Source organism: Meleagris gallopavo, chromosome 21, assembly GCF_905368555.1.
Source record: "Meleagris gallopavo chromosome 21, MGAL_WU_HG_1.1, whole genome shotgun sequence".
In the NCBI taxonomy this organism is placed as follows: domain Eukaryota; kingdom Metazoa; phylum Chordata; class Aves; order Galliformes; family Phasianidae; genus Meleagris; species Meleagris gallopavo.
This window is the reverse complement of record NC_139424.1, coordinates 8,527-223,426: the sequence shown is the minus strand read 5'-3', so window position 1 is coordinate 223,426 and position 214,900 is coordinate 8,527. Positions and strand designations below refer to the sequence as shown.

The following is a 214,900-nucleotide window of genomic DNA, read 5'->3' as shown; positions in this document are numbered from 1 at the left end:
GCATCTTCTCTCCCTGGCAAGAGAAATCAGCAAGGGAAAGAACTGACCTTCAAAGCAAGAATGAAAACTTGTCAGGATTGTTTATAGGGTAAAAACAGGACTTTTCCTTTTCCACTGTAGTGGAAAAGGCTGTTGCAGTGCTCTGCTTGGCAGTGCAAGGAGTGGCGGTGGCAGTCATGCTGCTGAGCTATAAGCTCCCTTGGGAAATGAGGCCTCTTCATCCCTTTTCTCTTTAAAATCACAAAAGCAGCTCTAAAAGTCCCCTTATTTAAATTCCATTCTTTAATAAAAGCTCTGTAGTTTTTACTCTTTAAACTCAGAAAATGTTTATCGTTACATGAAGTTAACTGAAGTTATCAGTTATTTCTTTGTCACTTTTCTAGTGGATGGCAAACACTGTTCTTCAAACGTTTGAAAGTCTAAGATCTTCTTTCCAAATGTTTTTTTGGGAATGCATAAGATCAGTGCCTCTATGCAATCACCCACAGATGAACATGAAATGACTCCATGTGCAGACAAACATCCAAAAACCTGCCTGGAGTGGTTACTGTATAGAACCCATTTAGCACGGATTCCCTCCCTATTAGCTGGGCAAGTCGTTATTTTGAGATTCCTCAGGACAAGAAGGCAACGTGCTCCTCCGACCTATCGGTTCTTCCATTGTTACCTTCCTCAGGCTGAGGGCTGTAAGAAGCACTGGCATTAACAGGCAGTTTTAAAGTTGCAGGTAAAGGAAATAGAAATGTTTGCATTCATCTGAAACAGCCTTCCTTTTAAATCCTGACATGACTAAAAGGATTTATGTGAACAAATGAATTGAATACAAGAAGGAGATAGAACTGCCTCTTGGAGGATGTTCTCAGACTACCTCTATAGAGACAGAAGCAGAGCTGCAGGTTGGACAGATGTGTATTTAGAACGTGAACCTGGGGAGCTGGTGGCCCGCAGGAGCAAGCAGCCAGTGAAGTGTGCTGGAGCCATCCTGCTGGCTCCCAAACACAGGCTTTGGCTCGCAGATCTGCTGGCTTCCTGCACTTCCTCGGGGCATTTCCTTTCTCCCTGGATGAACCCTTGAATACACAGGACTGTGGACGCCATGTTACAGAATCACAGAATCATAGAATCACCAAGGTTGGAAAAGAGCTCTAAGATCACCTATCCAACAGTTCACCTATCACCAATATTTTCCACTAATCCGTGCTCCTCAGTACAACATCTAAACATTTCCTGTACACTTCCAGGGATGGGGATTGTTCAGCTGTTCTCAGGATCTGCACCTGAAAACTCTTTCCTCTTGTCTTTCTGCAGCATGACGAGTGACGAGCAGTTGTTCCTCTGTCACCTTCCCATCCTTCCCATGACTCAATCGCCTCTGCTTTTGCAGCTGGAAGCCCCACTGTCATGCAGCATCATCCCTGGGCCCATTGCAGGACCTGCCCTGAGTTGGGGGGCCAGGGTTCCCACCCACCGTGCCCATGTTTGCTGGGAGGGCAGCATGGGTCCCTCAGTGCATTGCGCCCAGAGCTGAAGGCAGCCCGGGGCCCATGTCTTTCTGATAAAAAGGAGAGAGCCAATTAATCCTGGAGCCAGAACAGCCACAGAAGAGGAGACTTCAGGGAGGATTTATCGAGCAGTGGCCCAGATACATCAAACCGTCTGCAGCATAACACAGCATCCCATTAGGGCTCCTCTTTGTGTAACAGCTTATGTTACTTATCCTATTAGATGACTGACGCTGCTTTGATGTATTCCAAAGAGACTGTGCTAAACTTTCTGCCATGGTTTTCCCAGGTGGATTTCTGCTACCTCTGACGTGAGGTTTGTGCCCACCAGGCAGGGTCCTGAAGCGAGGATGAGTTGTGTGGCTTTGCTCCTTCCCTTTGCTTGGAGGTGTTGTCCCCAGGCGTGCCAGCATCATCGCTCTTTCCCTGTAGCTCTGGGCAGGCTCCGTGCTGACCAGGGAGGTTACTTTGCTCTGCTGGGTCAGCTGGGTGCTGGCCTTGTGGTGGGGCTCTCCTGCCTCCAGCCTGGAGTTAATTCTGCTGATCCCCAGTTTCTTCCCAACAACATGAGCTGTTCACCTCAACCAAAAGGTGGAGTATTTAGCTAATCAAAATCCATTCTGAAATTAGAGACTGGCCTATTTCTGTTGGCATTACCTCACCTACTTCCTCCAGGTCTGCTTAATGCAGATTCCCACAAATCCTCTGCGGTTTTGCCATGCTGAGGGTCTGCTAGGCAAAATGAACTTGAACTTTGTTCACGCTGCAGCTGGGGTTTGGCTGAGCCCTGGTGGAGCAGCGGGGCTGGAACTGTTCTCAGATTAATGGAACATTGCTGCCTACCACCTGGGGAACTGTGAGATGCGGCCTTGACCTCAAATAGTTCCTATCTGCAGGCAGAGAGAAGGGAAGAGGCTGCCATGATCAGGTGCTGGAGCACTGCAAAGCAAGCGATGTTTTGTCAAACTGACAAAACCTGGCACCCACACTGCTGCAGGGCTGCACATACTGTGAGTGCAGATGAAAATTCACTGGCTTGGAAGTAAAAGGGTGTTAGAAGTGCCTCTTTGGAAGATGGCCGCAGGGTGACATCTTCTGTGCGTGAGCTTGGAATGTGAAAGATATTTCTGGAGAGCTGAACCTTACCAATAAAGCTGGTGAGCTCTGACAATCTATGAAGATGGTAAACTCAAACAACCTCATGTTGTGTCCTTGTGAACCCATCACCCCACAGTGACCTCACATCTGCCGTGCTGTGGGGTGATGCACACAAACCCAGTGAGGAGTGTCCATCCAGGAGAACATGGCAAAGTTTGGGTGTGGAATGGCACCAAAGCTCGGCATAGCTGCTGCACTTCAGTGCCATTAAATGTGGTTTGGGATGTGCAGATAACCCTGCAAAGCTGGGGGACAGCCCGGTGGTCAGTGTGCAGGGAGAGGGAGGGTTATAACTAGAGATCCCAGCCAACATTTTGAATTTTAAACCCAGTAAGATTCCATCTCCAAACAGCCCTTGTCACACTCTGCCCAGTGCCAATGCCACTTTTCAAAAGCCACATTCCAACCTGTCCCTCTGCTGGGAGAGAGAAGAGGACAGACTCTTTAGTGGGTCTATTGTGACAGGATATGGGAATGGTTTCCAACTCAAAGAGGGGAGATTTAGATTAGATGCAAGGAAGATTTGTACAATAAGGGCAGTGGGGCACTGCACAGGTTGCCCAGAGAGGCAGTGATGCCCCATCCCTGCAGACAGCCAAGGTCAGGCGGCAGGGGCTCTGAGCACTGATGGAGCTGTGGGTGTCCCTGTGTACTGCAGGGAGTGGGACCTGATGGCCTTTAGGGATCCCTTCCAACTCCAGTGATGCCTTTGGCAGAGGAAACTGGCCAAGGGAACAGGAAAAGACGATGGTACAGGAAAGTGCTGCAGCACTCCTGCAAAAAGGCACCAGTGCAGCAGAACATGTGCAAATAAGGCAAGCTTTGCCTTCTGAATTAAGGATCGGGAAATAGCAATATGGTCATAAATGTTGCTTTTCAATAACTGTGCTTGCAGGCATTGAATCCATTGAAACCTAAGAGGAAGGAGAGGTTTCTCCATGAGTGAGATTGGAACCAAAAGCCCCTTCCTTGTCGTGAACATGCTCATAGAGCCTGTTGGTTATCACAAGAACTTAGTTCTTGCCCATATTCAGATGATAGTAGATCTTTGAGTCCTATCTTCCCGATACATTAATGTTTGCTTTAAACAAATCTAATCCCACTTTATAACGCCATAAGAAAGCACAGAATGTGGCATTTATATCGCAGTAAAATTTTATGTGTGTTTGCACAACTACTTGACAGCACAAACATCGGTGTTTCCTTACGGGATGCGCTTTGAGGTTTCTTGTGGGGAAATGGGACCGCTCACCGGTCACAGCTGGGAGACAGGCACTTCCCCTATTGCAGATGCTCCAGAGGCCAATAAGGAAAAGGAAATTGTCAAGGGCAAGAGATACCTGTACAACAGGGGATTGTATCTTGCCATCAGTACACAGCTCCTCGTCCTCTCTGCAGTCGCACTGGGGATCGACTCCTTCTGAATTTGTTGCTCCAGCACTGTGCAGGTGTGCGAAGCAGAGCCTGTGCTGGTGGATGAGCTGCCCTATGGCTATGGGCACAGTGTCTCTGGGGAGCAGACTGAGTCCTGGAGAATTCATTCTGTCATTTTTCTTAGCTTGGATTTTGGCAGAGAGAGGCAATTCCAGGCACACTGTGTCCTTCAGAACTCTAAAAGTTTGTCATCTTCTTCATGATCTTCCATGGATCAGAGACTCCTGGCTTCTCGGATGGGACTTCTGTGAGCCTGGCATGGCTTCATGGCCACCCCAGTGATCACAGATCTGGGTGACTTGTGTAATGCACATGGACCCATCAAGAACCATGGAATGCTGGGCATGGGATAATGTCCCATCCCTATCAGAAATGCTGTTCAACCATCTCATCTATGCAAAAGTGAGTCGTGACAGAAAGTGATTTTGAAACATCATGTAAGAGATCATGCAGGTGGGAAAACATCCCATTTTTTAATTCACACAGTAACTTTCTGGAAATCCTGTCCATCTCCCTGGTTGCTCTGGTCCAATGGCTGAGCTGCAAGCTAGTGCCCAGGAGCAGCTCCAGAGATTTCCTGAGGAGATCTGGACTTTTCCATGCAAGCAACGCAATTCAATTCTGCACACTACTGCCTCAGGAGAAGGAGATTCTCCTGGCACCAGGTGCTCCCCAGGGTGATGCTTGGGATCTGAGAGTGGGACACAAATAGTCTCGTGTTTCAACTGACCCCTGATATGACAAGGTAGATGATTTCCACCATTGTTTTGGTTCTGCTTCATGCCTGCTGGATTCCCATTGAGCCACACAACATGTTCGTTCCAAAGGAAGCAGGGATCTCACTGGTGTCACTGCACCCAGCTCCTCGCCACCTCGGCACGGATCCAGCAGGAGAGACCCTGGTGTGACAGGGGTCTGCACTGATCGGGACTGCATCTTCAGCATGAACACTACAGAAGTGACAGGAGGGAGCTGAGCAAACATCTCAGAAAGCAGTTGGTGGTATGTGCACAGGGAGATGTGTGGCACATGGGGAAGCGCACCATTGAGCTTTTCTAAGGACTTGCTTGCCACTCTGCAGCTGGAGTGATATTTGCTCTGGACCTGATAAAGGCTCTTATCAGAACAGATCAATCTGCCTGCTGTGGGGAAGTGCCCGTTTGGGTTACAGCCCTGTTACCAGTAGTCATCTGTGTGCCCCAAGGTGAGCACAGGACCAGCCCTAGGGGCAGCGTCAGCCACACTCCTCCCCGGTACCGGCAGCTATAAATCCTTTGGTTCAAAGCATATCTCCAGACATATCCTGGGCTTCTGAGTGTCCCTGTGGAGACAGCATGGGTGAGTGTGAGTGTGAAGAGCAGGGTGGGTTGCCCCCTCAAGACCCACCGCACCAGCAGAGCTCTCCCTTTGCTCCTGTGCATGGATGACTGGCTGCCAGGGCAGAAAGATGGCAGCAGGTACTTCACACCAGCGGTGGAACTGTCCTCTCCACTCACCTTGTCCCTTCTTCCCACAGCTTCCCATTGTGCTCCCCTCCTGCTGCTTGCCTGTGTGGTGGCCCTGCCTGCCCTGAGTCTTGTTGGTGCTGCCCAAGACCTGACCCTCCTCAGTCGATCTGTCTCGAATAGCAGTCCATCAGCTCTCAGCATGCTGACAGACGGTAGGTACACGGAAGGCCTCCATCTTTGCAGGCAGAACGCTGCTCGGAGCCCATGCACAGGTGTCCTGCCTTCTCTCTGTGTCTGGTTAGGATGGGGAAGGTTGGTCCTGCAGGGAGGTGGAAGTTGGGCTGGTTCAGCAAGCAAGTCAGAAAACTTCTGCTGGTTGCAATGGTATGGAGTAAGGAAAATTGGGTCCAGAAATAGCACGAAGTGCCACCAGTGGTAGAGGAGGATGACTGATATCCATTTGGCTGGAGGCACAGATTGCAATGCCGTGCCCAATCTCTAATGCAGCAAAAATACTTGGAAATGGGGACTCTAGAAGATAAAGGCACCATCTCCAGACAGGAGGTGTTAAGGCTCTACATCTTACTGCTTGGGCTCCACTTCTGCAGACAGAAAGCATCTCCTGATCTGAGTTCCAGCTTTGCTGGATCTCCCCTGCTTCTTCCAACTCTTCTCCCTGTTGTTGGTTACCATGTTACAGGTAAGCTCCGGCTGGTGAACGGCTCCAAACCCTGCTCCGGACGGGTGGAGGTCTGGTACCGCAATGAGTGGGGAACAGTGTGTGACGACAGCTGGGACCTGAAAGATGCCTCTGTGGTCTGTAGGCAACTTGGCTGCGGGGAAGCAGTGTTAGCTCCATCTCAAGCTTTTTTTGGAAGTGGATCTGGACCTATTTGGCTGGATGATGTTAACTGCGTTGGGAACGAGAGCCTCCTCACTCAGTGCACGCTGAGAGCCTGGGGACAACACAACTGCAGGCACAGTGAGGATGCAGGTGTCGTGTGCTCAGGTAGAGTGTGCTGCTCTGTGCCCCTTACTAATATCCAACTGCAAGTGTGCTATGGGATGCACCTCTGTCTTCTTGGACGGGGTCTTATTAGATTCCCCTCCCTCCTGCTACACTGGCTAACACGGGGTGGGTCCAATGCTGCATGTTCCTGTGCCACTCTGTGTGGAGAAGGTCCTCACAGCACCTCTCACCCTGATCCCACTCCAGGTTTAATGCTGGCAGAGGTGAGGAAGTGCCCAGCCCAGACTGCAGTGCTCGTGTGTGTGTGTATATGTGCACCATGCAGGTGATGAAGGCACCTGTGTGCTGGCAGAGGTTGTTCTTCTCTCCCCTCAGCCACGGGAAGGGGCAAGGTCCTTTTCACGTCGCTGTCCAGTCCAACCCTGTTTTAGCCATACAGCCCTTTTCAGCATCCATATTGCTCTCCTGGTCTGATACCAGCATGGTCCAGTGGGACTGGGGCCCTTCCCTTGGGGCCACCTCCTGCCAGGTCCTGTTGGGGAAGACGAGCAAAGGTCTGAGGCCGACTCAGTCGCACTGTCAGGAGAGCACATTGATCTCCCTGGGCTGGGACAGCTGAGAATCTGCAAGGTGCTCTGGCCAGTTGTCCATCTGTCCTTCCACAAGATGAAGCTTGCTCTTTTTCTGTTGCGCAGCTTTTTGTTAAAGCACTCTCTCTCCTGCCACAGGTTGGCCCAAGGACTGCAGTGAGATCTCTGCGGGCAGCCCCAGCGGCGTCTACGTCATCCAGCCCTCAGGGCTCCACCCCATCGTGGTGTACTGCGAGATGAACGTGACGGACGGGGGCTGGACGGTCATCCAGAGGAACCGCCACAACACAGACATCACCTGGGCCGAGTCCTGGAGCACCTACAAGTACGGCTTTGGGAACGTGCGCGGCGACTACTGGCTGGGCACCGAGTACATCCACCAGATCGCCAAGCAGAAGGTCTACCAGGTCAGGTTCGTCATCCAGGATGCCTCCAACAACATCAGGTTCGCAGAGTACAACCTCTTCAGTCTGGACGATGAGTCCCAGGGCTACCGGCTGCGGCTGGGCTCCTACGCAGGCACAGCAGGGGATGCCATGAGTGCCAGCACCACTCATGACAACATGAAGTTCTCTGCTAAGGACTTGGATCAGGACACTAACAGCGGGAACTGTGCCTCCGCCTATGGGGGTGGGTGGTGGTATTCGTCCTGTTACTCCGTACGGCTGAATGTCAAGGGTGCCATAACGTGGAGCGGTCTGTGCAATGGCAACTGCAGAGCTTCTGCCATCCTCATCAAACCAACTACCTACTGCTAGTGCTTCTTGTCTGCCCATCCATACCAGGCACATTGCCTGGGTTCGCAAGAGATTTTTTCATCTCTTTTGCGGAATTGCTCTGCTTCCCTTGCTGGGTTCTTCCTCTGAGCTGTTATTATCTTGATTGCACTATAATCAGAATAACACATTGCCAAACCTGTCCTTCTGAAAACACATTGCTTTGGAGAATAAAATGTACTTCAGAAACGTAACACCTTGATGATCATTGGGTTTACATGGGAAGATTTTGATAATGAAGGTGCTGCAGGGGGTCACTATGAGCAGATCTGAGGACGAGCAGGCTGTTCCCCTGCAGCCTGTAGGCTACAGTAGAAGCTGATCTTCAGGTGCAGCCACGGAAGATCCCACGTGAAGCAGGGGCAGTGGGGGCGCGGCAGAGATGGGGAGAAGGACTTTTTTTCTTCTGGTCTGTTACTAACAAGAAGAGAAAATTACGTTAATCTCTTTCACACTGAGTCTGTTGTGCTCGTGACATTAACTGGTGAGTGACCACAGAATAACTCAGATTGGAGCAGATCTTTAAGCCCATCCAGTTTGAACCCCTGCTGTGGGCTGGGTGCCTCCCCAGCTCAGACTGCCCATGGCCCATCCATGGCCTGCGGCACCCTCAGTTTTCCCTGTCCTTGTCTCAATCTATAAGCTTTCTTGTTCATCATGTTTTCTCCCCCTGTACTGTTAATGAGGGGAAATGAGAGAGCAGCAAGATGGAGCTGAGCTGCCCAGCAGTGTGAAACCCCCACATCATCCTGAGGAAGAGGTCCCTGCTCTTCACTGTGTGACTGTGGGAGCCCTTTCTCCAGAGTTTATGTCACCCTCTCATTAGCTGGGGGAAGGATAAAGCTTCCTTATTTCCTAGCTTGAACTAAGTCTGCCTTGCAATCTGTTGCCTATCCTGAGTCTCACTTTCCCCTGAGACTCAGAGCACCACCCCCCATGGCTGGCACTGGAACCACCAGGGAAAGATCCCCCATGGCACAAACACCCCCCTTCCTGCCCTGGACAGCCTAGAGGCCCCTCAAGGCTCCCTGACGCCCCCCAGGACCACTTGCACGTGTGTGTGCAGTGTAGACACAGCAAGGAGACAGGAGGCAGCAAAATCTGGCTCTGGGATTTATTGCAGCTGATTTATCACACCGTGGGTAGCACTTATGGGACTGAGGAGCAAACGGGAGCGGGCTGCGGATGGAGGCACTCCCCCACCCTCTGGTAGAGTCAGCACACGTCGGTGGGTTTGACCAGGATGAGGGACAATGTGCAGTCGCCTCTCGGGCAGATTCCTGGCCAGAGGATGTACTTTTTGCCATTGAGGAGGACATTCTGGCACCTGTCGTACCACCACCCCCCATAGCTGTTGGCGCAGTTCCCGCTGTGCTGGTCCTGGTCTTTGTCCACTGTGCTGAACTTCATGTTGTCGTGGATGCCCGAGGAGTGGTAGCTGGCCAGGTAGTCCGTCCCGCTGCTCAGGAGCCGGCCCAGCCTCAGCGGGTACCCGCTGCTCTCGCTCTCCACTCTGAAGATGTCGTACTCAGCATAGTGGGTGGCGTTGGCTTTGTCCCGCACGACGAAGCGGACCTTGTAGGTGCCCTGCTGTGTCAGCAGGTGCAGGTACTCGGTGCCCAGCCAGTGGTCGCCCTGCACGTTCCCGAAGCCGTACTTATAGGTGGTCCAGGACTCTTTCCATGTGATCTCAGTGTTGTAAGTGTTCCTCTGGACAACAGTCCAGCCCTTGCCTTCGGTGTCCATATCACACCACACCACGCGGGGGGGGGACCGTGCCGGCTGGATGACGTACACCCCGCTGGGGCTGCTGCTGGCAAGGTGGCTGCAGTCTGCGGGGAACCCTGAGACAGCAAATCAAGCAAGACATGCATTGCAAAATGTGCTAGTAAGGCACTGTGGTGCAGCTGGACTGGTGCTACAGGTGCTGGATTTCAATGGCGCTGCACCCCGGCCGTGGAACATGTTGGGAATAGCTCTTTTCTGCTGGTGATAAAAGACAAGAACCAGCCTCCTCTGCAGCTCAGGTTTGAATGGAACGGAGATGCTTCCGCCCAGCACCTGGCAGCACGGCTGCTCTCAGCAGCACACAGCGTGGTGCACAGCAAACCTGAGGGCTTCTCAGCTTGGTGGGAGCACCCACACCCCTACTCACCAACCAAGGCAGTGGCACACACTGGGCTGGTGCAGAGGAGAAGCATCACCACCACCACGGGCAGGAGGATGAGGTTCCCATGGAGCTGACGTGTCCCAGCCTGCAGCCCTGGGGAGGGAAGGGTGCAGCACCATCAGGACCCCCAGGCAGCCCACCAGGCAGCCCTGGGGAGCTCTGACCAGGGAATGCAGAGCTGCAGACATGGAGCAGGATAAGTGAGCTGGGAAATGGCTTCCTCATCCCCACAGCCAGCCTCATCCCTGCACCTCACTGCACCCTGTGGTCACGGCTTCTTATGTTCCTCCTGGTGGTTTCGTTTGTTTGTCTGTTTGTTTTCTACAGGGCTAGGGGTAAATAGACATTTTTATGGCAAATAATCTGTGCTAAGCACATTCAGGGCAAATAGTTTGAAGCACTGCAGCTGAGCTTGCTGTATAGAACTCACTGCTCCAGATGCAGAACGTGCACTCCATGGGGACACAGCAGCAGCAGCAGCAGCAGCAGAGAAGTGAAAATAAATGAGCAGATGGAAATGAGAGCACAGGCTCACCTGTTCTGGCTTCCATGGTTCCCCGCTGCTGCCACTTTTGATCTATTGCATCCCCTGCCATGTGGCAGGACTGTGCCTGAAGCTGTAAGCACTCAACAAAATGAGCTGTTGGAAAGAAAGAGAACTCACCCATTGCCATAGTGCTGCACAGGTGCCAGGAGCCTGAGCAGTGATCCTGCAGCTCTGAGCTCCATGCAAGGGTCAGCCCCTTTATAGATGGGTCCCAGTGCACACCCCCTCCATTCCTCGTGTGCCCATCTGGGATCTTCTCTTTGCTCAAGGTTACACAAATAGGTCATAAATTTCTTTCTGTTAGAAAACAAAGTGTTCCTTGCCTCCCAGCTGTGGGGCATATATCAGATGCAATTCACTGGAAGTGTTTGGGTGTTGTATCTCTACAGGAATCTACCAGCTGTTGAGCTAAAGCAGATGAAGTGTGGGGAAAAGTCAAACAGAAGGGCAAGAATGTGAAAATAGAAGGAACCAAGTGCAGAAAGTACCACGATTAGCGGTAGCACATATTGTATGGCATGCGGGAATTAGAGAGTGTAAAACCCACGGGTGGTGGTTTCCCAGCAGCTGCTGGGTAGCAGTGTATCACAGCCCTCCTGTGATGGCACCAGCTCCAGGGCCAGGCACAGAGCTGGGCTGCACACACTCCCTGCCTCTTTGTGCCCACCATGGGTAGACGCTGAGGGCTGAAGGCAGCAGCCCATCTGCCAGAGGCATCCATACCCCCAGAAGTGCTTTGGGCAGCTCTGAGCACAACACTCTGTCCCTGAGCAGCACCCTTCCCCTGCACTTCCCTTCCTTCTGCATACATTTTGGTGGCAGCTCAGAGGGCTCTGCTAACTGCCTGCTCTTCCCACCACAAGCAGTATGGGCACTGCCCAGCAGTGCTGTGCAGGCTGCATGTGCTCTGGGAAAGCATCCTGTATGGTCCGGGAATCCATATGGGATATGAAGTCCTACATACATTCACAGAGCTCTTCAAGCAGCAGTTAGAGCTAGCAGGACCACATCAGGTCTGGTTAACAGTGTTTCACAAAAGCTGTCAGGGCTGTGTTGGAGTCTCCTTTAGCACAGCATATTGTGTGGTGCCAGCAGGTCCTCACCTCAGATACCATATGTCGCTTTGGTGCCAAGGTGTGAGGACATAAAGCAACCAGAGATTGTCCAAAGGAGGGCAACTAGGAGCATGAAGCATCTGGAGAGGCTCCCTGGGTCAGGGAATGCCTTCAAAGGGTTTGGTGTCAAATCCAGTAAGTAATAATGCTCCTTATCTGGAGAATTTGCCAGTTTGGTGGAGTGCAAACATGGGATGCTGGTTGCTGTCTGCTTTAGGATCTCTTATCGCAGAAAGTTGCAGCTGGGGAATGAACAGCGATGCTGACACACGGAGGGCAAACAAACCATCTGTTTCCAGCCGAGTTGATGGTGGAAGGCGGAGCGCTGCCCTCACCCACCGAGCCCCATATAAGCACGCTGCCACCAGGCCAGGCACCCCGGCTTCCCACTCCACAGGGACCCTGCAGCAACATCATGGGTGAGTGCATGCTGGGCGCTGTGTGGATGAGCATCCATCCCCTGCGCCCTGCCTCCTCGGGCTGCTGCCCGCTGCTGGCCCTGGGCTGTGGGTCAGCGCGGTTCCTGCTGTACCCCCCCCCCCCCGTCACCCTCTTGCTCCCCACGCTCCCTCCTCTGTTCCTGAGCGCAGTCAAACCCATCCCGCACCGCGCTGTGTTGTAGAGAGGCTTCTATTTGTGCCCAGAGTATCGAGTGTGTTATAAACAAAGCAGAGTGGAAGCTAGTTGAGGTGTTTAGCAGCCATCGGCCTGAAGCCTTGCAGGGCACGGGAGCGGGGCAGGCTCGCTGCAGATGCACATCTGTGGGGCTGGCCGGGAGCAAGCTGTCAGGGAACCTCCTGATCTGACACAGTCTGAAGGAGTCTGATTGGTCAGATTCCCAAATGATCCTCATTTGATTGTGGAACCCATGGAGTCCTGCTTTGGCCAACAGTGTGACTCCATCCTTGGAAGCTGCACTTTCCATGAACCTGTAGGCTGCAGACAGTTGCATACTTCTGCAGAATGTTTCTTTTCAGAAACCGTTATATTTCTGCCCCTCGGTAAAGCAAAGGCATAATTAATGCTATGGCTTTGTCTATTCTACGAGTTTGTTCTAACATTTGCTGAGTTTATTTATCCAAAGCTCCCTCACCAGGAAGGCTGGGTTTGCACTTCCACTCACTGTGTGTGCTCTCCCTGCAGCTGCTCATCACTCCGGCCTCCTGCTCTGCACCTGCATGCTGGCCCTGCTCGCCCCTCTTCTTGCTCTGCAGATTGAAAACCTGACAAGACTGAAAGCAAATCTATCTGACATTCTTAATCTCCACTCAGATGGGCTCCATCCTGGTATGTGTTTTCTCTCTTACACCCCTGAACATTGTTCATCCGAACACCGGGAGCCTCCTGATCCCTGCACAGAGGGGAGGTGTGGAAGGTAACGCTGATGAAGGGCAGACACACTCAGAAAGAACAGGAGCCCAATCATATCTTCCTCCCATTTCAGATATTCTCTACACATTACATGATCTGGACATTCAGCCTTCTTTATTATTGACAAGATGTACATGGTAGCTTTATCTAGGGACCTGCAGATATTCAAAGGAAGACGTTTTCCCTGACTATCTGTAGTCCATCTAAGCCCCTGAAATGTCACCAGGATGGTCAGATTGACTATTAGGAGAAATTTCTTCTCCAAAAGAGCGGTGCTGCAGTGGCACAGCTGCCCAGGGAGCAGAGGGGTCCATGGAGGTGTTCCATGGGGATGTGGCACTGAGGGACGTGGGCAGTGCGCACAGTGGGGTGGGGTTGGAGATCTTAGAGGTCTTTTCTGATTCTGTGATTCTATGGAACTTCAGGTTTCAGTCACCAACCAAAATACCTTCTGAAGATTGCTCATGGCTAAATGGTGTAATAGATGAGTCACATCAATAACAGAGGTCACAACACTGTGGGTGTTTGAGGAATACAGATTTATGAATATGGATGCTGTGATTTCTTTGTAAAGAAAGCACTGCCATCACTTTGATTTGAGCTCCTGTTCCTGTCAGCATGTTTTTGAAGCATTTTATGAACTGAACACATGAACCCCTTCAGTCTGCACTGAAGAGCTGGTGACTTCAGCTTGAGGGGTTACAGCAACAGCACTCAGCAGTTTTATCTAATTCCATGCAGTCTGTTTGCTTCTCAGTCCCTCTCCTCCAGCAGTCTTTCCCTGTACTCATCACTGCTGCTTGGTGCAGTCCACACCAGGCAGCTCTGTGAAGCCATAACGCTGAGTGGACCAAACAATGCAGCTCAATGACTCATCCTCTGTAGTTTTACCTTTCCCAGTGTCTCATTCCTTTGAAGAGTTTACAGTGCAAAGCTACCATATAAGAAGAAAATGGAGCTGGGTGGCATTGCTGAAATATCCTACAAACAACAGTGCTAGAAATAACAGCCCGTGGAAGCTGGAGATACTTCTGTGCCATGGCACAGGGCTGCCCAGCTCACTCTTTTTGCTTTTCCCAATGCAGGTGAAGATGAAGGAAATGCGCGGCGTGGAAGAGCCAGTGGGACAGGTCAGCACAAACAGCCCATTCCCTGCAGGGTTCTGGCACTGGGAGGCGCAGGCAGTGAGGGTCAAACAGAAGTGGGTGGGCACAAACCCGGGAACAGCATGGCTCATCTCCTGTGGGGCAAAACTCGGTGCAGAATTTTGTGTAGAACAGTTCCTTCTAAGGACTCTCCAGCCCTCATGTACACGTCACGCATCCTCTCCTGTCCTGGAAAGCTCTGCACGGGGCAAGCAGAGGATGCACCTCCCAGGCTATGCCAACAGGAGGAGGGTCTCCCCTCCCTGAACCCAGAGATGAGGTGGAGCTCAGAGCTGCAGGAACAGCACAGTTGCTCATTTAAGTTTCTGTAAAATAATGTAAAAAAAGCCCTCACTAGGCTAAGCTTGAGCCCCTGTATTATTAGAAGGAAAGAGAATTGTGAAAACTGGGAAAGGCTGCAGAGACAAAGATCTCAACAAAGAAAGAGAAGCAAATTCTCTGATTGCACGGCCAAAATACATTCATGGTTTTTTAACCACTGTGTTTCCCTTACAAAGGTTTTCTGTTCATACACTTACAGTGGGAAACACAGTGACAGCCTTTTTACTACCCCGTCAAATTTCCACATCTGCAAATTTTTAAGCAATCAGTCTCACAGAAGCCAACAAGCAGACCGGGTGTCGTCGTGCCTGTTGGTTCTCCGTGTTTTAATCTGCCGCAGGTTGGCCCAAGGACTGCAGTGAGATCTCTGCGGGCAGCCCCAGCGGCGTCTACGTCATCCAGCCCTCAGGGCTCCACCCCATCGTGGTGTACTGCGAGATGAACGTGACGGACGGGGGCTGGACGGTCATCCAGAGGAACCGCCACAACACAGACATCACCTGGGCCGAGTCCTGGAGCACCTACAAGTACGGCTTTGGGAACGTGCGCGGCGACTACTGGCTGGGCACCGAGTACATCCACCAGATCGCCAAGCAGAAGGTCTACCAGGTCAGGTTCGTCATCCAGGATGCCTCCAACAACATCAGGTTCGCAGAGTACAACCTCTTCAGTCTGGAAGATGAGTCCCAGGGCTACCGGCTGCGGCTGGGCTCCTACGCAGGCACAGCAGGGGATGCCATGACTTCAGCCAATTCTGCTACCGTGCACGACAACATGAAGTTCTCTGCTAAGGACTTGGATCAGGACACTAACAGCGGGAACTGTGCCTCTGCCAACGGGGGTGGGTGGTGGTATTCGTCCTGTTACTCCGTACGGCTGAATTTCAAGGGTTACTTGACGTGGAGTGGTCTGTGCAATGGCAACTGCAGAGCTTCTGCCATCCTCATCAAAACAGCGCCCTTCTGCTAGCTGCACTTTCCTTTCTTTTCTGTCCAACCTGTGGCTCAGAATAGCTTGGCAAAGGGATGGAAAAGGCAAAACATGTCATGGCCAAATCTGGTGCCGCTGTGGGTCTTTGCTGAGGTTGTTTGTATCCTAGCTACTGAAGAAAATAAGCCGTCCTCCACTTCTCCTTCCTGTAGGTTTCTTCTGCTCCTCAATTCAGCCTTTATCCTTTTGCTCAGATCCGGGTCATTTTAATTGTGTTAATAATCAGAACAGTTGCTCCCAAAACCTGGAGTTTCCAGATGTGCCTCAGATAAAATGTGAAACAGCCAAACTCCAATGCATCTCCATGGCTGTGTGAGCTGATTGACATCTTTAACTTCAGGCAAACAACACAACTTTCACTTGTAGAAAGATTAAAATTTCTTGATCAGGATCGCACAAATTCCCACTCTTTGCCTTCTGTACTTCAGGCTTAACACTTGTTAAGTATCAAAATAAATCCATATTCAAAGAACTATCCCAAGTGTTAACATCTATTTCAAGTCTCTGTTGTGCTCGCAGAGGTCATTGTGTTCAAAAGCTTCCTCTGCTGAAGCTCTGCTTTCCCATAGGACAGGCATTTGAGAAAGAGCTATGAATTAACAGCTTGTGTGTGCTGTGCTGCAAAAGCCAATGGAATTCGGCCACTGGAGATGGGAGGGGATGGGAAGCCAAGAGTCTGCATGAGAACTTCTCTCTTCTCTCACCTTCAAAAGAAAGGGCTTTGTGAGCTGTGAGGTGTGATTGGACCCATCTACACACACAACATTTAGAGCAGCTTTTAAGGATTTCAGTTGCACACAAAATGATTGTCCTGCTATAAGAACCGACCAAGTGGTCCTCCTGGCTGTGCACTCTGCCCTCCCCTCCAGGCAGTCAGTACCTTGCCATCTTCAATCTTAAGTTGCTGTCTAATGATAAAGCTTTGCTAAATCACTATATTTCTTTCAGGTCCTCTTCAGTGAGATAAAGCAAGCTAGAGCGAGTTGTTTTTAATGAGCTGCTCTGTTTGTCTGCAGTCTGGAAAAGCAAATTGTCATTGCAAACAGCTTTAAGTGACAGCCCCAAATCCCTGTGCACCCAGTGCAGGGTCAGGGAGCTCAGAGGTGCAGAGCTGCTCTGCTGCTGTGGACGTGTGAAGCACAAGGCAGGGGAAAGCTTTGTGCAGCAGGGCATGCAGCACCAGATACATCAGGTCGGTCCTGTACCCCGGAGCATGAGACAGTCTCAGATATGCTTCAGAGTTATGGCATGGACCAATAGAAAGCCAGAAGGCTTTCAGCAGGTTCCATCCCCTTTGTCAGTCACTCCTGGATGCAGCCATTCCATCCATTACACCATCAGCCCACCGGTGCAAAGCAGCGTTTCCCATACAAACCACGGCTTGTATTGGTCTTCAAAGGATCAGTGTGTTCCTTTCTTTGAAGGAAGATGCTGCTGTGCTCCCTAAAGTTTCTGCTGTCCCCAGAGAAGCCCGACCACCTCGTCCTGTGGCAGCACTGATGTCATCGGGTCACTAAGACGTGAAGGCAATGACCAAGAAGTGGTTTGAGAAGCCGGGAGTTTTGTTGCTGACTTTTCTCCAGGCTCCAGAGGGTGCCCTTGTCCCGGGGCTTGCAGGCGGCCGTGGGGCGTGAAGGAAGTGTGGCCGTGCAGGGATGGGCAGGGAGAGCCACGAGGTATTGCCTGGCAGTTCGGCTGCGGGTTACAATTTGCTCCTCTATTTGCCCTGCTCTGTTCTACTGGTGCAGCGTGGGATACATGGGAGAGAGAGACTGAGACCACCGGAGGAAGAAAACACAAGAATTACACTGCGCAGGTGTCAGAATTCTTTCCAAGAAGAGTAAATATAACCAGCTGTCTCTGAATTAGGGTTTCCCAGCCCTTTCCTGGAGAAGGAATGGCCCCTACACCTTCCTCCAAAAGGCCTTGCTGCTCTCTCAGTCGATTCTCTATATTCTGACCCATTTCCTTCTTTCTACCCATCTGATCTCCAAGAGCAACGTGATCCCTTCTCTTCCTCTCTGGGGATGCTGCACTGTCAGCATCTCTGTGGCTTTGCAGTGTTCTCTCCAGCATGCCCAGGTCTCCCTGCACTGCAGGACCCAGAACTGCACACAGGTCCCCAGGTGCAGCCCTACCAGTGAGGGACCTCCTCACTTCCCCGACACTTGGCCACAGTGGAGCAGAGTCTGCCTGGGTGCCAGCACTGTTCAGTGACTCTGGAGTTTGTCCTAAGATTAAGGCCTTAATGTGACCCATATAACACAGCACTGAGCCATCAGACTGCTGTCTAGGCAGCAAAACTGCAGCACTGCCTCCTGCTTTCACTTTCTCTATCCTCTGCTAACTGAGTTCTGGGTGATAATGGCTTCTGGGATACTTGTTGGCATTTTCTTAATTAGAGAAAATCCTGAGAAATGGGTAACAATGGGCAGAGTGAACCGTTTGGGGTGAGCATGGCTGCTGCTGTGGCACTTTGGAGATCCAGCCTTCCCAAATGAATGTTTTCACAGCAGTACTGTGGATGATGATGCACTGGAAGCACCGCTTCAAGTCCTCAGCTCCAGATGTGGGGCTGTATCAGCAACACCTTCATTAGGATTTCACAGACTCGTAAAATCAGAAAGTAATAGAATGGGTTGGGTAGGAAGGGACCTCAAAAATAATCTATTTCCAACTCCCTGCCAGAGGCAAGGTTGCCAGCCATTAAATTGGGCACCAGCCGAGGATGCCCAGAGTTTATCCATGGCCTGGGGTGCCTCCAGAGATGGGGCACCCACAGCTCTGGGCAGCTGTGCGTGAAGAATTCTCACATCTAATCTACATCTCCTCTCTTTTAGTTTAAAGCCATTCCCCCTTGTGTTATCAGCAAGACACAATCAGCATGGCACCATCTCTTTCAAGGAAGAACCTCTGCAGGTACTGCTGGGTGGGCTGCATCCCTGTGCCATGTGCCAGCTTCACGTAGCCCACTCTCTGAATATTTACCACAGTTCCTCTCACCAGCTCCTGTGCATGCAATGGAAAACAGAGTATGAGTTTGGAGAGAATTGCCTGAGGGTAGGAAGGCCCCACACAGGGATGTGGACGGGCTGATCAATGGGCTGAGGCCAACAGGATGAGCTGCAACAGGACCAAGTGCCGGGTCCTGCACTTGGGTCACAACTGCCCTATGCAGTGCTATGGGCCTGGGGCAGAATGGCTGGAAAGATGCATGGAGGAAAAGGATGTGGGGGTGTGAGCTGATACACACTGACCACGAGCCAGCAGCGTGCCCAGGGGGCCAAGAAAGAGCAGTGATGCAGTGGCATAGGGAACCATAGGGAATGGAGATGTGGCACTGAAGGCTGTGGTTATGGACATGGTGGGGGTGGATTGGGGTTGGATTTGGGATCTTAAAGTCTTTTCCAACCTTAATGATGCTGTGATTCTAATAAAAAATTCAATCATCATTCCTTTTCCTGGTCCGCCTGTCTCTTGTATTCTGAAAACTGCTGAATAACCATTATCAAATTATTCCTTATTCCCCTGCAATCCTAGGACTTTCTACGTCATCAGTCTCTGATACGACCAACTTTCTGTCGCCACTCTCACTTCTGATTACCCAACTTCCTCATCTCTGTGACTTTTTCCAACTGTTCATGCCGGGAACCAAACCAGCACACACCTTCTGGTCAAACAGCAGAAGTGATGTCTTCCACTGTAAGGCCTGGGGCACCTGCAGGGATGGGGCACCACCACTCCGGGCAGCAGCACAACGCCTCACCACCCTCTGAGTAAAGAATTCCTTCCTTATAGCTAATCCAAACCTCCTCTCTGTTAGCTCTGAGCCACAATTAGCCCTGTCCTATCCCTGGATACCTGCAGGTGTCTGACCGCCCGGCCCAGCCCAGCCCAGCCGTCCCCCTCTCCCACATCTCGGCACGCGCTTTCCCCTCGGCTGTCCCACAGCTCCGTAGCACGACTCAGTGACTCCGCGAGCGTTGTGCAGAGCTGGATGCCCGTTGCTATAATCTGAGCTGTTTGCGTCCCTTAATCTGTATTTGTTCCCTAGGAAGTGCAGGGAGACACACGAGGGCAGAGGCACTGGGTAAACACCGCACTCCTCTCCCTGCCGGCACACGATTAGCTCCGGGTAAACAGAGCCGACTGCCAGCGAGCGGTGGGACGGGCACCGGGCTGAGGGAAGGCGAGCCGGGCCGCAGAGCCCGGAGCCCACGAACGGCGGCCGTGGGCGGGATCAGCGCGCTGCTATAAGTGCGCCTCGCCTCCAGGACCGCCTGCGCAGCCGGGCTGAGCCGCACCGCGTGGCTGGCGCTCCCGGCGGGCGAAGGGCGGTGAGCCGCAGCTCAGGAGCCGTCGGCCGCGCTGCCAGCCGGATGCTCGTGCAGCGCTGCGGGTTGGGCGCTGCCGGCACGCGGACCGAGGGCTCCCGGCGGCGTGGCGGTGTGACGGCGCCGGGCGATGGCTCAGGCTCAGCTGGGGCTGCCGAGCCCCTTCGCGCAGCCCCCGGTCGGACCGTGCCCCGACTCTGACTTTGACTCTGATTCCGAAGATGCGACCGCGGGCGGTGCGGGGCCCGGCGCCGGGCTGCAGAACCCCTCGCAGGTGATCCATAGCGGCCACTTCATGGTGTCATCCCCGCATCGCGACGCGCTGCCCCACCGGCGTCAGCGCCGCGCCGAGCCCTCTGCGGCCGATCCGCGGAGCATTGACCCGACCCTGACGCGGCTCTTCGAGTGCATGAGCCTGGAGTACAGGTGAGTTCCAGGGCGACTCGCTGATCCCTGGCTCTTTGGAGGCCCACCTGTAAGGCCGCGCTGCCCCGGCCCTGCTGATTGCCCCGTTGCTAACTGCTAAGTGCAAACTGATCGATGGCATCCCCGTCTTGTCTTCTGTTGGGCTGTGATGTGATGTCTGCTCACAAAATGCCGTCCTGGGAGGTTTCAGGGGGAAGGAGCTGGTGCTGGGGCAGCTCTCATGGAGCCAGCTGGGAATTTCTTCCTGTCTTGGCACATTTTACCCGCTCTCCTCCAGGGGAGCTGTCGTCATTGCCTGCAGCTCTCGGCCTTTGGCCGTCCATCCCAAAGCTGTTCCCACTTGTCATAGCGTTGCTCCAGCGCTCTGGACAGGATAGCTGCACAGTGCTTTGCTCAGGGCCTCCTGAAAGCTTCTCCCCTTTTCTCCAGCAAAATCAGATGAGTGACTGCGTTGTTCCTCCGGTCACACAGATCACCCAGGCCCATGGGGACAGAGCTCCTGCTTCTTGTGTATTAATGCCTGGGCCCATGACCTTGGACCACATCCCCTCTTTCACCAAGACCCTAAGGCTCTTAGTCCAGAGCACTCTCTGGACCTCACAGCAAAACTGTTGGCACAGCTTTCCCAAAAGGTCCCAGTGAAAACCTGGGATGGCAATCTCCTATTGATGCCTTGTGAAAACAAAACCTGAGCAAAACAGGCAGGAAGTTCTGCCCATCTCCTGGTCCCACACCGGGTCTCATTCAGTTGCTGGCCTCCCTCTGGCATGGTGCATGGTGAGGTCACCCTCAGGAGCTGGTGAGACCAGAGCTCTGCAGGAACGAGGTGGGCTTCAGCACTGGGTGATGCAGCCCATGGTCACTCTTCGTGTCACCAGGGTGACAGCCAAGATGTTACCAGCTGAGTCACCTTGGGTGCCACACATGGGTGGCACTGATGCACAGGGTAGCCCCACTTCCCTTTGCTGTCCCAGCCCCACACTTGCCCTACTTGCTGCATGGGGCTGGAGATGCCTGCATTGCCTTCATGTGCCCCTGAGCTCCAGAGCTTCTGGGGCAGAAAAGAGAGCAGCAGGTGCAAGTGGCTGGGGCGTGGAGCAGACAGGAGCTGTATGCTGCCCAAAGCTCGTGCTGCAGACATGGCTCCATCCCTTTAGGTGTCTTCTGGCCCCTCCTGGGCTTATTTTCCATCCTGCGCTGTGAGCATGACAGCCCCAGGGCCATCACTGTGCCAAGCTGTAGCTGAAGTTAATGGCAGCCCTCGGCGAGGAGGATTCACAACAGCTACAAAGTGTTAATGGCACACTTGTTGGCCATCCCAGAGCCTGGAACATCAGCAGCATCTCCTGGCTGCCTTGTTCAGCAACCATGGGAGCAGCTTTTGGTTGGCCCTGGATTAAGAGTAGCTGTGGGTAGTGGAATCCAGCCAGGGAAATTTTGCCTATAGACTGTACCCAAATTCACCCTTGGTTCTTCCCTTTTGTGGATGCCTTTCTGTCCTTCCATGCTACCCCTCTCCATCTCACAGACATAATGTTCTGCAGCTTTCCAGTACCCTAAAAAGAGAGTCGTACCAATCAGAGCTCAGGTTCTGCCTCCTTTGGAGGCTAAGGACTGAGAAATGGTCACTTTTCAGCCTACCCGGGGCTGGCACTGTCCCTCCTGCCAGAGAACAAGGAGGGGCTCTGCTGCTGCTGCCCGCTGCTCCCATGTGGTGGGAAGGCCAGGGGGCTCATGTCAGCAAGGAGGGCTGTCCCTTGGTCTTCTCCCCCTGCTGCAGCCCATTTCCTTCATGCACCAACTCATTCCTTCCCCCTCCTCTTGGCGTGGACAGGGAGCAAAATACGCATTTTACCGCACAGTGGGGGTGCAACACTTGAACTTCTGGGCAGGCTGAATGTATCACAGAGCAGACAGGAGCTGCTTGCTGCAGGGCCAGGGCTGGGCACAGGCTGAGCTCTGTGCTCACAGCTGGTGGTGGGGTTCGTGATATCATCCCTGCAGGACAACAGGACACCTGTACTGTGCCAAGGTGCTGCTGCATCCCAATCCTCTTGTGGCTCAGTGCAGCGTTCACATCCATCTCCTCTGGGCAGAATTTCAGTAAAGGGTGGGGCCTCCTTCAAGGCAAACCAGTGTGCAAAGATCAGCCTGATAAGCTCCAAAACAGAATGGAGAGATTCTCATTAACGGGAGAAGAAAGCAGGTTGTGGCGAGGCCCAGAGGCATCTCCTTCCCATCCCCAGGTCCCGCAGCACACTGCAGCCTCACCAGCCCCATGCAGGGCCACACACCCTGCTGCAGTGCAGGGCCGGGGCTGTGGGCTTGGGCTGCTCCTTTAAGGCAGTGGGCGGCATGGGCAGCACCAGAAAGGAGTGTGGCTGGTAGCCTTGACCAGCAGGAGCTGGCCACGTGCCGGGGAAAACCGTCCTTTCCATTGGCTCCTCTGCTTGGCAACGCCATGCTGTTTGTCTTGTGCCACGGGGAAAGTTCAAAATCCCTGCTGATAGCAGAGTGGCCAGCACAGAGATAGGGCCTTAACCCTCTGCAGGCCAGAGTGGTGGGGACGGGGTCCTTCCTGGGCCCCAGGGCTGGGCACAGCATCTCTCCCTGTCCTTCCTGCGGGCAAGAGCTCTGGCCCCCAGATGTGTTCCTACATCAGCAATTGGGGAACCACAGGGGTCTCTGCTCAGTATCTGCCTGTAGCAGGGAGAGCGGCCAAATAAGCCACTTTGCTCTGCAGAGCTGAGGGACAGGATGCCCCAGGGTCTTGGCAGCAGCAGTGGGGGAGCCCTGACAGAAACACTGCAGATATGAGGCCAAGCAATAGCAGTACTGAGCTCTCTGAGGACACCCTGCTGTCACCTGCTGAGTGCTCCAGAGATGTTGCATGGGATATGGCACGCCTACCAAGCCCAGCCGTGACCTCATTTCCTCCCTGCATGCACAGGGGTCAGTGGGATCCAGAGCAGCACAGAGATCATTAAGGGACAACCTTTTGACTGGGGAGGAGTGCATGCATAGCGCTCCATGTGCGGATGCTGCCCATCAGGAGCAGCTTTGGTACAGCCGTGGGAGCAGCCAGCATCACCTGGGGAAGGTCAGGAATCCTGCAGCTGGGGATTCCCACCTCGGAGCCACATCTGCAGACTTGGGCAATCTCTCTGCCTGCCATGCTGTTATCCCAGGGGCTCTGGAGGCCTTGCAGGATCAGCAAAGCTCCCAGATTGGGGTTGTGCTGGGGGTCCCAGCATGGTCCCCTTCAGCTCCTCCTCTACTCGGTGTTGCAGTGGGAAGCTGGTGTCACCAAAGTGGAAGAATTTCAAGGGGCAGCGGCTGCTTTGCCGGGATAAAATCCGCCTCAACAATGCCATCTGGAGAGCGTGGTACATCCAGTGTGAGTACAGGGCCAGAGCCTGCTCCTCCTGCTGAGCACCTGGCTACCCTGCAATGGCACAGTGGGTGCCCAGCCCTGCAGGCAGCCCACCATACCAGCACCCAGACACATGGGTACCCTCCCCTGCGCAGGGAGGGAGCTGCAGACGAAGCCAACTGTGTTTTCCCCTGAGCAGATGTGGAGCAGAGGAAGAACCCTGTCTGTGGTTTCATCACCCCTCTGGAGGGGTCAGAAGCTGATGAGCACCGCAAACCAGAGGTAGAGCATGGGCTCTCATGGCACCCAGGGCTGGGAGTGGGTGCAGGGGGCTCAGTGAGGAGCTGAGGACACCGCTAGCAGCAGAACTCCCATCCTCGCTTGCTGTGTTCAGCAGTGCAGTTTGAGGGAGAAAGTGTTGGTGATGTGTCCTGAGGACAGCAGTCCTGGCTGCAGGGTGCCTGGGGCAGGCATGGGCCAGCTGCAGGTGTGGGGCTGGGGGTCGCCCCTGGGGTGCTGTACAGCCGTGAGCCCCAGTATTGCCCCTCCAGGCCGTGGTGCTGGAGGGCAACTACTGGAAACGGCGCATCGAGGTGGTGATGAGGGAGTACCACAAGTGGAGGACCTACTACAAGAAGCGGGTGAGTGGCTCTGCCCCTGCTGCTCCCGGTGGTGGTGCGGTACATCTGCGTGCCCAAAATGGAGCTGATGGTTATCCCCACGGTGATGGTGGAGGGGTTTTGGTGGCCCCATCCCCGGCCACGCACAGTGCCGCCGCGCGCTCTGGCAGCCCGGATCGGGCTGGCTCTGCCCGGTGTGCTGCTCAGCCAAGGCTGGGCTTGGCAGTGCACCTGCAGTGCACGTGCTGCAGTGGGACGAGCAGGACTCGCTGCGGGGCCCGAGCTGGGCTGGGATTCGCTGGCAGCCACAGCTCAGCCAGGCAGCACGTGTAACAAGGCCTGGTGTCCCGGTGTCACCCCGGTGTCACCCTCGGCCGCGATAATCTAGTGGTGGTTTAGGTGGCACCAGCCTTGGCTGCCCGCCACACGGGGTGGAGCGTGGTGCCAGCCTCCACCCTCACTCATCTTGAAAAGGCCGGGGCGCAGCCCTGCACCACTGCACCCTGAGCGCTGAGAGCAGATGTGAAGCAGTGGCAGCCCGGGCCAGAGCCAGAGCAGGCAGCACGGTCCTGCGGGCTGCCAGGAGGTGACCGACGGGCAGGAGCACATGGCCTGCTGCTCCCTCACCCTGCCCAGCTCTGCCCTGCGCCCATCCCTGCTGTGGACCGATCCAGGCTTTCTTCTCCTTCCAGCTCCGAAAGTCCAGCCGGGAGGGAGAGCTCTCCAGCCCGAAGCAGGTGAGTCTGCTGGGGAAGGGCAGGCAGGGACGATGGGATGCGGTGTGCGTCCCTGCACAGGGCAGCTTGGGAGAAGGGCAGGTGAAAGCCATTGTTGGCGATGACCACGATGGCTGTGGGATGCACCTGGGGTGCTGAATGGCTCTTTAGGAGCACCAGCGAGCCAAGCTGGAGGCCTCAGGCTGCCTGCAAAAAGTGCCTACCGGCTCCTTTGCACCATCACATGCAGGACGAGGATGCCTGGAGACCAACGGAGAAATGGTGCAACCAGCTCTTCTGCAACGTGGTGCCCATGCTGCTGGGGGACGAGGAGGAGGAGCCGGGGGGTAGGCAGCACTTTGACTTGGACACATTCCTCTCGGACATCTCTGACACCCTCTTCACCATGACACAGATGCCCAGCGCCCACCAGGAGCTCCCCGAGGACGGTAGGTGACCCCCATGGAGCCACGCTCTTCCTGGAAGAGGAGGAGGAGCAGGCAAACAGCTCACTCATGGCACGTTGCTACCTCTTGGCTTCTCACCAAAAGCTACAGCCTTGCCCAGAGGTTTCTGGGCCCTGAACAAGGCTCCAGAGATGCTGCTGGGCAGAATGGTGGGAATGGGATATCCTCAGAGGTTGTGTCCCTAAGCTGTGCTGTGGGGCAGGGTGCAGCCACGGAGGATGAGGCTTGGTGCTGGGATGGCTGTTGGTGAGGTCAGCAGTGCCAGCCCTGAGGTGGGGAACTGGGAATGCAGCACCTTAACATTGCAGTTCTGTCTTCTTCCAGTGTATATCGGGAATGCTGACATGATCCAGCCAGACCTGGCACCTCTGCAGCCCAGCTTGGATGATACCATGGAGATATCAGGTAAGAGCTAGCCTGGGTGCAGCACCACATCTGTGCAGCTCTGCACACCTTGCAGCCCAACACAGAGCTGAGCTGGCCTGGCAGCAGCAGGGGCTGCCGCAGAGCCAGAAAGCACATCTGCTGTCATGGGCAAAGCAGCATGCAAGGGCAGCAGAGGGATGGGAAGGGGCTGGGAGCCATGGAAAGGGGCTTTTGCAAACAGAAGGACACGTCAGGACTGTGAAGCTACCTGGGCTTGGCTGTAGACAGAGGACAGTTATCCCCACAGACGGAGGAAACCTCTAGGGAGCAGGTTCTCTGCCACTGTTCATATCCTCACTGCTCTCTTGCTGGTGGCCCCGTGCAGAGCTGCTGAGACCCCACGATGGGCTGTGCTACATCCTCTGAGGATGGATCATGGTCTCTGCCAGGTTGGCCTTGAAAACCAAGTGGCACTGGTGTCCAGGACAGGCAGAGGGCTGCTGAGGGGCAAGCAGAGGGCAAGCAGGCCATCCTGGCAGCACCTCCTCCCACAGTGCTACTACCAGGACCTGCCTGTGACACAGGACACTCTGCTGGAGCAGTGCGGTGTCCATGAGCGCTGTAGAGTCAGTCAGGATGTGTCCTTGTCACATGTGTGCTGTGCAGTGTACCCACGGGCTGCACCAGGGCCAGGCACTGCTGGTGTATGCCACATTGGAGGCCTCAGATATGCTGGAGCTGGTGGCATGGGCACACTTTGCAGGGTGGGACCCCGCAAGCGGCCTCAGGCAACACCAGGCCTCGGGAGCCCTTGGAACATGTCCATGCCCTGCACACAGCCTGCCCAAGACTCCTGCTGTGCTGCAGCCGCCTCCACCTCCCACTTCCCTCTGCTGGAGGAAGCACAGGCCCTTGCACCACACAGCCGCCGGCTGATGCAAGACCAGATGCTGGTGGGGAGCAGGGCAGCCGTGGGGCAGGCTGCTGTGCCAAGGTGGGAAGCCCAGGGGTGCAGCCTTCACAACTTTTTGCCCCTACACGGCCCTGTGGGCTGAGCCATGAGCAAACCGCAAAGGGGTCAGAATGACACCTGAGAAGTGTCCTTCCCCTCGCATATCCTGTGTGGTGCTGGAAGGCTGTGCTGACCCCTGAAGCAGCACCTCCTGACAGTGACACAGACCCAGTATCTCTGTCCGTGGGCAACATTCCCTCTGGTGCTGCTGGCGTGGAAATGGCGTGGCACAGCCTGGCGCCCAGCAGGGAATGGCACGTGGCACCGTGGTGCCCATCCAAAGCAATGTATTTCTATGTGCATTTTCCCCAGGGTGCTGCCTGGGATGGAGCCTCGGCACCCTGATGCACGATCACAGTGGAGGTGTGGGTTGTGCAGGGTTGCAGCTGTGGCCACAGGGCTGTGGGGTGAGAGGATGGAGAGCCCCTTCTCAGGAGGAGGGCTGCTGCCAAACGCTGGGCGCTGTGTGCCAGAGCTGAAATGCCTCAGCCCTGAGTGATGCCCATGCGGCCACTTTTGCTGGCAGTGTACACAGGGCCTGGGTCTGTGCCTCACAAACAAGGCCAGCAGGGCAGAGCGGGGGCTCAGGGCTCCTGTAGGGTCACGGGGCCATTACTGTGTCTGGGGACCGTCACCGTGCTCGGTGCCTGTCAGTCAGCAAGCACAAACCAATCCCTAAATGAGGAACCACGTCGTGTCCTCAGTGGGTGCCAGAGCACAGTGTGGGGCGGATGGAGAAGTCCTGATGGCAGAGGCGAGGGAGCAGCCCAGCCCGGTGCCTGAGTGCTGCTGGCACTGCGCTCCAGGTAGGACCTGCACTTCTCACTGGGGCCCTGGGGCCAGGCTGACGGGGTGGCATGACCCCATGGCACTGCTGTGCTCTCCCAGAGCCAAGGGCCAACAATGGAGTGTCCCACAGCCTTGAGAGCAGGCTCTGTAACAGGGGTCTCTTTGGAGGGCAGCCCGGTATTGGAGCAGAACACTGGAGGCACGGTGTGCTTACCACATGGGCTCTCATCCCCCAGGTGGCATCATGCCCTGGCCGCACTGCACAGCTTGGCAGTGGGTCAGGACAGTGTGAGTGGAGAGGAGCATAGATGAGAGCTGCAGGGTGGGGAAGGGATGGGCAAGGTGCAGGGCAGGGGGCTGCCAGCTGTTGTGCCAGGCAGCATCCACCACCCACTGTGGCAGCACAGCAAGCGACACAAGAGGAATCGAATCTGCAGAGCTGGGCATCAGAAACACCCTAAATGCATGCACAGCTTCAGTGTTGGCAGCAGGAGATGGCATGGTGTGCACAGGGGATGGCACAGCATGGGCACAGATGAAGGCTGGGGGCAGTGTGGGGCCAGGTGCTGCACCCCATTGGGCTGCAACCATGCCTGGTTGTGCCCCTGTGCACACCAAGGATCAGCCCTGGAGGGCAGCTGTGGCTCTGTGGTACTCTGAGCGTTCACTGTATCCCAGCACTAGTCTGGGTGGGACTGGGAGCAGGCAGAGTTCAGCTCTGAGGAGGAGGATGAACTGCTGCGCTGGAAGATGGTGGAGCTGGGAGGCTCTGAGTGCCTTGGAGGCCATTACGAGCACGGGAGTGCTTGTGGAGACAGCAGCCGACTGCCTGTAGCCGTGGGCTGGAAGAAGCAGGGTGGCAGCGCTGCTGCCCATCCCTGTGAGGGGTATGGAGCTGAACACCATTCCCAGCCGGGGCACATGGGCTGCAGCCGCTGTGTGCAGGGCTGGGAGGAAAGGGGCCGTGTCAGGGCTGAGCAGGGCAGGTGCAGCGTGCTGTGTGGCACTGCTGGGATGGTCATGACATTTCCCTCTGGAGGCACATTTGTTCCTCAGGTGTAGATTCAAAAAGTTGTCAGGCCCAGAGGCTTTGGCTCTCCCAGCCAGGGCACCCCAAGCACGGGAGCCTGAGCCAGAGCCTGGAGGAGCCCCCGCAGCATGTTTGGCACCAGGGGCATATTGGATGGGCAGGAGCAGCCCAGATGGGCTCAGGGCAGCGAGGGCCAGGGCCTGCACCGGAGCACACACAACGGAGGTGTGAATGCTCATGAGCTGGAGCAGCTGCTTGGATGCAGACCCCGTGCCAGAGGCTGTCAGCTGGCTGCCTGCAAATCCACCCATCACTCCCACTCTATCTTACAGGGAAATGCATGGCCAGCAGCCCTATCCTCCCCAGTCACCTTCACCAGGGAAAGCCTTCCTGGTGGCAGTGAAACAGTGCTGGCACGGTGCTGACGGGCCCCATCACCGAGCAGAGCTGTGTGGGGTGATGTGCCTGCAAAGCGTGTTTCAGTGGGGAGGTGATGCCCCAGGCAGCAGGCAGCACTCCGTGCCACAGCATCTGGGCCTGCGGAAGCATCGGGGCTGTGGGAAGGAGACAGGAAGGGAGAGGGAGTCGTGGCTGGGTCACGGGGCTCAGCTTCGGGAAGGCCATGGGATGTGGTTAGCCACAGGCAGCACGCACAGCAGCACTGGGGCTGGGAGGCAGACGCTTGCCCCAACTCCAGTGGGACCGTCCCCTGCGGCTCCAGGACAGTGCGACCCACAGGGCTGCCCTACATCTGCCCGAAGCCAGCTCTGTACTGCCCCACAGCACAGGGGCTGAGTTACTGCACTGCTCAGGGCTGGCTGTGGGGGTGCAGGGAGAGTCTGGACCCCTGACAGCAGCCAGAGTGTGCGGTCTCAGCTGGGTGTTGGGGACGGGGTCTCCACCCCTGGGTGGTGTTCCTGGGCGGGTTTTCCTGTCCCAGTGTGCATGGCAAGGCTGGGCTGAGCGCGTGAGCTGCCTCTTCCCTCCCACCATGTGAAGCTCTGATGTTTCACAACCAGGGCACCAAATCTGCCCGCACAGCCAGGAGCTGGTCCGGCCCTGCCAGGTGAACGTGAGGCCAGCAAATCCCTGCCAGTCCCGGACACAGCGTGCAGCTTCCTCCAGCGTGCTCCAGCCTTGCATCCCCCTTTCCAGGGGCAGAAGCACTCCCCAGGCCCCCACCACCCATCACCATCTCTCTGCTTCACCCCACAGATATTTTCATCAGCCATCGGCCGCTGCCTGCGCAGATGTCGCTGGGCTATCAGGAGCCGCCCTGCTTTGAGCCCCTCTATGGCAGTGGAGGGACCGTGCCTGCCAACCCCGATACCCCGCTCCCACCCAGCCCTCTCCTCCAGGTGAGCGGGACCCTGGCCCATGACCCATGGCCGCCAGTGCCCGAGCCACCCCTCCTGACACAGCCGTGTCCCCCGCAGCCCGGTGACGCCACCCAGCTCAGCCTCCACGGTGCCTTCTTTGGCCCTGAGCAGCCGCCGCTGGCCCCCGAGCCCCTCACCGCTGTGCCTGGCTGCCTCAGCCCCCAGCTCAAACCCAAGCCCTTGCTGCAGTATGGTTTCCCCAGCAAGTGCCTCGGCACAGAGCCACTCAGCCTCCCTTACACCGCCCCCAGCCAGGCCCCCGGCGCACCGTTACTGGGCTCACAGCCGCCATTTTCTCCTGCCTCCGCACCCCACTCCAAGTTCCCCTTCACCACCTCGCCCAGCCCCTCGCTCCTCGCCCACCCTGCATCCCCGCTGTCCGTGCCGTGCTTTGCCCAGCACACCCCGGGCCTGGGCTACGCCATGGACGTGGTGCCCCTAGGGTACCCCAGCCCAGCCACACCCCAGCACCTGCCCCCCGCCGCGCCACCTGGGCCCAGGTTTGCTACCCCAAAAGGGCCGACCTCGGGTGAGCGGCCGAAGATGAAGGCCAGCAGCACCAAGGCAAAGAGGCCGCCAGGTCCCCCTGTGACTCCACACCTGACAGTGTCCAATGCCTGCCTGACTCAGCTCCTGGCCACAGGTGAGGGGCAGCTGGGGAATTGAGGGTGGCAGTGTTGGGGTGATCTGGAGGTAAGCAGGGGTGCTCGGGGGTGCTGGGAGCGGCTGGGCTGCTTCCTGCAGCTGTCACAGCCTTCCCCAGGGCAGATGGACAGATGGGCTGGTGCTCAGGGCTGGCACGGCCATGGAGCAAGAAAATGTCACCAAAGCACTGACAGCCCGATGCAGAAATGCCCTTCTGCTCTCTGACTTCTCACAGCCAAGCAGGAGCCAGCCTTCGATGCCCCACAAGTGCAAGGCCCTGCACTCATGCCTGCGTCCCCAGCCTCTCCGGTAAGCACCCACCTATCTCCAGGTTGGGGACTGCTCCTTTTGGCTGGGAATTGCCTTCCTGTTGCTGGGGAACAAGGAGAGTGGAGAGAAAGCAGCACTGTGTGAAGCCCTTTGCAAAAGAGAGTTTGATGTACTTGGGGCTTATGGCCAGGGTGCTGGGGGGCTCAGAGTGAGGCCGGGTGGGAGTCAGCCCCAGTTAGAGAACTGGCAGAGCAGGGAGAGACCTCACCTTAGGACCCTGTGGGGCTCCCTCCCCAGTCCCACTGCGGATTTTGAGTAACCAAAGGGGCTCTGTAAACCTGCCACACATAGGGGTGCTGGCCACAGTCTCCTTCCTGCTTCCCTCTGCCTTCTCTCTGCAGCAGAGCAGTGTCCCCGATGTTCCTGCTGTCTTCCTGCCCAGAATGGCCCAGCCAAGCTCGGTGCTGTCTCCTGGCTCCAGCCCTTCGCAGGAGGTGCCTGTGATGCAGGCAGGTGCTGCACCAGGGCCGCTGCGGGTCCCCAAGGTGGAGCGGCTCTCCCCAACATCAGTCTGTGGTGAGTCTGGGTGCCCGCAATGCCTCATATCCTGCAGGGAGCTTGAACCAAACACAGTTGGTTTTTTTCCTGAGAAAGTTCAATTTATTTTTCATTCCTACTGCTTTTAATTACCCACCTGAATGACAGTGATTTCTTTCTGCTGGGGAAGGCGCCAACCTTTGGTCTGGCTCCTTCTCAGAGGGGCAAAACCATAAACAGGAAAAGACAAAATGTAGCAAAATGTCAGAATGTGGTTTTGAAAACCAGAGCTTGGTTTTAAGGCCGGAAGCATCCTGCTTTCACCCACAGAAACCAGACTGGGGCAGAAGCTCCCTGCTCATTTCCACTTCCAGTTGGGTGCTGTAAACCACAGCCCTCAGGACTGTCTCCAGGTGTTTTCCACGCTGCTGGAAATTTAAAATTTCATGTCCGAAACGCTCCCATTTCTTGTAAAAACGCAAGTGATTTGGGATGATACGGGGCAATGAGATGTGGTCAGACACGGGGCCATCAGCTGGGGGGTTGGCTGTCCCAGAGCCAGGGCAGTGCTGCGGTGCTCGCACTCTCCTCAGCGCACCCCCTCTCATCCCCCAGGCAGTGACTGGCCCAAGCCTGGCCAGGTGTCCCCAGGAGCTGCTCTACCACCCGGTACCACCATTTCCCTGCACCACCCCCCATCCCGTCGGGGCAGGCCTGACTCCAGCAAGGTATAGTGGGAGCGAGTGCTGCCTCTTACAGGGGCAGCTTCTCCATGTGAATCCCCTTCCTGCTGACCCCACATTCACCCCCACCCTTGATGCATACTTGGGGCCAGCCTGTCTCCAATGCAGGGAGAGGCCCAAGGCCATCTCTGCTGCCTGCAGATGGAGAGCCGGCGCATCACACACATCTCTGCTGAGCAGAAGAGACGTTTCAACATCAAGCTGGGCTTTGACACACTGCACAGCCTGGTGAGCACACTGAGTGCCCAGCCCAGCATTAAGGTGAGCACATAGCGCTGCATGGGCTGGTGCTGGGCATGCAGGGACACGGGACGTCACTCGGTGATGACATAGTCCTGGGCACGGCGTTGTACCTAGGGCCTGCAGCTGGGTGCTAAGGCTCAGCAATGGAGCACATGGCCCCTTGTGCCCTACCTGCCCCAGGAGCTCCCTGCGCCATCCCACCTCTGCTACCCTGCAGGTCAGCAAGGCCACCACCCTGCAGAAGACTGCTGAGTACATCTGCAAACTGCAGCAGGAACGGGCGGCCCTCCAGGATGAGGCGCAGCGGCTGCGGGAGCAGATTGAGGAGCTCAACAGCTCGATCAAGTAGGGAGGCATGGCTCGGGGGGGTAGCAGGGAGCTGCTGCCTGCGTCAGCACAGCCAGGCAGGGCAGATGGCAGTGCCAGGGGCAGCAGGCTGCAGCATCTCTTCTGAGCATTGCCTAGAATCTGTTTATCTGCGTTCCTGTTGTGGGACAATGCTCAAAAAGCGGTGCTGTGTGTGACGTGCTGCCCTGAGAACAAGATGCTGCCTTCTTGAGACATGCAGAGCTACTGAGCCCTGCTACACACTGGGGTCCTCTTCCCATGTGGGGCAGCTGCCGTGTGCCCCACAGCCTTGTATCCGTGGCCCCACTGCACTGTTTGTGCCCCACAGCCTGTGCCAGGAGCAGCTGCCAGCCACTGGGGTGCCCATCACGCGCCAGCGCTTCGACCAGATGCGCATCATGTTTGACAGCTATGTGCGCTCCTCCACACTGCACAACTGGAAGTTCTGGATCGTATCCTTTGGGCCAACATGTGCTTCTCACTGCCCCTTCCACCATACACCAGGTCCACTCTCTCCTCCTGCTCTGTGTGGGATCCCTCTGCTCAAGAGACTCTGTGGGCAACATGTGAAGGGGACATGCTCAGATCATGCTTAGAAGAAACTTGTGAAGGGGACATGCTTAGAAGAAACTTCTGTTACAAGAGAGCAGCCAGAGTAGGAATAAATGGCCAGTCCTTGGGGAGCAGGGGAGTCACTAGCGGAGCTGAGCTTAGCATTGCTATGCAGGCAATTGCTCCCAATAACTTGTGTTGAGGCGCAGTAATCCTCAGTTAGAGATTGGGAAAGGATCAGACACAAACCCAGGAAAAAAAGCCCACTACAAAAAAGACAGCTGTTGGAGAGGGTCCAGAGGAGGGCCATGAAGATGATCAGGGGACTGGAGCACCTCCCCTACAAAGACAGGCTGAGGGAGCTGGGCTTGTTCAGCCTGGAGAAAAGAAGGCTGCGAGGTGACCTCATTGCAACCTTCAGTACCTAAAGGGAGCCTACAAACAGGAGGGGAATCAACTCTTTGAAAGGGTAGATAACAGCAGGACAAGGGGAAATGGTTTTAAGTTGAGGGAGGGGAGATTTAGGTTGGATGTCAGGGGGAAATTCTTTACAGAGAGAGTGGTGAGGTGCTGGAACAGCTGCCCAGAGAGGCTGTGGATGCCCCCTCCCTGGAGGTGTTCAAGGCCAGGTTGGATGGGGCTCTGGGTAGCCTGGTCTGGTATTAAATGGGGAGTTTGGTGGCCCTGCGTGTGGCAGGGGGGTTGGAGATTAATGATTCTTGAGGTCCCTTCCAACCCTGGCCATTCTGTGAAAATGATGGTTTCACTTGGGTGGCCAGCGTGGCACACCCTGGAAAATGGGGATTAAACTGGATACAAGTTTTTGCATGTTGGAAGGATGGAGGGGGAAGGAATGTTTCCCAAGGAGGTCAGAAGGCTGGGCCATCTTCTCCATAAACAGGGATTACACACATTGTAGCCAAGTCTGAAGAGACCATGATGTCTGCAAACTGCCTGAGGATAGAGGTGCAGGCGGAACATGCACAAACAGTAGCAAGCCGACCCTGACACAGGTTTTTGGAGAGCAGTGGGGTTCCTTCCACAGTACAGTGCGGGTACTGAAGAGGATTCCAGGATATGGATATGGTGGAGGCACCTGCTGGGGATTAATGCACACGCAGTCACCATCCCCCAGTGCTGGGTGCACCCAGGGAAGCACACGTGTTGGGTGCTGCACCCTGCTCTCAGGCACCTGCAGAGGACATGGCAGGAGTTGACTCTAGGCCTTGTTTAGAAGAGCTGTCCTGCACTGGGGCAGCCCTGGCTGCAACATGGACTGTGCCGTTCTGGCCCTGGTTCCCCACACACTGTGGTTCCTGGCTTGGAAGCAACAGGTGGGGCTCCAAGAGCCCCTTCCTGGCTGCTGCCACCGCTGCCACCCTAGAGCCCGCCGAGCTGCACAGGGCACCCAGCACAGCTGCACTGCAGGCAGGAGAGGGCTATTCACACCAGACAGGGCACCACAGCCATCACGATGCTTATCCTTAACCACTCCAACAGTTCAGCGTAATCATCCGGCCCCTCTTTGAGTCCTTCAACGGCATGGTGTCCACGACCAGCATGGAAAGCCTCACGCAGACGTCCCTGGCCTGGCTAGAGCAGCACTGCTCCCTCCCGGCGCTTCGGCCCTGTACGTGACTCCGTGCGGCCCCGCCGCTCCCGATGGAAGCCGGAGGCCGCTCGGTCCCTCCGCCCGTGTCGAGGCTGCGGCGAGACCGGGAGCTGCCGCCCGGCCCTGACGTCCCCGCGTCTCCCCGCAGCCATCCTGAGTTCCCTGCGGCAGCTGAGCATCTCCACCTCCATCCTCAGCGATCCTGCCCGAGTTCCCGAGCAGGCGGCGCGGGCCGCGGCCGGAGGCGGCCCCTCCTAGCGCCCATGGACCGGGCCGGACAGCACCGACGAGAAACAACGGAACAATTCGGGAGAGGGAGGGAGGAAGGGAGGGAGCTGCCACCGCAACACCCACGCAGCGCTCGCGGAACCCGGCCGCGTCCGCACCATAAAGCCCTCGGAACGCCGCGCCGCGCCGCTCCTCCTTCCGGCCGCGTGGGGCAGCGGGGTGGGGTGTGGGCGGGGCCAGCGGAGAGGTGGGCGGGACTAGAAGATATGTGGGCGGGACCAGATAGAAGGGGCGCGATATGGAGGGGCGGAGCCGTGGCTCTGCGCACGCGCGCTGTGTGTCACCGCCCGGCGCCGGTGAGGTGGCGGCGGGAAGATGGAGGCGGCGGTGCTGGGCGCGGGGTTGGGGCTGCTCCTCGCGCTGCTGCTGCTGGCGGCCGCCCTGCGCCGCGCCGCCCCGCGGGGATCGCCCGCCGTCCCACCGCAGGATGAGAGTGAGTACGAGTGCGAGTGCCGCTCCCTTTCCTCCTCCGTCCCGTCCCCCCGCCGAGCCCCCCGCTGAGCCCCGCTCCCCGCAGGCGCCGGGGCGAACGGCCCCTCCGCCGCCAGGCCCGAGGGCCCCCGGAGGACGAAGCCGCCGGCTCGGGCGCGCAAGGAGAAGCCGCGGCAGCACAGCTTCGCGCACCGCCTGCTGGCCGCCGCCCTCAAGGTACCGCGCCGCCCCGCCGGAGCCCCCCGCCCCGCCCCGCCGCCCCTGACCGCCGCTCCCCCGCAGGGCCACAGCGGTTCCGTGAGCTGCCTGCACTTCAGCGGCGGCGGCAAGTACCTGGCGTCCTGCGCCGACGATCGCACCGTGCGGCTCTGGAGCACCCGCGACTTCACGGCGCGCGAGCACCGCTGCCTGCGGGCCAACGTGGAACTGGACCACGCCGAGCTCGTCCGCTTCAGCCCCGACTGCAGGTGGGGCCGGGATCCCCGCCCGCCCCTCGCGGAAGTCCCGTGGGGGATCGGCGGCGCCGCCGATGCGAGACCTGCCACGTTAACGGGGTGCTCGCCTCGCCGCCCGGTGCGAGGGCTGTGCGCGGGGAGCTGCGAGGGCCGCGGGCTGGGAAGGCTGCGTGGAAAGCTTTCCTTGGCACTGGTGAAGCGGCTCTGCAGAGAGAGGAAGGGATCTCGCTTCCAGGTGTTCTTTTCCATTCGGTGCCGTGGTTGAGCTAAGGCAGGGAAAGCTCGGTGTCCTCACAAAACACAACTGATCTGTCACCTTTCCTCCAGGTGCCCTGAATGACTGATAACTCACCCGCCATAGCTAGGCTGACAGTGGCAACCTGCTGCTTAATGGCTCAGTTACCGTCCTTCCACTTAGGGCGTTCATTGTCTGGCTGGCAAATGGAGAGACAATTCGTGTCTATAAAATGACAAAGAAGGACGACGGCAGCTTCACCTTCACTGCATCTTCTGAGGACTTCCCAAAGAAGCACAAAGCTCCTGTCATTAACATAGGAGTTGCAGAAACAGGTATGGCGATGGTGAGCTGCTCACCTGCTGTGGCCCTCCGGATCCACCTTGGTTTCCTTTTTGAGCTACAGCTGCTGGGTTGAAAATGTTAAGAGTTCTTGATTTACTCAAGGCCTGCTTGATTCTCTGTGTTTTTCTGGTTCTTATGTTTTAGCTTTTGTTTACTACTAAGTGAATTGGAAGATGTAATTTGAGGAGCAAAATTTGTGTAAGCTCAGAATTACCTGCTTTGCACAGCGTCTTATTTTAGGCTTTTGGGAACACTGTTGAAAAGAGATTTGGTCTCAGTATTGAGAGCATTGCTATTCTCTGGCTCGGCAGTCTTGCTTTAGCCAGTGAGAAATGTCTCCAGTGAGTTCATGGATTCAGGAGCACAGGATGTACCTTGGACTTCTGGTATCTCCTAGAACAGAGCCTGAGAAGGGTGAATGTTGATAGCAGCGGGCTTGGTGGATTCATGCTTCAGCTGTGTGACAGTGGACAGTTGGCAGTGGGTGGATGCATGTTCCACTTTGTAAGAGAAAAGCCCATAAAATTTTAAATGAGGTCTTTGGCTGTAGGAGTGAAAATTGAAACCCTGTAACAAGTAGCTTGAGGGTAAATTTGCAACTCAGTGTCCATGCTGAGACAAACGAGGGGAAGCACTGCAAATGGAAACAAGCAAATACGCAAAATGCTGACACCACGAGTAATCAGGGACAAAAGTATTGTGACTTCTAATCAGCTATGAGCCTATAATTCCTGACTTGAAAGCTAGAGATACCTCTTCTTGTTAAAATACAATTTAATCAAGTCTGCTACATTACCTGAGCATACTACTGAGCTCTGCAAGTAGGATCTGAAAGATGCTGGGTGGGAAGCTCAGGGGTTCTCTGGGTTGGCAGCTGTGAGCTGCTGAGTCCTGACTGAACATTAACACATACCCAGGAGGTGAGCCTGCTGGCAGGGCTTTTTACTCTGTGCCAGGAGATAAGCATTGATGTTTTGGTGCTGCTTTTGGTTTTCTTGACAGCTCTGATGCAGATAGGTTACTCTGCTTAGGGACTGTTACAGCTGTTGGTGACTGTGGCAGCTTTAGGCCGAGGAACTCTCCTGATCTCTGCCTTTTCTCTCTCCCTTCCCCCCCAGGAAAATTTATCATGACAGCTTCCAGTGACACCACCATCCTGATCTGGAACCCGAAGGGTGAAGTCCTTGCCAGCATTAACACTAACCAGATGAACAATGCCTATGCTGCTGTGTCACCATGTGGGAGGTGAGGAACATGCAGGTATTCTAGGCTGCTCCTGCTGAGTGGGAAGCCACAGTCTCAGAGGACATCATCAGTTCAGAACATCTGCAGTTTGCTGTCACTGTAATGCAATTTTCTGAGGGTTCCAAGTTTCTCTAATGATTTCTGCTCCCAAAAGGAGTCTTTCTGGGAGTGCTGACTCCCATCTGTGGCCTCAGACATTTGGTGATTTGTTGAGTGCCTCAGTATTGCTGCTCCTGTTTACCACCTCCTGAAGCACTGAGGAGAGCAAACAACATTGGCTGTGATGGCAGAGCTGGGCCAGTGCAAACAGTTTGTGCAAAGCAAGTAATGTTCCTAGCACTTGTTTTTAAACTTCTAAGTATTAATAACAAAACTGGATTTATTTTTTTTTATAACCAAGAGGTTATTTATCAGGAAAACCTTGTTCTTGGCTCTGTCTCTAACCTGCTGCTGTAGCAGGACAGTTGTTATGCGCCAGTTGCAGTGAGTCTGGGTCAGAGCACTTAAGTTTCTTAATTTTTACTAAGGAGTTTCTGTTAAGGCCGTTAAGTTGTGGAGTTGCTTTGTCCCCTGGTGGCCTTCCATAATGTTCCCTTTACCAGCCTGGTTTCAGTGAAAATTAAAAACTTTTCCAGCAGACCAAAGCAAAGATTTGAATGTAGGTGTCTGGTTAAGACTGATTCACAGAGCACTTTCTCTGCAGCCCTTGAGAGGCAGGAGGGAGAGCTCTGCAGTGCTGTGGCTGAGAGCTGACCCTAAGACCCAGCCACAGCGGTGCTTTGTAATAGCCTGTCTCTTTGTTTTTTATTTTATTCAGGTTTGTGGCATCATGTGGCTTTACTCCTGATGTAAAGGTTTGGGAAGTGTGTTTTGGCAAGAGCGGAGATTTTCGGGAAGTGACCAGGGCTTTTGAGCTGAAAGGCCACGCTGCTGGTGTATATTCCTTCTCCTTCTCTAATGACTCGAGGCGGTAAGTGTGTTATATCACTGTCTGAAGGAGTACCCTAAGGATACGTGTGCTCACCCCTTCCAGTGTGCCTGAATTGCCCATCCATACTCAAACCTGTGCCCACCCCTGCGTGCCCAGGGACTGCCTTGGTCCATCCTCATCCTCCTTTTGGGTTTCCTCCTGTTGTTTGACCATCCTCCTTGTTCTGGGAGGGGGATGATGACCCTATGTGTACACACATTTCCAGGCTCATGTTTTCCAAATCTCTGTCCACAAAGCGAGGGATTCCTGCTTTGCAGATGTGAAAAGGAACGAGTGTGACCCACCTTCCTCGCAGTCACACACAGTTTATGTTCCGCCTCTAGGATGGCAACTGTTTCTAAGGACGGGACATGGAAGTTCTGGGACACAGACGTGGAATACAAGAAGCAGCAGGACCCGTACCTGCTGCTGACGGGGAGGTGCGAGGTGTCGGAGCCGTGCCGCATCGCGCTGTCCCCCGACGCTCACGTTGCAGCCATCTCCTGCGGCACGACTATCGCCGTGTACAACACGCGCCGAGGGGAGGAGGAGGAGCGCTTTGTCGGCGTTCACGGACAGCACATAGCAGATTTGGCTTTTGACACCACCGGCCGCTTCCTGGTGTCCTGCGGTGACCGGGCCATCCGCGTGTTCCACAACACACCCGGCTACCGCGCCGTGGTGGAGGAGATGGAGACCATGCTGAGAAAAACCACCACCAAAGCCACCCGGGAGCGGCTGGAGCAGCAGATCGCCGGTGCCAGGAAAGCGCTGGCTGCCATCTGCGGCAGGAAGCAATAGCAGTTCCGTGCGGGAGCGGCGCGCCGGGTTTGACCGATAAAACAATGAACAGATTGCAATAAAAGAGCGCTCACGGCTTTCCCTGTCTGCTTTCTGCCCCTGGCAGCACGGAGGGCGTACGCTCCTCTGGGGGGGGAGGGGGTGGGAGCCGGCACGAGACCACTGAACGGGCCGAGGCTGCCGTGCGCGGGGCGCCGGGAGATCCCTGCGGGCAGCACCCCGCCCCGCACAAGATGGCGGCCGCTGGCCCCACCTTCGCGCCTCCTCCTCGCGCGCTTCGGGCGGGCGTGCCGCGCAGGCGCAGTGCGCCCTCCGTGCGGCGGGCGCCCCTCCTCTCGGGCGTGGCGTGCCGTGCGCCGTGACGCTGCGCGCAGCGCGTGGGCGGGGCGCGCGCATGCGCAGGGAACGGCGGCGGGTGCTGCGGAGCCGGGGCTGCCGGGGCTGCGGGCGCCATGTCGGGCCGCTCGGTGCGCGCCGAGACCCGCAGCCGCGCCAAGGATGACATCAAAAAAGTGATGGCGGCCATCGAGCGCGTCCGCAGATGGTGAGAGGCGGGGCACGGGGGGGTGGGGCCTGTAGGCCCGCAGCCAATCACCTCACCACCCGTCTGCCGGTGGAAGCGCTCCGGGAGCGGGCGCCCAATCAGAGCGCTGCGTGCGGCGGCGGGCGGTGCTAGGGTGGCGGCGGCCAATCGGCTAGCGAGTGTGGGAGGGAAGCGGAAGGGCGGATGACGGGCAGGCCGTTGGACCAATCACAAGGAGGGGCGGTGGGCCGATCGGCGGGGCGGGGCCGCGGCTTCGACGGGAGTTTCCCTGGGCCTATCAGAGCCACCAGTGCTGTGAGCGGGATCTGTCGGGTGTGGGCGGGGCCCGTCAGGTGTGGGCGGGGTCTGTCGCCGCGGTGCCGGACGCGCTCTGATGCCGTGACCTGCAGGGAGAAGAAGTGGGTGACGGTGGGTGACACTTCGCTGCGGATCTTCAAATGGGTGCCGGTGGCTGACAGCAAGGAGGTGGGTGCCGTGCTGACCTCACCCTGCTGCGCTCTGCAGCTGCTGCCAGAGAGCTGTGTCCCACCTGCCCCTAACGTCGCCTTTCTGTTTTCCTTCCTTTCCTCAAGAAAGAGAAATCCAAATCGAGTGGCGGCGTTGCACGGGAGCCCAATGGTTTCCCTGCTGACTCGGCTGCCAACTCCTCGCTGCTCCTTGAGTTCCAAGGTGAGTGCAGCCCGCGGCAGTGTGGTGTGCAGAGACACAAGGTGCGCCCCTCTGATTTGCTCTGATTTGCTCAGACTGCCTCTGTGAGCCCACAAGCGGTGTGTGGCAGAGCTGAGCAGCACGCAGGCCTGTTGCTGGAGCAGAACATGGATATATACCTGTCCCAAGCCTCCCCGCTCAGCCCTCAGTGTGGCTGAGGAGCATCAAGCTATGTGTTAGCACTTCCAGTACATGCAGGGTGTAGGTCAGTGTTGCAAATCTGCAGTTTGGCCCCCGCCTTGTCAGGAAAACCAGGGCTGCCGTCTCTTCTGGAGCAGGAGTTGAGTGTTGCTCTGGTGTTAGATTGTTGCCTTGCACACAGAAGAGGCACAGAGCTCTGGTACCAAAGTAAGAGGCCTCATGCTTTTGAATGTCTGTGCAGAAGGGACAGTCTGCAGTGGTCTTACACAAGCTGCAGATGTGAGATCTGGCAGTGCAGAGTTTTGTGTTGCCCCTGCACACTGCGCTCATTTTTCTGAATAGCTCAGGGTCACTTCTCTACCTCTCCAGATCCCAAGGTAGAATCATGCACTGTCCTGTGCACCAGCTGTATTCTAGTGGGGAGTGCTGCATTAAGAAGCTCTTACTGTTAATCAGTGACTTTGTGAATACTCTGTACCCTAAATACTGTGCTCTTCCTTTTCCGTGAGATTCTGGCTCTCAGTGCTGCTCTTGGCTGCTTGTGCTGCTGGGTCAAGGTACTCTTCTTCACTAGGTGCTGTTTCTGCAGATGAGAACAGCAACCAGAGCTCCCTGTCAGATGTCTACCAGCTCAAGGTGGACAGCAGCCCCAACTCCAGCCCCAGTCCCCAGCAGAGTGAGTCCATGAGTCCTGCCCACACATCTGACTTCCGCACGGATGACTCACAGCCACCCACACTGGGGCAGGAGACTCTGGAAGGTGAGATCAAGGATTCCTGGGCATGACTGCTTAGCTGGGAAGAGGGAGGCGTCCAGCTGGACCAGGGAGCCCAGGGAGGGGCTGCTAGGTCCAGGACAGAGCTGCCTCCTGCGTGCTGCTTGTGGGGCAGGAGGGCTGAGGCACTTCTGCCTGAGGGCTCAGCAGGCTGGGTGCTGCTGTGAACCTGAATCTGCCATATGTTAACCTTCTCTTCCTTCCAGAGCCCTCTCTGCCTTCCTCAGAAGTTGCTGATGAGCCTCCCACTCTTACAAAAGAAGAGCCGGTCCCCCTTGAGACTCAGGTAAAGCAGGGAGGATAGAAATCGCCCATCTTAGTCCTTTCCCCGGGGCACCTTTCTTTGATTTCTCATTATAGCAGAAACATCAAAAAGTCCAAAACTGTCCCCAGGAGCTCCCCAGACCTCTTGGCTTCCCAAATGGTATTGTGGTTCAGTTCAGGTTTTAGGGCATACATTGTGTGCAGAAAATATGTGGAGATGGATTAAAAAATTGGTTATAGTTGAGTCCAGGGCTGGAGTGGATTCTCTCTCCTGATGCCCAGGGGCTCATTTAGCAGCCTGACTCACAGAGGAGAGCCCAGGCTGTCTCCACAGGGTGACACACAGCCTTATCCAGCAGCTACACATGGCCTTGTGGGCGTGCTGAGCTCCTGTCACGGCTGGTGACCTCTGGCTCTTGCAGGTAACTGAAGAGGAGGAGGACTCTGGCGCACCGCCTCTGAAGAGATTTTGTGCCGATCAGAACTCTGTGTGCCACACAGCCTCGGAGAGCTAGCCTGCCCACCCCCGGGGAGAGCCTTCGCCAGACCCTCGCAGAGCTGCCTGCCCTTCCCTGGGGAATGGGGTGCTTCCCCGGCCTGCCCTTCCCAAGGGACAGGGCACTCCTGCTGCCTCGCCATCCAGCCTGCCCTGCCCTCAGGGGTAGGAGCCTCCCACCAGCCCCTGCAGAGGCAGCCTGCAAGTGATTTGCTCAGCTGAATGGGGCTGCCACCAGTACCTGCAAATTTGCCTCTATTTATTGGCTCCCACTCTCCCTGCTGATCTGTGCTGTAGTGGCATGGGGTCTCTGGTGCGTGGTCTGCATGCACAGGGGGAGGGATCCTTGGGATGCCCCGCTCTCCATCACCCCTAAAGTACTGGCAGATGCTGTTTGCCTGCTTCTGGATCCACTGTCCACTCTGTCCCGTGTGCTGGGAACACAAGAGCCATGTCCCACCTGCAGAAAGTGATGTGTCTGCTCCCTTGTGACCATAGTCTGGGGCGTTCCTGCTGTAGGTGCGAAGGGCAGAGGAGGGAGGGGGGGGAGCACCCTGAGAATGGAGACAACGGCCCTCCATGCCGCTGGGACCGTGCAATAAGCTGCTACTAAGCCATTAGTATTGGAAGAGAGAGGAGCACTGCCATTTTGGAGGGCAGGTACTGAACACATCGGCTGTGCCTGCCGCTTCTCTGCCTCCAGGCCCTCACAGAAGCCTCTGCCCTCACAGCACGGGCAGGGGCTGGAGTGATGGGCTGGGAGGGAGCGGGGCTGCCGGCACTGCCGTGTCCCAGCTGGGCCTGCACCCTGCTCCTCTCCTGCCCACCTCTCTCCCTAGGTGCGCCCCGTCCCCTCTGGACAGGACACAGGAGGGTGCAGGAACCCCCACAGAGCCCTCCCGTGCCCCCATCCCCCCGCTCCCCACACCGGCACCCCGCTGGTCCCTCCTCCCCCTGCTGCCACTGCATGTCCCGCCATCTGTGATCAAGCCTGGCGAAGCTGAAGGCGCGGCCGCGCGTGGAAGTGGAAAGATATTTTAGCACTGAATAGAATATTTTTAAAATTAAACTATTTGAAATACAGTGCTCAGTGACTGCAGGGCGCGCGGGCAACAGGTGCTGCTGGGGTAGGAGCTCGGGAGCAGACGGTGGGCAGCGCCAGGCTGAGCCAAGGAGAGGTGCCCTGCTCCCAGCCTGAGCTCAGGGCCAGCCCTGTGGGCTGTCCCCAGCCAGGCCTGATGCTCCCCAGCATGGTGTGGGCTGGGGCACTGGGGGCTTTGCCTTGCACAGGGCTGGTGCTGTTCCCCTGATGGTGTGGTTGGGCTGGGTGTGGAGGCTGCAGGGCCTCGCCGTGGGCAGCTGGGCTCCTCCAGGCTGCATCCCTGCGAGCTGCCCTTAAATCCAGTGGTGTCACACGCAGCCATGGTCCTGTAGGAAAATGTGCGGTGCTTGTGTTAAACGTGATGAGACAGAAATCCGACGTTATTCCATAGCTACAGCTGTGCCTGACCATTCTGAAAAGCCAGGAGAGGCTGCTGCTCTGTCTGGTCACCCAGAGCAGCCTTGCGTGCAACTGAAATGTCAGAGCACAGCTCTGTGGCAGATGCACACGTGGGATCCGTCCAGACCCAAAGAGCTGCGCAGAGGGAGCCGCCCTGAGCACTCCTGCCTTCTGCACACCCCTGGCCCCGGGTTTCCCACCTCAGCCTTACCTTATGCGAGAGGGTCCATTCAATTAGGTTCATTAACACGACACGTCCATGGGTATCTTTGCGGTAGTCTTTGGTTTGTCTTTGTGCATTGCAAAGAATGATTCTTATTTTCCAGTTTATTAAATCGAGTGTATAAATCTAAGCCGAAGGTGTGCGGCTCCCTCTGTGTGACCATTACATGGGTTTATCACTTCTCCTTTCAGGTTCAGTATGGACAGATGGGGCAACAGCTGTGGGTTAGAGAACAGCCATCTCAGAGCTACGGATAATGGGAAAATAGTCTTGGGAGGGGAATGCAGAAGGGGTGCTGCTAGTTGAGGGAGGGGAGATTTAGGTTGGATGTCAGGGGGAAGTTCTTTACAGAGAGAGTAGTGAGGTGCTGGAACAGCTGCCCAGAGAGGCTGTGGATGCCCCATCCATCCCTGGCGGTGTTCAAGGCCAGGTTGGATGGGGCCCTGGGCAGCCTGGGCAGGTATTGAATGGGGAGGTTGGTGGCCCTGCGTGTGGCAGGGGGGTTGGAGATTCATGATCCTTGTGGTCCCTTCCAACCCTGGCCATTCTGTGATTCTGTGATTATGTGATTCTGCTTCAGACGACCTCCCGAGCGCCTGTGACAGAGCAGAGCAGCTGCCAGGCTGCTTAGTGCTGAGAGTTACACCATTTACTGTGTGGTTTTCCACATCTCTGAATCCTGGATTGCTACAGAGGACCGAGCAGCCCATGATTACTGCAGGCCCAGATAATATCTGGGGGAAACCTCCAATAATTTCAGTGCCAACTTAATTTCTGCCTTGCTTTGTAAATCTTCAGGAGTGACCATCTTCAGTTCTGTGTTCTCAGCAGCTCCAGAAAAGGTGCTTTTCCTCCAGCACAGCCACAGGCACCAGTGGTCACTGCATAGTAAAGGGCCTTCAACCTCCAATCATGGTGTGGAGCTCTCTGAGTGGGCTCAGCAGGACGCTCTGAACCACAGCCAACTGAAAGGAGACTTCCTGGAAGCCCGTTTTCTTCTAACTGAAGCCAATAGATTCAAAATTGCCCAGGAGTTTCCATCCCTCTTAATGAGAATTGCAAAATACTTTTGAAGCTGACTTTGTCAAGTTTCTTCTCCTTTTCCACCTTCAGTGCTAATAACATCTGTAATTATGTCAGTAGCACTGCAGTACCTACTGAAACCTCTTCAGAGAGCAGTGAGATCTCATCAGAGATCAGCCTGACGCTGAGAAAAGCCCTTTGAGTTCTGATGCTCAGTGAGCACAGTGCTCAGCAAGTGGCTGGTTGCTACTCCCCTTTCTGAGGCTTTCATGCACTTCAGGTGTCAACTAAAAGTCACTCTGCATATCTACTGTGGCTCACCCTTAGCCCTAACCCTAATCCTAATCCTAACCTCTACACCTAACCCTCCTACTAACCCTAACCTCTAATCCTTACTCTAAATTAAATGCATAAATCTACCCCTAATTCTAAACTTAACCTCATAACCACTATCCCTAACAAACAACCCTAATCCAAACCCTAAACCTAACCCCTAACTCAGAGCTAAACCCTAATCCTAACCTAAGTGTCACTCAAACCCTAATCCTAACCCCTTATCCTAGCATTAAACTCTAAACCTAATCCCCTAACCCTAAACCCTAAATCTAACACAGAACCCTAACTGTAACCCTAACTCCTAACACTAACCTTTACCAAAACACAAAATCCTAACATTAACCCTAACCATAAAATCTAACCCTAAACCCTAGCCCTAATGGTAACGCCAACCCTAACTCTTATCCCAAACCATAACTTAAACCCTAACCATAACCCTAACCACTAACCCTAACTATAAGTCAAACTTCTAAACCTAATCCTAAAGGTAATCATAACCCTAATGCTAGCCCCGATCGTAAACCTAATAACCCTAACTCTAACCCGAACACTGATCACTAAAGCCTGACCTCAACCCTAACCCTAATAACACTAAACCTAGTAATCCTAACCCTAACCCAAACCCTAACCGCTAACCCCTAGCCCTAACCCTAACCCCTAACTCCCAATCCTAATCCTGATAACCCTAACTCTAACCCTAACCCTAATCATTAACCCCTAGCCTTAACCCTAACTCTAATAACCCTAACCCTAATAATCCTAACACTAACCCCAACACAAACCTTAACCCCTAACTCTTAACCCTAACTCTAACCACAACCCCCAAGTTTCACTCCTAACCCTAGCCCAGCCATTTTCCATTCCAACCTTTGGCCACACCACTTGAGCCCTGCCGACCTTACAGCTGTTTGCCATGGAGGTAGCTTGGCACGCAGACACAAAATAGCCATCTCGAGGAAGGAGTGGATGCTGAAAACAGAAGGGATTGGTGTGAAAACCCCAACGAGTTGAGCTCCGTCCCGCACACAGCGTGGCGTGCACCCCATGCTCATTTCCCACAGACTGAACGCACTGTCTGATGAAGCTCAGAAGGTTTGTCCTGAAGACAACCAGCACCGGCTGGGAGATGGCTCAGGGAGAGCTGCACGAAGCGGTCCATAATATGGAAGGACTGTTCAGTGCACCTCTAACAGGGATCGTGCTGCAGAAACACAAAGCAGATATGCCTGATGAAGTGCTGGAAGGGTCGCTGAAGGAGGCTAGACCTGCCCATTCGTTGCCAGGTGACCACATAAGTAAAATATACGGGAACATCTGAAGAGTATGTGACCATGCAGAGCACCAATGGCATTGGGAACGCACTGATATCCCGCTGCAGCATCCCGCAGAGGATTCAAACATTCCAATACAACCAGTTTGCCGGGCAGAATGCAGCATTTTCTCCTCACTGCCATGCAGAGGTGGTGCTTTAGCAGAGGGGTCCATCCACTCACATTGCCTTTCAGGTAAACGCGCTCTGCAGCTCCTGCTAGGGATGCACAGCATTTTCTAACAGCGGGTTTTTCTGTAACCAATCCCAAGGCAGCCGTCCCCCTCAGGGTCACTCCTGGCGGGTTAGATGAGCCCCTATTGGCACAGGCTGCTCCTGGCATATTTTCCTCGTCTTGCTTAACTGGTCAGACTTGAGATAAAAGTCCCCTTTCCCATTCACAACATCGTCATTCAGCTTCTATAAAGGTGGCTGAGTTCGGAAAGATGCTGCTGCCACTGCTTCCCCGCCTTTTTCCAGGGACGTTCCTTTAATTAGAGTGCTATTTTTATATTAGGGCAGTTTGAGCTCTCCTGGGAGCTGCGCTGCGTGCAGCGCGTGGAGCATCAGCGATTGAGAGTGAGAGATATTTGGTTGTATTTCTGAATCTGCTGCAATCCCAGAAGCCCAACCCCACTGCAGCAGAACTTCGGGTATCGCGGCTCTTCTTTTTTTGCACTAAAGTTGTGGAGGGGTCGCGTTCTCACCGTACTTCACAACCCACCGATGCCGCACCCTGGCAGCCACGCCAACGCCGTCAGCGCGGCTCTCCGCGCCGTGACAGCCGGTCCGAAGCTGCGGAGCCGCCCGCACTGCTCGTACTGCCCGTAATCCCGCACTGCTCGTACTGCCCGTAATCCCGCACTGCTAGTACTGCCCGTAATCCCGCACTGCCCGCAATCCCGCACTGCCCGCAATCCCGCGCCGCCCGCACTTCCCGCGCTCGGCTCCCCGCGGCCACCAGAGGGCGCTGCCGCCGCCCCGCGTCCCAGGCGACGGAATGGCGGAGCCGCTGTGGAGCGCGGAGGCGGGCGGCGGGCTGTACCGCTCCCGGGACCCCGTGCGCAACCTGCGGCTGCGGTGAGCGCCCGGCCCGTCCGGCTCCGGCTCCGGCTCCGGCTCCGGGCCGCGCTCCATCTCACGATCCTTCCGTCCTTTCCCGCAGGGTCGGCATCCAACGGGTGACGGCCGCCGGGCCCTTCCCGCCGCAGGCCGCGCCGTCCCCGAGCGGCGGCCCCGAGCTGCCGGAGCTGCGCGTCCGCACCGCGCACGGTGCTGCCGGGCAGCCCCCGGCCGAGGAGGAGCGGGCCGAGGTGGGCTGGCAGCAGAAGCTCTTCAGCCAGGTGGGTGGCCGTGCCGGGCCGGGCCGGCTCCCCGCAGCCGCCCTTCCCCGCCCCCTTCCCGTGCCCTGGTTGCTTTTTCTCTGAACGCGTTTCCAAAACCGCACCCGGCGCTCGAGCCGTCTGGCTGACCCGCGCCCCGTGCATGCAGACGGACCCTTTGCTGGGCTCCGTGAACTTCTGTGGTTCCGACTGTCTTGAAGAAATAACTGAAATTTACTCCCCTGTGATGCTTTCAGTTTGAAGTGGATCTGTACCAAAATGAATCCGCCTGCCAGACTCCCCTGGACCGGCAGTACCACGAAGAGATCCTGAAGCTGGAGAAGGCCGGAGGTCGGAAGAACCACCGCATCTTCACCTACACTGATCACGACCGATTCACCAACCTAGAGGAGGTACCGGCTGGTATCCATGTGGCAGCGCCAGGCCCACCACAGAGGGGTGTTTGTGGTTTTGTGGCAGTGGCAGAGTGTATCCCAAGAGCAGAAGAACGTATTGCTTCTGCAGGGCAGCTTTGCTCGGTGTCCCAGACAGGATGAGGTCTTCACACTTCAGAGCGATGGGCAGGGACAGCTTGGAGGCACTTGGCTCTGCAGAGCTATGTTGTTACAGAAATTGTCAGCTGGCACATTGCTGACCGAAGTGAGAATTCTGGACACTGACTGTAGTCACAGGGCACAAGACTCAATTGGAGCTGCGCACCCCGAGCAGACTTGCTTGCAAGTTTTCTGCATTTTCAGATACGTAGTTCTTGATGGTTATCTCATCTCTAATCTCATAATACTGCTGAGTGAAGCCTAACAAAGCAGCTTTTGATATATCACTGCAGTGACTCTTGGAGTCAGCCTCTTAATAGTTATGATGTCAGACAGTGGAAAGCACAGGCTGTCAAGGACATGTCAGAGGGGCTGGGATTCTAGGATCTTGGTTGTCTGCAAGTCTTCTTTGTTCATTGAAGTGGCAGAGTAGCAAGGACTTTATCCCACAGGTTGGGCTGTCTTTCTGGTCCTTGTGATCAGCAAGTATCTTTTAGTTTGCATGCTGTTTGAACTGGCAAAATCTAGTAAAATTCCACTGATTAACATAATATGTAAACTACTGTATATATATATATATATATATGTGCAGATATCAACAAAGTTAACAGATTTTTGTGCTACAAAGACAGGTTGGTAAAATAGTAAGGGAAAGATCACATTTATAAGTAACCTGTTGGGTGGAGCTCAGCTGTGCTTTGCCACAAGAGCAGAGAAGGAAATCTGCAGTCTTTAAGCATACTTTATACTTGCATAAGTATAAATACTTATTCTGGCTTCCAGGGACAGAGTTGCATTTGAGAAAAAAGTCCTGTTATAATTAAGCTAGTTCTATTCTGTTTCCTTCTTCCAGCACTGCCAGAAGGTAACTGACTCAGACTGTGAGATGCCATCATATCTGGCAGAGAGGATGGCCAATGTGAGGAGGAGAAGACAGGACCGTAAGCTACTGTGAGTTCAGACTGAGGCTCAGAACTTGAAGCAGGTCTCCTGGTGTCCCTGCTGCAGGGCAGCCTGTTCTGTGGAAGCTGTTGGCTTGAGCTGTGCTGGATTCAGAATCTGGCAGTTTGATTCTTCGCTGGGGGGTGCTGTGCCAGGCTGCTGGCGTGCGTTCTGCTGACCATGGGTTGTACTCTTCTGTTATTGACAGAGAAGCGAGTTCTCTCAAGTCAAAAATCATCACCTGGGAGCCCTCAGAAGAATTTATGAAGAACAATCATGTGATTAACACTCCTGTTCAGACTATGTACATCATGGGGGACTTGGGACCTTATGGGAAGTAAGTAAAATCCTGAAGCCATCCTAATTTCCCAGAAGCAAACCCATCTCCTTACTCAAATCTCCCACTTCTCTCTTTAGCTGAGGGAATTCCAAGCGCAACTCCAGCTGCCTTTTCTCTCTGCTTCTTACCTCATTGGGGGGTAATGAATGTGTCCCTCCAAAAGGTTTTTTTAACTAATGTAGGGAAGTATGGGTGTATTTGTGCCTTCATGTGCCTTCACAGCTCTGCTGTTCCAGAGCAAGTGAGTGTGTGCTCTGTTGAGACTTCCTTTGTGTTTCTTGATGTCTTCCATTAGGCTTGGTCAGAGGGAATATGAGCATGTTCTTTGTACAATCAAGGTGGATGGCAATGGGGTGATCACAGTGAAGCCTGACTTTACTGGCACCAGAGGACCCTACTGGTGAGTGGGGCAGGGCTGGTGCTACTCATGGGGCTGAAATTGCTGTCTCTTGATCAGCAGGGTGGCTCAGCCCTTAAATTGAAGGATATTATTAAGATTTATTCCTGAGGTATCTAAGGCTGTTTCATTCTGGTGCTTGATGTCATTGTGCATGTGATGTTTTGGGCTCTGGAGCCAGGCCCTAGGGGGTACAAGCTGTGTGTGCACCGGACAAAAAACTGAGACTCTTTTTGAGTCATTGATGCTGGCAGGCGCTTAGCAGTGAGGAGAGAGCCGTTAGTGCCCTTGTGTTACCACACAGGCCTTGCTGGGGAGATTGCTGGTTCAGGATGGCACAGCTGGTGTTGCTGCTTGGGGCTGTTTCTGTGTAATGCAAGAGTTTTTCTCCGTGTGGTTTGGGTTCTGCAGGATTGAGCTGGGCGGACAGAAGCGAGAGTTGTGGAAATATACCATTGAGAATGCATCTGTGCAAGTGCAGCAGGAGGAGGAGGAGCGTGAGCAGCGTGTGTTCAGAGATGTAAGAACTGGTCTCCACTGGTTATATTAACCAGTCCAGATTTGACGGAGGGATCTCAGCTTCTCATATAAGACGTAATTGTAGACACCAAAAACTGGCAAAATGAATGTCACTGGCAGCGAGTTTCATCGTGCCCAGTGATTTAAGAACTCCAAGAAATATTCCCTCATTGCTTCATTTCTTACTCTGGGCAGATGGCCGTGTCCATTTGCCACTGGTATTAGTCTGACCACTGACTGCAGTTGATAGATGTAGTCAGAGTTGATGCAAAGAAACCACCCAAACTCATGCCTTTCTAGTGTGCCCTGCCTAGGGTTTTCCTTTCCTTTGGGGCAATGGGCAAACCCTTTCCTTCATCTTCCTGTTGCTGCCTGTGTACTCATCAAATGATTTCTTGTTACCTATAATGACTTCAGCTGTTTAGATCTCATTTTGTGCCTTGTGTTTTAGTGTTAAATTTGTAAGCTTCCCAGTTGTTTTTGTGGTCAGCAAGGGAATCCTAACTTACCTGCACTGATCTCCCATTATGTTGTTTGAGATTTGCTGATTACAGCTTCTTTTTGTGTTAGATTTAGCCTGGTGAGGTCTTCTCTGAAGCTGGTTTCATGTGCAGTTAGCATGTTTTCTTTTGTTTGATTCTTATGTCTCTATATCTGCTGTAACAACAAAAAACCTGTTAGATAAGTCCATCAACAATTTAATTAGCTTTTAAGTTACGATTTTTTGCACTAATATAAGTAATAACATTTAATCAAAAATACACTTTTTCTTATCCTGTTCTGTATTTTCAGCTGTACAGTCGGCACAGAGAGTACCTCAGCAGCCTGGTAGGCTCAGAATTTGAGATGGTGAGTCCCAGCAGTGCTCAGCAGGGATATGGTGCCCCACTGCCTTTCAAGGCTGCTCTCTTGCCGTTTGTACCACAGTCTCAAAGATGTCCTTGTTCCTGAGGTGCACTGGCAGCTTTTACTTTCTGGCCTCCTGCTGAAAATTGTGCAGAAAGGTACTGATTTCAAGGGATATTGGGGCCTGCAGAGGTCAAATGCTTCCGTCAGGCTTGCAGCATACTGAGCACTGCATGCATTGCTGAAGAACTTAGACTGTAGTAAGTTAAGGAAAGATGGTTTATGTATTTGGGGTAGAGATTGCTGTTAAATTCTTGAATGTCATATGCATCTGTGTATCAATTTGTTCATATAAACAGCTCTCCCCATCCCTCAAACACATGCACAGTTTCCCTGCTCACTAGGTTATCCGGACTGCAATCTTTTATAGCAAAAAAGTCTTGTTTGCCAAAGTGGGCAGCACTTGGGTAACACAGCAGAAGAAACAGGACCATGATTTCATGATTCCTGCAGTTGACTTCTCACTACATTTTACATCCATCTAGAAGTCTGTCAAAAACTGATTTACAGAGCAGTGAACTCCTGCAGGATGGGAATTTAGTCTTTGGGGGGAGCCTTTGTCTGGGAGGAGCTGTCACTTCTGGAAGGGATGTCAGGATGACATGAGAAGTGATGACTCCTCCCTAACAAGCGAATTGAACCACTCAAGTACAAATATTTGTGAAGTATCCTCGCGAGACCTTGCAAGGAGGGAACTGTGTGAAGTTCCACCAGTGGTCGCTGAGCCCTTTCTCTTGTTTATCTGCTTGTTCTTACAGACACTTCCTGGAACACTGCGGCTTTTTGTGAATGGAGAAGTAGGTGAGTCTCATTGTGAGCTGTAACTGTAGGGGCAAATCTGCCTGCTGGGACAGGTGAGGCTGTGAAGGGTCCAGAGATTCCTGGTTCATGGCCTGGTCCAGAGTAGGTGTTTCTCTAGAAACCTTTGCTATTTCCCTCTTTTCCCCTGCTCTTGCAGATTAATTTGTTGTGTGGCAGTTGCAGGTTAGAGGTTACAAATGCTACAGCTGTTCTATGCAGACATACAGATATGAATAAAGGACAACAGTTTGGGGAATTTAGTAGACGTTATTAAAAAGGGAGCAATTAAATATGTAACCTCTCTAGTCTTGTTAGTTTCATGGGGACGGGCTAGACTTGAGAAAGAATCATCTCTTAGGGCCATATCTGTTACTTTAAGGACCCAGGCCTTTCCCAGCTTCCAGCAGTAACATTTTCCCCAAAGTGGTTTGGGCTGCCTCTCTCAGATGTCTTCAGTGAATGCTGGAGGAGTTTATATGGAAGTGAGTGGCTGAAATTCATTCTCTTTTCTCAGTTTCAGCTCAAGGCTATGAGTATGACAACCTTTATGTTCATTTCTTTCTGGAGCTGCCTAAACGTGAGTATTCGTGGTTCTAGCCATATCACAACAATATAAGGAATAAAGCATGCTTTGGCTTATCCATCAGATTAGCTTTGCTAAAGGATGATAAAACTTAATGTAGGGGCTGGGATCTAATCTGAAGTCTTCAGAGCTGAAGTTTTGCACAACTTGATGGTTTGGAGGAAACAGACTTGCTGGGGAACATCAGCATCTTCCTTTTGTGTCCCTTCCAAATTTGGCTGGATTTGATCCCTGGGCTTCTCAGCCAGTGATGATGGTGTCTGGCAAATTACTGCAGGTTCATTCCTGGTGCTGCAGAGAAGAGCCATCCTGTTTTCTTTGTCTCAGCAATGGCCTTATCTGATTTCAGTGCCCACCACGTGTGTTTTCACGTTTTGTGCTGTTTTCAATTTTGGCTGGTAAAGTTCCCAGCACTAACATGTACATCTTGTTTTCTATTTAACCCCCCTGAAGCAACGGCCCTGGCTTCCCACTGGTTATGCCCTGATGTTTGCCTGAGTAGATACTGCCTGTGCTAATAAGTACATTTAGATAAGGTTGTAGTCTTGTGGTAAGGTAGAGTTGGTGATGTCATAGTTCCAGGGTGATCTGGGGAGCAGTCACTGTGTGGAACAAGATGGAGCAGAATGCATGTAGGGAAATTCAGTGTGGTGAACATCTGGAGCTGACTTTCTCCTTCAAGCAGCTCTGGTATGAGAGTCCTTCCTCTCACCCAGAGCATTCACCACTGTGCTCATGTTCTCTTCTCCCAGACTGGTCAAGCCCCGCATTTCAGCAGCTGTCAGGAGTGACTCAGACCTGTGCCACCAAGACAGTGGGCTGGGTAAGGACACTTTAAAACCTGCAGAGCAGAGTTTGAACAGACATTCTCTGAGGTGAAACGTGTAACAAGCTACAGATTTATCCACATGACAGCTCCTTCCAAGAGCAGAGCATGTTAGGAATCTGCCTCATTCTGGTTGTACTTGACATCTTACACAGTATTGCTGTGTTCAAATTAAAATTCAGAGCAGTTTCTGTAACCTCACTTTTTTCTTCTTGATGTCTGATTGCTTTTGGATGTTTGATTTTTGTGTGCTTTAATACTGAGAGCTAATGAAGCATTGTTCTGATTGCCTGGGAATGGAGTGCACAGAGTCTCTGAACTGATTTCTCAGAATGATTCCCTCCTCCTGTCTGGGTAGTTCAGTAGCTGTCTCCAGCTCTGCTCTTGGATACAGCCACATTTGAATGTTATCAACTTTCTGGTGTTGTTTATGTGCTCTAGTTTGGATGCTATAAAATTCATTGTCATGCAGTACTTCAGTAAGAATGTTGTTTGAGGTGTTCTGTAAAGACCGTGGTGGTGTGTAATAGTTATGCAAATAGCGGAATTGTCTTTTGAAGTGTGTTACTCTTTCTTTTCCATTATTTTTAACAGCCTGTTCTATTAACATGGCAGTGAGAGTGCATGCAGGTCCTTGGGACGTCATTACTTTTGTCTTTTATCTTTTTCTCCTGCAGTCTGTGCCCCCTGCAGTACCAGTGATGAACTCTCTTGACAAGGAATCTGACCTCTGTCCTGTTCCTTTCCTAGGATAACGTGGCATACTTCTGCTACCCCTTCACTTTGGAGATGTTTTTTACTCAAGAGGACGAATCAGAAGGCGTGTCTCCTTGTTTCTCTGAGATATGAAACTGACTTATCTTGATTGCATTGTGCCACTCAATATGTTGATGCTTCTTTGCCAAGGAGAAAGGACAGGTGTAAACAAGGGAATCAGAGAATTGTAGAATATCACTGGTTGGAAGGGACCCATAAGGATCATCAATTCCAACCTCTAACTCCACACAGGACCACACAAAAGTCAAACCATTGTTCTAAAAACATTGTCCAAATGCTTCCTGAACTCTGGCAGGTTTGGTGCTGTGACCCTTCAGGGAAATGTTCATTCAATGACCATGCTCCCCATCACCACACAGTCTCTGCACCTCTGCACACATGCTATTTTATGCCCTGCCCAGCACTGCATTGCTGTTTTTATTTATTGCTTTGCTTCCAGCTTACAGTCAGCTTCATCCATTTGCAGAACGACTTGGATCTTAGTTTGTCTGTCTCAGAATGCCTGGCGTGTTGGTCTGCACTGCCGTGTCTGTCGTAATGCATAGAAGGGTGGCTTTCTGCACTGGAGGAAACAGGCACATTTTTGTACATAGCTAAAACTCTGTGCTGAGTCTAATGTTTGTAGACACACTCAGTGACCTGTATAATCTTTGTATAGTCCATGTCACTTGGAAATTTCCTGCTCTGTTTTCAGCAGGGCTCCTCTGCTTCCTTTTCCTACTGCTTCACTGTGTTGCTGCTGCTGCTCAGTCCTCACCAGCCTTGCTGCTCTTTGGTTTGCAGTCATTCTGGGCAGCTTTGCAGAATGTCTTGCCACTTGAATCTAACATATGCATCGAACCATCACTAACAAACTTTCTGTCTAGAATAAATATGATGAGTGTGTTTCACCATGGAGAAAATAAATGCTTGGAGGCCTGTAGGACATCCAAGTTAATAGTCCCCAGCAGTGATCATAAAGATCAGAAATAAAAAGGCTCCTCTGTTTTTGCATCAGTTGTTTGCAGAATATTGTCATAACTGCCCAAAGACAACTGAGAAATCAGTTTAATGATTCTCAGAGACTCAACAAAACAAAGATTTTTTCCCAGTTTTTTTAGCAATTTAGGAATGTGTTTTCATCCTCAAGTCTGAGGGTTCATCTTTTACATGAAAAAATAATCATGGATACATCTAGGTTTGTCATTTTGGGGGAAGTAGAGAAAGGGCTCCTTGCTAATGGAGTTTAAGTGTTCAGGAATTTTTTTTCTCTCTGATGGTCTCCCTCTTCACCATTCAAAAAATTGTAATCTGCACCCTTTCTTTGCAGACTGTCTTCCTCAGTGGCCTGTTCTCTACTTTGAGGTTCTGTCCCTGGATTTCTGGCAGAGGTATCGTGTTGAAGGATATGGTTCTTTGGTGCTGCCAGCATCTCCAGGTAAAAAAAAACAAACGTCTTTGGGGCAGCATGTTAAGTGTAGGGAAATGGGAGTTCAGTGGTTCTCTTTGGAAAGCTGCACCTAGTTCTGGGAGGCTTCACCTTTGCATTTTGAAATGAATGGTTTGCTGTCTGTGAAGCAGCAAAGAGTGATGTGATGTGTCCTGCACCTTCTGCCATGTTGAGAAACATTGTGTTTTGCTGTACTTGCCCTTCCAGTGGTTCTGTTGGAGAACTGTATGTGATAAAGCTCTGCATGTCCATCTTTACAATAGCAGTAGGCCCCTCCTGTCCCATGTGAAATCCCAGGCTCACAACTAGTCTGACATCATCACATAGTAAAGGGGATAGTTTCAGTGCTGGCTGTGTGGCTTGCTCATTGGAAAACCCTGGGAATCAGTAGGTATTCATCAGTAGGTATCCATACATCATGATGTCCTCTATGACTTTGGATTGTTGGTCAGTACTGCTAAATTGTCCAGTTGTCTTGTCTCAGGTCTCCACATGCTCACCATCCCTACCTGGCGCCCTGTAGAGCTGGGTACAGTTGCTGAGATGAGGAGATTTTTCATTGGTGGGTCTCCTGAGCTGGAAGATATGACCTACGCCAGGATACCAACAACCTTCAAGGTAGGCTTAGATATGGGATGTTGCTCTTGCTGGGAAATGGTGGATTATGCTCTTAGAATCACAGAATCATAGATTATCCCAAGTTGGAAGGGGTCCAAAGGATTATCAAGTCCAGCTCCTGGCTCTACGCAGGACTACCCACAGCTAAAGTGCATGTCCTGTGTCCAGACACTTCTCCAACTCATAGAACCATGGAATCATAGAATGGCCTAGGTTGAAAAGGACCACAATGACCATCCAGTTCCAACCCCCTGCTGTGTGCAGGTCGCCAACCATGAGACCAGGCTGCCCAGAGCCACATCCAGCCTGGCCTTGAATGCCTCCAGGAATGGGGCATCCACAGCCTCCTTGGGCAACCAGTTCCAATGCCTCACCACCTTCTGCGAAAAGCTTCCTCCTAATATCTAACTTAAATCTCCCCTGTCTCAGTGTAAGACCGTTCTCCCTTGTCCTATCACTGTCCACTCTCATAAACAGCTGTCCCGCTTTCTGTTTATATGCTCCCATCTCCAGCAGCTCCAACTTCAGCAGCGTGTTCCGTGCCCAGCAAGCCTCTTAGGGAAGACTTCTCACTATCTTTGTTGTCCTCCTTTGGAATCTCTTTAATAGGTTGATGTCTTTCTCCTATTTTGGCACCTAAGCCAAACACAGTGCTCAAGGTTGAACCTTTCCCCCAGCACTGCACTGTCATCTTCCAGTGGTTAGGTCCTGCCCTCAGCACAGCCTGAAACTGTCTGCTTGTCCCTCTGACGTCAGTTTCTGTTTGAAGCAGGGCAAGGAGTGATTCTGTGCCTGCAGGAGTGCTTGTCCTGGTGGGACACACTTATTTCTGCTGGGGTCAGCCTGCTGTAATAGGTTACAGGCTGTAGGTACTCTAACTTGTGCTGTTTCTGCAGGGAAAGCATCTGAGCCGCTTTGGTTTTCGCACAGAGACAACAGGGAATGTCACGTTCCGGCTTTACTGCCTGCAGCAGTCCAAGTGAGTGCAGCAAAGTGAGCACAAGCTCTGTCTTGTGTGCTGTGTTCTTCCAGCCCTGACCTCGATCTGTACTTTTGCAGAGCCTTTCTGGAAACCAGTGCCTTGAGGCATCGCATGCAGAGTGTTCTGGACCGGCTTGGAGGCTTCAGCCAGCAGAGCTCTGTCTACAATGTTTTGGGTAGGGCCTTCGGTATTCCTCTTTGTGGAGGGCCTTTGGCTCTCTTTTACCTCCTTTTTACAGGGTGGTCAGGATATTTCAGGAGAATCCGTTGCTGGCAGTGGAATTATCCCCCACTGTGAGCTCTGTCTGAGTTAAAGCAGAAGTCTAATGTTCTGATCTGACATTGCTGGAAGTTTGAGGAGGCATCAGCCCTGAGCAGGCAGGAGGGATACTCACTCCATGAGGGCAAAGCCTGGGCTGGGCTGCGTGGTCTTGCACCGAACACAGCTTGTGGCTGCGGTGCACAGGGTCGATCTCTGATCCGTTACGCAGAGAGCAAAGACAGTGCTTGGAAGTTAAGAGGGCAGCAGCAGGCAGGTGGTACTTAGTGAGACTCCTGTTCTGAGAGGTGATGTGCACTGGACAGAGTTGTCCTTCCACTTCCCTGTGGCTGTCTGATGCATTCTGACTTGCTGTCATTTGCTCTGTTGCAGAGGCTTTCCAGCGGGCTCGGCGCCGGATGCAGGAGGCCCGTGAGAGCCTTCCCCAGGACCTCATCAGCACCTCTGCCTCCAGCATGCAGCAGCCACCAGAACCCAGACTGACAGACTGACAGCCTCTGCTGCATGACCTGGGGGCAGCCCACACCTCTCTGACAGACGCTCCCAGTGCCCGTGCCCTGAAGCACTTTGAAGCCCTTTGCAGTTCTGTCTGTAGCACATCCGTTCTGAGAATCGTGTTTCCACAGGTATGCTGTTGTTTCAAGGCATTTTGTTACCAGGCCCTAATGATAGAGCCAGTTGTTCATGTTTCTGCTGTGCAGACTAAAATACTTACATGAGACCTAAGAACTTTTTGAATACTGAATTGTAAGTGATTAGAAAAATTTCAAATCTACTTGACTTGATAGATTTACTTCTTAAAGAAGAGAGAGATGTTGAAGGTCAGGGTATGAATGTTGTTTGAAATTTAATTAAATGAGTAATTAACTTAATGATAGTTGTCATCAGCATTTGTAGCTCTAGGACAGTTTTCAGTAAAATCAATCTGACCACCTGTGATTTAAGACTGATTCATTCCTCGAGAAAGAGGGGGGTCCTCATCGATGGAAACCAAAGCAAGGAAAATACATGTGACAGAGTCCAGACTGGAGGAAAAGGTTACGTTCTGTATTTCTTTGTGTCTGTGGAATTTCTGGCTCTTCCGTCTGCAAAGATGAGCAGAAGGACTTTGGGAATACAACTGAAAACAGATATTCTCTTTAGTTCATAGAAGAGCTGGGTTGGATGTTTTGCAGATGAGAACAGATTGTAACATTTGCACAGCAGCTGAACTTTGAACTGTTAAGCTCTTCGTCTGAGCTGCGGCTCATTGCTGCAGCTCTGCAATACATTGCATTGCTTCCTGGGGAAGCATGTTTACTCAGTTTTTACCCACTTTCTTCTTTTCTCAACCTTTATTGCCCTATTTTTGTTCCTGTCTCATGTTCACAGGAGTGAGGCTACCTGCAGACCAACAGTGATAGGAAGAAAAATCTCAGGCTGAGATCACGCAGGGCTGAGTGCATCTGAAAAGCCAGAATTTACAGGCAGGACACAAATAGGAACTGGTTTCCTCCTCTTGTTCCCCATGTTCCTCCCTAACAGGGGATGGCTGTCGAGGAGGAGGTGCAGCACATAGATGGGCTTGGGATCAAGGGGTGAACTTGACCATGGATGCTGTCACTTACAAAAGAGGATTTTGCTTTTGCTTGCCTACCTCACCTGCTATCCCTCCTTTTCAGCAGAAGAGCTGCCAGCCTGGATGAGGAAGCATGGCCTGTTAGCACAGCAGTGTCCTTGGCCCAGCACTGGGTGATGTCTCGTGAATGAGTCAGCTCTCCAGTCTGGGTGATGTGATGTGGCAGATAAGGCATGATGGGTATGAATGCTGAGCTCTGGAATAGCAGAACTGAGGCTTCTGTGGTCCCTGGGGATATGGTCACAATTCACAGGGACTGACCCACACTGTGCACAGGATGAGAAGTGTTCATGGCATACAGAGCTGCTCAGTCTGCTCAGCCTTCTACCTGTGTTTCATGGTTCGTGTTGTAGCCCTGTATGTTTATTGCCAGTTCACAAACAGTAATTAATTTATGTTGGAGTATTTCTGTGTGCTTATCACTGATAGCTGAATCACATCTCTCTGAAGCACTGAATCAGGTCTGAATTAGCTGGTCTGAGAATGTCCATTTTGTTGGGATGGCACGGAGCGCAGAGGACAGACCCCTCTGACGGGCCTATGCGTGTTGCTGCTGGGCTGAACAGTAAGGTTATGAGCTGCAGTGAAGTGTACACAATAACACAAGTTTTGATAGTTAAAACCCTGATCTTACAAAAACGTAAGAGCAAAATTTAAACATAAAACCCAGCTATAACCAAAGAAGCATTCCTTCAAAGCAGGACATGGGGGGTGATTTGCACTCTGCTGCTCACAGCCTCAGCCAGGCACAGCAAAGTGCTGCTGTTCCTAAAGATGTTTTGGGGAAAGCCTTCAGTGAGTGCTCTTTGAATGTGCCCTTTTGCAAATGAAATTACAGCATTTTCATATGTGGGCACACGTAGGAAAATGTCACCGATCTTCTAATCGGAACTGGCAGCTGGTGCAGGGCTGTGTTCAGAGCTCACACAGACGCCCGGCCGGGGGGAGCGAGGTCGTGTGTCTGCCAGGTACACACAGGTCACATCACAGATGGCAGATGGGGACAGACAGAATGGGGGGACACCAATGTTTCCGGGAGGGTGAGGGTGTTCCCTGAGGAGGAGCGTCCCTGGATTCTGCACCTCTGTGGCCATGCGGACTTGAAAACCAACGGGAGGGGCAGGGAGCTTTGGGCGGGAGGGGTTACCGGGAGTAACTCCCTGGGAGCAGCTGGGGGAGCCGGGGTGCTGCGAGCTGGGGGTGGAGGCGGCGGGGCAGGGGAGCGGCTCCCGGCCCGTGCGGGGCCGAAGGCGCTCGGAGCCCCGCAGGCCGCTCCGTAAATAGAGGTCGCAAACAAAGGGCGAGGGCAGAGGCGTCGGCTCGGCGGAAGAAAAGGCTGCGGGCAGTTGGCAGGGCTCGCAGGATGCAAAGCGGCAGCCTCCGGAGATCCCGGCGTGAACAGAACAGAAAAGGAAAGAACTGGAAATGAGTCATTTGCGCGATGGGGGACGGCTTTGCGCCGCCGTCAGATCCCGGCAATGGGTTTTACTCAACAGAGGAAGACGCGAGGTGCGATAACCACAAATCGCACCGCGCCGGCGGAGCTCCCGCGTCCCCCCGGCCCTCCCCGGCCCCGCGTTTTGTGCTGCGGGTGGCGCTGCGGGCTCGGCGGTGCTGCGGCTCCGGGCGGGGAGGGGCGCGGAGATGGGGGCCCGGGATGGGTCAGTGCGTGCGTGGGACGGAGAGCCCCGTTCGGTGGCTGTCGGCTCGGCGCCGAGGCGAGCAGCGTCGGCTTTGCCTGCCGCCCCTGCTCGTTGTCTCTTCGAGGCACGGCCTGTGTTCTCTGAAGCCGAACCCAACATTTTCAGCGCGCGTCAGAGCGCAGCTGACCGGAGAGACGGTGCGCTGCATCGGATCGGCCAAAAAATAAATGGCTGTGGACTCCTTCTGCATCGGAATTACGCGGGTCTTTGAGTCCTCCCACCTGGCGCGACCCCGTGCTAAAGCAGACGGGGCTGACGCAGTCACAGACTGTGATTAATTCACAACGTCTTAAATGTTGAAAAAAAATATATCTGACTTTCAAAATGGTAGTGAGGATTTCTGCAGTGTAAGAGGAATTCCTGTTTGGGTGCTCCGGGTGGCTTCGTGCTGAGCTGCGGGAATGAGGATCGTGGGAAGGTGCGTTTCCCACCGTGTGTCCCCACCCGGGGGGGGCATCCAGATGTACTCCCGCTTGTCGGCTCAGTTAAGATCACCCCAACACTGGCCCGAGAGACGTTTGTTCAACTGATCTTGAAACGAAGATGGAGACCACAGATCATCCCTTCCAGACGCCCTTCTGGACGCCCAGGAGCCTTCCCTCACCCCCTGCAGCTCTCAGCGTCGCGTTTTCCCCCCGCACACCCTTCTCCACGTTGCTCACGGTGTCCGGCCGCCCCGCGGTGCCACGGGCGGAGGACGGCAGCGCACCGCCCGTCTCTCGGCACGGTGGGTGCCGGGCGCTGACCTCCCCGTGCGCTCCGTTCCTCGACGTGCGGCCGCTGCGCCTCGGAGGGCGGCAGTCCCGTTCTGGGGAGGGTCGGGGGGACAGCGCTGCGCGACGATGGGTTCTGCGGGTCTGGGCCCGTGGAGCCGAGGAGGGAGGAGGTATTGACGTGGGGATCTGAGAGCGGAAGGATGGAGCACAGCCCCGCTGGGAGGGACACGGGGTACCGGCGGGTGCACCCGGCGCAGCGCGGCCAGCAGGGCGGGCAGGGATGCGCCCATCTGCAGCGCTCACGGGGAGCGCTCAGCGCAGGAGAGACGCGGAGACGTCGGAGCGCACAGAAACGCTCCCGGGAACGGGACCCCCCGTGCGGGGCCGGGCCGAGCGCTGCGGCCGGGAGAAGACAAAAGATCACCGCGGGGGAAGGGAGGGGAGGGGGCACGGCGGTGACTCCGCAGCCGCGTTACGGGCAGAGCCGCGGGGGCGGATTCTCCTCCCGCACCGCCCCCCGCCCCCCCGCTTTCCGCCCCCACCACGTCACCCCCCCGCCGCTCCCAGAGGTCTGCGGGGCCGTTCCGCGCCGCTCCGCCGCTCTGCGCGCATGTGCCGCGCCCGCACTCCCCCCGCGCGGCCGTTCGGAGCGGGGAACGATGAAGGACCGCACCGGGGAGCTGCGCGCCGTGAGTGCGGGGCGGGGGATGCGGGGCGCTCCCGGATGAGGAGATGGGGGGCTGCTGCCTGCCGCGTTCGCCCCTCGGTCGGCGCCGGTCCCCGCCGGTCTCCGCGGCCACGGCGGCGGTGCGGGGTCGGGTCGGGTCTCTCCGCGGCCCCCGCGCCCATTTTGCATTTCTGTTCTCCTCGCTCCGCCGATGTCGCGCTGCAGCCCCACGGCGCGGAGCCGTACGGGTCCCCGTGCGGGTGTGCGTCCCCGCTGGGAAATGGCTGGTCGGTAACGGCGGAGCCGACGCGTGCGGCTGTCCTCCCGGCGAGGCCTGTGCCCACGTCTGCCCGGAGCGGCGCTGGCGGTGCGTGGGGCGTTTGAGCATCTCTCGGTTCCTCTACGTGTTGGATATGAGGGGAAAAAAAAAAAAAAAGAATGAAATAAGAATCTCAGGAGAGATTTCGCCTCCCTCCTGCGGGAGATCTCCGCTCCGTGGCAGCACCGCGTGCCCGCAGGGGCGGTGCGGGGCCGCTGCTGTGCCGCCACACGGCGCCGTTCGGGGACGGCGGCTCAGCTGTTCCTGTATAGCGCCGGTCACAGTGCGGGGATGGGGTGGGATGGGGGAGCCTGGATGAGATGAGATGAGGTGAGGTGGGGTGGGGTGGAGGAGCCCCGGCAGCTCCGTACCCTTTGGGCGGGCTGTGCGCTGCGCTGCGTGCGGTCTGAAACGCGCGGCTGCAGGGCTGCAGGCAGCACTTCGTGCGGCCACCGGCGGTATCGGTGTCTGTAGGTCTTCGGTGACTGTTGGTTGTTGGCTTCCAGTGGGGCTGGTAAAGGCCCACCCCGATGGGCTGTCGGGCTGTGCCTCTCACGAAGAGCTGCGCGGTGCGCTGCTCGGGGCAGGGCGGTGTTGGGTGCTGCTGGGCGGGCTCAGCGCCTGTCCTGCTGGGCTGTGCTGTGGGAAACGCTGCAGAGATGCTCTCCTCCGGGCACAGCGGTGAAGTTGACCAAAATTGCTTTTTGCAACAGAGCCCTGTGCCCCTGTTCTCCATGTGAGCATCTTTGTGGCCCACGGTGCCAACTCTTGATGTGCAGAAGGCACCGTTAACCCTGAGAATAGATCGATTTACTTTTTTCAGTGCAGGATTCCTTTTGTTTTACAACCCTCTTGGTGACATGCCGTGTTTTCACACTGTCCTCTCCAACCTGAAGGGCGGTTTTAGTCGTTCAGCCCCACTCCTTCTGCTGCCTGCATGGGCATCAGGACTGTTGTATGGGAGCAAGATTGTGGGGGGGCAGTGTGGGAACAGCTGTGCTCAGCAGGCAGCACGCTGCTCAGGGAGGTGTCACTGCTTGGCCCCACCGCATCCCCACTGAGCTGCTGTGCTGGAGGGCTGCGGCACGCCGTGTCCCTTGGTGTGCCGTGGAGGCTCAGCCCGGCCCTCACTTTAATTGTGAGTGTCTTTGCCTTTGTGCGAGCTGCTCGGAAGCTGTACAAATGTTTGTTTTGTATCTCCCCGCTAATAAGATTGCTCAGGAAATATGCAAAATGATCACTACGGGCAGAATACGTACAGTAAGGCTCATTAAGCTAAGTACTGTGATAAATTGCTACTTCCAGAAAATTATGTGTGTTAACAAAAAGGAGGAGGGAAGCGCCAGCACCGGCCCCGGCAGCTGCAGTGGGCACAGACAGCCGTGGGGTCAGCCTCAGAGCAAAGCCACGGAGAGCAGACAGCGAACGGAGCGGTGCGGCTCAGGAAACAGAAACAAAGCCGTGCGCTGTAAATACCAGCCCAGGCATTGGGCCAAGGAGAGCGTTGGTACAGAAATATGGCGAGAGCCATTTCTGGAGCAGGAGGGATGGAAGGGCTGCAGAGCTGCTGTGGGCAGGGCAGCTGTCTTTAACAGCTGCTCAAGGTAGAGCAGAGCTCGCAGAGCGGCTGAGGCTGGTGGGGATCTCTGTGTCATGGAGTCGCAGTACGGTTGGGTTGGAAGGGGCTTTACAGCCTCTCAACACACCCCCTCCCGCCCCCTCTGCCATGGGCTGGGTACCCCCAGCTCAAGCTGCCCGGGTCCCCTCCATGGCCTGGGGCATCTCCAGGGATTGGGCACCCACAGCACTGGGCAGCAGTGCAGCGCCTCGCCGCCCTTGGTGAAGAATTTCTTCCTCACATCTAACCTCAACTTCTCCTCTTTTAGTATAAAATCTCTTGTCATCTAACTACTCAGCTTTCCTGTATGCCCCGTTAGGTGCTGGAAGGCTGCAGTGAGCTCTCCTCTCTTCTCCAGGCAGAACACCCCCAGCTCCCTCAGCCCGGCTCCACAGCAGAGGTGCTCCAGCCCTCTGAGCACCCTCGTGCCCTCCTCTGGACCCGCTCCAACAGCCCCACGTCTTTCTTGTGCTGGGGGCCCCAGGCCTGGGCGCAGGACTCCAGGTGGGGCCTCACGAGGGCAGAGCAGACGGGGACAGTCCCCTCCCTGCCCGCTGCCACCCCTCTGCTGATGCAGCCCAGGCTGCTGGCGGCTTTCTGGGCTGCACGCTGCTGGCTCAGCTCAGCTTTCCCTCCTCCAGAACCCCAAGTCCTTCTCTGCAGGGCTGCTCTCAAGGAGTTCTTCCCCCAGTCCGAACACATACCTGGCATTGCCCCTACCCAAGGGCAGCACCGTGCACTCAGCCTTGTTAAACCTCAAATGGTTAATGTGGGCCCACTTCTCAATGTTGACTGGTCCACGCAGGGACACCCACAGTGGGTGCCTGTGCACACGTCCAGACAGCTTTTGACCATTTCAACAGAGGAGACTCCAAACCTCTCAGGTTCCTCTGCTCACACAGCACAACAGTGCTCCCTGATGGTGTGGGGAACCTCCTGGGCTGCAGTTTGCTCCCATCCTGGCACTGGCAGTTTCCCATTCTACAGTGCTTCTGCTGCAGTGTCTGTTACAAATTCTTTAGCATTAAGCCTTCCTTTTGTCTTCTGTTGCTTTCAGATCTTCCAGTGGGACCTGTCAGACGTACAGCATGTGATGCACAAAACAAATGTTCATTTTGCCAGGAGACATTTCAGCTCTGCCTTCTGGGAGGGCTGATGTCTCTCATGGATGGTGCTGTTTCCTTTACAATCTAGATGAGAGCACCCAAGAAATTTCATCACTGTTTATAGCCAGCAAAGTCTGATGGGAGGGATGCAGGTGTTGCAAGCTGCATTGGTTTTCATGTCTTTCCCAGAGAAGTGAGCTGTGGGAGAAAGCGGAGGCGGAAGCTTTCAATTTCTCAGAGTAAATCTGTGTTCGTAGAATCAGAGAATGGCCTGGGTTGAAAAGGACCACAATGATCATCTGGTTTCAACCCTCTGCTATGTGCAGGGTCGCCAACCACGAGACCAGGCTGCCCAGAGCCACATCCAGTCTGGCTTTGAATGCCTCCAGGGATGTGTTTGACGGAGGATGAGCAGGGAGGGTCCCTTGGTGGAGGCCTGTGGGGCAGAGCTGCTCTGAGCTGCAGCCCCGCCTGCGCCAGGGGGACAGTGAGCATCTTCATGTCATGCTGAGCCCCTGCTCTGAGCTGTTGGTACCCATAGTGTGTCACTGAGGAATCCTTGAAGGCTTTGTGGTATCATGGATGCACCTGGCTGCCCTCAGCAGCAGGGTGGGATGGAGTGTGCCTCCTTCCAGAAGGGCTCTTAGGAGTTGGCCAGAGGTCTGACAGAGCCATCAGGCTTCACGCCAAAGGTTGGTAACATAATTCTGCAGTGATGAAAATAAACACCTAAGGACAAAACTCTTGGAAATTTTGTTCTCTGTTGTGCTGCTGGTGTTGGAAATTGGAAACACATGATGACTCATGCGGCTGTTGGTGAGTGATAGTCAGTTTTGCCTTCAACTTTTATTCATCGAAAGTTGCTGGTCCGAAATGCAGGCTGGTTTCAGTAATGCTGGAATTGGACATAACAGAAGGGTCCTGGGGGAGCTGCCTGGTGTGGGTGACGAGCTACTCTCCATCACGTTTGAAATGTCGTGGCTGTCAGCTGGAGTTCCTGGGGACTGGAAAAAGGGAAACATTGCTACCATATTCCCATATGGGGAACTGCTGGCCTGTGAGCCTTAGCTCTGTGCCTGGGAAGACCAGGAGACGTGGAGGAGACATTACGGCACAGGGGAGACAAGGTGACCCCAGGCAGCTGGCACAGCTTCAGCAAGGGCAGAGCATGGCTGACCCTCCTGGTGGCCTTCAGTGATGGAGTGATGGCGTTGGTGGGCAAAGGGAGGGGAGCTGATGTCATCTACCTGGACTTCTGCAAAGCCTTTGACATGGTGCCCCACCACATCCTTATCTCTAAGTCGGAGAGATACGGGTTTGAGTGGTGGGATGTTTGGTGGATAAGGAATTGGTTGGAGGGCTGTGGTCAATGAGTGTGCCAGGTGGAGGCAGGGATGAGTGGTGTCGTAGATGATGGGATTCAGTGCATCCTTAGACATTGAGCTGAGTGGTGCAGGGGATAGAACAGAAGGAAGGGATGGCATCCAGATGGACAGCGGGCCCATGGGAACCACCTGAGGTTCAACAATTTTCAACAATCAATCAGATGTGAGGGGAAATTCTTCACTCAGAGGGCACTGAGGTGCTGCACGCTGCCCAGAGCTGTGGGTCCCCATCCCTGGAGGTGCTCCAGGCCATGGATGGGCCCTGGGCAGCCTGAGCTGGGGGGCACCCAGCCCATGCAGGGATGGAGCTAGATGGTCTGTAAGGTCAGCTCCAACCTGAGCCTTTTTGTGATAAATAAATGGTGGCCTACATGCTATAAAATATCTACGGCTGTGAAATAGTCCATTTATTATGCTTCCTAGCTGTATTGTATATATATAGTTGCAAAAATTTCAGAGCCCAGACTGTTGATAGCACGAGCCGTGGTCTCGAGTGACTGCTCTCTCCAGAGACCATCCTCAGCTCTGGCAACACCTCCTGAATAGCTCCTGGCAGCACTTCTCCCTCTGGACTCCTGAACCTCACTCAGGCTGTGGCTGTAAAGTACAAAGGATAAGCAGAGCCCCCCAGGAGGAGGTGGTTGGTCGGTGGCAGGGGTACTCGGAACCACTTTCATATGAAGCAGAGCTTCGGTGACCTGACCTTGTGCTCCTGAGCGTGGCAGAGCTGTGCGTGCAGCTGGGCTGGGATGCAGCCTGGTGTCTATATGCATTGGTGCCGATAGGCTTTTAAGATGGCTGAGAGGAGATTTTTCTTGCTGTTCATCACTGAATTATTCTGACCTCATCCATCTTCACAGTGACGTGCACGGCAAGGAGCTGGAGCTGCACAGCCAGTGAAGGATGGCAGGAGCTCTGGATGGCTGCTGAGGGGATTCTGGGGGCTCCTGGGCTGGGAGATAGGAAGAGCCAAATGGTGTTTGGACACGTGTGTGCAGCTCAGCTCAGCAGACTGTACCGCAGAGGTGTCCATTCAGTGAGAACGGGTTCACCATGGAAGGGATGATGGAGAGCAGCAGCCTGCATTTCTGAGGGAAATGTTAATTTAATGGTCTTTTAAAGGGTGTAGCAGCTGTTGTGGCCTTTTTCTGACCTTCTGTGCTTCCGTGAAGCTCGCGTTTCCTCCTGTGGTGACGCAGGGTGGCACGTGGTGCTGGCCCTGCAGCCATGCTGACATGGGGTGGCTGCGGGCTCCGGCTGCGTGCTGCCCACTGCAGGCCTTGCCTAGGAGGGGGTTGTCCTGCAGGGCTGGGGCAGCTGGCAGAGGTTTGTGCCATCCCCTGGGCTGCTGAGTCCGCCGTGCCCTTGTGAGGTTCTGCTGCCGGCTCCTCAGATGCATCCGGATGCGGTCAAATCGATCCGCAGAGCTCACGGCACAGAGCAGGGGATGAGCTTGCGTGTGGTTGCTGCAGAGATAATAGAGACCTCGTTACCATCATGTCACAGCTCTCCCTGCCTGGGGCCTCTTGGTTTCCAGTGTGGAGCAGCAGGCTTCCAGCCTTTTCACTGGGGTTTGTGCTTCTCTGCTGTCTTTCAGAAATGATGCTTGGTTGAAGCAGAGGGATGTAATCTGCTCGCTAATGAATGTATTAGCAGCGTGCCTATTACCAAATGCTGGGAGCTGGGAAGCACGGTGTGCTGGGCATCCTCCCCAGCCCTGCTGTGCCTCGTGGTGCAAGTCTGTCTCTTGTAGCAGCTGCTTCCTACATGGTGCTGGGACTGTTGGGATGACAAGCTGACCCCACTTGGATCTAGACCAGAGCTTCACAGGTGTCTGGCCACCGCTTTGGGAACTTGGGGTGGCCACACTGGGCCATCTTCTGCAGCAGCTCTTGGTGAGAAACCCACGTGCTGTCCCTTGGGTCGATGCTTAGGTTTCCATGGGGAAGTTTGCTCAGATTTGTGTCTGCTTTGGCAGCAGTGTGAGGGAAGCTGCTTCGGCCCTAGGGTGACGGTGCCTTCAGTGCAGTGCTGTGGGAATGAAACAGGGCGAGGCGTGAGCTGTGCACCGAGCTGCGCTGCCGGGAATCGCTGGGAGCTGAGGTATGCTCTGCCCAGCTGGGGGCAGCTCTGTCCTTACGGAGTCCTGCTGAGCCCCACAGGTATCCGGGGGCCGCTGCTGCTCCTCGCCTGTTCCTGGGGCCGGGCAGTCGGCACGGTGCAGAGGGTGCTTCCAGTGATGCGGCTGGGACAGATGGTGCCCTTATGCAGCCCGCAGTGACTTCGTGGGAGTGACACGTGCCCTCCCCGCCATCAGGCTCCATCCGTGTAATTTCCTCTTCCCAGCCGGGCTCTTGTGCTGCTTTCCCTGCACACAGCAGGGCGGCACGGCGCTCAGTGCCTGCCCTAAATAACAGCACGTTGCGGGAGGGGATGACAGAAAGGAGCACAGGGGAACCTTATGACCTCTGGTGCTGTTCGGGGTCACGGCAGCACAAGGAAGACAGAAGAGGTGCTTGTTGCATGTGCTCAGCTGCAGATCTCCTGACAAAATGTCCCCTGCTCTATGCAGGACTGGGGGCACCAGGCGGCCACTGCTGGGCACAGGGTTTCCCCGGCTGTGCTGCAGCGCCGTCTGTCTTAATTAGCGGCAGATGGTTGATGCTGAAAACGAAGCACAGCGCAAATGAAGTGGGATTTGTGGTCACATGTAAAGCAAAATGCAAACGTGGATCCCAGAGCATTTTGTCGGCTTTGGGAGATGATGCTGTAACTTCTCCCGTGCTGCACTGCTGGGCTGGCTGCTAGAGCCTTCTTCATCATCCCCAGGGTTTGCTGTGTGACCCCATGGGGAATTCACACCAGTGGGGAGGAGGAGGGCAGATAGTGAATTCTGGGCTTCCGGGAACCAAATCGTGGGCAGGCTGAGTTTGGGAGGAGCTTCTGGAACCTTTGGTCCCACTCTGCCACCCAGGGCGGGTTGCCCCATACCATGTGCAGATGGCTTTTAAGCATCTCCAAGGAGGGAAATCTGTGGCCTCTCTGGGCGGCCTGTGCCAGTGCTTGGTCACGCACACAGCACTTCATTGTGTTCTGAGAAACCTCCTGTGTTCCAGTGCCTCTCATGCTGGCCCTGAGTGCCGCTGACAAGAGCCTGGCTGTGTTCTCTTTGCACCTTTCCTTCAGGTACTAATAGACACTGATAAGATCCCTCTGGGTCTCCTCCAGCCTAAGCAGCCCCAGCTCTCCATCTCTCCCCATGACATGGTGTTCCGGACCCTGAATTATCCTTGCGGCCCTTCACAGATCTCTGCCCAGTGGCTCCAGGTCTTTCTTGTGCCAAGGATGGAGATCTGGATCCAGAACCCCCATGCTGAGCAGAGGGAAGAGTGACCTCCCTTGGCTGGCAGGCACTGCTTGGCCTGATGCAGCCCAGGATGCCATCAGCCTTCCTTCTGGGAGGGACATCACTGCCTCATGGTCAGCTGCGGGCCAGCTGAGCACCTCTCCTCAGTGCCAGCTCTGTCCTTTGGAGGGGGACGTTACCATCAAGGCAACCCAGCATGCAGGGTTACTAGAAAGGGTTTGTGATAATTTCTGTGACTGTGCTGTGTAGGCACTTCCTTGCTTACCAACAGGTGCTAGAGGTGACTCTACTTAAATCCCATTTTGTTGATCCTATGATTCCTCCATCACATGGTCTCATCCCTCCCACACAGGGCTGCTGGTTACTCTTCCCTGCAGTTCTTACGAGGTCAGGCATTGCATCCTCCTAGCAAAAAGTGTCTTTTCCTTGGTTTGCCAGGTGGGTCCCATCTCTCCAAGTGGATGCTGATCCTCATGGCCTCATCACAGAACCTCAAACCCTGCTGCCAACAGCAGATCTGCAGCCCAGCATTGAATCATGCCCTGCACGTACCCTGCTCCACATAGACAAGGCTGGGAACAACTCTGGTCCGTGCCCCACAGCTCTGTCATCCTTTCTGATGCTGGACACCCTTCTTTGGCCCACAGATGGGTCTGGGCAGCAATAGTGCTCTTTGTACCCATTGGGGGCAGACTGTCACATCTTAGTAGCTCTCGGATATCTTTGGATATGGCTTTCATGGCTACCAAAGCAAATAGTGCCATGAGCAGTGGCTAGAATAGAAAGCTAGGGTCTACTCTAGAGGGCTCCACCCAACCCAGCCATCCTAGGTTGAAAAAACAGTTTTCAAACGGAAAAAGCCAGCTGTCACCTGGCATATTTCAGGGTGAGAGGAATTCTGTAGATCCCTGCTATCTGTATTGGCCAGCTGTGTGCATGTGTGAATGGAGCGCAGGGCAGTGAGCTGCTGTGTGGCAGCGTGCAAAGTGTGTGGCAATAATTAAATGAACAAAGACAGCCCTCACTGTTAAATATTCCCCATTCCACTTGCTGCTTCAGACAGAGTATGAAGAAACTTTTCTACCCCATTACTTTTCCATTTCCCTCTGTCATCTATCTTCTTCGGATGATGTCTTTTAAATGTCTCCGTATACAGAGGATATGAAGACTGTCATTTTTCTTCCCACTGTGAGTTTGTGGTCCCTGCCTTGCTGGGACACAAGGTGACGATGACATACACATGTTACTCCAGAGAGGGACCCCCCCCCCGCATCCTTTACCTGCTGAGCTTTTACCAGTTTGGATGTATTTTCTGTTCCGTCCCATCTTTCCTGGGCTCCTTAAATCCACCCCGTTGTCCCATTCCTGTTGTTGCAGAGCTGAGGACAGCTCAGGGAGCACATCAAGTTCTCCCATCAGGTGTGTGTGGCCATAATGAGCCTCCGATGCTCACCATGGCAGGCTGAGGGTTGGCACGGCCTGCTGCACAGTGATGTTCATCGTATCTTTGTTGCTGGAGCCGGATGCCATCTGCTTTCTGGAGCTGCCCATGGTGTAGCAGTGCTGTCCTAGCTGCTGGGAGCTGCTGAGGGAAGGGGCAAGCGGTGGTGCGCCCAAGGGGAGCTCCTGGGTGGGTCTGTTTGTTTGCAGAAAGAACTCATTGATCCTTCTCTCTGTCTTGTTGCAGGCGAAGGACAGTGATGACGATGATGAAGTCACCGTCAGTGTGGACAGGGACCGCTTCATGGATGAGTTCTTTGAACAGGTGAGAGCTCTCATCTGTGATGCGGGTTCCCAGGGCAGGTGGTCCAGTTGGGGTTGGATGTCCTGCCCTGACTGATGCTGTCTGCTGCAGGTCCCTGGGCTTGCACCAAGCACTGAATAGCAGTTGCCACACAGGTCATTCCTGACCCCAGGGCTGCTCCTGTAGAATGCAGCGGGGCAGCTGAGCCAGCTGACTGCTCAGTGGGAGCATGGGAGGCTGTGACACAGGCTGCCATGTCGGAGGCTTTCTTGCTGCAGCCATGAGTGCCTCCGGAGTGCCATCAGAGCAGACAGGCTCTAACGTGTCTCCTGAAGGCACCTCTACAGAGTAGCACTTTCTGCATGGGACTGATTTAATTTTGAGCCTCTCGTTACCAAACAAGAGGCTGTCTTATGGCATGTGGGTGGCAGTGAGATATGCACGCGGTTTTTTAGCCTACCCTTAGCATGGCATGTGTGTAGGGGGTGTAGAAATGTATCTGTGCAGGCAATGGAGTGTGGAATGAAAAATCTGACATGCGGTTGAATGAAGATGAGCAAAGTGGTGGTGTGAGTTGAAGAAGACAGAGCTGAGTGCAGGCAGAGGGCACAAGTAGAGGTTCCCAGTCTCGATGATGCCGTCTCACTTCCTCATCTCCTTGAGGTGCAGGGAAGATCTCAGCATGGAGAAATCTCATCTCATTTGACCCTGCTGCCACCACGAGTGAGGGACAAAGAGGAGTCCTCAGCCCTTGGAGCAGAGGCTGGGGTCTGAGCCAGGGCTGGGCAGCGCTGGTACAACCTGAGCCACGTGCTTCATGTCAGAGCTGTGGAGTCTGGAAATTCATAGATCTGATGCTCATTTAAACAGGTCCCCAGTATTTCTCAGTTTATCACAAGGCATGCAGGACCCAGAGCTTATACTGCTTTGCTCTAACTGCAGAGCTGGTTGCTGTGATATGGAAAGCTTGATTTCATGGCAGTCCTGCAGTGTGAGAATTCACTGGAAAACAATCGCCCAGGAAGACCTTTGTTAAAAGTCAGATGTGCCATGGATGCCTTTCAATAGCTTCTCACGGGAGTCTTGTGTTCTTTTCTGTCTCCACAGGTGGAAGAAATACGAGGGTTCATCGATAAAATCTCAGAGAACGTGGAGGAAGTGAAGAGGAAGCATAGTGCCATTCTTGCTTCACCCAACCCTGATGAGAGTGAGTAAGCTGGGAGCTGCTCGTGTCCCTGCTGGCCGTGGGGCTGCTCCTGGGCTGGGCAGATGGGTGGAAGTCTCCTTGTCTGCAGGCAGTGATTGCTGGAAAACTCCATTCCTGAGGTGGCCGATGGTTGTGGGGGTCTCACATTGGTGGCAGCGCAGCTCCACCATGCTGCTCTCTCACTTCCCCTCCTCAAAAGCCCGGGGGAGAGAATATGAAAACAAATTGAGATAAAGAGAGGGAGATCACGAACAGCTACCGTCATGGGCAATACAGACCCAGCATAAGGGAGGCTAATGTGATTTATTGCCTGTTACTCACAGTGACAGTGCTGTCAGTGACTACCACGTGTCCTCCCCCCACCCTCTCCTCCCTTCCCCTCTGAATAGCACAGGGGAGGGGTGCTGTGCTCAGCCCCTATTGCTCTGTCTCTGCTGCTCCCCCGCTGCCTCTGCTCCATGTGGGCTCCTTCACAGCTGCATGGGGAGATCTGCTCTGCCTGGTGCCTGTGGGCTGCATGGGGACAGCCTGCTCCTCACCCTGCTGGGGGCCAGGAACCCCGCTTTGTGAGCCCAGTACAGCGATCCATGTGAGAGAAGGATGAGACCTACACAGAAAGGAGAAAGGAAAGACTCCCGGTGGCTTTCTGACCTTGAGAGAGAAGGTGAGGTTTCAGAGAGGCTGGTGGAGAATTCCTGAAGGACAGGGCAGAGAGGCTGAAAATAGCAGTGGCAGTTTTGAGGCTGGGTGGCTGCTTTCTTGCTCTTGCCCAGCCTAAGTGCTTGTTCAGCATCTCCGTTTGTATCTGTTACACCAACTGCAGGCAGAACAGGCACAGCCTGTGCTGACTCGGCATCAGGAGCCAATGGTACAGCCCTGTGAGCCTGCAGTGTGTGCTGCTGGCCCTGTCCCCTCCGTCCTTCAGGATGTCTCATTGCTGACTTGAAGCTGTGCCCTGATTGCCAGCTGAGGTGCTGGGGCGGTCACTGGAGGTACTTGATGAGGGCAGCTGGTGGTTCTCAGCACGGGGACTTTCCAGTTGCAAAGAGGAGCACCACGTCTCAGGCTGCTGTTTGCCCGTCCTCTAGGCTCAGTTGCTCTGTGCTTGCAGTATAGGATTTAGCAGTGTTTCTGTTTGGGTGTTGTTAGGAAGGAGCTGTTGATGCTTTGCTTCCCGCTGCCGGGCACACGCAGCATGCAGCAGCCTGCTCAGCGCTCAGCCACTGCTCCAGCTGTAAAGGGCACTCATGGCCTCAAAGTACGATCTATTTAAAAGTCTGAGATCTGCAGCGAACAAGATACTGTGACATTGATGTGACTTCTAGAAGGAGGAACATTGAGAGTGCTTCTGGTTTTGTTTTACAAAATTACCTTGCCTTGGTATTGCAGAAAATTCTGCACATGATGCCAGAAACCATTTGGGCAGCACAGAGGAGCCTCTGCATTGTTAAGTAATCCATGTTTTGTAACACTGTCGCACATGGAGAAGGTGCAGTGGGGCTGGCCAGGTGCTCAGTGGTAGGAGGCAGCAGCAGATCGAAAAGAGCTGGAGCTCAGCCCTGTATTTTGGTTGGTGTTTTAGGAGTTGAACCCTCGGGAGCATTGCTTCAGTGCTTCAGCATCTTGTAAGACCTCCATTGCAAAGGTGGTGGGAAATGATTCCTCTGAGTTTCAAAAAAAAAAAGATACAGACTTGTAATTGCTGTCTGGAGGCAGCTGTGCTGCTGGTGGTGCTGCCTGGCTCTGTGTGGTTTGGCTCCTGCTCGAGGAAGTGCAGAGCAACATGGGGAAGCACACGCTGGAGCTGCACGGCCTTGGGGCAGGGCTTCAGAAGGTGGGAGCAGAGCTGGGCTGTTAAGCTGCGAAACGGATCAAGCAATGGTTAGAGATGCTGCTGGAGCACCAAGATGATGGATGGAGGGATGGAGGGATGCACAGTGGCTTAGTTGTTTGCAGGGCATCTAACAGAGGAGAGGCTTTGCAGGGACAGTCCTGCCGGAGCCTGCCTTGTGGATGGCCGTGCTCAGGCAGGCACAGGAACTGCCCCTGTGAAGTGGAGGGGTCAGGGCTCAGTGTGACACCTGCCGTGCCTGCCTGCGTAGTGCCAGGCTGCACTCGTGTCATCGTACTCCTCTCCTCCCTCCCCTGGTCTCTTCTGGCTGCACAGACTGTTCTCGGATCTGCGGTGCCGCTGCCGCCTGTGCTTATTTTGGTGCCCTGTGGGTGGGCATCTGCCTCGCTTTGCCATCGTGCCAGTGAGGTGGGGGGGACAGGAGCACCTCCCTGCCGAGCATCTCTGCACCTGCTGCAGCTCCACCTGCAGGCGTGGGTGCTGGGGCTGTGTGCCTGCACTGAGGGGCCGCTGCTGCAGAAATAAATTCCTGCTAGATCTGTTCTTAAAATCCTTCCTGCTGAGCTGCTGCCTCTGCTGCCCCTCGTGGTGCTTGAAGCAGGCCATTAGCCTATGGTGCTTGGGCTGGGCTGGTTCCCAGAAGAGGTGGCTTTGAATGTTAACTCACTTCACAGAGAGGGATTAAATGATGTTTTGCTGGAGCTGTCGGGAGGGACTTCTGTGCCATTCATCTTCTCGGCACACAGCTTTCCTTCCCGCTTCCATGCCCGCGGTTCCTTGGTGCTGAGTTATATAAGAGATGCTGTTTGGTGAATGAGTTGCCTCCGGAAACATAAATCTTCAATCTGAAGTCATGTCTTTCAGCCTGTCAGCTCAGCCCCTCTCTGCAGGCGTCAGAAGACCCGACAGATATCTCAAACCTCGCAATGGATCCATTATTGCTCTGCAGTGAGGCAGAATTTCCCCTGGTGCAGCTCCCAGGTCTTTGCACAGCTTTGTGCTGAAGGAGGTGCGAGCTATTTGGGGAGAGGTCTCATGTTCCTAACAGAACATCTGATGGCAGATAGCTGTTCCAGGTGGTCGAGGAAGCAAATCGTAGCTGCTGGGCTCTGTGTGACATGTTGAAGCAAAGCTGTCTGCTGCTAAGAAGGCAATTTTGGGTCATCTCAAAGCCTCAGTGCTGGCTGTGCACCTCTGAGGGGGCTGCGTCTTTCACTGTTGGTAACCTTGGTGCTCACCAGGTCCTTTGGCAGTGTGTTACAGCTGGCAGCCTGCTCTCCGAGCATTGGGGCAGAGCACAGGTCCCAGCACTGTGCCACGCTGTGAATGCCCGCCGTGTGCTGAGGATGGAGAAGGCTATGCCCAGGGGTGCTCCTGGCTCGCTGCATCATGCCTCTGTCTCACACCAAGATGCTTTCCATAACCCTTTTGTGCATTCCTGAGTTTCTCCAGATCCATCTTGAAGTAGTTTTGTTTCTTGTCCCAGTAATTCCTGTTAAAGGGCCGCTCCAGGACTTAATATCCAGTGGTCAGGATCCATCTTCTCATTTCCAGCCTGAGTCTATTTATGATCGATTTAAATACCAACATCATTGCAAGAACAAATATATTTAGCTTAAATAGCTCTTTGCCCTTCTGGCTTCATCCTGTCAGGTCCATGCAGCAGCCTGTTCATTTTGGAAGGACTTTACACAATCTCTGCCCTTTCCCGTCCCCTGCCACCTGCCCCCCCAGTTGCTGGGGGCTGCTCTTGCCCCATGGAGCTGTTTGCTGTAGCAGAGCTGTATCCCCATTTTACCTGGATGTCCGTGCGCTTGGCCCTCAGCTCCTGCACCTTGCTGTGGTGTGCCAGTTTCCCCTTTCCCCGTGCAGTTGTGCTTTGCTTCTGTCCAATGGTGTGCCACGTGCTGGACCAGCTGAGATTCTCCTTCAGCATGCAGCTGCTTGCATGCCCAGGTTTGTGGTCTCTGTTTTCTGCTCCATCATCCTGAGTGCTGCTGGGTGAGCTGCCACACTGAGTGAACGCAGAGTAAATAGCAATTAACTGCAGTCTGATTCATTGGCAACATAAAAAAAGAAACAAACAAACAAAAAAACCCAAACAACAAACCAAACCCAATTGTCTGCTCTGTGATTATTTTGGGCTTAATTTAGACCAAACAGTGGTCCTTTTGGAAGATGTGTGTGTGTGGCCTTTGCAGAGCTGCCCCTGTGTGGGTCTGCATCCCACAGCGTGCCATGGAGTGGGATGGGATGGGATGGCGGCAGGTGATCCCTCCAGCAGACAGCATCCAGACCCAGCAGCACACACTCCGCAGCTGTACCTTGGCTTTCTCTCACTAAATCTCCTTTGTCTTGGTGTTGACAGAAAGGGATAATCCGTTATTTGCCAAAATGAGTTTAGTGAGGCTGAGATGAGCAAGCTGTAAATCCTGTTACTGGGGATTACGTGGGCACTGCTGCATATTGCAGGGCTGGGGGCCCTGTGCTTTCCAGGCACGCTGAGAGCAGTAACGCAGGCTGTGGCCATGACTGGGACAGCAGGATGGGGCCGGGGACCCTGCGGTCATCCACAAGAACTGGCTTTGCAGAGCTGTAACTGTGTCCATCCCAGACTGTGGGATGATGAATTGGAAACAGCTGGTGGGAATTTACTGATGAAAACCCATCTGGGATGGGGTGGCTGGAGAAATGGCTGCTGTGTTTCAGGTGAGGAGTGGATTGAAGTGGAAATTTTAGGCAAGTGGTGTAGGAGGGGCAGGGGGATGGAGAAGGATATCGGAGTGCTGAAGAGGTTGGGAAGCACGGAGAAACCCTAGGAATTCTAAAATCGCCATTTATAGAGCAATTTTCTTCTGATGCTCCAGCAGCAAGAAAGGTGCCGTCACTTGCACTAATTGGGAGTGCTCTGTTTCTGTGCGGGGCGCAGGGGAAAGCCAGCTGACGCGTCGGTGGGAGCCCAACCCGAGCCGTTCTGTGATCCGGCAGCTCCCAAGCAGCGCAAGGAGGCTCCCGGCTCCCCTCGCTCCGGGTGACGGGATGGACGGTGCAATCCATGCGGTGTCGGCCAGAAGCCTCTCCCGTTGCCCCCCGTATTTCCGGGCTGCAGCACGCCGGGCTCCGTCCTGCGCCGCCCCTCCCCTGGCGCTGTGCCCCGGGCTGCTCCCGACCCCGCTGCGCCCAGACGTTCGTGTGAGGGATGGAGAGCCGGGGGGGTGCGAGGAGAACGCTGAGCACGAACAGAATCTGTGCTCTCGGCTTGGAGAGGAACGTTTGATTCGGTGCTCAGAAATGGTACGCAGAAGGTGGCCTAATACTACGGTGTGGTAAAGAAATAAAGTATTTTTAGAGGAAGATTGGGAAAATAATCCTGTTTGTTTTCCAGAAAGCTATTAATACTGCACTGAAGTGTATCTGCTTGAATTGCTGCAGTGTTGCAATGTTGTTCCAAATCTTTCAGCGCTCGGTTTTGGGAGAAAATATTTCCACAGAAAATATCTCCCCGACCTCCCTCCTCCCCAGATGCCGTTCGTTTTTTGCCTTCCGTCGCCGCCCACCCGCGGCACGTCGCTCCCGCCTACAGCCCCAGCACGGCGCTGCTTTGCTCCCACTGCTGCCGTGGCTGCGGCCGGGGACGCTGCCCGGCGGAGGGGCGGCTGCTCTGCAGCTGCACGGCGGCTCTTGGGAGCGCCGAGCGCCAGGAAGGTGCTCAGTTGCTGCAGGGGCGTTGCTGCCCGCTCGCTGTTAATTGGGAGCCCTGCAGAGCTGCGCCCTGGCGGCGACCAGCCCCGGTTTGCCTCACGCTGCCTCTGCCGAGCTCCGCAGTGCCGCTGGGTGCCCTGTCGCTCACAAGGCACGTGGGTGTCCACGCAAGTGTTTGTCAACCTGAGCAGGGTGTGCAGGCTGCCAGGAGAGCAACCATCTCTCTCCTTCCTTTCTGCCCTGGCCTCGGTGCAGCGCTGGCTGCCCATGCAAATGCTGCAGGTGGTTTTGCACTGTGTGTGTCCCTGGGCTCTGCTCCACTGCCTCTCTTGGGGCTGAAAGTTCTGGAAACCCAAGCTGCTGACTTAACCTTTGTTTAGAGTCGACTTATTCTGTTGCAGCTCCTTGAAATCTGCTTCTGACCACGGAAAAGAAGGAGCAGGTATGAGCAGGAGCTCGTTGCAGCTTCTCGGCGCGTAAATCATGTGGTGAGAGCTGCAGGTACAGCTGCACAGTGAGTCCCAGCTGGGGCATCGGCTGTTTGGAATTCACCTAAAACTCCAGCAGTTGTAAGGGCTCAGATAGGGGTGAGCTTTGTAAAAGCTCGACCTGCTTGGGATTAGCAGTGAATTAGCAGCTTGCTCACTGAGGTGCAGGCCTGGTTAGCAGCCTCCCTTTGTTTGCCCCGGTGTGCCTTTAATTCCCAGCACGTGGCATGGCTCGGCTGTGCCCGTGTGTGCTGCGTTCCGCCCTGCTGCCTCCGGGTGCGGATCCCCTCACTGTCCCCCCAGCCAAAGCTCTGCAGCGGTGTCACTTCACATCAGTGGTGATGAAGCAGCTGCGCTGCGGGCTGTCCTGCCTGTGGGAGCATCTCCTGGGCCATGAGCTCAGCCCTGGGCCCATGCCAGCTGGTGGCCGTGGGGCAGAGTCCCACTGTGTAAGAAGCCAGTCCCCTCCTGCTGGTAAGCTCCCCTTGTGTGCCTGCAGGCTGCCGTGAGGTCTCCCCTTGTGCTCATCCCTTTTCCTTCACCCAGGTCATAGTTTGCTTGGTTGTGTTTTCTGTTGTCTTGGCGGAGGTGCTCCGACCTAACCCTTTTGCCAACACTTTGACTTGATGAGGTTTTTCATCTCAGTGCCCCAATCCTTTCCCCGGTGCCCATGGGTGCTGGATTATGGGGCTCTGTGTCTGCTCACTCTCCTGAGCAGGCTCATGGTGCTTCTGACTCAGTGGGGACTTAGGGTATGTCATCAGTTCTTATTCACAGAATCACACAATTAGAGGTTGGAAAAGACCTCTAAGATCATCCAGTCCAACTGTCCACCTACCGTCCATATTGCCCACTGAGCACATCACTCAGTTCCACATCTGCCCTTTCCTTGAACACCTCTGTGGATGGTGATGCACCACCTCCCTGGCAGCCTGTGCCCCAGTAGTGCTGGTTGTGTCACAAGAGATGGCAGTCGTATTTGGGATGGCAGCTGTTGGGGGGATGCAGAAACCGTCACTTATCTTAGATGTCATGGTGTGTAGGGCTTGGCTGTGGGGTCATTTCGGGTCTTGTCTCCAAGCAGCTGCAGAAAGCTGGGCATGTTGTGGGGCTGCTGAAGGTGATGGCCAGGTGACATCCCGCGTTATTCACCTCTGTTCTCCATCACTGCTTAGCTGGTGGATTTCTGCCAGAATGGAGAAATACAGAGCTGGTGATCAGCAGCTGATCTGCTTTTATCTTCCTTTGCTCCAACAGCTCCAAAAGGAGTGGTCTGGGCTCTGGTCGAGCAGGTGGTGTAGATGCAGGAAGTAGGGCTGAGCCCCACATGGCAGCTATGTAACGCCCAGCACACGTGGGCAGGGACCCCAAATCACAGCCTTGGGGGGTTGTGGGAAACAAAGGATGTGGGGGAACAAAGCCCCCTAAAAATCCCAGTCTGAATTCTGCATGTAATAATAAGCAAATGAAGCTGGATGGTGTGTGGAAAAGCTGCACTTGTGTGGGAGCAAGATGTTTCTGATGTGAGTGCACAGAATGTGACAGACCCTCAACATCAGAGCAGTGTGGAGGGGCCAGGAGATGTTGGGCACAGGGTTATCTGGGGACTTCTCATCCACCCAGGAAACCCCATGAGTTGTAGCTTCAGACTAAGCAGAAAGAGAATTCTTTTGGCAAAATAAAATGCAAATAGCAATGGATTGGAAAAGCAGCGGGGAATGTGCACAGCTGACAGATGCTGATGTGGTTACTTTATATGGGAAGCAAAAAGGGGTGAACTGCGTGGCTGCAGGAGGGGGAGGATTTGGGGCTGTAGGTACATGCTGGAAGCCGGCAGCTTGGCAGCTTGCTGCCTGTTGTAGCTGGTAGCCCTGCAGCAAGGTGCATGTGTCTTGTGCCAGCATCCATGCGCAGGGTCTGTAACAGCAGAGTTTACACATGCTACCTGAAATGTCAGCATCAATTTGCCAGTACATTTGATTAAAAAAAAATAAAATAGTGTGCATTTGCTAGGAAAATGAGGGAGAAAGTGTTGTCATTTGAAGCAGGATGGCTGCAGCTGCACAGTGCTGGGATCTAAGGTGTTCTGAGCAGAGCACAGTACGCCCCAGGCTCCCACCTCGGTGGCTGTGCTCTTCCAGAGCCCCCAGCTGTCCTGTCTGCCTGAGAGACTGGGGCTGCTGCAGAGAATCGCCTTCTGAAGGCAGGCAGCATCAATCTTGAGCTGTTCTGAACATCGGCGTTGCCTGCTTTGAGCATCTTGCAGTCTGGTGGTATTGTTAATGAGCTTCCAGGCCCCAGAGAGGTGGAGCAGAACTGCATTTCCCTAATTGAGTTATCAGATTAGTAGCAAAAATGCAAATGAAAGAGCTGCTTTGGATACAAGGGAAAAGAGTCAAAACTAAGCCCCGCGGAGTGGTGGTTAATCAGCAAGGGAGGGTGAGGGAAGGAGATGCAGAGCAGCTGGGATGCGGCTACTGATTTCAGGCTGGGCTGTCCCCTAGCAGATCTTCCTTCTTAATTAGACGAAGCTGTAGATGATTGATGCATTTATTGAGTCACTTCTTGAGTGCACCCTGCTGGTAAAAGATCTCACAAAGGGTTAATAGGTGATTAATCAGCACTGAGGTACACAATTAGTCAACTGGTGTGGACTCCAGCAGGTCGGAACTTGGCTGCTGATCTGCACATGTGGTGGGTGCAGAGCTGAAGAACAGCTCAGGCACAGACTGCAGCCCCTCCTGAGCCACTTAGTTGTGCATCTCTAACACAAGGAGTGGTCCCTCCTTTGATGGCTCAGATGTCAGAAGAAGGAGGGCTGGAATTTCAAACAAAGGGCACCTGGCTCTGAGTGTCCTCCTGTGTGGAGAGCTGCTTGGTTTGTGCTGAGCTTGGAAGGAGCAGTGCCATCCCCTCCACTTCTTTGCATCCCACGCTGTTCTTTGATGGAAGACAACTGGAAGCACACCATGGTGGTTGGCAGCCTGAGGTCCTGGGATCCTTCAACCTGAGCTGTTCTGTGACTCTCATCCCCAGATATTTGGAGCCACCTGACTGCCATGTTTGCTGTAGAAGTATAACTCGTGATGAGTTTTTGAAGAATGCAGTGAGTGACTCATGCATCTATCGCATGTTCAGCCCAAGTCGGAAATTAGGGCAGTTTTATGCAAGACATGTTAGCATCTCTTAAAATGCTACAGCTATAAGGAGTGCCTTATTCTTGGCATCCATCTGGATTTTTGCAAAGGCGGTGCTTGGAGTGGGTAACAGCACCATGTGTGGATTCCATATCTCACTGTGACCAAAAGGAATCCGGAGCTCCCTATCTGGGAGTTAATTCTGTGCCTTGAGAGTGCTGCGAGGGCTTAGAATAGCTTATAATAGCTGGTACTGCTGCAGGAGGCAGCCGGGCAGCAAAACGACGTGAAGAACATGAGCAGAATCTCATCTCCCTTATTTTCCTTTGGGCTTTAGGGACGTTCTGCTTAACTATTTGCACGTCCCATCATGTGAGCACAGCGAGCCCAGGTGGCAAATGCCACTCCATCTTCTCTTGCTGCATGAAGCTGCATTCAGCCCAAGTGAGCTCAGCGAGGCTCAGATGCTCCTGTTGGTGTGGGAGCAGTAGATCCACTGACATTCATTGCTGCTTGTTGAATGCTGATAGAGACCAACCAGTGGGTGTGAGCACAGAGAGGGTGCGTGGCGTGTGCTGCAGTGGGAGAGCAGTTTTGATGGCCACAGTATGCAGGCTCCTGTTCATCACTGGTGAAAATGCACAGCTAACTATGGTGACTGTGCTGAAAAATACTGTTTGTAGCTCTATCAAACAGAGTTACAGTGCTTGTGTATTGGTTGTAGTTTCTGTGGAAATAAATAGGAGGCATTACTTTTGGAGCAAATAAATGGGGTTCCACTTCACTCGTTGTGGCTCAGCAAGCCAGAAGGTTGGGCACCCGTATTTAATTAGTTATTAAAACTTCGCGTGCTCCTTATTGTGTCTAGTAGGGTGTGCAGTAATTAATGATAAGAGGAAGTCTGTCCCAGATATGGCGTGTGCCAGAAAGGGAGCTGCTCTATTGCTGGCACTTGTGTCTGTAATCACTGTGGAAAGGCAGAACCAACAGCAGCAGTTGCTGCTCCAAACAGTGTTGTGCTGGGAAACCTTTTGCCAAACAGCGTTGCTCAGGTTCTCCCGTGCCAGGCTGGCTGTGCGTGGTGGTGTGGGGTCGGCGGTGCCGTTCCTGCTCTTACTCCTGCATCCTGGCTGGGTGCAGTGCTGCACGTCCCTGCTAAGTTCCACGTTCCGGGGTGCACAGGCAGCATGGAGCAGGTGAGGAGCAATGTGACTGAGGTTGGCAAGGATGTGTGGAGGTCAGTGGCCCAACCTCCTGCTCACAGTGGGCTGCCCAGGGTCGTGTTTGAACATCTCCAGTAATAGAGTTGTGGCATTTCTGGCTCACCTCCCGGTAAAAAACAGTTCCTTACAAAGCCACGGGGTGGCTGAGGTTGGCGGGGAACTCTGCTCCACCTCTGAAGGCAGTGGGAGCCTGCTGCTGTGTGCAGCCATTAGCGAGGAATGAGCAGCTCTGCGAGTGGGGAAGGCAAATCGTGGCAAAGAGAAATGCAGAGCGTGAAGCGGCAGCAGAGGAGAGCTGCAGTGTGGGGAGAAGGAGAGGCTGGGGAAGCCGTAATTAAGGGAGACAGACTGCAGCTCCAGGAGGAGCCCAGCACAGCACTCAGTGCTGCTGGTGGTGTCTGTGGGTGTGAAGGAGCAGATGAGCTGTGCTGGGGAGGAGGCACAAGCTGAGTTAATGAAAACATTAACTATGCAGAAGCTGAGGAGCTCAGATGAGCGCTGGTAGCTGGACCTGCATCCATCCAATTTTCCCCGTCGCTTCTGTACAGACCAAATGTGTCCTTAGACAACTGGGGTTTTCTTCCCTTCCTGCCACCATTCCCAGAACCGACTCTCATTTCAGGCAGTCAGAGTTACTGTTCCCTTGTCTGAGCAACGAGGGGTCAGGTTTGGAGCTGTGGGTTTTACCATGGAGCTGCTGCCTTGCTGCGCAGGTTTGCAGTCTCTGTGGCCCTTTTGCTTTTGGGGTTCCCCATTCTCCTCCCCCTGGCTCTCCTGGGGCAGCATGGCTGCGGCCCTCGCTTTTCTGGGGGCAAGCATGTGTTCCATAACATTGCTTCGGCTCCACTGGAGATGAAAACCCTTCGGCCCCTAGAGGACGGCTGCTGACTGTGTCCCCTCTTGGAGGCTCTCAGACGTGGCAGTGGTGACATTGTGTCAGAGCCGGGCAGCACAGAGCAGGGCTGTGGTCTGACGAATTAGCGTGCACCAGGGAAGCAGGGGCTGGTGACACGGCGGTGACGCTGGCGGTGACACAGCATGGGGAGGAGTGGGGTGAGCGTGCCGGGCAGCACGTCTCTGTGCTGGGGAGGAGGGAGGGTCGGCAGTGCTGAGCTGCTGGGCAGCGGGGAGACCAGAAAAAGGTGCTGGTCACCGTGCAGCCTTCATGCTGGGAGCTGCGGGATGGGGAGGACAGAGAGAAGAGGAGGGATGGACGTAACCTCACTGTGCTGCTGCCCGTCCCTCCTCGCTCGGCGCACAGCTTTGGTGGCTTGGGCGACTCCAAACGAGGAAGGAATCCAGTGCCCAGAGCTGGGGAGAGCTGGCTGTATTGTGGTGTGTCCCAGGCACAGCAGGCAGTGTGGGGGTCCTGCAGCCCAGCGCTGTCCTCATAGCACATCCCTGCAGAAAGGTGCTGCAGTCAGTGCCCAGCCCTGTGAGGTGCAGCTTTTTCCCCATTCTGCCATTTCCCATTGCTTTCTTACTGCCATTTAGTGATGCTCAGTGACCGGGGCTGCTCCTGGAGTATCCTGACAAGTAGTGCCTGTTTCTCTCTGCTGATTAAATGCGCTATGATTGTTGATCATGTAGTGCTGCCTGTTGAAACACACCAGTGTGCAGTGCAGCCTGTGTTCCCATGTGTCCAGTGCTGCCAGAGCCATGCCTTGTCCCCAGCCTCGTGCCTATGGGGGGGGGATGGGGCACAGCTCCCTGGGACTTGTCTGGCCGTAGCGTGCTCAAAGCTGTGTGCTGTGAGACCTAGCAGAGCAGCAGGTCACAGTGGCTGCTGAGTCTGGCCAGGTATGGCGCCGGCAGGTCTTGTGTAAGCGGCAGTGGTCAGATGGGCACCGTGTGTCTGTACAGCTGCTGCTCAGAATGGGGAGAGCAGTGGCAGAGGGTCTGCAGCCCTGCTGAGGGGCCATGACCCCTTGCCTGTGAAGGGGCTGTGGGCGAGTGCTCAAAAATACAAAGCAGGCCACTTTTTTCTGAGCAAAAAGGCTGGATTGGCCAGAAGAGGTGTCTGAGCTCTGCAGCAGGTGCCTTTTGGTACTGCATTTCACATCTGCTTCTGTAAGAGAGTTACAGGCTCTTGAAGAGCTCTCCTGCAGCTGAAGCTCAGGGTGGTCAGACTTGCTCAAGTCGTTTTTTCCCACCAACACCAGGAGAAGGTTTTTTTGGCATTAGGTGGTATTTGCTCTTTATCATGAGGAACCACCAGCATGATGAAACGTCATGAGTTTGGTGCAGATGGCCACGACTCGATGATTTACATCATGCACACACGGAATACATTTGAAGCGCGCTACAGGTCCTCCGCACATTCTTTTCTTACTGCTTTTCAGTAACTCCTACTTGGGGAGATTTTCTTACTGCTGTCTCTGCTTATCCCTGCATGGCTGAGGAGGAGGAGAACGCATTCTCCTGGTGCTGCACAGAGGGGCTCAGAGAAGTGAAGCAGCCTGAAGGATGGCCTGCCTGCCTGAAGTGCCCCTCAGCACGAGCAGATAACGATCAGCGGTTCCAGCACATTAATCAGTGACAATGGTAGAACAGTGCAGAAGGGATGGAAATATAAAGGAAATGCCTTTTTTGAGTGCTTGGGGAAAGTGATATACTTCATGATGATTGAATTCTTGCATTGCAAGAGGAGTTTGGACGGTTCTTAAACAGCAGGCCCCAAAAATAGACCACGCTGGATCCAGTCTACCTGGAGACATCAATAGGGAAGCTGGCAAAGAGCTGAGTAAGGTGGTTTGTCTGCCCTTAGTGTTGATTTCCACTAAGACTCCAAATACCTGAGAGGCTTTGGGAGCTCAGGTGGCACAGTATCCACTTCTGGAAAAAAGAAGGGGAAGGAGCTGAATTCTTATTGACTGATTAACTTGACATTGCTTCTGGGCAGAATAATGGACTCCTTGAAGTGGAATTCGATGAATAGAGAATTAAGGGAGGACAATACAATTCATGCAGTTCCGCAAGGCATTGGTAAGTGGGTCTGATCAGCTCCACAAGGTGCTGAGTGCCCTGCAGGCAGGGAGGAGCTCGCAGCCTCCCACTGAGAGGACTTATGGGATGGTCATGTTTGCAGCCCATGGGAGCAGCCAGTCAGAGCTGTTCGTTATCCCAAATCTTGCAGTCTTAATTGAGTGCCCCTGGAGGAGACGGCACCTGCGTGGGCTGGGATGAGCGGATGCCAGCTGCCCGCAGCTTGGCTGCTTTAAGCCGTGCTTTAGGAGGGTCTCACTGCTAGGAAAGCAGGGCTAAACTCTCTGGTTTGCATTGTAACTCGGGATGTGTAATTATTGCTTTTGCCTTTGAGTAATTGGAAAGAAAATCAAATCTTACCACTTCCTCCCAGAAGGAGGAAAGACACCAAGGCACTGGACTGTCTGTCTCCTCCACCTTTTGCACAGGTTGGTCATAAAATCAAATTGCTTCTTGCAGGCAAAGTTCAGCCCTGTTGTTGGTGCTGCTGGCCTGTAACCAGCAGGCAGGCAATAGCTGCTGGTGGAGCTGATGGACGGGGCTCAGGCTGCTGGCTCTGCCCAGCACCCAGCTGCACTTCATCCAGTGGTGTCACTGCTGGACAGGACAGGCAGTGCTCAGGGTGATACCTTCAGACTCAGGGGATCTGTAAGAGCTTTCCTGTTGCACATCATCTCTCTTCTGCTCCCGGGTAGAGGTGTTGGGACGTTTTGCGCTGACGTCGAATCGTGGCAGTGATGACATGATGGCAGTTGCCTGTCGCAGTGGGATGGGAAGTCTGCTGCCTGCTGATGTTGAGTGTCAGTGCCCAGGTCAGGCTGTAGCAGCAGCCCACGTGGGAGCTTTCAGAGGGTTGTCTCATCCCCTCCCCTGTCACATAGGGGGTACTTCCAGGAGCTCAGGAATCAGCAGGGAAGGGGTGTAGGAGGGAATATATTTTCCTTCTGCCAGGGAGCTTATGCATTGCTGGAGCTCCCATTACCAGCCTGAGCTGGGTGACAGGAGCTGGATGCCCTCTGCAGGTCGGTGCCTGGCTTGCTGTCAGACCCTGGTTTTATGGGTCTTGTTGCTCTACTGTTTTTTAATGTTTTGAGAAATGTTAAAGTTAAAATAAAATAAAGTTAAAATAAAATAAGTCTTGTTACTTGTATACAGTAACTGTATCTTTATGAGGGTTGCTCCGAAAGTAATGCCTCCCATTTCATGGTGTCAGCCCCACAGTGTCAGAGGTGGATGCTGGTGGTACAGCAGTAGAGGTTGAACCTTCCCACCAGTGCCCCATTTTGTGTTGGTGCTTTGTGACAGCAGAGGGGCAGTCTGACAGAACGGTGTCTGACACAGAGGTGTGGATGGAGCAAAGTGTGTCACTGAACTCCTCCATGCAGAAACAGTGGCACCCACTGACATTCATTGATGCTTGTTGAACGTTGACGGAGACCAACCAGTGCATGTGAGTGCAGTGAAGAGTGGGTGGTGCATATCACCAGTGGGTCAGCTCCACTGGTGCAGCTTTGTGCCAACACAGCTTGCAGGCTCTTGTCCTTGCTGGTGAAAATACATAGCTAATGGTGGTGACTGTTGTGTTTTGTAGCTGAGAATTTTTCTCTATCAAATAGTGGTGTTGTGCTCATTTTATCAGTTGTAGTTTCCATGGAAACAAACAGGAGGCATTACCTTCAGAGCATCCTGCAAATAGGGATTCCTCTTCACTATTTGCAGCCCAGGAAGCCAAAAGGTTGGGCATCTGTTCCCTATCCTCTCTGCGTCTGTCATCACCTTCACAATGACAGTTTTTCCTACCTCCAGTTGGGATGACTCACGTCCCAGTTTGCTCCATCTCTGCTAGTGAGGTCCCTCTGCACCTCCCAGCAGCATCTCCTCCCTGGTCTCTCCCCATTCCCACTGTGCAGCCAGATGTGGCCGTGGAGTCCTCTTTGCTTTCCTGCTCCCATGTGAACAGACACAGCTCCCAGCTCTCCTCATGTTCATGGCAGCCTCACAGGTACTTGCAGACACGCTCCTTTCCTCGTCTTCCCAGCCCTTCTGAAGCTCCTAGCTCTGAGTCAGAAATGTGTACAACTGTCAGTAGGATGTGACCTTCCCCCAACACATCATCATGATTTTCTAATTCTGCCTGTGACTGCCAGCTGGAACCATACAGCATCACAGCTACCACAGCCGTCGAAATGACTCAGTCATAGGTCATAGCCTAGAGACTATTAACAAAGTTCTATTCAATGAAGTAAGTCCTGATCTCATCAAAATGAAGAGGGAGTGTTAGGATGGCAGCATTGCTGAGAAGACGCATTGGAATGGCAGGCGGTTTGTGCTGTATATGGGATGTGGATTGCTGTGATGAGCTGGTCATGCAGCTGGACATGGAGGTCAGAGTTAGCTGCCATTGAGCCAGCTGAGCTCCCCATGCTGTGCTGATGCTCTCATGGGCGAGCAGGCCTGGCTTCCGCCACCGGCACTTTGGTTCCTGGGACTGCAGATGGAGGGGCTCCGCTCTGATCGGGTTTGCCAAGCACTGGTGGTGGTGTGTAGGTGCTGCAGTGCAGGGAGAGGTCCTGCAAGGTATCTAGAGACGTTCTAACGATGGCACTGTTGTTAGTGGTGAGCTCAGAGCCTTACTGCCTGACTTCTGCTTGCACGTGGGAAAGAAGATAGATAGCCCTGTGCCAAACTTTGTCTGTGAGTCAGGGCTCGCAGCTGATTTACTGCTCTGAAGTTTGTCATACACTTTGGTTTCCTTCTCTCTGTAGCCAAGTCAATATCCCTGGCAGCCCAGGAGGATCACTGCTAGAAAGCTTTTGCAGCCCCTGGGAGAAGGCGTTGGTGACAGCAGAGACTCACTGTGGGGCTCTGAGTGCTCAGCAGGGCTCTGCTCCCAGCAGGAGTCTGCAGCTGCTGGTACTGTGCTCTGGGTCTGCATGTGAGCACATAGGGATGGAAGGAGTACAGGGAGGAAGGAACTTGCTTGCCTCTTTTGCACCTCCTGTGCCCCTGCACGCTGCAGTGTGAGGGCTGCGTTACCCAGCCCTGCTACTGTGCTCCCCAGAGCCATTTCTGAGATGTGGGTGTTCTCTGGCCATGTGCCACTGCAGCCGGTATGTTTTTTGCCAAAAGCAGTGAGTAGGCACAAAGTATCTGTTAATCGGATGGTGTCAGAGGTGCTATGGCCACGTGGCAAGAGGAGCCAGGGCACGGCTGGGCTGAGTCCTTGTTGCTCAGTAGGGGGGGAGTGAGCTGAGGAGCAGCAGGCTGTCCTTGGGGAGATGTATCCTGGAGAAGGCTGCCCAGCAAGGCAGGGCCGTAGGGAAGCCAGCCCACACTGCGGCACTTAATGTGCAGAAGGGCTTTGATGTACAGCAGTCATTTTCTCTCCACTGTGGGAAGCAGCACTGCCAGCGGTGCATCTGTCTCTGACCAGGAAGGAGCAGTGCTGCCAGCTCCTGGCCCCACACGCTGTGGGACGGGTGACCAGATTTGAGCAGTGTCCACAGCACGCCCATCTGCTCTTTTCTTTCTCCGCAGAAACAAAGGAGGAGCTGGAAGAGCTCATGTCAGACATCAAAAAGACAGCGAACAAAGTGCGCTCCAAGCTAAAGAGTGAGTACACACCGGTGCTGCTGCAAGGCGCTGGGGGGGGTCTGGTGATGTCCCTGAGGCCAGCACTTCTCAATGATTCCTGTTGTGCTGTGGCAGTCAGCTCTGGTATGAGCCCATCACAGAATCACAGAATGGCCCGGGTTGGAAAGGGTCTCGAGGATCACGAAGCTCCAACCCCTCCACCACAGGCAGGGCCACCTCCACATTTAATACCAGACCAGGCTGCCCAGAGCCCCCTCCCGCCTGGCCTTGAACACCTTCAGAGACAGGCCAGCAGAGGCAGCCCCAAACCCCCTGGGCACCTGCTGCTCTGGGCAGTGACCGCGCAGAGCGCAGTCTCACCTGGAACATCGGTGCCCTCAGTTTTCTCCTGCTATCCAAGTGATTTTTCCACCTCCGTTTCCCTCAGCACCCTCCGGTGGGTCCCATCCGGCCCCACAGATGTGTTGCAGCCCAGGTGAAGCAGCAGGTCGCTCACTCTTTCCTCCTAATCGTGGGGTTTACTCTGCTCCCTCCCCTTTGTTCCAGCTCAAGGTCTGAGTACCCCGAGGATAACCAGTCTGTTAAAGACAGAAGTAGAGAGGGCTTTGAGAACCTCAGCCTTTTCCTCATCTTGCTAATGTTCCCTACTGCAACCAATTAAGGATAGAGAGATTCTCCTTGTCCTCCTCTTGCTGTTACTATATTCGTAAAAACATTTTTTATTATCTATAACAATTTTGACCAGATGAAGTTCTTGCTGGGCTTCTGCCTTTCTGATTTTCCCTCTGCATACCCTGTATACATACTTGCACTCTTCCCAGGTTGCCTGACACTTCTTCCAAAGGTCATAAACTCTCTTTCTCTCCTGGAGTCTCAACAATTGTTCCCTGTTCTAGGCCAGTCATCTTCCCTGCTGGCCCATCAGAAGGCACACAGGCAGCTGTGCCTTTAGGATTTCCTCCTTGAACAATGTCTGACTTTGCTGGGCCCCTCTGCCCTTCATGGCTGACTCCCATGGGATTCTCCCAACCAACATTCTAAGCAGGTCAGCTTTGCTGACCCTCCTTCTTACTTCACCAAGTGTGGAGAACTCCATCATTTCATGGTCATTATGTCCAAGACAGCTTCCAGACACCCCGTGCAGTGGTGATGCCCGACCTCACAGCCAGTACCGGGAGAACAGCTGAGCACGGGTTCTTCTGCTTGTGAACGTGTAACCAGCTGTACAAATCACAGGTTTTCAGACTTCTGTGCAAAAAAAGTCCTTTGTCCTTTATCCTTTCTCTTTTTCTCTTCTTTTTTCTTTTCTTTTCTTTTCTTTTTTCTTTTCTTTTTTTCTTTTCTTTTCTTTTCTTTTCTTTTCTTTTCTTTTCTTTCTTTTCTTTTCTTTTCTTTTCTTTTCTTTTCTTTTCTTTTTCTTTTCTTTTTCTTTTCTTTTCTTTTCTTTTCTTTCTTTTCTTTTCTTTTTTCTCTTTCTTTTCTTTTCTTTTTTTTTTTTTTTAAGGAGCTTTAAGAGCCCAAAGAATGGCAGGGCAGACTCTGGTTCCACTTCCCTTCCAGAAAAGACTCATCAGTACAGTGTTTCTTCTCTGTAGGTCCTTGTGCCTTGTCCCACTCCACCTTGTGGCCAGTGTGATCATTGGAAGGAAACAGTCAGGACTGATGAAAAAAAAACACCACCATCTGCTCACAGTGGATTGACTCTCCTTTAGGAGAGATATTGCTCATGCAGTGGCTAATTCTAATTACTGGCTTCTTGGGAAAATGTGACTTTATTAATTATTGTAAATGTACAGTGTTTGCCAATACCGTTCCTTGGGAACAGGGAACGACTGATGACAAATGCTGAAGAAGGCCGACTGCTGATGAAATGGCAGGGAAATGCTGGCAGGAGCTTTCTTCCAGGGTTTTTAGCAAAATGAAAAGGACAACTCTGTGGTGCTGCCGGGCCATCCCTGTGCGGCTGCTATTTGTGGGATCCCAGAAGAAGTCTCAAGCTTTGATGTTTTGCAGAGGTGTTTCAGCTCTGGGTTCCCTCCTCTTGCACAGCAGGAGGGCAGCCCTGTACTCCTTTTTGTTTGGGTATGGGAAAGCTCTGAGATCAGAGCCAAGCATTGCATCCATTTCTAAAATCTCTTTGGCAAACAATCTCTTTTTCTTCTCTAATCAGCCTGAAATAATCCGTGTTTTTCTACCCAACCAGGTATTGAGCAGAGTATCGAACAAGAGGAAGGACTGAACAGGTCATCTGCCGACCTGAGGATAAGGAAAACTCAGGTGAGTCTCTGCCCTGGGGGGCGTTCTCATGGCTTTTTTGGGGGAATGAGGCAAAGTTGTTCTGTAAGAATTGGGTGTGTTATGTGAGATTAACAAGCTAAATTGGGTTTTGTTAATGAGACTTGGGTATTAAGGCTGTACCTTTTCCTCCAGGTATGTCCCGTGGCTGCTCAGTTTTGACAGGCACGTGTGCTGCTCTCATTTCTGGTCTTGTCAAGGGAGATGGAGCGTGTTGGCTTTATGAGAGATGGGGACTGAGGGACATGGGGTTCTGTAGGTCCAGTAACACACACTGGTAACTGGGAGTCACTGATCCTGCTTTGAACTTGATGTTGGGCTGCATGACCTAGTGAAGTCCCTTCTTGGGCTGAAATATCACATAATTCTGAATACATCCCCTCCCACCACCTCAGACAAGAAATATTGTCAAGAACTGTCATGTACCTCAACTTCAGCACCCTTTTTTACACTGTCTCCCACAACATCCTTATAATGAAGCTCAGGAAGTGTGGAGGTGTTCCAGAGCCACAGAGATGTGGCACTGAGGGATGTGTTCAGTGGGCATGGTGGGAACTAGATGATCACAGAATCACAGAATGGCCTAGATTGGAAGGAACCTCAAGGATCATGAATCTCCAACCCCCCTGCCACACACAGGACCACCAACCTCCCCATTTAATACCAGCCCAGGCTGCCCAGGGCCCCATCCAACCTGGCCTTGAACACCTCCAGGGATGGACGGGACATCCACAGCCTCTCTGGGCAGCTGTTCCACCACCTCACCACTCTCATAGTAAAGAACTTCCCCCTGACATCCGACCTAAATCTCCCCTCCCTTGACTTAAAACTATTTCCCCTCATCCTGCAGTTATCTACCCTTCCAAAGAGTTGATTTCCCTCCTGTTTGTAGGCTCCCTTTAGGTACTAAAAGTCTGCAATGAGGTCACCCTGCAGCCTTCTTTTCTGCAGGCTGAACACCTTAATGATTCTGTGGTTCTGTGATCTACTGCTTCACTGCTTGGTGATGCTACACAGTCTCTGTTGTGGGTTGGCCAATCTACTAGTGGGCCTTCAATGAGAAAACCCTTTGCAGAATGGGGCCATTGCTCTGGCAGTGCTTCTTCGGCTTTTGCTTCTCCCTTTCTTCAGGGCAGGCTCTGGTGCTTTGTCCTTGGTGAACACACTGGCAGATGTGAACAAAAACAAGACATCTCAGAGCAGAGAAATGAGGCCTTGTTCTGCAGCAAAGGTCTTGTTTTATCAAGCCATTAAACTGATAATGCAAATAGCAGCTGCCAGCATTATTCTTCAGTTCCCATGAGTGGGGGATGCAAGCAGCTTCACTCTCATGGGGGTTTTACCCACAAATATAGCTCACCAGGAATCTTATTTTCTCAAAACACTTTGTGGGGAAGCCAGAAGAATTTGATTGTTTTTATTCCTTTTCAGCATAGAAAGCCTTTTGCACAGTCTGCTCCCCCGTGTTGCAGTCAGCCCCTAATCAATACCATGGTGACATTAGTAATTCTCCTCTGCAGAGGCTGCTGCCAGCACGGAGTCCTGCATGATCATAACCCCACACAGGTGAGGGAGACTGAGCCTGAGGCAGTGGACAAGCAATGCTATGTAGAATGAGTGCAAGAGAAATGCTTCAAATGTGTGTCAGAAGCAAGTGGGAATGCCAGGTGCTGGGCCATGCACATAGCAAAGCCAAAGCAAAGCATTGTGCAGAGTGTGCAGCAAAGCAGGATGGCAGCAAGCCCCTCTGTGTGTCATCTCTCCTGCTTGTATAGGAGTTGTGGCACAGCTCTGCTGTGGCTGCACAGCCCCAGGGACCATCCCCAAAGGTCATTTTCAGGCGAAGGAACAGCAGCAGAGCTAGGACCTCTGAGCTGCCATCTCTCTTCATTCCTTAGTAGGGACAGAGGAAATTTGGGCCATCTCTTACCTCTTCTTGCTCTTCTGAGTCCTGGTGCTTGGGTTTGGCCATCCAACAACAAGCCAAAAGCCCAACTGGAAGTCTGACACGTGGATGAGGCCCTGAAGAGGGATCACAGTGTGTTCAGTGGGTGGGGACCACAGCCTCTGCCTTGGAGCAGTGCCATACCAGGCTGCTCATGGCCTTGTTGGTCTGCATTCTCACTGTCTGTGAAGATGGACACATTATGGGCACCAGGCTCGTGGCTCCTCTGGGCCCTAGTCCAGTGCTTGATCATCTTTGTAATGATTTCCACCCCTCCACTGCCCCTAATCCCTGTCAGATTTCCTATGGGAAATTTCCAATTGCCAGTATCCCTGCTTGGTCTACCACCTGTTGTCCCACTACTCTGCGCCTCCAGCATGAGTCTGGCTCTGGCTTCTCACCTCCCATTAGGTTGCTGTAGTCAGCAATAAGATCCCTTCAGCTTTGTCCCTCCAGCCTCTCTCAGCCTGTCCTCGTTCATCCTCTGCTCCAGCCCAGATCGTCTTGGTCACCTCGAAATCTGTTTGGACTTAGTATCGCTGTTCACAACCCTTTTTGTCTAGCAGTCCAGTTTTCCCTCTGCATTATCCAGCCCGCATCTCATCAAAGGCCTGAAACTCAGGGTGTGCACACTGTTCCCTGACCTTCCCTCATCTGCACAGCTGCTCATACCATTGGAGAACACAATCGGATTGGTACAGCATGATTCGCCCCTGGAATATTCATGCTGGCCATTTCCATTTTTGTTTACAATAAGGGCAGTGGGGCACTGCACAGGTTGCCCAGAAAGGCGGTGATGCCCCGTCCCTGCAAACACCCAAGGTCAGGCTGCAGGGGGTCTGAGCACTGATGGAGCTGTGGGTGTCCCTGTGCACTGCAGAGAGTGGGACCTGATGGCCTTTAGGGGTCCCTTCCAACTCAAACTGTTCTGTGATGATTCTATGATAATTCTGTATTCAGTGACTTTGGCAGTGACTCAAAGATGAGCAGGCATGGGTTTCCCACATCCTCCTCCTGAAAGATTGGTGTCACGTTTGCCTTTTGTCAGTCCTCTTGGTGACTTGCACTCACCTTTGTCTACAGAAGATGTCATAGAACCAATTTGCAGTGAATTGGTCAGTTCCACATTCAGATGCATCCTGTCTGGTCCCATGTGTTTGCTTATCGCCAGCTGTATTGAGTGTTGCCAGAGTTCACATCACTGTCTGTGTGGCCAGGCTCACCTTCACTTGGCTGTGCTGTCTGGAGTCAAAGAAATTGTTGGGAACCAGATTGAAACTAATTTTAAATCACTGGTCTGTGAGGAAAATTTTGCAATGTCTAAACCTCCAAAGGTGTCAAAATTGTCACTTTTAAACTCTTTTCCTGCCATACGTTCAGCAGCATGCTCTGATCTGTCTAGAATGAAGCCCAAGGAAGCCATCCTTCTTCTGAAAGGCGCATTTGTGCATGGGAGTCAGGACAGGTTGATCTGGAGATCTGATTTAGATGTCTGGTACATGAAGTGCAGTCGTTGTGTAGGTATTTCTGCAGTGAGGGCTTCACTGCTTTGCACTATGAGCAAACCTCTGAGTGAAACAAGGAGCTGATTCCCCGTTAGCAGGCTGTAAATCAGGAGTGGCCAGGCATTAAGATTATGGACTTTTAAGTATGAAAGTAATATCGAATTCATAATGGAGCGAACACTGGCATTTATGTTCTTCCAAATGTCAGTGCTTGTTATTCAGAATAGCTTTTGCTTTAATTGGTTCTGCACTCGGTTTGCGTAGCTGGAGGAAGTATTTGCCCAGAAGGTGGGAGCTGGGCTGTCCCACAGGAGCCCCCCAGGATGAGCACTTCAGAAATGTCTCTTAATGATGGAAACACTCAAGGACAAGCACAGGATCATAGAGGCTGGGAAAGACCTGACATCATCCAGTCCAGCGCCCACCTTTCACCAGCGTTGCCCGCTGACCACGTCCCTCAGTGCCACATCTGCCCTTTCCTTAAACACCTGCAGGGACGGTCACCACCCCCCCGGGCAGCCTGTGCCAATGCTTCACCCTTCCTTCTGAGAGGATTTCCCTCATACCCACCCTGACCCTCACCTGACTTTAGCTGAAACAGCTCCATTTCGGAACTCCAGTTAATATTTTCTGTTTAATGAATTTGTTTCAAATTCAAGATCCATTGCGATGTGCTTTTATTTACTCTGGATGTTCAGGTGGCTTTCATTTAATGACTAAAAGCCGTTTAAAATGCCTTTTCTAACCCGTTTTCATGAAACTCCATGTTCCTTGAAAATCAGATGCATTCTGTAGACATGTAGGATGCCTGTGGGAACATAAAATAACAATCTGACGAAATAAACACTGAGTTAAATAACTTCTCAAGTAAAAGAGAGAGGGTACACTATGCTGCTGAGCAGCAAGGAGTGTCATTCAGCACCCAAGGCGATATCTGGCTTCGGAGCAGCGTCTGTTGAAAGCTTTCAGCAGGATGAGCTGGATTTTAGGAAGACCATTTTGAGAAGGCAGAACAAGAGTCTCTTGGACCGTGCGTGGCAGTTGTGTGGGGTTCTGAGCCATGAGCTGGGGGTGATGGCAGCCACTCCAACCATGCTATGGCACCTGGAGCAGAGGCTGCCTGCTGACGTGGGAGCTGCCCTGGGCTTCCGTGGGAGATTTGCCAGCAGAGGAGGAATAAGACTGCCTGAGCCTGAGGCTCTGCCATAAATACCGAGCTGCTGCTTGCTGAGAATAGCTGTGAAGCAAAGGCAAATGTGTCTGAAGATGTTTCCAGTGCCGTGCCCAGGGGTAAGGGCTGCATTGGCTCAGGACACGTGGACGCGTGGCAGGAGCACGAGGAGCTGTGTGCATTGGGCCTGCTGGGAGCTGCAGTGTGGGGAGATGCCGTGTTGCCCCAGTCCTCCCCACATATGGGCTCTGAGGTTCCCTCCTGCTCAGGCACAGCCCTGGGGTGCATCTCTCTGTGGTGGTGAACTGCTGTGAGGGTGGGCTGTGCTAGTGGACCCGAAAGTTGCAGGGGAAACGCTTGGAAGAGTTCCTTCATCACGTCAGTCACTCTCAATTTTTTTTCTCCTTAGATGCTTTCTCATCCATGCTGGATTTTCCCATCTTTTCCATCCTCTCCTCTCCTTTCTCCCTCTGCCACTTTTCCATGTCTGTTTTGGTTCCTGTTGCTCCCTGTTCCTGGCTGCACAGGCGGGCTGCAGGGCTGATGCTGATGGCTGCTTTGCTGGCCATCAGCTAGCTCCTGCTTGCAGGTGCCCTGTGAGTGTGCTGCTAGGTTGTGCACCATACTTGACTCTGGAAACTCCATTTCTGGCATGCTGGAGAAAGAGCTAATTGAAGAGGCGGGAGGGTTTGGAGGTAGCGTGCGTGGGGTGCTGTACCCTAGCCCTTCTGGGACAGCCTCAGGGCTGCTGGCTGTGCTCATGTTTGCTGGCAGCTGGATCACAGAGTGCTCCTGGCACAGACTCCTGTCTTATTTTAAGATATACAGAAGGGAGATCACCAGCAGAGCTTCACGGAGGGCACATCACACCTAGCTAACTTGATGATCTTCTATGGCAGAGTGGCAGCACTGGTAGAGAAGGGAAAGCAACCAGTGTCATCTGTGTTGACTTGTGCATTGCTTTTGGTACAGTCCCACAGAACATCTTTGTCTCCAAATTGGACACACAGGGACACGCTATTTGGTGGCTAAAGTGTTGTCCAGGACAAGTGACATCCCTCAGGGGTCTGCATTAGGACTAGAACTGTTCAATACGTTCAGTGGAGATATGGACAGAGAGATTGTGTGCACTCCCAACAGTTTGTGCACAACGGTGAGCTGAGTGGTGCAGCTGATACAACAGAAGGAAGGGATGGCATTCAGAGGGACCAGGAGGTTCTGCACCTGGATGGGGGCAATCCCAAATATCAATGTGTACTGGGGTATTAATGGAGTGAGAGCAGCCCTGCAGAGAAGGACTTGGGGTTCTGGAGGAGGGAAAGCTGAGCTGAGCCAGCAGCGTGCAGCCCAGAAAGCCGCCAGCAGCCTGGGCTGCATCAGCAGAGGGGTGGCAGTGGGCAGGGAGGGGACTGTCCCCGTCTGCTCTGCCCTCGTGAGGCCCCACCTGGAGTCCTGCGCCCAGGCCTGGGGCCCCCAGCACAAGAAAGACGTGGGGCTGTTGGAGCGGGTCCAGAGGAGGGCACGAGGGTGCTCAGAGGGCTGGAGCACCTCTGCTGTGGAGCCGGGCTGAGGGAGCTGGGGGTGTTCTGCCTGGAGAAGAGAGGAGAGCTCACTGCAGCTCTCCTCTGCATGTTAGGGCAAGGGGTAACAGATTTACACTAAAAGAGGGGAAATTGAGATGAGATAAAAGGAAGAAATTCTTCACTCAGAGAGCAGTGAGGAGCTGTACTGCTGCCGAGAGCTGTGGGTGCCCCATCCCTGGAGGTGCCTCAGGCCGTGGATGGGCCCTGAGCAGCCTGAGCTGGAGGCACCCAGCCCACAGCACGGATAGGGCTGGGGGTCTTTCAGATCCCTTCCAACCCAACCAAACCACATGCTATGGTTCCATTACGATTTTTGAAGGCTCTGCTGCCACTGAGGTTCCTGAAGGGGGGCAGTGCTGTGTGGAGGCTGCAGAGTACAGTGTGACCTCCATCACAGGCAGGCCCTGGTCCAGCCACACTCTCTGGCCATGTCCAGGTGCCCCTGCCTGTGCCTCATGAGCAGGAGGGCTTGGGCAGCGCACCTGGGGGGGCTGCCAGCTCACTGCCCGCTCCCAGCGAGGACAGCCTGGTTCAAAACCAGTTCAGTGATGTTTTGTCTGTCAGATGCGCTGGCCCTGCTCCCTTACCAGCACATTCTCTGTTGCTTCTGACAGATCACTGCGGTGCTGTCAGACCCACGTGCTGCAGGAGCAGCTGGGAGGTGAGCAGGCGGTGCTGGGCTTCCAGCTCAGTGCTGCTGTGTGCTGGCCACGGGGTTGGCACGGGGCACTGTGCTGAGTCTGCAAATTGTGCATCCTTGACGTGGCCGGGGCAGCCTGGCCTGCAGGCGGTGTGCGGGCGGCTGGAGGCGGTGACCCCCTCTGTTGCTTTTCCCTCTGCAGCACTCGACGCTGTCACGCAAGTTTGTGGAGGTGATGTCTGAATACAACGCCACGCAGACCGACTACCGGGAGCGCTGCAAGGGCAGGATCCAGCGGCAGCTGGAGATCAGTGAGTAAACGGGGCTGTGTGCTGCACTGGCTGCTGGGCTCTGGCAGGAGCACAGCGGGGCTGCGGGCAGTGGGGATGGCCACCGTTATCCTGAGGGTTTGCAGCTTAATGCCACGGTTGGTGCTTATTCAGCTGCTCAGGTTAAGAAAGGCAGAGAGCTGCTCTCTCTCAGAGGGCTTCTGTTGCACGTGTGCCGATGTAAGTAATGGGAGAAAACTAAGCTCTTGAGACTCGGGCACTCTGCCACAGTGTTCCCCTCAAAGCAGCCCTGTCGCAGCATTGTGACCATAGAATCATCGAATCACAGAATTGCTCAGGTTGGAAATGACATTAAAGATCATCACGTCCAACCGCAACCTAACTATGCTACCTTAACTCTAACAACCCACCACTATATCATGTCCCTGAGCACCACATCCACATGATTTTTAAACACATCCAGGGATGGTGACTCAACCTCCTCCCTGGGGAGCCTATTCCAGTGCTTAACAACTCTTTCTGTAAAGGAGTATTTCCTGATATCCAACCTAAACTTATCCTGGTGCAACTTGAGGCCATTTCCCCTCGTCCTGTCATCAGTGAGAAGAGACCAGCCCCACTCTGCTGTAAGCACCTTTCAGATACTGGCAGAGAGCAATAAGGTCTCCCCTCAGCCTCCTTTTCCTCAGACTAAACAGCCCCAGTTCCTTCAGTCTCTCCTCGTAGGCCATATTTTCCAAGCCCTTCATAAGTCTTGTTGCCCTTCTTTGGACCTGCTCCAGCACCTCCATGTCTTTTCTGTACTGAGGTGCCCAAAACTGAACACACAACTCGAGGTGAGGCCTACAGCGGCAGGATGACTTCCCTGGTCCTGCTCACCACACCATTCCTGATACAAGCCAGGATGCCATTGGCCTTCTTGGCCACCTAGGCACACTGCTGGCTCATATTCAGCCCACTATCCATCATTACACCAAGGTCCTTTTCCATCAGGCAGCTTTCCAGACACTCCTCCCCAAGCCTGTAGGTTTGCCTGGGGTTGTGACCAAAAAATGCAGGACCCGACAGTTGACCCTGTTGATGTGATGGCCCTGAGCAGCAGTGGTGTCCTCTCCCTGCAGGTGGGCCCCAGATGACACCTCTGAGGCTGCAGCAGCTGTGGCACTGAGATCTCACTGAGACCCCCCATGTAACCGAGAGACCATTGCTTGCTCTGGGGAATTGGTGGCACCTGGTTAGCTTTAGAGAAATGGGTCATCTCCCGCCAAAGAAGAGCTGCCATCATAACTAGGGAAATAAGCACCGAGTCAGGGTGAGCAGATCATGGAATCATAGAATGGCCTGGGTTGCAAAGGAGCACAGTGCTCATCCAGTTCCAACCCCCTGCTGTGTGCAGGGTTGCCAATCAGCAGACCAGGCTGCCCAGAGCCACATCCAACCTGGCCTTGAATGCTTGCAGGGATGGAGCATCCACAACCCCCTTGGGCAGCCTGTTCCAGTGCACCACCACCGTCAGAGTGAAAGACTTCCTCCTAACCTAAGCCTCCCCCTGTCCCAGTTTAAAACCATTCCCCCTTGTCCTATCACTGTCCACTCTTGCAAACAGTCTTTCCACAGACTTTGCTAATTGGCAATTTTTTTTGTTTTGTTTTTTGTTTTTTTTCTAATAAGTCAGTGCCTCTTCCCTTCAAACCCACCTTGAACAACAAGATAGGGCTGAAGGGGTTCGTGCAGGGTCACCTGAGGGGTGGGAAAGTCATCATGCCTGTGAATGTGGGTGCTTGTGGGTATGGGCAGGTCTTGTGGAAAGCCAGGAGGTTTCACTGTGCACATTGTTCCTCTGTGTGATGTGTAGTGATAACAAATGTTTATGCTGTCTGAGTGGAAGAGGGACTGACACAAGGCTCAGCGAGCGCTTGGCATTAGTGGGAAGCAGGATGGAGAGTGTGTGTCAGCTCCTGCAGGTGCTGACATCTGTGCTGACACAGATCTGTGCTGTGAGCTCACGGCATGCTGCTCATCCCAGGGATGGCTGCCTTGTGCTACCTCCAAAGCCCCACATCACAGAGGGTGTTTACAGGGCAGCATTTCCCTTCCTGCTGCCCTTCTCATCCATCCACATTTAGCATATGGCTAAGAAAGCCCACGGGAAGCCCCTGCTTTGGGGGTTGCCACTGGGGAGGAGGCCACACGTTCCTGGCCCGGCTGTGGACATAAACCCATTTGTTCAGTGGGGAATCAGAGCTGAGAGCATGAACTGCTAATGAACAGCCTTTACTCCAGAGCCCGCCGCTCACTGGGCATGCGTTCCCAGCACTGGCAGAGCAGTGCACATGAAGTCCCCTGGGTCAGCAACCTTCTCCCATCCCTCACTGCAGTGCTGTGTCCAGTCCCACATTGCCACCATCTCCTTGGTTGTGCTGCAGTGGAGGGGTTTGCAGCTGGGACTGGCCCTATTCAGAGGTTCAGAGATGCCCTGGACTCATACCAGAGAACGTTGCTGTCCCTTTTCATACCTTCTAAGGGAGCCCGTGGGTAGTGTGTGGTGGGGTGTGCCACGCCAGACCTCAGCCCTTCCTTGCAATCTTTCTGTTGGTTTCAGACGAGCTGGGATGCATTCCTGTTCTCCCCTCAGTGTGTAGGGTTTGGGATCCTGGAGAGCTCCAGCCAGGGGTACAGCACTGGTGTGCGGGTGGAGCTGGCTGTCCTCGTGGGCTTGCCAGGCCAGGGCGTCCCTGCAGTCTGTCCTTCTCTTGGGTTGCTCTCTCCATCCCGTCACTGCCCTCTGTGCTCAGGGAGCTCAACTCTGCTCCTTGGGGATGGCTGGAGCCAACAGAGCCCTGTCTAGGGCAGCTGGGGCTGTAGCCAGGGCAGTAACTCCCTCTGACTCCTGTGTGTTGCTTGCAGCTGGCAGGACCACCACCAGCGAGGAGCTAGAGGACATGCTGGAGAGTGGCAACCCGGCCATCTTCTCCTCTGGGGTAAGTACCGCAGGTCAGCCTTGCTGCCAGCCTGCAGCCGCACCAGTCCCTGTCCCTGCCTCAAGCACTGCCCTGCAATGGGGATGTGGGCACAGGCAGAGTGCTGCTGGGGCCTGGCTGCGCCTTCCTGTCCGTCCCAGTAGGTGCACTCCTTCCCAGCCCTCCCTTTGCGCCTCCTGGTGTCCCATCCCAGCATTGAGGGGCTGCGCTGAGCTGCACGCTGGCCTTGTCTCCCCGCAGATCATTATGGATTCCAACATCACCAAGCAGGCTCTGAACGAGATCGAGACGCGACACAGTGAGATCATCAAACTGGAGAACAGCATCCGAGAGCTGCATGACATGTTCATGGACATGGCCATGCTGGTGGAGAGCCAGGTAGGGACGGCCATGGCTCAGGGCCAGCTCACTCCAGGGCTGGAGGGGAACAGAGCCGGGACACAGAGGGCACAGGGGTAGGCAGCGTGGGGCAGCCCATGGGCACACTTTCCCCATGCAGCCCCCTGCTGGGTGGTGCTGCGGGGATAGTGGGATTCTGTGCTTGGGGCGGGAGGTGGGGGGGTGGCGTAGGAGGGCAGCGGGTGTCCGACATCTGACTGCAGACCAGTCCTTGTCCCTGGAGCTGGGCACTGGCACTGGGGGACCTGTGTGGGACTGGGCCCCACTGCAGAGCCTGGTGAGCCCCAGGCCCACATTTCTGTGTCTCTGCTCACCCCCCTTCTTGCCCGCCATGCTGTCGCGGCCTGAGGAAACATCGGTGCAGGTAAAGCCTCGCCTGGCCTTCGCCAGTGCTGCATGCTCGGCTCTGCATGGCTGCACTCTGCATGTCTGTGGCTCTCGTGTGGCACTGGGGCAGGCCCAAGGACATGGGGTGAGGGTGGAGGTGTCTGTGCATCCTGCCCATGGCACACCCGACCCTCTCCATCTCTACAGCTCTCCCCTGATTTCTGCAGGGCATCGGGCTGGATCTGCTGAGCTAGGCCAGGCCAGGTTCCCAGGGCAGGTCACAGGGCCAGTGCCATCTGCTTCCAAGAGGAGAGTCTTTTTATCTTCTGTCCCCCCTAACCGGCCCCAGTGTGAGCAGAGTGTCAGTCTGTGCAGAGCCACCCTCACCTTGTTCAGAGCTGCCAGGTCCTGTGTCCCCACATTGCTATTACTTTGGGATCCCTGTGCCTTGTAACCACTGCTGGAAACCCTGCCTGTCCCCACTACATCCTGGTTCCCCATGAGGCCCATGGACAGTGAGTCCCCCATGGTACGTACAGACAAGGAGTGCCCTTTGGGTGACACAGGACACCATGACCATTCTGACCTTATGTGCTGCCAGTATCCATACTGGCACCCCGCAGCCCTGCAGGTCTGCAGGGACTGCAGGACCCAAGGATGCTGTGCAGTACCTGTGTGGGAAGGGGCACTACCAGCCCTCACCTGCCTTCTCTGGGAGATGCAAAGGCACGGAGCTGTGCAGTGGGCTGCTGTGCAGAGCACTTGCCTTGCTGTGACCACCAGATTGTGCCAACGCCTTTCATTGTCCCACAGGGTCGGGGGCTCTGAGCTGTGGCACAAGGGAGGCAGGGAGCAGAGGAGCACCACATGTTGGCAGCTGCTGCTCTGCCCCAGACATGGCACTGGTGGGTGCAGGAAACAATTAAGATGGGAAAAGAGCATTGTAAATCTGCTGGTCATGACCCCCAGCTCTGTGCCATGGGGAGGATGTTGGGGTTCAAGCCCCACCTTGTCCCTGGAAAGCGCATCATTGACACCTGCAGGGGCTGAAGGGTGTGGGTCGGCTGGGGAGCATGTCCCCAGATCCCAGGGCAGAATCCTGCAGGACCCGGTGCTCCAACTCACCAGCCTCGCTCCAGGAGACTCTGCTGTTCTGCAGGGCACTTGTGCAGATCTGAGCAGTCATCCCTGCATGCTTGTGGCTTTGTGAGCATCCCACATGGTGCTGCACGTGGCTCTTGTCCTCTATCCCTCCTGCTTCTCTGGTGTACAGCACAATGTCAATGCACTCTTCAGTCTGAGCCCCCACCCCAGGGCTGCCCGGGGTGCCCGCTGCCCGTGTGCCTGCAGCAGGTGGGTGACGGTCTCTCTCTCCTTCACAGGGCCGGAGATGGGCAGGGTGATGGCTCCATGGTGCCAGGGAGCAGCGGGGAAGAAAGGAGCTTACAGCGGGTGGGCTCTGTCCCTGCTCTGCAGGGTGAGATGATCGACCGCATCGAGTACAACGTGGAACACTCTGTGGACTACGTGGAGCGAGCTGTGTCCGACACCAAAAAAGCGGTGAAGTACCAGAGCAAAGCCAGACGGGTGAGTGGCAGCACGGGGAGGCTGGCAGGCCAGGGCTGAGCACCCAGACACGGGCAGGTAGCACTGGGAGGGAGGCTGTGGGGCAGGGCTGCCACATGAGGGGAGGAAAAAGGACAGAGTGGATCCGAGGGCCGGGCTGGCTGTGGGCCTAAAGGACGAGGAGATGCTGGAGAAAGGTGGTAGAGCTCTGACCCCAAGCACTGTCCTGTTCCCCAAGCTGAAGGAGGGTCAGGCCCTGTGCTGCTGGTCAGAGCCTGGGGAGTAGGGCAGGCCCCAGCCCCCAGCACTCACGGCCCCCTCTCCCCTCTCTCTCTTTCGGTGCCGGGACACCCGAGCAGAAGAAGATCATGATCATTATCTGCTGTGTGATCCTGGGTATCGTCATTGCCTCCACCTTCGGCGGCATTTTCGGCTAGACTCCCCTGACAGGACTGCTTGTGTGTGACGGACGGAGCCGCGCGTGTTGTGGGGCCGGAGCGAACCACGCAGCCCCGGAGCCCCCCAGCAGCATTTCAGTTTCTAATGCATGGTTGTTTGTGATGCTGTGTGTGCGGTGCGGTGCATCTATGTGGAGGGAGCGCCGGCCCCGGGGCGCAGATGGGGTGCAGGGGACGGTGATGGGTGTGAGGGGGACCTTTGGGGCAACCCAAGCTCTCATCACTGCTTGGCCTGGGAGGCTGTCGGGAGTGGGGGAACAGAGGTACCGTTGGGCACTGTGCCGGGCCAGGAGCCTGTCGGTGACACCCAGAGATGAGACCAGCATAGGGTGTTACAGGCTCCTCAGGAACACAGAGCCCAGTCAGCCTCCCCCCAGTTTTTCCCGTCACCTCTGGCCAAAGCTCTCATGTCTGTCAGCCGCATCTGTGCTTGCAAACCACTTTCATTAGGCTGCTTTTCCTACAGGGCGCTTCCCAGGGCTGTGCTCTGCCAGGCCCTCCATCCCTGCTGCCCTGCTGCAGGTGCCCGGTGCTGCTGCTGGGTGTGCTGCTGCTGCCAGTGGGTGCTGCATGGTGGGTGGTTCTGTTCCTGCCCTGCCCAATGGAGCAGCATGGGGTGAGGAGCTGCTGCTCGGGTCCATTGCTGAAGCCTGGGGATGGGGACAGCTGCATGGGCTCAGTGCTGCAGCCCAGCACCGGGCTGGCAGAGCAAAAGGTCACAGGGACTTTAAGGGCAGTGAGTTTCACTGGCTACTTGCCCTGCTCCACATCTTCCTTGTTCTTTACTCAGCTCTGGCGCACAGTGACCCGGCTTTTACCACCCCCAGGCCTGGGCTCTGGTTGTCAGTGTTTGGGGATAGCTCTGACACCCACAGCCCTGGTGGTGCTCGCTAGGAGCCAGGCTGTGGCCAGCGCTGTGCCTCCACATAGTGCCCTTGGGCTGAGGGTTGGAGGCAGGAGGGCTTGCTCCTGTCACAGTCCCAGGAAGCAGCCCTTGTTGCATCCACCCCCACAAACTAGGAGCAGCAGCCTTCCTTCTCCTCCTCTTCCTCCTCCTCTGTGCCACCAACTCCTGAGTAGGGCAATGCCTGACTGCTCCTTCCAACTCCGCCACATCTTAGCATCTGCTTGCCACTTTCTCCTGGGACAGTGCCCTACTGCCTGCCCTTCACCTCACCTCACCTCACCTCACCCAGTGAGACACCCACACCAACAAGTGGGTTGCAGCCGTGTGCTGCCTGCTGCAGGTGACCTGAGACTGCTGCAGCAGAGAGGCCTGCATTGCCACCGAACTGTCGTCCCTGTGCTCCTGCCTCAGGATGGTTGCAGGGCTCTGCCCTTGAGTTCCTCAGGGGACTGCAGTGCTGTGGCTTGCTCACAAAGTGCCAAAGCACCATGGAGGAGCCTGAGCAGGGCAGGTGCCTGGTGCCAAGCTTGCAGTCATGCACTGGGGCAGAGGTTGGATGTGAGCCCAGGCACTGATAGCAGAAAAGGGGCACTGTGGCAGCACACACAGCTGCAGGCAGAATGCTCTTTCCCCACTCCAACCAGGTCCAGACGAGTGCACCCAGCCTCCACATTCCACAAGGGGCTGAGGGGCTCGAGCTACGAGGCAGGGTGAGGGTAGGCCTTGCTGGAGCTGAGCCCTGCTCCCACCCAGCTCCATCCTGTCTGGTGCTGCAGTGCTGGCACCAGCCTTGCACAGCGTGCTCTCAGATGGAGGGTACAGACCATTGGCCACAGCTAGGATGCAGCGCTCCCTGTTCTACCACGTGGCCCCTGCTTGCGTTTGGCTGCTGATGGGGAGCATGTCCAGCTTGGCCCCTCGTGCCACCCAGCCCAAGCTCCCAGCAGCTGTGGCTGTCAGACCATCCAAGATTGGAGCCCCCTTCTTTCACATTCCTGTGGTGACTGGTGTGAGCTCCAGTGCTGCAGCCTGCATGGGCACGAGGGTCTGGGGCACTGGGATTGCTAGCAGGGTGTGAAGCTCCCCTCCAACGTGGCAGTTGGGCATGGGCACAGCCCTTGCTTTGTGGGCATGTCTGGCTATGGGGGACAGAGCTGGGGCTGACGTGCCCCCATTGTGCAAGTGCCTGCTCCTGCAGTTTGCACAATGCCGTATTGAGGGAGGGAGAGCACCAGGCCCCCCATGGGAAGCAATAACACTACTGCTGGTAGCACTGCTCCTAGGCAGGCAGGCAAGAAAGTTCATCTCAGGCTCTCCCCATAGCAATGCCCACTGCTAGCACAAGGGGATACTTTTCTTCCAACAAGTGGTTCCTGTGGCACAAGCTCACATGACATCAGGGCTGCAGCCTGCCCCAGTAAAGGCACAAGGCCCAGAATAGTGCTGGAACAAGTGTTCCTTGTGAGTGCTGCCACTTTCAGCAGCAAAGCCGTGATTCTGCCACTGGCACTTCACTAGGTCTGTGCAGGCAGCAGTGGCTGCAGGCTCTGACATGAGGGAGGCAGAGGAGCACACTGCCATCGCTGCCCCGCAGGCTGTCTCGCACTGCCCTCACTGTGAGGGGAGGGTGTTTTGGTGCAATAATTACCCCTGCACTACGGGAAGCCCCGTTCAGTTCCTTTTTACCTGCCTGTCATTGCATGTACAGACCAAATCACCAACAGTGTGGTTGTGCTTTGGGGAAACATTTCACTTTTTCTTTCTAACCTCCAACCTCAGCCCACTTGTCCTTTGGGTTCCACCACCTCTGTTCCAAGTGCCACCTGCCCTTCCAGCGCTGGGAGCATGTCAATGCAGTATTTTACGAGCAGTGTGGGGCACACACAGCTTGCACTTGAACTGAGGATTGTTTTGGTTTTTTTTCAGTTGTTTTGTTTTATTATTTTTTTTTAGTAAGTAACGTACTTGAAGGCTTTCCAAGCCTCCTGTGGAGTTGTACTGTTGCTGTACTGTGAGCTAAGTGTCCTTGTTTTCTATGTGGATCTTGACCCTGGCTTGCTCTGTCTCACTGGGCTGGATGACACTGTATTGTTGCCTCTTATCTCCTTCACCCTTTCCTCCCTTTCCCACTCTGCTGGCCTGCCTTTCTTCTCCCAAAAGCTTTGGGTGCAAAACAGCTTCCCATTTTGTGGAATTTTTATGTAGAATAAACATTTGTAACTGTAGAGCTCTGACTGGCACCTCTGTTAAAGGGGCAGGGTGGAAGTGACAGGAAGCAAGGACTGGGGTGGGGAGACTCCAACACCCTCAGAGCAGTAACACAGATGGGGGGCTGATGTGAAGAACATGCAAGAGGAATCACCACAGGATAGCTCAAATAACAGTTGTGCCCACCTGCCCAGAAGATCTGCACTCATGAAACACACACCTCTAATACTGCCTGGCTACCTCCTTGCACACAGAGGGGAAGCTGGCAGGGAACCAGCTACTGTTTCCCACCTCAGCACTCCCCTGCAGACATGACACAGGAGACCAGCAACTCTTTCAACTTGTTGACCGAGAGTTGTTTAGAGAAAAGTCTGCATATAATGCTCTGGGCTTGCCTGAAGTTCCAGATGGCTCACTGCCCTGTTGGGAAGATAAGCCATAAGTTATGGCAGACTCCAAGTGGCCAGAACACTGTGCTGCTCTCCCTTCACGAAGAGAACAGTTGGAAGCTTTGTAGTTAGCAGTTTGGCTGCACCTGAGCCAGTCTACAGTTGTTGAGACAGGTCACCGTGGCTCCTGCAAGTCCCAGGCATAGGAAGCCCACTGGGGCCATCCACAAGAGGCTCACTGATGAGGCCAACACACAATCTTCCACGTCAGCAATGTCCACAGCAATTCAGAACTGAGGGCGGCGCTTCCGACCTGTGTATTTTGTGTCTGCCCGCACTTCCCTGGGGAGAAAAGAGAAGAGCAATTCAGTGTGATCCACAGGCCGCTCTGGGACAGGAAGGGAAGGTAGATCATGGCAGGAGTCTAAGTGGATGACAGCAAGCCAAGCCAGCACAGTTAGCCTCAACTGAAGCAGGACCCAGCTGAACTTACTTGCCCTGTCGTCGTCTGCGTTCTTTCTTCTCAAGAATCCAGTCCCGGCTTTTCTTCACAGACTTGCCCTTGGCATTTCTGAATCGTATCCTACAAAGAGAGCAAACAGCAGCTAGGGAGGAACTGGAGTGGGGGCATACTTCTGTGCTCTGGAGGATTTCCACTCAGAAACAGCAAGGTGTGGCCACACAGTCTAAGCCCAGGCACTACTGCAGGAGGGAGGCTGCCACCAGTCCTGGCTCTGAGCAAAGAGACACCTACTCTTCAGAGCTGCAGCAGGCCAGCACTCCCCTCTGCTGTATCTGATACCTGACATGCACCCTTGTCTGCCCTCCTCTGAATGTAGCAAAGGCCCCAACTTCCTAAGAAGTTGTCAGCTTTGCTACAGCCTTACAAGATGAGATACCGTCTGGACTGAGTGAGCAGAGCACCGCAGTGTAAGAGGCAGGAAAACATGACAGCCACCAGCTCCTGGCAACCACGACGACTTTCCTCTGTTTTTTGTTCTCTGTCTCTTCCCACTGGCTGCAAGAGGTGCTCCTCCTTGCAACGCTACCATGGGAGGAGACCTTTCCAGAAGGAAAAACCACCCAAGCAACTGCTATCAATCACAACAAAAAAATCACTGAGGAAGGAATGGAATATAAGACTCCAGACACAGCCTTCCCACCAAAAAAAGCAATGCTTGGCATAAGCCAACACTGTAAACAACCTCCCTCCCACCATCAACGGCCTATGCTACAGCACTGAGCGCCAGACAGAAGTGCACCTCCAACTAATTGCTCAGCTGCAATTTCACAGTGAGCATCAAGGACAGCTCCCTGACAGCACTGCAAAGCTCTCTAGTCAAAGCAGCTTGTCCTGCTCATTTCCTGAAGGGCATTGTCGTGCCCTTCAGCATGACAGAGCAGTGCCCATCTGGGTTGCAGAGAACCACCCCAGTGCCCCCATCCCCTCCCTCCAGCTGCTTCATGCACAGCAGCACCACAGTCCTCAGCCAGCAAAACTGAGTGCTTACACTCCCTGACGCTTGGGGACAACTTCACTAAGCAAACAATACCTCTCATTGGTGAATTTTGCCTGATGTATCTCTTCTCCATCAGCACACTCAGCACCGAGGCCCTGAAAAACAAAACAGAGACCTTTCATCTGGAGAAGACAGAGCCAATGGTCACTGCCATTTAATTATGGGGAGCAGTGCTTTGCCAGGAAAAAGACTGTGGCAGGAGCAAGTTGATCTCCCAGAAATTGTGGCAAAGAAACATGAATAAAGCTGTATCTGCATACGTGGGGCTGCCCCCCACCCACAGCTCTTCCACATCAGCCGGCAGCCATTTCTGCTGCTTGGCTGAGTTCCTTACCTTTGGTAACGTGCCAGATGCCCCAACAAAGAGACAAAGGAAGAACCTGAAAGAACAAGAGTAAGGAGTGCAAAGCTAGGAGTCAACACGCGATTCCCAGTTCTGAAGCAAGGCCATCAGCTTTTATAACACAGTCAGATCCAACCTGTCATCTCTGCCCAGGACTGTATCCTGGGAGAAAGGAGCATAGCTTACAATAACAGCTGCTGAAGCTATGCTTCACCACACGTGCCCATACACAAAGACACAGAACTCACTTTTTAGCTTTCGCACTGTTGGGGTAATCTACGACCATTCCACCAGTAAAGCCAGCTCTCATGGCTTGGGCCGTGATGAGCTCCAGCTGAAAAAGGAGCACGAACAAAAGACATTTATTTAGCAGTCACCACCAATGATGCCCAGCCCTCTGTGGTCAGACACAGCTGACTGTGTGTGCCAAAGAGAAGTCAACCCTGCTCCCATTAAACCCTGTCCCAAGCCCTCAGCTCTGCAGTAGGATCCAGACAAAAGTCTGCAGCATTTCCTTAGTTCTCCCTGCTCCTCTGCCTACCTTGGGTTAACTGGAAGATCAAGACTCTCAGAGAGAGATAGAGGAAGGGATTTTCCAGCCTTGGGAAATTACACTACAGCATTGATGACTACAGCTCAGTCTTCAAACCCATCACACAAAGGAACACACAGCACAGCAGCTGTAGATCACATCATTCTGCCAATTTCTTGGATTTTAAGGCTCAGCCCAAGACCAACTGTGAACAGGGGAAAGGATGTAGGGCATTCTCCTTACTGTTTTTTTTTGTTTGTTTCTTTTTTTTTTTTCCCCCTCTAGTTCTTACAGAGCTTTACAGGTGGGAGGAAGGACACAGACAAAAACCCAATGCAGGAGAACATAATGCATCCTGAGCCTTAAACATGCATGTAGCTTTTCTGCTGTACCTGCTCTGAGTTCTCAGGGTACAGCTGCAGTACAGCTCGGGATCCTCGGGCCTACGGGAAACAAGGTCAGTCACAACCATGACTTAGAGCAGGCTTCCCCTCTTACTGCCCAATCCACAATCGCCAGGAAGCCTCCTGGAGAACTTTCCCAGGAGAGCAGCTCAGATGGCAGAGCTGGAGTCACCAGAGCACAGCAAGGCACAGGGCTAGCAGCAGGAACTGCAGAAACACAGGCACTGTGCAGACAGGGAAGCAGTCAAGGAATGGGTGCTGTAGTTAATCCTACATTTCAGTTACTTGAAGTCTTGCTACAAGGCACCGGTGGAGATACCAAAATAGGCAGAGGGCTGACCAAGAGAGCATAACACTTACCAAGGCAGTATAAAGAGTTGAAAAGAACCGATAAAGGCGTTTTGGAGGACTATGTGATTTCTTGTCAGCATTACAAAGCCACTGCACTGCAGAAATACTGCAAAAGAAATAAAGACCTGCAGGACACTGAACCATCAATTCTTCAGCAGAGCTTCCTACCTCCCTCTGAGCGTTTTTTTTTAGCACTGAGAACGTGCTTGGCTTGAAAGAAAATTATTTATTTTTCTCCATATAACCTTGCCTTGCTTTGTGGTAAAGCCACTACAGGGACTCACTAAGTCATGCCGTGAGCAACCTGGTACAGCAGTTACTCAAGCAACAGAAACACCAGACCTCTCCTCTACGCCATGTGTTCAGATAATACAGTGATTGTCATGGCCCTAACAAAGCCCCTAAGTAGCCACACAGGTTTTGCCAGAGCAACCCCAAAGAGAGCACGAAGCTTGGTGACAGAGAGCCCCTGCTTCTTCCCAGTACCTTTAAGAAGCATTCTCTAACAAAAGCGTTTATTTCCTCCAGGCATTCACCCCCAAACCAACCATCAAACCTCTGCTCAGCTGTGAGGCCAGTCCCTCGATCAACAGTACTGAAATGCTTTGGTGCACATCTCAACTCACCTGAAAGTACACCACCTGTAATTTATTTAGTCCAATCATCCTCCTGATTCACTGCCACAAACAGTCAGCCCCCAGAGCTGCACACTGCTCATGCCAGCAGTGCTCGTCACACAAGACAAGCACACCGTGCACACTGCAGAAGGCAGCTGTTATGCAGACTATTAGGAGAGCTCGTGCAGGTGCTCAGACTCACCTGATGCAGCCATCAAACGTGCCAGGCCTGAAGGGAATGCCATCGCCCATATCCGCGAGGAGCAGATCTCCTTCGACCTCCCTCTCCACAGCCACATCTGTGCAGGGAGCGCAGCGCTAAGCGCACGCCCGCGGCGCTCCCTGCAGAGAGAGGGGTACGGCGGGACGCTCACCCAGCATGGCGCGACTGATGTCCACCCCGATCCAGCAGTGCCCCTCCTCGGAGATGTGCTCCCCGCTCAGTCCGGAGCCGCAGCTGCAGACGGGAAGGCGACAACGGCGGCTCACGGTGCCCTTCCGGGACGGCCCCGCCCCGCCCGCCGCGCACCGCACGCCGCTCACCCCACGTCCAGCAGGAGGCACGGCCGTCCCTCGGGCAGCGCCAGCAGCTCCACGGCCCGCGCCGCCATCTGCGCCTGGATCTCGGCCACGCGAGAGCTGCGGGGCGAAGGCGGTGGGTGGGCGGAGGCACCGCGGCACACACGGACCCCCAGCCCACCCCCCGGTCCCACCGCCCGCCGTACTTCTGAGTGTACTTCCGTGCCTCCGTCTCATCGTAGAACTGCAACAGCAGAATAGAGAGAGGGGGAGCGAGATGTGAGCGCGGTCGTGGCTCGGTTTGCCCGGCCCGGCCCGGCCCGGCCCGCCCGCACCACTTCGGGAGGCCCGCGGTGCTCCGGCCGCCGCCCGCCGCTCGCCATGCTGCGCGATGACGTCACCTCACGGCGCCGCGCGCGAGTGACGTCAGGATCAGTCACGCCCGAGTGACGTTGCGCCGCGGACAAGATGGCGGCGCGCGGGCGCTGAGCGATGGGTTCGTTGCCGCTGAGCCTGCGACGCCTCCTGCTCCCGGGGCCGGGACTGGGGCTGGGCGCGGCCCCGCGCTGCGGCGGGAGCTCGGGGAGCGGCGAGACGCCGCGCCGCACGCTGTACGAGGTGCTGGACGTCCCGCCCACCGCCACACCGGCGCAGATCAAGGCGGCGTACTACCGGCAGTCCTTCCGCTTCCACCCCGACCGCAACGCGGGCAGCGCGGCCGCCGCCGAACGCTTCGCCGCCGTCAGCGAGGCCTATCGCGTGCTGGGCAGCGCCGCGCTGCGCCGCAAGTACGACCTCGGCGCCCTCGGCCGCGACGACGTGCGTGGCGCCCCCCGGCCCCCGAGCCGCGCTCCCGCCGCGCCGCCCCCCGCCCGCGCCACCGCCGCCCGCCGCGGCCCCGCGCTGCCGCCCTTCGACTTCGACGCCTTCTACCGCGCGCACTACGGCGAGCAGCTGGAACGGGAGCGGGCCCTGCGGGCGCGGCGGGAGCGGCTGCGCCTCTGCCGGGAGGAGGCCGCGACCCGGGGCCGCCTGCGGTTCCTGACGGACCTTACGGTTGGGCTGGTCTTCGTGCTGGGCTTCGCGATGCTCTACGGCCTCAAGTAACGGCGGGCCGGCGCGGTGCCGGCAGCCCTCGGGCGGTGCGGGACCCGTGCGGGGACTCGGCATCACTTCTGAAGCCGTGTGGCCCCACGCCGCTGCCGCCATGTACCCCGTTTGCTAGCGGACCCCACGCGAGGCGCCTGGCGGAGACACGGACCTTTGTGGCCTCTGACATCTCCTCCACTGGCACTGCTCTGTGACCCCGGTGGGAACCACATCTCTGTTCTGCTGAGACACGGTAGAGATTAAATAATTGCCAGTGGTGTCTGTGTGCTGCATGCATTCCTGGAGATGCTCTTGCTGATGTTAAGTAATTTCTCTCTGTGGGTTCCACTAATCTCAAGCTTGCTGCCTTTGTGCCGTCACACTTAGTACGTTTATGGAGCGCTGGTCTCCAGCCTGCACCGTGACCCTGTTTGTCTCTGCTTGGGGCCTGCCTCACTGTGCTGAGCGCAGAGCTCTCGGTTTCAGCAGTCTGAAAGAATGGAACATGGGCCTCTGGCTGCCTGTGTCCCGGTCAGCGTGTGCCATCACCCGGAGGTGCTGTCCAAACACCTCACAGTGCAGAGCAGCCCACCTGGCAGGGGCTTGCTAGGAGCTTTGCACAAGACTGTCTCATACAGCCATTGTGGCTGGGAGCAGTACGCTTTTGTCAGTGGCATTATTTGTGTGTGACATGTCTGTGAGCACCTTTTGCACATAGGAGTATTTGCCTAATTAAGTACTGAAGTGATTCAGGAACTGAAGATTGTCTCTGAGAGTGCCTCTCTTTCCTTGGGTGAAGGTTTTACCTACGTGGTACTGCTGGCAGAGAGTGAAGCTTGCTGGAACACTGTGTTGCAACACCTGGAGTGCCAAGGACGACGTCTGCAGTACTTTGTGCTGTGTTTTCTGGGCTGGACTGTGCCAAAGCCATGCCCTTCCCTCACTGCTGTGACACACGGTTGTGATTTCTCCCAGTACAAACAAAAGCAAAACTCCTCGTGCTTTTCAGCTATGGAGTTCTGTGATACTGAGCTGAGCCTGAGGCAGCGGCAGGGCAGAGTGCAATGTGTACTGGTAGGTGGTATGTGCTGCTACACGAGAGTCTCCTGCCTCTTCTGGAAAGAATAGTACCACTTTTAACTGCAGAGGTTGCTGTGTGTTTGGGCAAATTCAGTGCAGGAAAAGAGAACTTTCCAGGATCCTCTGTTGTTGTTGGGATTATAGTCCTGAAATGTTGGCATGTGAAGAGCAGGAGGAGCCTGGCATTAGAGGGCACTGGTTATAGAGTGGAAGCATCTAGAGCTGTGGCTCTGTGCCAGCACACCCATGTATTTCTGTGCTGGAAGCCATATCTCTTATTGCCCCCAGAGGCGGCTTCCCAGAAAGAGCTTGGCCAGCAGCATTCTCTCACAGGCTGGAAGAGCTCTGCACAGCCATGGCAAGCAGTGGATACTACAAGGAGCATCTCTTTAGTTCCTGGTATTGTGATTTGCCAGTTTTTAAGGCTGTCCTGCCAAACACATTGTCTTTGGGTTGGTCTCTTTGTATATGGTGCTTGGGCTTCTAGGCAGGGAGTGGGTCGGGTGTAGTGCAGCATGGAGCAGGAGGAGCTGAGCGCTGTGCTCCTGGCACTGCTCTGATCCCTGGCACTGGGACAGGGAAGCACTCCTGTGAGATGTCTGGCTCTCCTGATCTGTGCCTGGTGCTTGTGTCTGAAATCAAGGCACTAAAGCTGGGCTCATCAATGTGCCTTATCATGGTGGTGAGGGCAATTCATATTGCTGGTTCTTCCTGTTCCTCTTCAGGTCTCCGTGACACATCCTGAACATTAAAATTATCCAACCACAAACTAATGATGAACTGACGTGTCTTTCTTTTGACAGGCTTGAGCAGTAAATATTCTTTGTACTTGCTGGAAAATGGAAGGTGGGAGGTGGGATGGTGTTCACTCAGTGACCACAGTAGCCTGAAAATGATGCTTGTGAGGAGGTGCCTTTTTTACCCTGAGACCTGTAGGAGAGGCTGGACATGTAGCTTGCAGTCACTGGGAGTGGGTGGGGTGGCTTCTGTGGGCAGACTTCACTCCTACTGCTACAAACCCACTCAGTGCCACTTCTGATGTACTTGGGCTGAGCTGTGACATATCTGCTGGAATCACTGCTTTGGAAGAGGTGAGCAAATGCTCAGCTTTGCGGCTGGGTTTGGTTGGAGGAGGGGAAGTGTGGCATGCAGAGTATGGGGTGATGTTCTTCCCATTAGCTGCTATGGTGCTATTTTTGCCACTTTGTATAAAGTATGCGCTGCCATTACAACCAGACACTGTAACACCCCAAAAAAACCATCCCTGTGTCTGGGGTGTTACCAGTACTATACCTGCTAATAGGAAGAAAAGTATCATAGAATGGCCTGGGTTGAAAAGGACCACAATGATCACCCAGTTCCAGCCCCTTGCTATGTGCAGGGTCACCAACCAGCAGCCCAGGCTGCCCAGAGCCACATCCAGCCTGGCCTTGAATGCCTGCAGGGATGGGGCATCCACAGCCTTCTTGGGCAACCTGTTCCAGTGAAACAGCTCTATTCCAGCCAAAAGCTGGACATTGGTTTCTCCAGATTATCACCTCTGTTTCTTGGGCAGAGTGGCCAGCTGCTGCAGGACAGATATCAGGAAATCAGGTGCCTAGGAGTTGGAGGTCATCCTCCAGTGGGCAGAGGATTCACAGATCAGCTGCCACCTTCCAGCACGCGAGGTTTCTAGCCTCTCATCGCCTTGTGTCCATGCTGTCATCATGTTCAATATTTCTTCACATTCCCCAGTTGTTTTCCCTGATGGAGAGCTGCCAGGAGCACATGGCTTTCCTTTTGCCAGGTGAGCACACTCTTTGGGGGCTACATGTGCCAGAGAACATCTGGCAGGATTGAGCTGTGACAGCTGCAGTGTCACAGCAGGGACCGTGTAAGTTGTAAAAGCCCACGGGGATCAGCAGTTCATGGAGGAAAAGAGGAAAGAAGACAAAAGCAAAGCTTAAATGTTGCAATGCTGAATCAAATGAAAGCTCCCTGCAAACTGAAACAGGTCTGCACAGAGCCTGCCAGCCCCTTGGAAGTCAGGTACAGCCCACAGGTTGGTGCTGCAGCAGCAATGCTGTGATCACTGCCTTCCTGCAGCCACTCGGGAGCTGCAGGCGCTGACCCCACACCTGCAGCCATGGCTGCCCTGCAGCCAGAAGGGGCACAGGAGCTCATGAGCTGCCTGAAAAGGTCTCATACTTGGTGCTGTGCTGGCTGCCCTCCCCCAGACCAATCATGGGCTGCTCTCCCCAGCTGTGGGTGGAGTGGTGTGGGGGCATAGGGCCCCTCCGTGCCTCCTCAGGGCCTCTTCAGCCATCTGGAGAAGCCGGGAAGGATCTGGCGCCTGGCAGACCTGTGGGCAGGGCCAGGGGGAGCTGCAGGCTGGGCAACCAGGGTCCTGAGCAGCAGCAAGGGGACTGTGAGACCCTGGGACAGCTCCAGCCCTGCTTTGCCCTGGGGTCCCTGGGCAGAGCACTGCCCCCAGCCCTGATGCAGGGGGTCCTGGTGCAAGGTCCCAGGGCACGGTTGGCAGCACTTGCTCCTCTCCCATTCATAGCATGCCCTGCAGTGCACCTCTGTTAATAGAGTTCCCCATTAACAGCCCTGCTGCTAGCTCTGCACTGCCACACAGGGAGACCCAGGGGGGATACTGTGCCACGTCACCACTGCTGTTGGCAGCCCCACCCCACAGATTTTATCCCCTGCAGAGCAGCCTTGTGGCGTGCAGGGTGTCCAGGCACCTGCCTGCACTGGGGCTCTCCTCTGCCTGCCCGCAGCTACTGCCTGCACACCAAGCCCAAATGCGCCAGGCTGGGGCAGTCAGCTCTGCCCAGTGTGGTTGTGCAGTCCCAACACTCATGAGCCAGGTAGGGACCCAGGGCGGTTGCAGGACCCCGCAGACAGAAATCAGCTGGGGCTGCTGCAGTGTGGCAAAGGATCCTCGCTGTGTGTTTGTGCTGCTGGCTGCCTTTGTGGGCTTGGGAGAGGCTGTTGCTTGCCTAGAGAAGCTCATGCTCCTGGGATCAGAGAGTCCTGGAGCCGCTGCTGAGCCCACATGGCACCGCCTGGGAATGCCTGGTCCTGCTGTGCTGTGTTCTGGACAGTGTGACTCCTCCGAGACAGCCACACGTGCTCCAGTGCCAGTCCCAGTGCTGCTTCAGGTCTCGTCTTGCAGGGAACTGGCACATCTCCACACCACTGCCAGCACTCAGCCCGTGCAGGTGCTCCTCCTGAGGCATGTGCTATGTTGGCCTTTCTCTCCCAAATGTGAGTATCCAGATCCCCAAGGAGAAGCCTTGTGCTCACCCCCAGCACCCCATACAATGAGCCCTCATAGCTCAGCACATGGCACTCTGTGTGTGCAGCAGCACTCATCACATTGCTCCCACAACTCTGCCTGAGCCTGAGGGCTCTGGGGCACCACACCACTGCCCCCCAGTGCAGCCCTGTGATGGGTGACATGAAGCTTCCCCAGGGAGAGGACCTACACAGCACCATCCCTGCCGCCGGCCCTTTATCTTCATCTTAAAGCCATGTTTTAACAAACCAAAGGGCAGAAACAGCAGCATGGGAGTGGAGAGGAGTGCCACAGGGCAGCAGCTGAAAGATGCAGAGCTTCCCCACTGCCTCCCGCCTGCATCTTCCTATCCATCCCATGAGACTGAGGACCACTGCAGAGCAGTGTGGGACAATATGGGGTGCACCCAGCAGAGCTCACCTCAGTGCTCTGTGGCCTTTTCCAGGGTCAGGAGGGCAACGGGCACTGAGAGCATTGCAGGGTGCACCCAGGCTGTGCTTACCTCCCACTGTGCCCATGGGTGTGGGGGCAAAGGGGAGCTGCTTGGCACGAGGCCTCCACACTGCCCCAAACCGTTGCCACGTGTGGGGCTGAGCTGGGGGGCTGCACTTAGTGCCTGGCCAGGGGGGAACTGCTCTCCTCGGGCCCACGGGCTCTGTCTCCACCCTGGAGCAGCCATCACCATCCCCTGGCGCAGCCCAGCGCAGGGGTCTCCCCAAGCCAGGGGACCGCCTCTCCCTGCCCCGTCCTTCTGCTCACAGCCAAGCCCACGCGGTGTGGAACAAAGCCTTTATTTGGGGAGTGCACAGCGGGCCGTGCTGCCGGACCTCCTTCCCCACTACCTCCAACCTCCCGGGCCCACCGACGCATCCTCTCCCCCCCTCCCGCAGCGGATGCAGCCGCTTCTTCCCCGCACGCAGTACCTCCCGGAGTTCCGCGCCCGCCGTTCCCTGGCCCCGCACCTCTACGGCTGCAGCGGCTCCGGCTCCCGGTGGCGGAAGGGCCGGGGGCTGAGCGGGGTCGCGTGCGGGGCGACCGGCGGCTGTCCCAGGGCCGGGAGACGGTGCTTGGGCGGCACGGCGAAGGGTACAATGGCCGCCGCGGGGACGAGGACGGCGGGCACGAAGCCGCAGCGCAGCTCCAGGGCTTTGGGGGAGGCTGCGCCGCGGTCCGGCGCCGGGTTGAGACCCGGGGTCTCCCCCGCAGGGTCCTGGCCCATCTGCAGCAGCTCCTGCAGCTTCTCCAGCTGCGTCCGAGAGACGTGGGAGCGCGCGCGGCTCCGGCAGAAGGACTCCAGGAAGGCATCGAGGGGCACCTCGTGCGCCAGGAACCGCTGCATCTGCGCCTGCGGGACGGGCGGTGCGGGAGCGTCGGGCGGAGCGCTGTACGGGCGATGTCCCCCCAAATACCCGAGCCCGCGCCGACCCTCGGTGCCCCGCACACGGCAGGGCACGACGCGGGGCTCTCACCCGCCTCCGCTTCACACCCGCTCACCTCCGCCTCCGCTTCGGATGCGTCCAGCGCGGCTCGGAGCCGATCCAGGGCGCGCTGCGGGCCGCACTCCTCCAGGTACGCCTCTGTGCGGGGACAGAGCGGTGCTGCCGGCAACCTCCCCTCCTCTCCCCTTCCGGGGTCCCCCCTACCGGCACGACGGGCGCTCCCCCCACCGGGGAGCCCCGCACCCTCCCGTCGCTCCGCACTCACCCAGGCGCCGCAGCTTGGCCCGGCACGCCTCGCGCACCTCGCGCAGCTCCTGGTATTTGATGGCCAGGGCCGCCTTCCCGTCCTCCAGCCGCGGCCGCAGCGCCAGGTTGTCCCGGGCCAGCGCGCTGTTGGCCGCCAGCCGCTCCTCCCGCTCCCGCTGCAGCGCCTGGAACTGCGGCGCCGGGCGGTGAGCGGCGCGGAGCGCGCATCGCACCGCATCGCACCGCATCGCACCGCATCGCACCGCATCGCACCGCATCGCACCGCATCGCACCGCATCCCGGCCCGGCCCTACCTTCCTGCTGAGGCGGACGGCGCGCTGCAGCCGGGGCTCGTCCTGCAGCAGCGCCCGCAGCTGCCCCGTGCTCAGCGACCCGAAGCAGCGCGGGGCCCCGGGAGGCGCCGGGGGCCGGGCCATGGGCCGGGCACGGCCGGAGCCCCCCCGCCGCCGCCGCCAGCACCGGGAGCCGCAACCCCGCGCCCGGCCCCGCCGCGCCGCCCCGCCCCGCAGCCTTAAAGGGGCCGCCGGCGTGCGCGGGGCCGTCCCCGGCTGTGCTCGTTCTGCACCGCACCCTCTGTGTGCATCCTGCATCGAGCCTGCATTGCATCCTGCATTGCACCTGCTGTGTGCGTCTGCACCTGCTCCGTGCATCCCGCACTGCTCCCACTGTGTGCAAGCTGCAACTCCATGTATATATGCAGCACTGCATCAAATGGTGTGGATTTTGCACCGCAAACCGAGGAGTGAGCAGCATCCTACACCACACTGCGTGTGCCCATGCAGCACTATGCTGTGCACATCCTGCTTCGCAGTGTGTTGGCCTGCATGCACTTGCGCATTCTGTGCACATTCTAGCACTGAGGCCACTCTTGAATGCTTTACTGCCCACTGCTGTCCCCAACATGCTCAGGGCTCGACCCTCTGCTCCCCTGCTGAAGCTGTAGGGAGTATCCCTACACCCCGAAGTGCCACCACCACTTCGGTAGGGAACAGGCACTGAGTGCTGCACCCTCAAGGTCCTCCTGCCTGGCTGGTGCTGAAGGAGAGAACTGTGCAAGGGGCTGTGGGGTCCAGTATTTCACTGTGAATTTAGGAGTTCCTCTGATAAATGACTCCAGCAATTTCTAGGACGGTCATCCTGACCTAGACAAAAGTACAACTTTGCTGTATCTAAAGACACCTGCAGAGACTTGTACAAAGGTTAGTTCTTAACTGACCACCTGTTTTCACCCTGATGGGCAGCTGCACGGAGTCGCAGAGCTACAGGGATGGGGAGGGACCTCTGGAGCTCCCCCAGTCCAATTCCCCCCAGCAGTTCTGTGCAGCAGGTCGCCCAGGAAGGCATCCAGATGGGTTGTGAATGTCTCCAGAGAAGAAGGCTGCCCCACCTCTCTCAGCAGCTGTTCCAGGGCTCTAGCACCCTCACAGCGAAGAAGTTCTTCCCTGTGTTGGTGTGAACTGCCTGGGTTTGTGCCTGTTGCCCCCTGACCTATCACCGCACAATAATGGTCAAGTGGAAGTCTTCCTTTCCTCAGACTCTCTCTTACCACCATGTGGCTCTCTCACTCCTCTCTGCAGAAGGGCAAGGGGAGAAAATAGGATGGAAAAGGGCAAATGTGTTGAGATAAGGAGGGGGAGATCACTCACCAATTACTGTCAGATCCAATACAGGCCTGGCACCGGGAGATTAGTGTGATTTATTGCCTGTTGCTAATGGACCAGAGCAGTGAGAACTAACAGCAAACTAAAACCACTTTCTCCAGACCTTCCACCCTTCCCTCCCCTGAGCAGCACAGCAGACCATTTGGTCTCCTGATCGTCCTGGCCCATGTTGCTGCTCTGCTCCTGGGGAGGTTGAGCAGAAAGCAGCAGCACTGGGATAAGGACCTCTTGGTCTGGCAGTGCAATCATAGCTCCATTTTGTGTGCCATTTAGAAACTGCAGAGGCACGGGGGGAGCAGCACCATTATTTCATAGTCTGCCCAGTGCCAATCCATGGCATGGAATCTTCTGGCTTTGGAAGCCAAAGCCACTCTGAGGACAGCAGGAGCATGTGTGCATGGGGGGACCACCTTCCTGCCACCCACCCTCCCGTTGCTGCCACCTCTTCCAGCCTCTGCCACCCTCACCCTGGGCGCTTCCTCCCCATGCTGTGCCCATTGCAAAGGCAAACATGGTCTTTCCCTGGGATGGATGTTCCCTTCTGGGTTAGGGGATGACTGACTGTTGGGAGATTTGTGTTCTCTAGTCCAACCTTTGTGTAGCAGAATTGACCCCAAGCCAGTTCTGCTCTCTCATTTAACCTTGGGCGCCTCCAATACTGGAGATGCTCCCATCTCCCCAGAGGGCCCTGGGATGTTGCAGTCCCTGTAGGGACCCTCTCCTCGAAGTCACGTCTGTGTGGAATCCCAGCAGGATTCCCAGCCAACACACCTCCCAACAGGCACAGACCCTGGGCAGGAGCAGATCCACGGCATGGGGACACCACCACAGCATGGAGTGCAGGACTGTGAGCACGGCAGTGGTGTGGGATCATCCTCCCACGTGCCTTATCCCTTCTGACCCCCCCAGCACAGAGTTACAGGTCTGTTCTCTCAGCGTAACTGATTTAATTAGCTAGCATCCATCCCCATGAGAATCACGTGGGACCTTCCCTTCACTGAGCCCCATTGCTCCAACCAAGCACCCACTGTGGGATCTCGCTGGCTGCAGCAGGATGTACAGAACAGATGTCCAGTGATGTACAGTGAGCTGAAGGAAGCACGTTTATTTGGCTACTCTAACAGACACCACGGAGAGGTGCGGATACACAGACATTTGTGGCACATGGCCCTCCTGCTTGCTGTGAGTTCTGGAGACAACTAACAATGGTGGTGATGTTTCAATGTTTCAGTGGTGAAATGTTACTCCAGGGCTCTGTGTTTTCCTCCCCCATGGAAGGTACACACAGAATTCACACATTTTGCAAATATTTTTTTTTTCCCTTTCTTTTCTTGATTATGAAGAAAACAAAAATTAATCACTGGCAAGCACAGGGAGAAATGGGCAAAGAAGGGGAAGAGAGAGGAAGAGCAGATGGTATTTCACTGACCCCCAGCACCCTTAGGCTCCCTCTCTGCCCCAGAAAGGCCCCAGCCTTGCAGAGCATCAGATGCAGACAGGAGGGAGAAGAGGTGCTAACAGTACGGAGCTGGCTTGATGAGGATGAGCGAGGATTTGCAGTCCCCTTTGCACAGGCTGCCCCACGTCATGCCGCCCTTGAAATTCAGCCGCACGGAATAACAGGACGAAAACCACCACCCGCCCTCATAGCTATAGGCACAGTTCTTACTGTAGTTGTCCTGATCCCGATCTTTGGTGGAGAACTTCATGTTGTCATGCATAGTGCTGGGATTGTCTGAAGTCATGGCATCCCCTGCTGTCCCTGCGTAGGAGCCCAGCCGCAGCCGGTACCCGTGGGCCTCATCCTCCACGCTGAAGAGGTTGTAGTCTGCAAACTTGATGTTGTTTGTGTTGTCTGAGATGACGAACCTGACCTGGTAGACCTTCTGCTTGGCGATCTGGTGGATGTACTCGGTGCCCAGCCAGTAGTCGCCGCGCACGTTCCCAAAGCCGTACTTGTAGGTGCTCCAGGACTCGGCCCAGGTGACAGTTGTGTCCTTCTGGTTCCTCTGGATGACCGTCCAGCCCCCGCCTGTGGCGTTCATCTCGCAGTACACCACGAGCTGGTGGAGGCCCTTTGGCTGTATGATGTAGATACCGCTGTGGCTGCCAGGAGGGATCTCACTGCAGTCCTTAGGCCAACCTGGAGCAGAAATGTGGTTGTTACATCTTACCTGACACAAGGAGACACTGAGCACGTGGGATTACTTTTACACATTCCTGGGATGTATTTCTGCCGTGTGACCACAGGAGTAAATTAAAGTATTGAAATGATCAAATGAAGAGTTGGATTTCATGTGTCTTCAAGACAGAAATCAATCTTACATGGACACATAGGTCCCACTGCCTTCCATCAGGATGCAATGCAACCTTGTCCGGGTTGGAGTCACTGCAGTGAATCCCATGTTGCCTGTTGGTGATGTGTCACCACACAGGGAAATGCCAGTCTGGACTCTGAAGCCACTTGTATGGAAGGTTTAGAGATCCAGTCATCTTAGAAACCCTGGAGAGGGTGTGGTCAAGAGATCCATATTGCTCATAATGGATATCAGGAAAAACTTCTTTACAGAAAGGGTTGTTAAACACTGGAATAGGCTCCCCAGGGAGGAGGTTGAGTCACCATCCCTGAATGTGTTTAAAAATCTTTTGGATGTCGTGCTAAGGACATGATTTAGCAGAGGGTTGTTAGGGTAGCATGGTTAGATTGTGGTTGAACTTCATGATCTTTAAGATCTTTTCCAAACTGAGCAATTCTATGATTCTACAAACCCACTGTGCTTACCCAAGTGGCAATTTAGGGGTTTCCTGGCTTGTTTCATTTGACTGCAGACATTCCGTTCTCCAGAATGGAAACTCCTTATGCACTGAATAGACACGCACTTCTGGGTGAGGACTGGCTCTGCTCCCACAGCTGTGCTACCCATTGTTTGCACCCAAAGAAGCCATGCCTTGTGGCCATACGGCTGGTGCTGACTCAGCCAGCTCAGTTACGCAATTACTCTCTGTCTTAACCTGCCTTGTCATCAACTGCACAGCCAAAATCAGGTAATAATCAGCCACCACAACCCGAAGGAAGATAATGAATCATCAATTTCCAGTTTGGGTCTTCAAGGAGAAAATTCTCTCAGCACATATTAAGTGCAGAACACGGCTGGTGCTACGGCCTACCCAAGATGATGAGCTGTGGTACCTCTGTCGTTCCTGGGAGGAACAAGAGTATACAAAAGGCCAAGAGCTCTCTACGAGCCTCTAGGCTCTTAGTGAAGGTGAAATCTTGTGAACAGAGTTACTTCTTGCACAGACTTACCATGGGCCACTGGTGGGTGCGGGGCAACATCTCTGACCTGTCGAACGTGGTGGTCCCCCTCATCTGAATAGACAAGAGCAGAGGAGACAGGAGTGAGTGTTGAGATCAGACACCTGCTAGGAGACCATGACCCTCTCCAGATTGTGATTCTGTTCTTGTGGCTACTCCTCACTCCAGAGGGATGTTCCCTGCAGGTACCAGGGCCACTGGCAGCACGGGGGAATTCCCGTGGGGCAGTTGTTTCCTTGGTGAGAAGGGTTTGAGCACCGTGCCCATGAAGGGACCCCAAAAGGTGATAGCAATACTGGGAAGGCAGTTGCTAAATTACAGTGGGAATCAGGAAGGGACAGAGGTAGAAGATGAATGAGGGGAAAGAAATGTTAGAGTGGCCACAGGAAAACAGGCTCTGGTGTCTGGAAGAGACAAGGGGGCTCAGAGGGCAATTTGAAGTACTGCTGGAAGAAAGGATGGTTCAGAGTAAATGAATGCAGTTCTCTCACAAGGACATCTTGTGTACATCCACAGATGAATCTGTCCCATCTGTGATCCCAGGGGCTCTGGGGTTCAGACCAGTGGGCTCACAGAGGGGCTGAAGAACTTGATGCCATGCAGAGGATGAGGCGGGCTGCGGTCAGAGGACTCTGGGATAAGACAGCACAAGTTGTGTTGGCACTGTCCACACACAGAGCAATGTTGGGTCTATCCTCCATGACACAGGGCTGGAGTTGAGCTGGGTTGGGGCACAGAGGTGTATAGCATCAGACCAAACGTGGCCTTGTTTGCCTCACCCTATCACATAGGAACACTTACCAGGCTGGACGGGCTCAGGGTGAATATTCATAATCTCATCCATCGTTCCATTTAAGAGATGCAAGTTTTTTATGTTGAAGACAAGAGGTGCTGCCAGGGCCAGCAGAGAGGTGAGAATCAGGAGACAAAGGCACTGGGTAGCTGAAATGAGAAGAAATTGGGGGTGAGGAGGCAAAGAAGAAAAAGCACATAACTCTTCAGTTAATCGTATTTGACTCTTGCAGAGTAAAATAGGAAAATAAAGTTCTTTCTTTGTGAAGCTTCCTCTGGAGCTGAAAGTCCTGTTTCATCCATCTAGAGAAGCTACCAGATATTCATTGACAAACACCAAATACTCGTGGAGTCATCAGCAGGAGCAGCTGGTACCAGTGATTTTTCTTTTTGAGACAGAAAAAGCGTGAAAACTTCATTCAAACCCAAAAGTCATCAGAAATCCCTGTGAAAACCAAGTCCTGGGGCTGGGGGGTGAGCAGGGAGAGGGGATCCTCTTTCCTTCCAGCTCCTATCACCCCTGGCAGATGACAAATGTGACTCCTTCCTTTAGCCACAGCTCCCCTGTTCTGCCCTGGGCTGCTGAGTTCAGCAGAGTTCCTTGAGGTGGTGAGAAGGAAGATGTTCAAGGCAGAGCTGCCTGGAATGGGGTGCTTCATCCTGGAGGTGAGCATCCCTTCCTGTGAATGCCGGAGCTGTCCCAGCCACAATGCTGTGTTCTGCAGCAGAGCTCTTCTAAACCACCCTCCAAACAATTCACTTCTCAACTGCTGCATAGCGGTTCGGTGATTTGTGTTTAGGGACTTGTTTAAAGACATCTTGCCTTAGGGCCACTGGAGAAGCAACACTCCTCCTGCTGCTGGCCCTTATCCCATGAAGGGCCATGGAATTCCAGCAGGATGGAGATGCAGGAGAGGAAATAGCCACTGCTGGTTGTGCTGTGACAACTGTGTGCATTCAAACAGCTAAGCTCCACATCATAATTCCTCTTCTAGTGCTCCTTACACAAGAATATCTAAAAAAACAAAAATCCATGTCCTGCGCTAAGGTATTTCATATTTTCTCTGCAGAACAGACCATTATGAGGAATATTCAGCCAACTTTGGCTTGTACAGTGGGCCGCCTGCACACAGCGTGCACCGAGCAAAGCATGCAGCTTCTGCTCCAGCTCCCACCCAGGGCAGCAGGGGCACAGCAGGTATTGTGCTGGGACAGCTGGGGGAGCAGGGAGCCCTGCACAGACCTATGACCCGATGACCCCCCCCACCCAGCCCGCACTCACCCATACTGTCTCCGAGGGGACCCTGCAGGGCAGAAGCTGGGCGGATTTGGCCTGTGGGAGGGGTGTGCAGCCCGAAAGTTATAGGGCTCTGCGGGTAAGGGGGTGGGAGCACAAGACCCAAACCACAGCACTTGTCCCCTGGTCGGTGACAGCACTTTGTGCCTTGTTTGCTCTTCATCGTGAAGTGACACGTCCTTGGGCAAAGAAGGCTGTGTCTCATGGAGGTGAAGAGCTTTCTTCAGAAGCAAAGCAAATAGCAAGTTGCCAATGAGACAGTGCCTCGGAACAGCTCCGACGTATGCAGCCTGGCTGCCCCCGTCCCCCACCTCCCCTCACTGCTCACAGGGTTTCCCCAGGGAACTGTGTCCTCTGAGCACCTCCCAGCATTTCAGCACATAAGTAAACATCCTGATGGCGTTCCCCTCCTGGATGGAAATCAAATGTCGGGCCATCAATTGCTCTCTCCAGAACAGGCGTTGAGCCCAGCAGCCATGGGGACCCATCTTGGCCCTCGGGAAAGAGGCACTGGAGTGCTCCTGGCAAGCGGTGCTTTTTTCATCTAAGCACCACATTTCAAAAAGTCCCACTCCAGCAGCACAGCGCTACTCTTGTGCAATCTGTGGTATGCTCTGCTGGACCCACTGCCCCTGCAGCTTTGGGAACTGGGGTGAAATGAACATGGAATAAACTCAGTCCAAGCCTCTCTTTGTAAATAGGAGAACTTACAACATGGATTTCTTCAAGAAAATTCTAGTCAGTCCTTTTTCTGTGGATCAGTACCATAGAGAGAAGAGCAGGCAAAGGGGTGGCCTTCATGGCCTGCATTGCCTGGTGGGTGCAGAGAATATGAAGCCAAGTTGTTCTCAGGGGTGCTGGGATGAGAAGCAATGGATCTAAGTTAGAACATGGGTAATTCAAGTCAGGGACTGTCTGTAGCCTGATAGTGACTCCTGGTCACATACTAGAACAGGTGTCCGGAGAGGCTGTGAGTTTTTCCTCCTCGAAGGTTTTCAAGTCTTGACTGGATGAGGACACCACACTGACCCAATGACCCCCCAGTAGATCACATTACCCTGTAGATCTGCATTGAGCAGAGGGGTCAGACTGTCACTTCCAACCTAAATGAATATATGGCGCTGTGATTCTGCAGCTCTGGAGGTCCACAGGGCAGGATGAGAGGCAACAGACACAAGGGAAGCAAGGGAAATCACAATTAGATTGTAACAAACACTAAAAACAAACAAAACAAAACCAAAAAAAACAGTTGTGGAATCTTCATTTCTTGACATATTCACAACCAACCTTGACATAACCCCAAGCAGCCCATTCTAAATCACAGACTCATTGAATTATAAAATCATTTGAGTTGGAAGGGACCCCTAAAGGCCATCAGGTCCCACTCCCTGCAGTGCACAGGGACACCCACAGCTCCATCAGTGCTCAGAGCCCCTGCAGCCTGACCTTGGCTGTCTGCAGGGATGGGGCATCACCGCCTCTCTGGGCAACCTGTGCAGTGCTTCACTGCCCTTAGTGTACGAATCTTACCTCCAATCTAAATCTCCCCTTTTAGTTTGAAACCATTTTCCCTTGTCCTGTCACAACAACCCCTGCTAAAGACTCTGTCCCCTTTCTTACAGCCCCTTTAGATACTGAAGACCTTGCAGCCCCTGCCGGCTGCTCAGATCATGCAGACTGTAGTGCCAGAAGATGTTGCACATGCAGTGACTTCTGGCTGCTGGATGCCGACTCCAGCTCAATGACTTCACCGGTCAATCCTGATGCCTGTGAGTGGAGAGTCAGCAGGATGGCCTCTTGAGGATCTGCACTCATCCTTCCAACGTTGCCTTTGAAATTAGGCAAATAGGAAACCTAACCTCACTTCCCTCGCCAGTTTGTTTATGTCCTTAGAAAAAGCCAGGTCTCTTTGCTTCAGTTTGATCACGGCTCTCCAGAAATTACTCCAAGTGGGCAATTCACATGTAGTGTTTGTGTAATGGTAAGAGTCAATACATGAAATCTCTCCACGTGGAAGGGAGTATTTTGTAATTCTCTGGCTAGAAGGGCGTGACTCCCTTCCCCCATGGGCCTTATTGTGCTGTAAAGGGATCTGAAAGCTTCTTGAGTCATGGTCTGCAAGCATCTCCTAGTGCCTCTACAAACAACACGTGTGAGCACAAGTGGGAGTGTGCCTATAAAGTCACCATGTAGAGCCTGGCATGGGGAGATGCACCACTGGATTCCTGCTCTCTGCTTGGCTGTGCTTTTGTGATGGGTGAGTAATCTTCCCAGATTTAAGCTGCATTCAGGTGTGCTGCTGGGCTCAAACCAGACCTGCATGGGGTGAATATACAAAGGCACAAGGAGACCAGCAGGACAGCTGCCATAACCTGGCCTGGGTGACACATGGCCTGGCACCATGATCTTAGAAGGGATGCAGACCAAAGCAGTAGGTGACATACATCCATGGTGGCACCTTATACTTTTTGCAGGTTACCTAAATCCTGTCTCATTAGTATGGAGCCCTGCATTTCAGCTTGGTCCCTTCCCCTCCTGATCCCCTCCTAATCAGCACATGTAGCACTTGTGGTTGTACAGGGGCCCTTCCCCACCTGGGACTGGCATCTCCCCCAGCACTGAGCTGATGCAGAATATGGGTTTGTATTGGTGGCCACCAACAGCCCAGCGGTTTGGGCTCATGTCACCATGCGCACACAAGAGACTTTCTCCTATCCACCCTGTAGCTGGCGTCTGTAGCATGGGACTCATCCTCTGGACTTTGGTCCTGCAGCTCTGCATTCCCTGGTCAGAGCTCCCCAAGGACGCTGAGGGGCGGCGGGCTGCCCAGGGGTCCTGATGATGCTGCACCCTTCCCTCCCCAGGGCTGCAGGCTGGGACACGCCAGCTCCATGGGAACCTCGTCCTCCTGCCTGTGGTGGTGATGATGCTTCTCCACTGTGTGAGTGCAGGTCCAGGAATGCCCACCACCAGCTCGCGGAGCGGTGAGTATGGACCCAACTGGGGCAAGTGGCACCAAGGGCAAGAGAGCTTCAGCCTGGCTCAGCACCGACCCTTGGGTCTGCCAGGTGCTAAACAGGCTGTCATGCAGGCAGACTGGCCGAGCCACAAGACAAGAACTTCTCAACATACAGACTCCTGAGCTCTTTTAAAGTAAGCAGCCTGACCCATGTCAAGCCATCCTTTGGTGGTCCAGGCTGAAACCAAGGGGCTTCTGCTTGAACAGTTCCACCAGAGCATCAGAGGTCACCCGAGTACTTTATTATTTATTTATGCATTTATCTGTATCTCTTGTTGAGTCTTTACCCCCTCCACGCAGGCAGGGTAAGGTTCCATGCAAGATGTGTTTCAAAGATAAGCAGAATTCATGGGCTGAATTTGAAGAACCCGCAGTAAATTGTCCAACATCAGACACAAAACAAGAAAAATGAATTAGGTGACAGATTAGTTTGGCAAGTAGTTGATGACAGATAAGTCTTGTTAACAGATGAACTGAAGCAAGCTGGAGGTGGAGATGCCTATCAGATCAAGATAGAGCCTGCCCTTGTTTTGCAGTGCCACAACCCCAAGGGTAAACATAAATTTTCACTGCATATCCTCACCCAGTGGAGCATTTTGCACACTTCTGATCTTTGCAGGGCGTGCATCTCAGAATGTCAAGGGCCCCAGTAGCAGGCCAGCCTTACCTGGAGCACACACTGGCATCTGGGAGATCCTTTTCCCCCTCCATCTTGGCCAGATGCATCAGCAGCTCCAAATGCAAGGGCAAGTCACGAGCAGGATGCTTAGCAAGGGGGCCTTTGTTCTCCCTACAGAAGAGCCACTGCTAGTGCAAAAAAGACCACAAATAAAAGCATCCCTTTTTGTGCTGAGTCCTTGCTCTCTTTTAGGAGCTCCTTGTTGCCCACACAGCCTCATACAGCCCTTCTCTCTTCCACCTCGCTCTCTGTTTTCTGCAGTTCCTTTTGCAGGGTTCCCCGCAGACTGCAGCCACCTTCGCAAGACCAGCCCCAGCGGGGTGTACGTCATCCAGCCGGCACGGTCCCCCCCCCGCGTGGTGTGGTGTGACATGGACACAGAAGGCAAGGGCTGGACTGTTGTCCAGAGGAACACTTACAACACTGAGATCGCATGGAAGCAGTCCTGGACCACCTATAAGTACGGCTTCGGGAACGTGCAGGGCGACCACTGGCTGGGCACCGAGTACCTGCACCTGCTGACACAGCAGGGCACCTACAAGGTCCGCTTCGTCGTGCGGGACAAAGCCAACGTCACCCACTATGCTGAGTACGACATCTTCAGAGTGGAGAGCGAGAGCAGCGGGTACCCGCTGAGGCTGGGCCGGTTTTCTGGTGAAGGGGACGACTATCTGACCGGCTACTACCCCAAGAAGGGCGGCATCCACGACAACATGAAGTTCAGCACGGTGGACAAAGACCAGGACCAGTACAGTGGGAACTGCGCCAACAGCTATGGGGGGTGGTGGTACGACAGGTGCCAGAACGTCGTGCTCAATGCCAAGAAGTACATCCTCTGGCCAGGATTCTGTGATAAAGGCGACTGCACATCATCCCTCATCCTCGTCAAACCCACCGACGTGTGCTGACTCTGCCAGACGTTGGGGAAGTGCCACTGTCTGCAGCCCGGTGCCCCGTCCCTGTGCCTGCCAGCCCTGTGCCAGCCCTGCTGGGTGCCCCGTGCCACCTGCAGCTCCCTCGTGGCCACCAGCTCCAACACTGCAGCTCTGGGGCTCAGGAGTGGTCTCCTGGAGCCCCCTGCACATGGGCAGCTTCACCCAGTGCTGCTGTGTTGGCCGGCACTGGGACACAGGCATTGCTTTGGGGTAGGTGAAGAGGAGAAGTGCGAGTTCCCTTCTCTGTGCAATCAGCATCTCCCCGCTTCGCTCCTCAGTCCCATAATTGCTACCCACACTGTGAGAAATCAGCTACAATAAACCCCAGAGCCAGACTTCATTGCCTCCTGTCTCCTTGCTGTGTCAATAATGTGAATAAATGGAGGAAGAACCACTCTGTCTAGTCCCAAGGGTGGTGGACCTCAGGGACGCTGGGTGCATTATGTGGTGTGCTCTCACAGATCTCCTCCCAGACAAGGAGATGCACACAACCAAGTGGCCCAAGCCTCCCTGGAGCACACACAGCACATCTTTCCCATGGCTAGTGTGCAGGCTCCTCATCCTGAGATGGTTTTGTCAAGCAGTGCTGGGCCACATCAGCGGTGGAGCTGATGATCCTCCTGCATGAGCTGGTGCAGAGCAAATGTGCCATGCAGGGGTTTTCTGCTGATGTTTGTTGTTTCGGTTTTATTCTGAAGTGCTCAAAGACTCCTCAGCAGAAAGCCTGAAGCTCATCCCCTCTACTGCTGGCTGTCCTGAACAGGTCCCTCTGGTTTAGTTGCTTTACACAGCACTGTACAGTTTTGTACTGAATTTGGACTGTAGTCTGATTCTCAGATCTCTGGATGCTCCCACTGTGCATCGAGTTGTGACTCTGACTGGTCAGCAGGGCCAGTTTACCCAAAATCTGCTTCTGTCCAAGGCTCAGTGGTTGCTCCATGTGGGGAAGGGGAAGAATTTCCTCCTGATATCTCACCTCAACCTCTCCTCTTTTAGTTTAAATCCATTACCTCTTGTCATCTAACTATGTTCCCTGAGAAAGAGTCCCTTCTCAGCTTCCTCCTGTTAGGTGCTGGAAGGCTGCAGTGAGCTCTCCTCTCTTCTCCAGGCAGAACACCCCCAGCTCCCTCAGCCCGGCTCCACAGCAGAGGTGCTCCAGCCCTCTGAGCACCCTCGTGCCCTCCTCTGGACCCGCTCCAACAGCCCCACGTCTTTCTTGTGCTGGGGGCCCCAGGCCTGGGCGCAGGACTCCAGGTGGGGCCTCACGAGGGCAGAGCAGAGGGGGACAGTCCCCTCCCTGCCCGCTGCCACCCCTCTGCTGATGCAGCCCAGGCTGCTGGCGGCTTTCCGGGCTGCACGCTGCTGGCTCAGCTCAGCTTTCCCTCCTCCAGAACCCCAAGTCCTTCTCTGCAGGGCTGCTCTCAAGGAGTTCTTCCCCCAGTCCGAACACATATCTGGCATTGCCCCTACCCAAGGGCAGCACCGTGCACTTTACCTTGTTGAATCTCAGGTGGTTCCCATGGACTCACTGTCCATGTCTCTCTGGATGCCGTCCCTTCCTTCTGCTGTATCCGCTGCACCACTCAGCTTGGTATCACCTGCAAACTTACTGAGGATGCACTCAATCCCATCATCTATCTCCCCGATAACGGTGTTGAAGAGTACGGGTCCCACAACAGCAGGGATGAGGGACACCACTCATCCCTGCCTCCACCTGGCACACTCATTGACCACAGCCCTCCAACCAATTCCTTATCCACCAAACATCCCACCCCTCAAACCCGTATCTCTCCGACTTAGAGATAAGGATGTGGTGGGGCACCATGTCAAAGGCTTTGCAGAAGTCCAGGTAGATGACATCAGCTACTCATCTGTTTCCACCCAATGCATCTCAGGAGGCCAGCAGGTGGGTGAGGCTGCTCTGCCCTTGCTGAAGCTGTGCCAGCTGCCTGGGATCACCTCTTCATCTCCCCTGTTCCATGATCTTCCCAAGACAGTTGCACCCAAACCCCGAGTGTGACCCCATCCACACAGGCAGCCATTCACTGGCAGCAGAAGGATTACCAGGAAAGGCCCCGGCATCCTAGTGAGCAGCACTTTGCCAGGAGTCAGCAGGATGCCCTTGCAGAGATCCTGGGCTGCATTAGCAATAGCACAGCCAGCAAGGGTGGCTGAAGTGGACATTTGGCTTTGCTCAGCACGAGAATGCCAGTCCCAGTAGCACTGATAGCAGCCTGGCCTGGGGGCCCTGTTTTGGTCTCCAGATCAATGGATATGGCTAAATCAAGCTGGTGCTTCCTTCCTACTCTCTGTCATGGATGGAATCTACACTCTTCACTTGTAAGAGAGAAGCAGCAATATATTTATTAATGTAACATAGCAATTTAACAAACTTTATAGAGATTTAACAAAGGATTTGAGATGTCAAGGTACACTCAATCATTTACTGCATAAAGGATAGGCTTGAACACACACTCTACCAGGAGATTTTCCTGTTCAGTCACGAGGTCCAGAGCAGACCCTCTTGCTTTCTCAATTCCTTGTTAAAGAAATCTAGGTGTGGCTGGTTTCACACCCAGTCCCAGATCGGGTTTATGGCTGTGACCTTTCCACTGGGCCATGGTGCTCAGAGCAGAGCAGCCCCCCCTGGTTCCTGCATCCCTTGAACCACGGAGGCAAGGAACCCTGCATCGGTCAGTGGTTTCTGTCTCAGGGATGATATACTAACAATCGATCTAAGACATAACATTAGCAAAGATAACACAGCTCAACAAACTGTTGTTAGTCACTTACTAAGGATCTGTTTTGGCAGAGCCTCTTAACATCAAGGCACAAGAAATCACTGCAGCAAGCGAAAGGAAATACTGCAAAGACTGCTATCTGCTGCTGCTCTTTTCTGTGGACACGAACAAAAGTGGAAGACAGAACATGAGCAGAATCAAAGACTATAAAGCCCTGTGAGCACAATTGGAAAATGTTAGAACCATGTTATCTTCTCAGTTTTGTCAGCTGAAAGAAAGAGAAGCCTGAAGTAGATGTGTAATGCACATCATCTGGCTGCGTGGCTGGTGCTGGAGTGAGGGTTTTGTTTTTTACAACAATGGGACTTTTTGTGAAGATTATAACCTGTCTGAGAGTTGGAATCCACCTGTCCAGAAGAGGCTGGGCAATCCATGGCAGGCTGGCCAACGCAGCATGGCAGGATTTAAACTGGAGGACCTGGGGGATAGGGTCCATCAAGGCAATGCCATTATGGACCGAGGCAGTGGAGTTGCTCTGTATGTGGGAGAACAGGAATGTATTGAGCAACGTACTGCAGGGAATTGCTTTGAGGGATTTGGACTGGGGGAGCTCCAGAAGTCCCTTCCAGCCCCTGTGATTCTGGGATTGTGTGATAAAGAATCCCTGCAGTAGGTGTAACCTTGAGAGTCTCCCCTACTCAAGGGGAGATCCAGCCATACATTCTGCTTTGGTACTGGAGAGTGGGAGAGCTCTGGTCTGTTTACTGATTATACGGGTAAGACGACTGGCTCGTAGTCATATCGGATAGTAATTCAGTTCTGAGCTTGGTGGTAGGCGCCCTGGAATCTCGCTTAAACCAGACAGCGTTCAGCACTGCCGTTAGTCTGCTGCTGGCACAGCTGCTGCTGAGCGCAGCGCCGGTTTCCATCAGCTGGGCTGAAAACAGCCGGGATTGCGGTCACCCCCTGCCGGAAAAAGGCTGACGGTGCAATGGTCAGCCGGAAGGAGAACGGGGGGCGGGGGAGACGCGCCCTCACTCTCACCTCTCGCCTTAGGCTGTACGGTTCTGCGTTCCCCTTTGGAAAGATCCACACTTTGAAACCCAACTCCCTTCTTTAAGTGCAAGTTTTGTCTTTAATTCCCCATTTGTTTCGTCGAAAATATTCCCCTCTGATTTCTGAAACAGGAACCTCAGGTCTGCTCCTGGCTAATAGCTGGCAGCAGATGAAGGACATTTCCACACGTCTGTGCTGGTTCTGAAAGCAGTTTTATTCTGCAGGATGAGCACTGGCTGCAGCATTCGTACGTTCTGCCTGGGCGTGGAGCAGCGTAGGTTGGGTTAGCTGGCAATGAATGAGATTTTTCTGCTGAAGTCTGTGGCCTTCATCTGTAACCACAGAGCAGAAAGAGAATGAGCCCTTGCTGGGACAGGAATACCAAAACGTTTATAATGTCTTGTTCTAATGATGGTCCTAAAAACCCAGCACAGGTGACGGGCCACAGACAAAGCAGTGAACGTTGCTGATTTCCAGGAAAAGAGGAAAGGAAAACAGCTCTTGGCATAGAGGAACACCCCCACCCACGCCCAGAACCCCAGGCAGCAACGAGCGGTGCAGCAGAGCTCTGGTCTGGCTGCGTCCGGTGAGGAAGGGACGCTATCTGTACGGAGCTGGTCTGATGAGGATGAGCGAGGATTTGCAGTCCCCTTTGCACAGGCTGCCCCACGTCATGCCGCCCTTGAAATTCAGCCGCACGGAATAACAGGACGAAAACCACCACCCGCCCCCAGAGCGGGATGCACAGTTCTTCCTTGAAGCGTCCTGATCCCGATCCTCGGTGGAGAATTTCATGTTGTTGTGCATGTTACTGGGATTGTCCGAGTCCATGGCATCCCCTGCTGTGCCTGCGTAGGAGCCCAGCCGCAGCCGGTAGCCCTGGGACTCATCGTCCAGACTGAAGAGGTTGTACTCTGCGAACCTGATGTTGTTGGAGGCATCCTGGATGACGAACCTGACCTGGTAGACCTTCTGCTTGGCGATCTGGTGGATGTACTCGGTGCCCAGCCAGTAGTCGCCGCGCACGTTCCCAAAGCCGTACTTGTAGGTGCTCCAGGACTCGGCCCAGGTGATGTCTGTGTTGTGGCGGTTCCTCTGGATGACCGTCCAGCCCCCGTCCGTCACGTTCATCTCGCAGTACACCACGATGGGGTGGAGCCCTGAGGGCTGGATGACGTAGACGCCGCTGGGGCTGCCCGCAGAGATCTCACTGCAGTCCTTGGGCCAACCTGCGGCAGGAAACAGGTGGTTTTACATCTTACCTGACACAAGGAGACGCTGAGAGCACTCCTTGGTCGGCTCAGACCAAGGAATGGCAGTGGGGTTGGTGAGAGCACTGCAATACCCATGGAATGCTCCTTACTGTTTTTCTTCAGAGCGCTTGTCGAAGTGTTGGAGAAGGTTTTCTTGAAAGTGTTCAGGGTTTGTGCAGGCACGGAGAGGCCTGGGGCGGCCAAGACCAGCACACAAGCAGGGAGTAGAAGGCACTGGGTTACTAGAAAAAGGAAAAGATGTAAAAACGTTGAGACATGAGGTGGGAAACCCCCTGGCTGCAGCACTCACACGTGAGACGCAGGAACACACAACGTTCACTGTGCTCTGTGCCAGATGGGGAGTGAAGGCTTCCGCTGCTCTGCCCAAGGGGTGAGCAGCTTGCCCTTTCCCTGTCCCCAAAAAAAAGCCACGCACGAGGCAGGGTCGGGTGGAGCACAGCACCAACAGCTGACCGAGCCGAGTTTTCACAGGAAAACGATCCTGGACCCAAAGCAGGACCTGACTGGGGTGCAGGGGAGCGCGGCCCTCTGCGTGCGCTGATGCCCCCGATCCCCATCGGGGCAGTGCTCAGAGTCTCTCCCGGTGCCCCGCAAGGAGCCCTCCCCAGCCCTGCACTCACCCATGGCTGCGGCACGGGGCTCCCTCTGACACGCAGAGCCGTGGGGCTGCAGTGGGAGAGGCACTTGTAGGGCCCTCTGCAGTGGGTGGGGGGAGCGCGTCTGACCCACGCAGCCTCCGTTCTCCTGGGGGTGGGAATCAGAGCGAGTTCCCTTCTGGCCCTCAGAAAACACGACCTGAGAAGAAAGTGATCGTGGTGCCTGGCACACAGCCGCAAAGAAAACAACGCCTGTGCCTGCCGGAGTGCTTGGAATGCTCTCCGCTGTGAGTGCTCAGCTCCTTGGATGAAATTCCTGCTGGGAACGGCGTAGCCGAGAGCTCTGAAGAGCGCTGCCTTTGAACAAACACTTGGATGCCAGTCCTCATCCAGCGGGGAGAGCAAACTCCGGGGACTGGAGAGACCTTGAGTGGTCACGGTGAGAATGGAGGGCACCCGAGGTGCTAGGAACTGGACAAATCCGTGGGTGGATGGGGTGGGACACAGAGATCTAAGCAGAGGGGATTGGAGGGTACATAGAGGGGGTGTGATTTGCGTGTAAGGTATGGCAGGGGCTGAGGTGTGCATGGAGGGCGGCGGAGGAGATCCGAGCACACGTGGATGGGAACTGTGGTGTTGCAAAGCATGAGCTGGGGGCAGAGAGGGGCTGTAGCTGCCCTTCTCCTTTCCCCCTTCTGTTTGCTTTCCTCCAGTTTTTGGATGCTTCTCGCAGGTGCCACGGTCAGTCAAAGCTGATGGGGAGTGGCCACGCATGACACCCGCCAGCCCCCCAACAGCTGTGGGTGCATTCCTCAGCGCCCGGGAACTCGTCCACATCCAGCTTGCACCGGTGTTCCCTGACCTGATCCTTTCCACCTTGCCCAAGTCTTTCCCAGCAAGCCCACGCTTTCCCTGCCCTTTGTACTGCAGGAATTCTTCTCGCCGTGGATTTCCTATTGATGTGAGCTCCTTGTGAAGCAGCACTGCTCCAGAGTGCCCATCCGGGAGAGCGCACGGAGCGGCTCAGAGGCGGGGGCAGTTTATCACGAAGACAAGGAGCCCACGCACCTATCAAATCAGTTTAGGATTCCAGCTCCTGCACTTCAAGGATGTCTACATGCCTTTGCACAAGTGCTTCTCAGCGCAGAGGGATCTCAGTGCGGAGGACGAGATGCGGCTCCGTGACTTGCTTGCTCCATTTGGGAACAGCCCCAGTGCGTTAAGCTCCATGGCAGCAGCAGCAGTGGCGGTGCAGCCCTGTCCCGGGCCACTCTGAGTTCTCAGAGCATGTCACCACTGTGCTGCTGCCTTTGTACCCGAGCAGTGAGCTGGGACAACGGGCGCTCCCTGGCTGCGCAGAGGGCTGGACCCTCTGACACACGGCTCTCCTGGGGCTGCACACAGCGGCTCCTGCCTCTGGGGGGTTGAGTCATCTCCTCCTACCCCATACCTTCTCTCTCCCAGAAATAAGAAAGACGTTATGATTATAATTTGTAATTTTGATTCCCGAGGCCCTGGGACTCCCCCCACAGCTGCAGAAGAGTGAACTTCCATCTCTTTCAAATAATCAGGGTAAAGGTCCCTTGGAAACAGGTTCTTAAGGAAAAGAGAATCAAACGGAGCCAACAGCTCTAAGGACGCCTTTGGTAGTGTGCAAGAACTCTCTGTCCCCACGAGGAGACAGGAAACCAGCAAGGCTGAGCAAGGAGCAGCTGGTCAAAGGGAGGGAGGAGGGACAAGTGGGGGAGTGGAGGGGGGGAGCAAGCACATTGAAAAGAAAGGAATGAGGTATAGTGGAGCTGAATGATGCCAAGTGGTGTGAAATCGTAGGGAATGCAATGAAATGAACTGGATGGGAGTGGAATGCAATGCAAAGAGACGAGTGGAGTGAAAAACAGTGAAAGGGAATGCAATAAAATAAAGTGGCGTGCTACCGCAATGTACAGGTCTGTAAAGGAATTCTGAATTTGTGTTGGATACCTACCATCGCTGCTTCTTCCAGGAGCTTCACCCAAAAGCTGGCTTAAGATCATTTTCTTACCCAAATCCTTGACTAAGGATCCTAAGAAGTACTCTGTGCATTTGATACTTTGAGGTTCTTCATTGGTCAGCATGGCTGGCCATACCTACCCTTCAGCTGCTCCTGACGATTATTCGGGGATGGCCCTACATAGCCAGTACCATACATTCCAAGTTATCACAAACACCAATTGATCAGCAAACTTTTCTGGCCAGACATAAACGGGCTGCTTGGTGATTCTATGCCATGGCCATCTTCCTGCCACGAGCTGCAGTCATCTCTGCTGAATGGCAAGGATCAGCAGGAGCCAATCATGCTGCAGCAGCACTGAATTCAGCACATCAAGCTACTGGACTGATTAGCTGGAAATTACAACAGACATAAAACGGTACTACGGAACCACACGGCATCAGACATACTGACCACTGCCCAGGGGGTACCGGTGCAATCATTAACAGGGACTGTTGTGTATACAGCCCTGATGCTTTCAAAAGCGGAACTTGCATGATGACACAGATGAAGACCCAAATTATTCACACGGAAAACTAACGAATGATCCTATTTCTACCTGGGTAGCCCCCATAACTCCACGGTGCAGGAAACAGTACAGTATTACTGGATTCTGATCACACGTCTTCTTCATTGCTGCACACTGTATTGCTTGTGTGGGATTTGGATGCAACGTGCTTCAGCCGTCTTCCGAAGAGCTGTGTCCCAGTTCACGCTGCAAAGGGGTGGAACGTGTGGGCAAATACAGAGCACAGCCTGAACAGGTGACTGACCTGCGAAAAAGGTCTCCTGGTTGCTTGGGAACACAAGTAAACTGCCTCAGCCTGCGCTTCTGCACATAGCTGGAAGAAACTTGTTTGAGAGAAACTGCTCTGCAGCTGTACCCCAGTCTCCCTGCCTTGTGTGAATGACCTTGCTTCCATAGGGCAGCTGCCCGCAGTAATGCCAGTGCCTCTCCACTGGATGAATTCATCATAATTTGCCTCTGCGTACTTCCTTCAGGATCAGAAAAATCTTAATGAAGAAGCGCTGGCGCTTTTGCAATCTCTTGCTGAGCGATTCTGTTACCAGGAAGTGAATCAGCTTCCCTGCATTGCCTCAAACACTTGAGCTGAATAGCAGAGGGAAGTTCCGATTTGGTTGAAGCAAACGTTACTGCCACGTGGGCTGCAGAAGGGGCAGAAGGGATTCTAGTAGTGTGCGCAAGCAATACACTGCAGAGAAAAGAACTATTGCTTACCCACTCCCTGAAGGCACACGGGGCTCAGACAGAATGGGAAATGGATTTGGGTGATGAATATGGTTAGCTGTTAGCTGCCAGGTAGCTGTGATTCATGCCACCTACAACCGAATCACTCTGACAGCTGGAAAAGGACGTTTGAATATTAACAGCGTTGTCAGTTACACGGCACAGGTTTTAACTGCCTTGCTGTTTTTATTTCGTTTTGTTTAAATGAATGCTCACAGAATTATAAGACACCAAATAAAACGTACTTGTAGCTTATAGTAGTTCCACGTTTACAAAAGGTGTTGACATTCGTTGCTCTTCACCTATGGGTTTTTGCACTGCTACAAGCTTGTGCAAGACGAACCTAGTAAGAAAGAAATTCATCAATAGCCAGGGAGATTATAACCCACAGCCACTTCCGCTTTCCACCCGAAGCAGAAGACACCTTTAGATTCAATTCAGTTTCTCAAAATGCTGACAACAGGTATTTTTCTACAAGTGTGAGGTTTTTATCCCTCCCCTTCCCAGTTCATGCTGCTTCTTCACCAGCAATAGGAGCTAAGACACAAGACTTGAAATAAGAAGCTTCTGTTACAGCTCGGTAGCTCAACAGTTAAGGACAACAATTAAGGACAGAGACAATGCTGCATTACAGCTTCAGGTCCCGAACAGAAAAAAAAAAAAAAAAGGAAAGACTTACAGACAGCTTCTTCATAATGCCTCGTGCCTCTGGATTCAGATGAAGAAGATTCTTCTTGGTCAGATCACTTGCTGTTAAACGAATGCTCTGTAAGAAGCCAAACACCACCAAATCTCAGGTTTCCCGGTTGTTTAGCTGCAGCAGCTAGAAGCAGCAAAAAAAAAAAAACCTCCTTGCACACTAGGAGGCCACGTACGTGCCAAGAGCCACATCCAGCTTGACCAGCTCATCCCGTACCTGCCCTTGGTGTACTGATGCACCACCGTGAGCAGAAGGTACTTTCAGCATTACTCAAAGCACAGCAAAGCAACAGTCTGCATTCTGCTTAGACCAGAATTCTTAGACAGCTCCCGCTTATGACTAATAATTTCTTCAGGTTCTTTTTAAGCGACATTTACCTCCTGACAAGCTGCGGTGGCACAAGTAAGCGGGCGAGAATGGATGAACAGGAGGGAGTCCCCTGAAACTGATAAGGCCTCCAAGAAGGCACAGGCTCTCTTGCTGCATAGAGTTTACAGACTCAAGTTTGATTTTACCTCCCCTCCTCCAACAGGAACGGTAATGAAGACATCACTGCCATCAGCAAGGGGGCTGCCATTAGCAGAGATGGTGTAAACACGTTCATTTACTGCGGGTGTGCGCAAACCCGGCGTCTTGAAAACTCTGGGAAAAGCAACAGGTAAGGACTTTTACTGCAATTGTTTAAAGCACTTGGACCACAAGTTTGAACCACTGCAGGTTCAAAGCGCTGCTGGAAAATATTCTGCATATAGACAACCGAGATGTAAGGAGCAAGCAGCAAGGCACTCCTCTGTATAAGAAATTAACAGAGAAATGCAATAGAATACAGACCTGGAATCAAACCTGGGTGTGAGGATGGAGGCGCCCCCTCGAGCACAGAGATCAAGATTTCTGCCAGTAGCTGGAGTGATAAAGCTGCTTTTGCTTGATCTGCTCAAAAGGAAGCATGTAAGTAGAGCCCTGCTCTCAGAAGAATAATTTTAAACAGACACGTAAGCACTGTCTTACCAAAGACTTAGATGAGACAACCCAGGGTTCTTGCAGATCGCCCTACAGCACGGCATGCCTACGTCACCCAGCCTGCTAGGCCACGCACCGGCCCATTCAGCAGCTACGTTCGCACCGCGCCTTTACTCTCCATTTCTGAAATCCTGCCACGAAACTCATCGCCGTTACCTTTTACTCATGCGTTTCACTCTTGCTGAAGGAGGTCTTCTGCTCCTGGACGCTGGTGCTTTTTTAGTGGACGTCCTCACCTGAAACACATTAGCTGCCAAGTCAGTCATTTCCCTCTCCTGTGACAGCCAAGTCCGCACCGAGCAAATGCTCCATACGAAACGCTTGGCTCCACAGGCTCCTTCCTGCAGCGCGGGAGCCTGAAACAAGCCACGGGACAAACTTCTGAGATCTTCCCCACTCGAGTATTACTCTCACATCCTTTCCCCGAAGCTCAGCTGTAGAACTTCAGGAGGATAACGGACCACGTTAACTTCTACTCTGACTCGGGACGGTTCGTGTATTTACCATTGCCCACAGCAGAACTCAAAAACTACTACAAAACCGAAAAGCATTAGTGGTAAATATTTTCAACGTGGCCCAGACTGTTCTGCTCTAGGGAATATCACTCCCTACATACAGCAACGCTGAAGACACCCGCTCAGATGAGAAGGATGAGACTCTCACGTGCAGAAGTACAACAGGAATAAAAGCAGAGGTAACTCGCAGCACAGTCACTTTGCTCGCCACAAGTAACAGCACTACCTGCCAACAAAACCCAGCTTCCAGCGTCACCGCATGATCAGGAAGCAACAGCTTTTTCAAAGCCACCCTTACAGCACCTTGCACAGCTGTCCCACCATAGGCATCAGCATCGTCTCGGTACATAGTTTATATCCTGGGAATAAAAGCCATCACAAAGAGCAGCTACTTACCTTTCCGTTTCTTGGATTAATACTTGCAGCTGCTTGCTCCAGAAGAAGTTGGCCATCGTGTTTCGCTTTCTTTGCTGGAGGAAGCAAAGGAACCTCTGCTGCTTCTTCAGGAGCTTCAATACCGTGTTTAGATTTTTCTAGGAAAAGAAGAAAGCATTATTCAAGTTGACAGGAAAAAAAAAACTAACGTGACATAACTGACCATTAGCTAAGGTAAGGAAATATACTACAAGCTTCTTTTGGCAACAGTTTGCTTCTAAAATCTGAATTCTGATGACAACAGTAAAGAGAACACGGCTGTGAATTATCCAGAATGCTTTAATTAAAGCAACTAAAACTACTTCAGGTCTCAGGAGTAAAGGTAGAATTACGTCCTTGTCTTTAAACGTAGCGAAGGCTGTAGCTAAGAACCAAATCAGCATTCACAGAATGTTAACTACTGACCTTTCGTGACGATTTTCAAAGGAGTCTGGATAAATTCTGCTGTCAGCTTGTTTATTTCTGTTATTCCCAAGTCTGCCTAGGATTAAGAAGTCATAATATTGTCAGGATGATCAGTAGCGCAAATTTGTGATAAGTCAAAGTTGCAGGCAAAATCTTTATAACTATTTCACACATATAACTATTTAACGTAACTACATCTTTACGTTCTTCTGCTGTGCTCAAAAGAGGTCCTTCCTCATTATTCCGGACATAATGGATCTCGGTGTCCTTCAGCGCCAGCACGCCTTGCTGGGCAGCTGTGAGCACGCTTCACCGACTCTGCTGCTCAACCACCACAGCAATGCTTTAGCTTACTGAAAGGCACGTGCTCTTCCAGAGGCTTAGGAGCAAACCCCCACAGCGTGGGGCTCTGCAAAATGACTCCAGGGGAGGAGAGCAACCTTTCAGATAGCAGGAGAGAAGGGCTGGTGCGTTAGACAACAGTGATCTCCATGTGTGATGATGGAGCAGCCAACGGAGAGCGATTATATCGTGTTTAGTTCTTTTTTTTCCTTTATGACCATCCCTGAAGAATGTTAAAATGCAAAGAGGACTGGGAGAGGCTGCCCAGAGCATGCCCATCGCTGCAGGGTGTACATATACAACAGCCTAAAAGCACAGCTGGGTCACCCGTCTGGTGCTTGTATACAACACGGCACGGTTTGAGCCTTAAAAGTTACGCTCCTGAGGGTGCTAATGTGTTTTTGCCTCCCACTGCCTTCCCAGGGAATCTGTCGATGGACAGAGAGATGTTTCAACAGGTTCCCAAGCTTCCCTCCTCACACGCTTCTCCTTTTCTCCGCCTCAGCATTTCTGGATGTTTCTGGAACGTCCCAACCAACACAATCACATTGTTCACACTGTCACGTTTTCGGAACGTGCTTTTCATGATCGGTATCAGATCCTCCCCAAAGCCGGCTAACATCGAGGGGCAGAGGGTGTGGAGGAACTCAGGAGAAAACTTAGAGAAGCAGACACTCCCGTGCCACAGAACTCCCCGCCCAGGCTCCTGCAGAACCCTGAGAGGTTAGGCAGGTATTGAGGAGAGGGAAGGTTGTGGCCCCAGCAGACCCACGGAGGCACAAACTATTTGGGGCCTGGCCCAACAGCATACGAGGGAGTTTGAGGAGCTGCTTTGTCAACAATCAGCACTGAAGCGCGGCTCCCTGCAACACCTCGACTACCAGTTCAAACTGGATGCTTCAAGGAAAGGCCCCCTCCACACCACGTGCTTCTGATGCCACTCGGAGTAAGCGGCTTGTGGTGATTACACCACGGGCTCAGAGGGGAAACCGCGATCGTCCAGGAGTTTTGAAAGCGGCCCGGGAGGTCTTTTCCAACCTCAGCGATCCCTTAGCGTGAAACTAAGCAGGCCCGCAAAGCCGGGCAAGGAGCGGCACGAGCACGCAAACCCTGCAGGGGACACCACAGCATCGCCTCCCGCTAAGCCTTAACGCAGTTAAGATCCGAGTGCGTAACCCGCGCCATCGCAGCAGCGCTCCTGCGGATACACAAAGCCCTCGTCTCCTCCAGGAACGCACCACGCGCCGGGGAAAGCTTCCTACTCGTGCCGGATACCTACCGTCACCGCCTCTTCCAGGACTTTCCGGCTTCCCCCTTCAGCTACAAAGAAGACATCTCGTTTGGAAGCGCCGCTGCGGTCCGTAGCCGGGACAGCTCCCGCAACGCCCGCAGCCGCGCCGTAACGCCGCCGCAGGAGCGGGCAGCGCACAGCAGGCGTTCCGGCCGCGAGCGAGCGGCCCCGGGCAGAGGGGGCGGCGCACCCGCCCGCGCCCACCCGCGTTCTGCTCGCGCGAGCCCCGCGCGCCGCGTCCCACCGCTCCTCAGCGACGGCCTCCGAGCGCCGCTCCAGGGGAAGCCCGCCCCGCCCCCCGCCCCGCCCGCCGCTACCGAAGAACTGCAGCCAGTTCATCTCGCGGAGCGCCACGGGCAGCCGGAGGAGCTCCACGTCGTACAGGTTCTCCATCTCCTTGACCAGGCGCTCCCCGTTCGCCCGCAGCTGCTCGACCCGGCTCCGCACTGCGGGGACGGACGCGGCGTCGGACGCGGCCCGGGCCCGAGCGCAGAGCTCGGCCCGGCCCGGCCCTCGGCCCGCCCGCGGCCTACCCTCTCGGTCGAAGTCCTTCAGGAAGGCGCTCAGCTTCCTGCCGCGCGCGCCCGCGGCCGCCTTCCTGCGGGCAGGAGCCATGAGGGCCGAGGAACGGCGCGGCGCAGAGCCCCGCTCCCGCAGCGCACCGCCCGCCCGCCCGCGCCGCGTTCAACCGCCGCCCGCCGCGCGCCGCCGTCCAATCGGAGCTCCGCGAGCGGCGGCGCAGCCAATGGGAACGCGCGGCGCGGCGCGATGACGCGCGGCGCCGTGGTGGCGATGGCGGGCGCGGTGGGGCCGGGCTGGCGCGGCCGTTGCGCCGCGGCCGTTGCACGAGGAGCGAGCGGCGGAGCCGGGCCTGGCCGAGCTGCTGCGGCGCGGGCCGCGCTGCCCGTCGTTGGCCGACGCGCCGGAGGGCCCGCGGGACGCGGAGCGTTACTACCGGCGCCTGCAGCCTCCCGTGGCGGGGCTCCCCGGGCAGGGCTGGGCGCGCGGGCAAGGAGGAGCTTTCGGAGACGAGTCGAATGAAGGGAAGCGAGCTGCGTGAAAAGCGACGTGCTTTCACGGGCTGCTGAGTCCGCAGCTACAGAGCTGCCTTGCTAAGCCGGGCGTTGGCTGCCGAGAGCAGATGCTTTTCTGCAGACTTAGACGCTTGGTGCAGACGGCGGCTCTCCCGTTTCTCAGATAACGCTGCGCGCTGTGCTGCGTTAAGAAGCAGACGGCACGCACGTACTCGGTACTTTCCCTGAGATCACCAGCAGAGGGTTCTGCGTCCTTGCACGTGCTCGGTCTTTCTGTGCTGGATTCCACGGATGCCCCCACAGCTCCTCAAAACCCTCCCAGAATGCCCAGAACGCTGCAAGACCCCCTCAGGGGCCCATCCCCCCAACACTCCCCAAAGCCCTTAAGCTGGCCACAAAGTTTGCCAGGACCCCAAAGCTCACCCAGGACGCCCAAACTGCACCCATCTCCCCAAGACTTCCAGCGCGCTTCTTTTCCAGCTCCGTAGGGACACCTCCCCTGCCCTGAGCCACGGGCAGTGCTGTGGGGGCATCCCCCCATGTTGAATTACAGTTCTGGTTCTGCACCGTAATAGAACCGTAACAATCTTGTCAAGGCTTCAGAACAACCACCGTACTGTCATATTCACAGGAAAGGTGCAGAACAAACGCACGCTGTGCCAAGCACAAGGGTGCGCCTTGGTTGATTCAAAGGCGAGCAAGCGAGACAGGAGAAAGAAAAGAGAAGGGGGAAAGGGAAGGGAACGGGGGTGGGAAAAGGGGCAAGCACTTCGGAACTCGTGATGTTCTGAGGTTCCGTCCTCTTCCTTCTCTTTCTGGGCTGGTCAGGATGCTGTGGGGCGAGCGCCGCTGGCTGTGGGGCTGGCAGCGCCTGTGATCCGTGTGATGGTCCCTGCAATTGGGCCGGGAGCTGCTGCCAGGCAGGCAGTGCCCAGCATCACACGCCGTGCGTGTGCCGTACCGCCGTGCTTCTCCCTTTGCGGGGCAGTCATGGGGGGTCGTTGCTGGAGGGGGGAGAAGCTGAGCCTGCTGTAAGCAAGACGACTAACTCCTGGCTTCTCCACTGCGCTTGGCACAGCGTGCGTTTGCTCCGCACCTTTCATGAGAACGTGACAGTACAGTGCTTGTTCTGAGGCCTTCACCAGGTTGTTACAGTTGTGTGTCTATCACCAGTTAGCTGCAAGTCTGTCTCTTAAGCAATCAGACAGAGCGCGAGAACGGACAATGTTAGCCAAAAATAAATAGGTCGCCTCATTCCCACACCGTTGTAGCCCCAACGTGTTCAGGACTCGCTGCAACACCTTCCCAGGGAAGTGAGTTCCTCTCCCTGAGGCTGCCGGCTCTATTATCCTGTAGCGGGGAATGATTTGTTCCAGGAACGTCTTTATGGCTGAGCCAGACGTTGCCGAGGGTACGGGAAATGCTGCCGGCCATCCTGTAAGCTGGTGCACTGTCACCAGCAGCTGTTTAAGTCGCCCAGCCCCAAGCGTCTCCCTCAAATCTACCTGTCGGTGCTGGAAGGGCTGCACCGCCCACGGCCGGCCTCCCTTTGCTATTTGCTTTGTTTATTCTTCACTTCAGACATCAGCAATGCAAATGGCTGATCAAGCGAGCATCAGCGGTTTGCAAAGTCTGAAACTTTCTTTGTGTGTACCTCCTGGAGTTGCAAGGAGCGATAATTTTGAAAACTTAGGCGTGAGTCCTTCTCCAAGAAGACCGCTCCATGTTCTGAAACTTTACTGCTTGTGTGTATACCTCTCGGGGACGTATGAATTAATTTTGATTACGTGTGTGCCTCCTCGGGAAGACGTCTCTGCATTTTGTGATTCAAGTATCTTGTAACTGAAGTGTGAAATTTGATCCTTTTTGTGTGCTTCCCTCAGAGAAAGGGAAAGTGATTGGAGCACTCGCATTTGATGAGTGTCTGTTTCCCTGAGGAGGTAAGGAGCTTTTGAATACATGCACCTCCTCCTCCCTTAGTGTCGGTCTTTCAGTGAAATGAGAAATGAGTGACGGTATTGCCGCTATGAAGAGTGAAGATGTGTTATTTGACCTTTTAGAAAAGCATGGTGCTCGGCCCTCTTTATCAGGGGTGGATTGGCACGACCAAGTTGGCATAATTTGCAGTGTGTTTCGGACCGTATTAGTGTTTTACAAAATGAGGCTTGTATCCAGCTGGAAAAGGAAAGTCGTTGATTTGTTTATTTTAAAGCAGCACTCCAGGCTGCTTTAAAAGCTGCCGTGGAGTTCCGAGATGAAAAGCATTTGGCGGAAACCCAAACTATACAAGCACTGCAGGAATCAGTTAAAGTAACACAAGAATTGGTACCAACTCTGTAGAATCAACCTTGAGGAACAATTAGAAAGAGAGAAACGTAATTCGGCTTCGTTGCAAATGGCTTTTGAGGAACTGTTAACGTGTAAGCACGCCAGCGATACTGTCACCCACAGTTTGCCTCAAGAAAAAACTTTTCCTCAGGAGGAACTACGGGGAATGAAGGAAAGGCTAGGTAAATTAGAAATCCCAACAGCCCCATTGCGTCCTTCGATAAAAACCGAATATACCTTCGATAGCAGCGAGGATCTAGATCCTCAAATGAGTGTTAAGGAAATTCCCTTCTCAGCCACTGAACTAGCAACACTGAAAAAAGATTTTAGCCGCTCTGCAAAGGAATCTGAAACAGAGTACTTACGGAGGGTTGGTCTCGCTGGTGGAGACCAAATCGTGTTAACTGAGAAGGAAGCGGAAGGTTATTGGGGACCAGGAGTATATTCAACTACTGGCAAGAATTGTGCTCTCTGGTCCTTAACACAGAGGGCTGCCTATTGGGCAGGTGGTCTCAGCCCTTTAGAAAGGGGAGGCCCTCTTGCTATTACTGGAGCAGTTGATCAGTTAGTAGAGAGTGTTCCAAAAGCTGCTTATCTCCAAATGATGTATGATAGAAAGCTGCGGCCACACCATGAATCACCTGTGATGATGCCTGTTGATCCTGAGAGGATGCCTGCTTTAACTGGGGGGCTTCCAGAATCGTTGAAACCCACAGGCACACAGCTGCGAGGAAAGATACAGGCTATGTCTCAGGGAGAAAGAAGCCGGGCAGTGTTAGAAGAAACTGTAACCTCTAACCATCCGCAGTCAGGATACAAAGGATGGACGTGGGGGGAGGTTGCCCAAGAGTCAATTAACTATGGGAGAAAATATGGTTTCTTCCAGCGGTTTCTTCCGCCAGGAAATTGGAGCCAAGGGAAGTGAGGCTTGCAGCGGTCAGCCTTGCCCCAGGCCACCTAGGCCAAAGCTCAGTGGGACTGGGAGGGCCTCACTGTCAGTAAAAACAGGTAGGCAAAATATTGCTGATAAGCGTAATTGTCGCTGGACACTGGGCTGGCACAAGGGTGTTCACGAGATCTGATGAATGGATTAGCCACTGTCAGGCTAGAGACTTTAGTTAACCGGTGGCCAGAGCAGAAGCTCAAGAATCTCGAGGAAAGCAAAAGCCCAGGCCCGAGGGCCTCTCCCGAGGAGCCTGAGCGGCTATCCAAGCCATTGGAAACCTGATGTGTTCGCCCCTCCCAAGTGAGCGGGGTGGGGGCGGTGAAGGGTGGATGCATTAGAAAGCTCACAACAAAGGGAAACACAGAGATCCTCGATTTAACACCTTCTGTCCAAAGGCCTCACCACTCTTGCCAGTTATCCCTGCGAGTCACGGTTCAGTGGCTGAGAAGCCAGGGAAACCCTCTTATCTCCCTGGCCGGACCGCGTCCATTGACTCAGCTAACCTGAGGCCAGTTTCCCTAACCCTAATGGAATCCCTTGACGAATTGGAAGGCGTGGAAGGCTAAAGACACCCCGAAAAAGGAATATAAAATCAACGCTTGCTGGGTTGTTCCCTCATTTTTGAACCATATTAACAAAGCCCAAAAAGGGCGAGTCGATGTCTTGTTTTATTTTGCAGAAGATCCCCGTGGGACCTTGATTGGACACAGAAAGGCTGATAGCTGATTTTAACCATTTGTGGTTTGTGGCAGAAGAGTTGATCATGCTCGAATCCTGAATATACTTCTGGATGACATTTTTTGGTCGCAATAGCGTTATGTTTTGCGTTGTTGTGGGTGTGGGTGGTGGTTGATGTCAGTCCTTGGATCTGTGAACCTTCACAACCGGGTTCAGAGTTCTTAGAGGTGATCCTAGCTTCCTGACACTCCCCGCACAGTGATCGCGTTTCTTTTGAGCCCTTCTGTCAGCCCTTTTTTATCAAACTGGTTATGATTTGCATGTAAGTCCTCCACAGTGTTTCCATATTCCTAACAAACTGGGAAATGAATCAAGGGACCCATCTAATATCTGTCAGATGTGGGCACAAAAGAAATCTATCATAAAGCCTTTTGCACCGATGCCTTTCAGTGTCGCACCAGTCCAGGAGCTCCGCCCGGAACACGGCTGTGGGAAAGTGCCTAAGTCTCGATAAGAGATGTGTATGTTTCTGGGATTACTCCTCTTTGATGCTTTCTCCTGCGGGCTATCCTGCACACACTATCCTGTGAAAAGTTCTGTCGATTGTAACAATACTCGAACTTGCCAAACTAGGATTTCTCTCTCTCAGCATTTGAATTGCTTTGGCAATGCTCAAGTGGAGAGTTCTCACGACCCTAAATCATCTTAGAAAACATTCCATGGCAAGCCCACATACAGTCAGATTGGACTAGATACGCTTTTGGAGAATTGACTGAAGCGTACCATTGTATGGCTACTGAGAAACACCACAACCTCTACTGACGAATTCCCACCTGGATCCTGGCTTCCACTGGGAGTTCCTGGGTGGGGAAAGCAGCTGACACAAATAGCGCTGTTTGTTTTACTTACTGATTCGTCATTACTGGTTCTTGTTAAATGTATGGCTGTTGCCAAATGTGTGGTTGTCTCTTTTCACTTTCTACCTTTTCCTCATTGTGTAACACTGGTGTCACCACTGCTGAAGAGTCCTCCCCGGGTGGTGCCTGTGGCAAATTGAATGACTCTAATTGTTGTCTAAAAATTGAATGATAATGAAGAAGTTGCTAAACAAATTGCCCATGGGTGAAGCGTCTCCTATTTGGTGTGCTGTTGCAACTCTTGTGTTTGTTCCTTGTGTGGTTCCATGTTGGATTCAACTTAACCAACGAGTTGTATCCTCCATGTAACCACTTCAACTTTGTAACCACTTCAACTGATGATGAACAAGTCCAACCGATCAGGGCAACCTTTGTAACCAAGCCCAAGAAATCCTTTATAACAACTGTGTAACATTTAACCCACTTTACTCTCCACCCCTCTTTTCCCTTATGCTTACTTTTTCTTTTTTTTTCTTTCTTTTTTTCTCTTTCCTCACCACCATGAACGGTTGTTTGCACATCAGTGCCAAGCAATCTTGTTTTGGCTCAAAGCTTGCTTCCAGAGGTATTTCTTGTGATGAGACTGACTTGCCTAGGAGATGAGTGATGGGTGTTGCCGTGTGGCAATCAACATCACTGTGTGGACGATTTTAGCTGTTTGCCTTCGGAAGAGAGTGCTCTGTTTGCCAGGACTGTTTGCTGGCGGAAGATCTAGCCTGTGACCAAATAACTCCAGCTTGCTATGGGAGACTGGGGGACGATCCCATTGCATCCTGTGAAGGCAAGATACAAGTGGGCGCCTCCCTGTTCCCTCTTATCTGCTGGCAAGGCCCGGAAGATGGGAACAAAAGGAGTTCCTGCCGAGATCCAAAAGCCAGAAGCTGTCACTCCAAAAACAACGGACTCAACCACTTTGCACTTATAAGTAAGTTGGTACTGCCATTGGAAAGAAGTTGCCATCATCGCCGTGCTCACCGTCGTCGTCAACAGAACGACAGTGCCCGACGACCCACCGCTACTGAAGATCAGTGACTGAACTATGCTTTGTTTATTCTTTACTTCAGCTCGTGGCAGACATCACTAATGCAAATGGCTGATCAAGCGAGCATCAGCGGTTCCCAACGCACCGATGTTTGAAAGGCTTCAGGAAGCGCTGGCGCATTCCTGCGTGCAGCGGTGAGGAAACAGGAGTAACAAGAAAGCATACATATAGGTGTTGAGTTGATTTTATTGATGACTTACTCCACTTGCTAACGTTCAAGAGTAAGATGGGCAAAAGCCCAAGTCGATAGATGGAAATGGAATCAAGTGGAAACCGGCAGTTGATTGGTGTCTTCCCGTCCCCTCCTGTCCCAGGCAAGCAAAGGCGGCCTTCCAGACTTGGCTGTTTTATTCCACAATCAGAGGGGTTGTGTAGAGGGAATGCCGGATTCCAAAAGTGGATGCAGGCGCCTGGGGCTTGATCAGTGTCACCTGGAAGGGCAAAAAGGAAAGGCAGATCAGCAAGGGCCCTTCTCTTCTCTGCTGCCCTCCCTTCCTCTGCTCGGAGGTGGCACGAGGGCAGGGAGCAGGCCTGCTCTCCGGCACTTGGTCCCTGCGGCCAGAAGCTCTTTGGCCGGTGGAAGCCTCGGGGGAAAGGGGAGAGGCATGAAGGCTGTGCTTGTGAAGCAGAGGGGACGAGCTAAGCAGCTAGCTGCCTTACCCGGCCTACGCTGTAGTCTGCCGGCCCGGGCTTCGCTGCTTTGCCCTCTGCAGGTTTTGGTCGGGCCGCCATGGTGTACGCGGGCGCCCTGGTCTTGTAGGCATCCACAGCGACTTTGGGCAACGCCGCAGGACCCGGAGTCTGCAAGAGAGTCATGGGCGCACGGGGCTGGGATCACATTCAAGGCTCTCTCTTTCCCTGGAAGCCTGCGTTAAGCAAAGGCGCTTGGGGCTCGGAAGCCCCTGTGGCACAGGGAGAGCAGCCCAGCTTCGGATGCTAACACGGAAAAGAGGAGCAGCAGGGCTCACCTTGGCAAGGTCTTCGTCAAAGCGGCCGCGCTGGCTCCTTCCCCTCATGGAGTAGCAGGGGCTGGCCGACGTGCAGGCTGTATTGGGGCCCATCAGCCTGGGCAGTGTGTAGGTGCCCGGACCTGCAGGAGGAGCAGCAGAGAGCGTGTGCGCGAGGGGCTGGAGGAGACGGGAGCAGCAGAGAGGGGCAGCCTGCCCAGCCTGCTGCTGGGAGGTCTCGCCCCCCTGCCAGTCCCTCCCTCTACTCTGGCACTGGGCCAGCGCCGGCAGCTCCGAGCCCGAGCAGCCGGAGCCGCTGCGGGCCGAGAGGTGTTGCTCACGCGAGAAAGCTTGCGGCCCCAGCGCTGCGCAGGCCGTGCAGTCGGCCCGCTGCTGGTGCTGAGCAGCAGCCCGTCCCTGCAGGATGCTCAGGCTGAAGGGCCTGCGTTTGCCAGGGTCAGCGTACCTGGAGGGCGGTCTGTCCGCAGGGGCTCCCGCCGGAAGGCCATGGACTGCACCGGTGGGCACTTGAAGACGTGCCTGTTGGCTGCCTCGGTGCGGTAGTCACCTGGGGGCGGAGGAGAAGAGGAAGAAAGCTGTGAAGTGCTGGTCTCCCTCTGCAGCCGCAGAGACAATGTCCCGAGGAAAGGGTCTTCTGAAGAGCTGCAGGGATGCTGGGGGAGCCAGGCAGCACGCGGGGACGCTTTTCCGTGCCCCGCCACTATGTCCTGCCTTGCTGTCCCTCCTGCCAGCCCCTGGCTCTTTGTTCTTTTCGGACGCGGGGTCCTTGTGCCCTCAGCCCGTGGTGCTGCGCAGCTGTCCTTCTCCGAGGGCGTGTTTATCGCTGCTCGGAGCGGTTTGTGTTCTCTCACAAAAGACCTACAGCTCCAGCAGGGCGCGAGCTGAGCCAGGGCAAACGCCGCGTGTGGGGGAAGCGCTGCAGACGTGGTACTCACTGGGTCCGGGGGTGACGGTGGTCTCCGTCGTGGGTCGTCCGCAAAGGTGGGCGCCCGGAGCCACGTACTTCCCGTTCCTGGTGATGGCGGGCTCCACAAAGTAGCAGGGACCCGGCCCGCAGCTCTCGGCCGCAGGCGGTTTGGTCCCGCGAAACGTGTACGCGGGGGCACGGGCTTTGGTGGGGCTGTGGCCCACGAAGCCTAGGAGGAAAAGCAGAAGAGAGCACACCCCTGTGCAGCTGCACCTTTCAAGCTCCTGTGGAACAGGCGCAGTTAGGCGCCCGGCCCCCCGACATTCCCTTCCCGCGTGACTTCTTCCTCCCAGACCAACGGAGGCGAGCCGTGCGGGGCCTCGCAGCGCACAAGAGTCAGACCCCGAGTGCAAACGCCTGCCAGTGCTTTGCAAAGTCACGGGAAAAAGAGAGCGGAGCTTTGGCCACACGCTGCCTGTAGCCAGTAGTTTCCAAAGGCCTTCCCGCACCACGCGCGCAGGCGCTCCGTAGCGAGAGCCCCCGGAGCGCCTCCGTGCAGCTGCCAAGCCGAGTCTGCGGGAGGCTCCGACAGGACGGGGAAAGGCTCGGGAGCTGCTCTGCCCCGTGACGTCCCCGATGCGCGTCCCGCCCTGGGGATGGTCGCCGTACCTGTTGTCCCCGGGATGGAGTACTGGGGCCCGGGGCTGGGGAACTGGGCCGAGATGAGGCCGCGTGGGCGATGAGGTCTCCACGTCCCCACCCAGGCTCCGTCCATGCTGCCAGGCACGTGCCTCCAAACCTAAAGGCGAGAGCAGAGCAGTTAGTGACGGGCTGCCCCGGCAGAGGCCGCGGGTGAGCTTTGCTTCCCGCCCCCCGCCCCTCGGAGCCCAGAGGGGCAGGCAGGAGCGGGCCGCCTCCTTCGCTCAGCCGCGAGCTGCTGTCCGTCCGCCACGTGGCTTGCAGCTCCCGAGCCAGAAGGGCCGGCAGCAATTTCTCCTGCTCACGGCAGTCCTGCCGGTCTCGTGCTGCACGCCCCTCGCCCGCAGCGGAGCTAAGCCCGCATCCCGCGGCCGGGCTCTGCAGCCTGAGGTGTGCTGGAGCTCTCCCTCACCTCTGTGAGCCTTGGAGGACGAGCGCGACGAGGCTGAGCTAGTCTGCTGCTGGGCTGCTCTCGGGCACGGGGCACGGCGAGCGGCTGCGGGCAGCGCAGCTCACGAATGAGGCGCCTGGAGCCAGCGGCCAGCTGTCCTTGGGGAGGGCCCGGCGTCGTCACGGCAGTGCATTGTGACAGCACGGGGCTCCGGGTGATGTCATCTGCGCTGTGACATCTGCTGGCTGGCCCGGAGCCACGCCCTCCACGCCTTTTCGGCCTCGCACCCCAGCCAGGAAAAAGCTGTAGCGCACGCTGCCGACACCTGCGGATGGACCGAGCTCTCGGCTCCAGCCCCGTGCTGCCCGGGGCTTGATCAGCGTCACCTGCAAGGGAGAGAATCCCAGCGGGCAAATGCACTGAAAGTCCCTTCCGTCTGGCACAGCCAGCTCAGCCGTGTGCAGCCACCAGCTTGATTTGCTGGTTGCCCTCTTTTTCAGCTTGTTCCAAAAATACATCTAAATGAAGTACGCGTGTTGTTGTCGTTCACTCTGTTCTAGAGCGCATACGTGGCACCAGACAATTCCTCTTTGCCCAGTCTGGCCCAGACAGGCCAGGAGTCGTAGAACCAGATCATGGAATCCTAGAATGGCCTGGGTTGAAAAGGACCACAGTGACCATCTCGTTCCAACCCCCTGCTGTGTGCAGGTCGCCAACCAGCAGACCAGGCTGCCCAGAGCCACATCCAGCCTGGCCTTGAATGCCTGCAGGGAAAGGGCATCCACAACCCCCTTGGGCAACCTGTTCCAGTGCACCACCACCGTCAGAGCGAAAGACTTCCCCCTCATATCTAACCTAAACCTGCCCTGTCTCAGTTTAAAACCATTTCCCCTTGTCCTAGTGCTATCCACCTGAGTCTTCACTCAGTCCAGCCCAGACAGGCCAGGATTCGTGCATCCACGCTCCACAGAAACTGTTTGCAAACCTGTTCCCTTCTCCAAGCACAGCTGTTGGTTCCACACACCGCAGTGCGCTGTGCAATACCTCCTTCCAGCGCTGTGAGGCAGCCCAATGAGCTTGTGGCTCTGCGTAGAGCACATTTCTGCTTCCCTTCCCCATCGGGAGCTGTCTCCACCGCTCTCACACACCCCACTCCCCGTTAGGGCTGTCCTCACTCCACTGAGAAATCTCACCCATAGGCTGGGAGAGGGAGTGGGACATCGCCGAGCCATTCCTGTCCTGGGTTCAAGGGCAGAGCACACCCTCACCGCACTCACACCTCCCCCTCTTGTGTTAGCTAAATATTGCTTGATTGCTTCTCTCCTCCAGGTTGGGGACTGTTTGGGTAGGATATTCCGTAGAGGAGAACCCTATGTCTCCCGTACTCCCGTAGGTGTTGCGCTGTATTTGGGCCGGGTCCAATGGTGGCAATCTGACGCAAGGTTAAAACGTTTCCATCACTGCTTTCAGAAGAGGTTTCTTTATTCCCCCACTGTCACGGTTTTTCACAGGAGTTCCGTATCAGAACATCATGAAGTATGCTGTCAGAGCTGTATGCTGTGAAGCTGCAGTTCTTGGGGTCGATAGGTGGGAACTACTGTTCCCAGCAGCGTTGCTCATCCCCACATGGTTTCTGGGGGGAAAGGAGGTGATGTAAGCACGGCCCTTCTGGCCACACTGCCGTTCCGCAGCGCAGTTAGGAGGACAGCTCTCTCCCATTTGTTTGATTTACTACCCTTGATTCCTTTTATATCGTATTCTCTCCCATTCCTTTGCTTTTTCTAGTACGTTAGCTTTGGATCAAAGAAATGGATGCGTAGAAACAGGTATTCTTTATTAGCGGCACCAGGAAGAACTGGGGATATTTCCACCATAAGTGCTTCAAAGATGACACGATTCTGAGTCCGTTGTATTTCAACTGATAGTACATATTCATCAATTACCTGTGAGGCAATTAGCATATACCACAGATAGTGATTTATGAAGTTCCCAACCCTTTATTCCATGGCCTCTTTTACTGTCTAGTGTCCTTTTAGCAACATGACAGTCCAACCGACAGCCTTTTACTTCATCCAGTGGTCTTCCTCGCTTGCCCGCCAGATGAACTCTAGTTTTGTCTTTAATTCCCCATTTGTTTCGTCAAAAATATTCCCCTCTGATTTCTGAAACAGGAACCTCAGGTCTGCTCCTGGCTAATAGCTGGCAGCAGATGAAGGACATTTCCACACGTCTGTGCTGGTTCTGAAAGCAGTTTTATTCTGCAGGATGAGCACTGGCTGCAGCATTCGTACGTTCTGCCTGGGCGTGGAGCAGCGTAGGTTGGGTTAGCTGGCAATGAATGAGATTTTTCTGCTGAAGTCTGTGGCCTTCATCTGTAACCACAGAGCAGAAAGAGAATGAGCCCTTGCTGGGACAGGAATACCAAAACGTTTATAATGTCTTGTTCTAATGATGGTCCTAAAAACCCAGCACAGGTGACGGGCCACAGACAAAGCAGTGAACGTTGCTGATTTCCAGGAAAAGAGGAAAGGAAAACAGCTCTTGGCATAGAGGAACACCCCCACCCACGCCCAGAACCCCAGGCAGCAACGAGCGGTGCAGCAGAGCTCTGGTCTGGCTGCGTCCGGTGAGGAAGGGACGCTATCTGTACGGAGCTGGTCTGATGAGGATGAGCGAGGATTTGCAGTCCCCTTTGCACAGGCTGCCCCACGTCATGCCGCCCTTGAAATTCAGCCGCACGGAATAACAGGACGAAAACCACCACCCGCCCCCAGAGCGGGATGCACAGTTCTTCCTTGAAGCGTCCTGATCCCGATCCTCGGTGGAGAATTTCATGTTGTTGTGCATGTTACTGGGATTGTCCGAGTCCATGGCATCCCCTGCTGTGCCTGCGTAGGAGCCCAGCCGCAGCCGGTAGCCCTGGGACTCATCGTCCAGACTGAAGAGGTTGTACTCTGCGAACCTGATGTTGTTGGAGGCATCCTGGATGACGAACCTGACCTGGTAGACCTTCTGCTTGGCGATCTGGTGGATGTACTCGGTGCCCAGCCAGTAGTCGCCGCGCACGTTCCCAAAGCCGTACTTGTAGGTGCTCCAGGACTCGGCCCAGGTGATGTCTGTGTTGTGGCGGTTCCTCTGGATGACCGTCCAGCCCCCGTCCGTCACGTTCATCTCGCAGTACACCACGATGGGGTGGAGCCCTGAGGGCTGGATGACGTAGACGCCGCTGGGGCTGCCCGCAGAGATCTCACTGCAGTCCTTGGGCCAACCTGCGGCAGGAAACAGGTGGTTTTACATCTTACCTGACACAAGGAGACGCTGAGAGCACTCCTTGGTCGGCTCAGACCAAGGAATGGCAGTGGGGTTGGTGAGAGCACTGCAATACCCATGGAATGCTCCTTACTGTTTTTCTTCAGAGCGCTTGTCGAAGTGTTGGAGAAGGTTTTCTTGAAAGTGTTCAGGGTTTGTGCAGGCACGGAGAGGCCTGGGGCGGCCAAGACCAGCACACAAGCAGGGAGTAGAAGGCACTGGGTTACTAGAAAAAGGAAAAGATGTAAAAACGTTGAGACATGAGGTGGGAAACCCCCTGGCTGCAGCACTCACACGTGAGACGCAGGAACACACAACGTTCACTGTGCTCTGTGCCAGATGGGGAGTGAAGGCTTCCGCTGCTCTGCCCAAGGGGTGAGCAGCTTGCCCTTTCCCTGTCCCCAAAAAAAAGCCACGCACGAGGCAGGGTCGGGTGGAGCACAGCACCAACAGCTGACCGAGCCGAGTTTTCACAGGAAAACGATCCTGGACCCAAAGCAGGACCTGACTGGGGTGCAGGGGAGCGCGGCCCTCTGCGTGCGCTGATGCCCCCGATCCCCATCGGGGCAGTGCTCAGAGTCTCTCCCGGTGCCCCGCAAGGAGCCCTCCCCAGCCCTGCACTCACCCATGGCTGCGGCACGGGGCTCCCTCTGACACGCAGAGCCGTGGGGCTGCAGTGGGAGAGGCACTTGTAGGGCCCTCTGCAGTGGGTGGGGGGAGCGCGTCTGACCCACGCAGCCTCCGTTCTCCTGGGGGTGGGAATCAGAGCGAGTTCCCTTCTGGCCCTCAGAAAACACGACCTGAGAAGAAAGTGATCGTGGTGCCTGGCACACAGCCGCAAAGAAAACAACGCCTGTGCCTGCCGGAGTGCTTGGAATGCTCTCCGCTGTGAGTGCTCAGCTCCTTGGATGAAATTCCTGCTGGGAACGGCGTAGCCGAGAGCTCTGAAGAGCGCTGCCTTTGAACAAACACTTGGATGCCAGTCCTCATCCAGCGGGGAGAGCAAACTCGGGGACTGGAGAGACCTTGAGTGGTCACGGTGAGAATGGAGGGCACCCGAGGTGCTAGGAACTGGACAAATCCGTGGGTGGATGGGGTGGGACACAGAGATCTAAGCAGAGGGGATTGGAGGGTACATAGAGGGGGTGTGATTTGCGTGTAAGGTATGGCAGGGGCTGAGGTGTGCATGGAGGGCGGCGGAGGAGATCCGAGCACACGTGGATGGGAACTGTGGTGTTGCAAAGCATGAGCTGGGGGCAGAGAGGGGCTGTAGCTGCCCTTCTCCTTTCCCCCTTCTGTTTGCTTTCCTCCAGTTTTTGGATGCTTCTCGCAGGTGCCACGGTCAGTCAAAGCTGATGGGGAGTGGCCACGCATGACACCCGCCAGCCCCCCAACAGCTGTGGGTGCATTCCTCAGCGCCCGGGAACTCGTCCACATCCAGCTTGCACCGGTGTTCCCTGACCTGATCCTTTCCACCTTGCCCAAGTCTTTCCCAGCAAGCCCACGCTTTCCCTGCCCTTTGTACTGCAGGAATTCTTCTCGCCGTGGATTTCCTATTGATGTGAGCTCCTTGTGAAGCAGCACTGCTCCAGAGTGCCCATCCGGGAGAGCGCACGGAGCGGCTCAGAGGCGGGGGCAGTTTATCACGAAGACAAGGAGCCCACGCACCTATCAAATCAGTTTAGGATTCCAGCTCCTGCACTTCAAGGATGTCTACATGCCTTTGCACAAGTGCTTCTCAGCGCAGAGGGATCTCAGTGCGGAGGACGAGATGCGGCTCCGTGACTTGCTTGCTCCATTTGGGAACAGCCCCAGTGCGTTAAGCTCCATGGCAGCAGCAGCAGTGGCGGTGCAGCCCTGTCCCGGGCCACTCTGAGTTCTCAGAGCATGTCACCACTGTGCTGCTGCCTTTGTACCCGAGCAGTGAGCTGGGACAACGGGCGCTCCCTGGCTGCGCAGAGGGCTGGACCCTCTGACACACGGCTCTCCTGGGGCTGCACACAGCGGCTCCTGCCTCTGGGGGGTTGAGTCATCTCCTCCTACCCCATACCTTCTCTCTCCCAGAAATAAGAAAGACATTATGATTATAATTTGTAATTTTGATTCCCGAGGCCCTGGGACTCCCCCCACAGCTGCAGAAGAGTGAACTTCCATCTCTTTCAAATAATCAGGGTAAAGGTCCCTTGGAAACAGGTTCTTAAGGAAAAGAGAATCAAACGGAGCCAACAGCTCTAAGGACGCCTTTGGTAGTGTGCAAGAACTCTCTGTCCCCACGAGGAGACAGGAAACCAGCAAGGCTGAGCAAGGAGCAGCTGGTCAAAGGGAGGGAGGAGGGACAAGTGGGGGAGTGGAGGGGGGGAGCAAGCACATTGAAAAGAAAGGAATGAGGTATAGTGGAGCTGAATGATGCCAAGTGGTGTGAAATCGTAGGGAATGCAATGAAATGAACTGGATGGGAGTGGAATGCAATGCAAAGAGACGAGTGGAGTGAAAAACAGTGAAAGGGAATGCAATAAAATAAAGTGGCGTGCTACCGCAATGTACAGGTCTGTAAAGGAATTCTGAATTTGTGTTGGATACCTACCATCGCTGCTTCTTCCAGGAGCTTCACCCAAAAGCTGGCTTAAGATCATTTTCTTACCCAAATCCTTGACTAAGGATCCTAAGAAGTACTCTGTGCATTTGATACTTTGAGGTTCTTCATTGGTCAGCATGGCTGGCCATACCTACCCTTCAGCTGCTCCTGACGATTATTCGGGGATGGCCCTACATAGCCAGTACCATACATTCCAAGTTATCACAAACACCAATTGATCAGCAAACTTTTCTGGCCAGACATAAACGGGCTGCTTGGTGATTCTATGCCATGGCCATCTTCCTGCCACGAGCTGCAGTCATCTCTGCTGAATGGCAAGGATCAGCAGGAGCCAATCATGCTGCAGCAGCACTGAATTCAGCACATCAAGCTACTGGACTGATTAGCTGGAAATTACAACAGACATAAAACGGTACTACGGAACCACACGGCATCAGACATACTGACCACTGCCCAGGGGGTACCGGTGCAATCATTAACAGGGACTGTTGTGTATACAGCCCTGATGCTTTCAAAAGCGGAACTTGCATGGTGACACAGATGAAGACCCAAATTATTCACACGGAAAACTAAGGAATGATCCTATTTCTACCTGGGTAGCCCCCATAACTCCACGGTGCAGGAAACAGTACAGTACTACTGGATTCTGATCACACGTCTTCTTCATTGCTGCACACTGTATTGCTTGTGTGGGATTTGGATGCAACGTGCTTCAGCCGTCTTCCGAAGAGCTGTGTCCCAGTTCACGCTGCAAAGGGGTGGAACGTGTGGGCAAATACAGAGCACAGCCTGAACAGGTGACTGACCTGCGAAAAAGGTCTCCTGGTTGCTTGGGAACACAAGTAAACTGCCTCAGCCTGCGCTTCTGCACATAGCTGGAAGAAACTTGTTTGAGAGAAACTGCTCTGCAGCTGTACCCCAGTCTCCCTGCCTTGTGTGAATGACCTTGCTTCCATAGGGCAGCTGCCCGCAGTAATGCCAGTGCCTCTCCACTGGATGAATTCATCATAATTTGCCTCTGCGTACTTCCTTCAGGATCAGAAAAATCTTAATGAAGAAGCGCTGGCGCTTTTGCAATCTCTTGCTGAGCGATTCTGTTACCAGGAAGTGAATCAGCTTCCCTGCATTGCCTCAAACACTTGAGCTGAATAGCAGAGGGAAGTTCCGATTTGGTTGAAGCAAACGTTACTGCCACGTGGGCTGCAGAAGGGGCAGAAGGGATTCTAGTAGTGTGCGCAAGCAATACACTGCAGAGAAAAGAACTATTGCTTACCCACTCCCTGAAGGCACACGGGGCTCAGACAGAATGGGAAATGGATTTGGGTGATGAATATGGTTAGCTGTTAGCTGCCAGGTAGCTGTGATTCATGCCACCTACAACCGAATCACTCTGACAGCTGGAAAAGGACGTTTGAATATTAACAGCGTTGTCAGTTACACGGCACAGGTTTTAACTGCCTTGCTGTTTTTATTTCGTTTTGTTTAAATGAATGCTCACAGAATTATAAGACACCAAATAAAACGTACTTGTAGCTTATAGTAGTTCCACGTTTACAAAAGGTGTTGACATTCGTTGCTCTTCACCTATGGGTTTTTGCACTGCTACAAGCTTGTGCAAGACGAACCTAGTAAGAAAGAAATTCATCAATAGCCAGGGAGATTATAACCCACAGCCACTTCCGCTTTCCACCCGAAGCAGAAGACACCTTTAGATTCAATTCAGTTTCTCAAAATGCTGACAACAGGTATTTTTCTACAAGTGTGAGGTTTTTATCCCTCCCCTTCCCAGTTCATGCTGCTTCTTCACCAGCAATAGGAGCTAAGACACAAGACTTGAAATAAGAAGCTTCTGTTACAGCTCGGTAGCTCAACAGTTAAGGACAACAATTAAGGACAGAGACAATGCTGCATTACAGCTTCAGGTCCCGAACAGAAAAAAAAAAAAAAAAGGAAAGACTTACAGACAGCTTCTTCATAATGCCTCGTGCCTCTGGATTCAGATGAAGAAGATTCTTCTTGGTCAGATCACTTGCTGTTAAACGAATGCTCTGTAAGAAGCCAAACACCACCAAATCTCAGGTTTCCCGGTTGTTTAGCTGCAGCAGCTAGAAGCAGCAAAAAAAAAAAAAACCTCCTTGCACACTAGGAGGCCACGTACGTGCCAAGAGCCACATCCAGCTTGACCAGCTCATCCCGTACCTGCCCTTGGTGTACTGATGCACCACCGTGAGCAGAAGGTACTTTCAGCATTACTCAAAGCACAGCAAAGCAACAGTCTGCATTCTGCTTAGACCAGAATTCTTAGACAGCTCCCGCTTATGACTAATAATTTCTTCAGGTTCTTTTTAAGCGACATTTAACTCCTGACAAGCTGCGGTGGCACAAGTAAGCGGGCGAGAATGGATGAACAGGAGGGAGTCCCCTGAAACTGATAAGGCCTCCAAGAAGGCACAGGCTCTCTTGCTGCATAGAGTTTACAGACTCAAGTTTGATTTTACCTCCCCTCCTCCAACAGGAACGGTAATGAAGACATCACTGCCATCAGCAAGGGGGCTGCCATTAGCAGAGATGGTGTAAACACGTTCATTTACTGCGGGTGTGCGCAAACCCGGCGTCTTGAAAACTCTGGGAAAAGCAACAGGTAAGGACTTTTACTGCAATTGTTTAAAGCACTTGGACCACAAGTTTGAACCACTGCAGGTTCAAAGCGCTGCTGGAAAATATTCTGCATATAGACAACCGAGATGTAAGGAGCAAGCAGCAAGGCACTCCTCTGTATAAGAAATTAACAGAGAAATGCAATAGAATACAGACCTGGAATCAAACCTGGGTGTGAGGATGGAGGCGCCCCCTCGAGCACAGAGATCAAGATTTCTGCCAGTAGCTGGAGTGATAAAGCTGCTTTTGCTTGATCTGCTCAAAAGGAAGCATGTAAGTAGAGCCCTGCTCTCAGAAGAATAATTTTAAACAGACACGTAAGCACTGTCTTACCAAAGACTTAGATGAGACAACCCAGGGTTCTTGCAGATCGCCCTACAGCACGGCATGCCTACGTCACCCAGCCTGCTAGGCCACGCACCGGCCCATTCAGCAGCTACGTTCGCACCGCGCCTTTACTCTCCATTTCTGAAATCCTGCCACGAAACTCATCGCCGTTACCTTTTACTCATGCGTTTCACTCTTGCTGAAGGAGGTCTTCTGCTCCTGGACGCTGGTGCTTTTTTAGTGGACGTCCTCACCTGAAACACATTAGCTGCCAAGTCAGTCATTTCCCTCTCCTGTGACAGCCAAGTCCGCACCGAGCAAATGCTCCATACGAAACGCTTGGCTCCACAGGCTCCTTCCTGCAGCGCGGGAGCCTGAAACAAGCCACGGGACAAACTTCTGAGATCTTCCCCACTCGAGTATTACTCTCACATCCTTTCCCCGAAGCTCAGCTGTAGAACTTCAGGAGGATAACGGACCACGTTAACTTCTACTCTGACTCGGGACGGTTCGTGTATTTACCATTGCCCACAGCAGAACTCAAAAACTACTACAAAACCGAAAAGCATTAGTGGTAAATATTTTCAACGTGGCCCAGACTGTTCTGCTCTAGGGAATATCACTCCCTACATACAGCAACGCTGAAGACACCCGCTCAGATGAGAAGGATGAGACTCTCACGTGCAGAAGTACAACAGGAATAAAAGCAGAGGTAACTCGCAGCACAGTCACTTTGCTCGCCACAAGTAACAGCACTACCTGCCAACAAAACCCAGCTTCCAGCGTCACCGCATGATCAGGAAGCAACAGCTTTTTCAAAGCCACCCTTACAGCACCTTGCACAGCTGTCCCACCATAGGCATCAGCATCGTCTCGGTACATAGTTTATATCCTGGGAATAAAAGCCATCACAAAGAGCAGCTACTTACCTTTCCGTTTCTTGGATTAATACTTGCAGCTGCTTGCTCCAGAAGAAGTTGGCCATCGTGTTTCGCTTTCTTTGCTGGAGGAAGCAAAGGAACCTCTGCTGCTTCTTCAGGAGCTTCAATACCGTGTTTAGATTTTTCTAGGAAAAGAAGAAAGCATTATTCAAGTTGACAGGAAAAAAAAAACTAACGTGACATAACTGACCATTAGCTAAGGTAAGGAAATATACTACAAGCTTCTTTTGGCAACAGTTTGCTTCTAAAATCTGAATTCTGATGACAACAGTAAAGAGAACACGGCTGTGAATTATCCAGAATGCTTTAATTAAAGCAACTAAAACTACTTCAGGTCTCAGGAGTAAAGGTAGAATTACGTCCTTGTCTTTAAACGTAGCGAAGGCTGTAGCTAAGAACCAAATCAGCATTCACAGAATGTTAACTACTGACCTTTCGTGACGATTTTCAAAGGAGTCTGGATAAATTCTGCTGTCAGCTTGTTTATTTCTGTTATTCCCAAGTCTGCCTAGGATTAAGAAGTCATAATATTGTCAGGATGATCAGTAGCGCAAATTTGTGATAAGTCAAAGTTGCAGGCAAAATCTTTATAACTATTTCACACATATAACTATTTAACGTAACTACATCTTTACGTTCTTCTGCTGTGCTCAAAAGAGGTCCTTCCTCATTATTCCGGACATAATGGATCTCGGTGTCCTTCAGCGCCAGCACGCCTTGCTGGGCAGCTGTGAGCACGCTTCACCGACTCTGCTGCTCAACCACCACAGCAATGCTTTAGCTTACTGAAAGGCACGTGCTCTTCCAGAGGCTTAGGAGCAAACCCCCACAGCGTGGGGCTCTGCAAAATGACTCCAGGGGAGGAGAGCAACCTTTCAGATAGCAGGAGAGAAGGGCTGGTGCGTTAGACAACAGTGATCTCCATGTGTGATGATGGAGCAGCCAACGGAGAGCGATTATATCGTGTTTAGTTCTTTTTTTTCCTTTATGACCATCCCTGAAGAATGTTAAAATGCAAAGAGGACTGGGAGAGGCTGCCCAGAGCATGCCCATCGCTGCAGGGTGTACATATACAACAGCCCTAAAAGCACAGCTGGGTCACCCGTCTGGTGCTTGTATACAACACGGCACGGTTTGAGCCTTAAAAGTTACGCTCCTGAGGGTGCTAATGTGTTTTTGCCTCCCACTGCCTTCCCAGGGAATCTGTCGATGGACAGAGAGATGTTTCAACAGGTTCCCAAGCTTCCCTCCTCACACGCTTCTCCTTTTCTCCGCCTCAGCATTTCTGGATGTTTCTGGAACGTCCCAACCAACACAATCACATTGTTCACACTGTCACGTTTTCGGAACGTGCTTTTCATGATCGGTATCAGATCCTCCCCAAAGCCGGCTAACATCGAGGGGCAGAGGGTGTGGAGGAACTCAGGAGAAAACTTAGAGAAGCAGACATCCCGGTGCCACAGAACTCCCCGCCCAGGCTCCTGCAGAACCCTGAGAGGTTAGGCAGGTATTGAGGAGAGGGAAGGTTGTGGCCCCAGCAGACCCACGGAGGCACAAACTATTTGGGGCCTGGCCCAACAGCATACGAGGGAGTTTGAGGAGCTGCTTTGTCAACAATCAGCACTGAAGCGCGGCTCCCTGCAACACCTCGACTACCAGTTCAAACTGGATGCTTCAAGGAAAGGCCCCCTCCACACCACGTGCTTCTGATGCCACTGGAGTAAGCGGGCCCGCAAAGCCGGGCAAGGAGCGGCACGAGCACGCAAACCCTGCAGGGGACACCACAGCATCGCCTCCCGCTAAGCCTTAACGCAGTTAAGATCCGAGTGCGTAACCCGCGCCATCGCAGCAGCGCTCCTGCGGATACACAAAGCCCTCGTCTCCTCCAGGAACGCACCACGCGCCGGGGAAAGCTTCCTACTCGTGCCGGATACCTACCGTCACCGCCTCTTCCAGGACTTTCCGGCTTCCCCCTTCAGCTACAAAGAAGACATCTCGTTTGGAAGCGCCGCTGCGGTCCGTAGCCGGGACAGCTCCCGCAACGCCCGCAGCCGCGCCGTAACGCCGCCGCAGGAGCGGGCAGCGCACAGCAGGCGTTCCGGCCGCGAGCGAGCGGCCCCGGGCAGAGGGGGCGGCGCACCCGCCCGCGCGCACCCGCGTTCTGCTCGCGCGAGCCCCGCGCGCCGCGTCCCACCGCTCCTCAGCGACGGCCTCCGAGCGCCGCTCCAGGGGAAGCCCGCCCCGCCCCGCCCCGCCCCGCCCCGCCCGCCGCTACCGAAGAACTGCAGCCAGTTCATCTCGCGGAGCGCCACGGGCAGCCGGAGGAGCTCCACGTCGTACAGGTTCTCCATCTCCTTGACCAGGCGCTCCCCGTTCGCCCGCAGCTGCTCGACCCGGCTCCGCACTGCGGGGACGGACGCGGCGTCGGACGCGGCCCGGGCCCGAGCGCAGAGCTCAGCTCGGCCCGGCCCGGCCCGGCCCGGCCCTCGGCCCGCCCGCGGCCTACCCTCTCGGTCGAAGTCCTTCAGGAAGGCGCTCAGCTTCCTGCCGCGCGCGCCCGCGGCCGCCTTCCTGCGGGCAGGAGCCATGAGGGCCGAGGAACGGCGCGGCGCAGCGCAGCGCACCGCCCGCCCGCCCGCGCCGCGTTCAACCGCCGCCCGCCGCGCGCCCGCCGTCCAATCGGAGCTCCGCGAGCGGCGGCGCAGCCAATGGGAACGCGGCGCCGCGCGATGACGCCCGGCGCGGCGCGATGACGCGCGGCGCCGTGGTGGCGATGGCGGGCGCGGTGGGGCCGGGCTGGCGCGGCCGTTGCGCCGCGGCCGTTGCTCCGCGGCCGTACGAGGAGCGAGCGGCGGAGCCGGGCCTGGCCGAGCTGCTGCGGCGCGGGCCGAGCTGCCGCGCTGCCCGTCGTTGGCCGACGCGCCGGAGGGCCCGCGGGACGCGGAGCGTTACTACCGGCGCCTGCAGCCTCCCGTGGCGGGGCTCCCCGGGCAGGGCTGGGCGCGCGGGCAAGGAGGAGCTTTCGGAGACGAGTCGAATGAAGGGAAGCGAGCTGCGTGAAAAGCGACGTGCTTTCACGGGCTGCTGAGTCCGCAGCTACAGAGCTGCCTTGCTAAGCCGGGCGTTGGCTGCCGAGAGCAGATGCTTTTCTGCAGACTTAGACGCTTGGTGCAGACGGCGGCTCTCCCGTTTCTCCAGATAACGCTGCGCGCTGTGCTGGCGTTAAGAAGCAGACGGCACGCACGTACTCGGTACTTTCCCTGAGATCACCAGCAGAGGGTTCTGCGTCCTTGCACGTGCTCGGTCTTTCTGTGCTGGATTCCACGGATGCCCCCACAGCTCCTCAAAACCCTCCCAGAATGCCCAGAACGCTGCAAGACCCCCTCAGGGGCCCATCCCCCCAACACTCCCCAAAGCCCTTAAGCTGGCCACAAAGTTTGCCAGGACCCCAAAGCTCACCCAGGACGCCCAAACTGCACCCATCTCCCCAAGACTTCCAGCGCGCTTCTTTTCCAGCTCCGCAGGGACACCTCCCCTGCCCTGAGCCACGGGCAGTGCTGTGGGGGCATCCCCCCATGTTGAATTACAGTTCTGGTTCTGCACCGTAATAGAACCGTAACAATCTTGTCAAGGCTTCAGAACAACCACCGTACTGTCATATTCACAGGAAAGGTGCAGAACAAACGCACGCTGTGCCAAGCACAAGGGTGCGCCTTGGTTGATTCAAAGGCGAGCAAGCGAGACAGGAGAAAGAAAAGAGAAGGGGGAAAGGGAAGGGAACGGGGGTGGGAAAAGGGGCAAGCACTTCGGAACTCGTGATGTTCTGAGGTTCCGTCCTCTTCCTTCTCTTTCTGGGCTGGTCAGGATGCTGTGGGGCGAGCGCCGCTGGCTGTGGGGCTGGCAGCGCCTGTGATCCGTGTGATGGTCCCTGCAATTGGGCCGGGAGCTGCTGCCAGGCAGGCAGTGCCCAGCATCACACGCCGTGCGCGTGCCGTACCGCCGTGCTTCTCCCTTTGCGGGGCAGTCATGGGGGGTCGTTGCTGGAGGGGGGAGAAGCTGAGCCTGCTGTAAGCAAGACGACTAACTCCTGGCTTCTCCACTGCGCTTGGCACAGCGTGCGTTTGCTCCGCACCTTTCATGAGAACGTGACAGTACAGTGCTTGTTCTGAGGCCTTCACCAGGTTGTTACAGTTGTGTGTCTATCACCAGTTAGCTGCAAGTCTGTCTCTTAAGCAATCAGACAGAGCGCGAGAACGGACAATGTTAGCCAAAAATAAATAGGTCGCCTCATTCCCACACCGTTGTAGCCCCAACGTGTTCAGGACTCGCTGCAACACCTTCCCAGGGAAGTGAGTTCCTCTCCCTGAGGCTGCCGGCTCTATTATCCTGTAGCGGGGAATGATTTGTTCCAGGAACGTCTTTATGGCTGAGCCAGACGTTGCCGAGGGTACGGGAAATGCTGCCGGCCATCCTGTAAGCTGGTGCACTGTCACCAGCAGCTGTTTAAGTCGCCCAGCCCCAAGCGTCTCCCTCAAATCTACCTGTCGGTGCTGGAAGGGCTGCACCGCCCACGGCCGGCCTCCCTTTGCTATTTGCTTTGTTTATTCTTCACTTCAGACATCAGCAATGCAAATGGCTGATCAAGCGAGCATCAGCGGTTTGCAAAGTCTGAAACTTTCTTTGTGTGTACCTCCTGGAGTTGCAAGGAGCGATAATTTTGAAAACTTAGGCGTGAGTCCTTCTCCAAGAAGACCGCTCCATGTTCTGAAACTTTACTGCTTGTGTGTATACCTCTCGGGGACGTATGAATTAATTTTGATTACGTGTGTGCCTCCTCGGGAAGACGTCTCTGCATTTTGTGATTTAAGTATCTTGTAACTGAAGTGTGAAATTTGATCCTTTTTGTGTGCTTCCCTCAGAGAAAGGGAAAGTGATTGGAGCACTCGCATTTGATGAGTGTCTGTTTCCCTGAGGAGGTAAGGAGCTTTTGAATACATGCACCTCCTCCTCCCTTAGTGTCGGTCTTTCAGTGAAATGAGAAATGAGTGACGGTATTGCCGCTATGAAGAGTGAAGATGTGTTATTTGACCTTTTAGAAAAGCATGGTGCTCGGCCCTCTTTATCAGGGGTGGATTGGCACGACCAAGTTGGCATAATTTGCAGTGTGTTTCGGACCGTATTAGTGTTTTACAAAATGAGGCTTGTATCCAGCTGGAAAAGGAAAGTCGTTGATTTGTTTATTTTAAAGCAGCACTCCAGGCTGCTTTAAAAGCTGCCGTGGAGTTCCGAGATGAAAAGCATTTGGCGGAAACCCAAACTATACAAGCACTGCAGGAATCAGTTAAAGTAACACAAGAATTGGTACCAACTCTGTAGAATCAACCTTGAGGAACAATTAGAAAGAGAGAAACGTAATTCGGCTTCGTTGCAAATGGCTTTTGAGGAACTGTTAACGTGTAAGCACGCCAGCGATACTGTCACCCACAGTTTGCCTCAAGAAAAAACTTTTCCTCAGGAGGAACTACGGGGAATGAAGGAAAGGCTAGGTAAATTAGAAATCCCAACAGCCCCATTGCGTCCTTCGATAAAAACCGAATATACCTTCGATAGCAGCGAGGATCTAGATCCTCAAATGAGTGTTAAGGAAATTCCCTTCTCAGCCACTGAACTAGCAACACTGAAAAAAGATTTTAGCCGCTCTGCAAAGGAATCTGAAACAGAGTACTTACGGAGGGTTGGTCTCGCTGGTGGAGACCAAATCGTGTTAACTGAGAAGGAAGCGGAAGGTTATTGGGGACCAGGAGTATATTCAACTACTGGCAAGAATTGTGCTCTCTGGTCCTTAACACAGAGGGCTGCCTATTGGGCAGGTGGTCTCAGCCCTTTAGAAAGGGGAGGCCCTCTTGCTATTACTGGAGCAGTTGATCAGTTAGTAGAGAGTGTTCCAAAAGCTGCTTATCTCCAAATGATGTATGATAGAAAGCTGCGGCCACACCATGAATCACCTGTGATGATGCCTGTTGATCCTGAGAGGATGCCTGCTTTAACTGGGGGGCTTCCAGAATCGTTGAAACCCACAGGCACACAGCTGCGAGGAAAGATACAGGCTATGTCTCAGGGAGAAAGAAGCCGGGCAGTGTTAGAAGAAACTGTAACCTCTAACCATCCGCAGTCAGGATACAAAGGATGGACGTGGGGGGAGGTTGCCCAAGAGTCAATTAACTATGGGAGAAAATATGGTTTCTTCCAGCGGTTTCTTCCGCCAGGAAATTGGAGCCAAGGGAAGTGAGGCTTGCAGCGGTCAGCCTTGCCCCAGGCCACCTAGGCCAAAGCTCAGTGGGACTGGGAGGGCCTCACTGTCAGTAAAAACAGGTAGGCAAAATATTGCTGATAAGCGTAATTGTCGCTGGACACTGGGCTGGCACAAGGGTGTTCACGAGATCTGATGAATGGATTAGCCACTGTCAGGCTAGAGACTTTAGTTAACCGGTGGCCAGAGCAGAAGCTCAAGAATCTCGAGGAAAGCAAAAGCCCAGGCCCGAGGGCCTCTCCCGAGGAGCCTGAGCGGCTATCCAAGCCATTGGAAACCTGATGTGTTCGCCCCTCCCAAGTGAGCGGGGTGGGGGCGGTGAAGGGTGGATGCATTAGAAAGCTCACAACAAAGGGAAACACAGAGATCCTCGATTTAACACCTTCTGTCCAAAGGCCTCACCACTCTTGCCAGTTATCCCTGCGAGTCACGGTTCAGTGGCTGAGAAGCCAGGGAAACCCTCTTATCTCCCTGGCCGGACCGCGTCCATTGACTCAGCTAACCTGAGGCCAGTTTCCCTAACCCTAATGGAATCCCTTGACGAATTGGAAGGCGTGGAAGGCTAAAGACACCCCGAAAAAGGAATATAAAATCAACGCTTGCTGGGTTGTTCCCTCATTTTTGAACCATATTAACAAAGCCCAAAAAGGGCGAGTCGATGTCTTGTTTTATTTTGCAGAAGATCCCCGTGGGACCTTGATTGGACACAGAAAGGCTGATAGCTGATTTTAACCATTTGTGGTTTGTGGCAGAAGAGTTGATCATGCTCGAATCCTGAATATACTTCTGGATGACATTTTTTGGTCGCAATAGCGTTATGTTTTGCGTTGTTGTGGGTGTGGGTGGTGGTTGATGTCAGTCCTTGGATCTGTGAACCTTCACAACCGGGTTCAGAGTTCTTAGAGGTGATCCTAGCTTCCTGACACTCCCCGCACAGTGATCGCGTTTCTTTTGAGCCCTTCTGTCAGCCCTTTTTTATCAAACTGGTTATGATTTGCATGTAAGTCCTCCACAGTGTTTCCATATTCCTAACAAACTGGGAAATGAATCAAGGGACCCATCTAATATCTGTCAGATGTGGGCACAAAAGAAATCTATCATAAAGCCTTTTGCACCGATGCCTTTCAGTGTCGCACCAGTCCAGGAGCTCCGCCCGGAACACGGCTGTGGGAAAGTGCCTAAGTCTCGATAAGAGATGTGTATGTTTCTGGGATTACTCCTCTTTGATGCTTTCTCCTGCGGGCTATCCTGCACACACTATCCTGTGAAAAGTTCTGTCGATTGTAACAATACTCGAACTTGCCAAACTAGGATTTCTCTCTCTCAGCATTTGAATTGCTTTGGCAATGCTCAAGTGGAGAGTTCTCACGACCCTAAATCATCTTAGAAAACATTCCATGGCAAGCCCACATACAGTCAGATTGGACTAGATACGCTTTTGGAGAATTGACTGAAGCGTACCATTGTATGGCTACTGAGAAACACCACAACCTCTACTGACGAATTCCCACCTGGATCCTGGCTTCCACTGGGAGTTCCTGGGTGGGGAAAGCAGCTGACACAAATAGCGCTGTTTGTTTTACTTATGATTCGTCATTACTGGTTCTTGTTAAATGTATGGCTGTTGCCAAATGTGTGGTTGTCTCTTTTCACTTTCTACCTTTTCCTCATTGTGTAACACTGGTGTCACCACTGCTGAAGAGTCCCCGGGTGGTGCCTGTGGCAAATTGAATGACTCTAATTGTTGTCTAAAAATTGAATGATAATGAAGAAGTTGCTAAACAAATTGCCCATGGGTGAAGCGTCTCCTATTTGGTGTGCTGTTGCAACTCTTGTGTTTGTTCCTTGTGTGGTTCCATGTTGGATTCAACTTAACCAACGAGTTGTATCCTCCATGTACTTTGTAACCACTTCAACTGATGATGAACAAGTCCAACCGATCAGGGCAACCTTTGTAACCAAGCCCAAGAAATCCTTTCTAACAATTGTGTAACGTTTAACCCCCTTTACTCCCCACCCCTCTTTTCCCTTCTGCTTACTTCTTCTTTTTTTTTCTTTCTTTTTTTCTCTTTCCTCACCACCTGAACGGTTGTTTGCACATCAGTGCCAAGCAATCTTGTTTTGGCTCAAAGCTTGCTTCCAGAGGTATTTCTTGTGATGAGACTGACTTGCCTAGGAGATGAGTGATGGGTGTTGCCGTGTGGCAATCAACATCACTGTGTGGACGATTTTAGCTGTTTGCCTTCGGAAGAGAGTGCTCAGGACTGTTTGCTGGCGGAAGATCTAGCCTGTGACCAAATAACTCCAGCTTGCTATGGGAGACTGGGGGACGATCCCATTGCATCCTGTGAAGGCAAGATACAAGTGGGCGCCTCCCTGTTCCCTCTTATCTGCTGGCAAGGCCCGGAAGATGGGAACAAAAGGAGTTCCTGCCGAGATCCAAAAGCCAGAAGCTGTCACTCCAAAAACAACGGACTCAACCACTTTGCACTTATAAATAAGTTGGTACTGCCATTGGAAAGAAGTTGCCATCATCGCCGTGCTCACCGTCGTCGTCAACAGAACGACAGTGCACCGCCACTGGAGACTTAGACCCACCGCCCTGATTAAGATCTGAAATTGAATCTAGTGGTCAGATCAACGCTGGAACTACTGTCCCGTAAGCCCCGGGCATCTCCCTAAAATCTACCTGTCGGCGCTGGAAGGGCTGCACTGCCCACGGCCGGCCTCCATTTGCTATTTCTTTCTTTACTTTACTTCAGCTCGTGGCAGACATCACTAATGCAAATGGCTGATCAAGCGAGCATCAGCGGTTCCCAACGCACCGATGTTTGAAAGGCTTCAGGAAGCGCTGGCGCATTCCTGCGTGCAGCGGTGAGGAAACAGGAGTAACAAGAAAGCATACATATAGGTGTTGAGTTGATTTTATTGATGACTTACTCCACTTGCTAACGTTCAAGAGTAAGATGGGCAAAAGCCCAAGTCGACAGATGGAAATGGAATCAAGTGGAAACCGGCAGTTGATTGGTGTCTTCCCGTCCCCTCCTGTCCCAGGCAAGCAAAGGCGGCCTTCCAGACTTGGCTGTTTTATTCCACAATCAGAGGGGTTGTGTAGAGGGAATGCCGGATTCCAAAAGTGGATGCAGGCGCCTGGGGCTTGATCAGTGTCACCTGGAAGGGCAAAAAGGAAAGGCAGATCAGCAAGGGCCCTTCTCTTCTCTGCTGCCCTCCCTTCCTCTGCTCGGAGGTGGCACGAGGGCAGGGAGCAGGCCTGCTCTCCGGCACTTGGTCCCTGCGGCCAGAAGCTCTTTGGCCGGTGGAAGCCTCGGGGGAAAGGGGAGAGGCATGAAGGCTGTGCTTGTGAAGCAGAGGGGACGAGCTAAGCAGCTAGCTGCCTTACCCGGCCTACGCTGTAGTCTGCCGGCCCGGGCTTCGCTGCTTTGCCCTCTGCAGGTTTTGGTCGGGCCGCCATGGTGTACGCGGGCGCCCTGGTCTTGTAGGCATCCACAGCGACTTTGGGCAACGCCGCAGGACCCGGAGTCTGCAAGAGAGTCATGGGCGCACGGGGCTGGGATCACATTCAAGGCTCTCTCTTTCCCTGGAAGCCTGCGTTAAGCAAAGGCGCTTGGGGCTCGGAAGCCCCTGTGGCACAGCTAACACGGAAAAGAGGAGCAGCAGGGCTCACCTTGGCAAGGTCTTCGTCAAAGCGGCCGCGCTGGCTCCTTCCCCTCATGGAGTAGCAGGGGCTGGCCGACGTGCAGGCTGTATTGGGGCCCATCAGCCTGGGCAGTGTGTAGGTGCCCGGACCTGCAGGAGGAGCAGCAGAGAGCGTGTGCGCGAGGGGCTGGAGGAGACGGGAGCAGCAGAGAGGGGCAGCCTGCCCAGCCTGCTGCTGGGAGGTCTCGCCCCCCTGCCAGTCCCTCCCTCTACTCTGGCACTGGGCCAGCGCCGGCAGCTCCGAGCCCGAGCAGCCGGAGCCGCTGCGGGCCGAGAGGTGTTGCTCACGCGAGAAAGCTTGCGGCCCCAGCGCTGCGCAGGCCGTGCAGTCGGCCCGCTGCTGGTGCTGAGCAGCAGCCCGTCCCTGCAGGATGCTCAGGCTGAAGGGCCTGCGTTTGCCAGGGTCAGCGTACCTGGAGGGCGGTCTGTCCGCAGGGGCTCCCGCCGGAAGGCCATGGACTGCACCGGTGGGCACTTGAAGACGTGCCTGTTGGCTGCCTCGGTGCGGTAGTCACCTGGGGGCGGAGGAGAAGAGGAAGAAAGCTGTGAAGTGCTGGTCTCCCTCTGCAGCCGCAGAGACAATGTCCCGAGGAAAGGGTCTTCTGAAGAGCTGCAGGGATGCTGGGGGAGCCAGGCAGCACGCGGGGACGCTTTTCCGTGCCCCGCCACTATGTCCTGCCTTGCTGTCCCTCCTGCCAGCCCCTGGCTCTTTGTTCTTTTCGGACGCGGGGTCCTTGTGCCCTCAGCCCGTGGTGCTGCGCAGCTGTCCTTCTCCGAGGGCGTGTTTATCGCTGCTCGGAGCGGTTTGTGTTCTCTCACAAAAGACCTACAGCTCCAGCAGGGCGCGAGCTGAGCCAGGGCAAACGCCGCGTGTGGGGGAAGCGCTGCAGACGTGGTACTCACTGGGTCCGGGGGTGACGGTGGTCTCCGTCGTGGGTCGTCCGCAAAGGTGGGCGCCCGGAGCCACGTACTTCCCGTTCCTGGTGATGGCGGGCTCCACAAAGTAGCAGGGACCCGGCCCGCAGCTCTCGGCCGCAGGCGGTTTGGTCCCGCGAAACGTGTACGCGGGGGCACGGGCTTTGGTGGGGCTGTGGCCCACGAAGCCTAGGAGGAAAAGCAGAAGAGAGCACACCCCTGTGCAGCTGCACCTTTCAAGCTCCTGTGGAACAGGCGCAGTTAGGCGCCCGGCCCCCCGACATTCCCTTCCCGCGTGACTTCTTCCTCCCAGACCAACGGAGGCGAGCCGTGCGGGGCCTCGCAGCGCACAAGAGTCAGACCCCGAGTGCAAACGCCTGCCAGTGCTTTGCAAAGTCACGGGAAAAAGAGAGCGGAGCTTTGGCCACACGCTGCCTGTAGCCAGTAGTTTCCAAAGGCCTTCCCGCACCACGCGCGCAGGCGCTCCGTAGCGAGAGCCCCCGGAGCGCCTCCGTGCAGCTGCCAAGCCGAGTCTGCGGGAGGCTCCGACAGGACGGGGAAAGGCTCGGGAGCTGCTCTGCCCCGTGACGTCCCCGATGCGCGTCCCGCCCTGGGGATGGTCGCCGTACCTGTTGTCCCCGGGATGGAGTACTGGGGCCCGGGGCTGGGGAACTGGGCCGAGATGAGGCCGCGTGGGCGATGAGGTCTCCACGTCCCCACCCAGGCTCCGTCCATGCTGCCAGGCACGTGCCTCCAAACCTAAAGGCGAGAGCAGAGCAGTTAGTGACGGGCTGCCCCGGCAGAGGCCGCGGGTGAGCTTTGCTTCCCGCCCCCCGCCCCTCGGAGCCCAGAGGGGCAGGCAGGAGCGGGCCGCCTCCTTCGCTCAGCCGCGAGCTGCTGTCCGTCCGCCACGTGGCTTGCAGCTCCCGAGCCAGAAGGGCCGGCAGCAATTTCTCCTGCTCACGGCAGTCCTGCCGGTCTCGTGCTGCACGCCCCTCGCCCGCAGCGGAGCTAAGCCCGCATCCCGCGGCCGGGCTCTGCAGCCTGAGGTGTGCTGGAGCTCTCCCTCACCTCTGTGAGCCTTGGAGGACGAGCGCGACGAGGCTGAGCTAGTCTGCTGCTGGGCTGCTCTCGGGCACGGGGCACGGCGAGCGGCTGCGGGCAGCGCAGCTCACGAATGAGGCGCCTGGAGCCAGCGGCCAGCTGTCCTTGGGGAGGGCCCGGCGTCGTCACGGCAGTGCATTGTGACAGCACGGGGCTCCGGGTGATGTCATCTGCGCTGTGACATCTGCTGGCTGGCCCGGAGCCACGCCCTCCACGCCTTTTCGGCCTCGCACCCCAGCCAGGAAAAAGCTGTAGCGCACGCTGCCGACACCTGCGGATGGACCGAGCTCTCGGCTCCAGCCCCGTGCTGCCCGGGGCTTGATCAGCGTCACCTGCAAGGGAGAGAATCCCAGCGGGCAAATGCACTGAAAGTCCCTTCCGTCTGGCACAGCCAGCTCAGCCGTGTGCAGCCACCAGCTTGATTTGCTGGTTGCCCTCTTTTTCAGCTTGTTCCAAAAATACATCTAAATGAAGTACGCGTGTTGTTGTCGTTCACTCTGTTCTAGAGCGCATACGTGGCACCAGACAATTCCTCTTTGCCCAGTCTGGCCCAGACAGGCCAGGAGTCGTAGAACCAGATCATGGAATCCTAGAATGGCCTGGGTTGAAAAGGACCACAGTGACCATCTCGTTCCAACCCCCTGCTGTGTGCAGGTCGCCAACCAGCAGACCAGGCTGCCCAGAGCCACATCCAGCCTGGCCTTGAATGCCTGCAGGGAAAGGGCATCCACAACCCCCTTGGGCAACCTGTTCCAGTGCACCACCACCGTCAGAGCGAAAGACTTCCCCCTCATATCTAACCTAAACCTGCCCTGTCTCAGTTTAAAACCATTTCCCCTTGTCCTAGTGCTATCCACCTGAGTCTTCACTCAGTCCAGCCCAGACAGGCCAGGATTCGTGCATCCACGCTCCACAGAAACTGTTTGCAAACCTGTTCCCTTCTCCAAGCACAGCTGTTGGTTCCACACACCGCAGTGCGCTGTGCAATACCTCCTTCCAGCGCTGTGAGGCAGCCCAATGAGCTTGTGGCTCTGCGTAGAGCACATTTCTGCTTCCCTTCCCCATCGGGAGCTGTCTCCACCGCTCTCACACACCCCACTCCCCGTTAGGGCTGTCCTCACTCCACTGAGAAATCTCACCCATAGGCTGGGAGAGGGAGTGGGACATCGCCGAGCCATTCCTGTCCTGGGTTCAAGGGCAGAGCACACCCTCACCGCACTCACACCTCCCCCTCTTGTGTTAGCTAAATATTGCTTGATTGCCTCTCTCCTCCAGGTTGGGGACTGTTTGGGTAGGATATTCCGTAGAGGAGAACCCTATGTCTCCCGTACTCCCGTAGGTGTTGCGCTGTATTTGGGCCGGGTCCAATGGTGGCAATCTGACGCAAGGTTAAAACGTTTCCATCACTGCTTTCAGAAGAGGTTTCTTTATTCCCCCACTGTCACGGTTTTTCACAGGAGTTCCGTATCAGAACATCATGAAGTATGCTGTCAGAGCTGTATGCTGTGAAGCTGCAGTTCTTGGGGTCGATAGGTGGGAACTACTGTTCCCAGCAGCGTTGCTCATCCCCACATGGTTTCTGGGGGGAAAGGAGGTGATGTAAGCACGGCCCTTCTGGCCACACTGCCGTTCCGCAGCGCAGTTAGGAGGACAGCTCTCTCCCATTTGTTTGATTTACTACCCTTGATTCCTTTTATATCGTATTCTCTCCCATTCCTTTGCTTTTTCTAGTACGTTAGCTTTGGATCAAAGAAATGGATGCGTAGAAACAGGTATTCTTTATTAGCGGCACCAGGAAGAACTGGGGATATTTCCACCATAAGTGCTTCAAAGATGACACGATTCTGAGTCCGTTGTATTTCAACTGATAGTACATATTCATCAATTACCTGTGAGGCAATTAGCATATACCACAGATAGTGATTTATGAAGTTCCCAACCCTTTATTCCATGGCCTCTTTTACTGTCTAGTGTCCTTTTAGCAACATGACAGTCCAACCGACAGCCTTTTACTTCGTCCAGTGGTCTTCCTCGCTTGCCCGCCAGATGAACTCTAGTTTTGTCTTTAATTCCCCATTTGTTTCGTCAAAAATATTCCCCTCTGATTTCTGAAACAGGAACCTCAGGTCTGCTCCTGGCTAATAGCTGGCAGCAGATGAAGGACATTTCCACACGTCTGTGCTGGTTCTGAAAGCAGTTTTATTCTGCAGGATGAGCACTGGCTGCAGCATTCGTACGTTCTGCCTGGGCGTGGAGCAGCGTAGGTTGGGTTAGCTGGCAATGAATGAGATTTTTCTGCTGAAGTCTGTGGCCTTCATCTGTAACCACAGAGCAGAAAGAGAATGAGCCCTTGCTGGGACAGGAATACCAAAACGTTTATAATGTCTTGTTCTAATGATGGTCCTAAAAACCCAGCACAGGTGACGGGCCACAGACAAAGCAGTGAACGTTGCTGATTTCCAGGAAAAGAGGAAAGGAAAACAGCTCTTGGCATAGAGGAACACCCCCACCCACGCCCAGAACCCCAGGCAGCAACGAGCGGTGCAGCAGAGCTCTGGTCTGGCTGCGTCCGGTGAGGAAGGGACGCTATCTGTACGGAGCTGGTCTGATGAGGATGAGCGAGGATTTGCAGTCCCCTTTGCACAGGCTGCCCCACGTCATGCCGCCCTTGAAATTCAGCCGCACGGAATAACAGGACGAAAACCACCACCCGCCCCCAGAGCGGGATGCACAGTTCTTCCTTGAAGCGTCCTGATCCCGATCCTCAGCGGAGAATTTCATGTTGTTGTGCATGTTACTGGGATTGTCCGAGTCCATGGCATCCCCTGCTGTGCCTGCGTAGGAGCCCAGCCGCAGCCGGTAGCCCTGGGACTCATCGTCCAGACTGAAGAGGTTGTACTCTGCGAACCTGATGTTGTTGGAGGCATCCTGGATGACGAACCTGACCTGGTAGACCTTCTGCTTGGCGATCTGGTGGATGTACTCGGTGCCCAGCCAGTAGTCGCCGCGCACGTTCCCAAAGCCGTACTTGTAGGTGCTCCAGGACTCGGCCCAGGTGATGTCTGTGTTGTGGCGGTTCCTCTGGATGACCGTCCAGCCCCCGTCCGTCACGTTCATCTCGCAGTACACCACGATGGGGTGGAGCCCTGAGGGCTGGATGACGTAGACGCCGCTGGGGCTGCCCGCAGAGATCTCACTGCAGTCCTTGGGCCAACCTGCGGCAGGAAACAGGTGGTTTTACATCTTACCTGACACAAGGAGACGCTGAGAGCACTCCTTGGTCGGCTCAGACCAAGGAATGGCAGTGGGGTTGGTGAGAGCACTGCAATACCCATGGAATGCTCCTTACTGTTTTTCTTCAGAGCGCTTGTCGAAGTGTTGGAGAAGGTTTTCTTGAAAGTGTTCAGGGTTTGTGCAGGCACGGAGAGGCCTGGGGCGGCCAAGACCAGCACACAAGCAGGGAGTAGAAGGCACTGGGTTACTAGAAAAAGGAAAAGATGTAAAAACGTTGAGACATGAGGTGGGAAACCCCCTGGCTGCAGCACTCACACGTGAGACGCAGGAACACACAACGTTCACTGTGCTCTGTGCCAGATGGGGAGTGAAGGCTTCCGCTGCTCTGCCCAAGGGGTGAGCAGCTTGCCCTTTCCCTGTCCCCAAAAAAAAGCCACGCACGAGGCAGGGTCGGGTGGAGCACAGCACCAACAGCTGACCGAGCCGAGTTTTCACAGGAAAACGATCCTGGACCCAAAGCAGGACCTGACTGGGGTGCAGGGGAGCGCGGCCCTCTGCGTGCGCTGATGCCCCCGATCCCCATCGGGGCAGTGCTCAGAGTCTCTCCCGGTGCCCCGCAAGGAGCCCTCCCCAGCCCTGCACTCACCCATGGCTGCGGCACGGGGCTCCCTCTGACACGCAGAGCCGTGGGGCTGCAGTGGGAGAGGCACTTGTAGGGCCCTCTGCAGTGGGTGGGGGGAGCGCGTCTGACCCACGCAGCCTCCGTTCTCCTGGGGGTGGGAATCAGAGCGAGTTCCCTTCTGGCCCTCAGAAAACACGACCTGAGAAGAAAGTGATCGTGGTGCCTGGCACACAGCCGCAAAGAAAACAACGCCTGTGCCTGCCGGAGTGCTTGGAATGCTCTCCGCTGTGAGTGCTCAGCTCCTTGGATGAAATTCCTGCTGGGAACGGCGTAGCCGAGAGCTCTGAAGAGCGCTGCCTTTGAACAAACACTTGGATGCCAGTCCTCATCCAGCGGGGAGAGCAAACTCCGGGGACTGGAGAGACCTTGAGTGGTCACGGTGAGAATGGAGGGCACCCGAGGTGCTAGGAACTGGACAAATCCGTGGGTGGATGGGGTGGGACACAGAGATCTAAGCAGAGGGGATTGGAGGGTACATAGAGGGGGTGTGATTTGCGTGTAAGGTATGGCAGGGGCTGAGGTGTGCATGGAGGGCGGTGGAGGAGATCCGAGCACACGTGGATGGGAACTGTGGTGTTGCAAAGCATGAGCTGGGGACAGAGAGGGGCTGTAGCTGCCCTTCTCCTTTCCCCCTTCTGTTTGCTTTCCTCCAGTTTTTGGATGCTTCTCGCAGGTGCCACGGTCAGTCAAAGCTGATGGGGAGTGGCCACGCATGACACCCGCCAGCCCCCCAACAGCTGTGGGTGCATTCCTCAGCGCCCGGGAACTCGTCCACATCCAGCTTGCACCGGTGTTCCCTGACCTGATCCTTTCCACCTTGCCCAAGTCTTTCCCAGCAAGCCCACGCTTTCCCTGCCCTTTGTACTGCAGGAATTCTCGCCGTGGATTTCCTATTGATGTGAGCTCCTTGTGAAGCAGCACTGCTCCAGAGTGCCCATCCGGGAGAGCGCACGGGGCGGCTCAGAGGCGGGGGCAGTTTATCACGAAGACAAGGAGCCCACGCACCTATCAAATCAGTTTAGGATTCCAGCTCCTGCACTTCAAGGATGTCTACGTGCCTTTGCACAAGTGCTTCTCAGCGCAGAGGGATCTCAGTGCGGAGGACGAGATGCGGCTCCGTGACTTGCTTGCTCCATTTGGGAACAGCCCCAGTGCGTTAAGCTCCATGGCAGCAGCAGCAGTGGCGGTGCAGCCCTGTCCCGGGCCACTCTGAGTTCTCAGAGCATGTCACCACTGTGCTGCTGCCTTTGTACCCGAGCAGTGAGCTGGGACAACGGGCGCTCCCTGGCTGCGCAGAGGGCTGGACCCTCTGACACACGGCTCTCCTGGGGCTGCACACAGCGGCTCCTGCCTCTGGGGGGTTGAGTCATCTCCTCCTACCCCATACCTTCTCTCTCCCAGAAATAAGAAAGACATTATGATTATAATTTGTAACAAAAGCAAAGGCAAATTCTCCCCCACTCCATACAGGCAAAGAGTCAGCGTAAGGACCCGGGAGTCTCCGCTACACCCCATGGACAATGCACGATGAGCAGCTGCTGATGTTTCGGCCCTCGGGGGAAAGATCCTGGTGTAAGTCCACATGAATCCACACTCCCTTTGGGGCCCTGGTGTCCATGGGGTGCCCGGGAGTCACTGGGGTCTGGGAGGCTCCGAAGATTTTCGGCAGCATCGCCAGGAGGCCCTAGGAGGAGTTAAGAAGGATGGAGAGAGAGGCAGGAGGGGAAGGGAGACCTCATATCCCCATCTGTTGGAGGTGAGGGAAGAGGGCTGTGGGGCAACTGTGGGTCCTGGGAGCAACCTAAGGGATCTAAGGGTGAAAGTATGGGGACTTGAGGTCGTGGAGACAACTGAGTCACATACAATGCATGTAAGCAGGGCCCTAGAGGAACTATGGCGATTCTGGGGAAAATGAGGGAAAGTGACAGGGTCTCAGGGACATTAAGGAGTCTGGGGGAAGCAGGGAGCTGTGGAGAGGTTCTGGGTGTGAGTGAGGAGTCTCAGCATGGGTCAGAAGGCGAAGGGAGTCCCGGGAAAATAAGAGCTCTGTCAGGCAGGGAGTCACAGCAGTCTGTGCTGCAGGGGACATCTGGTCCCCTCACATCTGTAGGGATTCCTGAGGCCCTGGGACTTCAGGGGGATTTGGGAACCTGATGCAGGTCTGTGAGGGACCCCAGCTGCGGGAACGGTGAGTGCGGCAGGTCAGGAGCGCTCACAGCAGCAGCAGCAGCAGCAGCACGAGCCCGACGAAGCCAAGGACCAATCCCAGCTGCAGGGATGTGGTGAGGTGCAGGGGGGCTCTGCCCCGGGGCCAGCGCAGCACAGCTCTGAACCGGGCCTGGAGCCCCTGCTCGGCCTCCACGCTTCCTCCCGACACTGCAGGGACCCAGCCAGGCATGTGGGGAACTCCCGCCAGCAGTCACACACCCCTGCAGCCCCTTCAGCTCCTGCAGCCCCTGCTCTGGCACAGACTTGGTGGCTCCCGGAGCCCCCACACACCCCATTGCCCCATGAGGAGCTGGGGTCAGGGAACACCTGCTCCACTCTCTCCTCTCACCAGAGCCCCAGCCGTGCAGAGACTCTGCTCTCGCGTAGCCCACCTCCTCCCACCCCCTGCACCCGGGGATCCCGGGGTCCCTCTGCACCCCACGCTGCCCCGCAGGCTTCCGATCCATGCACACCGTTGAGGTAGAAGTACTTGCGGGCCAGGGTCTCAGAGGCGGCCCCCAGGCGACAGGCGATGGTTCCCAGAGTGGGGTCCTGCACGGTCAGGCCGGGCGGTTCCCCAGCGCCCCTCTGCAGCTCCTCAAACAGCGCCAGGTCCTGCGTGCGTATCTGGGGCGTGGGGAACCCGGCCCATCGGTGCGTGCACGCAAAGGCACCCGTGTCACACGCATACTTGTCGCGTCCCCACGTGCTCCTCGTGTCCTACACTCACGCACGCGCATCGCACCTCACGTCCCACGCACGCTGCTCACGTGCCAACACGTGCACGGCTCACTTCCTTCACAGAAGAGCACGAGAAGCTGCACACACACAGTGGCCCACCTCGCGCACGCTCACCCTTCGAGCGGGTGCTCCCCTGTTCCTGCCCCGCGCTCTCACACGCGCTGCTTACAGCGCGCACCCGCCCCTTACAAGCAAGGCCCCCGCAGCCGGCAGCGCCGCGCCGAGCACACGAGCGGCAGCGCCCCGCGCCCAGGCCCCCCGACGTCTGTTCGCACTGCACGCGCGAGCTGCTTACGTCCTTGGCAAACATCCACGTAACCTGCAGCTCGGGAGGGACGGCGAAGGGCACGTCGCAGCGCAGCGTGACGGCTTCGTCCTCGTGGACCCACACGTCCTGAACTGGGAGCGCTGCCAGCTGAGCTCACCTGCGCTCACGCACCCGCAGGAGCCGCTGCGCCTCTGTGCGACTGCAGGTGCTCGCAGCAGGCATGGGCAGACACGCGGCCTGGGTAGCGACGTCCCGGTCCCCGTGCCCCCTACCTGGACAGTCTACAGGGAACTGGCAGTCCACGAGGCGGCAGGTTGAGCACTGGAAGATGCGGGCGGCCGGCTGGTGCCCTGGGAAGGAGGTGCTTGGCAGTGTCGGGGGAGGAAGGGAATCTGGGGACGGGGGGATGGTAAAACACGAGAGGCACTCACCGCAGGGGGGGATGCAGGCAGGAGCTGGTTGGGGGAAGCATCGTTAAACTGGGGATCGCGAGGGGTCCTCATCCCTGTGACGAGCTGTAAGGGCTCAGCCCTTGTCCAGCCCTGGAATGGAGTCCCCGGGGGTGCCCCCAGGAAAGGGATGCCCAGGGTGGAGACCTAAAGGGGTGTCTGTGTGCCCCATGTGGGGAAGCTGGGGGGTGGAGTCCCAGGGTTCACATGGGTGGGAGTCCTGGATGGGGGTCCCTGCTGGCCCCATACCTTGCTCCAACTGGCTCAGCTTCACCCAAATAATTTGGATGGCTTCCCGCAGAGACACCTCAAAAGGCTCTGGAGGCTCACAGATGTCCATGTCAGACAATGCTCCCCCCCCTCCAAAATCTTCCAATGTCAAGACTCGTGTCCCCACTCATCCCACACATTCCCCGTGCAACTCACCTGGATCCCATAGATCCCATATACCCATCCCAGACTTTCATATGCCCCTAAATACCCCCAAAAAGCACCAGACCCTCTATACCCTGAAACCCATATACCCTCAGGATTCCCCAAATATGCCCTTATACCACACCCCAAATCCATACATCCTATATTCCCACGGATCCCCATCCAAGTCCTCTGAGTCTCGTCCCCTGTGCCCCGAACCTCCCATACGTCTCATCCCTGCTCACTCTTGTCCTTCTGCTTCTCCAGTAAATGCAAGGCATCCATGACGATCTTCCGCAGTGCTTCGCTCTGCCCTGCCCCTGGGACCACAACAAGGGCACTGGGACCAGCACATGGTCAGGATTGGAGGCTCGAGGGTTCCAGTAAGAACTGGAGGAGGGTGAGGGGCTGATTCCCGGAGTCCTGGTCAGGGCATAAGGGTTCTGGGAAGGGTCAGGCATCCCTGAAGATCCCCAAGATCTTGGGTAGCTCTGGGAGTTGCTGGAAGTCCACACTGTATCCCTGCCCAGGGCTGGGATCCATCCAGCGTTCCATGGAAATCTGGTGTTCCCAGAGATCCCCGGGATCCATATCAGAGTTGGGAGAGTGCCAAATGGGGCTGAGGGGTGCCTGGGGGAGTCCACTTCAAGACTGGGGAGACCGTGGCATGCTTGAGGGCCCCCAGAACGCTCATCTGAGTGTCCCATCTCAAGATGGTGGCCCCTAGGGTGCCGGTCAGGACAGGTGCCCTTGGGCAGAGGGTCCCATTGGGGTGGGCATCCCTGGGGTCTCACCACCCACCCACAGTGACGGGGGCAAGTGGCACAGCAGCCTCTGCGAGGGCCTCCAGGCAGTGCTGGTGCTGGGAGTCCTGAGAGCTCCTGGCCATCTCACGGCAGAGCCGGGCCCACTGAATGGGGGGCCCAAAGCAGAGCAGGCAGGAGTGCAGCCCCGGAAGCCAGGGCACCAGGAGCAGCAGGAGGGGCACCCACCGCTGCTCCATGGTCCCAGAGCACAGCACTGGCATGCCTGGGTGCCCAGGCAACGCGGGTTCCGAGGTGGGGCCCAGGCGCCCAGGTCACCTCCCGTGGGGATGGAGATACTCTGACACGTGGCTTTTGGAAGTGGAGAAGGAGCTCTCCTCATTTTCACCTCCTCAAATTCTTTGCCTTCAGTCCCCACCAATATTACCTGATGTCTCCAAACACCCTCTATCTTAACATTTTATTTCCGCCACCCCTCCCACCCCCCATTTCCTATAAGCTTATTCCTTGTGCACCCTCAGTCCAGGCTCTTAGAGTCTCCAAATCCCAGCTAGTGAAATCCACACAAGCTCCACTTTGGGTTTGGTGCCCAACTGTATGCAAGGTACCTACATAACTTCTGAAGTGCTCGGTCTCTGGAACGGTAGGAATTGCTTCGCGTTTGGAGGCAGCGCTCATTGCGCAGCGTTGGAATGCTCCTGGAACTGAGCTGCTCACGTTTCACATTTTGTGCTGAAGTATAAATCCCAGATACTGCAACACAGAGGAATATTCCACTCCAAGGTACAGAACAGAAACCCCAGTTACCATAGGAATGGGTAACACTGAGAATCTGAAAACAACTTACAAACAAGTAGGTACGGAAACCAACGCCAGGTTTCACTGCAGAAACCTCAGTAAAGGCGTAGAGAGGGAACACAGACAAGGCCTGGAAACACCACGAAAATGTGGAGCAGTCACTTCCCAACACCATTTTTGAGATGCCTTAACAAGGCAGGTGCAACCTGCGGGCCCTGGCAGGGATCACTGGGGCAACCCTGTGTTTGTGGTTGTGTCTTTAAACACGGGCTCATGTAAGTAGACTTTTTACCAGATCAGCATCAGATTCTTCAGCCACACGTTTGTTCTCAACTGACCGGCAGCGTCACCCTGCGGACACGTGGTCAGCCCTTCTGGCTGCTGGCCATGCATCTGGGACTTGGACAGAGCCGGATTCTCATGTTCTGATTGGAGTCTGGTATGCTCTTCCTAACAGCAGGTCACCCTCGGCCCTTCCACAGCCATTTCTGTGGTTCACACGTTACGATCTGCTGGAAAATATTCTGTAGTTGTCTACTTAATGCTGGCCCAGTTTGACCTGCTCCAGAACTCAGGATTTAGTCAAATATTTGAATGAAGCGCAAAATAAAGCAATAAATAAGTTACTTTATCTCTTCATAAGCACGCAGACTTTTTGTTGTTAACAGAAATCAGTCTTCAACCCTTCCCACTCATCACAGAAGCTCCTGTTGCCCCCCACTGTGGGCAGGGTCGCCAGTGTCCCTCATCTTATGGAAGGAGGAGGGTTCAGTGCCCCCGTCTCCCATCAGAGTGAAGGGGGTCTCGCTGCCCCCAAACACAGGGGGGCTCTGGGGGTGGGTTCTGCCCCTGGCCCCACCCACAAAGCATTAAGAGGGACCTTGGAGGCAGGGGGGGAAGCTTTGACAGATCCTTCTCAGATTTCAACTGAAAACTACCCAAGGGGGGCATTTTGGGGATCTTTATTTTGTAAACGACCATTTCTGCATCTTTTTTTTTAACTTCTATATGAAGTGCTGTGGGGGGTGCCTTACTGTGGGGGGAGGGCGGCTCTGGGGTTCCCGACTGCCGGTGCAGGTCCCTGGGGTGTACTTGTTGGGGGGCTGTGTCTCAGTGTCACCGCAACCTGGGCGGATGGCCCCATCAGCGGCCCTCTCCCACCCCTCCCCACCATGGTGCTGAACCCTGTGGCTGCCCCAGACCCTCTGTGTAATCCCCCTTGTTCCTGTTCCTCCCTGACCCCCCTCGGCCACAGCGTTTTATCGCAGTTAGGAGGCATCAGGACTGTTCTGCGTTCCCTCTCGCCCACTGAAACATTTTGTACCTGAGATTAAATTAAGCTGCACAACTCTGTTTCAGGTTGAAAACGGAGTGTTTGGGGGAGGAAGGGGCATCTGTGTCCTGCTTTGCAGGGGACTGGAATGACGGCATCACGTGGTGACAGCGTGACCACCACAGGAGTTCTACTGGGGCTGCGGGGATCACAGTTCCGGTGGTCATTTCGCATGGCTGGCGTCCATCACCAGTTAGGGCACACGAGAGATGCACAACACTCAGGGCTCCATCCCACGGTGGGGCCATCAGGAGCACAGGGCGGCAGCAGCGTCGCGCTCCACCTCGATGGACACAATGTGGTGCCCAGGCACCATGGCCAGGCCCAGCACACGCGGCTCGCTGCCCGGGAACGCATCTGCAGAGGACAGCAGCCCCGTGTCAGCCTCACCGCCACATCCCCCTCCCCACCATTTCCTGTGGTCCCGCTCCCATCGCCCCCGGCACCTCCATCGCCCTCCCCATCGCTGCCCCCACTTCAATCGCTCCCCTCACCCCCATCAGCCCTCGAGTCCCCACTGACCCTGCGGCCCCAATTCCCGCCGTGGCCCCGTACCCGCAGCCTTCAGGAACTCCTGCGCGGAGCCGAGGATGATGTTGGCGTCGCGGTCGGTGCAGAGGAAGGCTCCCACCAGTGTGCGCCCGTCCGACATGCGCACCCGCAGGCTGCGGTTCAGCAGCGCCGCCAGGCGCCGGGCGCGGGGCTGCGGCCCCCCGGGGAGCTGCACGGGGAGAGCCGGGTCGGACACGGTCCTACAGAACCTCTGTAGCACCCATAACCCCCCAGACGTCCATGAGCACCCGCACAACCCCACAGCGCCCCTGCGGCTCCCAGGACCGCCTACTGAACCCCATGCCCTCTCCGTGCCTCGCCGGCCCCCTGGAGCACTCCCACAGCCACTCCTGCAGCTCCCAGCAACGCCTGCACCGCTGCCGCAGCACCCCTCTATCTCTGCACCTCGCATGCAGGGCCCCTATTCCCACTATCCATAGGGGATCACCTATGGGACCCCGCAGCCCCCACACAGCTCCCAGGACCCCAGCAGCTCCCACACCGCTACCACCTCTACAGCTCCGCGACCCCACGGACGGCCCGGTGCCCACCCGCACCCCCCTACGGCCCTCTCGCAGCTCCTACAGCCCTCCTGCAGCCACCCCGTAGGGCCCCGCGGAACTTACGGACCTACGGCCTCCGGCACCCCCATCCCGCCCCACAACGCCCCAAACGCCCGCCCCGCTCACCGCCGGCTCCGCCATACAACCGCACCGCTTCCCGGCAGCTCCCGCGCGGCGGCGGAAGGACGGCGCTTCCCGGCATGCCCCGCGGCGCCGCCGGGGGGAGGAGTGGTGGCGGCTCCCGGATCAGCCAATCAGGAAAGGCGCTGCCAGCCGCGTTACCATGGAGACGGCATCGCTTTCCGGCGTCGTCATCGTTAACGGCGCTGCTTTCCGGCAGCGTTGTCGTGGCCGCGGGTGGCGGAGCGGTGGTTCTTTTCCTCTTCTTCCTCCCGTCGCTTGGGCCGCGTCTTTTGACCGGGGTCGGTGCGCCCCACCGGGCGCGAGGGAGTCCCCGTATGGAGCGGGGGTTCTCGGTCCATCTTTTGGATGTCCCGGTGCGGTGCTTTTGTTTTCAGGGACCTCCGGAGCTCGCGGCCGTTGTGGAACACCTCCATCGCTCGGTGGGGCTGGGAACGCCATGCTTGGCCGCGCTCCTATTTGAGGTCCCTTCGTTCACCCTGGGCGTTTCGGGGCTCTTAGCGCACCTCCTGCTGTGGCCTCACCCCCTTTTGGGATTCCTACAGGGGGTGCCGTTAGGCAGCCCCAAAACCTCTGCAGGGGTTCAGGTACCCCCAGATCTGAGTGTCCCCCCCTCCCTCCCGCTTATGGGGGTAGTTGTGGGTCTGTAGGGGGTGTAGTTGACCCCGTCCTCTTTTGGGGGTTCCCGAGTGTGTATGTGGGGGGTGAGGGGGCAGTGGGGCCGGTGCAGGGCAGGATTGCCCTCCTGGAGCGATTCAGGGTGTGCTTTGGGCAGGTCCTGCTGTGCCCCCACCTCGCCCTACAGCAGAACACGGGCCCCAGCGATGCTGCCAGGCTGCACCTGTCCCCACAGCCCTGCCTCTGGCTTTGTCACGATGCTGGCTAAGGTAGGGGTCTCAGGACCTCCCTCAAGAGTCCACCAATGCCTCTGGGCAGCCCCAAAGCCAAAAGGAGTCCTCAACCCCCCCGTGGGGGACAAGACAAAGGGGGTTCATTTATAGAGCTTTGAACTGGGTATGAAGAGGTGCGGGGGTGAAACTGGAGTCACTAGAAATGAGCCTGTGTGTAACATGCCTGCTCTTGTGGGAAAGGATTGTGCTTGTAGGATCCCACAGTCTTGTGTCTTGGTGAAGGAGGAGGGTCTCACACCTTTTTGCACGATCAACACAAGAGTTGGTGTGAGGTTGGTCACTATGGAAACACCTGAGTATGGTCAAGAGGTGTTAGGCCTTCTGCCACTCAAAAGGTGGCCCAGCTGAGGTACATTTACACTAATGCATGCAGCATAGGTAACAAACAGGAGGAGCTGGAAGCCATTGTGCTGTCAGAAAGCTGTTATGTAGTGGCCATCACAGAAATGTGCTGGGATGACTCTCACAGTTGGAGTGCTGTGATGGATGGTTACCAACTTTTGAAAAAAGATAGGCAAAGCTGGAAAGGCCGTGGTGTGGCCCTCTATGTTAAGAAAAAAATGTGAATGTCTGGAAATTAATGATGGTGATGATAGGGTTGAGAGCTTAAGGATGGGAGCCTAGGGGAAGGCTGAGATACTATCAGAGCTAATCAATTGGAGAGAATCTGTGCTGCAAACTGGATCGTATGTGATGGAGAGTTCCCCAGAATAATGAAAAGCCAGATGTGACCCTACTGAAATTGTTCCCATCTGTGGAGTTGACCAACAGCGGTGGGCAACCCTCTAAAAACCTGGTACATCCCAGAAATTAGAACCTTTCTGTGAGACGTGTGTATCTGTTGGAGATATGCTAATTATGGTCACTGGAACAAAGATAACTGATGTGGTGGCTCTTCTATAGGTTCTAAAACGGCACTGCAAAGGCTCTCCTTTCTGCCCTCCCCCTTCCCCGTTGTCTCCCCTGTGTCAGCATTCCCTCAATTCTGCACTGCTTTCTTTGCCCCCCCCAGTTCTTCTGCCCTTCTGCTGCATTTGGTGGCCTCATCCCCTCCCATTGTATCCACCAGTAACATGTCTTGGGAAAAGTGGCACGCTGTGGGAAAATGATATGTTCTGGTGAATAAATAAACACTTTGGTGAGAAAAACACTTCTTTGGGGGGAAAAGATATGTGCTTTGGGGGGGGTGAGGGGGGGAAGGTGCTTTTTGCAGGGGAATAACGCGTTATCATGGAAATAAGAGGTTTGGGGGGAAATAACGATTTTGGGAGCAAGTAACAGGTTTGGGGGGAAGTACTCATTTGTGGCCTGGGATATCTCCAGGGATGGGGCACTCACTACCCTGGGCAGCGGTGCCAGTGTCTCACTGCCTCTGGGAGAAGAATTTCCTCCTTATATCTCATCTCAACCTCCCTTCTTTTAGTTTGAAACTGTTGGAAATATCGAAGTAATTTATCAGGACAGTATCTCTGATAAAAGCAGATTTTATTCACAATTGCAATGGTGGGTATCCTGCAAGCAGGAGCACACAACCGAAACACACTGCAGCCTTATCCCCTATCTCCCGTTGGCAGGAATCCCTGCCGTTTTCTCACTGATGGGGCGCTCCAGGTCGCAGTTGGCCCTCTGCTGGCTGTCCCCTGGGAGCTGGCAGCATCCGTCTTTCTGTTTCTCCAGAGAAGCAGCAGTTGTCAGGCCATGATCTACCTGCCACGTGTCTGCCAGGTTGGTTTGTTTCCTTTCGCACAGCTCTGGGTGCAGGTGTGTGTCTTGCAGCCTTTCCTTTTGGATGCCCACCATCCCCCAGCGGCTGTGCAGCTGATGGAGAGCCTCTGCATGAGGCCCTGTGGCAGTGTAAGGCTGAAGTGTGGGGAGAGGACGCAGAGGTGACAGGCAAGGGGGATCTCTCCACTCAAAGAGGGAAGACGTAGGTTAGATGAGGGGGAAATTCTTCACTCAGGGTGGTGAGGCCCATCCCCCCCTTCCCCACCACCTCCTTTCAGGCAGTTGCAGGGAGCAGTGATGTCTCCCCTGAGCCTCCTCTGCTCCACTCTGACCCATCCCAGCTCCCTCAGCCGCTCCCCATCAGACCTGTGCTCCAGACCCTCACAGCTCCGTTCCTTCTCTGGACACACTGCAGGGCCTCCATGCCTTTCTTGCAGTGAGGGCCCAGCACTGAACACAGCACTGAGGTGTGGCCTCACCAGGGCCGGCTCAGAGGGACGCTCAGCTCCTGCTCTGCTGGTTGCACTACTGCTGACACAAGCCAGGATGCCGTTGGCCTTCTTGGCCCCCTGGGCACGCTGCTGGCTCGTGGTCAGTGTGTATCAGGTCACACCCCCACATCCTTTTCCTCCATGCATCTTTCCAGCCATTCTTCCCCAGGCCCATAGCACTGCATGGGGCAGTTGTGACCCAAGTGCAGGACCCGGCACTTGGTCCTGTTGCAGCTCATCCTGTTGGCCTCAGCCCATTGATCAGCCCGTCCACATCCCTGTGTGGGGCCTTCCTATTCTCGGGCAGATCAATGCTTCCTCCCAACTTGATGTCATCTGCAAACTTTCTGCAAGTGCACTCAATCTCCTTGTCCTGATCTTCAAGATATTAAACAGGTTTGATTGTCCTGCGCATGCTGTGTGATTGCACTCAATCTGCTCTATGACCTTCCCTATACTGTGGTCAGGCTCATGGGCCTATAGCTCCCCAGATCATCCTTCTTGTAGATGGGCATCACGTTAGCAGTCTCCAGTTGCCTGGGACCTCCCCACCTCACTAGGACTGTTGGTAAATGGTGGAGAGCATCTTGGCAGTCACCTCTGCCTGTTCCCATCCATCCCCACAGATGGGTGGTGCAGCAGGTCGCTCACTCTTTTCTCTCAAGTCATGGGGAGTTACTCTGCTCCCACCCCTGTGTTCCAGCTCAGAAGCTGAGTGCCCCAAGGATAACCAGTCTGTTAAAGACAGAACTAAAGAGGGCTTTAAGAATGGCCGTGCCATGGACAAGGAACTCCTGTGCAGTGGCAGTGCCATGGTGCAGACCTATGACCATGTCAGCCTGGGCCCAACACCCAGCCATGTCCTGCAGTGCAGGGCTGTGGTATGTGTGGGGTGAGGTGCAGGGGCAATAGGCTGGTGGGTGGGACACCTTCATCCCATGGAGCTGTGCCCCCTGCCCACAGGGAGCAGCAGCCCTGCGTGCCAGGAGCCTTGCGTGCCAGAAGTTGTGCTTCACCCTGTGCTGCAGGAGGTGGAGCAGCATGCAGCCCTGTGCAGTGCTGCCAGAAACAGCCCAGGGACGGCCAAACAGAGATCTGTGTTCTGTCAGCGCCAAAGCAGACTGCTTGTAGGAGCTGACAGGCCAGTTTCCTGCAGCCTTTTGGCACAGGCATAAAGAAATATAATCATAAGAGGTGTCAGAATTTGTTTTTGGAAGCGCTTGTGTGTTGGGGAATGCTGAACGGCAGAGTGAGGCAGTGTGTGAGAGCAGGTGGTGCTCAGCAGTTTGGTGGCTGACTCATATCCATTGCTCCCACTGTCTATTTCCTTTGTATTCATCTGTTGTCAGCTGAACGGGAAGAAGAAATGCAAAGTCTTTATCTGCACATCTGCATTTGTGCACTGCATTTGTTTCACGGAGAGTACTGGATAATTGCAAAAGAGTATTACACACTTGTACAATTGAGAACTAATTGGTATGAATGTGTCTTTGGTTTGCTGTTTAATTGGAGCCAAAGGCAGTTTGGGGAAGTGGCCAAGGTCTTGGGAAGGGATCTGATGTTTTTCTTGTTTAAATGTGATCTGAAAAACTGTGGTGTGGAAACCTGATGGCAAGGCTGTCTGGCTTTGGCATCTGCCTTTTGCCTCCTGGTGCCAGCAGTGCTGTTGCACTGCAGGAATTCCCATCTGGGCTCTTGGCAGAGGCAGCAGCAGCAACAGCTGCACTGAGCACCGTGACAGTGGTGGAACTCTGCAGGCAACTCAGTGTGCATTCAGTGTAAGGGCATCATTGTGTACGTGACTGGCCAGAGAGATCTCTGCAGGGAGTGTCCCAGGCCATGGTGTCAGAGGTGGCTGTCAGCTGCGGAGGGGGAATCATGTTAGAAGCACTGGATGGCAATGGTTGGTTAGAAGCACTCTTTTAGATTTGATGCAGGAAAAAGTGCTGTACCGCAGTTTTTGAGAGCATTCTTTCTGTTACGCAGGCCTCGCTGAGAAACTGTGGCAGAGGATTTTGTGTGCTCTGTGCTCTGCCTGAGCACTGCCAAACAGGCTTTTCCTCAGCCGTGGCATCCTTTTCCCTTGTTCCTATTAGCATAGGCCACCAGCAGTTGTCCTGAGTATGGAGCACTGCCATGAGCAGCCATCGGTCCTGCTGCAGGCCTGGAGGGCGCTGGCTGTGTTCCCCAACCCCCCCAGCCCCATGCTAAAGTTGTGTCTGTTTATCTCCACCAATGAGAGCACCAGACCACTAGAAGCCTGCAGGCCAGGAGGGAAGCCTTTAATCCTCTAGCCATCTCGGCCTTCCTCTGGACCTCCTTGTCTCTAACCCCTCCCATAGGTGTCTAAGTCTGTACACCTCTGCATCTTCCTTGGTGCCTGAATGCCCCTTGGCCTCCCTCCAGCTCTCTTGGCCCCTTTGTCTCAAGACTTCTAGTCCAGCTTTTAGGCCTTCAGGCTTCTTGGGCTGTAGGTGTCCAGACCTCGAGGTTCGAGGGCACTCAACCCCCAGGTCCTCTTGGCCTCTGGTCTTCTAGACTCCCTCTTTCTTGGCCTCCATGCCTCAGTTTGGCCTCAAGACTACTAAACTGCAAGGCTTCTTGGCCTCCCTCCAGGCTGTTTTACCTTAAGGCCTCTAAGCCTCCTGGGCAACCTCTAGCCTCTAGGACAGCCTGCAGGCATCTGTGCCTCCAGGCATGTTCTCCATTACACCTCTAAGCCTTCCTTTGTACCTTAAATACTCATGGACTCGTGGTCTCTTTTTTGGCCTCTTTCTGTGCATCAGGGCCTCAAAACCTCAGTGCTTCCAGCCCAGCCCATGGGTATCTTGGCTCTAGGCCTACCCTTAAGCCTCAAGGATTTTAGGCTTCACACAACCGTTAAGGCCTCTGAGCCTCCTTGGCCTCTAAAATTCTAGGCCCTCTATGCCTCCTTCTGGGCCTTTTGTACTCTAGATCTCTAGGCCTCTTGGCCAGCCTCCAGCTCTTTAGAAATCTATGCCTAAAAGCTTCCCTCCTGGCTGCTAAGCCTCTAAGCCCTAAGGCCTAAATTCTGGCCTTGAGGCCTCTGGTACTCTTGGCTGGCATCCTGGCCTCCCGTTGGGTCTCTTGAGCTACGGCAGTAGAGGCTGAAACTTCCCACCAATGCTCCATTTTGTGTTGTTGCTGTGTGACAGCTGGCAGCAGAGGGGCAGTCTGACAGAACTGCACTGAAGTGCAGATGGAGCAAAGGGGTGTAATCGAATTCCTCTGTGAGGAAAAAATTGTACCCACTGACATTCATTGATGCTTGCTGAATGTTGATGGAGACTAGCAAACGGCTGTGAACACAGTGAGGGTTGGGTGGTGCATTTCACCAGTGGGACAGTGACATGACAGACATGCCATGTTCCGGAGAGCCGTGCAGAGCTGTCACACCACAAAATGAAGAGCGCGTGGATCAGCACATCTATGCAAATTGGCTAATGGTGGTGACTATGTTGCTTTATTAAATAGCGTTATTGTACTATTTGTATCTGGTGTCGTTTCCACGAAAATACCCAGGAGGTATTACTTTTGGAGAAACCTACATAAAATTGTGTTACATAGATGCTACACTCTGCCCTATATTTCCCAGTTTTTCCCACAGCACCCACTGTGTCCAACAGAGCCACCTCTGCCCTATAAGCTCTGTCCCATAACCCCCACAGCTTTGCCCTGTAAGCTATGCCCCATAAACTTCTGCTTTGCCTATAAGCTATGGGTTCTGTGGGTCCCTGTGGAGCTCTACAGTACACACCATAGCCACCACTTCCCGCTGCAGACAGGTGGACATGGATGGGGCTATTTCTGACCTCCTTATCACCCGGCCCCGCCTCTGCCTCTTTATCCCCTCTTTGTCCTTGGCAAGTGACAAATTCCTGGGGTGGTGCCACAGGGGTGGTCCATTCCCACAGTCTGTCAGAGGCAGAACCCACACGACCCATAGAAAACCACAAGAACATCACAGAGAGTAAGAACCACAGGGAGCCAAAGGGAACAAATAGAGACCCATATGGGAGCAATAATGACACACTGTCACACAGACCTGCAGGGACCCATAGAAGTGCATAGGGAAACATACTGTCCCTTAGCAACCCATAGTGCCCCAGTTGCGTTGAGGTTCACTCACCATGAATCAAGATGCACGGCATTGTGGGATAGCCTGAGTGGCCATCTCACACTGTTGGCCACCCTCCATCTCCCGTGGCTCCCACACAAACCCCATTGCGCTACCCACACTGAGCCCTACCCCACACCAAGCCCTGCCCCACACATGCAGCTGCTGCTGCTCAACAATTTTTATTGGCTAAAAGCAGGAGAGTTGAGAGATCCAAAAGGAATTGGTCAGAGGTCGGGGCTGGAAGGCAGAGCATCTGGAGCTTTCATTCCTCATTGAGTCCCTTCTATTGGGAGAGAAGATGGAGGGAGGTGATGAGGCACAAAGGGACAGATATGGGGTGAAGCTGGGGCAGGGATCTGGGACAGGAACCCACCTTCGCGCCAATGTCACGGCTCCGTGCCCGCAGCTTGTTAACCTGGGACTCAGCCATGTCAGCACGTTCCTCTGCCTCATCCAGCTCGTGCTGTACCTTGCGGAACTTGGCCAGGTTGGAGTTGGCCTGTTCTTCCTGTGGGGTGAGGCAGTGGCCATCTTGGCAGCTGTCTCGTCCATCCACTGGTCCAAAAATCCATCCAGCCATCCACCCATCCACCCAGGCTTTTTCTATCTACCCAGCAATCCTTCATCTACTCTTTCTCACCCATCCATCTTCTTTCTCCCTCAGTCCCATCATCCTTGCAGCCATCTCAGCATCATTCTGTCCATCCACACTTCCCCATTCTCTGTCCCAACCCAGCCATCCATCTCTACTCTTCCATTTATCCGTCTTCTCAACCATCTCTTTCTCCATTTTTTTCACCTATATCTTCATCCAATATCTCCATCCATCAATCAACCAGTTTCTCCATTTCTACATTTTCTCCATCCTTTCTAATTTCTCCATGCATTCTCCTCCAATTTCTCCATCCATCAGTCAATTTCTCAAATTTCTCTGCTTTCTACAGTTTCTCCACCTAGTTCTCCACCCAATACATCTGCCCATTCATCCATTTCTCCAGCCATTCATCAATTATTTTTTCTAGTTTTTCCAATTTCTCCATCTATTTCTCCATTTTTCCTAATTTTTCCCTTCCGTTTTCCTCTTCCTCCCCACTGAACTCACCGCTTCCTCTGCCTGCCTCTTATAGGCCTTCACCTTCAGCTGCAGCTTGTCCACCAGGTCCTGCAGCCTCACCATGTTCTTCCGGTCCTCCTCTGTCTGGGGGGAGGGGGAACACCAAGATGGGAAACGGTTGGTCCAGGTCCCACAGCCCCTCATAGATCTCCATGCTTTAGGTAACCATGGTGGCAGTTAGAAGTGGAGATTATTTAGAGATGTTCTTGTGAGAGGTGTGTACCCCTTAAAGCTTGTAGGACATTGGACATAGAGGCAGCAGATGGCCATGGTCATCAGTGTCCACTGGCCACGATATTCTAGGTCACCCATGTCCCTGTGACCACCAGGTCTATGCTTTAAGTCATCCCTGCCCCTACAGCTAACAGGTCAACCATGTCCTAGGTCACTCATCCCCATTACTACCAGGTCAACCATGCTGTAGAGCATGCATTTCCCTAAAGTCAACAGGTCAACCACATTCCAGGTCATGCAGCATCTATGCGAACATAGAGTGGGTGACGTTCTAGGTCATCCATGCCTTTATGACCACCAGCTCTGCTGTGATGTCCCACCTGGTAGCTGAGCTCCTTGACACGCCGCTCTGACTTGCGGAGTCCCTTGATGCTCTCAGCGTTCCGCTTCTGCTCAGCCTCCAGCTCATTCTCCAGCTCCCGCACCCGAACCTCCAACTTCTGCAGCTGCTTCTTGCCTCCCTTGAGGGCCAACTGCTCAGCCTCGTCCAGCCTCAGCTGAAGGTCCTTGACAGTCTGCTCCATGTTCTTCTTCATCCTCTCTAAGTGGGCACTTGTGTCCTGCTCCTTCTTCAGCTCCTCCGCCATCATGGCCGCCTAGGCAAGGGAAATGAGACACTAAGGAGGGCATGGAGAGATGGAGGAATGCAGGGAGTCCCATTGGTCCACTGATCCCATTGGTAGGAGAATGATTGAGGGTGTCCTTGGTCCCTCAACCAAGTCCAGCACAACACTCACATCAGTGATGGCCTTCTTGGCTTTCTCCTCGGCATTCCGGCACTCCTGGATGGCTTCTTCCACCTCTGTCTGCAGCTGGGAGATGTCAGCCTCCATCTTCTTCTTCTGGTTGATGAGGCTGGTGTTCTGGAAGAGAGGAGCATGAAAGTCACCGCCTCTCTCCAATGGGATATTTTAGGAGATGCAAGGCTGAGTCTTCATCAAAGTGTCCTCACCTGGGAGTGGAGAAGTTGGACCCGCTCACTGGCCTCAATCAGTTCCTGCTCAGCCAATTTGCGAGCCCGCTCGCTCTGCTCCACCATAGCCCTCAGCTCCTCCAGCTCTGATTGGAGGAGGTTGTTCCTCCGCTCCACAATGGCAATGTTCTCTTTCAGGTCCTCATTAGCTCGTACAGCATCATCCAGCTGTAATTGGGTGTCCTGCAAGGCAATGTGGTGGGAGGAGCACGAGTAGGGAGGTGGGAATTGGATGAACACACACCCAACAACCATCTTGTGCCACTCAACAGCCACCTAAGGATCACCCAATGGCCACCCAATAGATACCCAGTTGGCACTCAGTGGCCACCAAACAAGCATACAGTGGCCTCCCATGGCTACCCAAGGGTCACTGGATAGCCACCCAATGGCCACTCAACAGCTACCCAATAGGGAATCAATGGCTACCTAACAGCCACTCAACAGGCATCCAACAGCTACACTGGGCTTTCCAATGACCACCCAGCAGGCAAGCCAAATTCCAACCAATGGCTGTCCATCAGCTAGCAAATGCCCACTCATTAGCAACCCCTCAAAGGCCAGTTAGTGTTACCTAATGGCATCTTAGTTTCCACCCAATGGACAGCCAACAGCTACCTAATGGACATCCATCAGCCAGTAAATGAATATCTAACAGGCACCCAATGGCCACTGAATGGGCACTCAATGGTCACACAATAGCTTCCTTATGGCCACTCACTGGCCACCCATCAGCCAGCTGATGGTCACCCAATGGCAACCTAAAACCAATCATACTGGCACCCAATAGCAAACTTGTGCCACCTAATGTCCAAATGACGATCTTGGCCCATTAATTCCTGATGGGTCAGCAGTCCTATGGGTACCTTGAGATAGCCCTGCAGTGCCTTGACTTGCTTCTGGGCCTCAGCTGCTGTACGGTTGGCATGGCTCAGCTGGATCTCCATCTCATTGAGGTCACCCTCCATCTTCTTCTTCAGCCTCAGGGCTTCATTTCGGCTTCGTGTCTCAGCATCCAGTGAGGTCTGCAGTGAGTCCACCACCCGCAGGTGGTTGCGTTTGGCTTGCTCCATCTCCTCATCCTTCTCAGCAAGCTTGCGTTCATAGTCAGCCTTCACTTGATTAAACTCTAGCTGGGCCCTCAGGATCTTCCCCTCTTCATGCTCGAGAGATGCCTACGGAGGACCGGAAAACACTGGTGGCCATAGAGGACACCAGAAGGACAAATGGAGATATATGGGGCAGGTGGGTATAGAGCTTGGCTCACCTCTGCCTCCTCCAATGCTGCTTGCAGCTCCAGCTTCTCAGCATCCAGTTGCTTCCGGACTTTCTCCAGCTCATGAATGGATTTTTGGCTGGCTCCCAGCTGCTCTGTGAGGTCCGAGATCTCCTCTGCATGGATGAGAATCCATCAGATCATGTAGAAATGGATAACATTGGAGTGGCCAGGTGGATGCCATGGTCTCACCTTGGAGGTTCTTATTCTCCCTCTTGAAGGTCTCCAGGTGCTCCAGTGATTCCTCGTAGGCATTCTTCAGCTTGAAGAGCTCAGTGCTGAGGGACCTAGCCTCCTTCTGTGATGCCTCCAGCTCTGTTTGTGACTCCTCGAACTTCTGCTTCCATTCTGACAAGATCTATGGGGACACCAGCAAGACACTGCTTGTAACCTCTTCCTCCATGGAGAACCTTCTCCTTCTCTGAACCCTTACCACATTCTGGTGCCCTGACCTTGTCAAAGTTCCTCTGCTTCTTGTCCAGAGCAGCAGCCGCTGCATTTGACCTCTCTACATCCGCCATCAAGTCCTCAATCTCATTCTGCAGCCGGTGCTTGGTCTTCTCCAAGGAGGAGCACTTGGCATTGACCGCCTCCACAGCCTCCTCAGCTTCCTGAAGTCGTTGTGCCAGCTTCTTCCTACCAGATGGATGGACACAACCCCCACATGGCCTTTCTGGACTCCTTGAAGAGCCTCTATGTCCATGGAAGATGACTCACTTGGCCTCCTCCAGCTCCTCAGTGCGTTGGATGGCATCTGTCTCGTACTTGGTCCTCCACTGGGCCACCTCAGAGTTGGCCTTGGAGAGAGCACGCTGGAGCTCAGCCTTGGCCTCCATCTCCTCCTCGTATTGCTCCCGCAGCAGGTCGCAGTCATGCTGGGCTGATTGGAGGGCATGGGCCAATGCGTTCTTGGCCTGGGGCAAGGAGAAGATGGAGCTATGTTAACTGGGAACAGCTTGAGGTCCTTCAACTCAGAAAGTGTTCGTGTTCATCAGCTTAAATCAATCAGGTATTCCTTAGACCAATTGAACCCAAACAAACTCAACCCAACCTAACTTAACCTCCTTGACTCCAGCCAACTCAACTGAGCTCCTCCATCCCATTCCTCACTCCTAACGTCATGGTGTCTCATACCCTAAACCTCCAGCCCTACCAACCTCTCCAACAAGGCCGTACCTTGGCCTCCTCCTCCAGCTGCCTCTTGAGGTCCTCCAGCTGCTGAGTGTAGGTGAGTTTCCCTCGCATCAGCTGGTTGATGAAAGCTTCCTTCTCTTCCAGCTGCCTTGAGAGCTCGCCTAAGGGGCACAAAGAGGGGTAGTTGATCATTGCTTAAGAGACCCCCAGAGCCACCTCACACTCCCCAAGGCCAGCAGTTGGGTGAGAGGTGAGTGAGGCACTCACTATTCTCTGTCTGGAGCTTGGCTCGCTGGGTGCTGAGGTCAGTGACAGTGCGCTGAGCCTCTTCCAACTTGCTGCGGTGTTCATTCATCTGGTCCTCCATGGTGCGGCACATCTTTTCCAGGTTGGCCTAGGGGAAGGAATGGAAGGGAGATGCAAGGGAATATGGGAAGCGTTTAAGAAGAGCTGTCCCATCTAGCTTCATCTTGGTCTTTGCAGTTGAGGCCCGTCTCCTACCTTGGCCTTGATGAGCTGCTCTGTGTTGGAGCTGACATCATCCAGCTCCAGCTTGAGCTCACTCTTCTCCTTCTCCAGCTTCTGCTTGACACGCTGCAGGTTGTCAAGCTGCTCACTCAGCTCAGCCACACTGTCAGCATGCTTCTTGCGCAGTGCAGCAGCCGTGGCCTCATGCTGCAATGTGGCCTCCTCCAGGTCCCTCCGCAGCTTCTGGAATTCAGCTTCCCGCTTCTTGTTAAGCTCAAGCTGCACTGAAGTGGCACCACCTGCCTCCTCCAGCCGCTCACTGGTCTCCTCCAGTTCCTGCAACAGCTCTGAGCGCAGCTTCTCCACCTTAGCCCGGCCCATCCGCTCTGCCTCTAGTTCCTCCTCCAGCTCCTCAATCCGTGCCTGTAGCCCATGGACAGGTAGAACATCACAGGGATTCTCTTGGCCCAACTCTTCTACTCAGCCAGTTGGAGCCTCTTCAACCCAACTCAACCAGTTGCATATTCTTCAAATCCAATCTGATGGAGAGTCTTGAATCCAACCCAACTCCATCCAACTGAACTCAACCCAACTCAGTGGAGATTCTTCAACCCAATCCACCCAATTGGAGACACCTCTACCAGACCAATTCAACCCAACCCAACAGAGCTCAACACAACCAAGTGGAGACTCTTCAACTCCACCTCAGCCTGACCTGAAGCTCTTTCAGCTTCTTTTGGAGCTGAGCAGCAATCGCTTGCTCATCCTCAATTCGAGCATTGAGCGTGTTGAGTTCAAAGTCTTTCCTGGAATAGAAGAAACACCAATCATAGCCCCAGGTTCTCAGAGAAGAGCAGGATTATGGGTAAGAGACAAGGGGATGGAAGAGGTGGTGGGCAGTTCCCTACTTTTTCAGCCTCTCCTCCAGCTGCTGCTTGTCATTCTCCAGGTCCATAACACTCTCCTGAGCTAGCTTCAAGTCACCTTCCAGCTTCCTCTTGGCTCGTTCCAGGTCCATCCGTATCTTTTTCTCCTGTTCCAGTGAGCTCTCCAGCTGCAAACAATGCAGAGATCTCCATCAGCTGACAAAAAACCCACACTAAAGGATGTTTTCTGACAGGAGAAACAGGACTCACGTCATCCACTTGCTGTTCCAGCTTCACTTTGGCTTTCGCCAAAGTGTTGACCTTGTCTTCCTCAGCCTGCAGGTCATCCAGGGCTTGCTGGTGAGACTCCTGCAGGGTCTTCTTCTCTTTGGTCAGCTTGGTGATGTTCTCGTCCAGCCCGGCCATCTCCTCTGTAAGGTTCTTGACCTGCACGGTGAGAAACATCAGGCCTCCATCATGATGCCAAAGGTAGGGCAGAGACAGGAAGAAGCTGTTCTTACTCATGGTCAAGCTGAATCTAAGGTGATTCAGCCAGCCCAGCCAATCACTCTTGGTTCTTCTCAACCCAACCCAGCCACCCTTGGGTCTTCTCAATCCAATCAAACCCCTCTTGGAGTTTCTCTACCCCCACTTCACCTTGTTCTCTGTGGCATGTTTCTCCTTCTCCACTTTGGCCAAAGACAGCTCCAGGTCATCAATGTCCTTCTTAAGCTCTGAACACTCGTCCTCAAGCTTCCTTTTCTTGGCTGTCAGCTCGGCATTCATCTCTTCTTCTTCCTCTAGCCTCTCTGTCATCTCCTTCACTTTGGCCTCCAGCTGGATCTTGTTCTTGATCAGCTGATCACAGCGCTCCTCAGCATCAGCGAGATTGTCTTGTTCCTATGAAGGGGACAAATTGGTAGGACCAGGAAGGAAGGGAGAAGGGAATCTGTGGAGTTGGGACATCTCCATCACGCACGGCCTGCACTTGCAACTGGAGGTCATTCTTCTCCTGCAGCATGGAAACCATCTTCTCCTCCAGTTCCTTCCGACGTGCCTCTGACTTCTCCAAGGCTTCCTTCAGATGCCCAAATTCCTCCTTCATTGTCTGCATCAAGGCACAGGAGACCAATAGCAATAGCAAATGGTTCCACCACTCATTAGCCCCACCCTAACCATGTCCTTGGTGGCCCACACCATGATGGTTTTGTGATGCCCTCCCACCTGCATCTCCTTCTCAGTCTCAGCGCTCTTCAGCAGGGGCTTGATCTTGAAGTAGAGCTTCATCCATGGCCAGTTCTTCACCCCCATGAAGGCCCGGATGTTCCACTGGATTACCAAGAGTGCATCCCTATGATGGGGACACTCAGATGATGCCACCACCCAAGTCCTACATAGTGGAGCTGGGTCACATGGGAGCTCCATCCCTGGTAGGAGGACCTATCCTCATCTCACCGGCGCTCCAGAATCTTCTTGAACTCAATGCGCATGAGCTGGCCCCGGGCTTGAGCTTGGATGCGGGTGATGATGAGGGAGAGGCGCTCATCCCGCATCTCCTCCAACAGCCCCAGCAGCCCAGCCTTGAAAAAGACCTTGGAAGAGGAAGGAGGTGGTTGAGAAGAGGATGGAGCAGAAGACAGGTGGAATGGGTGGGATTGGGGTGGATGGAAGGGCTGGAGATTGAATTGGATGGGAGAGCTGCCTGGAAGGGTTGGTGGATGGGCTGGATGGAAAGAAGGCTGGGGAGGACGGAAGGGTCAGTGATTGGGTTTGGACGGGAGGACTAAAAGTTAATTTTGGTTGGAATAAAGGGTTGTCAGATGAGTTGGATGGAAATGTCAATGGTTGTGTTAGGTTAGATGTGGAAGAGATGTGGAGATTGGATCGAAGGACTGGACATTGCATTGAATGGAAGGGCTGGACATTAGATAGGATGGAAGGATTGAAAGTCAGTTTTGGTTTTGATTGGAGCAAAGGATCAGTAGTTGGGATGGGTAGAAAGGTCAGAGGTTGGGTTGGGTTAGATGGAAGAGTTGGATATTGGGTTGGATGGATGAAGTGTTGGTTGCCAGAAGGACAGAAGACAGACTGATGATTTGATGTATGGATGGGTGTATGGCGGATGTACGGTGCAGGACCATAAGCAGACACACGGATGGTGGCACCGTGGAGAACCAAGACCTGCCACCTCACCTTGGTGTGCCCAAATTTGTACTGGTTATGGTCAATGTCAAGGGACCCCAGGAGCTTCTCAGCACCCTTGCGGCTGTCAATGAATTGCCCCTCAGGGATGGCTGTGGGGTTCAGGATGCGGTACCTAGGTAGGGCAGGAAGAGAGAACCCAAATGAGCTCAAAGCCCATCCCCACATCCCCAACACCACTGTCATGCTATCTCCACCGTTGGCGGAAGTCCCCATAGAGGATGCGGTTGGGAAAACCCTTGCGGCAGATGCGGATGCCCTCTAGCACCCCATTGCATCGGAGCTGGTGCATCACCAAGGGGTTGTCCATCACACCTGTCAGGTAGGGGGGTAAAAATGGGTCAGCCTTTAGCCATACCCACTGTCACAACCTCTCTAGTCTCCACCCCCTCACCCGGCTCCTTCCTCTCATTAGGGATGAGGCAACGGACAAAGTGAGGATGGGTTGTCTTGAGGTTGGCCATCAGCTTGTTGAGGTTCTCCTGGAGGAGGTGAGAAGAGATTGAAACCAACGGGCCACAGGTCTGCCCCATAGCCTGTCCTCTAAATGGGGCACTCACCCGGTGCAGGGCTGAGACGGTCTGGAAGGAGGAACCTTTCTTCTTGGCTCCTTTCCCCTTTCCACTGTCACCACCTGGGAAAAGGAGAAGGGGTAAGGTAAGCAGGGAGAGAACTGCCAGAAGTAGATCTTCCCCATCCATCATCCAACCATCTCCATCCATCCTCTTACCAGTATCTGCCCCAGCATAGTTGGAGAAGAGACTGGCCAATAACTTGAGGGCTGACTTTTGATAGAGCCCCACTACTGTCTCATTGAGGGGATCCTTGTTCTTCTCCAACCAACCGATGATATTGTAGTCCACTGTGCCCGCGTAGTGGATGAGTGAGAAGTGGGCTTCTGCCTTTCCTTTGACATTCCTGGGTTTCCCAAAATTGGCTGATTTGCCCAAGTGGTTGTCAAACAGTTTGGCCTTGAAGGTCATGTCTGAAGCTTTGGGGAACATGCACTCCTCCTCCAGGATGGACATGATCCCCATGGGCTACCAACGAGAGGACCTCATTGGCCATGGAGTACACCAAGCACCACCCAACTGATCACTTTTGGAGTCCCTGGCAAGCTCCAAGTGGAAAAGCATCCCAAAATGCCCTGGGAGAGGCAGTACCTTCTCGATGAGATCAATGCAGGCCTGGAGGTCCATGCCAAAATCAATGAACTCCCACTCAATGCCCTCCTTCTTGTACTCTTCCTGTTCCAGCACAAACATGTGGTGGTTGAAGAACTGCTGCAGCTTCTCATTGGTGAAGTTAATACAGAGCTGCTCAAAGCTGTTGAACTGGGGAGAGAAAAGACAGTCAATGTGGTCTATGTAACACCCAATGTGTGACCCAATGGGTCATCAGAAAACCCAAGGGGGTCAATGAAGTGCTCAGTAGGACCAGTGGAGTTAATTACAGACCCATTATGGTTAACATAACAACCACAGGATCAATAGAATGAATTGAAGACCCATCAAAGTCAACAGGAAACCCAACAATGTCAATGTAATGCCCAATGGGGAGGTCAAGTCACCACTCAGTGGGAGTAAACACAGCACCCAGCAGCACCACGTTCCCACTGAAGTTCAATGTGACTCTTAAGGACGTCGATCCTATGCCCAGCTGCATCATCCCAACACCCAAAAGCACCCATGGTGCTCTCCTACAGTCTCACATCGAAGATCTCAAAGCCAGCAATATCCAGGACACCGATGAAGTATTGACGAGGCTGTTTGGTCTCCAGTGAGTTGTTGATCCTGACCACCATCCAGTTGAACATTTTCTCATAGACGGCCTTGGCCAGAGCCCCAATGGAGTAGTATACTTGCTGGACGCTCTGTCCCTTGGTGACATACTCATTGCCCACTTTCACCCGGGGATGGCACAGCCCCTTGAGGAGGTCAGCTGAGTTCAGCCCCATCAGGTAAGCCGACTTGTCAGCATCTTCCCATCAAGGAGAAGAGAACATCAGTCAGGCCCCGCCTCCTCCACATCTTTGAGGGAGCTGGGGGACCCCAAACTATGTCATCCCACGAACCTTCGGTGCCGTCTGGTTCTGCCTGCTCCTCCCGTTGCTTCTGCTTGAACTTCATATTGCCGAAGTGCATGATGGCGCCCGTCAGCTTGTAAACACCAGCTTTCTCCTCAGCAGTGAAGCCCAGGACATCGAAAGCACTCTGTAGGGTGAACAGAGGGAGTCAGAGAGGGCCTGATGTCCCCCCAGCACTGTGCTGAGGGCACAGACATCATGTGGCCACCAGCTGTGTGTCTGTCTGTCCCGCTCTTCTTATTTGTTAGAGAGTCTCATCTACCCATGATGTATTTAACCATCTAAAATGTCATTCATCCATCTAAAGACTCATCCGTCCACCATAGACTCATCCATCCATGCATTCATCCATTTAAAGATTCAACCATCCATCTAAAGAATCATTCATCCATTTCAGGGCCTCAACAACACATGGTTTCCTTCATCTGATGATCCAATCATTCATCAATTGATTCATCCAACCACGGTCTCCTCCATCTGAGGACTCCTCCATCTGCTTACATCAGTTGCCAACAGTTCTTCTGAGTCATCAATGGAGGCCACGGTCACCTCTCCTTGGGAGACGTAACTGTAGTCATAAGGGTTGTTGGTGATAAGCAGCATCTCTGCTCAGTGGTGGGGCAGGAAAGAGGGAAAAAGACACAAAATAACCCAAACGGTCCTCAATTGCCTCAAAAAATGAGTAGAGAAAGAGAGGATGGAAGAAGACCGAACTCACCCAGAAGCTCAGGCTTCTTGTTGGAGAGGATCTGGTAGAAGATGTGGTAGTTCCTCTCAGCCTTCAGCTGGAAGATGACTCGGGACTTCTCCAAGAGATCTGGGGAGGATGGAGAGAAGGTTTTGAGGTGGATGGGATGAGAAGATGGATAAGACAGATGGAAGGTTGGCATGATGGCTCAAAGATGCATCCCCAAAGCCACTCACAGGTCTCGATATCGGCTGATGCCAACTTCCCAGTAGCCCCAAAGTGGATTCGGATGAACTTCCCCTATGAGAACAACAGCATGAGATTTCTCTGCCCCATAGATTCCCAACCTTGTGCCATAGAACCCACCAACATCCCCACCACTCACAAATCGTGAAGAGTTGTCATTGCGGACAGTCTTGGCGTTGCCGAAGGCCTCCAAGGCAGGGTTAGCCTGGATGATTTGATCCTCCAGAGTCCCCTGGTGGTCAGTGGAGATCAGTGGAAGGGAACAAGCAGCTCCACAAGTGTGGCATGCTAAGAGAGTATGACCACAGGACCCACCTTGCTGCTATTTGCTACCTCCTTTTTGCGGTCACCAATGGCGGCAATGCTGGCAAAGTATTGGATGACCCGCTTTGTGTTAACAGTCTTCCCCGCTCCGGATTCTCCACTGAAGCCATGGGGCAGTGGTGAGATGTGTGGGGCACTATAGTGCAGTGCTGCCCTCCCACCCCTCCAGCACCATGGGGCTGGGACTTACGTGATGAGGATGGACTGGTTCTCACGATCTGCAGGGAGCAGACACAAGAGATGGTAGAGTCACTAACATGAAGACCAGGCTTTAGCTCTGGGTCCATTTTTTGGTGATGAAATTTGCCAGTTTGAGGTCCCTACCTGTCAGCATGTTCTGGTATGCATTATCCGAGATGGAGAAGATATGGGGTGGGACCTCAGTCCGCTTCTTGCCCCGGTAGGCAGCCACCACCTCAGCATTGTAGACCGGAAGCCACTTGTATGGGTTGACAGTGACACAAAAGAGCCCTGAGTAGGTCTGGAGAAGGGGACATGGGACAGGATCATGAAATGTCATCCCATTAGAAGGGGTTCTTGGTGACTCTATGAGTCTGAGAGGGGACCTCATAGTTCTAGGTGGCCCATACAGTCTGTAAATAGGTTGTCCCAGTTTTAGGTGGCCCAAGGGATCTTGAGATCTTGCTTCTAGGTGTACCAAAGGGTCTCAAGATGGAACATTCCAATTCTAGGATGCCCAAGTAATCTTGAGATAGGAAGTCCCATTTCTATGTGGCCCAAAAGGTCTGGAAATCTCAGTTCTAGTTGTTCCAAGGGGAGAGAGGATGTGACATTCCAGTTCTGGTTGACAGAACAGGCCTGTAAACTTTGTTTGTAGGTGTCCCAAAGGGTCTAGACACAGGACATCTCAATTCTAGATGGTCTTGTGTTCTTGACATCTTAATTCTAGGTAATCCAAGGACTCTGGAAATGCCCTGTCCCAATTCTAGATGACACAAAGGGTCTTGAAATTTCCATTTAGTTGCTACAAGGGGAATAAAGACAGGACATCCCTGTTCTAGGTGGCCTAATGGGATCTGGAAATCACAGTTCTAGGTATCTAAAGAGGTCTTGAAATGGGACATTTAGAGGATTGGAGCACTTCCCCTACAAAGACAGGCTGAGGGAGCTGGGCTTGTTCAGCCTGGAGAAAAGAAGGTGCGGGGTGACCTCATTGCAGCCTTCAGTACCTAAAGGGAGCCTACAAACAGGAGGGGAATCAACTCTTTGAAAGGGTAGATAACAGCAGGACAAGGGGAAATGGTTTTAAGTTGAGGGAGGGAAGATTTAGGTTGGATGTCAGGGGGAAGTTCTCTACAGAGAGAGTGGTGAAGTGCTGGAACAGCTGCCCAGAGAGGCTGTGGATGCCCCATCCATCCCTGGAGGTGCTCAAGGCCAGGTTGGATGGGGCCCTGGGCAGCCTGGGCTGCTATGAAATATGGAGGTTGGTGGCCCTGCCTGTGGCAGGGAGGTTGGAGATTCATGATCCTTGAGGTCCCTTTCAACCTGGGCCATTCTGTGATTCTGTGACATCCCAATTCTAGGTGGTCTTAAGATCTTGGTTCTAGGTATCCCAAGTAGTCTGTAAATGGGTTGTCCCAGTACTAGGTGGCTTAATGGGAGCTGGAAATCACAGTTTGAGGTGACCCAATGGGACTGGTTCTAGGTGGTCCAAAGTGTTTGAGATGGGATGTGCCTATTCTAGGTGGCCCAATGGGACTGGAGATGGGCCATTCCAGTTCTAGGGGACCAAAGAACTCTGGAGGAAAACCACCACACACTAGGTGCCTCAAATCCTATGGGCTCAAGGTGACCACCCAGATCTTCATGGAGAAACCACAATGCTCCTGCATCATTATAGGCTGTGGGGCCACCTTACAGATTTGGGGCTGCTCTATAGGCTATGGGGTCACCCCTTCAGCTGTGGGTCCACCACAGGGGCTGCTGGGAAGGCTCACATAGATCATCCAGGAAGCATAGCGCTCCTTGAGATTGTAGAGAACGGCGGGCTCATGAAGGAACGTCAGCATGGCCATGTCCTCAATGCGGTCAAATTTTGGGGGGTTCTGGGGGTGCACGTTGGCCTCAGGCACTGTCAGGGTCTGCAGAAAGATCCCAAGAATGCCCCAAATGCAACTTTTTCAAGTCAAAATCCCAAGTTTAACTTTTCCACCCCAGATCTCACCAAATTCCCTCCTTTCAGCCCCAAATCCCCTCAAATTCAGCTTTGTCACATTAAGGTATCCCCCAAAATCACACTTTTTTTATTCACTCCACTACATCATATTTGCCATTTTCAGTGTCCCCTAAGATAGTTTTTTCACCCCAAGCCCCACCAAATCCTTTACTTTTTTTTGCCTCAAATTCCAAAACTATATCTTTAAGCCTCAAATCTCCCAAATCAATCCTTTCCACCCAAATCCACCACTAAGGCTTTCTTCTCCAAATTGCCCAAGCTGAACTTTTACCCAAATCTCTCCTTTTCATCCCAAACCCCCACAGTAACCCTTTCTCTTCCATCACCCTCTATTGACCCCACCCCACTGACCCCACTCCATTTACCCCATTTACTACTATTGATCCTCACCGACCCCACCCCACTGACTCCACCCCGCTGAATCCCACTGACCCTCACTGACTCACCTCCATTGATCCCACCCCATTGACTTCCACTGACCAAACTGAATCAACTTGCACTGACACCATTGACCAGCTCCACTGATCCCCACCGACCCCACCTCATGAACCCCCGCCCCCACGATCCCATCTCTCACCTCCCCCGTCTCCGTGGTGACGGTGACCCCGTTCCCTGCCCGGGCAGTGATGCGGCCACGGACAAACTCAAGCTGGGGGTGGGGCACGAAGCAGAGCCCTCGAGTGTCACCTGGTGGGCTTGGACGGGACCCCTCGGGGGCACGCAGGAAGGGGGCAGCCACACCCAGCGCTGCCTCCATCTGTCGGTATGGTGACAGTGATGTCATCACAGTGACAGCATCACGGTGACATCGTCACGGCGACACAGTGACCCACAGGGATACACGGGCTCCATAGAAATGCATGGGCCCCATAGAGATAAGGGGTGCCTCACAGACATGCATGAGCCCCTCACACGCAGACTGTCCCATAGATATCTGTGAGACCCATAGAAATGAGCTGTGACCCATAGACATGCATAGTGCCCCACAGAAATGTATGGGCCCCATAGACATCCATGAGACCCACAGCAATGGGCAGGGCCTCATTGACGGGCAGGGCCACATTGAAAGAGCCCCATAGCAATGTATGAGCTCCATAGCAATGCACAGTGCCCCATAGCAAAATGATGCCCCGTCCTCCCCCCAGCATTCATATCACCCCATAGAGCCTTGTCCTGCCCCCAAAACGCTCCCCTGCCTCATACCGTTCCCATGCCCCATAGTGGCCCCTTGCCCTATTGTGTCCCCCAGCCCCACATCAGCCCTGTACCTTCAGTCTCTGGCTCTGACACAGGAAACAGGAACAGATCTGTAGCGCTGGGGGAGAAAGACTGTTACCCACAGCTCCTCCCTGCACCCCATAGATCCCCACATCCTCCTGCCCCATGGATTTCCACATCCTCCCACATCTCCCTGCTCCATAGATTCCCATATCCCCTTGTCCCATGGATACCCACATCCTCCCATATTCCAATACTCATAGGTCTCCACACACCTCATAGCCCATAACCCCATATCCCTCACATCCATGGCCCATAGAGCTCCACAGCCCTATGGGGTAGCTCACAGCCCCCTTTGTGACCCACAAAGCTCCCCACATCCCACATATCTCCCTGCTGCCCTGTAGATCCCAATGTGCTCCCCATCTCTCCCCATCTCCCCACCTCCGCCTGCCCCACACCAAGCCTGCTGCTGCCCCACGGCTTTTATGAGTTTTCCCCCGCCCCACCCCGCCCCCTTCTGTCTCCCCTAAAAAATTCCTGGAGGAGGGGGAGGGATGGAGGGGGGGGAGCCTGCCCCACAGCTCCCGACAGAGCCCATAAGGAATCCAGGCACCATGCTCTGTCCCAGAGAACACACTCTGCCCAATAGTTCCTATTCTATCCCACAGAACTCCCTCTGCCCCACAGCTCTCCTTCTCTCACATAGAACTGCCTCTGCCCCATAGATTCCATCCTTCTCTACAAAACCCCCTCTGCTCCACAGCTCCCGTTGTGCCCTGTCAATCCCATTCTGCCCCATATTCCCACACTGTGCCCCACAGCTGTGCCTTATAAGCCCTGCCCCATAAGCTTCTGCTCTACCTATAAGCTCTGCTCCACAGAATCTTATCTGCCCCATAGGCTCTGCCCCACTACGTCCACCCTGTGCCCAAAGCCTAGACCCACAGGCCCTGCCCCATAGAACCTGCTGCAAGCCCTACAAGAGACACAGGGGACCCCACAGGCTCTGCCTCTTAGCTCTCACTCTAGGTGTGTATGGGACCCCATGGGGCTCTATGGGGAGCAATGGGGTTCTAAGGGTCCCTGTGGATCTCTGGAACGCACCATGTCTGCCACTTCTCACTGCTGACAGGGGGGCAGGGATGGGGCTATTTTTGGCCTCCTTATCGCCCAGCCCCACCTCCGCTTCTTTGTCTCCTCTTTGTCCTTGGCAAGTGACAAATTCCTGGGGGTGGGGCCACGGTGGTTGCCAGTGGGGGGTGGGGACCCACAAGACCCATAGGGAACCAAAGAGACCCATAGAGACACATAGGGACCAACAGGGGACCTATAGGGATGCATAGTGACCTGTAGCACTCTATAGTGCTACACTATAGGTGCATAGTGTACACTATAGGTGCCAGTTGAGGTTCACATGAGGCCACTCAAACGGCACTGCAAGATAGCCCAGGAGGCGATCTGGTGCTCTTGACCACATTCAGTCTCCTGTGGCTCCCACCACAACCCCACTGCGCCATGGGGCAACATCACACAAAGCCCTGCCCCACACCAAGCCCTTCCCCACACCATGCTTTACCCCATACATGCAGCTGCTGCTTCTTGAAGATATTTATTGATTGAAATCAGGGAACTTTGGGGGATACAAAAGGTATTGGACAGAGGTCAGGGCTTGGGCTATGTTGGCACATTCCTCTGCCTCATCCAGCTTGTGCTGTACCTTGCAGAACTTGGCCAGGTTGGAGTTGGCCTGCTCTTCCTGTGGGGTGAGGCAGTGGCCATCTTGGCAGCTGTCTCGTCCATCCACTGGTCCAAAAATCCATCCAGCCATCCACCCATCCACCCAGGCTTTTTCTATCTACCCAGCAATCCTTCATCTACTCTTTCTCACCCATCCATCTTCTTTCTCCCTCAGTCCCATCATCCTTGCAGCCATCTCAGCATCATTCTGTCCATCCACGCTTCCCCATTCTCTGTCCCAACCCAGCCATCCATCTCTACTCTTCCATTTATCCGTCTTCTCAACCATCTCTTTCTCCAATTTTTCCACCTGAATCTTCATCCAATATCTCCCTCCATCAATCAGTTTCTCAAATTTCTCTGCTTTCTACAATTTCTCCACCTAGTTTTCCACCTATCCATCACTTTTTTTCTAGTTTTTCCAATTTCTCCACCCTTTTCTCCATTTTCCCCATTCTCTTCAGTTTATCCCTTCACATTTTCCCCTTCCTACCCCCTCCTCACCCTAAAGTTTGGCCTTGAAGATCATGTCTGAAGCTTTGGGGAACATGCACTCCTCCTCCAGGATGGACATGATCCCTATGGGCTGCTGAGAGGAAAACCTTGTTGCCCAGAGAGGACACCAAGCACCATCCAAGTGACCACTTTTGAG

At 54.4% G+C, this 214,900-nt stretch overlaps 22 protein-coding genes and 2 pseudogenes across 70 annotated transcripts; 11 read left to right on the top strand and 13 right to left on the bottom strand.

Annotated features, from left to right (window-relative positions):
- The first annotated feature begins 5,275 nt into the window (after nt 1–5,275).
- Nucleotides 5,276–8,072, top strand: LOC100546728 (fibrinogen-like protein 1-like protein). Its single transcript, XM_003211635.5, has 4 exons — nt 5,276–5,432; nt 5,611–5,754; nt 6,243–6,551; nt 7,241–8,072. Exons 1-4 carry the CDS (start codon nt 5,429–5,431, stop codon nt 7,858–7,860), a joined length of 1,077 nt encoding a protein of 358 aa, XP_003211683.1. The 5' UTR covers nt 5,276–5,428; the 3' UTR covers nt 7,861–8,072.
- Nucleotides 8,073–8,978: 906 nt separating this feature from the next.
- LOC100546575 (fibrinogen-like protein 1-like protein) lies at nt 8,979–10,731 on the bottom strand. Its single transcript, XM_019621944.3, has 3 exons — nt 10,584–10,731; nt 10,034–10,141; nt 8,979–9,722 (listed from the first exon to the last, which is right to left on the bottom strand). The coding sequence occupies exons 1-3, from the start codon at nt 10,720–10,722 to the stop codon at nt 9,094–9,096; spliced, it is 876 nt and encodes a 291-aa protein (XP_019477489.2). The 5' UTR covers nt 10,723–10,731; the 3' UTR covers nt 8,979–9,093.
- A 1,243-nt stretch (nt 10,732–11,974) lies between these two features.
- Nucleotides 11,975–16,033, top strand: LOC100546426 (fibrinogen-like protein 1-like protein). The gene is made up of 4 exons (XM_085240849.1): nt 11,975–12,129; nt 12,854–12,997; nt 14,167–14,211; nt 14,909–16,033. Exons 1-4 carry the CDS (start codon nt 12,018–12,020, stop codon nt 15,535–15,537), a joined length of 930 nt encoding a protein of 309 aa, XP_085096975.1. The 5' UTR covers nt 11,975–12,017; the 3' UTR covers nt 15,538–16,033.
- Nucleotides 16,034–19,683: 3,650 nt separating this feature from the next.
- Nucleotides 19,684–35,426, top strand: MLXIPL (MLX interacting protein like). 7 transcript variants are annotated; one of them, XM_010721849.4, is made up of 17 exons: nt 19,687–20,318; nt 23,609–23,715; nt 23,891–23,973; nt 24,243–24,332; nt 25,004–25,048; nt 25,278–25,476; nt 25,819–25,899; nt 29,907–30,049; nt 30,128–30,713; nt 30,951–31,024; nt 31,387–31,561; nt 32,138–32,250; nt 32,374–32,526; nt 32,726–32,853; nt 33,185–33,308; nt 34,909–35,038; nt 35,169–35,426. In XM_010721849.4, the coding sequence occupies exons 1-17, from the start codon at nt 20,023–20,025 to the stop codon at nt 35,276–35,278; spliced, it is 2,637 nt and encodes an 878-aa protein (XP_010720151.1). In that variant the 5' UTR covers nt 19,687–20,022; the 3' UTR covers nt 35,279–35,426. The 7 variants fall into 7 exon arrangements, with proteins under 7 accessions (XP_085096968.1, XP_010720150.1, XP_085096970.1 ...); XM_010721850.4 differs by having other exon boundaries at nt 19,688–20,318; nt 32,407–32,526; XM_085240842.1 differs by having other exon boundaries at nt 19,684–20,318; nt 29,907–30,713; nt 31,390–31,561.
- A 135-nt stretch (nt 35,427–35,561) lies between these two features.
- On the top strand, nt 35,562–39,869 carry TBL2 (transducin beta like 2). The gene is made up of 7 exons (XM_085240848.1): nt 35,562–35,741; nt 35,826–35,956; nt 36,023–36,207; nt 36,614–36,765; nt 37,894–38,020; nt 38,838–38,990; nt 39,335–39,869. The coding sequence occupies exons 1-7, from the start codon at nt 35,624–35,626 to the stop codon at nt 39,789–39,791; spliced, it is 1,323 nt and encodes a 440-aa protein (XP_085096974.1). The 5' UTR covers nt 35,562–35,623; the 3' UTR covers nt 39,792–39,869.
- Nucleotides 39,870–40,145: 276 nt separating this feature from the next.
- BCL7B (BAF chromatin remodeling complex subunit BCL7B) lies at nt 40,146–43,802 on the top strand. 2 transcript variants are annotated; one of them, XM_085240852.1, is made up of 6 exons: nt 40,146–40,335; nt 40,725–40,800; nt 40,908–41,004; nt 41,759–41,944; nt 42,166–42,245; nt 42,646–43,802. In XM_085240852.1, the coding sequence occupies exons 1-6, from the start codon at nt 40,244–40,246 to the stop codon at nt 42,736–42,738; spliced, it is 624 nt and encodes a 207-aa protein (XP_085096978.1). In that variant the 5' UTR covers nt 40,146–40,243; the 3' UTR covers nt 42,739–43,802. The 2 variants fall into 2 exon arrangements, with proteins under 2 accessions (XP_085096978.1, XP_085096979.1); XM_085240853.1 differs by having other exon boundaries at nt 40,147–40,335; nt 41,774–41,944.
- A 4,247-nt stretch (nt 43,803–48,049) lies between these two features.
- On the top strand, nt 48,050–60,409 carry MKS1 (MKS transition zone complex subunit 1). 4 transcript variants are annotated; one of them, XR_014887568.1, is made up of 18 exons: nt 48,050–48,191; nt 48,277–48,454; nt 48,691–48,846; nt 49,841–49,938; nt 50,138–50,266; nt 50,565–50,669; nt 51,078–51,186; nt 51,978–52,034; nt 52,850–52,892; nt 53,407–53,469; nt 54,228–54,298; nt 55,052–55,121; nt 56,388–56,495; nt 56,992–57,125; nt 58,022–58,104; nt 58,185–58,282; nt 58,759–59,012; nt 60,051–60,409. XR_014887568.1 is itself a non-coding variant. In XM_085240845.1 (17 exons), exons 1-17 carry the CDS (start codon nt 48,112–48,114, stop codon nt 58,875–58,877), a joined length of 1,701 nt encoding a protein of 566 aa, XP_085096971.1. In that variant the 5' UTR covers nt 48,050–48,111; the 3' UTR covers nt 58,878–60,409. The 4 variants fall into 4 exon arrangements, 2 of the variants coding, with proteins under 2 accessions (XP_085096971.1, XP_085096972.1); XR_014887569.1 differs by having other exon boundaries at nt 60,048–60,409; XM_085240845.1 differs by having other exon boundaries at nt 58,759–60,409.
- A 2,549-nt stretch (nt 60,410–62,958) lies between these two features.
- STX1A (syntaxin 1A) lies at nt 62,959–109,109 on the top strand. 2 transcript variants are annotated; one of them, XR_014887570.1, is made up of 10 exons: nt 62,959–63,112; nt 72,573–72,650; nt 73,737–73,836; nt 90,761–90,835; nt 93,021–93,094; nt 100,159–100,267; nt 103,154–103,227; nt 103,468–103,605; nt 105,336–105,540; nt 105,879–105,919. XR_014887570.1 is itself a non-coding variant. In XM_085240847.1 (10 exons), exons 1-10 carry the CDS (start codon nt 63,083–63,085, stop codon nt 105,954–105,956), a joined length of 867 nt encoding a protein of 288 aa, XP_085096973.1. In that variant the 5' UTR covers nt 62,959–63,082; the 3' UTR covers nt 105,957–109,109. The 2 variants fall into 2 exon arrangements, 1 of the variants encoding a protein (XP_085096973.1); XM_085240847.1 differs by having other exon boundaries at nt 105,430–105,540; nt 105,879–109,109.
- A 312-nt stretch (nt 109,110–109,421) lies between these two features.
- BUD23 (BUD23 rRNA methyltransferase and ribosome maturation factor) lies at nt 109,422–114,222 on the bottom strand. 2 transcript variants are annotated; one of them, XM_085240850.1, is made up of 12 exons: nt 114,103–114,222; nt 113,974–114,011; nt 113,792–113,887; nt 113,623–113,705; nt 113,451–113,547; nt 112,641–112,737; nt 112,269–112,319; nt 111,593–111,678; nt 111,336–111,381; nt 111,035–111,096; nt 109,975–110,064; nt 109,422–109,823 (listed from the first exon to the last, which is right to left on the bottom strand). In XM_085240850.1, exons 1-12 carry the CDS (start codon nt 114,148–114,150, stop codon nt 109,769–109,771), a joined length of 849 nt encoding a protein of 282 aa, XP_085096976.1. In that variant the 5' UTR covers nt 114,151–114,222; the 3' UTR covers nt 109,422–109,768. The 2 variants fall into 2 exon arrangements, with proteins under 2 accessions (XP_085096976.1, XP_085096977.1); XM_085240851.1 differs by lacking the exon at nt 112,269–112,319.
- A 37-nt stretch (nt 114,223–114,259) lies between these two features.
- Nucleotides 114,260–116,709, top strand: DNAJC30 (DnaJ heat shock protein family (Hsp40) member C30). Of its 2 annotated transcripts, none has more exons than XM_085240855.1 (2): nt 114,260–115,076; nt 115,656–116,709. In XM_085240855.1, the coding sequence occupies exon 1, from the start codon at nt 114,260–114,262 to the stop codon at nt 114,872–114,874; it is 615 nt and encodes a 204-aa protein (XP_085096981.1). In that variant the 3' UTR covers nt 114,875–115,076; nt 115,656–116,709. The 2 variants fall into 2 exon arrangements, with proteins under 2 accessions (XP_085096981.1, XP_085096980.1); XM_085240854.1 differs by having other exon boundaries at nt 114,260–115,109.
- Nucleotides 116,710–119,994: 3,285 nt separating this feature from the next.
- VPS37D (VPS37D subunit of ESCRT-I) lies at nt 119,995–121,454 on the bottom strand. Its single transcript, XM_085240695.1, has 4 exons — nt 121,222–121,454; nt 120,927–121,098; nt 120,717–120,799; nt 119,995–120,567 (listed from the first exon to the last, which is right to left on the bottom strand). The coding sequence occupies exons 1-4, from the start codon at nt 121,342–121,344 to the stop codon at nt 120,187–120,189; spliced, it is 759 nt and encodes a 252-aa protein (XP_085096821.1). The 5' UTR covers nt 121,345–121,454; the 3' UTR covers nt 119,995–120,186.
- A 2,238-nt stretch (nt 121,455–123,692) lies between these two features.
- On the bottom strand, nt 123,693–127,983 carry LOC100545656 (fibrinogen-like protein 1-like protein). Its single transcript, XM_085241179.1, has 4 exons — nt 127,980–127,983; nt 126,707–126,970; nt 125,897–125,959; nt 123,693–124,732 (listed from the first exon to the last, which is right to left on the bottom strand). Exons 1-4 carry the CDS (start codon nt 127,981–127,983, stop codon nt 124,104–124,106), a joined length of 960 nt encoding a protein of 319 aa, XP_085097305.1. The 3' UTR covers nt 123,693–124,103.
- A 901-nt stretch (nt 127,984–128,884) lies between these two features.
- On the top strand, nt 128,885–132,719 carry LOC100545500 (fibrinogen-like protein 1-like protein). The gene is made up of 4 exons (XM_085241178.1): nt 128,885–128,888; nt 129,617–129,763; nt 130,859–130,978; nt 131,954–132,719. The coding sequence occupies exons 1-4, from the start codon at nt 128,885–128,887 to the stop codon at nt 132,598–132,600; spliced, it is 918 nt and encodes a 305-aa protein (XP_085097304.1). The 3' UTR covers nt 132,601–132,719.
- A 2,367-nt stretch (nt 132,720–135,086) lies between these two features.
- LOC104917388 (fibrinogen-like protein 1-like protein) lies at nt 135,087–141,596 on the bottom strand. The gene is made up of 3 exons (XM_085240775.1): nt 138,319–141,596; nt 137,788–137,919; nt 135,087–137,653 (listed from the first exon to the last, which is right to left on the bottom strand). Exons 1-3 carry the CDS (start codon nt 138,320–138,322, stop codon nt 137,025–137,027), a joined length of 765 nt encoding a protein of 254 aa, XP_085096901.1. The 5' UTR covers nt 138,323–141,596; the 3' UTR covers nt 135,087–137,024.
- Nucleotides 141,597–141,738: 142 nt separating this feature from the next.
- Nucleotides 141,739–146,929, bottom strand: LOC146543001 (borealin). 6 transcript variants are annotated; one of them, XR_014887556.1, is made up of 11 exons: nt 146,814–146,929; nt 146,598–146,726; nt 146,269–146,309; nt 144,648–144,723; nt 144,204–144,340; nt 143,449–143,648; nt 143,104–143,202; nt 142,788–142,914; nt 142,650–142,660; nt 142,252–142,338; nt 141,739–141,915 (listed from the first exon to the last, which is right to left on the bottom strand). XR_014887556.1 is itself a non-coding variant. In XM_085240771.1 (10 exons), the coding sequence occupies exons 1-10, from the start codon at nt 146,893–146,895 to the stop codon at nt 141,871–141,873; spliced, it is 1,023 nt and encodes a 340-aa protein (XP_085096897.1). In that variant the 5' UTR covers nt 146,896–146,929; the 3' UTR covers nt 141,739–141,870. The 6 variants fall into 6 exon arrangements, 5 of the variants coding, with proteins under 5 accessions (XP_085096897.1, XP_085096900.1, XP_085096896.1 ...); XM_085240771.1 differs by lacking the exon at nt 142,650–142,660; XM_085240774.1 differs by lacking the exon at nt 142,650–142,660 and having other exon boundaries at nt 143,449–143,528.
- A 2,699-nt stretch (nt 146,930–149,628) lies between these two features.
- LOC146543000 (uncharacterized) lies at nt 149,629–151,384 on the top strand (annotated as a pseudogene).
- A 2,009-nt stretch (nt 151,385–153,393) lies between these two features.
- On the bottom strand, nt 153,394–157,857 carry LOC104909483 (ciliary microtubule associated protein 1A-like). Of its 3 annotated transcripts, XM_085240586.1 has the most exons (7): nt 156,212–156,576; nt 155,770–155,899; nt 155,129–155,329; nt 154,639–154,740; nt 154,194–154,315; nt 153,886–154,026; nt 153,394–153,656 (listed from the first exon to the last, which is right to left on the bottom strand). In XM_085240586.1, the coding sequence occupies exons 2-7, from the start codon at nt 155,873–155,875 to the stop codon at nt 153,573–153,575; spliced, it is 756 nt and encodes a 251-aa protein (XP_085096712.1). In that variant the 5' UTR covers nt 155,876–155,899; nt 156,212–156,576; the 3' UTR covers nt 153,394–153,572. The 3 variants fall into 3 exon arrangements, with proteins under 3 accessions (XP_085096712.1, XP_085096713.1, XP_085096714.1); XM_085240587.1 differs by lacking the exons at nt 153,394–153,656; nt 153,886–154,026 and adding an exon at nt 157,384–157,857 and having other exon boundaries at nt 154,210–154,352; XM_085240588.1 differs by lacking the exons at nt 153,394–153,656; nt 153,886–154,026; nt 154,194–154,315; nt 154,639–154,740 and adding exons at nt 154,920–155,051; nt 157,384–157,857.
- A 146-nt stretch (nt 157,858–158,003) lies between these two features.
- Nucleotides 158,004–162,697, bottom strand: LOC146542999 (fibrinogen-like protein 1-like protein). Its single transcript, XM_085240591.1, has 3 exons — nt 160,125–162,697; nt 159,594–159,725; nt 158,004–159,459 (listed from the first exon to the last, which is right to left on the bottom strand). Exons 1-3 carry the CDS (start codon nt 160,126–160,128, stop codon nt 158,831–158,833), a joined length of 765 nt encoding a protein of 254 aa, XP_085096717.1. The 5' UTR covers nt 160,129–162,697; the 3' UTR covers nt 158,004–158,830.
- Nucleotides 162,698–163,543: 846 nt separating this feature from the next.
- On the bottom strand, nt 163,544–168,712 carry LOC146542998 (borealin). 2 transcript variants are annotated; one of them, XM_085240589.1, is made up of 10 exons: nt 168,528–168,712; nt 168,297–168,425; nt 167,960–168,000; nt 166,454–166,529; nt 166,010–166,146; nt 165,255–165,334; nt 164,910–165,008; nt 164,594–164,720; nt 164,057–164,143; nt 163,544–163,720 (listed from the first exon to the last, which is right to left on the bottom strand). In XM_085240589.1, the coding sequence occupies exons 1-10, from the start codon at nt 168,607–168,609 to the stop codon at nt 163,676–163,678; spliced, it is 903 nt and encodes a 300-aa protein (XP_085096715.1). In that variant the 5' UTR covers nt 168,610–168,712; the 3' UTR covers nt 163,544–163,675. The 2 variants fall into 2 exon arrangements, with proteins under 2 accessions (XP_085096715.1, XP_085096716.1); XM_085240590.1 differs by lacking the exon at nt 163,544–163,720 and having other exon boundaries at nt 164,058–164,200.
- Nucleotides 168,713–171,371: 2,659 nt separating this feature from the next.
- Nucleotides 171,372–173,127, top strand: LOC146542997 (uncharacterized; annotated as a pseudogene).
- Nucleotides 173,128–175,237: 2,110 nt separating this feature from the next.
- On the bottom strand, nt 175,238–178,172 carry LOC104916431 (ciliary microtubule associated protein 1A-like). The gene is made up of 7 exons (XM_085240726.1): nt 178,035–178,172; nt 177,593–177,722; nt 176,952–177,152; nt 176,462–176,563; nt 176,017–176,138; nt 175,732–175,872; nt 175,238–175,502 (listed from the first exon to the last, which is right to left on the bottom strand). Exons 2-7 carry the CDS (start codon nt 177,696–177,698, stop codon nt 175,419–175,421), a joined length of 756 nt encoding a protein of 251 aa, XP_085096852.1. The 5' UTR covers nt 177,699–177,722; nt 178,035–178,172; the 3' UTR covers nt 175,238–175,418.
- A 1,654-nt stretch (nt 178,173–179,826) lies between these two features.
- LOC104916430 (fibrinogen-like protein 1-like protein) lies at nt 179,827–183,245 on the bottom strand. 2 transcript variants are annotated; one of them, XM_085240724.1, is made up of 3 exons: nt 181,948–183,245; nt 181,399–181,548; nt 179,827–181,282 (listed from the first exon to the last, which is right to left on the bottom strand). In XM_085240724.1, exons 1-3 carry the CDS (start codon nt 181,949–181,951, stop codon nt 180,654–180,656), a joined length of 783 nt encoding a protein of 260 aa, XP_085096850.1. In that variant the 5' UTR covers nt 181,952–183,245; the 3' UTR covers nt 179,827–180,653. The 2 variants fall into 2 exon arrangements, with proteins under 2 accessions (XP_085096850.1, XP_085096851.1); XM_085240725.1 differs by having other exon boundaries at nt 181,417–181,548.
- Nucleotides 183,246–183,387: 142 nt separating this feature from the next.
- Nucleotides 183,388–189,623, bottom strand: SPACA6 (sperm acrosome associated 6). Of its 27 annotated transcripts, none has more exons than XM_085240717.1 (12): nt 189,481–189,623; nt 188,950–189,315; nt 187,964–188,134; nt 187,440–187,580; nt 186,309–186,383; nt 185,899–185,967; nt 185,632–185,655; nt 185,473–185,550; nt 185,228–185,331; nt 184,665–184,818; nt 184,200–184,359; nt 183,388–183,667 (listed from the first exon to the last, which is right to left on the bottom strand). In XM_085240717.1, the coding sequence occupies exons 3-12, from the start codon at nt 188,016–188,018 to the stop codon at nt 183,616–183,618; spliced, it is 912 nt and encodes a 303-aa protein (XP_085096843.1). In that variant the 5' UTR covers nt 188,019–188,134; nt 188,950–189,315; nt 189,481–189,623; the 3' UTR covers nt 183,388–183,615. The 27 variants fall into 27 exon arrangements, 22 of the variants coding, with proteins under 22 accessions (XP_085096843.1, XP_085096830.1, XP_085096826.1 ...); XM_085240704.1 differs by having other exon boundaries at nt 184,134–184,359; nt 184,682–184,818; XM_085240700.1 differs by having other exon boundaries at nt 184,134–184,359; nt 184,682–184,818; nt 185,473–185,655; nt 187,964–188,137.
- Nucleotides 189,624–197,645: 8,022 nt separating this feature from the next.
- Nucleotides 197,646–212,684, bottom strand: LOC100549331 (myosin-7). The gene is made up of 39 exons (XM_019611889.3): nt 212,559–212,684; nt 211,868–212,047; nt 211,052–211,195; nt 209,418–209,574; nt 209,284–209,311; nt 209,085–209,193; nt 208,909–209,001; nt 208,760–208,823; nt 208,554–208,652; nt 208,337–208,440; nt 207,824–207,962; nt 207,461–207,729; nt 206,913–207,083; nt 206,480–206,789; nt 206,310–206,383; nt 206,144–206,231; nt 205,947–206,064; nt 205,741–205,864; nt 205,003–205,139; nt 204,772–204,898; nt 204,527–204,655; nt 204,205–204,447; nt 203,818–203,994; nt 203,590–203,735; nt 203,397–203,487; nt 202,715–203,104; nt 202,481–202,607; nt 202,256–202,374; nt 201,797–201,993; nt 201,532–201,715; nt 201,272–201,437; nt 201,071–201,195; nt 200,670–200,978; nt 199,783–199,986; nt 199,568–199,693; nt 199,151–199,426; nt 198,585–198,680; nt 197,856–197,990; nt 197,646–197,765 (listed from the first exon to the last, which is right to left on the bottom strand). Exons 1-39 carry the CDS (start codon nt 212,673–212,675, stop codon nt 197,745–197,747), a joined length of 5,913 nt encoding a protein of 1,970 aa, XP_019467434.2. The 5' UTR covers nt 212,676–212,684; the 3' UTR covers nt 197,646–197,744.
- Between the last annotated feature and the right edge of the window lie 2,216 nt (nt 212,685–214,900).

What these genes read in the sequence shown, in the direction of transcription:
- TBL2 (XM_085240848.1), top strand. Translation starts at nt 35,624, where the DNA reads ATGGAGGCGGCGGTGCTGGGCGCGGGGTTGGGGCTGCTCCTCGCGCTG. An exon ending in TGCTGGCCGCCGCCCTCAAG is followed by an intron (nt 35,957 to 36,022) that starts GTACCGCGCCGC and finishes GCTCCCCCGCAG; the next exon opens with GGCCACAGCGGTTCCGTGAG. An exon ending in TTCTCTAATGACTCGAGGCG is followed by an intron (nt 38,991 to 39,334) that starts GTAAGTGTGTTA and finishes TTCCGCCTCTAG; the next exon opens with GATGGCAACTGTTTCTAAGG.
- LOC146542999 (XM_085240591.1), bottom strand. An exon ending in AAGCGCTCTGAAGAAAAACA is followed by an intron (nt 159,460 to 159,593) that starts GTAAGGAGCATT and finishes TTCCTGCCGCAG; the next exon opens with GTTGGCCCAAGGACTGCAGT.
- LOC100545656 (XM_085241179.1), bottom strand. An exon ending in CCCTGAGCCCGTCCAGCCTG is followed by an intron (nt 125,960 to 126,706) that starts GTAAGTGTTCCT and finishes TTGTCTATTCAG; the next exon opens with ATGAGGGGGACCACCACGTT. An exon ending in GCACCCACCAGTGGCCCATG is followed by an intron (nt 124,733 to 125,896) that starts GTAAGTCTGTGC and finishes TTTCTGCTCCAG; the next exon opens with GTTGGCCTAAGGACTGCAGT.
- LOC100546426 (XM_085240849.1), top strand. Translation starts at nt 12,018, where the DNA reads ATGGTGGAAGGCGGAGCGCTGCCCTCACCCACCGAGCCCCATATAAGC. An exon ending in ACCCTGCAGCAACATCATGG is followed by an intron (nt 12,130 to 12,853) that starts GTGAGTGCATGC and finishes CTCTCCCTGCAG; the next exon opens with CTGCTCATCACTCCGGCCTC. An exon ending in CTCAGATGGGCTCCATCCTG is followed by an intron (nt 12,998 to 14,166) that starts GTATGTGTTTTC and finishes TTCCCAATGCAG; the next exon opens with GTGAAGATGAAGGAAATGCG.
- BCL7B (XM_085240852.1), top strand. Translation starts at nt 40,244, where the DNA reads ATGTCGGGCCGCTCGGTGCGCGCCGAGACCCGCAGCCGCGCCAAGGAT. An exon ending in CGGTGGCTGACAGCAAGGAG is followed by an intron (nt 40,801 to 40,907) that starts GTGGGTGCCGTG and finishes CCTTTCCTCAAG; the next exon opens with AAAGAGAAATCCAAATCGAG. An exon ending in CGGTCCCCCTTGAGACTCAG is followed by an intron (nt 42,246 to 42,645) that starts GTAAAGCAGGGA and finishes TGGCTCTTGCAG; the next exon opens with GTAACTGAAGAGGAGGAGGA.
- DNAJC30 (XM_085240855.1), top strand. Translation starts at nt 114,260, where the DNA reads ATGGGTTCGTTGCCGCTGAGCCTGCGACGCCTCCTGCTCCCGGGGCCG.
- LOC104916430 (XM_085240724.1), bottom strand. An exon ending in CAGTAAGGAGCATTCCATGG is followed by an intron (nt 181,283 to 181,398) that starts GTATTGCAGTGC and finishes TTCCTGCCGCAG; the next exon opens with GTTGGCCCAAGGACTGCAGT.
- MLXIPL (XM_010721846.4), top strand. Translation starts at nt 20,023, where the DNA reads ATGGCTCAGGCTCAGCTGGGGCTGCCGAGCCCCTTCGCGCAGCCCCCG. An exon ending in GCAGGCCTGACTCCAGCAAG is followed by an intron (nt 32,251 to 32,373) that starts GTATAGTGGGAG and finishes TCTCCAATGCAG; the next exon opens with GGAGAGGCCCAAGGCCATCT. An exon ending in GTGCCCAGCCCAGCATTAAG is followed by an intron (nt 32,527 to 32,725) that starts GTGAGCACATAG and finishes GCTACCCTGCAG; the next exon opens with GTCAGCAAGGCCACCACCCT.
- LOC104917388 (XM_085240775.1), bottom strand. An exon ending in AAGCGCTCTGAAGAAAAACA is followed by an intron (nt 137,654 to 137,787) that starts GTAAGGAGCATT and finishes TTCCTGCCGCAG; the next exon opens with GTTGGCCCAAGGACTGCAGT.
- LOC146542998 (XM_085240589.1), bottom strand. Translation starts at nt 168,609, where the DNA reads ATGGCTCCTGCCCGCAGGAAGGCGGCCGCGGGCGCGCGCGGCAGGAAG. An exon ending in GAACTGGCTGCAGTTCTTCG is followed by an intron (nt 168,001 to 168,296) that starts GTAGCGGCGGGC and finishes TCTTCTTTGTAG; the next exon opens with CTGAAGGGGGAAGCCGGAAA. An exon ending in GTGAAACGCATGAGTAAAAG is followed by an intron (nt 165,009 to 165,254) that starts GTAACGGCGATG and finishes CCTTTTGAGCAG; the next exon opens with ATCAAGCAAAAGCAGCTTTA.
- LOC104916431 (XM_085240726.1), bottom strand. Translation starts at nt 177,698, where the DNA reads ATGGACGGAGCCTGGGTGGGGACGTGGAGACCTCATCGCCCACGCGGC. An exon ending in CTCCATCCCGGGGACAACAG is followed by an intron (nt 177,153 to 177,592) that starts GTACGGCGACCA and finishes TTTTCCTCCTAG; the next exon opens with GCTTCGTGGGCCACAGCCCC. An exon ending in CAGACTACAGCGTAGGCCGG is followed by an intron (nt 175,503 to 175,731) that starts GTAAGGCAGCTA and finishes TTGCCCTTCCAG; the next exon opens with GTGACACTGATCAAGCCCCA.
- VPS37D (XM_085240695.1), bottom strand. Translation starts at nt 121,344, where the DNA reads ATGGCCCGGCCCCCGGCGCCTCCCGGGGCCCCGCGCTGCTTCGGGTCG. An exon ending in CCGTCCGCCTCAGCAGGAAG is followed by an intron (nt 121,099 to 121,221) that starts GTAGGGCCGGGC and finishes CCGGCGCCGCAG; the next exon opens with TTCCAGGCGCTGCAGCGGGA. An exon ending in GGCCAAGCTGCGGCGCCTGG is followed by an intron (nt 120,800 to 120,926) that starts GTGAGTGCGGAG and finishes GTCCCCGCACAG; the next exon opens with AGGCGTACCTGGAGGAGTGC.
- LOC146543001 (XM_085240770.1), bottom strand. Translation starts at nt 146,895, where the DNA reads ATGGCTCCTGCCCGCAGGAAGGCGGCCGCGGGCGCGCGCGGCAGGAAG. An exon ending in TTAATCCAAGAAACGGAAAG is followed by an intron (nt 143,529 to 144,203) that starts GTAAGTAGCTGC and finishes AATGTGTTTCAG; the next exon opens with GTGAGGACGTCCACTAAAAA. An exon ending in GCATTATGAAGAAGCTGTCT is followed by an intron (nt 141,916 to 142,251) that starts GTAAGTCTTTCC and finishes CTTTCTTACTAG; the next exon opens with GTTCGTCTTGCACAAGCTTG.
- MKS1 (XM_085240845.1), top strand. Translation starts at nt 48,112, where the DNA reads ATGGCGGAGCCGCTGTGGAGCGCGGAGGCGGGCGGCGGGCTGTACCGC. An exon ending in AGACAGGACCGTAAGCTACT is followed by an intron (nt 49,939 to 50,137) that starts GTGAGTTCAGAC and finishes TGTTATTGACAG; the next exon opens with AGAAGCGAGTTCTCTCAAGT. An exon ending in TCAAGAGGACGAATCAGAAG is followed by an intron (nt 55,122 to 56,387) that starts GCGTGTCTCCTT and finishes CTTTCTTTGCAG; the next exon opens with ACTGTCTTCCTCAGTGGCCT.
- LOC100546728 (XM_003211635.5), top strand. An exon ending in TCTCAGCATGCTGACAGACG is followed by an intron (nt 5,755 to 6,242) that starts GTAGGTACACGG and finishes ACCATGTTACAG; the next exon opens with GTAAGCTCCGGCTGGTGAAC. An exon ending in TGCAGGTGTCGTGTGCTCAG is followed by an intron (nt 6,552 to 7,240) that starts GTAGAGTGTGCT and finishes CTCCTGCCACAG; the next exon opens with GTTGGCCCAAGGACTGCAGT.
- STX1A (XM_085240847.1), top strand. Translation starts at nt 63,083, where the DNA reads ATGAAGGACCGCACCGGGGAGCTGCGCGCC. An exon ending in CCAGCGGCAGCTGGAGATCA is followed by an intron (nt 100,268 to 103,153) that starts GTGAGTAAACGG and finishes TGTTGCTTGCAG; the next exon opens with CTGGCAGGACCACCACCAGC. An exon ending in ACCAGAGCAAAGCCAGACGG is followed by an intron (nt 105,541 to 105,878) that starts GTGAGTGGCAGC and finishes ACACCCGAGCAG; the next exon opens with AAGAAGATCATGATCATTAT.
- BUD23 (XM_085240850.1), bottom strand. Translation starts at nt 114,150, where the DNA reads ATGGCGAGCGGCGGGCGGCGGCCGGAGCACCGCGGGCCTCCCGAAGTG. An exon ending in CAACTCTTTATACTGCCTTG is followed by an intron (nt 112,320 to 112,640) that starts GTAAGTGTTATG and finishes TGTTTCCCGTAG; the next exon opens with GCCCGAGGATCCCGAGCTGT. An exon ending in CATCTGGCACGTTACCAAAG is followed by an intron (nt 111,097 to 111,335) that starts GTAAGGAACTCA and finishes TTTGTTTTTCAG; the next exon opens with GGCCTCGGTGCTGAGTGTGC.
- LOC100549331 (XM_019611889.3), bottom strand. Translation starts at nt 212,675, where the DNA reads ATGGGGCAGGAGGATGTGGGGATCTATGGGGTGCAGGGAGGAGCTGTG. An exon ending in ATACCAGAACATGCTGACAG is followed by an intron (nt 209,312 to 209,417) that starts GTAGGGACCTCA and finishes TGCTCCCTGCAG; the next exon opens with ATCGTGAGAACCAGTCCATC. An exon ending in TCCAACTTCTCCACTCCCAG is followed by an intron (nt 199,694 to 199,782) that starts GTGAGGACACTT and finishes CCTCTCTTCCAG; the next exon opens with AACACCAGCCTCATCAACCA.
- SPACA6 (XM_085240700.1), bottom strand. Translation starts at nt 188,018, where the DNA reads ATGCATGGCCAGCAGCCAGAAGGGCTGACCACGTGTCCGCAGGGTGAC. An exon ending in TCTGAGACCCTGGCCCGCAA is followed by an intron (nt 184,360 to 184,681) that starts GTACTTCTACCT and finishes GGGTCCCTGCAG; the next exon opens with TGTCGGGAGGAAGCGTGGAG. An exon ending in CCCTCACAGACCTGCATCAG is followed by an intron (nt 183,668 to 184,133) that starts GTTCCCAAATCC and finishes AACTCCTCCTAG; the next exon opens with GGCCTCCTGGCGATGCTGCC.
- LOC100546575 (XM_019621944.3), bottom strand. Translation starts at nt 10,722, where the DNA reads ATGGCAATGGGTGAGTTCTCTTTCTTTCCAACAGCTCATTTTGTTGAG. An exon ending in AACCATGGAAGCCAGAACAG is followed by an intron (nt 10,142 to 10,583) that starts GTGAGCCTGTGC and finishes TTCCCTCCCCAG; the next exon opens with GGCTGCAGGCTGGGACACGT. An exon ending in GTGTGCCACTGCCTTGGTTG is followed by an intron (nt 9,723 to 10,033) that starts GTGAGTAGGGGT and finishes TTGCTGTCTCAG; the next exon opens with GGTTCCCCGCAGACTGCAGC.
- LOC104909483 (XM_085240587.1), bottom strand. Translation starts at nt 157,411, where the DNA reads ATGTCCCACTCCCTCTCCCAGCCTATGG. An exon ending in CTCCATCCCGGGGACAACAG is followed by an intron (nt 155,330 to 155,769) that starts GTACGGCGACCA and finishes TTTTCCTCCTAG; the next exon opens with GCTTCGTGGGCCACAGCCCC. An exon ending in GCGGACAGACCGCCCTCCAG is followed by an intron (nt 154,353 to 154,638) that starts GTACGCTGACCC and finishes CGTCTCCTCCAG; the next exon opens with CCCCTCGCGCACACGCTCTC.
- LOC100545500 (XM_085241178.1), top strand. An exon ending in ACCGGTCAATCCTGATGCCT is followed by an intron (nt 129,764 to 130,858) that starts GTGAGTGGAGAG and finishes TTCCCTCCCCAG; the next exon opens with GGCTGCAGGCTGGGACACGC. An exon ending in CACCACCAGCTCGCGGAGCG is followed by an intron (nt 130,979 to 131,953) that starts GTGAGTATGGAC and finishes TGTTTTCTGCAG; the next exon opens with TTCCTTTTGCAGGGTTCCCC.